Source organism: Carassius carassius, chromosome 39, assembly GCF_963082965.1.
Source record: "Carassius carassius chromosome 39, fCarCar2.1, whole genome shotgun sequence".
NCBI classification, from domain to species: Eukaryota; Metazoa; Chordata; class Actinopteri; order Cypriniformes; family Cyprinidae; genus Carassius; species Carassius carassius.
In genome coordinates, this window is record NC_081793.1 from 9,412,160 (window position 1) to 9,700,517 (window position 288,358).

Sequence of the window (288,358 nt, forward strand, 5' to 3'; positions counted from 1 at the left end):
TCTATGTTCTATTGTGAATAAAATATTGGCTCATGTGATTTGAAATTCCTTTAGTTTTCATTTTATTAAAATTTAAAAAACGTCCCAACTTTTCCGGAATTCGGGTTGTACATCGCTTATAAATATTTCTGCCTTGTATGGGGATTATAATCCACATTGGATCAAGTTATTTCAAACACTCGCTGCTGAGTAAGAGTGATTTTTGAACTCAACTTATTTTAAAAATGCTTTAATGCTGGTGTTGAAGCTTTTAGCTTTCTGAAATGATCCGCAGTGCTGACACTCTCCAGACGCGGAGAAACTCCGCATTTGTTCATAACCACTCCTCTAGCCCCAGCTGGCCCGCTTTGGCCCAAGGTTTTCGTCGGGCCAAAAAACCCTGGCCGTTGGCCCCGAGGAAGCCCCAATGAGGCACGATCAAGCCGCGGATGTGACAGTGGAAACGCGACTGACCCTGGCACGCACTAGCACGCCCAGTTTAAGCTCGACAGTGGAAACGCGGTTATTGAGTCACATGCAAACTGCTGACCTAAAATACCCCGATTAGAAGCTAATAGGTCAATCAGGATTATTTTTTTATGTTATGTGTATGTAAATTCCTTTTTTACTTCAGATGTTAACTGCAATATTTATAGTCTTTTTGGGCAGAATAAGATATATATATATATATATATAAACCGTTTAGGCGCTGACACACAGGTAACTTTTTCAAACACAAAATACAGCGTATTTCTTTATGAACATAATTATTCAGGGACAGTCACATTTGGAGACAGTCACATTTGTCCCCCCAAAAAAAGTATACAGCGGAGGAGAAAAATATTAGATTTTGAAATCTAACACGTCCCCCGCACTTTTAGAAACAGGTGATTCTGACCCCTGCTTTTTTTTTTTTTTTTATCCAGCGTGAATATTTCTGGCAGTGCTCTCTGATTTGTTACTTAGATTTAGATTAGATTGCACCCCAGAAAAAAGCAAAGGACTATTAACGTTACATCCTTTTTCAAACACACACTGTAGGTATATTATAGTATGTCGCGATGACACGAATCACGCAATAAAGTTTTCATGTTATGATTTAACCTAATGTAACGTCAAGAGACAACAGAACCCGTGTGGACCTCGTCACGTCGCGCCGGATTCAGTGTGTTAAATGCTCTCCTAATTGTCGCTCTCCGAGTGAATAGTCCGAGTGAAGTCACGAGTCATTGATGTTAAAGTCCAAGTCGAGTTGCAAGTCTTTGTACATTTTTACAAGTCGAGTCTGAAGTCATCAAATTCATGACTCGAGTCCACACCTCTGCTGCTTTATACATTATTAGGTAAAGGATCTTAATACATTGTCCACAACAATATTTAATGAGGTTAACTGACCCTCATTGTGGTTAGTCTGCACAAGTTTAACAAGCTTGTTTGCTTTGTGGACACTTTAAATACAAGATAAAGTGACATGACATACGGCCAAGTATGGTGACCCATACTCGGAATTCGTGCTCTGCTTTTAACCCAACCAAAGTGCACACAAACAGAGCAGTGAACACACACACATTGTGAACACACCCCCGGAGCAGTGGACAGCTATTTATGCTGCGGCGCCCGGGGAGCAGTTTTGGGTTCGTGCCTTGTTCAAGGGGCACCTAAGTCATGGTATTGAAGGTGGAGAGAGAACTGTACATGCAACTCCCCCACCTACAATTTCTGCCGGCCCGAGACTCGAACTCACAACCTTTCGATTGCGAGTCCGACTCTCTAACCATTAGGCCACGACTTCCCCGTAAAGGAAATAAGCATTCGATCCACGTCACTCTCACGAGCACTCACGAATCTTTCTGCAGCGTTGTGAGCAGAGCGGCAAGTGCGATTTTTGACGCTCTTGGCGGCGGCGGTGTGAACGCACAGTTACCCAGAGGTGAATTAAGATGCACCCAGTCAATTACACCCGAAGAAAGCAATCATTTGTTGGATAGACAAGTGTAGACATAAATAAAGTCCTTTAGCTGAGCGGAAACTCAAAGAGTTCTCAACCAAGGACAGAGGTTGGTGTCGGTGCCGTGCTCTCCCAGGTATCCCTGCTAGAAAATAAGCTGCATCCATGTGCTTTTTTCTCACACCACTTGTCTCCCACAGAACGAAACTACAACATCCGTGATCGTGAGTTGTTGGCTGTTCAACCGGCTTTGAGGGAGTGACGTCACTAGCTGGAGGGAGGGGCCCTTCCATTTCTGGTGTGGACTGACCACAAAAACCTAGAATACATCCGATCTGCATGCCGGTTTAACGCCAGGCAGGCTCAGTGGGCACTCTTCTTTGGGTGCTTCAAATTCACTCTCTCTTACCGGCCCGAGTTCAAGAACGTTAAACCAGACCTGTCACGGCTTTTTGCATCTCCAGGTGATCCGTCCCCGAAACTATAATACCTCCAGGATGCTGGGGAATCAAGGAGCACGTCAGACGATCACAGGGGGGAGTCGGGGTGAGTGCTGGATGTCCCACGGGTCTGCTCTTTGTGCCCGAGTCAGTCCACTCCACCGTTCTCCAGTGGGGTCACTTGTCCAAAATCATGTGCCATCCAGGCGTGAGGAGGTCGTTGGCTTCAATCTGCCAGTGGTTTTGTTGGCCTCCCATGGCGGAGGACGTTTTTTGAGCGCGTGCCTGGTCTGTGCTCAAAATATTTAAATTCTCCTCCTGCTGGTCTGTTAATGTCGCTACCCATCCTGTCCTGTCCCTGGTCCCATATTGCCCTGGATTTCGTTGTTGGACTCCCTACATCCAGCGGCAATATGGTGATCCTCACCGTGGTGGATCGCTTTTCCAAGACGGTTTTACCCTCCCTGGTCATTGATCATGTCTTTCGGATCCATGGTCTTCCGGAGAACGTGGTTTCTGACATGGGGCCCCAGTTCGTTTTTTGCATTTTTGGAGGGAGTTCTGCCAACAACTTCCATCCGCAGACCAACTGTCCCCTCAGTTCAGGCTTTTGTTCAGTGCTGTCACCTCACCTGTAAGAGGGCTACGGAGGCGCTTATCTGAGCTAGGGGATGCTCTAAGACTGCCGCGGACCGCCAGCATAGGTTGACGCCCCATTATGTCTGAGGACAGCGGGTATGGCTCTCCACAAAAGATTTACCACTTTGGGTTCCTTCGCCAAAAATTGCCACCAAATTTCGTCGGGCCATACCTAATTTCCAAGGTCTTCAACCCGGTGGCGGTCCGTCTTTGGTTGCCCAATTCTCTTCATCATGTGCACCCTGTATTTCGTGTGTCCGAAGTTAAACCTGTGTTGTGTTCATCCCATTCCCCTACTGTGACTTTCCTTTCACCCCCCCCCCCCCCCCCACCCGCTATGGGGTCATCAGTACCTAGTCGACTGGGAGGGGTACGGTCCAAAGGAGAGATGTTGGGTCCTGGCTTGGGACATCCTGGACGGCCCTTCTTCCTCTGGTGCGCCGAGAGGTGCTCCTGGGGGAGGGGGTACTGTCAGGACTCGGGTATGATCTGTCTTTTTTTTTTTTACTCTTTTTTTGTTTATTATTATATTAATTTGTTTCTTCTTTTTTTCTAGTCTTTCATTCGTTTTGTTTCCGTTTTCCTCTCTCTCATTAATATGAATTTATTTTCTCTGGTTTTCTTTTCCAGTCAATCTAAGCTACGGCTTGTCTGATGCACCTCATTACTCCCCCTATTTCTTTTGCTTGGTTTCAGCACTCTTTATCAGTGTGTTCTTTGAATTGGCGTTTTCTGCTTCTGTTCCGTCCTGTCTCTCTCGTCTGTTCTAGACGCTAGATTGTTCTCTGCCCAGTTGGCGTAACGTATGTTTTGTCCTCAGGGCTTCTCAGATTGTTCTACTGGATTTCGACCAAGCCTGTTTTTGACCCTGTTGCTTCCCGCCATTCTCAGCCCTGTCTGCACCTTGCTCGACCCCATCTGCTCGACTATTCTCCTGCATTCCTATTTGAATTTGTTGCTCCTTTCTCTTCTGGTGCTTACACTGCCTGTACGCTGTGCAGTTTGGAGCTAAGGACAGCCATTTTGCAAACTAAGTAGCGTTTGATTTTTCTTTTGGGACTTTTAGGCCATCGCCTGTTTTCTGTTAATAAAATTTTATTTTCAGCCTCATCCGTTCTTAAGTCCTTTTCTGCCCTGACACCATGTAATTGCGCCATGTAAAAGGGTTCACTGGACAAACAGATTAGTTGATAATTTAATTCTGCTACAGCTACTACAGGTAGCTCATATAAATAATTGTAATTAATCATAATTAATTGTGATTATATATATACATTTCCCTTTTGAGCCTAATTTACTACATATATGTGCACATATTACACAAACCGCATATTAATACATTTTATATTTTTTAAATGAAAACGAAATGGGTTGTGTTTTATATTTTTTGAAAGAAAAGACAGGACAGTGGTGCTTGATATAATTTTATTTTATTGTAATACGAGTAGTCTTCTCGTTGCATGAACCACATTTTTGTGAGCCTATTAATAGTTTAAATGAAACAGAAAAGAGGCAATGCTGTTTGATATATTTAATTTCACTGTAATGTATGTACATTCCCTGATCTACATTTTTGTGGCTATTAATGTTTAAAAGAAAGCGAAAAGAGGCAACAGTGTTTGATATCATATTTTATCGTATTGTATACATATAGTGTAAATAACCATAGCAGCCAAGGCGAGCTGACTTACATTATCAATACACTGCTGTTCCATTTGCAGAATTACGGGACTTGCCCAGATCCTCCCATCCCCAGAAGTTCATACTCTCGAGTCAAACTTGTGAAGTCTGAACCATACGGAGGACGCAAGTTCAAACTTTTCATACTTGGTAATGAAAAACGGCCAGTGAGTGAGCACAAGGCTGATGTAGGAAGTGATGAAGGAGGCTTGAATAGGTAGCTAGAAGTCAGCTGACCAGACAGGGCATGGCACCAATTAGAATGCAGTAACCAATTAGTTTTCTTCCTGGACAGAAGAAACACAAACACCTTCCAAAACAAAAGAAAACACAGAAATAGAACATTGAGGATTTAACAACCCCATACACAACAATAGATATGTTTAATGTTTAAGGACAAGTTCTTGACAGAGAATCAACAATAACATTATCCTTGTTACATTATCCTTATCCTTGCCTTTCTTATACTTGATTTGCAAGTACAGAAGTTACCGTAGAAATTATTCTGATGTAGTGAAACTTCTGTAGTATCCAGCCATGCCCTGGAAGCGTTGAAGTTCTCTCTTAGTCTGAGGTATGTGAAAATTAACTATGGCATTGACTTTTGGCTTCTATTAATCGTACAGTACCCCTGACTGACTTTCTTTCCTAAATGTCTAACAGTAGCATGGCAAAATTAACATTTGGTGAGGTTTAGAGTTAAATTAGGTTCTTGAAATCTAGTAAACACTTCTTCTGAATGTCTTCAATGTCTTTACTGTCTTCAATTGACATTATCAGTTCTCTGAATAACACACAACATGGTTAAAATGGGCTTCACAATTATTCATATTGGACAGCACTTTACACCTCAAACGTTGAAATGTTGCTGGAGGTTTTTTATGTCTGAAAGCTAATACCTTATACTGTAGGAAGGCATCTGGAGTAGCAAATGCTGAAATCTCAGAGGCACGTTCTGTGACACAAATAAACCTTGAGTAAGGTTCCAAACAAAATTCTGTCATACAAACTTCTATTCTCGGAAGCAGATAGGTTGCTGAGAGAGGGTATAGGGCACCTTTTCTCAAAAAGTTTGATTGATGAGGGTCATAAAAAGACACCTGTTTGGACCCTGTTCCTGTACAGCCCCCACCCTTGTTTACATACACAGTGCATTTCAAGAAAAAGGTTAAAACATACACGAAATAGAAATAATGTAATGACCTTTTTTTTTGCCCCCCTGGAAAAGATTAAAAAAGGGTCAAGATATGTATTAAAGAGTTGTTAAAACAATTTAAAAAGTAATTAGAGTTTGTTACACATTAAATAAAAAATGAAAACTAGGTTACTGATCTATCTATCTATCTATCTATCTATCTATCTATCTATCTATCTAAAACAAACAAACAAAAAAAGTACCATATATTTTCGTTAAACAGTACGTGAGAGTCAAAGCTTGTAACATTACAATTTAAAAACTATTTAGAGTTTGTTACAAATTAAATAAAAAAAGAAAAGAAAACTAGGCTACTGGTTATTTATCTGAAACAAACAAAAAAGTATGAGATACATTTGTTAAACAGTACGTGAGAGTCAAAATCTTGTAACATATACAATTTAAAAACAAGAGTTTGTTACCAGTTAGAAAAGAAAAATACAGAGGTTTGCAGCATTTGTATCATACCTTGGTCTTAACAAAAAAGAATGTAAAGTTTTTCAATGTTACAAACCAGGAAAGTTTGCGTTTTGTCACACCAGTAGAAAAAGTTAAACAAAAGAAAAAGAGCCATGTATTTATGCTGATCTAAAAGAAAATGCATCAGACACAGTCGTTAAAACACCAGCACAAGATACTTGTAAAAAAATCTATGTTGTGCTCTACCATTAATTACCGTTTTAAAAATCTAGACTTTGTTACTGACATAAAGTTAGTACACCCACTAACCGTCCCTCCCTAACACCAGCGGCCACAAAGATAGATTTAAATGTATGTTAAAAGAATTAAACAAAGTAACGTTTTTAATAAATCCACACCAATTCTTAACTGATGAAAACATTCTACCAGTTTTTAACATTAGACAAGCATTTTTAACTTTAAAATTAGGATAGCATATACAAGTTTTTTTTCTAAACAATTACCTCTAAGCCATGAAATGTTTTTGTTAGTTTTGTTTTATTTTATTTTATTTTAATTAGTTACTCACACTTAAGTAGCCTATTTCCTTTAATCAGTCTTTTATTTTTGCCAATCTTAACTAACATGGTATATTAGTTAAAACATATGTCAAAACTCAGAATGCTTACAGTAAGTCCGGTCCCACTCAAACACACCCACTACCACTAACCATCCCCCTAACACCGAAGGGCCGCAAAGATAGATTTAAATGTATGTAAAAGAATTAAACTAAGTGACTTTTTTTAAATAAATCAACATAAATTCTTAATTGATAAAAACATTCTACCTGTTTTTAACATTTGACCGATGTTTTTACTTTAAAATTAGGTTAGCCACATTGTTTTTTTTTTTTTTTTTTCGTCTAAGCAAAAGTCCTTGTTGGAAAAAACTGTTGTTTTATTTTATTTTAATTAGCCACTCACACTTAATTTAGTAGCCTAAATCCTTTAATATGTCTTTTCTTTTGTTAATCTTAACTTCTGGTATGCTATATCAGTTAAAACATATTTTGTCAATATTAACTTCTGGCATGCTATCAGTTAAAACATGCATATAGGCATACAAAAATCTAACTGATGAAAGCAAATGTATACTGTGTAATAAAATCAGTATTTCTCTTTGATTTTCTTGCCATAAGACTTGTTATCAGTTGAAATAGACATACAAAGTCAAAACTTTTAAACATTACACAAAATTGTTAATTTAGTTGTTCACGTTTAATTTATCAGTGTAATTCCTTTAAGCAGTCTTTTATTTTTGTCAATATTAACTTATGTTATATCAGTTAAAACATATGTCAAAGCTCAGAAGGCATTAGACCTACATTTTTTACTTTAAAATTAGGTTACACAAGTTTTCTTCTAAACAATTACCTTTAAGCCACAGAAAAAAAATGTTGTTTGTTTTGTTTTATTTTATTTTAACTAGCTGCACACACAACATTACACATTGCTATATCAGTTAAAACCATGTATACACATACAAATATTAAACAGGAATGTAGTAAAATCAAGATAGGATTTTCCTGCCAAAAGACTTGTTATCAGTTGAAATAGACGTAGGATGTCTAAACTTTTACAACATTACTCGAAAGGCTAAATATTTAATCTCAAGTAGTGCATCTAAACACGAACGGCATCGGGTGTCTGGGACTGTGTGATTACTCCTGCGACCATATCAGCGAAAGGTATTTTGAAAGTTTATAAAACATCTAAAAGTTTTCGGGGTTTGCAACTCAATTGTACAAGCTGTGTTCAACCAAGTCTCTGCATTTCTCACACAGAACAACCTCCTTGACAGCAACCAATCTGGCTTCAGAAATGGACATTCAACTGAGACTACCTTGCTCTCAGTTGTTGAAGCCCTAAGACTGGCTAGAGCGGAATCTAAATCTTCAGTACTTATCCTGCTTGATCTGTTCGCTGCTTTTGACACGGTTAACCACCAGATCCTCCTATATCAATCCTACTGGCAAAGGGCATATCAGGAACCACACTTCAGTGGTTTGAGTCTTACATATCAGATAGGTCCTTCAAAGTATCTTGGAGAGGTGAGGTGTCCAAGTCACAACATCCAACTACTGGGGTGCCTCAGGGCACAGTTCTTGGACCACTTCTCTTCTCTGTCTACATGGCATCATTAGGTTCTGTCATTCAGAAACATGGCTTTTCATACCACTGCTATGCTGATGACACTCACATCTACCTCTCATTACATCCTGATGATCCGACGGTAGCTACTCACATCTCAGCTTGTTTACCAGACATTTCTTGCTGGATGATGGACCATCATCTTCAACTCAAACTTGCCAATACAGAACTTCTTGTGGTTCCAGCAAACCCATCGTTTCATCACAATTTCACCATCAAGTTAGGCACATCAACCATAACTCCTTCAAAAACAGCCAGAAGCCTTGGAGTTATGATTGATGATCAGCTGATTTTCTCAGACCACATTGCTAAAACTGTCCGATCCTTCAGATTTGCTTTATTCAACATCAAGAAGACCAGGCCCATTCACCAGGCTGGACTATTGCAATGCTCTCTTGGCAGGTCTTCCAGCCAGTTCTATCAAACCTTTACAATTAATCCAGAACACGACAGCAAGATTAATTTTTAGTGAGCCAAAAAGAATACACGTCACACCTCTGTTTATCAATTTGCACTGGCAACCAATAGCTGCTCGCATAAAATTCAAAGCATTGAAGCCTACAAAACTACCACTGGCTCTGAACCCATTCACCTAAATTTATTACTTCAGACTTATGTGCCCTCTAGAATCTTGCGTTCTGCAAGTGAACGTCGATTGATTGTGTCATCCCAAAGAAGCACAAAGTCACTTTTACGGACTTTTAAATTAAATGTTCCCTCCTGCTTCCACTGTCCTCATTTGTAAGTCGCTTTGGATAAAAGTGTCTCCTAAATGAATAAATGTAAATGTAATTGTAAAGTAATGAGTTTTGAGGGTTCTGGCATTGTAAATGTTTGTGTTGTGTGTGATCAAAAACAGTTTGTGTTCAGTGATCAAAGGATGACTTTAAAAGAATTTAAACTATTTATGATGTAGACCTGTGACCATAAGGTTAGCTGAAAGTTAATTTACTGGTCAAAAGGATGTGAGAGCTATGATTGTTTTAACAAGTCAGACTATGGTATATAGGAAAATGTTGTTTAATTGGAGTTAATTTTGTTTATTTTAGTTACATTTATTATTTTTATTCACACATTTTTAAGCCTCAATACAAACATACACTGCAAATGCAAACAAGTACACAATCACAAGCATACAATCACAAACACACACACACACACACACACACACAAATGTAAACATACAGAAAACATGAACATGCAAGCAAACAAACAAACACACACACAAAAAAATATGCACCCAAACTCAAACAAGCACATAAATATACAAACTAGGTCACAAACACAAAAAGACCTATATTAGATTTAAAATGAGTTGACATAAGGTTCTTTGCACCCAAAAGTGATTCTTATACAAGTTGCTACAAATGTCTCACAGAACTTTTATGACAGATTGTATGCAACATACTTATGTTTCACCCTATAATGTTTTATTTTATCTTTATAGATTTATTTGACTAAGAATTGATCAAACTATTGATTGTGACGACATAAATATCTTACTGATACAGTTGTGTTGAGATGTCAAGTATCTGTAAAATTTGTTTAAAAAAAGTGTTCTTTTTTTAGCTTTCATGTAGGATTCATGTCCACACTCAAGTGTTTTTAGTAAGAGTTCTGAGACAAATTAAAATAGATGTGTGAAAAGACTAACTCTTTAAGATATTTTTAATGAAAGACTAAATGCTTTAGATTGTTTAAAACAATTGAGTTTATGCCTCTCTCTTGAATATGTACACAGTAAACGGTGAGTACATGAAGCAGAATAAATACATAACCTCATAAATGCATTGCGGTTCTACCATGATAATCAATGAAAAAGACTTAGTTTATATATCATATCTTACTTTCTTTTCAAAACACAACAAACATTCTTATGACCTTTTAAATGCGAACAACCAGTTTTGTTGGAAATTGAAAAGAAATAATTAAAAACGCAGTGTTATGTTTCTTAGTTAGAATGTTTATAGTTTGTAGTAAAATCACATATTTAACCTAAAACATTTTTCTTTCAAACACACTCATGCACCCACGCAGCTTTCACAGACACCACTCACAAACTGCCAACAAGGGCCTTAAATTTGTTTTAACATTTAGCTGTAGCTGAGACCCTGATGGGATTATTTTACACACAGTTTTGGGAAGGTCACTATGGAATTGTAATAGGTTACAGATTACAAGTTACCCTATTTAAAATCTAAAAGGTAGTGTAACTATTTCAATTTCTTAAAAAAAAGTTATGTAGGGGGGTGGCCGGCGCAGTGGACGGTGATGGCTGCTTAATATTGATGCTCTACCTCAGTTGTCTTTTTTTTCGGTATTATCTATCCCTACTTAGTTTTTGGCCGAATCTTAAGTAAATTCCTTGTTTTAGTGGCACTATAGATGGCATCTAAATGAGATTTAATCCACTCCCCGGCGAAGAAAAAGCATAAAGACGACGAGCACCTTCACGACGCCATTGCTGAAATGCTCGATAAGCAACGGAGTACCATAAAACTAAGCATGTCGACAATCGTTTGCGAGGAAATCTCGACGATTACAGCACGATTGGACTCGCTGGAAAAGGATGTTAAATCGTTCGGCAATAGATAGGACGACATCCAGGCTACGGTGCGGGATGTTAAAAGGGACTCAATTGCTAACAAGTCTTGCCTAGAGGAGCTTCAGGAGAAACTATTTCTTTATGAAGATAAATCCAGACAAAATAACCTAAGGTTGTTGGGCCTACGGGAAGGAGCTGAAGGAGGGAACGCAATTCAGTTCTTGCAGACCCATATTCCCAAGTGGATTCCTGCTCTACAAGGGAAGACGATCGAGATTGAACGGGCGCACCGTCTCTACGTGAACGGGGATTCCTCCAGTAATAGAGCGCGCACTCTGATTTTCAAACTCCTTCGTTACAATGATCGACAGGCGATTTTACAAGGAGCCAGAAGCGCATCACCTCTGAGTTATGAAGGGGGTAATTTACGGTTCTTTCCTGACTTCAGCCAGGGAACGTCCAAAAAAAGGAAAGCTATGGCCGAAGGGAGGAAACGCCTCCAACTACTAGGCATCGAGTCATTCATGGTTTACCCTGCATCAGTCAAACTACGTAATGGTCAGGAGCATTTGCTTTTCAAAACCCCAGGAGACCTGGGGTCTGCATCGCGTCTCTGAACGTCACTACGGAAATGGACAGCACTACGCCCACAGGTATGTCTGATGAGTAAATTCGGTCTTCTCTGCTTCGTATTATAGCACTTTGAGTTATATAGGTTTAATCTCAGCTGTGATGGACACTCAGGTGAGAGATGCTGATGTTTGAGTAACTGCTGCCACTTGTAGTCCGAGTGCATGGCCTCGAATATATTTTCTTTCCAGGCAGATAAGAGAGTGTGTTCCTCAAGCTGCCGATAGTATTTTGTTTTTTGGATTTTTTATTGTTTTTAACCATTACAATGTTAGAACTACCAGGGTTTGCTGTTTTTGTTGTATTAATTATGTTTCATGGGGTGAAATACTTATTGATGTGTGCGGTTGCTATGGCTACCTTTGTCTCATGTATAATTATATTGTGACAGAATGAGGGATGTTAATGTGATATCGTGGAATGTTAGCGGTCTAAATTCTCCCATAAAAAGATCCGAATGCCTAGATTATCTGCATCGCAAACGAGCTGACATTGCCCTAATACAAGAATCCCATCTCAAGGCTTCTGATGTTACCCGCTTTCAGAATAGACATTTTAAAGTGATAGCTTTCTCGTCGTATAATAGTGCCTCAAGAGGAGTTATTATTCTTCAGAACAGAAAATTCCCGTTTCTAATTGAGACAGCGGGAGGGGATGTAAACGGGCGGTTTACATATGCGTCAGGTTCATGGAATAAGTTGAAAATGGTTCTCTTCTCAGTATATTCCCCTAATAATTATTATGTAGATTTTTTTCCATCTCTTACCAAATTCCTCCTTAATTTTGTCGACTACAACTTGGTCGTAGGAATATATGCTAATGCAGTTTGTAACCCCTTAATCGATAGATCCCTTGTCTCTGGTGATCAGGCTTCGCAGTCGTTAAACGAACTCATTGCTGATAATGACTTATGTGATATCTGGAGAGTGAATAATGAGAGCTGTAGAGATTATACTTTTTATTCAGCACGCCACAAATCATTTTCGAGGTTAGATTACATTCTGATTTCCATATCTCTTCTTCAAGGTGTAAACCATATTGATATTTTACCCATACTGATTTCAGATCAATCTGCTGTGATTTGTAATCTCCTCCGATTATTCCTCTAAACTCCAAAAGGTGGCGTATGAATACAACTCTTTTGCAAAATGAAGATTTTGTAAAACAGTTACGTTCTAAACTACCTCTGTTTCTCAAAGAAAATTCGAGCTCAGCTACTAATCCACAAATCCTATGGGAAACAACCAAGTGTTTTTTGAGAGGAAACTGTATTTCTTTTGCCTCTTATGTAAATAAATCCAGAGTAAAACAATTAACCCGTTTGGAGGCTCAGATTAAATGTGTAGAGAAGGATCTTAAAAAAACTTTTACAGAACAGAAAAGCAGAATCCTGGGGAATTTAAAAACTGACTACAATGCGATCTTACTAAAAAGGGTGGAATTTTTGATGCACCGTACCAAACAAAACTACTATTTTAATGGAGAGCGGCCAAGTAAACTAATGGCGTTAAGGTTGAAACGCAACGAGGCCTTGGCCTCAATAACTGCCATTAAGGACAATGTAGATGTTCTTCACACAGCTCCGGGTGATGTAAATAGGATATTTAAGGAATTTTATGAGCATCTATACAGATCTGAGGTGGGAGTGAATGAACAACCTATCACTGAATTTTTGTTAAATTTAGATCTACCTCAATTAAGTGAGCAGCAATGTGCTTTTCTTGATTCTCCAATAGTATTAACCCTTGTGGATTGTTCAAATTCACTACCCTTTCGAGTTGTTCGGGATGAAAACATCCACTCAATTAAACTGCTGTAAAAATGTATCAGATTCATATTTTTTTTTTCAAATTTTTTTGCATAAATCTGTTAATCAACCTCAGTCCTGATCAAAACTACCAAATGTTTTAAAAAAAAATCCAAGATTTTAACTCTTTAATTGCCAAGTTCATAAATGATGATTTGGGGAAAAAAACACACAAAATGACTTATTTTCAATGTAAAAGTAATTGTGGCTGGATTTTTTTTTTACTTTTTATAACAGTCTTGGGCATGTCAAAGTTTAGTAGCAACATTGGCTTTGATGCATTTTTAGTTTTTGTGCAACATTAGATTTAATTTTTTTCTCCCTAATTAGTTGTTGGTGGCGGGTTTTGCTCCATTGACTTCCATTATAACGACATTTTTTGATTGCAAAGCCATGACACCATGTAATCATACATTCTAGATTGTTTGTGGTTTTCCCTTTTGGGAAGAGGTAAAATTTGTTAATTTTACAGTTGATCACTAGGTGGGACCATTAACCCTTTAGATAGGCCTGTGCAAAAAAAGGCTTAGTTTCTGGCTTGTATATGGAGTTATATGGAGTATAACAGCAAATTATAGTGTTTGTGTGTGTGTGAGATGCTTGATTGTTGGTGGTTTTCCCTGTTGGGAAGAGGTAACATTTGTTATTTTTACAGTTGATCACTAGGTGGGACGATTAACCATTTAGATAGGCCGGTGCAAAAAAAGCTTAGTTTCTGACTTGTATATGAAGCTATATGGAGTATAACAGCATATTATATTGAGTGTGTATGTGTGTGTGTGTGAGAAAGAGAGAGAGAGTGTGTGTGAGAGAGAACTTTGCGCACTTACCTTAATGTATTTCAGAAAATCACAATGTACACCTCAGCTCTTAGAACTACATGGAGTAAACAAAAGTGTATTTATGCACCTGCTGCCTTTTAATGGTGGTGAAAGTATTCGGTTGTTAAGTGATGACGTAAGAAGCGCTGTTTCCGGGTCCAGGCCTCAACTCGCTTCACTTGAGAATATGACCTCAGCAGCCGTTTATGAGCACTGTTTATTCATATTGATAATTTAAGTTAAATGCTTTCAAACTTAGGATATACACTACAGTCTCCGTGCTCACAGCGTCCCAAACACAAATAATTTTTAGATTTTTTTTAATATTTATATTTTCATTGTCTGGCTATCTGGTACTTCGGTAAGGAGTTAAAGGTTAATATTATAACTTTTTCGCTAGTATTCTATCACATTGTGAGTTTATATTAGCACCTTTTGTTATTTTCTCGTGGTAACTGATAGAGCGTTTGGACACGGAAGCGCTGCTACGTGACGTCAGACTTAACAAGCGAATAGACTAAACAAAAGCAAAGTACGTGGATTTAAACACTTGCATGCCATTGTGCTGGATATTTAATGGTGAGAAGAGCAGCAAGCAACACGAGAAAGGGCTTGACTTGTACCAAAGTTTTAGAAATTATTATGTAGTGTGACCCCTCCAGCGAGCTGCAGCTTATTTGTAGTTGGTATTGCACTTTGTTCATAAATTTGATGCGAAGTAGATTTTTTTACAGGATTTTAAGGTTTTCAACTGGCTTTACCATCAAGAAAAGAGGAGCATTTCACTTATAGGCCATCTGTACTTTTCACCATCAAAAGGAAGCAGGTGCATAAACACACTTCTTTTTTTATTGTTTACTCCATGTAGTTCTGAGAGCATGAGGTGCATATTTTGATTTTTTCAAATACTGTACATCAAGGTAAGTGCACAAAGGTCTCTCTCACACCCTCTCTTTCTCTCTCTATCACACACACACACACACACTATAATTTGCTATTATACTCCATATAACTCCATACAAGCCAGAAACTATGCCTTTTTTTGCACAGGCCTATCTAAAGGGTTAATGGTCCCACCTAGTGATCAACTGTAAAAAATAACAAATGTTACCTCTTCCCAACAGGAAAAACCACCAACAATCAAGAATCTCACACACACACAAACACTATAATTTGCTGTTATACTCCATATAACTCCATATACAAGCCAGAAACCAAGCCTTTTTTTGCACAGGCCTATTTAAAGGGTTAATGGTCCCACCTAGTGATCAACTGTAAAAATACATTTTTTTACCTCTTCCCAAAAGTGAAAACCACAAACAATCAAGAATGCATAATTATATGGTGTCATGGCTTTGCAATCAAAAAATGTCGTTATAATGGAAGTCAATGGGGCAAAAACAGCCACCAACAGCAAATTAGGGAGAAAAAATTTAAATCTAATGCTGCACAAAAACTAACAATGCATCAAAGCCAATCTTGTTACTAATCTTTGACATGCCCAAGACTGTGATAAAAGGTAAAAAAAATCCAGTCCACAATAACGTTTTATATTGAAAATATGTAATTTTGTGTGTTTTTTTCCCAAATCAGTGACATCATTTATGAACTTGGTAATTAAAAAGTTAAAATCTTGGAATTTTTTTTAAAAATTTGGTAGTTTTGATCAGGACTGAGGTTGATTAATAGATTTTTGCAAAAAAAATTGAAAAAAATATTTATCTGATACATTTTTACAGCAGTTTAATTTAGTGGATGTTTTCATCCACGAACATCCCGAAAGGGTAGTGAATTTGCCCACAGTGTACCGTTGAGTTTTTGAAACATTTCAAAGCATTTTCCCAAAATATGGGTCAAAATAAGATTTGTAACCAAAAATCATTCCATTAGCTCAAACACAGAGAAAGTTGTGGCCGAAATAAGACTCAACTTTACCCCCTAGTGGACGAAAACGTCCCCAACAACGCACAAGGGTTACAAGAATTGAAGGAGGCTTTAGAGGTTATGAATAAGGGTAGGGCCCCTGGTCTAGATGGTTTACCCCCGGAGCTTTATCTAACTATATGGGATTTGATTGGACCACTTCTCCTTGACTCCATAAATTTTGCTATTCATTCGGGTTGCTTCCATAAAGATCAGAACACCGCTCTTATTTCTCTGCTACTGAAAAAAGGGAAAGAACCCTTATGCTGCACTAGCTACAGGCCGATTTCACTAATTGGTACGGATGTCAAGTTATATGCTAAGGTTCTAGCCCATCATCTGGGATCAGTCGCCAACTTCCTAATTGCCCACGACCAGACAAGATTTCTTAAGGAACGTTTTGCTTCGGATAACGTGCGACGCCTTTTGAACATCATCGACTCACCCGACCCGGTTATCGAACAACGTGCTATTCTCTCGCTAGATGCTAATAAAGCCTTTGACCGGGTCGAGTGGACATATGTATGGTCTGCTTTAACCCGTTTTGGATTTGGCCCTCGTTTTATTCATATGATTCAGACCCTCTATGCTAACTCTTCTGCACGGGTTTCAACAGGGTTGTGTTGTTCGGATGCAATCCCTTTGAATAGAGGCACTAGACAGGGTTGCCTTTTATCGCCCTAGTTATTTGCAGTTTCATTAGAGCCCTTAGCGCAGGCGATTCGGCAGGACCATATTATTTCCCCGATTACTGTTGGTGATTCCAAGCATTCTATCTCTCTTTTCACGGATGATATCCTTCTCTACATGTCCAATGTTTCCTCTTCTCTACCTCAGTGTCTTAAAATATTTAATGACTTTAGCGTCATAAGTGGTTACAAAATTAATTGGGGAAAATCTGTGTTAATGCCCTTGTCTGCATCAACAAATACTGCATTAGCGTCCTCCTCGATCCCAATTAGTAAGACATGTAAATATCTGGGAATTCAGATCTTTCCATCACTACAGACTATCCTTAAAGAAAATTATAGTTCTTTATTTACTACTATCAGACAAGATTTACAGAGATGGGACGTTATTCTAGTCTCACTGCAAGGCAGAATCGCAATCATTAAAATGAATATCCTCCCTCGACTTTTATTTCTGTTCTCCATGATTCCTTTATCTCCCCGTATAACCTTTTTTAAAGAAATGAATTCCTTGATTACAAAATTCATTTGGAATAAGAAACGACCAAGAATTAAACTCTCAACATTGCAGAGAAGATCTGACAAAGGAGGCTTGTCTCTTCCGAACTTTCAATTGTACTTTTGGGCATTTCAGCTGCGCTCGCTAAAGATTTGGTTAAAGGTTGACTCACAGATCGCCTGATGGGACGTGGAAGCATCAGCTGTGCTTCCACATCGGCTCCAGGATATTTTATTCACGGGTTTATCAAAAAAAGAACTAAGGTTTGGGAATACAACTGTGTACAATTCTCTTAAAATCTGGCATGAGGTGTGCAAATTTCTGGGAAGTTCATCTAAGTTTACATCTGAATCGCCGATCTGGCATAATCATAATTTGCAATCCGACAACAGACCTTTTGTTTTTAAGCCATGGTCGGATCAAGGTATACATACTCTTGGTGATATATTTAATAATCAGGGGCTAAGGTCTTTTCAAGGTCTGAAAGAGTGTTATAATCTTCCTGGACATTCCCATTTTCTGTATTTAATGAACAGCTGATTCTCTAACAGCTGCTTTAGCACTTGTCATGTAACAATTCCCCGCAATGCATGGGAACTACACAAATAAAACAAAGGGAGGAAGAACGAGTGTATAAAGGAGATCGCACAAGCCACATTAAATAGCCAAACCAAATGTATTTTACAGTACATTCAATATCACAGCAAACTCAAAACAAGAATTCACTACCCCCTAGTGGACGAAAACGTCCCCAACAACGCACAAGGGTTACAAGAATTGAAGGAGGCTTTAGAGGTTATGAATAAGGGTAGGGCCCCTGGTCTAGATGTGTATAGATCTAGATATATATAGGGTCTAGATATATATATATATATATATATATATATATATATATATATACACAAAAGGATCGGAAAAACAAGTTCAGATAGGTCACACTGGTAATGCCTTTATATTCCGGCAGCTCTAATCCACCCAGCGCTGGTGATGTAGATGGTCTTTAGGTAAGTATTCCATTCACAAAAAAAAACATCAAAAAGGGAAAAATTACAATCATTGTTTTGAGCAGCTTGGAGGTAAACTGTGTGCCACGGTAAGAGATAATGTATTTCGGCACTGCCCACTGGGTAAAGATCTTTTTCTTAAGAATTTTCAAACAATTTTACATCTTGCTGTTTCTGAGCGGGAACATTTTACCCATTTGGTGTAGTAATCCATTACAACAAGGAGATAAGCATTATGTTTTTTGCTGGAAGGGAAAGGTCCCATCCCAGTGGGTCAGGCGAGATGAGGTTTTGGGGCAATTGAAAGCCCAAGCCAGAGCGGCATGGTCTGTGTAGACATCAAATGTACTTCCCTCCAGGTAATGTTTCCATTTTTCTATCACTCACATCACTGCCAGACATTCCTATTCAGAGGTTGAATGGATTAACTCGGCTCCTCGTAGGGTTCTGGAAGCATATGCAATGACTTTTTCACCTTCATGAGTTTCCTGTGTCAGGATAGTGCCCAATCCCACCTCACTTGCGTCCGTATGAACCTGGAATGATTGATTGAAGTCAGGCTGCATTAAGACTGGTGGGTTTTGCAATGCTTGTTTGAGGGTATCGAAGCTGGCTTGGCATTTGGGTGTCCAGTCCCATCTCACTCACCTTCTTTTTCAGGTGATTTAAAGGAGCAAAATGGGGTATGAATTTGTGGTACCACCCCACCAACCCCAGGAAACGTTGTACGGCTTTCAGGTCATTGGGTGGAGGATACTGGGTGACGGCTTGGGTCTTTGCTGGATCAACCTCAACTCCTTTTGCTGAAACTATGTGTCCAAGGAATATCAACTGCTGTTTGAAGAAGTGACATTTTTTCATATTCATGGTAAGGTTTTCCTGGGTGAGTCTCTGTAGTATGATGTTTAGATGTTGAATATGTTCATCTAGGGTTTTTGAGTAGATTATGATTTCATCTATGTAGACAAAACAGAATTCTGCCCTCAATTCTGCCAGGACCCTTTCCATCAGTATCTGGAAGGTGGCAGCGGAATTCCGTAGCCCATACGGCATGGATCGGAATTGTAACAGCCCTTTGGTAGTGATGAAAGCAGTTTTCTCCTTGCTACTTTCCTCCATCTCCACCTGCCAATGTCCTGATTTTAAGTCCAATGTGCTGAACCAGGAGGCACCATCCATGGATTTTAAGATGTCATGTATAAGCGGCATCGGGTCAGCATCAGGTATTGTCTTGATATTCAACCTTCTGTAGTCCACACAGAACCTGTAACTGCCATCAGGTTTGTGGACTAGTACAACGGGTGATGACCATGGTGAAAAGGAGGGTTCAATTATGTGGTCTCTGAGCATTTGACCTACCTAGTATTCAATTATCTTCCTCTTGAATGGTGAGACTCTGTATGCTCTGTTTTTAATCGACATTTCATCAGTCAAGATTATTTTATGTTTTTCTACTGCTGTCTTTCCCAGGATATTTGAGGTGGGGCATGGCCAGGTCGCCATTAATTTAATTAACTCTTCTTGATTATCGAAGTCCCAGCATGACGCAACTTCAGTGATCGGAGTAATAAGTTGGGGTTCCCAGGTTGGAGGTAAGGCATAGTAAAGAGTCACAGCAGAATGATGGTGAGTGTTTTCAGCCATCAAGTTAGTAGTGAACCCCAGAGTAATCATAGATGCTAAAAACTGGCAGTAGGTGGTACCAGTCCCTGTTTCTAGACTGTATCTGCTTTGTCACATGTCCAATAGGGCTTAAGCGTCTCGCAAGAAGTCTAGGCCAGCTATCAGCGGAAGAGAGAGGTGGGCATCCTTCTAAATATCTGCATCCACCCTGCAGACTCTATCATGCCACTTGTAGCTTACTGTACTTTGGTTAAGAGCCTGGTGTACTGGTCCATCCACCATGATGAACCTTTTCGGTGAAGCTGTCATGCATGAGGAAGCAGCTCCCCCTAGCTGTCTCCAGAGGCTTTCCTGCATTAAGGTGTAAGTGCTACCAGTGTCAACTACTGCCTTCACCTCCCTACCTTTTATCATTACAGGCACCAACAGGAGAGATGTCAGTAAGTGAGGCTGTACAATAAATAACCCAGCCAAGTCTTTGGAGGTAGTGCGTTCGGTTGATTTCCTCTTAGCTTTCTCTTTATTGGTTTGACTACCCACCTTCTGCTAGTAATATTTTGCTCCCATGCAGTCCTTTTCAACCATGGAGCCCACTTTCACCAGTTGTTCCACCATCTTTACAGTTCCTCTTAAACAGTCTGCCACCCTGGGATTAATGTTGTTGAGAATGCGGCTCAACATCTCGTCCTCCGACATGGCAGGCTTCCACTTGAGGCAGAGGGCCCAGTAATCATATGCAAAATCTCTCAGGGGTTGACCTGGCTGTTGGACCAGAGACCTCAGCTTATCTTCCACCTCAGTAAGGTAGTCATCTGGGAGAAATGCAGCCATGAATGCCTTTTTGAAAGATTGCCAATCCATTACTTTACCCTTTTCTGCCTTCCACCAGAGCAGGTCCTCTCAGGTCTGTGCCCAAGGTTCCACTAGGAAGGGGCCTGATATCCAGGTAGTTTTCAAACTGCTCGATGAAGTTTAGCACATCCGAAGTCTCACAAGATGCACCAAAGGTGGGGAACCTCCTCATCAGTTTCGTCATCATTATCAGAAATATACAGTGAACTCAACATAGATGAGATTTCAGCAGTAGGATTACGTCTAGTGTCAAAAGGGCCTGTTGTGAAATCCATAACAGGAGTATTATCTGGGCTAACCCCAGATTCAAGGACATTTTGTCCTTCAAGGACGATCTCTAGGTAAGTATTCCATTCACAAAAAAACATCAAAAAGGGAACAAAATAAATACCCCCCAAGATGATGTCATACGATCCCATAGGAAAACCAGAGCCAAAAAGAAAAGTACTCCTTTTGTCCGATCGTTGGATTGAAAGAGACTTGTGAGCGTCACTGCTCTCGAACGCCGGTATGCTGGCATTCTATAAAGAAAAACAAATTTCCCTCTTCCCGTTTGGATGACGCCACATCACGTGACCACGGGGCGCAAGATGAATCTCGCGATACAATAGTTCTGCGTCAATCACAGCAATATCACAGGGAGAAAACAGTACATAGGGGAAAAGCAATCAACAAATAACTAACAGACCATTGCAATTGCAGCTTTAAATAAACTTCTCCTTATGTGGCGGTGCTACAGTCGGATGTGCTGGACATGCTCCTGAAAAGAGGAGGAGAAAATTAAGATATCGTCCAAATAAACAAAACCGAATCTGTCGATCATGTCCCTCAGCATATCGTTGACAAGTGCTTGAAAGAATGCTGGGACGTTGGACAGCCAGAAGGGATGAGCCCGATATTCAAAGTGCCCATGAGGCGTGTTAAACGCAGTCTTCTATTCATCCCCCTCCCTGCTCTGAACCAGATGGTAAGCATTGCGAAGGTCCAATTTCATGAAAAACTTGGCTCCCTGCAAGAGATCGAAAGGCTGAAGACATCAGCAGCAGGGGGTACCGGTTCTTAACTGTGATGTCATTCAACCCTCAATAGTCTATGCAGGGACGCAGAGAGCCATCCTTCTTTTTTACAAAAAAGAACACTGCTCTGGCCGGAGAAGAAGAGAGATGAATAATAGCGACTGCGAGAGAATCACTTAAATCAGGAGAGGGAGTACAGACATCCACGAGACAGAGAAGCACCAGGGAGGAGATCGATGGCACAATCATACGGTCGATGAGGGGAAAAAGATACAGCCCGGGAACTCCTGAAGACTGTCCACAGATCATGGTAACAAGAAGGAACTCGGGATAGATCTGCCTTCTCCTCCTGTGGGGAAACATAAACAGAGACCGGAGAGGGAGCAGACAGAAGGCAATGCGTTTGACAATATTGACTCCACGAATGAACTGAATTGTCTGCCCAGTTAATGTTCGGCCAGTGACGAGTGAGCCAGGAGTGACCAAATACTAAAGGGCCAGATGGAGACTTACAAACTAGGAACTTGAGGTCCTCCTGGTGGTACCTGGCGGAAACTCACCGAATTAGCGATAAGAGAAAACCTCAAAAAAGGCTGGCCGTCTAGCCCATGAGCGACTATAGGTGACTGCAGGGGTTGGATGGGTATATCCCGAGCGCACGTCCAATCCTCATCAATGAAGTTACCCTCTGCTACCGAGTCAATGAGTGCTGAAGACTTAATAGAAGAATGTTTAGTTAATAGAGACACGGATAGATGAGGGCATGACCTGTGAGTGGGGGAAATGGCACTACCACTCAAATTAACTCTCTGTGGTGAACAAATTGCCTTTACAGGACAGGAGTGAGCTTGATGTCCTTGAGCCACACAATACAGGCAAAGGCCCTACGAACAGGCGGAGCTGTTTCTCCTTGGCAGTGAGGCGCAAGCGATCCACCGGCATTGGTTCACAATCCTCAGCACTCGGGCTGGGGGAGTGGATGCGACTGGCTCTATGCGTGCTCGAACTCGACGGCGCAGCTTTCTCCTGGCATCTGTACAGAGGGACAGACTGATTAAATCATCCAAACGATCAGGAACCTCATGGCTGTACAGTTTATCTTTTGAGTCATTGAGACCCTCTAAAACATAGGCGATAAGTGCCTCTGTGTTCCATCCACAAGTAGCAGCCAGGGTGAGGAACTCTACAGAGTAGTCAGCCAACGAACATCTGTCCTGTTGAAGAGACGCTAACGGTCTGGACACCTCCTTTCCAAAAACAGACTGATCAAAACTCTTAACCATCTCCTCCAGCACCTGGAATGCGATTCCCATACTGCTGTGCCCCAATCACACGCTCTACCTGTGAGCTGGGAGATGACATAGGCCAACTTGAAAATTTCTGACGCATAGGTTCTAGCTTGTAGAGAAAACAACACGCTACTGTGTTTGCCCTGTTTGAATTTGCTTGAATTTGTTAGTCTCATACCATGTTCCTGTGGCTCAGTGGTAGAGCACTGCGTTAGCAGTGCAAAAGGTCATTGGTTCAGTTCCCAGGTTCCCAGCTTGAATGCACTATAAGTTGCTTTGGATAAAACTGTCTGTTAAATGCATAAGTGTCAAGTCAAGTCACCTTTATTTATATAGCGCTTTAAACAAAATACATTGCGTCAAAGCGACTGAACAACATTCATTAGGAAAACAGTGTGTCAATAATGCAAAATGATAGTTAAAGGCAGTTCATCATTGAATTCAGTGATGTCATCTCTGTTCAGTTAAATAGTGTCTGTGCATTTATTTGCAATCAAGTCAACGATATCGCTGTAGATGAAGTGACCCCAACTAAGCAAGCCAGAGGAAACAGCGGCAAGGAACCGAAACTCCATCGGTGACAGAATGGAGAAAAAAAACCTTGGGAGAAACCAGGCTCAGTTGGGGGGCCAGTTCTCCTCTGACCAGAGAAAACCAATAGTTCAATTCCAGGCTGCAGAAAAGTCAGATTGTGCAGAAGAATCATCTGTTTCCTGTGGTCTTGTCCTGATGGTCCTCTGAAACAAGGTCTTTACAGGGGATCTGTATCTGGGGCTCTAGTTGTCCTGGTCTCTGCTGTCTTTCAGGGCAGTAGAGGTCCTTTCTAGGTGCTGATCCACCATTTGGTCTGGATACGTACTGGATCCGGGTGACTGCAGTGATCCGCTGATCTGGATACAGACTGGATCTGGTGGCTACGGTGACCTCGGAATAAGAGAGAAACAGACAAATATTAGCGTAGATGCCATTCTTCTAATGATGTAGCAAGTACATAGGGTGTTATGGGAAGTGTTCCCGGTTCCGGTTTACCTAATTAATGCCGCCCTAAAAATCCTTTAACGGATTTGGATATTAAAAGCATATTAGTATGTTATGTGTAAGCCAGGTTAAAGAGATGGGTCTTTATTCTAGATTTAAACTGCAAGAGTGTGTCTGCCTCCCGAACAATGTTAGGTAGGTTATTCCAGAATTTAGGCGCGAAATAGGAAAAGGACCTCCTGCCCGCAGTTGATTTTGATATTCTAGGTATTATCAAATTGCCTGAGTTTTGAGAACGTAGCGGACGTAGAGGATTATAATGTAAAAGGAGCTCATTCAAATACCGAGGTGCTAAACCATTCAGGGCTTTATAAGTAATAAGCAATATTTTAAAATCTATACAATGTTTGATAGGGAGCCAGTGCAGTGTTGACAGGACCGGGCTGATATGGTCATACTTCCTGGTTCTAGTAAGAACTCTTGCTGCTGCATTTTGGACTAGCTGTAGTTTGTTTACTAAGCGTAGAACAACCACCCAATAAAGCATTACAATAATCTAACCTTGAGGTCATAAATGCATGGATTAACATTTCTGCATTTGACATGTAAATGCAAATGTAAGACTGTAAGAGTACCTGTGTGTGTTCATTCGAGCGTTTGTCTGTGAGAGATTGTTTGTGTGTTAGTTTGCTTCTTATTAATTCCAAATACCGCACATTCATTGACTTTGATTCTGGATTGCACCTGTTTGGATCTGTTAGTTCTCATGACTGTAAATAAATGTACATAGTATTTTGAGTAGGTATGCCATTTTTGTTGGAACCTTTATTTATTGTTTTTGGATAGGGAGATATGGAATTAATTTTCTTTTCTTTTCTTTTGTGAACTAGGTATATAAGATTAATTTATTTTTTTGTAATTTTTGCCTTGTTGGCTCATAAAGCTGAATTCCACAACTGTATTTTTATCATTGTTATACTCATTAAAATATTGCTCATTCGCTTTTTAAAAAGAGCTCTACAGTGTCATACTCTCTTTCATGTTACGCCTTTACCCTAACAGGGCGTAATAACCCAAGAAAGTCTGACAGCCTGCTTATGACCTCCATCAAAAAAGTATTTAACAAGTGGACATTTATAAATTTATTGACGATTTAATTCAATTTCTTTTTAATGTAATCCATACACTGAAGTTCATTGTATGTTATATTGTGTGTTCTATGGATAATCCTGTATTGAATCATTTGAATTCTGGTATTGCAAGACAGAACAAACATAACTTTCAAAAGTTTATATTTTGATCTGTAGTTATGTTGTTAGCTCATTGTTGAATTGGAGTGACACTGTAATTTTCTGTAGATATTAAGAATGTATATTTTTGTGAATTATTTTATTTGGTTTTAAATATTTAATAGTGAGGTATTTGGGGAAATAAAAAAAATCGTTATCACTTAATTTAACTGGATATATTGAAAGTATATTCTACCCTTTCAAAGGCATTTTCTGCAACCATTTACCATTTACTGTGTTCAGCTTCCCCAAGAACCCAGTGTTACATTAACAGTGGATGCAGTTTGTTTTTCCGGGGCAGCCACTGAGTATATCAAGTGCATTTGTGTGTTCTGGTCCCTGTGATAAAAGACCCCATTCATTTAAGTACAATTGCATCAGATTTCTGTATTTTTTTTGGAAATCTGCACATAAGTGAATATATGTTCATGGAAACAACACGAAACATCAGTATTATAGCTCTGCCCACAGCACGCCTCCAGGAGCTCGGCTTTTTCCGGAAAGATGTATTTTACTTTTACAAATATGATAATACTAAAGTCTTTTTGGATATATGAAGGATGCAGTACTACTCTATAGGTACTCAAGATTAACATGAGATTAGGTGAAACTGTGTTTGTTATGTACCCTTTAATATTTGCTGCGCCTTTTTCTTCCAATAACAAAATAAACACATCAAAAACTGACAGCGGTGAGAAAGCAGCAGTTTAAAACGCATCTGATTAAAAAGATGTGTACATTTGCATGAGCTCTGTAGTTCAGTACTCCAGTAGAGTGCAGTCATGTCACGTTAATTTATTTAGTACCTTAGTACTAAAGATAGCCTTAAATCAAGCAGCTTTGCAGTATTATTAAACATGAAAAACCAGAGTCAGTGTTGCTTTCAGTTAGAATTACAACTTAATTTTCTGTTATAAAGCAGCTCTACAGTGTGGATCTAGTTAATGAAGAAGTCCTTTTATTAGTGGGGGAAAAAAACACCTTTTATTAAAGGTATAGTTTGGTTTGCAGAGGTCAAAGCTTGATCCAGCTCAGGGGCCTGAACCATGAAGCTAGATTTCAGGATTTCAAGTTTCAGGATAGTTTGCACCAATCCTGGGTTTTAGGTACCACGTAAGTGGCTTGGCTTTTAGCGGCATTCATTGCCATAGTAACTTACACTCCACGGCTAACCTGCTCCGGGGCAGGTTATGTTCTGGGTTAGAAATCTCAAACTGAAGCTGGACCAATCAGATGTGAGAGAAGTGACAGATATCTGACACAAAGTCACTCCAGTTTATCTTGCTCCAAATTAAAGGTCCCTAATGCTAAAAAAATATTTATATAATTATAATTATTGTGATTCATATTATTATTATTTATCTTTTACACACAAGCAATTTTAGTTTAACAGTTATTATAAATTGTTTATTTTAAATAAATATTAATGTATACAGATAATGTAATATAAATAAGCTGTAGTATCAATAGACTGCACTATTTAAAAAATAAAAAATCTGACCTTACATGTTCGAGTCTCTATCACTATATATCTTCAAAAGTATAAACTAAGTTACCAAGTTTCACTTGTCACTGCACTGATAGAGCCAGATTATTATTATTTTTTCTCCTCCATTTTTCATATGAGGTTTAAATTTGTCGTATTCTTTAATCTCTTAACCTTTAGCAAAACCTTTTACCTTTAGTTTTGAATCTCGCTGGGTCTCTCGCGAGAAGTAAATCAAACTTGCTTTGTGTTGCAAGGTTCGTGATTGGCTGTTCGCCAGTGATGTCACACATTCATGTTCACATGCTCCACAAACTCTGGATCAAAGCCTGAGTTGAAAAAGAAAGTTGATGATCAGCATCATAGTGCCAACAAAGCCGGATTGGAGAAGTTTCGTTTTGTCAACTCAAAACTAATCCTGTAACTCTAAATTTGTTCAGCTACCATCATGGTACAGGCCCCAGGACTGTTTTGATTATCATAACCCTATAAGGTATTTTAAGAGAGATTATGTTGTGAATATTAAATTATCCAAAATATAAAATGTATTTATTTATTTATTTTTTAGTCAACAAACAAAATTCCATTTACACCATTTTGCACAGAAAAAGCATGAGATTTACAGGTACATACATACAATTGTACATATGCATGTACACATACATAACCATACAAAAGAAAATAATTACAAGATCATAAAAAAAAAAGATATTTATACTCTTATTGACCAGAGGGTGTAGGCTGAAGCCAAAGCTTATTATGCCTACCCTTAACTCCACACAAGCAGGACTTATTGACATTAATTTAATATGACAATATAGGATATTCTCAATGTGTATTTAGAAGAACATGTACTATTATTATTATTACTACTATTACTATACACTACTACTAATATTATCATCACTATTCAGTATATCTTTTCATTACTAATAGTTTATAAAGTATTTTAAACTGTGTTAATGAACTAGCCTTTTTTAACTCATCAGGGAATCTATTCCAAAGCTGAACACCTTTATTTGATGGGCAGTTTCTTCTTAAATTTGTTCTACAATATGGTATATTTAACATATACAGTATGTCCCTCTAAGGTCATAATTACTGTCTCTCAAGCTGAACATAGATTGCAAGGACTGTGGGAGGGTATGTTGTCTTGCCTTGAACAAAGGATTCGTTGGGGTATTATATGGAGAATGTGTAATTATTCTGATGATCTTTTTTGTAATAGAAAATCTGGAGTAGTTCTAGATTTATAAGTATTTCCCCAGATTTCTATTCCATGTTAAATATGGAGTGACGAGAGAACTGTACAATATCTATAATGCACTTTTGTTCAAAATATATTACAATTTATATAAAATTGAAATTGTTTTTGATATTTTCTTTTGAACATTATGTATATGGTATGTCCATGCCATTTTATGATCTATAATCACTCCTAAAAACTTCATGTAATTAACTCTTTCTAACATATTATTGTCAATTTTATTTTAATATCATTTTCTATCAGTTTATTATTAAATACCATGAATTTTGTTTAAGATAAATTCAAAGATTATTTATTTGAGTCGAACCAGCTCTTTAGTTTGTATACAGTTCTCTACCATTACCAACTCTTCCAGATTTTGACCTGAGCAATAAACATTGGTGTTGTCATCAAACAAGACATAATTGAGTACATCAGACACCTTACAAATGTCATTAATATAGAACAAAAATAACTTAGGTCCCAACACCGAGGCTTGCGGAACTCTACAACTTATTCACTGCAATTTAGAATCTACACCATTTATGTGTACATACTAAAGCCTATCTGTTAAGTAATTTTCAACCCAAGAATGTGCTATCCACCTAAAACCATACTTTTGCAATTTATGTAATAAGATATTGCAAAGTCGCGGAACATATTGCAAAATGTCATATCATTTAACCTTTATATTGTTTCCTGTCCACATGAACCACGACAATATATTTAAGATAATTAAATGATTAAAAAAAGAGTTCTCTGCCATCTCATTTTGTGTGCCAAATATATTTATTAGTATAAATTAATTGTATAACTAATTACATAATATCACTTTCAAAAGCTGAAGTAATTACCTTTATTTAGAATATGTATTGATAGGATTAGAATATGTATAACTCAATATTTTAACTAATTGCAAAAGCTGAATAATCAATACATTTCTACTGATTAATTAGCTAAATAATCGATTATTAGTTGATTAATCTACCCAATCGTTAGATTAATCGATTATCAAAATAATCGGTTGTTGCAACCCTACCTGCAGCATGGAGACATCCCTCAGAAAAATTCTACTTTTCCCAACGATGCATTCTGGTCTGCAGTATAGAGTTCCACGAGTTCACGCTTACATATAATTACCTGAGGTATGGTATGCATATTTGGCGTGCTGTCCGGGGAAGGGCTCCGAGCTCGGGAATGGCCCGAACCTAGAGTACCCCCCAAAAAGCAAATGAACAAGAGGACAGCCTGTTTAAAGAACGTCCCCCAAAAATAGCATTGAGTACTGGAGGGGGCTGATTTAGATTTTCTGAGAAGTTGTCTCGTTGGCAGGCTGGAAGAGCCTACATACTCCGGTGGGAGCGACTACCGGCTGCGGGTACTGAACTACGTGGTTGTGGGCGCCCGGGCGGTAGGGCTCGAGCCGATGCTCGTGGCGTTGGAACTGTGAGCCCTACCGGCCGATGAGGAGGAGCAGCGTGGTTGTAATGCCTGACCTGGAGGGCCGGAGTTGCCTCGACCGGAATAGGTCACGGTGTTGGCGCTAACCCTAACCCTACTGGCTGGTAGCCCCTGATAGCTAAGGCTGACCGAGAGGGCCCATGAAGCCTCCGACTCGAGATTTGAGACTCAGGACAACGGACGTCTGGGTCCTCTCGGTTTGGCAGATAAAAAGCTTTGGGCTAGCCGACAAGGAGGACTCTGGCGACATCCGGATGAGATGGATGAGACTCGCTTGCGGCCAGCAAGTATAGAAACCTATACGGGAGAACTCTGGCCAGACGTCTGAAGGGAGCGCATGCATCAGACTGGTAAGCCTCGCTGGACGGGGAAAGTGAAAAGGAAAACCCGACTGGGAGGGCTCTTGGGGCATCCGATGGGGCATCATACTCAGAACATCGAGTGGGTAAGCCTCGTCAGGCGGGGTTAAAACATGTGAGGATAGCTGAGAGGGTTTTTTTTTTTTTTTTGCAGAAGGTGATATATATTGCAATATGAAATCTAATCAAATTTTTTCTTACAAACAAAAATGGGGTGAGCACACTTGCATTCTCATTTTAAATAAGTTAAACATCGACACCATCATGTCAATTGATTAATATGCGCGAGGGAGAGAGAGCAAGACAGCGCTCGTGTTGTTTGAAGACGGTGAGAGTGCGGCCAGGGCTCGCTCGCTCTCTTTCTCTCTCTCGTGCGTGCGCGCTCTCTCGCTCTCTCTCTCTCTCTCTCGCACTCTCTCTCACGCGCTCTCTCTCTGCCCTGTTAAACTGACAGGACTTAAAAACACATGCAATTTATAATCTTTCACTCTATGATGGTTAAGCTGTGCAATAAATCCGCGAATCACATTCGTCAAGGGCCGGGGAGCAGCTGGCCCGTACAGTTACGTAACGTACAGTACAGATCAACTACGACAGCCTACATCGCACATCCTGTGATGTGACTATCTTTGATTCGTACATCGCGATATCGATGCTTAAACGACACATCGTTTTGCCCTAATTGGGTAGATCGGTTTTGCGACCTAAACAATGTGGAATGGTAATGGTTGTCTGGCCATGAGGCTCTCGCCGCCGTCCGATGGGAGCTTAGCTCCCAGCATCGAAAAGGTAAGCCTCTCTGGCTGAAGGACGGAAAAGGTTGTCTAGCCGGGAGGCTCTCACCAACGTCTGATAGGAGCTTAGCTCCCGGCATCGAACGGGTAAGCCTTGCTGGCCAAAAGACGGAAAAGGTAAGGTTGTCTAGCCGGGAGGCTCTCACCTACATCCAATGTGAGCCCCAACTCCATGCAATGAATGGGTAAACCTCTCCATACGTTAGACGGAGCGGCAAGAAGGGTAGCCGGGCGGCTCTTACCTACGTCCGAAGGGAGTGTGAGCTCCTGGCAACGAACTGGTAAGTCTTGCTGGCCGCAGAAGAGAAAAGGTAAGGTTGTCTAGCCGGGAGGTTCTCGTCGGCATCCGATGGAAGCTCGAGCTCCTGGCATTGAAGAGGGAAGCCTCGCTGACCATAGGATATAAAAGTTAATGTTATCTAGCCGGGAGGCTATTGCCGGCATCCGGTAGGAGTTTAAAAACCTACGACACCAGATGGGTAAGTCTCTCCGACCATCAGAGGTTAAGATTACTTTAGCTGCGAAGCACTCGTTGGTGTTCTTAAAGCTTAATGTTGCGGTATTGGATGGGTGCGTCTCGCCGACTGAAAGGATATATATATATTTTTTTTTTTACATTTTTACAAATTATTATTTTTTTTATCAGGTTAATTGGGCATTAATCGGGTTAGCTTCACTGGTGGTTGGATGGAAAGGCCAAGATTGCTTAAGCGGGAAAGCTCTTGCAGCATCTGACATGAGTTTAATACTCGCGATGTCATACGAGTAAGCTTTGCTGGTAGTTGAACGGAGAAGGCAAAGGTTGGCTCAACCTGGAGCACACTTGCAGCGCCTGACAGGGAGTTCAATACTAAGAACTGGAGGGGGTGCAACGCTGCTCGTGCGACTCGTGACACAGGCTCCGTGTTTGATGTTTGTTTTTATACCAAGTGTTTTTTAGTTTTGCTTATTTATTTATTTATACGAGATGGCTAATTTCTGGGTTATTCTGGGCCTCCTGGTGTTTATTTCTCAACCAATATTGGTCATGTGGACAATTTACTGAGACATGGCTCTCCCAGGAAACAGCGGATTTTTACCTTGATGGATTTACTTTGATTCAGTTTGATCGAGATACCTTTAAAACTCAGAAAGCTGTTGGTGGGGGCCTGTGTATGGCTGTGAATAACAGATGGGCTACAAATTTTACGCTGAGTGAAACCGACTGCTCAAAACATTATGAAATCATGTTGGTTTCCTTCCGACCTCATTATCTCCCTCGAGAATTTACTCAAATAACAGTGATACTGGTGTACGTCCCGGGTCCTGATTTTGTATTAGCTGCTGAATGCATTGCAGATATTTTTAATAATATTGTAAACAGAGTTGGAGATCAGCCGGTGTTTTTGCTCGGAGATTTCAATCGATGTGACATTGCTACACACCTGTCGCACCTGGAGCAATATGTCACTTGTGTTACTAGGCTGGAAAAAACATTGGACTTGTGCTATGGAAATATACCAAGTGCTTACATTTCCAAGGCACGCCCGCCTCTTGGTCGTTCCAATCATAATGCTGTTCTGCTTCTACCTCGATATAAGCAAAAATTTAAAACGGAGAAAGTGCAAACTAGGACTGTCCAGGTATGGGACTTTGAATCCACTGAAAAACTAAGAGGATGTTTTGAAGTAACAGATTGGGATGAATTTGTTAAAGGATTGTGGAAATGATGTAGATATGCTTAATGCTTCCATATCTGGGTACGTAGATTTCTGTGTTGACAGTGTCATTCCTGTAAAAAATGTGAGGTGTTACCCTAACAATAAGCCTTGGGTTACAAAGGATCTGAAACATTTTTTAAATCTTAAAAAAATAGCTTTTTTAAATGGAGATAGATATGGTTTTAACAAATTACAGAAAGATCTGAAGCTAAAAATTAAGCAGGCCAAACAGCAATATAAATGCAAGGTAGAGGAAAAGTTTACAATGGGGAATGCACGGATGGCATGGCAGGGCCTAAATACTATGATTGGAAGAAATCAGAAACAACACAGTATCCAATGCCCTGACTCTGCCAGCTTTGCTACTGAACTGAATCAGTTTTATGACCGTTTTAATGATGACTATTTAAATGAGCACTGGACTCCTATAGAGCACTCTGATTTTCTCCCCATAAGAATTGAGGAACAAAATGTGGGAAAGGTTTTAATGAAAGTCAAACCCCAAAAGGCATCAGGGCCGGATGGAATAAAGGGCAAGGTACTGAGGGAATGTGCATTTCAGCTGAAGGGTGTGTTGACACAACTTTTTCAGCTGTCTCTTGATTTTAATGTTGTACCACGGGCATGGAAGGAAAGCACCATCATCTCGTTACCGAAAAAAGCTCATGCTAAGGCGCTTGAGGACTACAGACCAGTAGCTTTGACATCAGTGCTCTGCAAGTGCATGGAGAGAGTAGTTTGTCAGCAACTCTCCCAGGCAATGACCGATAAACTTGACCCTCTACAATTTGCTTATAGGGCTGGGCGCGGAGTTGAAGATGCCACCCTCACTTTGCTGGATAGGGCAGTAAAGCATTTGGACATGGCAAATTTGTACATTAGGACTTTTCATCTGCTTTTAATACAGTGAACATAAATACACTTTTGAGGCATTTAGAGGAGCTTCATGTGCATCAAACCTTTATTTCATGGATTAACAATTTTTTACGGGACCATCCCCAACACGTGATAGTAAATGGTAAAAAGTCAGAGAATGTAGTTTTAAAATCTGGTCTTCCACAGGGATGTGTTCTATCCCCGATTCTGTTTTCTATCTATACAAATGAGATTACCTGTAATAATGAGAATTTGATGCTGATAAAATATGCAGATGATATGGCACTGGTGGGATGTATGAGAGATACCCAATGGTATAACTCTCTTTCTGTTAAATACAAAAATAGACTTCTAAGGATTATAAACATAGCTGGTAAAATTATTGGTGAGAAACAAGTAACCCTGTCTGATCTTTATATTGTGGCAGTAAAAAGGAAAGCATCTGCTATTGTGACAGACCCTGCCCATCCTCTGCACAGCTCATTTGATTTACTTCCGTCTGGTAGACGATTTAAAGTACCTTTGGCGAAAAAGGCCAAATATAAGAAGTCTTTTATCCCGACGGCCGTTGACATTTTAAATAGGAAATAGGGGAGGGGGTTATCTTAAATTGTGTGGTTGTCTGTTGTATTGTATTGTTGTTAGCTGTGTATTGATAGTTGTATATTGTTTGTTGAGCCTTTTGTCTAAAGACAATTTTCTACCCCTGTGGGGATAGACAATAAAGCTTTTTTTAAAAAAAATTTCGAAGAACAATTTGGTTGTCTACAAGGGTAGACGCTGTGAGGCTTACTTGAATAATTGTGTGACGAGTGGGGCGGGGCAGAGAGACGTGGGAACAGGAGCGAGGCCGGTCGAGTGATTGGAAATGAGCGACACCTGCTCGACCCACCGGTCTCGAGTCCCACGGAGGAGATGGAGGGATATAAAACTGGAGCGACGACAGTGACGTAGGAGAGAGGACCACGCCTGGGTTTTAGTTTGTGTTTTGCTTCTTATTTGTGCGCGTCAGTCGTCCGTGAGGGGCTGACGCGCTGTTTTGTATTTCTTTTGTCATTATTAAATCTTATTTGATTGTCCGCCGGTTCCCGCCTCCTTCTTCCCGATGATTATGGAGTTTTAATTCGTTACAAATTGTTTAGCAAATCCAATGAGCTGCTTCCGATCACGAGTCAGAAAATCTTGGTGCGGTCATTGTATTCGAAATTAAGTGTACGAAAAATAAATTGAATTTCCTGTGCCAGTGTACCCCATATTGTCAGCACGTGAGATCGATGGTACATATCGACGATGTAATCGTGCATGGGTGGAGTAAGAATAAGATTCTTTATTCTTGTCATAGCTTACTATTTGCCATTTTAACCATGCAGGTGCACGAAAAAGAACCTATTGAATCACCAATAATCGAAAAATATACTTTCAGACATACTGATAAACTGGCATTAAATATAAAATACTATATTTAAAACAGCTAGTTCATGTAGTCGGCACTACTGTCATCTCGCTTGTCCTGTGACAAATTTGCCGCATCTGCGCACGGAAGTTATCAGTCTAAATGTTCTGCAAAATCAGTCAACGGTGCAAAACAATAGTAGATTTCAACGATTTAATCCTAATATGGACGTAAACGAACGCCTTAAATATAAGGTATTCAAAACAGGTAAGTTCATATATTTGGAGTGAGTTCGGTTGAAATGATGCCTTGGTCATACGCACTCCGGACCACATGCCTCATGATAAGACCGACGTGCCGCCACAGAAACAAGAATGAGATGCATTCTAACGTAACTGTGGCATTAAACTTCGTTTAAGCTCGTTTAAAATATGGCACGTATCGGATTACCTGTTAAAGTACAATGAAATACCTTGTATCTACAAACGATGTATGTCTATTTGTGGATGGAGACTTCTTCGCCGCCCACAGGCTCAAATCATCCTTTGAGATCAGGGGCGAGCATGAAATGCAGTGCTGAGATGGGATAACGGAGCAGTTTGATAGCCGAATTATGGCCTAATAATGATGATAAAAAATTTTGATAGGAGAATGAGCTTAATATCGTCTTGACTATCGTTGATACGTGATACTATCACTGCAACCTAGGATGCATGGCATAACTTTGAAGCGGAGGTGATGTCAATGTGATTTTTTTTTTTTTTTATGCGGAAGAAGACTGCAGCGTCAGTGAGGAGATACAGAAAAGTCTCCTGCGGGAACAGACACTGCAGCGGCAGTGAGGAGATACAGGAAAGGCTCCTGCGGGAGCAGACACTGCTGCGGCAGTGAGGAGATACAGGAAAGGCTCCTGCGGGAGCAGACACTGCTGCGGCAGTGAGGAGATACAGAAAAGGCTCCTGCTGGAGCAGACACTGCTGCGGCAGTGAGGAGATACAGAAAAGGCTCTTGCGGGAGCAGACACTGCAGCAGCAGTGGGGAGAAGTACAGAGAAAACAGAGAAGTAAAGGGGAGCATGAGAAGGAGGAGGAGAGATAGCTGCTTGGGCCACCTGCGGAGCTTGCTTCGGCTGCTGTAGATGTTGGCTGTGGGAAGAATAAAGGGGTTAGTAACATTTGATGGGGTAAGCTAAAAATGAATGGGTAGCCTACTGGGTTGCCAGCTTAGCAATTGGTTGCCTGATTTGACAATTCCTCAAGCCTTGTCCACATTATGTTCCTGTTGGAAAAGCATCTTTCCTCTCATTTTTAAACGGTCTCCAGAGCGGATACATTTGAAACGCTGTTTTCACATTGTAGTATGGACTGTAGAAACAGAGGCTTTTTAAAATGATGAAGCATGTTTAGTCTTGGAAAACATTGTACCAAAAGACATGATTATAGCAGTAACGATAACCCCTTACCAGTCACCCCCCATTTTTGGCATGGAGACAGAAATGACATACCCAGAATAAAAATGTTTCTGCTCATGATTCTTTCTGACTAGATACATAATCAACATTTGTCCACAAAGCCGACGCTTCATAGTTTACTGTTCAGGAATCAGAATCATTTTCCTGACATAAATTACTAAATAACTGTCACTGTAACAATGTTTTATCAAAACATTGGTCAAATATCGAAGCTAGAGACTTTAAACTTTCAATTGATGCGCAGGTTGCCCAGATCAAGTAAGAGAGTGATGTTTAACGTGCCGTGAAAGTGAAACAATAATAAACTGGGGCCGTCTGAGATGCTTGCTAGCAAAGGAGTTAATTGCGGTTATGTGGTATTCACTTCCAAGTGGTGTCTAAAGATATTTACTTGCCTGCTTTTCGTATTACGGTCCTAAAAAGGCAACAGAAATGTTACTCACACTTGCTGTCCTGCGTCAAAACACGAGGGCAGTTGCGTTTTAGATGAATTTTGAGTGATCACGCCAGTGAATGGTGAAATAGGTCCCTAAATAAATTGGTCCTGCCAGAATAATTGCATGAAACGTATGTCTGTATCATCTCAGTGAGGTTTAAATGTGCACGGTAATGCAAATGTAATGTCTTTGGACATTTCAGTGTGGATGAAGACTTTGGAAATAATGCCTTGGCTTCGTGGTTAAAAGTGGCATCGTCATTCGACAGAACTACGTCATGACGTCATTTAACAAACTTTAGCCGCAAACCTGCTTTTAGCGTCTTCGCCTGAAAATGTATTGATTTACGACACGCGGTCTGCGCCACTAGAGGAAGCGGCCTCAAACTGCGCCTCAGCCGGAAAAGCCGCGGTGGAAGGCTGAGCCGCGGCGGGCAGTGAGAGAGGCTTGCTGTGGTGGGGTGCGTCCCAGGCTCGTTGAATGCCTGCTGCTGCTGCAATCCGGCGCTCGAGGAGAGCCCGGTCTTGGGCGGCACGATCGTTGTGTCAAGCGAGGCGAGCTCGGGGCTTGCACGGGCTATTAGCCACGACGTGTGGCTTGGCGAGAAGAGCAGCTGTCGCGATGACGCTTAATGGTGCTCAATGGCCGTGTTTGGCTGGGTAGGAATGATCGCGGGTCTGGAAAAAGCAGCAGATCTGAAAAATCCCCGGTATAGATCTCTTCGTTGGTAGGAAAATTGGGTCTGTGATAGAATGACAGACCGAGCGAACCATCATGCTGATAAACCGTCAATTGATAGAGGTAAGTCAGCGATATTTATACTATGGGATTGATTAATTGATTATGGTCCACCTGTGTTGATTAGGCCAAGTATCTGACGCGCTCCTCCCGAATCTTGTTAATAAAACATCATTTTGAGTAATATAACCTAAATAAATAATTTCAGATGTGTTTTGAGTTATATTGTCTGATTGGTTTGTAATAGATGTAGTGATGGATTTTTTTCAGTTTTTTTTCTCCAAATGCAAATTGCTGTTGTCCAAGTTTGAGTATCTGCTCAAATTTTTGTTTATAATTTTATTTAATTCTACTTTACTTCTGAGTTTTTCCCTCTAATTATTTATCCTAAAAACTTTCCTTTTAATTGTAACATTATTCAAGTTGATAGATTTTACTGTCTAAATATTAGAGCAGTGTGTAATTCATAGGATGAGCAAGTTATTCAGCAACTTTTATTTGGAATACATTTGAAAATTTAATAAAAATAAAAAGTTATTTAAGTCTATGAATCATACAGATTACCATCAAATTATATCTATAGTAGTTATTGCATATTATATGAAAAATTAACACCACAGTAAATTCCAAAACTTTTATTTAGTTTTTAATTGGAAAGTTGTTTTAAAACAAAGTTGCATTTGCGGTTTAATACTTAACATTTTTTATTATATTCGTGAAACTCAATTCAATCACAGTCTGAAAATATAAGCTACAAAATGGATTGTTTTTGCATTCATGCCAAATCAAAACATTATTTTAACAGGCTTCTATTATTACACTACACTATACACTATTATATGATATCGCCCAATACAGATAACTTAACAACAAAATTTTTTTTCAACCTTACAAACTTAGTAGGACTGCAATATAAACTATGAATTTTTTTCTTTTAAATTGAATTGATATTTAAATGTTACTGCTTAAAAAATGTTTTGCCCTTGATCTGCAAAACAAACAAGTAATGACTTTTGTTCACAGCATGTTCACACTTGAATATAATCTTTAAAAGAACCAATTCAGTTGCCCTCCAGTAGCTATAAAATCACAGCATTTCCCTAATTAAATACAATTTTACATTTTATTGGAGATTTACAGAAAAATTTTCTATTCTTATGCTTCAATCAGAAAAAACTAAGATGTCCCTGTGCATCTATATGCTTCCAGAAAGGTTAAAATTAACATTGAAACAATATGCCCCCAGAGAAACTGGAAATAGTGTTAGAATTTAAGAGGCCAATGGTTTATGCATATCATGATTAAAGCTGTCTAGACTTTAGTAATTAACACTAGAAAATGTCAGCTGCCACTATATCAAGCCAGATGAGAACTGTTCAGCTTATGCACACCTCATGTAACTTGGTTATTTTTTTAACAAAAACAGCAAGGTATAAATGTATGTGTATTCTTCTGTTTATGGGTTTGCTCTGCTTTTTCTGAAGAGTTGCTAATAATGCTAATAAAACTTACTATAACAAAGAGAAACTTAGGAGTGGTCTGTTGATGCTTTTTCCATACAGCCTTTTAATGGTGTCAAATCATTGAATGAGTTGGTTTAATCTTACAGCTACAATTTACACAGGATATAATTTTCTCTTAAAGATATACATGTATCTCAAGTCTTGGCAAACTATGAAGTCACACTTGCACCAGCCAAAAAGCAAACAAAAACAACAAGAAAAACTATAAATCAAACCAGGTTTAAATGACTTTAAATATGTCCCCACATAAAGGAAAATTATCATCTTACAAAAAATCAGATGGCAATTAGCAATTACACATTGGCTATATTGATTAGAGTGCTGCATTCACAACTCAAGGCTTGCTTTCTAGGTGGCCTCATCAAAAAGACTAAGCAAGTTTTTCGGCTCAAAGTTACTTTTAACAGACAGTTCAGCAGTGATCCAGCTTCTCTCTCGACTGCAGGGTGAGTCTGTGATACTGTGCTGGGAGCTGTGATGAATCGGGCTCAAGCTGCTGCTGGAAGAGATTCTGGAGGGAGAGTGCGTGTGCTTGCGGTGCAATGATGTGTGTGTGTCGTTGATATGTGTGTCTGGCAGTGGCGTAGAAGTACTGCCAACAGATATGCGTTCCTGGACACTGTACAAAGAAAACAGAAGATCAAAATTCTAGTGAAAAATAAATATACTAAAATGGATTTGAAATACATTTATATCACGCTAAGTATATATTACAAATACATTAACATTTATGTACTTAATAAAAATCCTGCAACTGTACTTTTAGTATACTTAACTCAAAAACCTAACAAATTTTGTACTTAATGCATTTTAATTGTGTGGAAGTAGTGATGAAGTCCAACTAAAGATACTGAAATATTTTTGATTGTAATAAAGTGGAACTTTTGCAAGTATACTTCAGGTACACTTTAAACAGGGCTCGACATTAAGCTTTGACATGAGCTTGTCCTTCGGACAAGTAAATCCATCATTCACTTGTCCGAGTAAAAACGTTACTTGTCCGGGGGAAAAAAGTTTTTTTTTTTGGGAACAAGTGTAATTTATTCTGAAGCAGAGTCATCAGTGCTCTATCAGGTATTATTTTAATCAGCATATTTTTGATATTTGCCTTAAATTGATTAAATGTACATGTCTCCATTTCTTTCATTCTTACATGTGATCAATACATTAATTTAGAATAATAAGACACTATATGGTTGTTACTATTCAAATGAAATCAGTATCAACAAACTCCATTTTTCCAAATGCATTAATAATGTTATTAGATTAATGTTTTACTTTTTTGACATACAAATATGAAATGTTGGAAAAATGCAATGATACTTTTAAATATGATATTAAACCACCATTAGGTGGTGGCAAGTCCCTTTCTTACTGAGTGAATCATTGAATCAACCGATTCGTTCAAACGGCTGATTCGTTCAACAAATGAAGCAAGTAACCATTTTTATAAAAGGCTCACTGAATCACTGACTCGTTCGAAAATGAATTTAGTAATGAAAGACTGTTGTGTGTTGCTCGGAGATGCGCGACTGTTCTGCTGTGGCTATATGCTTAAAACTATTTTCTTTAGCGAAATGGAGCAATATGATGTTGCATATATTATATAGAATATTTATCTTTTTCTACCGCAGTATGTTTGTTCATGTTTGTTTCTTTGTGTGTGCTGTTCTTATAGGTTTTTAATTCTCTGCGAGTCAGACAGGCTGCACGAGCCTCAACTGACACGACCTTGATACTGTCAAAACATTACGTTATCCGTTATTAGTCACCGTTTACACTGAAAGTAATAAAATCTGAATCTTTCTCAAAGTCTCGGTGCTGCTCTAGTTATTTTTTGTTACTAAAATTTTGATCAGGTTACTTGTCCGGTCAGGCAAATAAAATTCTCTTTCACTTGCCCCTTCACAAAATTTAATTGTCCTGGACAAGCATACAAGCGTTAATGTCGAGCCCTGCTTTAAATATCTTGCATTTAAAGACCGAGATAAAGACAAAGATCATACAATTCTCATCAGTAGTGACATTAAAACGCATTTTAGCCTTAATATTAAAGGGTAACTAAACCCCTGGTCAGAGCCTGACTCCACCCACTGGCAATATTTGAAAAATGCTGAAAAGTGGGCAGAGCACAGCGGAGATAGGGGGGACGAACCAAGGGCAGGGATGAGCGTGTGGGGCGTGAACCTGAGACCCGCAGTGACGGATTGATTGACAGCTGCTGTCAGACTCGCTAAAATGGAGAGTGACTATAGTGACGCAAGTAGCTTTGCAACAGAGCATTCATTTGAAGTAGAGGACTTTTCTTCTTCACCTGAAGTGGAGGATGTCGAGGTGTCTGTTCATATCAATTCAAGACGCTGGCTCAAACTGCACTCTTAACTCCCGCACCGTGTCGCTTTTCAGCGTGAGCTGTGTGGAAAAGCGCATTTCCACCTCCATTGCGTTGGAGTAGCAATCCCGCGTAAAATGCAGTTTGCATACTCAAGCTCTAGGCGGGAACTCGCGGTCTTCCAGGTCAAGTGCATGCAACCACTGGCACCTAATTTTAAATTCTGCTGGAAAACTATGCAGTCCAGCAGTGTTGTCTAAACCAGCAACATACGTACCATCCTGACCACTGTACTAAATACAGATAAATCTATGCCAACTTGAAGCTATCCTAACTGATGCAATACTATGCTACTAACTATGCTTCTAACAATACTAACGTTACACTAACAACTATGCTAATTAACTACATAGGCTACACGAAATAATCTAAATAACTATATAAATGCTATGCTAAATAGATGATATAATAGTCTATCCTGGTCGTTTTCAATACTCGCAATTCCAACTCCTGACTCACTACAGTAATTTTGACGGAACAAGATGGTTTTATACTGCCAAGGGCGTGGTAGCTCGTACCAAAGGGGCAAGGTGAGCTGGAAACTGCTTACGTCACCAGCCACCGCTTACGTCACTTGCCACCGCAACATCCAATAGGAAAAATCAACTGCAGTAGCAACCGTTCAACCTGAAGAGGGCAGCACTCAGACGTTTTTACGCCATATATTGTAGAATTAAAACACTTTATACTGAAATGTCAAAAAAGTTACTCCAATCAATGAACAGCACTAATAAAGCCCACATTCTTACAGATCATTAACTAAAAAAAGTTGGTTTAGGGTTTAGTTACTCTTTAAGAAATGTGAATTGTGCAAAAGTAGTTCTCCAAATAAAGTTTAATTTTAACTTTTATATTAGTAAGTCTCAAGCAATACATCAATAAATATGTAAATAGATTTTAACTACTTCGTATGAAAAATGTATTTTAAATATATTACTTTTTTTACTAGGGAAGGGATTTAATATTGAAGAAAAACAAGCTACAAATGTAGATTAAGAGAGCAACCACACGGTAGAACTGAACAGTGAAATTAATTAAATGAAATTAGTTAATTTCACTAAAACAATAATAATAGTTCACTGGACTAAATTGAAATACGTTCTGTAAACAAAAATGTTGTTGTAGTAAGGCAAACTTAAAACGATAGCGTTTTCTAGTTCCCAGCATTCTTTGCATCAGACAACAAGAAATTAAGTGTTATTTTGTGTTTTTACACAAGATTAACATAGAGACATTAGTTAGTACTTTAAATGTTGTGTTATGTTAGGATTTACATAGGTTTCTGTTATGTTGGTTTTGTAGGGTTACCAGAGTAGAGCCTGTGGTTAGGTTGAGAAATTGACAAAACTTAAAGGGGTCATATGATCGATTTAAGTTTTTCCTTTCTCTATGGAGTGTTACAAGCTCTTGAAAGATCTGTAAAGTTGCGTAGACTAAAGTCTCAAATCCAAAGAGATATTCTTCATCAAAACTAACACTCCCCTAAAATGGCTCATTCAACACGCCCCCACGTCTACGTCATTATGTAGAAATATTTGCATAATGCCACCCAAATGTTCACAGAAATAAGGTACGGTTCCAGTAACCGCAGTAAGTGTTGAAGCAGCCATGTCAGGGAGATGCAGTGTCTATCTAGGCGAAAGCAAGAGCACTTTATTTGGCCTTCGAAATAGATGCATTTAGGAATCTTTAAAATTACTTACAACAGAACAGCAATGCATTTTATGGACGGCCGTTTCGTGAACCTAGAAGAGGAAACAATTTTGACTGCTACGACAATCTGGCGCTTCTGAATAAGCTACTGGAAGTATGTTTTGTTATTAGTTTAAGTATTTGCTATTGACTGTTCAAATACTTTGTTTTGCGTGTTGTGTGTGCACACGTCTGTGTGTGTAAGAGAGAGAGAGAAAGACAGGGACATACAATGGAGTTGGCTGTCTTAACCGTCCGTGGCTTGTGTACTGCAAACACATAGTAGCTTCATCACTGTGTCTGTCACATCACTCTGTTCCCCTTTCGGGCTTGAACTGATGGTAAAACTAAGGACATTATTAACGGTCTTTACATTTATTTTAAAAGATGAATCTTGCGATAATAGAAAGATAAAAAGATTGGCGGGGCATAGAGGACGTACAAAAATATTTATATATGTAATGTATTTTTTGAACATTAAATCATTTCAACATATTCTGTTATACCAAATATACAAAATAATGATCTTTAAAAAAAAAACATCATATGACCCCTTTCAGACTAAATATACAGCATGTTTTTTGACTATTTGCACTCAAGTATTGCGAGTCTTTTTTGGAAACTACATTAGTATGCCAGTGTGCTATTGCTAACTAGTCCTTATCTACAAAGATCTGAATGAATGTGCTGTCATTGTAAGCAAGTTATATATAATTATCATTGTGATGAGTGGGGTGGGATCATGTTAGGTAACCCTATTTATTATACAATATATATAATTCATATAAAATATATGAAAGCAAAAGACTTTTTCTTTAAAAAATGCTTTCATTGTGAACTGCTTTCATTTGGAGCGAGAGACAAAGAGAGAGAGAGAGAGATGGCTTTATTGCATTATTAAATATTAAATATGTCACATAATGCGTGTTTTCTGTTTCCGTTATTTAGAATAATTAAATATTTTATAATTTATTACAGTTATTGACATTTTTTATTATATTACTGCTTTTCCTTGCTTTTGCAATGCTTGATTGTGTTTAATTCCTATGATAGTATTTATTGGGATATTTCTCTTAAGTTGGAGATAAAGGAAATAGCCACTTTCACACAGTAGGCTAATACTAGTAAGTGACTTTACCGTTAAAAACAAAAATGGGAAACGTTCACATTCATGCAGCTGTTTTTGGCCCACAGACATCATATTAGACTACTTCAAACCGAACTAGTATGGTGTAATGGCGTCATCTGCATCAGAATGTGGCGATTGGCCCAGAGCCTTTGAATTTTGGATTTCATCAGCTCTGGATTGGTCCAGAGTAGACTCCTTATGTCAAAGCATTCTGAACCAGGCTTGCCGCGATAGATGGTATTGACAGTGTTACCGGTTAGGCCGCAACACCAGTTACATCACTTTCCCACCATGACACTGACTCCACCGTCGTTTTGATTTAAGTATTAGTTTTTTCTTAAATATTTATTTGAATTAAGCAAAAATAATAATTATAAATATTTTAGTTTAAAAGAGAGCATACACTGTAATTAAAGATGTACTCGGTTACTAATGTAACCTCAGTTCCCTGAAATATGGGAACGAGTACTGCTTCGAAGATGCTTATGGGAAAAACTCCTTTTTTCTCCTGAACTTAAGCCTTATTCAATCACGCAGTGAAACTGCATGGCCATTGGTTCGTGCAGTGTTATTAAAACAAACCAATGGCTCGGCAGTGGTGCTGCACGAACCTATGGCAGTGAAGCCCGCCAAAGCCCACCAAAATGGGCGGGGGATCTGGCTATATATTGGCCGCTTCGCCACAGAAATTCAGGTTACTTCGACTGAAGCGATAACGGAGTCGTGCAGCCTTTTTGCATGGCAAGGAACGCAGTACTCGTTCCTGTATTTCAGGGAACTGAGGTTACGTTAGTAACCTAAGTAATTTTCCTCACCGCAGCAACCCTATTCTTAACTTGAATGTCCTCATACCTGTAATCTTCATTCTGCATTCACATAGAGCAGATAACCGGTTAATTTATTGGTAATGTTAAAAGTCTTAATACCGGTAAATTGCCAGAACTAATTTACCAGTATTTTTAAAAAGGTCTTGTTTACACATGATCTCTTAATAGTAATTTACCAGGAAAGTCTATATGTGTGAAAGGGGCAATTGTCTTTTTATATTTTCATAATGTTTCCAAATTTAAAGTTTCCAGGGATGATGTAATGAAGCAGTTTGGTAAATTCTGCAATTTATGTTGCATTGAAAGAGACACAACTAAGATAATTAATTAAAATCAGCTCATGTTTTCCATTACTTTGTCTCATATTTCCTGCTCTTACCCTGCCTCTGAGTGTCTCTTTGGAAAAAGTAAACAAATATGGTGGATTCCAGACAAAATGCAGTGATAATTAGTTTTGGGTAACAATATCAGACATCAGACATATATCTACTGTACATAAACTGGTTTATATACTAGACAAATGTGTTCTGGGGGGATCTGGTACAAAAAAACCTAAAACCTAAAACATTCCATGTATTGTTATAATATTTAAAAGGATTCATGAACAGCATTTTTGATCATTTTATAGCATTCTCTGAGGTTCACTTCTAATGTCATTATGATTTTACATTTAAAAAAAAAACAATTTAGAAGTAATATGCTATTTTCTATCCTGTTTTTGAGCCTCTCTGCACAACACTCTGGTTTTATAGGTGGGCACATTCAGGACTCGCAGGTAAATGCCCTCTGCTGTTATTGGCTAACAGTTTTACTTATTAAAAAAAAAAACAGATGAATGCTGCTGTGATGTACAGTCATGGCCAAAAGTTTTGAGAATTACATAAATATTAGTTTTCAAAAAGTTTGCTGCTAAACTGCTTTTAGATCGTTGTTTCAGTTGTTTCTGTGATGTACTGAAATATAATTACAAGCACTTCATACGTTTCAAAGGCTTTTATCGACAATTACATGACATTTATGCAAAGAGTCAGTATTTGCAGTGTTGGCCCTTCTTTTTCAGGACCTCTGCAATTCGACTGGGCATGCTCTCAATCAACTTCTGGGCCAAATCCTGACTGATAGCAACCCATTCTTTCATAATAACTTCTTGGAGTTTGTCAGAATTAGTGGGTTTTTGTTTGTCCACCCGCCTCTTGAGGATTGACCACAAGTTCTCAATGGGATTAAGATCTGGGGAGTTTCCAGGCCATGGACCCAAAATTTCAACATTCTGGTCCCCGAGCCACTTAGTTATCACTTTTGCCTTATGGCACGGTGCTTCATCGTGCTGGAAAATGCATTGTTCTTCACCAAACTGTTGTTGGATTGTTGGAAGAAGTTGCTGTTGGAGGGTGTTTTGGTACCATTCTTTATTCATGGCTGTGTTTTTGAGCAGAATTGTGAGTGAGCCCACTCCCTTGGATGAGAAGCAACCCCACACATGAATGGTGTCAGGATGCTTTACTGTTGGCATGACACAGGACTGATGGTAGCGCTCATCTTTTCTTCTCCGGACAAGCCTTTTTCCAGATGCCCCAAACAATCGGAAAGGGGCTTCATCGGAGAATATGACTTTGCCCCAGTCCTTAGCAGTCCATTCACTATACTTTCTGCAGAAGATCAATCGGTCCCTGATGTTTTTTTTGGAGAGAAGTGGCTTCTTTGCTGCTCTTCTTGACACCAGGCCATCTTCCAAAAGTCTTCGCCTCACTGTGCGTGCAGATGCGCTCACACCTGCCTGCTGCCATTCCTGAGCAAGCTCTGCACTGGTGGCACTCCGATCCCGCAGCTGAATCCTCTTTAGGAGACGATCCTGGCGCTTGCTGGACTTTCTTGGACGCCCTGAAGCCTTCTTTACAGAATTGAACCTCTTTCCTTGAAGTTCTTGATGATCCTATAAATTGTTGATTTAGGTGCAATCTTAGTAGCCACAATATCCTTGCCTGTGAAGCCATTTTTATGCAACGTAATGATGGCTGCACGTGTTTCTTTGCAGGTCACCATGGTTAACAATGGAAGAACAATGATTTCAAGCATCACCCTCCTTTTAACATGTCAAGTCTGCCATTCTAACCCAATCAGCCTGACATAATGATCTCCAGCCTTGTGCTTGTCAACATTCTCAGCTGAGTTAACAAGATGATTACTGAAATGATCTCAGCAGGTCCTTTAATGAGAGCAATGAAATGCAGTGGAAAGTTTTTTTTGGGATTAAGTTAATTTTCATGGCAAAGAAGGACTATGCAATTCATCTGATCACTCTTCATAACATTCTGCAAATTGCTATTATAAAAACTTAAGCAGCAACATTTCCAATTTCCAATATTTATGTAATTCTCAAAACTTTTGGCCACGACTGTACTCTGAAAGCAACATGGGTTGCTTAGGTTAAAAACTTATAAACACTCAAATGGTCTAGAACAGACAATGCAATAGACCAGTGTTTTTTTTCAATCTGTGGGACGCGGTGGTATTGCAGGTGGGCCGCCAATTACTATTAAAAGAAATTATATTGTTAATATATGTAAAAATGTTTGTCATAAAATAATTTTATATATACAATTAAATAACAAAAATAAATATTAAACTAACTATGCTTCCACCATTCAAGCTCGCTGACTGGTTTAAGAATAAACCACCAATTTATATTTTTGCTGCATTTGCTACAGAACAACAAATTCAAACATGCATAAATGGCAGTCAACAAGGTCAACATACATGGCTGTCAACATGTTCCCTCCTGACTGCTTGCTCCTCTGACTGTCTACCCGCTGCCGAGCTCTGCCTGGATCTGGTTTTCCCGTTTTGCTGGGCGGTGCCAGCCAGAGTTATTTTCTGTTCATTGCCAGTTCATTCTAGGGCTGTGCGATTAATAGAAATCGTCATAAAATCACGATTTGAGCTTGTGCGATTTCTAAATCGGGCTGTGCGATTAATAGAAATCGTCATAAAATCACGATTTGAGCTTGTGCGATTTCTAAATCGCTTTATAGCACGATTTTCCGCGGCCCTGACCTCCAGCAGTGTGCTATTTGATCCAATCAGAATGCAGCGCACCTAGTGCGGCATATGCCTAACTCCAGGTTCACACACTGTCTGTGATGCTACTTTTTTCCGAGCCCATGTTAACATGTAAACCAGTGTTCACACTGCACGCGGTAAAAGGCTAGAAATAAAAACGTGCGAAAATAATTAATATTTAGCACATGAGCATAGAGAGAGTTGTGAGTGCACAAGACGCAGTTTAAGTGAAAGGAAACACGTTTAAGTGCACACACTCACTCCGGGCAAGAACAGCGTGTATCTGAGCAAGCACGCCTGGTTTTGTGACAGAGCAAAGGAAATCTGCATGCAAGCGGAGAGATTCGCGCTTGTGCATTATTTTAATGTGCTTTTGCGTTACAATAATGTGCTCTCACTGCTGCTTCTGCACCGCGCACATACTATATATACTATATACATAGTATGTACTATATACACATACTATAAAAGGAGTCGGCCTACGTGTGAACCTGTATAATGTATAACAAATCTATTTAAATCTATTTAACACCTGAGGCACCGCTACAATTAATGAGCTCTATGAACAATGCATGGCAAAAAAGAAAAGAAAAAAGTCCCTGGACACAGGATTTATTTATATATATTTTTGAATTTTGTTATACCTTTACTATAGTGATTATTTTGACTTATGTCTGTTCTAGAGACGTTACAACTTTTTGATAAAGCTCTAATAGGTTTTCTTTTGGAATTATGTTTCAAATTAATGTAAATTTGTGTGTCAAAATTGTGATTAAAATCGAAATCGCAAAATTGATCAAAGAAATTGTGATAGGTTTTTTTTTTTTGTCCATCCATGTCCAGTCTTAGTTCATTCAATAAATACAGTTAACAATCTAGCTTCTGAGTGCAAAGTTATTAACCCAACATTAGCGGGGTCAGATAATTTTTTTGCTGTGGGCCACGCAAACATATGTGTTTGGTTGTGTGGGCCGCGAGTTGAAAAATGTTGAAAAAATTACTGTTGGATCCCCTCTAGTCAGACTGACATCATTGTTTACTTTCAGTCTCTCTGTAAAGCCTGCATCATACTGTCTTGTTTAAAAAGTAATCTGAAGCAAAGTATAGCAAACAAACAGTGTTTCACTGACACGATCTGGAGCGCTTTCCTAATTTTCCACCTTGTTTACACCGGACGCAAGCAGTGCAACGTGACTATAGACAACAGAATACATTATGATCTGCGATACCGTCTGGCATGGATTGACACAACAAATCTCTGACAGTAAAGTGCTGTCTTTTTTTCTGACATACCTGACATCAAGGTTGGAGCAAAACTCAGGAGTTATTATAACCCCTGGTATATACAGTTATTTCAATGTTTAAGGATAAAATGGTGATAGAAAATGTGAAATGAAGTGAAGAAAAGTGTTTTGGAGTGTTTAATTCTTATTTTTATAGTCTAATACAGTGGTTCCCAAACTTTTCCTTCCACGACCCACCTAGACAAGTGTAATTATTTCACGACCCACAATAATATAAAAAAAATAAAAAATACGGTTGACATTAAGCCTAATCTTACTTAAAAGTTTGATGACAGAAATTAAGTATTTAAGAAAAATAACCATTTTATTTTAGAGTACAGCTGAAAAATGTCACCACTAATATTTACGTTTAAATTTTTCTTTTAAAGACTTTCAAATATGTAGTGTCCATAAAAACATGAAACAGGCTCACTTCAGTGAAATGCAATCTGCGCTGCTGTTTTGTTGCAGAAAATGCATTCATGATCCTTCCGTGTGTGTCGGTGAGAACAGAGCACAGTCCAACACTTTTTAGAAAAGCATAAGAAGCAAAGCAGAGCTATCTAAAACAGTTTTGAGATTAAAATAATTGTGAAATAGGTAAAAAATTATAATAAACAGATGTGTCTTGTTTTAAATAAAAAAAAAACTGGATGACATTTAGTTCAGGCAGAGATTTATTTTTGTGATGGTTAAATAAATGTTCACCAATATCTTCAAAAGACTTCTGAACTTTGGCAAATTTTTCTCTAAACAGAGATGGTACGTCAAAGAAATATTGCACATTTTGTACATTTTATATGGAAATGTTTAAATCTTGTAGTGTTACAATTATCCCTGCGATTGTGCCCTGCTGTGCTCACCCTGTACATGTGAAATGCTTTTTACAAACCGTTTCCCAAACGAAAAAGGTGCAGAGTTCAAACGGACGATAGAAATTGATGAACATGGCCTACCTGTTTTCGTAACATTTGAATTTTCTGGTGTATGCAATCTCATGCAGAATATAGTGTATTGATGTGAGCATTTTTTTTTTCTTTTAATAATGCGGACCAATTGAACCTTTTAATGACATTGCTCTGAGACCTTCACTTTTATTACAACTCGTGCGCGCCCGCGCTTCAAAACGCAACGCACGCGGACTTTATTACAATAAAAAAAAAATCACACTAAGGATATTGCAGTTTGTTATTAATTTTGGTGGGCTATATCATTATGACGAGTGGGTTCCCGGTTCCCGCCTCCTCTTTCTCGTGATTGTGAAGTTTTTAATGTGTTATACTGGTGCTGAAGCCCGGGAGGAAGGAGGGACGCTTGCCCTCAGATCCCTCGCTGCTGGCCATAAACCTCATGTTCTTTTTAGAACAATTAATTCTGTTCTTCATACCCCCCAATCTATAATGTTGGAAGAATCTACTGTGGCCTGTGAAAAATTCCTCCACTTTTTTGTGGAAAAGATTACCACTATTAGAGCTAGCATTTTACCTCCAACCTTTGATCCTTCCATTTCCATAGAGTGTGCTGCAGTCCTCACTGAGTTTGAGCCTGTTTCCATCTTGGCCCTTAATGACATTGTTACACATTTAAAACCTTCAACTTGTCCCACTGATATCATCCCATCACGTATTTTTAAAGAGGTATGGAACACTATTGGACCAAACATTCAAGCAATCATAAACAGTAGTCTGACTTCTGGTTATGTGCCACTTTGTTTTAAAGAGGCTGTGGTGCAGCCCCTTATCAAAAAACAAAATCTGGACACTTCAGTTCTTTCAAATTATCGTCCAATTTCAAAACTTCCTTTTTTGTCCAAGATTTTAGAGAAGGCAGTCCTAGTGCAGTTACAAGCCTATTTAGATCTGCATGGTATTCTTGAGGTGTTCCAGTCTGGTTTTAAAGCATTTCATAGTACAGAGACTGCACTTATAAAAGTTTTTAACGATCTTTTGATTTCAACAGATTCTGGAGATTCTTCAATCTTGATGCTTTTAGATCTTACAGCAGCCTTTGATACGGTTGACCACAGTGTTCTTATCTCGCGTCTCGAGCACAACGTGGGGATTAAAGACACTGTATTAAATGGTTTAGATCATATCTCTCAGCGAGAGTGTTTAAAGTTGGGTATGGGGGCTCTACTTCACCAGCAGCACCAGTGACATGTGGAGTACCGCAGGGCTTTATTTTGGGGCCGATTCTCTTCTCCCTTTACTTGCTTCCTTTAGGTTCCATCTTAAAAAAGCATAACATTAGTTTCCATCTGTATGCAGATGATTTACAAATCTACCTGCCTATAAAATGTAAGGGTGAGGATTCGATAAATAGGCTGTTAGAGTGTTTTTATGATATTAAAGCATGGATGGCTTTAAAAGTTTTACATTTTAATGAAAGTAAAACTGAAATTATGATTTTCAGACCTATGAGTTTTACTAGCACCTCCAAATTGGACTTGGGACCCCTGACGCCCTATGTAAAGTCTATGGTAACGAACCTTGGGGTAAAGATGAATAGTGATCTTCACCTAGAGAAACAGATAAACTCTGTAGTAAAAGCTAGTTTTTTTCAACTTAGACTACTTACCAAATTGAAGCCATTTTTATCTTTCAAAGATTTGGAGAGGGTTATACATGCTTTTATCACCACTCGCCTGGATTATTGTAATGCTTTATATATAGGAGTTAACCAGGCCTCTCTCTCTAGATTGCAAATAGTTCAGAATGCTGCCGCTCGACTCCTTACAGGTACCCGTAAACGAGAGCACATTATGCCTGTTCTTGCCTCTCTTCATTGGCTACCTGTTTGTTTTAGAATACAGTTTAAGATTTTATTGTTTGTTTTTAAATCTCTTCATGGTCAAGCCCCAGCTTACATAGATGATCTACTGAAGATGCATGCTCCTCTAAGGTCATTGAGGTCTGCTGACCAACTACTCTTATCCGTTCCTAGAACAAGACTTAAAAATAGGGGAGATCGAGCTTTTTCAGTCGTGGCCCCTAGGCTGTGGAATGATCTGCCTATGCGTGTCAGAATGGCTCCCAGCCTTGACAGTTTTAAATCACGACTTAAAACTCACTTTTATTCATTGGCCTTTAAACCAGCCTGAGAGTTCATCTTTGCATTTTATAATTTTAGTTTGTCACTTGTTTAAACTGTGTATTGTGCTCATGTTATGTGTTTTTAAAATCTGTTGCAATTATGTCAGTGTCCAGCACTTTGGCTAACCTCGGTTGTTTTAAATGTGCTTAACAAATAAAATTGTATTGTATTGTATTATTGCTGGGGTGAATCCGCGGTGCCATCGAGCAGGGCGAAGGAGTCTGCCACCGAGGATTCTCGAGGCGGTGGGCTGGAGTGAGTTGCCGGGGACCACCTCGATGACTCCTTCGGGAAGGAGGCGGGAACCGGCGGACAATCAAACAAAGATTTAATAACCAAATAAACACAAAACAGCGTTACAGCCCTTCACAGACGACTGCCACGCACAAATAAAAAACGAACACAAAATAAAGCCAAGGCCTGGTCCTCTCTCGTCCTTCACTGTCGTCGCTCCTCTTTTGTATCCTTCCGATCTCCTCCGTGGTTCGCAGGTGTCGCTCATTTTCCAATCACTCCACCCGCCCCACTCGTCACATTTGTGCAGCCCTAAACTGAACTGTGTGTGTGTGTGTGTCATTGAAACGCAAATTTAGCTGCAACCAAGTGACTTTGTGCGACCCACCTTGTTCCATTCTGTGACCCACAATTGGGTCGCGACCCACAGTTTGAAAACCCCTGGTCTAATAAATCAATTAACAAAAAACTTATGGATACGCAATGCTAGAACCTTCATGTTGCTTTCATCTAATCAATGACAGTGACACCACAAATATGCATATAAAAAAAAGTTAACCCAGAAGGTAGGAATGTACAGTGTGAAACAGTACCGTATTTTCCGGACTATAAGTCACACTTTTTTTCATAGTTTGGCTGGTCCTGCGACTTATAGTCAGGTGCGACTTATTTATCAAAATTAATTTGACATGAACCAAGAGAAAATATTACCGTCTACAGCTGCCAGAGGGCGCTCTATGCTGCTCAGTGCTCCTGTAGCCTACACTGAGCAGCATAGAGCACCCTCGCGCGACTGTAGACATTAATGTTTTCTCTTGGTTCTTGGGTCTAAATAAATGCAACTTATAGTCCAGTGCGACTTATATATGTTTTTTTTCTCATCATGACGTATTTTTAGACTGATGCGACTTATACTCAGGTGCAACTTATAGTTCGAAAAACACGGTACTTTAATTTGTCATTTGTTTGCATTGTACCTGTGGGTGAATGTAGGAGAGTGTTCAGGATCGTCTGGAGGTAACACGAAGTCAGGAATGGGGCTTTCTGAGTCGTAGTAAATGTTACTCATGTCTGCATCTCTCTCCCACCTCTCTCTTGGAGGAGTACAGGTTGATGAGGTCTCATAAACAGAGGTAAACAACAGATTGAGAGAGGAAATGAAATTCCAACTGGCTGTAAGAAGGGACTGTTGGAGGAAAACAAAACATATTTGAATGAGCTCAAGGTCTGTTTACACAATGTACAAACAATCTCATGAATAATTTCCACAGAATGTATCCAATGACAGAAAGGGTTGATATATTTTCTAATAAGAAAATAATTTTCTATGAAAAACAACAACAACTAAAAACCTGACTCTCTTTACAACTGGAGTGTATAGAGGAAAGACTATAGCAACAAATAAAAATTAGTTAAAGGGGTCATATGATGTTGCTAAAACGAACATTATTTTGTGTATTTGGTGTAATGAAATGTGTTCATGCGGTTTTCAAAAAACCTTTTGTTTATTTTCCATGTACTGTACATTATTGTTTCTCCTCTATGCCCCGCCTTTCTGAAACGTGTCGATTTTTACAAGGCTCATCGGTTTGAAAAGCGAGGTGTGCTGTGATTGGCCAGCTATCCAGTGCTTTGTGATTGGCTGAATACCACAAGTGAGTGATGGAAATGTTACGCCCCTCACCATACTGTGATGCCGTATGTCCCGGAGCACAGAGACAAAAACATTAAAACTCATTATAGACTTCCGGTTTGATGAACCAGGAGTTGGCAACATAGAAAACATGCTCCCGATAATTTTGGACAAAGTTACCCACTACAACCCGAATATTTAGAAACAAACTTAGTTTACAGTTTGATTTAAGACAGTGGGTCTTAAGAATGCCCAGAGTGAAAAATAAAAAAGTCAAAACTAGACGGAGTTATTCGACGTCGAGGGAGCTAGCCAAACTTCCGCGCCTAGCGGCGTAATGGAGAATGATGATGACAAACAAACGCAACTCAGAGCAGGTCAAAAAGAAACCGGGACTTCGGCCTCATACTTAAATAGCTGAGAGAGTTCAGAAAAGACAGCAATCAGCAGCTGAATGCAATTCAGGAATAAATAAATAAATCCAATACTAGGATTGAAGAGGTGGAGAGGAGGATTGACGTGACAAACACGGCTACAAGTGGCGGAAGATACCGTGCAGGAGCTGCTACACCTTCAGATACACCATGACGCTAAGCTGACTGATTTAGAGGGCCGCTCCAGACGAGAAAATATCAGTTAAAGGGGGAGGCGTTAAAGAGGGAGCAGAGGAAAATTCCCCATCGATGGTGATGTACGTGGAACGCTTGTTGCGGGAGTGCTTGGAGCTTCCGGCTACAATTGAACTTCGAGTTTAAAGAGCTCACCGCACCTTGATGCCGAGACTGCCGGGAGATGCTCCGCCGAGGTCTATAGTTGTCAAGAATGTCAAGCTACAGGATGAAGGAAGAGCTGCTGAGAACGTCCTGGCAAAAGTGAGGATTTCAACATCTCGGGAAAAGAGTAAATCTCGATCACGATTATGTGCCGGATGTCTTAAAAAAGCGAACGGGGTATGCCGAAGCAAAAGTGGTACTGAAGGATAAGAAAATTCAATTTCAGACGCCGTTCCCTGCCAGATTCAGAGTTTTTTACCAGGAGGGAGTTGTTGTACGGATCGGAGGAGGCTACGGAGGATATGGCGAAGAGGGGGTTCCCGTGTCGGTATTTAAGCACCCGGATTCGCTTTTGGAGCTTGTGGGGTATAACCTGTGATTCTTTTTGTTACTCATGGTCACTTATGGTGGTGAGTTTTTTTTTAAATTTTTTTATCTCATTTTTCATTTTCCCCCTTATTATATATTGAATGCATTCAGTTAAAATAGCAACTTACAATTTGAATAGTCTTGTCAATCCCATCAAGAGTAGGCCTGTCGCGATAGTCGATAAATCAATTAATCGTACGATTAAAAAATTAGCTCGATAATTTTTTCGCCGCGATAATTAATTTTTTCAATTTTTATAAAGAAATTGTAACGTCATTATGTGGGGTTATTTTGGAGCGCAGCCTGTGGACAGCCCACGGCATAAAACACTCTCTCTGATGGCACAGAAAGAGTATAAAGCGATAACGTCTCGCTAGAGTGACCAGCTTTTGGAAGGGCCTTTCATTTGCTTGTGGATGTTTGCGTCGTAAGTGATATTGCATTGTACTTGCAGTACTGCCTTATTTTAATACCGCGTAGCATATTTTGCAAATAACTTGGTTGCTCTTCTCTGTCGAAATGGGCTTTTCGCTCGCTTCATTTGGCTTGCTCAACTAAATGTCTGTAAACGTGTTACATGTGTCAACACGCCCAGTCAAAAATGGGCAAAAAGGCAACGACAGTGTCAGCAGTGGCAATCCACCTGTCACTCAAGTGGCCACGCCCTAATTACGCAGAACTTAAAGAGTTATAAAAAAATTCACCCCCCTCACAGTTGTCATGAAGGGCAAAATTAGCTATTTAGACCAAAATAATTTTTTGCATCAGGCTGTAAACATGTTTTTTCTGCTGTAAGGTGGGGCATTTTAACATGGGGAGTCTATGGGACTGACTCCCTTTTGCAGCCAGCCTCAAGTAGATGAATTGCAGTTTTAGTCACTTCCTTATTGGCTTCACGAGAGAGAGCGGGAGGTTGGCGCTCAGTTACAACAAGGAAATTTCAGTAATGGATTTCCACCACCGAAAAACCCTTATTGTAACTCTGCTACCAGATCTATTTACAAAGTAAAAAAAAAACTCTTCTTTTTCAAAAACAATGGGGAATTTCAACCCAAAGGAAGCTGAGTGAGTTGGTTCTTTTCACATGACCTGGTTCGCTTGCGTCATTCTGAAAAGCTGAGATGTTTTTAATTAGATGTGGTGCGGACGAACATCTCATCGCATGCGCGTTGCACCGCTTCCATTATGAGCGCACATACCTCATTTGAAATAATGAACTTGAGCGCCCAAAAAACGCGATATGTGTTAACGGCCCCAATCATCGGTCAAAATGTTTACTTTCGGTTAACGGTTAAATGGTCAATATGAACATCCCTAACTGGCATATACACATAATATAACATACAAAATGAATTAATTATAAGCCACACAAAGTCAACATGTTGGTATTTCTTGCTCTGAATCTGCCAAAAAAAAAAAAAAAAGTTTATTGATCTTTGAAAAGGTGTACCTGCATTATTATGCCATTATCATTATATTAGTTGAAACCGGTCTTAGAACGACAATATTATCGTTTATTGCGATAATTTCTTTCTCGCGACAATTTATCGTCCAGCAAAATTTGTTATCATGACAGGGCTAATTAAGAGAAGTAAGATATTAACTAAACTAAAAAGAAAGAGAGTTGAGGTGGCGTTTTTCAATAAACAAGCTACAGGTAGTCCAAAATGCAGCAGCTAGAGTCCTTACCAGGTCAAGAAAATATGATCATATTACCCCAATTTTACAGCCTCTGCACTGGCTACCTATTAAGTTCCGTATCAGTTACAAATTATCTGGGCTCCGAACCGGTTCAAGGAACGAAAACCGGAAACGAACGAAATTTTGACAGGACCAGAACCAGAATAAAATGTTATAGTTCCGAACAGAATCTAAAATTAGAAATGGCCATTAACCAGTTAATAACGTTATTTTATCGTTCCATTTAATATTTGAAATTTGCTGTCAACCAATCACGAATTCCAGTACACTCCGGCATATGCAAATATGACGCTGAAGCCAGCCAGTGAAACGTCTGCTCAGCTGAGAACTCATCATAGGCAAGTCTCAAAGACAATGAACTTCCTTCAGGGCCGGATTAAGACCAAATTAGGCCTGATGACAGCGCAAAAAGGGCCTTTTTTTCTCGGCGTTGGTGCATGTGCATTCAAGCGCCAGCATGCTTAGGCTTTCCTGCCCAACTGAGGACCGCAGCTCCCCTTTGATTATTCCAAACTTTGAGAAGCTCCGCTCGCCGGAGGCAATGGACATCATCATGCACAGATAGATGCGCTAACCAATTTCGACATTGCAAACGTCTGAGAAAGATTCAGCAATGACAAAAGCTTGTACAAGCTCTGCTGATTCGTTCACATTCACCTGAGTGCGCATGAATGCAGCAAACTGTATCAGCTAACTTTGACCGATTAATAATCAGTTAAACTGTTTAAAAAGTCATTTATTTATTTTCAGTAAATTATCATATATATTTAAAAAGGTTTGTTGCATTGTTAAAATACGCTACGCGTATATATATATATATATATTAGTGCTGTCAACGTTAACGCGTTAACGCATGCGATTAATTTTTGTCTGGTTTAACGTGTCAAAATATTTAACGCAATTAACGCAGCATCCGTATTATCTGCCATCCGTTGGCTAGCTTTACATTATATGATCACGCTCTTATTCATTTAAATGCTTTTAAACATTTCAAGCGCGGCAAGACAAAAGAGAATGCGTTGTCTGTGAATGCCCTTATGTGACACATACACACGTACAGACACACACACACACACACACACACACACACACTGCATAGACAGGGCGCCAGAATCCAGTTCTCTTAAGCGCTTGAACTAACAATAAACATCCCAAAGTGCCAGCTTTGTCGATTATCCTCATAAGAGCAATCTTAAATGATTTATATAAAGTCTAAAATGAACAAAAAGAGTTGTGAGGCGAGATCCATAGACAGTATATAAACGGTGAGATCCGCGTGTCTGTCTGCTCTTAAAGGGACAGCAGCCAATAAAGCTTCCTGTCAGTAAAGTTAAAGAACAAAGGGAACAGAGAAAATGACTCGCTGCTCTTGACTAAATAACTTTTGTAGCTTTAATAAGGATTAACTATCTAATTTATAGTTTATGCAGTGCAGACTGCATATAACTTTGATAACTTTATTAAATTTCTGTATATTTCCTAACTGTTAAGACAGGAAGGGCAGGAGTAAACATGACATTTATTATGGGTTTATGTTAGTATTGTTTTAAGTTTACTTAAATTAAAAACTGTTATATTTTTGAAGCCTAATAATAAATGTAAAAAAAAAATAAAAAAAAAATCAGTAGCTGTATTAATATCAGTAATACTGGCCTTCATTCATAAAAAGATGTCATTTAAACAAGTATTTAAATTTAACTGTGAAATTATTACATTAAAAAATATATTAAAAACGTACAAAAACATTTCTTTTTTTATTGCGATTAATCACAGAAAAAAATGTGTGATTAATCTAGTTAAAGTTTTTAATCGATTGACAGCACTAATATATATATATATTTATATATATAGAGAGAGAGAGAGAGAGAAAACTTGTATAGCCTATACGTTTTTTTAGAGAGAAAAAAAAATTTCATTCAGAAATAGACACATTTTTTTACAAACATCAGGCTATAATCAACACTAGGCTATTATGTATAATAATTTGTCATTCAAATACATTGTGAATACAAAAACTTTGATTTTCTTTGCTATATTGCTATAGAGAGTGCGAGAATGGCGTAAAAATAAAGCTGAACTGCAACGTCTGTCCGAGGAAGACGACAAAAGGGCCAGACTGCAAGGTGGAGGGAGGAAGAAGGCCAGTGAAGAGCTGGAGGTGAGTGTGTGTGAGTGGATCCACAGCATGCGGGCAAAGCATCTCAGAGTCTCACGTAAAATGATCAGGGCCAAGGCAAAAGAAGGGTATGCAACAGTGAGTGACGGCAGGGATGAGGAGAGTTTTACTGCGAGTGCTGGCTGGCTGGACAAATTCCTGAGGCACAACGACTTTTCAGTCAGAAGACGCACAACTGTGGCCCAGAAAGACGCCAAGCACTTCACTGAGAAACTGGTAAATTTTGTCACATATACAACGCGGATTATTAAGGCAAAGAAAATACAGCCGAAAAACATTATAGCCATGGACGAAACAGCGGTGTGGTTTGATATGGTGGGCTCTACAACGGTGGATGCAAGAGGTGCACGCAGTGTTCCACTGAAAACCACAGGCCATGAGAAGAGCCACTTAACTGTGGTGTGGTTTCAACCAAATTGAAACCTTACATTGTCTTCAAAGGGGGGATCAAGGAGGTGAAATTAATGCAGAATATCAGTGGGGTGGTGGTGGCCACGTCCAAAAATGGATGGATGAACGAGGAGCTGACTGCAGACTGGCTTCAGAGAGTGGTGGGAAAGCTCAACTTCGCCCCTCGTCTCCTAACCTGGGATTCATATCGCTGTCATATCAGCACAGCGACCAAAGCTGAGCTCAAAAGGGGCTACAACATAACCACGGCTGTAATACCCGGTGGCTGTACAAAGTACATACAGGCCCCTGACGTCTTATGGAACCAACCATTCAAAGCCAGCCTGCACGAGTCCTATGACAACTGGATGGCAGGGGATGTGGACAAAGAGTACACAGCTGGAGGAAATATGAGGGCCCCAGCCCGTCGCTTGTTGGTTTCCTGGGTACTTCAAGCGTGGGAAAAGCTGGATATGGAGCGGCTGAAAAATTCCTTTAAGGTATGCTTGCGCGTGTGTGTGTGTGTGTGTGTGTGTGTGCGAGGGAGAAAGAGGAGATAATATATTTCATTAACTTCGGGATGTTATCCTTAAGTATGTGGCCTGACAGTAGCTTCTGATGGAAGTATGGATCACCTTATCCACTGTTTCAAAGAGGGAGAGCCGTGCGCATCTGGGCGAGAGCTGTTAGTGCAAGCAAGGCAGGCAGAGTTAGCGGAGGCTGGAGAGGGAGAAGTGGAGGAGAGCGACGTGGAGGAGGAATTCGCCAATGAACTTGTAATTGAGGATCGCGGGGATGATGATAGTGATGAATAGAGTAATTTTCTATCACATGATTGCAGTTGTTTTACAGGGTAGCCTTCATTCTTTCTTGTTGATATGTTTCGGGCAACAAGTTCATATGCTCGATGGATTTTAGCGGTAACTTATATTGTTCTGCCCATTGCTGTCACATCGTTTCGTTTTTTATGCTGCCAATAATCTAAGACATTTCTTACACTAAATGATTTGTTAAACACATTCGTTTAGGGGTAACTTGTATTGTTCTGCCCAATGCTGTCACATCGTTTTGTTTTTTATGTTTTTTTTTTATGCTGCCAATAGCCAAAGACATTTCTTACATTAAATGATTTGTTAAACACATTCAAATTAATTATAAATAAAACGTGATATAATGTGGTAACCTCCTACTGTCATGCTTGAACATCTCAACACTATATTAAAGGCCTGTCTCTTATAGACGCCTGTCTCAAATACAAGCCGGTGCAGTTCTGCGATTTGGGTAAATAGAAGCCCGGGCTATTATTTGAAGTTTTACGGTATACATGTTGTTTTGGTATTTGTGAATCTTAAGTATATTCATAATCTTGTCACGGTTGAGGAATTCATTGACGATCCCTTGCACTGTGGGTGTGTATTTTATGAATGAATGTGTGTTTGTGTGTGTCTGTGTGGGTGTGTGGGAGTGGTCGCTGATGATCCTCTGGGAAATCAGCGACAGGTGTTGGTCATTACCACGCTCTACTTATACTCACCTCATGCATTTTTGTTTTTGTCAGATCGTTGTTTTATGGATGTACCTGTTGTGTTCCTGTCTCTTCGGCTCCTCGTGTCTCCTGGTTTGTCTCAGTCTGGAAGTTCGCCGTTGCAGTATATGTCTTTACTATTCACCAACACTGGATTGACCACTTCACTTCAGACCCTCGGATCGAGTTGTCCATGCCAGCCTGCGCTGCCTAGTCATCGTCATCATCGGAGATACCATCACATTCTGAAGGACCTGTGTTCTGCTTTGGCATCTTCCAGCATTTCCTGAGAACTGTGTCTGCTTCTCCTTGATTCACTCTGAGACTGGTGCTATTCATCCTAATAAAAGGATCTGTTTGACTTGCTATTGTCTCCTCTATCCTTACGTTAGAGAACGATCTGACCATGCAGGGGGCAGCAAGCGGATCTGATGTCACTGAATATTTCGCACACAACACAGCCCGTATGGAGCAGCAGGAGGAGAATCTCACCACAACTGGAAGAGAGGTGCAGGCATTGGTAGCGCAGGTGTCCGGGCTCACCCAGCAGGCCCAACAACTGACACAGCCCATTGCGCCCAACCCACCGCCGATTTCCCCCGCATCTGTCTGTCAATATGAGCCGCGTCTGCCGACTCCGGAGAGTTATTCTGGTGAGCCAAGTTATTGTAGAGCTTTTTTGACCAAGTGCTCAATGTTTTTTGCTCTCCAACCCCAGACATTTTGCACCGAAGATTCGAAGGTGGCTTTCGTGCTTACACTGCTGTCCGGACGTGCGGAGCTATGGGGGATGGCGGTGTGGGAAAACCATCGACCCTGTTGTGACTCGTTCACGGCACTTTAGGAGGAGATGAGAAGGGTGTTTGAGAGGCGGCTCGCCAGCTCGCAGACATCCGCCAGGGAGAAAGATCTTTCGCCAACTATTCCATCGAGTTTCGCACCCTCTCCGCAGAATGCCGGACCTGGACCTGCCAGAGAAACTCGACGATTTGATCGAACTGGCCTTAAGAGTGGACGCACGCCTGCATCGGTTGGAACGACACACTCGTACGACACAGAGGAGCTTTGGGATCTCTCCACTCAACGCTTGTGATGCGGTCAGTCCCGTCGATGATCACGAGTCCATGCAGGTGGGTCGAGCCCGGCTCTCCCGGGAGGAGAGAGAGAGAAGGAGATCCCGAGGATTTTGCCTCTACTGTGGCGGATCTGGACATTTTCTCAATAATTGCCCAGTAAAAGAGCGGGCCCGGCAGTGAAGAAGAGGATTCTGTCGGGCGGGGTCTCCATCCAGAAAGCCTCTTCCACCCTCCTCCCGGTGAGATTGCAGTGGGAAACTCGGTCACATCACATCAAGCTCTTCTCGACTCCGGGGTGGAAGGTAACTTTATGGACTGGTCATTTGCACAACAGCTTCAGATACCCACCATACCTCTTACTAACAAAATCTCAGTCAACGCACTCAATGGTCAACAGTTACCGACAGTATCTCACACTACCAGTCTGATAACACTCATCACATCCTGCAATCATTCTTAAGAACTGTCATTTCTCCTCATGGACTCCCCTCAGGTTCCCATTGTCCTCGGCCACCCCTGGTTGGTGAAGCATAATCCCAGGGTGGACTGGGGACATAACTCTGTTTCTGCCTGGAGCACTGAGTGTTATGCGTCTTGTTCAGTGTCTGCTGGTTCTTCTCTGTCTTGTTCTGTCTTGCAGGAAGAGCCGGTGAATTTGTCAAACGTGCCCGCCGAGTACCTCGACCTGAAGGAAGTGTTCAGTAAGTCCAGAGTTGCTGCTCTTCCTCTGCATCGTCCCTATGACTGTGCTATAGATCTACTGCCAGGTACGTCTCCGCCTAAGGGCAAGTTATACTCTCTGTCTGTTCCCGAGAGGGAGGCCATGGAGAAATATATTTCTGATTCTCTGGCATCCAGATTCATCCGACCTTCCTCTTCTCCAGCAGGGGCGGGGTTCTTTTTTGTGGGGAAGAAGGACGGTTCTCTGCGACCTTTCATTGATTACCGAGGGTTGAATAACATCACGGTAAAGAATACATATCCTTTGCCGTTGATGTCTTCAGCCTTCGAGAGGTTGCAGGGAGCATCGGTCTTCACAAAACTGGAGTTACGTAATGCTTATCATTTGGTCCGCATCAGGAAGGGGGATGAATGGAAGACCGCGTTTAACACCCCTAGGGGGCACTTTGAATACTTGGTTATGCCTTTCGGGCTCTCCAATAGCCCAGCGGTTTTCCAGGCACTCGTCAATGATGTGCTGAGAGACATGGTCGATCAGTTCATTTATGTCTACCTGGATGACATATTGATTTTTTCTTCGTCTCTCCAGGAACACGTTCAGCATGTCAGACGAGTGCTTTAGAGGTTGTTAGAGAATGGGCTTTTTGTCAAGGCGGAGAAATGCGCTTTTTATGCACAGTCTGTCCCTTTCCTAGGTTACGTCATTTCATCTGAGGGAGTGCGTATGGATCCTGACAAAGTTAAGGCTGTGGTGGATTGGCCAAGTCCAGATTCCCGTAAGGCCCTACAGAGGTTTCTGTGGTTCGCCAATTTTTACCGACATTTTATTCGTAATTACAGCCAACTAGCCGTGCCTCTGACTGCCTTGACCACCCCAGAACGACGTTCAGGTGGTCCGAAACAGCCGAAGCTGTATTCACCAACCTAAAGAGCCGCTTCGTTTCGGCTCCCATTCTTACGACCCCTGACCGGTCACGTCAGTTCATGGTGGAGGTCGATGCGTCAGAGGTGGGGGTAGGCGCAGTGCTTTCTCAGCGCTCTTCTTAAGACAACAAGATGCATCCTTGCGCGTTCTTTTCTCATCGTTTGTCGCCTACCGAACGTAACTATGACATTGGTAACAGGGAGTTGTTGGCAGTCAAGTTAGCATTGGAAGAATGGCAACATTGGTTAGAAGGGTCGGGGGTACCTTTTATCGTCTGGACTGATCACAAGAACTTAGAATACATTCAATCTGCCAAAAGACTCAACTCCAGGCAGGCTCGGTGGGCTCTTTTTTTCGGTCGTTTTGACTTTACTCTTTCGTACCGTCCGGGTAGTGTTGTCACGGTACCAAAATTTCAGTATTCGGTACCGATACCAGTGAAAATCCACGGTTCTCGGTACCAATTTCGGTACCAAAGCAAAACACAAAAATATGCTAATTAAAAAAAAAAACTTTTAGCACTAAAAATAAAACCAATGCCATTCTTTATACTTATTTACAATTGTGTTTAAAGTTTTTCTACAAGTTATATAATTATGAAAAACAGTAAACAAGTTTCACACAAATTTAATTTGTCTTTTAATTTATGAAATTTAAACATTTTATTTCTAGTAAATAAAGGGGATTTCTATTAAAATTAAAACATGTAAGAAATATTGTGATTTATTTCTTTAAAAAATATAGTTTTATCATTTTCTTCAACAGTAGTAGCAGTATCACATACATTTTACTAAATAATAGTAATATTTCTAGCACAGTGCCTTTATGTAAAAATTAACTTTTAGGCCTAATGAATGCATATTTGTCATTTTAACTGAACTTAAGACTGGTGGTGATGCTTAAGATATTTTTGGTCATTAAGGGTTTCTGTAAAAAAAATAGTAATAGATCATATTATTATTATTAAAAGATAACACTACTACTAATTCTACTATCATACAACCCGAATTCCGGAAAAGTTGGGACGTTTTTTAAATTTTAATAAATGAAAACTAAAAGACTTTCAAATCACATGAGCCAATATTTTATTCACAATAGAACATAGATAACATAGCAAATGTTTAAACTGAGAAAGTTTACAATTTTATGCACAAAATGAGCTCATTTCAATTTTGATTTCTGCTACAGGTCTCAAAATAGTTGGGACGGGGCATGTTTACCATGGTGTAGCATCTCCTTTTCTTTTCAAAACAGTTTGAAGACGTCTGGGCATTGAGTTGCTGGAGTTTTGCTGTTGGAATTTGCTCCCATTCTTGCCTTATATAGATTTCCAGCTGCTGAAGAGTTCGTGGTCGTCTTTGACGTATTTTTCGTTTAATGATGCGCCAAATGTTCTCTATAGGTGAAAGAACTGGACTGCAGGCAGGCCAGGTTAGCACCCAGACTCTTCTACGACAAAGCCATGCTGTTGTTATAGCTGCAGTATGTGGTTTTGCATTGTCCTGCTGAAATAAACAAGGCCTTCCCTGAAATAGACGTTGTTTGGAGGGAAGCATATGTTGCTCTAAAACCTTTATATACCTTTCAGCATTCACAGAGCCTTCCAAAACATGCAAGCTGCCCATACCTTATGCACTTATGCACCCCCATACCATCAGAGATGCTGGCGTTTGAACTGAACGCTGATAACATGCTGGAAGGTCTCCCTCCTCTTTAGCCCGGAGGACACGGCGTCCGTGATTTCCAACAAGGATGTCAAATTTGGACTCGTCTGACCATAAAACACTATTCCACTTTGAAATAGTCCATTTTAAATGAGCCTTGGCCCACAGGACACGACGGCGCTTCTGGACCATGTTCACATATGGCTTCCTTTTTGCATGATAGAGCTTTAGTTGGCATCTGCTGATGGCACGGCGGATTGTGTTTACCGACAGTGGTTTCTGAAAGTATTCCTGGGCCCATTTAGTAATGTCATTGACACAATCATGCCGATGAGTGATGCAGTGTCGTCTGAGAGCCCGAAGACCACGGGCATCCAATAAAGGTCTCCGGCCTTGTCCCTTACGCACAGAGATTTCTCCAGTTTCTCTGAATCTTTTGATGATGTTATGCACTGTAGATGATGAGATTTGCAAAGCCTTTGCAATTTGACGTTGAGGAACATTGTTTTTAAAGTTTTCCACAATTTTTTTACGCAGTCTTTCACAGATTGGAGAGCCTCTGCCCATCTTTACTTCTGAGAGACTCTGCTTCTCTAAGACAAAGCTTTTATAGCTAATCATGTTACAGACCTGATATCAATTAACTTAATTAATCACTAGATGTTCTCCCAGCTGAATCTTTTCAAAACTGCTTGCTTTTTTAGCCATTTGTTGCCCCCGTGCCAACTTTTTTGAGACCTGTAGCAGGCATTAAATTTTAAATGAGCTAATTAAGTGGATAAAAGTGTAAAATTTCTCAGTTTAAACATTTGCTACGTTATCTATGTTCTATTGTGAATAAAATATTGGCTCATGTGATTTGAAATTCCTTTAGTTTTCATTTTATTAAAATTTAAAAAACGTCCCAACTTTTCCGGAATTCGGGTTGTACTAATGTATATCCAATGCACTATGAATTGATGAGCTGCTGGGTTCATGAATATTAATCACGTTGTCTGCGTTCGGTCAAACTGATTTGCTGAAATCAAAACATGGACGGTACTAAATCAGCGCCAGCCAATGATATTGCCATTTGCGCATTAGCTCCGCCCACTACCGGAGAAACCGGTATGTCTTCTGCTTGTTCAAAAATGAATATGAATAATTCTAAATGAACTCCATTAGAGGAAAAGACAATAAAGAATAGTTTACATATAGCGTGTCGATTCAGCGTGGTAAGACTCTCGCTCTCTCTCTCTTTTGCATATGTGAGAAACTGAAAAGATCGCTTGATGGAGAGAGAACTCTGAAGCTCAGATGCTGAAATTAATGCAAGCGTCACGCGCTTCAGTCTATGTAGTAAACAAACGCGCACGTCCCTGCCATTAATTAATTCACACAGAGACGCGCAGAACACGGTTCATATTTCAAGCAACATTTGCGGCTTAACATTTACAGATACTGGTCCATATGGAGATTTGATTAATTTATGCTAACTTTGACAAATTCTATGACTGTCCATATTAAAATGTAAGTTTCATTTTCATGACTGGATTTTGAGATTCCGTCCTCATTTTCTGCTTCGCGGAAATCATAGCGCTGAACCGGGTTTGAACGGGACCTCGGTACTACCGGTACTTAAAGAAACCTGGTACCGTCACATTTACATTTTTTTAATACCGACTTGGTACCGAAGTACCGGGTCTTTTGACAACACTACGTCCGGGTTCTAAAAACATCAAACCCGATTCGTTATCTCGTATTTTTGATCCATCTGAACGCCGGCTACTCCCGAGTGCATTTTACCGGAGACTCTATTCATCTCCACACTCCGATGGGAGGTTGAATCGAAGGTCAAGACGGCCTTAGAAGGGGTAACGCCTCCGTCCCGGTGCCCACCGAACCGATTGTTCGTGCCGGAGGAATTACGGTCTGACGTTATTCAGTTGGGTCATTGTTCCAATGTCACCCAGGAGTAAATCGTACTAGATTTTTAGTTAGGCAACGATTCTGGTGGCCATCTATGGCTTGCGATATTCGAGATTTTGATTTGGCCTGCTTGATCTGTGCGATGGGTAAGACTTCCAATCAACCCCCAGATGGGCTTCTTCAACTGCTCCCTGTCCCTTCGAGACCCTGGTCCCACATAGCGCTAGATTTTGTTACCGCCATCCCAAGGCAACACGGTTGTTTTAACCATAGTGGACCGGTTCTCGAAGGCGAGTCATTTTATTCCCTTGCCCAAATTGCCTTCAGCCAAGGAAACAGCGGTGACTGTCATCGATCACGTCTTTCGGTTACATGGCCTCCCGACGGACGTGGTCTCTGACAGGGGATACCAATTTGTCTCCAAATTTTGGCAAGAATTTTGTAAATTACTGGGGGCCACTGTCAGTTTATCTTCGGGTTACCACCCCCAGAGAAACGGACAGACCGAGAGAGCAAACCAAGATTTGGAGAGAATGTTGCGATGTATTGCCGCCAAGAATCCTTCCTCTTGTTGTCAACAACTCTCAATGGTGGATTACGCCCACAACTCGCTACTTGTGTCATCCACGGGCCTATCTCCGTTTAAGGGTAGCTTAGGGTACCAGCCACCTATTTTTCCTAGTCTCGAATCCAAAGTCGCGTCCCCTCCGCCCACGCTTTTGTCCAGAGGTGTCATGGACATGGACTGGACCAGAGCCTGTGAGACTCTGCTCCAAGTAAGGGCGCGCACCAAGGGGTACTGTCATGGTTGAGGAATTCAGTGACGATCCCTTGCACTGTGGGTGTGTATTTTATGAATGAATGTGTGTGTGTGTGTGTGGGCGTGGTCGCTGATGATCCTCCCGGAAATCAGCGACAGGTGTTGGTCATTACCACGGTCTACTTATACTCACCTCATGCGTCTTGTGTTTGTCAGATCGTTGTTTTATGGATGTACCTGTTGTGTTCCTGTCTCTTCGGCTCCTCGTGTCTCCTGGTTTGTCTCAGTCTGGAAGTTCGCCGTTGCAGTATATGTCTTCACTATTCACCAACACTGGATTCACCACTTCACGTCAGACCCTCGGATCGAGTTGTCCATGCAAGCCTGCGCTGCCTAGTCATCGTCATCATCGGAGATACCATCACATTCTGAAGGACCTGTGTTCTGCTTTGGCATCTTCCAGCACTTCCTGAGAACTGTGTCTGCTTCTCCTTGATTCACTCTGAGACTGGTGCTATTCATCCTAATAAAAGGATCTGTTTGACTTGCTATTGTCTCCTCCATCCTTACGTTACAAATCTACACTGCAAGTCCTTTCACAAACTTGTAACTTACATGCTTAGAGCAGAACCATGCATTGTTAATCTATATTTCTACATGGTTCCCTGCAATACAATTCTGATTCTTCAATTGCGCAATCTAGTGGTCTGTTATTGATACAACCACAACTGTTACAAATGATAACGGAGTGCTCAAGTGTGTTCTGAAAGTCATGTTGAGGTAACTAAAATATGTCAAATCAATATTTTGCATTCAATTATTTACTCATCAGACAAGTGGCCGCATGATAAGCGGGGAAATTACACATTGTAGTCTGTCAACCTGCAGAAGTTTCATTTGCAAAATAATCTGCTGACTGTACACTATACCTCAGCCCTGCCTTGCCCCCCTTGTCACACCTAAGCGCCCCCCAAATTGGGCAAAGAGTATAGAAGACCTCACAAAAAAACGAATATTCGAATATTCGTTTATTTAAATTAAGTTAAATGAGACAGACGTTATTTTTCAGCAACATTTATTGTTTCCGTCATTTTGAACAAGCTTACAATAAGCTTGAACATAACACATCGTGTTCTCTTACGAGAGCTCTCTCGTACTGCGTCTTAGCTAAGACGATACGGGAAAAGTCTCTTTTCACGAAATACTGAAGCAAAAAATTACCCTTAATTTTGTATTTTTGTAAAGCGCATTTGCAGCAGTACACAGCCATAGGCGAGATGGCTCGTTCGCTCATTGGCTTGTTCTGCGGCAACTGCACAGCCTATCGAGCGCGGGCTGATGCAACATCAGACCAATAAGGGCGCTTCGCGCCCTTCTTGCCCCTTCCTGCCGAAAAGGGTGTGGCCCAACCTATAAAAGGAGCTCGAAAAGGCTGACTCACCTGATTTTTCATCTCTTCAGCGAAGCTCACGCATCGCTGGATCACGGAGGAAGCAAGCGCCGTCTGAGAAAGCACATCAGCAGGACGAGCCATTCTGAAGCTGCTGGCATCGCCGCCTTCCACTGGCGTTCCTGCTGCGCTATCCGGCGCCTATATCCTTTCAATCCTGTTATATCCAAGCTGTTCTTTATGTGTGTGTGTGTGTTCGCCCTGCGACACACACTCGTAAAAGAGCTCGCGTCTTTTTTAAAATGCCTTCCTGCGGCTCGTCAGAGCCCCACTCGGCGAGGGAGACCGGTACGTCATCTGTGTCTCCTGCCTGGGTGAAGATCATGCAGCGCTCGCTCGCTGACGGCGGATGCCCCCACTGCGAGCTGTTGCCATGGTGACTCTGAGGACTCGCCTGGCCTTTTTCTCTGAGCCTGCATTCTCCGCTGCGCTGAGGCGCCGTAAAAGCATCGCTTTCAGCGGATTCCGGAACCGTCTTCAGCTCAACCGAGCTCGCCGGTGGGCAGCGCCCGCTGTTTGCCGGCGCGTCGTCCGAGGAAGTCGATCTCAGGGCCGCGTCGGGGGAAGAGGACACGCGCTCTCTGCTAGCTTCGGGCAGTGAGGGCTGGGCGAGCTCCGAGGATCTTGCGCCTTCTGCTCAGAAGCCCAGCAGACGAGCTGACATCGAGAAGGAGCCGGGGCGAATGCTCGTGTTGGCCGCGATGAGTCTCGGCCGCGAGTGGTTTGCACCAGCGCCCCCCCTCTCGTTCCCGGCTGGATGGTATTTCCCTTTCGGATGAGCGTACTTCTCAAAGCCCGCCTCTTTTCTTCCTGAGCTTCACGAAGAGGTGGTGAAGGCTTGGAACGCTCCATATTCGGCACGAACTCGTTCGTCTGTCTCACTAGCATTCTCCACACTGATGATGCTAAAAACAGGAACTACCACTCACTTCCGCCGGTGGAACAGGCGATAGCGACGCACCTTTGTCCGCCCTCTGCTGGACGGCGGCAAAAGCGGTGTTGCCATCTAAAGCCTGCTGTGTGACGCTGCGTCGGCACTACTAACGATGGCTGCTTCATCGAAGCGCAGGTGTACGAGTTCCGCTGTGGCCGAGCTCTCACCCAAGCGCGCCGCTGTTTCAGTTCCAGGAATTGTGACTGTCTCAGCGTTTTCTGCAATGCGCAAGCCTGCACAGTTGCCCGCTTGCCTGCACACAAAAGCCGTTATCACAACAGCTTCAGCAACGCAGCTCGAGACCCCCGTTCTCGCTCTACTGGCCGTCGCCCCGCGCCGCGGGGACTGCGGCAGAGGATTACGGTGAGGCCGGGAGCCCCGAAGCCATCCTAGGAAAGCCATCTACGCATGCTGCATGACGCTGCGTCGGCACTACACACGATGGCTGCTTCATCGAAGCGCCGGTGTACGAGTTCCGCTGTGGCCGGGCTCTCACCTAAGCGCGCCGCTGTTTCAGTTTCCAGAGATTGTGACTGTTTCAGCGTTTTTTGCAATGCGCAAGCCTGTACGGTTGCCCGCTTGCCTGCACACGAAAACCGTTATCACGGCTACCCAGATATTTCCCGAAAAATGTGTAATTTCTGGTGTCCCGGCCACAGCCGATGGTGCTATAAATGTAGTGACGATGCCCACTGCTCAGTGCCCATCTCCACATATAAGCACAGCCCTTCACACAGGGCTCGCGCCCATAAAAGCGACTCAAGTCGATCACGCGCACTACATAGTAGACGTGCCCACTCCTCAGTGCCCACAATCATTATGTCTCATGCGTCATGTGGTTTCTGTAAAAACGAAACCCGTGCATGCTCGTCCGGCCACGGCCGATGGTGCTATAAATGCAGTGACGATGCCCACTACCCAGTGCCCATCTCCACATGTAAGCACAGCCCTGCACACAGGGCTAGCGCACATAAGATCGACACAGATCGGTCGAGCGCGCCGCATAGTAAACGTGCCCACTTCCTAGTGCCCACATACACTATGTCACATACGGCGCGGGGCTTCTGTAAAAACGAGGCCCGTGCACGTACATTCTGCACAGGCAGACAGCGAGTTGAAAGTGGTAAAAGTGCACACATGCAGCCCACGGTTACTCGCAGATATATCGAGTCCCACGGGACCCGCTCAGCCTCCCTCCAGTCGGTTAAGCGCCGGAACGGGGTCGAGGAAGAGCGATCTGCCCGCTGTGATCAGCGCGCTCCCCGCCTCAGATGCGCAGCACACTCGAGCGCCGCCGTTGCCCAGTCAACAGAGCGCGTTTCGCATCCAGCCCTTAGCCATTCATGCAGATGCATGGTCAGTGCTTCCAGGGGTTTCGGATTGGGTGCTAGGCATTATAAAGAGAGGCTACTCGCTACAGTTTTCTCGACGCCCACCGCGCTTTTCAGCGCGCGTCGAAACTACGGTCAAAACAGAAGTAGCACACATACTTCGGGCCGAAATATCAAAACTGTTGAGCAAAGGGGCTGTAGAGCCTGTGTCTCAAAGCGAGGGGGGGCTGTACAGCAGATACTTTCTGGTGCCCAAGAGAGACGGGGGTCTCAGGCCCATACTGGATCTAAGACAGCTGAACAAGGCATTGATGAAACGCAGTTTCAAAATGCTCACGACTAGGAAGCTCCTCGCGCAGATTCGCAGAGGGGACTGGTTCATGTCAATAGATCTGAAGGACGCGTATTTTCAAATACAGATAGCATCAAACCACAGGCGATATTTGAGATTCGCCTTCGAGGGCCAGGCATACCAGTTTGCAGTCCTGCCATTAGGCTTGTCCGTAGCTCCTCGTACGTTTACGAGGTGCATGGATGCAGCGCTCGCTCCTCTCAGACTCAGAGGCATACGAGTGCTGAATTATTTGGACGACTGGCTGGTTTTGGCCCGATCATGAGCGGAGCTCGTGGACCACAGAGCCGTTTTACTCGATCACCTCGAGAAGCTCGGCCTCAGTGTCAATTGGGCGAAGAGTTCGCTGAACCCCAGTCAGACGATCCTGTTTCTGGGTATAGTTCTGAACTCGTGTTCCATGACAGCGCGGCTGTCACCACAGCGCGCGATGGGCATTCAGCGTGCAGTGAGTTCTTTCCGCTGTGGCGCGACTGTGTCGCTCAAACACGGTCAAAAGATGCTGGGTCTCATGGCCTCAGCATCTCCGGTTCTGCGGCTGGGCCTGCTCCGCATGCGCCCCCTGCAGTTCTGGCTGAAGGCTCAGGTGCCGCGCAGAGCGTGGGCGTCTGGCCAGCTGCATTTCAAGGTCGATCAGAGCTGTGTTGCGGCTCTAGCACCTTGGACAGCGAATGGCTGGTACCGATCAGGTGTAAGCCTGGGGACTTCCCCGAGTGTGAAAGTGGTGTCGACGGACGCCTCCACTTCGGGATGGGGAGCGCTGCTCGAAGGCAGACCGTCCTTTGGCCTATGGTCAGAACGGGAAAAGCTCCATCATATCAACTGCCTGGAAATGCTGGCAGTGGAGAACGCGCTGACGCGCTTTTGTCCCAATATCAAGGATCACCACGTCGTAGTCCGTTCGGACAACATGTCCGTGGTGTCCTACATAAATCGCCAGGGCGGTCTCGGGTCCCGAAACCTGTGCAGGCTTTATGCGTTCCCTCCCATCTCCCTGCTTCCGCAGGTGATAGAACGGGTGAGAGAAACGAGATGTTCAATACTGCTTGTAGCACCTCTTTGGAAGAACCAACCATGGTTCCCAGATCTGATGCAGTTAGCAGATGTCGCCCCGTGGCCGGTACCGTTGAGGAGAGACCTCCTCTCGCAGGCCAGGGGCTCGATTTGGCAACCTCAACCGGAGTTGTGGTCCCTCTATGTATGGGCACTCAACGGTTACCCGCTGATCTCGCAGTGGGAGTGCTAAATACCATCACTCAGGCTAGAGCTCCGTCGACACGACGTCTGTATGCCTCGAAGTCGTCTGTGTTCTCCAGCTGGTGCACAGCTCGAGGTTATTCACCCCTTAGTTGTGAGGTGACGGAGGTCCTCTCCTTCCTTCAGGAGCTGTTGGATAAGGGCAGAGCCCCATCCACGCTCAAAGTTTATGTGGCTGCCATCGCGGCGTTTTCTGAAACGGCGTCCGGTCAGTCAATAGGAAGGAATGATTTAGTCATCCGGTTCCTCAGAGGAGCTAGGAGGCTGAATCCTCCCAGACCTCCGTCAGTTCCTATGTGGGACCTCGCGGCGGTTTTTGGAGGCCTTGAAGGGTCCCCCTTTCAAGCCTATCCAATCGATTAGCCTTCAGCATCTGTCATTCAAGACAGTATTCTTGTTGGCTCTCGCTTCTGTGAAGCGTGTGGGTGATTTGCACGCGCTCTCGGTGAGCCAGTCGTGCTTGGAGTTTGGGCCCAATGACTCAAGAGTCATACTCAAACCTAGGCACGGTTATGTGCCGAAATCCCTCAACACACCGTTTCGGGCTCAGGTTATAGCCCTGCCTGCCCTGCCGGTGTCAGGGGAGGATGGAGACTCGAGTCTTCTTTGCCCTGTCAGGGTTTTAAGAGCTTATGTGTCTCGCTCTGCTGCCTTTCGGCAGACGGAGCAGCTATTTGTCTCGTTCGGTGGGCGTTCCAAGGGAATGGCTGTTTCGAGACAGACGCTATCCAGATGGATAGTTGACGCCATAGCGTTAGCTTACGCTTCCAGGGGCCTTCAGTGCCCGTTGGGCGTCAGAGCACACTCCACAAGAGGCGTCGCCTCGTCGTGGGCGTGGTCTACTGGGATCTCCTTGCAGGATATATGTATGGCGGCAGGTTGGGCCTCGCCGTCTACATTTATCAGGTTCTATAACCTGGAGGTTCCCGCCTTGCAAGCAAGGCTGCTGTCGGTATAGGCGAATCAGGGCCCTGAGGGGAATTCTGAGTTCACGAGCGCTATGCGCTGCCGACTGTTATATGGGCAGTATTGCGTAAGACCCGCATTGCCACATTGGTCAGGCCTTGCCTCGGCTGTGTGATGTCATATTGCCGCATCTACGGATGCTGCTAGATATGGGACGGAGGGCTTTTTCCCTTGTCTGTCCTGGACTCTCTGTGAGTCCCTCAGGTGACTGTGCACTGTAAATCCTGGGCGTTGCTTCAGGTTTATTGGTGTGTGATCCCTGCGCGCACGGCGTTTTACATTGGGTTCCCGTAGCGTCTTAGCTAAGACGCAGTACGAGAGAGCTCTCGTAAGAGAACGTACTCGGTTACTAAACGTAACCTCGGTTCTCTCTAGAAGAGCAAGCGAGTACTGCGTTCTCTGCCGTGCGCACGATTCACTCTGGTTCGCTTCGGCGATGAAATAAATCAGGTGAGTCAGCCTTTTCGAGCTCCTTTTATAGGTTGGGCCACACCCGTTTCGGCGGGAAGTGGCAAGAAGGGCGCGAAGCCTCCAGCAATTAGGCTATTGTAGAACGTAGCCTACACTTAACTTTGAAACTTTTAAACCGTCAGCAAATCTTTTTTGCTTTTTTTTTTCTACTGTTTTACATGTTCTTGTTAAGAAATACGGGCATGTAAACATGATCGGGGGAAAGTCGGCTCCTTAGTCTTAACAATAAGGCCGACCGCGGAGAAAACGCGCTCGGACGGCACAGACGTTGGCGGGACTCACAAATAACGGTGTGCTAAGCGAATAAGTTTTGTGAAGCGCTTCGTGTTTTCGTTTCACCACTGAATGGGACCCTCATCTGGTGGAATACATGGCTCCAGCAAGAACTGTTCCCACTCGTCTCGGCTGGACTCTCTGTATTCATCGCTGAAGAACTGGCTCAGCCTTTTCCGACGAGTGGGCATTGCATCCTCTTCATCGTTGGTGGCGGCGGCTGCATCCGCACCACTCGCATCAAGGAAAATGTTCTGATAATGTTCAAAAAAGTTTTTTTTCTTACTTCTCTCATGTTTTCATCGAGAAACCTGAGATGTTTGTGCCGAGGGTCTAGGGCAGACGTGTGAAGAGGAGTTTTCACTGCATTCTCCAAGTTAGCGGTGTTTATTCATTGCTTGAGAGATGCCACAACAATGTTCTTGAATTCGGTCACTTTCTGTGATTCTCCACGGCATATTTGAAGTACTGTAGAAGATCGCAGTTCTTAAGGGCCATTCACATATCGCGTCTTTTGCGCGCTCAAGTTCGTTATTTCCAATGAAGGCGCACGGTATGCACGCTCATAATGGAAGCGACGTGGTCACGATGTGCACGCGGTGCGAGTCCGCGGTCCGCACCGCATCGAGTTAAAAACATCTCAACTTTTGCCGCAAGTGCACCGCGGGTCATGTGACAAGAACTAAACATTCAGCTTCTTCCTTTCCCGTAACAACATTGAAAGCTCAGCCAAGATGAAGGAACAGCTGATCATAGCTGTATATGGATTGCCATTTTGAAATAAATTTAGTAGCAGAGCTACTGAAAGCGATTTTTTGTGCTGCACAAATCCATTTATCCTTTGCTGAAATTTCCGCGTGTTCATGGAGAAAGCGCGTCATTGTTGCTTAGCAATGGCCGACGCTTCAGGAGAGCTTCTGCCCGAGCATTTTCAGTAGCAGTGGCGCGCCTAGTGTTTTCCACGCGTTTTTTGGTGTATGTGAACGGCCCCTTATTCATTCATTAATTATTTTATGCTTGCATACATCTTCAAATATGCCGTGGAGAATCACAGAAAGTGACCAAAATAGGTTTTATTGTGAATTATTATTTTTTTTGGGAAATTCGAATATCATTTTTATTTATCGAATAATTAGAGCAGAACGAATTATTCGAATGTTCGACTATCCGTGCACACCCCTAGTCGCGTCCAGTGTACACATTGGTTCACTGCAAGTGGGCGCATTTACTCCTCGTCTGCCTGCGCTCTCTTTGAAATAGGAATGGTTGTTACATTTCTTAACATCGTTCATTTATCACGGTCTCATTCACAGGAACTTGTACAAACGCAGATGGGTGACATGAATGGAGATGGCTCCAGATAGGCAATGTAGTATTTGGTTTCCCAACAAGGTCCATCGGCCAATAGAACATTTATTTGCTGAATGCATAAACTGTATATTCCTGCGCTCAAACCTGCCAATCTAAAGGAAACGCTGTGTATGGCATTTAAGATAATTTGTGAATTACCATAGACTTATAGTCTAAATAAAATAATTTGCAACTATTACTGTTATTAAACTTGTATACAAAACTTTGTATCATGCATGTTATAGAGTGCGTGACGTCACGTGCACTACCACCAATGGCAGTAGACAACTGCAGTGAAGCGGTTGTCAATGCGACTGTCACAGCCCTACTCAACATCTTATCAGATGTTTCTCTGAAAAGTATGATTTGGACAACTTCACAGCTCAGGAACATTTGAATAATTCTTTATGTAAGTGCTTCATTGCAGTTTTTAAACTATCCAGTACACTTTCACGATATACTATATGTAAATTATTACTTTTTTGAGTTTAAACTACTTTTGGTGGTAAAAGACAGCATGTCACAAAGCTTAATATGAAGCAAATAACCCAGAATAATCCCAAAGCACACAAATACACATAGTACTTTTCACTTCACCGTTCACTTACTGTATATTTACAAAGAAATTATGTGATTCTTACCTGACACCAGTGGAATAAGGATAGAAAGCTCTCAGTGATGTAGAGGGAAAGCTGTCGTCTCCACTTGCGTTTACACACAGAGGGAAGAGAGAGCAGCTGTTGTGTGGTGGCTCTTTTGCAGGCCTCTGGGTTTAGCATTAGCCGTAGCAAATATTGCATGTCTTCTGAAAGTGCTGAAACACACATTTACCCCATTAAATGCTAGTAACATACGGCTGAACTAATTGAAATATTGAAAAATTTAAATTAAATATATAATTTCAGTTTTTTTGTTTTGGCAAAAACTGAATACAGCTTGAGTGTAATTTTAATTATGCAAACAGTGTAACTTTAATTTTGGTGATCATTTTGGTGATGATCACATAAATCTACTAAGGACGATGATGAATCCACTAGGGATGGGCGTTTTTCGCAAATATCACATTCGAATATTTGAGCTCACAAAAAAACAAATATTCGTTTATTTAAATTAAGTTTAATGAGACAGACGTTATTTTTCAGCAACATTTATTGTTTCCGTCATTTTGAACAAGCTTACACACAATAAGCTTGAACATTACACATCGTGTTTTGTAGCTGAAAACCTTTAACAATGCATGCAAACAAACAAAAGTACAGATTAAAAGCAAAAAAAAAAAAAAAAAGTGAACAAAGAAAAAACAAAGCAGCCTGCAGCAATTAGGCTATTGTAGAACGTAGCCTACACTAACTTTCAAACTTTTAAACTGTCAGCAAATCTTTTTTTTCTATTGTTTTAAATGTTCTTGTTAAGAAATACGGACATGTAAACATGATCGGGGTAAAGTCGGCTCCTAGTCTGTTAACAATAAGGCCGGCCGCGGAGAAAACACGCTCTGACAGCACGCTCTTCATCGTTGGTGACGGCTGCATCCGGACCACTCGCATCAAGGAAAATGTTCTGATAATGTTCAAAAAAGTTTTTTTTTTCTTACTTCTCTCATGTTTTCATCGAGAAACCTGAGATGTTTGTGCCGAGGGTCTAGGGCAGACGCGAGAAGAGTTTTCACTGGATTCTCCAAGTTAGCGGTGTTTATTCGTTGCTTGAGAGATGCCGCAACAATGTTCTTGAATTCGGTCACTTTCTGTGATTCTCCACGGCATATTTGAAGTACTGTAGAAGACCGCAGTTCCTAGGGGCCGTTCACATATCGCGTCTTTTGCGCGCTCAAGTTCGTTATTTCCAATGTAGGCGCGCGGTATGTGTGGTCATAATGGAAGCGACGCGGTCACGATGCGCATGCGGTGCGACGCGCCCGTTTTTTCCAGGCGCGTCCGCATCGAGTTAAAAACCTCTCAACTTTTCAGAATGCCGCAAGCGCACCGCAGGTCATGTGACAAGAACTAAACATTCAGCTTCATCCTTTCCCGTAACAACGTTGAAAGCTCAGCCGAGATGAAGGAGCAGCTGATCATAGCTGTATATGTATTGCCATTTTGAAATAAATTTAGTAGCAGCGATTTTTTGTGCTGCAAATCCATTTATCCTTTGCTGAAATTTCCGCGTATTCATGGAGAGAGCACGTCACTGTTGCTTAGCAATGGCAGACGCCTCAGGAGCGCTTCTGCCCGAGCGCTTTCAGTAGCAGCGGTGCGCCTAGCGTTTTCCACGCGTTTCCACGCCTTATTCATTCATTAATTATCTTTTGCTTGCATACATCTTCAAATATGCCATGGAGAATCACAGAAAGTGACCAAATTAGGTTTTATTGTGAATTTTTTTTTTTTTTTGCGAAATTCGAATATCATTTTTATTTATCGAATAATTAGAGCAGAACGAATATTCGAATCCGTGCACACCCCTAGAATCCACTATTTAAAAGTTCACTGCATGCTACGGGTCTTCCTGGGTCCTGAAATATGTACCTGCACCAAGTTGTCCTAAATCACTTCCTACCCAAACTTGAGGTTCGTTAAATAAATAAATGAATAAATAAAATAAATTAAAAAAGGTAAAAACCTGATCCATCATAGACCCAATAAAATTAAACCAGAGTCCGACTCGATGGTAGTTTTTTCTAACCTGACTGAACGTAAAAGCAGTGACGTTTACACAGCCTGCATTGCAGTGGCAAGTGGTCACGTTTTTAAATGCAGTTAAGATAGAAACCAAAATCAGAGACAACAAGAAACACCACAGAACATGCAATTTAACAGTACTCATTCTCCAAACTTTCATTGTAACATTACGGTCAGCTATACATTTTTAACTCATTTTGTCAGATAATGTATATAATGTTTTACTTTGTGCATCTCAAAAATGTAGGAGAATATGTTTTCTGTGAATTTTCAAATTATTTTGTACAAGGAAGAAAAAAATAAATAAACATATATTTATATTTATTTAATAATTATAATTACATTTTTTGTTGTTGTTGGTTTGATTTAGTTGATTTGTTTGGCATCAACTGATAATTGATATTTGGCAATAGTACATAGTTTTTCCACTTGGGTATGCAATTCCAAATAGATAAACTGCTTATAAGCTGTATGTTGTATGTTGTAACTCAAAATTTATATTTATATTAATATTGAGACTCATTCTCTTGAATTCCTTGAGTTTTGCAGAGTGCCGGTTATGTGAAACGCACCTCAATTTCCTGAAGGGTTTAGAATTTAACACACAGAAGCATGAATAGAGGACAGAGAAGAAGGGGGATAACATTGTCTTAAAGATTTATCAATATTTATTTATTTTAAATAATGAAACATGTGACCCTGGACCACAAAACCTTAAGTCACAAAAGTCTTAAGTCACTGGGATATATTTATAGCAATAGGCAAAAATACATTGTATGGGTCAAGATTACAGATTTTTCTTTTGCGCCAAAAACCATTAGGACATTAAGTAAAGATCATGTTACATGAAGATATTATGTAAATTTCCTACTGTAAATACATAAAAACTTAATTTTTATTTATTAATATGAATTGCTAAGAACTTCATTTGGACAATTTCAAAGGTACCCTCAAATTCCAGATTTTTAAATAGTTGCATCTCGGCCAAATATTGTCCAATCCTAACTAGGGTTGGGTACCGAAACCCAGTGCCATACCTATGGAACCATATTCAATCAGCAGACCGCGTAGTTTGCTGTAGTGTGTCAGAAGAAAATATCAGTTTACATTTCCAAACATTCATTTTGCCATTAATTTTAATAATAATCTAGTGAGATTTTTGAATGCTCAAGCATTCTGAAAACAGCCAGTGCTCCACACAGAGATCTGATCTCAGCATCATCAAATCTGTCTGTTATTACATGAAAAACGGAGATGATGAAACTAAATCCAGAAGAACTGTGGTCGTATCTCAAAGATGCTTGAAGAAACCTTTCTGCAAATATACCTTGAAAACAATGTGCAAGTGTGCCTGGACAAAAGCGGTTTTAAATGCAAAGGTTGGTCATGCCAAATATTGATTTGATTTAGATTTAATTGATAAATTAAATCCATTTATGACTATTTTTGAAAGCATCCTTACTTACAGCATATTTACACAAGTGCCTAAAACTTCTCACAGTACAGTAGCTTTGGAGGCAGGTTTCTTAAAATGTCTTGAAGACGTTACTACAGTTCTGGATTTAATTTGTCTAAGTTTCTTCATGTAATCACAGACTGATTAGATGAGCCGGCTGCTTGTACATTCAAAATATCACTAGATTATTATTAAAATTAATGGCAAACTGATATTTCCTAATGACACACTACAGCAAAAGATACAAATAACTGGCTTAAAACCCCTTTTTTGGGGTGAAAATACTAATGTGCCTAAGACTTTTGCACAGTACTGTACTTTACAAATGACATTGTTGCTACTTTATAAAGAATGACCATACAGTCGTTCACAGAACTGATTAAAGACAATGACAGACAGCACTCATTTTAACTAAATATCAGAGTGACTGACAGAGATACAGTAGAAATATTATGTGTGGTTTTCTATTAAACAATGACCCAGATCAGGAAATACATATATTAGCCTTAGAGTAAGGGAAGCACAACTTGGGAAATGAGAGCATCCAATGAGCGTTTGAAAACTATGGATTTATTTTAAATATTTTTAAATCTTCTTTAATGGTTTCCATATTTTTTGTGGCTATTTGTTTTTTGTTTTGTTTTTTTAGTATCGGTTCAGGCACCAGTACCATTTTAAAAGTATCGAAATGGCACCGGTATTGTAAAAAAATCCAATCGATACCCAACCCTAATCCTAACAAACCATATATCAATGGAAAGCTTATTTATTCAGCTTTCATGTAATGTATGAATTTTAATTACGTAAAATTGACCCTTATGACTGGTTTTGTGTTCCAGGGTCACACATTGTTATACAGCCAAAAGGAATAATGGAAAATTGCCATATTTCAAAATAATTCAGGTCTTCTTGGGTCCATTCAGTAAAAGCGCATGGCGCATTTAATTACTGAGCACATTGTTTCCAATGATGTGCACTCCACAGATCTGCCTCACCACATAGTGTCTTTAACTGCCGAACACGTTTCCCATGACTGTACGTGCACTCGCACCTTTGATAACTGTGCACATCGTTTTGTCTGACTGTGCATGTACCGGCAGTGCGCAGCACCTGCAGTCACTAAATTACATTATATTTGTCCCATATTGTCATTAATATACATACTGACTTCAGCTTGGACCACTAAACAAATAGACTGCTATTTTTATGTAATTATGAGGGTTAGATTATTTAGTATACAAGTCATTTCAAGAGTGATAAACAGTGATAGAAAATATTTATTTTAAATCTTTAACAAAGTGGAAACTACTCTTTGTGTCACACCATCTCATGACTGCATTATTATTTGTAAAATAGGGGCTTTATGGAGTGTGTGTATACATGGTTATAAATACAACAGTTTATAGTTCATTAATTTAGGGAAATGAACGAATGTCTTAAACCTCAGGGGACTATTTGGCCAACCAGCTTATTCCTGCATTAAAAGCAAAATGTTATTGCTCGTATAAAAAAAACATCAAAATCAACTTTGAAGCACATGCTGATTAATGGACTAGCATTACTCAACATTACTTACTACCTTATAGAAACACTACATTCAATGAAGGTAAAATAGTAAAAAAACAACAACAGTTCATTTAAATGGAACCGAAATCGGAACCTGAAAATTTGTATACTGTAATATATGTAACACTTTGACATTGCCAGCCTTTAAATTAAGTTATTAATTAAGTAATAAATTAAGTAATTTAAATTAAGTAATAAACAGCATTGAGCATTGAGTAGTTGAGTATCATGCATTTTTCCTTACCACTACTTTTTTTAATAGTTGTTTAATGATTTTAACTGAACCAGAATCAGAACCGGAAAATTTCTAACGATTCCCAACCCTACTTCTGACTATTATTAATTTGTCATTGTCCTTAGGATATGTCCACAAAACCTTCAAAATGGCTGTTCAGCCTCTCACTTAAAGAAAAAAAAAAAAAAAAAACACACACAAATTGACCACAAAGAACTAGTTAATTACAGACCAATCTCCTGTTCAAGATACTAGAAAAGTTAGTATCCTCGATTATCCAACAATTATATTCCTTCTTAGAAAAAAAAATTATATCTGTGAGGATTTCAAGTCAGGATTAAGACCATATCATTATGGATGCTACGATCGATAAGGATTGGTAACAGCAGATAATCTAATTTTATGACTTGATCGGTACTCACTAACTTAGCTGATCTCACAAACCGATCACAATTTGATGACGTCAAAGTGTGACGACATATGATGTGTGGAGACATAAATTATTTGGTGCCACAGTCATGTCTTCGCCGGTGTGGAAATGCTATAAAGGTTGGAGATACAAAGAAAAATTCTCTATTTGTCATGTATATTTTGCATGATTTGATGAATGGATGGTTCATTTTTAACCACAGATTCAGTGACGTTAGAGCTGGTCTGTGACTCACTGCACCAGTCTGTGGCGCGTTATGGCTCCACGACCACCGGAGATGATTGCGGCCGCTCTAGTCAATGCTCTAGTCTTCTTTGAGTTGTCCCAGCATGGAGGACGGAACAAAACCTAATCGGAGGCGTAAGAAATAACGCTAACATAACATGTTGATCGTGGGCTGCTTTTAAATTAACATTTATTTATAAAACAAAATATCTTCTTTGGCCATATTAGCCCACTCAGTAGCATTAACACAGGCTTTACTCCTTTCAAACTTTATCTGGAATATTACCGTTTCTATAACTGCAACTTCCTGTTCAGGTGAACAAACACACACACACACACACACACACACACACACACACACACACACACACACACACACACACACACAATCATCTGCATAAAATTAAATAAATAAATAATTAACTTTTTTTAAATATATATTTGCATCATTGATGATTTATGTTATCCAACCGCGACCCACGCGCAAATAATCAGAATGCCTTTTTTATTACCCGACCCATGGATTATCTGCAGGACCCATGTATATAGTTAAAGCAAAATAAGTTACTCCGTAAATCAGACGGACTTACTCAAAAAGCAAATTCATTGTCTTTCAGCAGAAGATGCTTTAAAGCAGGAAAAACGGAGGTTTCCCCAGTAACAGCTGTACACAGCACTGAGCTCACAAACGTTGTTTTACAGGCATATAACATGCAAGATGAAATGAAATTTGACATCAAACATTTTCTAAATATGATCTTCCTTCTGAAATACAGTGATATAAAAACGCCCGCGCCTTCTTTAGATTTTTGTACATGCTCATGTTTATTGAAGCATCAGAATCAGCATCGATATCGGCTGATCACCATGACAAGAAATCGGTACTTAGCATCAGCTACAAAAATCCTGATCGGAGCATCCCTACATATCATAGTACCGAGACTGTTCTAATTAGAGTTACAAATAACCTGCTCTTAGTCTTAACATTGGGTTAGACAACACATCTCAGGACCTATTCATTGTTAAAATCATACTCTAGATTTTATACTGTCACATGGAATTGAGGTTTATGGTGTTGAAATTATGCAGCCAAGCGATGATATCTCAGATCATTATTTAGTTTTGTGCAAACTTCATATAGCTAAAACTGTAAATTCTACTTCTTGTTACAAGTATGGTAGAACCATCACTTCTACCACAAAAGACAGCTTTGTAAGTTATCTTCCTGATGTATCCCAATTCCTTAGGATATCCAAAACCTCAGAACAACATGATGATGTAACAGAAACTATGGACTCTCTCTTTTCTAGCATTTTAAATACAGTAGCTCCTTTATGCTTAAGGAAGCGTAAGGAAAACAGTCTGACACCATGGTATAATGAACACACTTGCACCCTAAAGAGAGCAGCATGGAAAATGGAGCGCAGCTAGAGGAAAACAAAACTAGAAGTATTTTGTATTGCTTGGCGGGAAAGTAACCTATCCTACAGAAAAGCATTAAAAACTGCTAGATCTGATTACTTTTAACCTCTTTTAGAAGAAAACAAACATAACCCCAGGTATTTATTCAATACAGTGGCTAAATTAACAACAAAAAAGCAGTGTTTCCCACAGCCTTACTCTCTTTTTGTGGTGGCACTCCCCGCCCCCATATAGAGTATATGTATATGCAAATTAGTTGTTTGTCAGCAGGAAGTGCTTTGAGAGCAGGATAGATAGAGGTTTCTCCGGTAACTCTGTAGAGCAGCGGTGAGCTCACAAAATCTGCTTTATCAGGCATTACATGCAAGATGAAATGAAAATGACATTGAAAATTTTCTAAATACAGTTGGTTAACCTCTGAAACACAGTGATATAAAAACACTCACATCGGTTTTTGATTTTGAAACGTGCAGTTCTCATTTTTATTCAATGAAGTCAAAGCCTTTTGGAAAAACTATTTGTGGAGGTCAGTTTTGATATTGTGGCAGCCCGCCACAAATAAATCAATGTATGGGAAACCCTGCAAAGCAGTGGTTCTCAACCCGCGGCCCGCATGCGGCCCGTCACGAATTCAAATGCGGCCCACCTTGCTGAACATTCTAAAAAAAAATTAATTAACAATTATATTTTTTATATTAATTTAAAAAAATGTAGGTTACTAAAGAAATATAAGCTATAGGCTAATGTTTTTATGTGAAATTATTTTGTTTTTCATAAATTATTTTCAGTCATGAGCAGACTTGCATAACATTACGAACACATAGGCTACAAGCGTTCACTTTGGCAGAAATCAATTCAAATAGTCATCAACAGCCATTAGTTCAGCAAAATTGAGCATCAGAAATGACATTTGTTTTTAAGGGAGAAAAAAAGAAATGTGGAGAATGCCAGTGAATGAACACAGAAGAATAGTCGCAGTATCAGTGAATGAGGATTTTCGGTTTGCCCCGCAACTCACTTGAAGAAGTTAGAGCAAATGGAAACACCATATACTACGCAGCAATCATCCTTAATTGAAGAAATGTGGCAAAACATCTCTGGAAAGAACCTCATATTATTAAATTCGAAATTGCTTTCCAAATTTGGATCAACATGACTACATTTGTGAACGCACATTTTCTGCAATGTCACAAGTCACGCCATGCTCCCGTGCGCGTCTTACAGACTGCATCTTAAGCCTCTGTTATACTTTTCGCGAGTCCGCTATGGACCGCTAGTTAGGCGTGACGTAAAAAACGCCATCGGAGAGCATGTGCTGAGGCTCTGAGCAAGTGCTTTTGAAGACTACTGACCACGCGCACCTGTCCGCGCGGTCGATAGTCTTCAAAAGCACAATTGCACATAGTTCAGGCAGTGTGAAGAGGCCCAATGCCAATCGAACCTGTGCAATCTGTCAATAAAGAATATAAAGACAGCCATTGTGGAAGATTTTTATTAGTAAGATTTTAATTAAACAAGTATATAATCAATGTGAATCTAGCCATTTTAGTTGCTAGTTATTACTCCATTATAATCTTATAGGTAATAGAAAGCTATGTGCTGGAATGTACAAAACTGAGGAGAAACATATGGTCAGACATACATACAGGCAGGGCCTTTGTTTAGAATAAATCAAGCAGGGGGCCTCTCCTCTCTAGGGAGGTATTAAAATTGTAATCATAAGGAAAAGTTTGACTATGTGGAACCGCCCCATTTAGTGTATTTAAGGGTGATACCAAATAACATTCGGGAGATCTCCTTGCAAGGACTCTCGGCTTTATTTTCTGTAAAATAAAGTCTTTTCTTCTGAGAGAAAAATCCCTGACTGAGATTCTTCAAAGAACGGGCAGACGACACCACATATTTGGCACCCCAGATGGGACTGGAAAAGAGCAGCAGAGTGGACAACCGCTTTTGAGCTGACCGATGATCAACACAACCGGGTGGCCACCATAAAATAAGGTAAGCATTTTTGCTTATAAAATTCGTTTGTGTTGGTTGAGGTCAGTTCTGAGTGGTAAGGACACTTAAAATATGCTCTTCCAAATTTAGAGAAATAATAAGATATCTAAATTGAAAAAGGGGTTTTACTCCAGAAGAAATAACTGCATGCACATATTTGGTTTATTAATAGGAAAGCCTTGGAAGGTAACCTTGATTTAAAACAAAGATGGTGTAGGCAGAAAGACATTGTATGCAATGGTCTGTGTTTATTGGAGAGCTGGGCCTAGGAAGGACAGTGATAAACGGAGAAGCAGATTAGTTAAGGATTCGCGAGGAAAAGCCCCACGGATACCGCTTTAAGAAAGTATAAAGTGAAAAGTCTCAAAGGTCTGAACGGGTGGGCCCTTAAGGATGCTCTAGGAAGAGCTGTGTTTTGTTGTGTGGATGTAACGGTGTCCGGACGAATGAATGTGTGAACGATGATGAATGTATTAACAAATAAATTCCGTATTGGGTGGGTAAGGGTTGAGCACCGTTCCTGGACCGTCACTTCGGTGTGACTTGGCAGAATTGGACTCAACCCAGATCCACTTGAGAGGGATGAATGTATGATGAGCCTTGATAATAAAAGGACAATTAATGACTGATTATCCCTTAGATAAAGGGAAAAAGTATGCAAGAATAAGCACTCTGGCTCAATAAAGAGTGTAGAAAGTGTGAATGAGTTTAGGAAAATAGTATCAATAAAGTTTGAATCAAGATCTATAATAGGTTTTTGCATTTGGATGTTTGTGTGAAAGGGGAGAAAATTCTTTGAGCCCAGTGCAGTGGGAGTGGGAGCAAGGGATGAAGTGTCTACATTAAAGTTGTATTACAGGGGTGGACAAAAAAGGAAAGAGAAGTAAAAAATAAAGAATTATGGTTAGAAATTGTTATCTAAAAAGTGATAATAAAATAGAGCAAATAAAATAGACAGTCAAATAATATAAAAAAATGTAAAATGCATGAGACAAAATAAAAAACTAAATTCAAAGAGGTATGACACACAATAAAGAATAAAAAGTAGGGTGAAATTGGTAAAGGAAAAATAGTTAAATTAAGTGAAAGGAATGAAAAGATTGTAACCAGGTTACCATATAAAACTAAAAAGTTGATTTTTGAGGGTAATAATATAAATAAAGATATGGCAGCCACACCAGTGGAAATAATTGGATTAAAATATCCACTGTGTAAAGAGCAAATAAACAAAATCTCAAAAAAATGGCAGAAGAGAACAAAAAATATGATGACAAAATGGCCAAAGGAAGGGACATTTGATGTGGCATTGTGTGAGGAAATGGAAACTCTGATAAAAAACAATAAAACTAAAAGCATCAATATGAAAAGAGAAAAAAGAGAAACAAAGAGGGAAAAAGAGAAAGAAGTAATTGCTCTGTTTAAAAAAGAAGGTGAGGATATGTTGAAAAGTCTAAAACAGGCTAGGAAAATCCTGAAGGGGGCAGAGAAAGATAACATGAGAAAAGAAAAGTTATTTTCAGAGCCTCCCCCCTATTTGCCAGTACAAGGAGAGTTCCCAATACTCAAGGGAACAGTGGAAGTAACAGGAGAACTAGAGTTAGAAGGGCAGATAGAGATGGATGATAGAGAGGAACAAGACGTAAAAACACAGAGGCAACCCAGAAAGGAAGTTGCAGAAAGTTTGCATCTTGATTGTTACAGACAAGCACGTACAGCATTAGAAAAAATGAAAGCTGAACAGGTAGATAAAACCTGGTTTGAGGAAGGATTAGAAAAAAAGAGGAGGAAAGATAGCGATATTGTAGCACAAGTACAAGCTATGGAAGAAGAAATGGAAGAGAAAATTAGAGAATCAGGGAAAAAGATACAAGAGGTAAATAAGTCGGAGAGAGGAAAGAGTAAGTTATTCTATGGTAGTGAGGATGAGAATCAGGCAGAGGAGTTATTTGATAACGGTAAATGGGAACAGGGCAGAGAAAAAGGGTCACTTAGACCACTGGCCGCACAGCTCCCAATTTTAATCAACGGTGAGCAAGGACAGTATGTCCCCTGGGCTTCACAGGACCTTGAGGGGCTTGTCACTAGCCTTCCTGATATAAATGAGGGCGCGGGCAAATTTATTCGAATGTTTGAGGACGAAACAACAGGAAAGCTATTGTCAGTAGGTGATGTCAAAGCTCTACTGGCTAGAATTATTGGAGGGACAAAGATGGATGAAATTCTTCTTACAACGACTCTAAACAGAGCAGTGAACTCTCATAATATGAATGGGATTGTTTTTGATGCATTCCGCCCAGCAGTATGGCAGGCATTGCGTGCGGAGTATCCGATCAGACTGAATCCTAAATCACTGAAGGGAGAAGAAATCGGGGATGCAGAGAATCCAACCACATATGTACAGAAACAGTTGAAAAGGTGGAAACAAGAAACTGAGGGGGATCCCGAGGGAGACCCATTAATGGCAACATTGTTTAGGCAAGCTGTGATTGATGCTATGCCGCCAGCAGTAAAAAGCAAGCTGGAGGATGTGGTCGGTTTAACTTCTAAAACACACAAAGAGTTTTGCGACCATGTGTCTCATGCAGTGGAACAACACAGAAAAAATGAACAAAAACTCAAAAGTCAAGAGAAAGAGTTACAACGTAAACTAACTCAATTACAGCTTGAAGAATTCACAATGAAAAATAAGAAAAATATTCAAGCTTCAGTAACCAATGCAGCAGCCGAACAAATGACTATAATGCCTCCAGTAATTGCTCCACAACCAACTTTTCAGTCAAGCCCACTTACAGCAGTCCCTCCAAATGAACACTTGAACTCTGTGCCTATAATAAATGTTTATACTCAACAGCCAGGACAGATGGGATGGAGAAAAAACCCCATACAGCAAGGTCAAAGAGGCAGAGGCAGAGGCAGAAGCATGCCTCCAAGTCTGTGCTGGGGCTGTGGACAGCCCGGGCACAATAAAGCTGACTGTCCAACTCGTCAATGGTCACAGCAACCTCAAGGTGGAAGGGAGGTGAGCTGGCAACAGCCTAGTCAGGGTCCAGTGCAGGGTCCAGTAAACCCTTGGGGAGGTCCCAATCCAGGCTATTAGGGGTGCCCAGAGAATCCTAAAGGGGAGAGTCAGCTTCCAATTTTATCAACAAAAGCTGATCAAGAGCCTATTATGCAGATTAAAATAGAGGGAAAAGATACTCCGATGATGATGGATACGGGCGTAAATCTAACTTGCATTAATTTGAAATATGCTTCACATCTCCCCATGTCTGGAAAATTTGCAAAGACGATAGGATTCTCGGGAAAAATGCAATTGATACCCATAACAGCTCCAGTGTGTCTACAAACAAAAGATCAAAGTATAACAATGCCCATTCTGGTATCTAATCAAACTCCTATTAATTTGTTAGGAAGAGATGCATTATGTAAATTAGGACTACAAATTTGGTGTTCTCCAGAAGGAATATATATTAATGCAATAGGAACAGAAACACAAATGATGGTTGCAGAGCCAAAAGCAAATGTTTATTGAATAGGACAGATAGAACAAGATGTGAGACAGACAGTCAATAAATGGGGAAAGTTTATTGAAGCACAGATACCTGAAGCACAGCTATCAAAGTCTGAATTTCATTGCACAATGATGTATGATCAAGAAAGGGATGAAAAAATAGAACAGAAATGGCAAAAAGAAACAAAAGGACAGCGGATTGAGATAGTCTCCCAGTACATCATCATAAGTAAACAGAGAGCAGCTTTAAACATACCAGAAGGTGAATTTGTCAAAAAATGGTTCAATGTAAATAACTCTGTCCCGCATATTACAGTATATGTAGGAAAAAGTTGGGAAGCAAAAGATTTAGGACCAATGATGAAAAGGGCCGAACAAAGCAAATGGGAATCAACAGAAAACCCATTAATTTTTCATTCAGCTGACAAAAATTACATCAAAATTTTGTGTGCAACCAGTTTGCTGGGAATTCCACAGGAAGTAGTTATCAGCCAAAAGAAAGAGACACAGATGACTACAGCATCTGAGTTAATAAACACAACTGAGACTGAATTATTTAAGGAAATGGAGTGTCAGGTACCAACTGAACTATGGTCTCAGCATGACACAGATATTGGATTAATAAAATCAGCAAATCCAGTAAGAGATCAACTTAAGCCAAATGCACGTCTACCTAGAAAAGCACAATATCCTTTACGGGCAGATGCTGAAGCAGGAATAAAAGACACAATTGAAGGCTTAGTGAAGGCAGGAGTATTGATAGAAACTACTAGTTACTGTAACACTCCAATTATGCCTGTAATCAAATCAGACAAAAACAGATGGCGACTTGTTCATGATTTACAAACAATAAATGAAATAACGGAAGATATGCCAGCTGAGGTACCAAACCCGCACACTTTACTGACAAATGTCCCTCCTGATGCCAAATACTTTACTGTAATTGATCTTTGCTCTGCCTACTTCAGTGTACCGCTTGCAGAAGAGAGTAGATATCTATTTGCATTTACATTTGGAAATAAACAATACACATATTCTAGAATTCCTCAGGGATATAAACATTCACCACATATATTCAACAAGATTCTTAAGGCTGATTTAGAAGACCTCGTAATAGACGGTACACTATTACAATACATGGATGATTTAATTATCTGTTCTACCACACTAGAACAATGTCACAAAGATTCAATTAAGGTGTTGACAAAATTAGCACAAGGAGGACACAAGGTGTCTAAAAACAAATTGCAGTATTGCCAGCCTCAAGTGGAATACTTGGGAAGATTAATTGCATTTGGCACACGAGCTATAGCTCCAGCTCAGTTAGAAGGTATAAGTAAAACACCGTTACCTCAGACAGTAGGACAAATGATGACTTTTTTAGGAATGACTGGCTTTAGTGCAGACTGGATAGAAGACTATGCAGTAAAGACAGGGTCTTTGAGAGAAATGATGAAACAAGCAGGATTACAACATTTAAGCAATCCATTAAAATGGAACACAGATGCCTTACTAGCATTTGAAGCAATGAAAAAAGAATTACAACAGGCCCCTGCCGTGGGAATGGCAGAATATGATAAAATGTTTCATCTATATGTGGCAAATAGAGTTGATGGTTATGCATCAGCTGTATTGATGCAAGAAACCTGCAGTGGAAGGAAAAAACAGCCTATAGCGTACTACAGCACAAAGTTAGACAATGTAGCCCAGGGATACCCACCATGTTACCAACAGGGTTTAGCTGCAGTGTATTATGCTTATGAAAAAGCATCCACAATAACTTTGGGGTACCCAGTGAGTATATATACCCATCACAAAGTTGTGGAATTAATAGAACAAGGGAAATTTGTTCTGACACAAGCTCGAATTCTAGCCTACTCCTCATTACTCACATATCCAGATGTTACCATTAAAAGATGCCAAACAGTTAATCCAGCTGAATTAATTCCTTTGGCTTTTGAAGGAGAACCTCATGAGTGTGTGAATGAGTCCTTGGCATTTACTAGATTACGACCAGATCTTGAATCAACACCTATTTCTGAAGCAGAAGTTACTTACTTCGTAGATGGTTCTAGCTTTAGGGATCACGAAGGAAATCATACAGGATATTCAGTAGTGAAGAAAAACAAAAAAGAATATGAATCTGTAATATCACAACATTGTGTACAGCCATGCTATGCTCAATTAGCAGAATTAAAAGCTCTCACAACTGCATGTCAGTTAGCAAAAGGACAAACTGCTAACATTTTTATAGATTCAGCGTATGCTCATGGTGTATGTCATCTATTCGGAGCAGTGTGGAAACAAAGAGGTTTCAAAAAGAGTGATGGGACTCCCATCTAACATAGTGAACAAATAGGGCAATTGATTTCTGCTATGATGCTACCAAAACGACTAGCAATAATCAAATGTCAAGCACACAAGAAGGGAAATGACTATGTCATTAAAGGAAACAATGCAGCAGATTTAGAAGCTAAAAAAGCTTCAGGGTGTCAGGTAGCAGTATTAGCACCTGTTGTACTTATCAAACCTCATCCTCAATTGGATGACATTATTCGAATTCAACAACAAGCAGGCCCCTATGAACAATCAATGTGGCATCAAAGGGGAGCTAAAAAAGACTTACAGGACATCTGGCGTACACATGAAGGACACATTGTTGCACCTAATTCATTGTTGAATATTCTTATTACAGATGCACATGGTTTTGACCATTGTGCAAGGGGAGAAGTAGTAAGAAAAATTAAACAGCAAGGATATTGGTCTCCTTATTTATATGCAATGGTGGATGAATTTTTGTCCACATGTGAAGTATGTGCTAAATACAATGTAAGAAAAGGCATAGTGACACCAATAGGTCATATTCATCAACATCTTGTATGCGATTATGTGGATATGATAAAGCGTGTACAAGGCAAAAGATACATGCTGGTTATCATAGACAGGTTTAGCAGATGGGTGGAGGCAGTACCATCCGCAGATCTAGGAGCAGGAACGGTAATCAAATTTCTAACAAGAGAAGTAATTCCTAGATTTGGGATTCCATCAGAAATAAGTTCAGATAATGGGTCGGCATTCATACAAAAAACTGTGAAACAAGTATTGCAACAATTAAGAATAAAACAGAGACTAGTATGCGTTTATAGACCTCAATCACAAGGGTCAGTGGAGAGGGTTAATGGAGTTATCAAGGCCAAAATAAACAAAATATGTGAAAGTACTAAACTTAATTGGATTGATGCATTACCGCTCGCACTAATGAGTTATCGCATGCAAACTAACAGGAACACGCATTTAACACCGCATGAAATGCTTACGGGTCGACCCATGCCGGTGTCATATTGTAGAGGTCCCTATAAAGGACCGCCTCTAGAACAATTACAAATGGAACTTCTTTCTTATATGAAGAAATTAACTGCCATACATAAAGCTATCTATTTACAGGAAAAAAGAAAAGAGCCCAGAGAGGAATTGGAGACTGCCTGTCCAGTTGTTCCAGGGGACCAAGTTTATCTGAGGGTATTCCGGAGAAAATGGAATGAGCCCCGGAGAGAAGGACCCTACACAGTGGTGAGAGCTACTCCAAAAGCAGTCCAAGTGGAAGGAAGCACAACCTGGTATCATCTAAACCACTGTACTAGAGTTCCCACAGGAAAGGCAGAAAGAAAGGAAAACAGTCAACCAGACAATGCAGGACAGAGCAATGAGGAAAAATCAGAGACACATGATGAAGTGCAAACTGACGAGAGTAGAAAGGGGAGTAGAATTATTTATTTATTTCAATGAATCTAATCAATTAGATATCATAATATTTAGGCTATAATATTATAAATCAGGTTGGTTTGTATTTGTGACGTAATATGTAAATTACATGCGTGCGGCCCACGAGACTTGCACTTGGACCATAATGCAGCATCAACAAGTGTTGACATTTCCCATCACAGCAGTAATGACATCTTTAATAAACTTCTTTACTTCTAAAATCGATACTATTAGAGATACAATTGTAACCATGCAGCTTTCACCTACAGTATCTCATCAGAAAGTGCACTATAGATCCCCTGAGGAACAGTTCCACTCATTCTCTACTATAGGAGAGGAAGAATTGTATAAACTTGTTATATCATCTAAACCAACAACATGTATGTTAGACCCTATTCCATCTAAGATCCTAAAAGAGGTGCTTCCAGAAGTCATAGATCCTCTTCTGACTATTATTAATCCCTCATTGTAATTAATCCCCAAAACCTTCAAACTGGCTGTTATTGAGCCTCTCATCAAAAAAACACAACTTGACCCCAAAGAACTAGCTAATTATAGACCGATCTTAAATTTCCCTTTTCGGTCCAAGATACTAGAAAAGGTAGTATCCTCACAATTATATTTGTTCTTAGAGAAAAATGGTATCTGTGAGGATTTCCAGTCAGGATTTAGACCGTATCATAGTACTGAGACTGCTCTCCTTAGAGTTACAAATGACCTGCTCTTATCATCTGCTTATTACTTATAAAGCCCTGAGTGGTTAAGCACCCCAGTATTGAAGGAACTTTTATTGTATTATAACTCTCCACATCCGCTGCATTTACAAAACTCGTGCAATTTGATAATGCCTAGAATTTCAAATCAACTGCGGGCAGCAGATCCTTTTCCTATTCAGCATCAAAACTATGGAATAACCCATCTAACAGGAGGCAGACACACTCTTGTCAGTTTAAATCTAGATTAAAGACCTCTCTCTTTAACCTGGTTTACACAAAACACACTGGATCAGCACCTAGAGATGACCTCTACAGCCCTGAATTTCAGTATAGACCAAGACAACTAGATTACCTTGTCTCCTAGACAGCTAACGGGAAACGACCACAGGAACCAGATGACTTTGCTGCAGCCTGGAACTGAACTGCTGGTTACGCCTGGGCAGAGGAGAACTGGCCCCCTGACTGAGCGTGGTTTCTCCCAAGGTTTTTTCTCCATTCTGCTACCGATGGAGCTATGGTTGCTTGCCAACTGTCACCTCTGGCTTAGTTTGGGACACTTAATATCCAGCGATACCGTTGACTTGATTGCAAAGATGCTATTTAAACTGAACTGAGCTGGATGATGAGATCACGGAATTCAATGATGATAATTGAGTGTTTACTATTGTCATTTTGCATTATTGACACACTATTTTCCTATTTAATACCAAAAGTGCTTTGACACAATCTGTGTTGTTAAAAGTGCTATATAAATAAAGATGACTTGCAAATTTGGAATTGCCCCAATTTCAGGAAACAGTCCTCTGTAAAATGTGCTGCATACATCTGAATATTTGGGATGAACTGTTCAGGAACAGTGATATAAATACAACTTAACCACTGATTTCTAGTTGAGTCCTCTTTTGGAAGACGAAACAAAGTAGTTCCTCTTTCACAACGAAACACAGTGTCTCCACGACGTAAGTGGCGCCAACAATACTACAGCGAGAATCAAAGTTATGCCTTCTTTCTTTGCATGAACATTTGGACAGTGTTGTAACATAGACATGTGGGGGCTTGTTTAAATGAGACATTTAAGGACGGCGTGGATGAGTCTTAACTTTTATCAAAAATATATCTTTAAGACACAGACTGAGCTGCTGCGGAGAAAGTGCATAAACCATTTTTTTCTAAATATGTGACAAGATTTATATTAAGGGCTTAAAAAAACTTCTAAGATGGTATATAGTTTATGTTTAAAGCGGCTCTGACAGAAAGACTGCATGTGCTGCTGACAGAGACGCACTGTTTAATGCATTTGAGATGTGCTGTTTTTCTAAATGCATAACTTACATTTCACAAGTATATTCTCCATCTAAATGTTAGAAAGTCATGGAAATATTTTCATTTTGATGTCAGAAACGTTTGAGCATTGTGCATTGCGATTCTCCGCTAAACTTCTTTTAGAACGTGCGCCGCCACGCGCATGCATGCCAAACGGACAGAGTAAAAAAAAAAAATACAGAGATATATATTTTTGTCCATATTGCCCAGCCCTAAATAATGTACAGTACCATAAGTGAATTCTGCTGGTAAGTGACCCATTCTGAGCTGCTGCCAGTCATCTCCTCCTTTAGGAACCTCAATGTTACAGGCCAACTCCAGGATAGAAACACCCAAACTAAAAGTGAAGAAAATAAAGACATCTCTTTATACAAATCACAATATAACCGATTCAGTTCTTTCTTTTGGCGTTTAAATATAACTACCGTATTTTCCGGACTATAAGTCACACTTTTTTTCAGTTTGGCTGGTCCTCCGACTTATAGTCAGGTGCGACTTATTTATGAAAATTAATTTAACATGAACTGAGAGAAATGAACCAAGAGAAAACATTACCGTCTACAGCCGCTAGAGGGCGCTCTCGCAGCTGTAGACGGTAATGTTTTCTCTCTTGGTTCTTGGTTCTAAATAAATGCGACTTATAGTCCAGTGCGACTTATATATGTTTTTTTCCTCGTCATGGCATATTTTTGGATTGATGAGACTTATACTTAGGTGCGACTTATAGCCCGAAAAATACGGTAACTTAGTAACATTTACTGACCTAAAAATGTCTGCGGCAGTCCCATACTCCCCTCTCAATAGTTCAGGGGCCATATATCTGGGGTCTCCTTCCTGTAAATCAACCTTCTCTGTCTCCATTTCTCTCTTTCCCTCTCTCACTTGTTTTTGGACATCTGTAGGAAGCTTGATCAACAAGCCAAAATCTCCAAGTTTGAGCCGTCCAGACTTAGTAATGAAAATATTCGCTGGTTTGATATCCAGGTGTGCAAACCCATGAGCATGCAAGTGATCAAGTGCTGAAAGCATGTCACACAGGTACATCCAGGCACTTGTCTCACCTAGCACAACACACAAACTTTGCCTCAGTAACATACGTCCGTCATACAAAAAGAGAATTTCTTTCTTGTGTAGTGTGCTGTTTACCAGTGTGAAAAGGCGTTTCCTCAGCGTATAGCAGTAGGCTGGTACAGCAGAGTTCAGTCTGGATGTAGAGGTGACCAGCCTCCTCCCAAGCCGCAATGAAGCCAAGCACATAAGGGTGTGGGTGCAGTCCCTCATGATTCCAAGCCTCAGCAATGCTTCTTGCTCGTTCAACCTCACCACGGAAACGCTGCACTGAACGTTTGACAGCATACTGACAGCCATCCAAAAGACACACCACCTGACAGACATAAAGATCACATTGCCATTAGTGTATTCATTGATAAATAAATCTTGATATTATCTTGAAAAATCCCCATTATCTAAAAATTCATCCATTTTATTTGTATCAGTTTAATGTGCATGTGTAGTTCACATTTACTTACAGGTGCATCTTAAAAATGTAAAATATCATGGAAAGGGTCTTTATTTTTTGTAATTTAATTTAAAAAAAGCAAACTTTCTTATATTCTAGATTAATTGCACACAAACTGAAATATTTCAAGAGTTTTTTTTATTTTTTTATTTTGATAGTTATGACTTTCAGCTTAAGAAAATTAAAAATTCAGTATCTCAAAAAAATTTTATGTTCCATTTCATTTTGAGCTTGATTAGTTTGATTAATTTTGAGTATAAATACTGGGTACCTCTTGGGCTAGTTTAGAACATGCAACCACAATTATGGGGAAGACTACTGAATTGACAGTTGTCCAAAAGACAATCATCAACACCCTCCACAAGGAGGGTAAGCCACAGAAGGTCATTGCTGAAAGGGCTGGCTGTTCACAGAGTGCTGTATTCAAATATATTCATGGAAGGTTGACTGGAAGGAAAAAGTGTGGTAGGAAAGGGTGCAAAAGCAACAGGGATGACCACAGCCCTGGGAAGATTGTCAGGAAAAGCAGATTCAAGTACTTGGGATAGCTTCACAGAAATAATGTCAGAAGCATTTCACCTGGGGTAAGGAGAAAAAGAACTGGACTGTTGCTCAGTGGTCCACAGTCCTCTTTTTAGATAAAAGTAAATTTAGCATTTCATTTGGAATTCAAGGTCTGGAGTCTGGAGGAAGAGAGGCACACAATCCAAAGTCCAGTGTGAAGTTTCTGAAGTCAGTGATGATTTGGGTGCCGTGGCATCTGCTGGTGTTGGTCCATTGTGTTTTATCAAGTCCAAAGTCAATGCAGCCATCTACCAGGAGATTTTGAAGCACCTTATGCTTCCATCTGCTGACAAGCTTCGTGGAGATGCTGATTTCATTTTGCAGCAGGACTTTAGCACCTGCCCACAGTGCCAAAACCAAATCCAAGTGGTTTGCTGACCATTATATTACTATGCTTGATTGGCCAGCCAACTCACCTAACCTGTATCACACAGAGAATCTATGGGGTATTGTGAAGAGGAAGATAAGTAACATCTGACAAAAAATATAGAGGAGCCGAAGGCCACTATCAAAGCAACCTTGGCTCCAATAACACCTCAGCAGTGCCACAGGCTGATCGCCTCAATGCCACGCCACATTGAAGCAGTAATTTGTGCAAAAGGATCCCCAACCAAGCATTAAGTGCACAATTAAACCTGCTTTGGAGATATTGAACATTTCTGTTTTGTAAATGTTGTTTTGATTGATATTTGAGATAATTAAAATTATTTTAAAGTCATAACCATCAGAATTAAAACACAAAACTCTTGAAATATTTCAGTTTGTGTGCATTTAATCTAGAATTTAAGAACGTTTGCTTTTTTAAATTAAATTACAAAAAAATAAAGAACTATTCCATGATATTCTATTTGTTTAGATGCACCTGTAAACAAATCATGTCTAGATAGCATTTAAAAAAAATAAATACACTTACTTCATTTAAACAAATTTTATGTAAAAATTGCCCAGACAATTTGGCAGAAAAAGATGGTGGCTGACATGAGTTCTAACTGGAAATATAAAGGATGGTAGTATGCTATTTCATATAAATCCTCAGATGGCATCTAGTGTGTCTCACCTTGAAAACTTCACCAAAGGAACCTCGTCCAATCAGGCCCAGATTGGTAAAACACTGGTCGAAAAAGGTCTGGGGTCGGGATGGATTGTACACGGATCGAGGAGGGGGTGACTCTATAAGGGAGCGCGACAGGGGAGTCCACGGAGTGGGGCGGTGGTGGAACACTCGACTGAGTGGAGGGCATCCTTTAGATGGAGGTCGTGGTGGTAAAGAATGACATAATGACCGTGGAGGAGACAGGGAGGAAGATGATGAGGAAGAGAAGGGACATCTCCGTTTCTTTAGGGAAAATGACTGCTGGGCATGAGAGAAATGGGTGGGTATAGGGAGAGGTGTGCTGACTACTGATGTCTGATGGGGAGCCGACATAGGAAATACTTTCAGTTCTTCAAATGCTATTGCAGGCTCAACAAATTTTCAGAAGACATTTCAGTTTAAGGAACTGTGAATGCTGGCTCGCTGATGTTCCACATCAATACGCACTAACCTATAACAAAACACGAGATGGTGTGTTATGATATAATCATTATGGTATAAAATATAAGAATAATGAAATCACATTTCGAAAACAAAGTATACTTCCAGCATTGATAACTAAGTTAACTGTATCTTTAAAGTACCCTTATAAATATTGTGAAAGTAAAATGGTAATTTGATGATATCAGATGGTACTGTGATTCTGAATAATGACCATTAACGTTACCAAAACAAGGCAATAGCATTGTATTTTTGTGAGCAAAAAAATTATTTTATCTTGATGCAAACCATAATGGTTACCATTTAACTATTATAGTTTGTACATTTACATAAAACACCATGTACACCAGAGAATAACATGCGTTACTGTGATAAATGTCCAACACATTATTTATCATCTATCATTGCAACCATCCTACAAACTAGATATTATTGGGAAAAAATAAACCAGTAACGTAAACGTTACTCTGTGGTACAAATTACTGTATCCATTGTGATCAGTATAACGTACCAAATTAATAACGTAATCATTCAGGAGGATATTTCAAATAATATTTACAAAATGTGTGTTACTGCACATCGACACATAATACAAACACTGATTTGACAACATCTGATTACGTGCATTCAAATAATAAACATTATTATCTAAAGCAGTTACGATAATATACGAGGAATTAACGTTACTGTTTATTCAGCAAATAAATTAACCCTAAAAACGTCACTTCTTTAACGGGCTCTTCCTCCGCCACAAACACTCATACACCTAGCGTTACATTATGTTTAACAAATGTTATGTAACGTTACTTACATTATGTTTTGCTCCTGGTTGTTCAGATAGTCATTTTCTACTAATCACTAAATCATAATCATCCGTGATATCTCGCGCCACACGCGTTCAAATACTTCATGAGCGGGCGATGACGTAGCACAATGCGCGGTCTTGGTGCATTGTGGGATAGTGGCGACGAGTTCTGAGGCGGTGAATGGTGACTACGGAACCGCTGAAATGGTGAGAAGAACTTTTTGTTGTTGTTGTTGAAATGCGCACCTCTTCTATTTATTTGTTTGTTTATTTTTTTTGTACCCGTGGTAACGGTCTTGTTTTAGGTAAAATCAATTAAGTATTTATCGTTATTTTTTATTTCTGTTATTGTGAAATAAGTCGTAAGACAGGGAACATCTCGCTATAGTATATTATAACGTTACATTATTTTTGTGACAATCGTTCAGAAATTTCTAGCGTTCATTATTTTTGATTCACTGTCGCTCTTTGATTGATCCTTTACAGGCTGACTGTGTTTGGATTATGGGTGCCAGATAGCTCAAATTGCCTTTTGTAAATAAGGCCGCGCGGGTGAATATCCATTTGAGATTAGCTCGAAGAGAAGAAGTTATAAAACTAGTTGCAGTCCCGAGTTCTTATTGGTCAGTATAGCGCTCCAGCCGTGGTAAAATTCTAGACTTTATAGGGTAAAATTCACAGTATAGTAACAGCTATGTAGCAGACGATGCAGATTTACATGTACTAATCTTTCAGTATCAAGGCATACATAAAAATACTGTGTGATTTATTTATTTTTGTATAGCACCTTTCAAAACAAAGTTACTAAGTGCTTTACAATAAAAAGATTTATCCGTACAACAAATACCATCAAGGTTAAGAAAAAGCCATACAATAAAAGTGAGTCTTAAAAAGATTTAAAAGACGATACCTTGCTTGCCTGCTTAAGATCCCCAGCCAGGAAGTTCCACAACTTAGGGACATGGACAACAAAAGGGCGGTCACCTTCAGTGACAAGTCAAGATATTGTAAACATTAATAGGGACCTACCAGATGATATCAAACATCGATCAAGCTCATAAGAAGTTAACAAATCACAAATATAGGTAGGAGCCTGACCCTTCAAAGCTTTAAAAACAAGCAGTATAAAATAAATTCTGAAAGTCACAGGCAACCAGTGAAGAACAGCAATAATTTGTGTAATGTGGCCTCTTTTCTTAGTATGTGTTAAAAGGCTAGCCGTGGCATTTTGAATCAGCTGCAGTCTTTGGAGGTTTTGCCTGCCAATACCAGAATAAATTGCATTACAATAATCAAGTCTGAAAGAGATAAAAGCATGAATGACCTTTTCTAAATCTACAAAAGAAAGAAATGGCTTAATCTTTGTTAGCTTCCTCCGTTGTGCAAAGTACGAATGCACCACTTTAGTCACTTGGGCATCCAAGGACAGTTCAGAGTCATAAATTACACCTAGGTTGTGGGCCTCTTTTCGAACATTATTAGATAAGACCCCCAGACTAGATGAGTGATTATTAATGCGTCTACTACTGGGGCCGCGTGGGGTAACTAGAAGCACCTCTGAGCAACTAAGATATTGCCTTTTGATATCCTTTTTGCACCATTGTACCTCACTATACCACACTTCTTATCTGTATGCTATTACAGAGTTTACACAACTATCAAATATGTTATTTTGCCTTAAATACCAATTTGCAGTAAGTTAAAATAACTTATCTTTTATGGATAATAATGTAAATGGTAGTCAGATGCTATTAAGTGTAAGTAGTGTTAAATGCTACTTTGCAACCGATACTGCCTTTTTGGGACCTTATTTGTCCCCTTCCCTAAATCCCACCCCTACACCTGCCCCTAACCATACTGAATCTGCTGATCAGTAAAGTGTCCCTCAAAGGGCCAGCAAAGGAGCCAATGATCAAGAACACCGCATCAAATTGCAGTCATAGGTCTGTTAAGTAGCTTTTAAGGAACTTTATTTCCACTTGTTGGAAAAAGGGAGAGGGATCAGAACGAGGTGTATTTGAACTCATAGCGGAGACAGTTGGATAATTAGACACACAGGATCAAACTAAAGATTAAAAATATTATTCGTTTTTAAAGATACATGCCTTAAATGCATAGTCCAACCACTCAAATCACTGCATGCTGTTGTTGGAAGCTGACTAACTAATCCCCACACCATTGTCTAGGATGTGTTCTTAATGATCAGGCATCGCAAAACCACAATCTTCACAGACGCCAAAGAATCCACAACTGTCTATGAGTTAAAATGCATTGTGGAGGGCATTCTGAAGCGGTCCGCTGAGGAACAGAGACTGTACAAGGTTTGGCCCCTTTTATATTACATATATTAGGGGTGGAATGATACATGTATTCGTACCGAACCGTCATGGTATGGACCTCTCAGATCGGTACATGAGACCTTACGACGAATACAGACACTTCACACCCAATCCTGAAGGGGGCGCCCGCAGCAATTCAGCGCTTTTTAATAACCGGCCGCCAGCAGAAGAACAGCGAATGCCGTCACGTGAGTTGCGCATTTGAAAGCCCACTAGACAGTGACCATGTGCTAATTCTGAAAGCGTCTCTCACACAGACTTTAAAGGCTTGTGCACTGAACTATTTGCGAAATACTACTATTTGCTTTGTGTTCGTGTATCCTACCTCGCCCATTCGGTACAATCCCAAATATTCCATAATATTTTTATATTTGCGACGTAACGTATCTGAATGCCAAACTACTATTTATTATGTAAATTTTAGGCTTTGTGTTTCAGTCGCGTTCCAACGGTGACACAGAGGAGGGCACGCTGATGTTTAATTCACAGTATTTTATTTTGATGAACCAACTACGCTGTCAAGTTAGCAATTCTGGAACTGATGTGTTTTGTGTGTGTCGTGATCACTTCAACTGTTCCTTGCACCAGCAGAATAAACTTTAAACACTTATTGTCTTATTAAAAATGCATCAGTTAATAAAGGTCCTATTTTATTTGTGTACACACAATGAAAACTATATATATATATATATACACACACACAAATAATGATAAAGACTATACTAATAAAAATGTTAGTTTTGATCAAATGTAAAATTAATTGTGCAATAGAATGAAATGAAATTGTGTATAATAATTCCAGTATTATGATGATAATTACAGTAGTTACATAGTATGTTTCACACTAATCTAGTATTAATATGTAATAATAAATTGTACTGCACATGAAAGTCCCTTATTGCACATAAATATGTGAACTGCACAAAAACTGAGCACTGTTTTTTTTTCCCTTTGTTTATCTGTAAACTAGATCAATTTCAAGAATTTATTCCTTGTATGTAATAATATTTAGTAGTTATTTTTTTGTTGTTAATTTGTACCACTGTCTGTTCAAAATAAATGAAAAGAAACCAAACATAGTATATATTTTTTTATTTATATTTATTTTGTGTCGAAATTGTATCAAACTGTGACCCCCGAAACAAGGTGCATACCGAACCGTGACGTCTGTGTACCATTCCACCCCTAATATATATTAACCTTCAAGTATTGTAGAATGACTGAAATTACAGGTTTTTCTGTTTTAGTTACGATATTGTGTTTCAGGATGAGCAGCCTCTAGAAGACAGTAAGACACTAGGAGACTGCGGCTTCACAAATCAGACAGCCAGACCACAGGCTCCTGCGACTGTAGGACTGGCCTTTCGTATCAGTGGTGTGTGTCATAAACTACAAAACAATTTTTTTTTAAGTCACACGATTAACATTTACATCATTTATCATTGCTGTCACTTCCAAATACTTAAGTACTCGTGCACTCTCTAGTTTTATCTATTTATCAGTTTTTTTTATCTTTTTTTAAATGTCTTAAAGGGCCCGATATACTTAAAACAAATGTTTTGTTCTTCGTTTCGGGGCAAAAAGCAGTTCGAAAAGTTTGAGTGATGGTATACTTTTAACAAACTTTCCAACACCCCCGTGCTGCTTGAGGCGGGGTGTATATTAATGTAAATGTGTTGCGACATTCACGCCTATACAAAACATTTACATTACATTTATCAGCCGCTTTTATCCAAAGCGATATACAGTGCATTCAGGCTAAACAAAATGTTTTTTGTTTTTTTTTTACCTAACGTGTTCCCTTAGTGTTCATTTATTTTATTAAACTGGATAAATTGTTACACCTTTTAATATTTTGTGTGGTGTCATGATTTACTTTTGATAAAAACAACGGTTTATTGTATACTCATTTGGCATTTCATTTACTGTATGAGCGATTAGTACAGGTGCGGATATATTTGTATAGCTGTATATAGCTATAGCTATTCAACACTCCAGTGTATTCAGGAGATGTTGCCTCCTTTAGGACCTCCACAGAATGAGCAACGAACTGGGGGAAAAAAAATCACACATCAAAGAAGGTGGAGTTTAAGAACACTCCCACTGATTGCGTAACCGCCATGGATCAGTGCCAGCTCAAAGGTGTTTAGGAGCCAAAACAAACTCACCCAGAAAGTTAGATTTTGGTGAGCTGTTTCGAACTGCCGATATGAACTCAAAACTATTTTTTTCGGCCTGATTTTGTTTGAAATGACGTCATATCAGTTCGGTCTTCCATTTCGTTTGAAGTATACCAGGGCCTTTTAATAGTACTAAAATTTCATAGTTTTTTAAGGGTGTACTTAATTTGCTATTTTATTATCATTATATCAGTGGCTAAAATTTACTTATTTTATTGCAATTATTTCTAAGGAATTCAATGTGGTTGGTAAGTGGCTTACTAACCTAATTAAGAGCCCACCCCCAAGATATTTTGGTTTCTAGATTTGACTTGGGTCCCTTCAATGTAAGTTTATGTGACCCTAGACCACAAAACCAGTCACCAAGCATAACTTTTTTGAAATTGAGATTTATAGATCATCAGAAAGCTGAATAAATAAGCTTTCCATTTAAGTTTATTAGGATCGGACAACATTTGGCTGAGATGCAACTATTTGAAAATCTGGACTCAAGGTTTTGTGGTCCACGGTCACATATGGGGGATTTGATGCAGTGAGTAAAATTTTTTGCGGGCCATGTGTTGTCAAAATGGATGACCAGTCTTAATTAGAATAAGACATTTTTTCTTGACTACTATATGATGTGTTTTAACAATTATGTTGTACAATTGTGATGTTAATTTAAAGTATTTCATTCAAATTAATGGTTAAACGGATATTTCCTTTCACATTGAGCTTTTAAAAAAATGTTTTTGGGTAAACTGTATTCATATATTCTTAAATGACAAACACGCAAAGAAAAACACCTCACTAATTCAATTTTCCCCCACCATCCTTCCACAGATGATGCATTTGAGCCCCTGCAGGTGGAACCATTTTCCAGCCCTCCTGAACTTCCTGATGTTATGAAACCACAGGACTGTGGCAGTACAGCCAATGAACAGTCAGTGCAATGAGCTGCACATTAATGACTAGAGTATCAGGAGTGTACTGAAGCGGAGCAAAGTGGGGACTGATACCTGACGTAAAGATGCTGCAGATGAACATTTGAAGTCTGGCTGCCACTAACCATTGAACTAAGCCAGTAATAAATGTCCAGAGAAACACTAACAAATAAGTTTGTTATTTATATTTTATTTTTTGGACTGTTTCAGTTTTAACATTTTGACATGAATTTGTGCAGTAAACCTGTTATTGTGTTTTCTTTTGATGAAGATTGCTTTAAATTTTTGTTTTATCCTTCCCTGTTGATCTCCCGTGCATTTTTTTTTCTTGATTCTGATTGTGGTTGTTTGGACTTGCATTGCATTTGCATTCAGACCAAAGCATATTTGCGGTTGTGTAACAACACATTCACCACTGTGTGCAGTGTTTTTAGACCAATTGTCTTTGAAGGACTGCACACTAAAAACGACCAAAACATGTGTTGCATTTAATTATTAATTTTTTATTTTATAAAGTGGAATTTATTTCTTAGCGCATGTAACGGCTTTATAGTATATAAACATAGTTGTAGTTTTAGACTTGGAAGTGTAACCTTGCTCTGTAAAAACTAGTACTGTGGTGATGCCATAATTCTTTAACTTTATACCATGGTACTAAATCCCTCCTTTTCTCCCCCTCCCACATTATTTTCCAATGTTTTTATTTGTGTGTGTATATATATATGTGTGTGTGTGTGTATATGTATATATATTTTTTTTTTATCATAATACATGTTCAAAAACATCTTTTTTTTTTAGTTACTGTCCTAAGATTTGTATTAGCAAGTAAGCCAATTAATTAGGCCAACTGTGCTAAAATCAGCTTTTATGAGTTAAATAATACTAAGCCGATAATGTTGTAATGAATTATCACTTATTACCCTGTCGTACATATAAAAGGAAGGAGGGGGGAAAAAAAACATCTATTGAGGACGCATCCTGGTGGTGTTGTTTTTTGTTGTTGTTTTTTTTTTTTTACCTCTTATGCATTCAAGTATATTTTTATACAGTACATAATTTATTATTGTAATTTCCTTGCAGTCGGTATCAACATTATGAACAACAAATGCGCAATTTTTAATCCCAAATATGGGCTGGAAATGTAACTAGTTCCGCCCCTCTGAACCGTTACGTCCTATGGAATAAGAAAACGGCATAGTCTGAGGACAACTCCCAGCCTGGAAACTTCGGGGCACGCAGGAAAAAGACATTACCATACATATTTCTTAGATATAATCATTTTTCTTTCATCGGGAAGTCATACTAATTAGATTTTTTTTTTTTCATTTTTCTTTAACTGATGGACGATTTAGGTATGTAATGTCTAATTATTTATGGCACGTTTCCTAATTTTTCCTTGAATAACTTTACATCGCTGCAATGTATATGATGGATAGGTACAGTGAAAAAGCTTGCGAAAGGGTCTCGTTTCGTTTTTTGTCTAGAAAATTATTGAAAATCTATATATATAACATTAGATTAACTCGAGATAAAGATTAGCTAGCCTAGACGGTGAAGGAGCCAAACTCCTGGCTGCAGTTTGAAAACAGAAGCGCACACCGTCCGAAATAATTATACAGCCTAATTTATTAGGTATGTCCACACATAAGTTCTTTTTGTTAGTTATCAGATGACACGTGTATTTAATACCAGCAGGCATCTTATGTCAGCCCACATCTGGTAACGTTTAAGGACTAGCCTATATAAAGACTTTAATGGATCCTATGAAGAAACACCCGCCCTTTCACTTAGACAAACTTTGTAAAATGGCCACCGCAAAACTTTCATTTGGAAAATTCATTCTGAGGATTGGAAATATTTTATATTTTTACAAATCCTCATCTGTTCAAATTTGGGTATACACAGAATGTAGCCTATATAGATAGTATATAATATGCTATTATTCAAAGTACAGTTATGTATCATTATACGTGAGCATGTTAATAATTCTACTATTACTATTAATACTACCATAGTATATTTTCATATCATTGATATCTGATGCCATTACATAGCATTTTCTTTCCTACAGAAGTGCTCAGAAAATGTAAAATGCTCATTATAACGTTATTGACTGATTTATGGATAACTTCCGCTCTTGTGTGTGTGTGTGTGTTTTCAGAGCTTTTGAAGGTTATTTGTCAGAGCATACCGCATGAATGTAGAGTGTGGCAGAATTAAGCCAAGCCAAACAGACATGCAGCTCTAAATATGGTTAGAATTTCTAGAGAGACGAATTCTATCTCCTTATATGAGCAAAGTGCAAAAACCATCTGGATTACAATGAGTTCTTGAACTGGGTGATGAAATAACTTCTACATGGACTAAGTTCATCTGGGGTGATGTAGTAATCTACTGATAGTGATCTTGACAGAGATAAGTGCTTAGTAATATTAAATAATATTACATATGGACATTCAGGTGCACAACTAGCAATTCAGAAGAAATGTATTTATAAAAAACCAATGTTGTTAGTGTTGGGTCCGAAATAAAGTGACAAAAGTGCCCAAGGTATTTAATATTTTCATTTGTAATTAATACAGCACTGTATTATATATTCTTAAAATTTTAGTGTCTCAGCACTGAGTACTGAATTAATACTAATAGTTTAAGGTAGTAATAATATATTTAGTATATAGTATATTTTATAGCTTTAGTTTTTATTTGTAATTAGTACAATAATTATGACTTCAGTATCTCTGGGTCGTATGTTGAGTGTGTACTAATAATGTGAAGTGAGTTTAGATTGAGAAAAAGGTTTTTAAGAAATACAGTAATTACATCAAATTCACAATGGTGTTAGAGTGGGCGTTCAGATTACACTGGTGATGAAAGTAATATTTTTGAAAGGGGGGCAATTGAAGTGTTCTTAGGGGTATTAGTTTAAGGCTTAAATAATAATAATAATAACAACAACAGCAGCAGCAAATAAATAATACATATTTTTAACTACAACGTCACACTATCAACAGGCCAACACTGTCCATGTTTACATATCTGTCTATGTCCCATCCACTGTTTCCTTTTTGTGGTTTGTATGTGGAAGGAATTTTGCTGGCTTCAGGAAGAAAATTACAACACTATTTTTGGAGCATTGCAGGACATTGCACACCCATATTCACTCTCATTGGACACACTTTAGTTTTTCCGCCTCTGTAATGTACAAACAGGCTGTTGGTTGTAATTTTTGCTTTGCTGATGTGTGTCAGTGTGTCTATGTTCTCTTAGTCTGTCTGTCTCTCTTCAGGAGTGTGTGATACATCCAACTACCCTCTCAGTCCCCGTATTGTTATGTTTGGTACGTAGTTTTCTGTCTGTTTGTCCACCAGTTGATGTGTATGTTCAGTGTTTTTGACTGGTATGCCCCTGTAATTATTTAGCTTCTTTTATCTAAATAAATCTCAACTTTGGCCTAGTTTTATTTGAATGTAACACATTTACAGCATTTTGCTTTGCATGTTTTGTTATTGCAACACTATACACTGAAACACCATTCAAGCTTGATACAACTAGTATGCATTCTATGACTTTTCTGAATGCATGAAATACATGGTTGGCACAGCTCTCGAAATGATCCTCCATTTTCAACTATTTTGATTTTGGTCAGACTAAAGTGTTTACATTTTAAAGAGATAAATTATTGTTTTAATCTGACTGAAATAACAGCTAGAGTCTGCCTGAAAAAGGTTTTTTTTTCCTCATAACATCCTGTTGTAGATGCTGCATTCTAATTATCTGTATCATCTTTCCTTCTGCTTGATTTCCCTTTGTATGGAATTTAAGTTAAACGCTACAGTAAAACTTATATTTGTATTATATATATATCAGGCACTTATTCACTGATAACTGTCAGGAAGGAACATTGTTTTGGGTAGTGAAGTGTGAGGGTGTAGTTTCAGTGGCAATCCTGAAAGCCAATGCAAGGAAAATAAAACCTTAAAGGAAAATAAAAATTTCATGTTTATCTGCATACCCCTAGGGCATCGAAGATGTAGGTAAATTTGTTTCTTCAGTAGAACACAAACTGAGACATTTTACTCAAACCATTGCATTTGGTTAGTCATATAATGCAAATGGATGGGAATCATGGCTAAAACATAAACAAACAAAACCAAATTAAACCGTTCAGATTGTGATGATACTTTGATGTGTAAAGACACAAAACGATCGGTCTGTGCAAGAAACTGAACTGTTTTTATATAGTTTTTTTTTATTTATTTTTTTACCTCTGATGCACTTAAATGCCTGAACTGTACTGTGCATCCTCAACACAGCCTGTGGGGTGTAGTGATGTCCGATTCGTGAACGAATCGTTCAATTTAACTGGTTCTTCTTAGTGAATCGGTTGAACCAGTTCACCAAAACGAACTGAATCGTTTGAAATGGTTCATGTCCCCAATAAGCATTAATCCACAAATTACTTAAGCTGTTAAGTTTTTTAACGTGACTGACACTCCCTCTGAGTCAGAATAAACCAATATCCCGGAGTAATTCATTTACTCAAACAGTACACTGACTGAATTGCTGTGAAGACCGAACGGAAGATGAACACCGAGCCGAGCCAGATAACGAACGAACACGTCCACTGCCGGAGCAGTTCTCGTTCTCGAGTCAAGAACCAGTTGCATCAGTTTTTGGATCACCAGTACACTGAACCGAGAATCGTTTCTGTTGGACGCGTCCGATATGAGAACCGATGAGCTGATTCTCGTTCTCGAGTCAAGAACCGGTTGCATCGGTTTTCGATCCATAGTACGCTGAACCGAAAACCGTTTTTTTCGGACGCGTCTGATTTGAGAACCGATGGACTGATGATACTGCGCATGCGTGTAATTTTTTAAGTATTTTGTTAAACATCGAAAAGTGTGATAAAATAACTATATTTTATTTAGCTTTTTTTTTTAAAGATGAATGTTTCTAATCTGTATATTGTAGATAATGTATAGGCCAAAAGGGGTTTTCAGGGAAGTTGGACAATAATTAAGACTCTAAAGAATAAGGGATGATTTATGAAATATCTGTACTGTATTTATAGTTAATGATGACACATTCACAAATTGAGTTTGTAGTAAACAGAACATGACCACGAGTAGAGCAGCTGATGATACTGAACTGCAGCACGTGCCGGTTAGAGCGACTCTCATTCTCGAGTCAAGAACCGGTTGCATCGGTTTTCGGATCATCAGTACACTGAACTGAAAACCGTTTCTTTCGGATGCGTCCGATTCGAGAACCGAGGAGCTGATGATACTGCGCATGCATGATTCAGCGTAAAGCCAACTGACTCACTGTGGGCCTGAACCGGACTGGATCTTTTGGTGATTGATTCTGAGCTAATGTTATGAGCGCGGGTAAACCGAGGGCTTGAATTAAGGGCAATCTGGCGAAACGTAAATTCATTTAATAACAAATACATCGCAATGGATTATGTATAGTAAGTGGATCATGGTTTCTGCGCTGATGACACCTAATTTATCTACTTTATATCTTCAAGACTTAAATCCTCATATGCACATTATTGCTGTTACTGTATTTGGGTGCGTTGTTGCAAATCTTAATTGCAAACGTTTCATGATTATGAGGTTTTTAACTGACTAAAGTTGATTACTGACTTTATATATTTGAATGTTTGATAGACGTGCAGCGAGTATAATAGGACGAGTCTTCACAGAATGTCGGTGGGATGATTTGCATGAGATGCTGCATTGAATTCTCAAATATGGGACGATTCCGTATTTTAAGGGACGGGTGGCAACCCTAGTCCTCATCGTGCTGCAGGGTTCATGTAGGTCGGGCAGTGTTCATGGAGGAAGGGTCCACGTAAGGGGCGGAGTCCGGCGGCCGCACGCGGTCCCCTCTTCGGTCCGGGGCGCGAGGGGCAGTGGCTTCTTCTAGCGGCCGCATCACTCTCATTGGCCGCGGCACTTGCAGGGGATGGATGGCCCGGCATCCTGGCCGGTCGGCTGTGTAAACGGGTGCGGTTCTCATCCGGATCGCGGGTCCGGTGGCTCACGTCTCTGGTGGTGTGGGAATCCCTCAATGCATCCTTCCTGGACCCACGAGGACACCAGTGTGCATGCACGGGGAAGAGACGGGTCTCACGAGGAGAGGCGCTTTGGGCTTTTAAACAGCGGCGGTGATGAAGCTCCATTTCCATCATGTGTGCCCCATCACACGCCGCCAGCCCTGGCTCATCCAGTGCCCCTCCTCTCTCACACACCCACTCCTGTCGGGAGCCTGGTGAAGGGCGACGATTTAAGACCATAGACAGTAAAAGAAATGGACACAGCGACCCCATTGGATTCAACGGAGACAAGTTAAGTCAATTAGAAGCACACACTTCCTGGGGGTCCAGCATACTGCGCAGACTCAAACTGAGCTTGATGACGTAGATGTCACATGAGCAACCTGTAAGTCTTCTAATCGCTGTGCCAAGAGAAATCTGAATCACCCACCGAATCTTCCAGAGAAGGTGAGCGTGAGCAGGAGCAAATTTTGGAAAGTATTCTGATTAATTATCTCTCTTAACTTTATGCCTCCACGTCCCCCCGATAGCCTCAACAAAACAGCAACAAAAAAAATTAAACCCAACATGTGTGGGTGTGTATAAGTGCATTGGTTTAAGCATATGAAGTTGTTAAAAACTTGCTGAAGAGGCATGTCTTTAGCTGTATCATAAAAGTTGTGATAGATTCAATTCAGATGGAGCCTGGTAGCTCATTCCACAGAAGGGGAAGAGAGGTGGTCAAGATTTTGGGGAGAGTCTTTGTGACTCTTTGTGAAGAAACATCAAGACATCACCCAGCGACCATAGCTGGTGGGAGGGAGCATACACTAAAATCCACTACATAAACTAAAAGTGCAGTGCAGTTTATAAAAATCTAATTAAAATGCTGGATCTTTTTCTACCTTTAATGTAATATTGAAAATTCATGTAAGAAACAAATAAAAACTTTCAAGAGAGGAAAAAAGGAAAATGAAATGAAATAAATAAATAAAATAAATGTGCACAACCTTTTATAATAAAACATGGTACTTTGTTTGGAATTAACATTGGTCCTAAACTCTTTCTGAAAATGTATTATAATCCTCCAGTCATCAGTTAAATGATAATTAAACCGCAATGAAAAAGAGCTTATAAAGGAAGAGTTGGGATCTCATTGTGTAGAGCAGGCAGTGGCACCATTTTTCCCATATAATTCTTTAATAAAACGTTATAAAAAATCAAAAGCTTATTTAAATAATAAATGCAACATTTTTCAGCTGGAACAAACTCTAGGCACTAATCATCAACCGAAAATGCATGCAGGTCCCCTAAACTCTTGTTGGAGGCCAATGCAAGCAGAAGCAGTGTTTTCATTTATAGAAACTCCTTTCGACTTCCTTTCCATGTGATCATGGTTGGCAGCAATCGTAGCCACATAGACTTAAAGGGTGGAGGAAGACAGCATTTGCTCCAAACCCTGCTGCAGAAAGGACAGCGCGACTCTGATCAGACATTTTCGGGGATCTTCTCAGTGTGAAGAGCACCATTCAACAAATAGGTTCCACTTCAAGTGCTCTCGCTGAAGTGATGGTGTCCACTACCTCTTGGGGTAATTCACCTAGAACCAACGCATCCCATCCAGGGACCAGCAATGAAATTTCCAGAGGTCTGGACATGGGGTGCCCCGATTCTGAGTCAGTAGATCCTTCATCAGAGGAATGTGCCAAGGAGGGTCTGTCACAAGGAACATAATTTCTGGGAACCAAGTCCGAGTGGGCCACTAAGTTTCCACTAGCAGAACTTGCTCCTCGTCCTCCCTAATCTTGCACAGAAGGCTCACTGGGGAAAATGCATACTTGCAAAGAACCCGCAACCAGCTATGTGCCAGTTCGTCCGTGCCGAGTGTTCCCTCAACCATCCGTGCTCGATCAAATCCAACTCCATACTGAGAAAAGAGATCCTCTTCACCAAGGAGTTTGCTCTTTTTCCAGTTGACCCTAAGGCCCACTGGCTTACGTGCAAAAGCACCAAATCCCTGCACTAGGGATGGGCGTTTTCCACAAATATCACATTTGGATATTTGAGCTCACAAAAAACGAATATTCGAAAATTTGCTTATTTAAATTAAGTTTAATGAGACGTAATGAAATGAGTTTTATGAAAATGTTTTTCAGCAACATTTATTGTTTCCGTCATTTTGAACAAGCTTACACACAATAAGCTTGAACATTACACATCGTGTTTTTTGCTGAAAACCTTTAAAAATGCGTGCAAACAAACAAATGTACAGATTAAAAGCAAAAAAAAAAAGAAAGAAAAAAAGTGAACAAAGAAAAAACGTAAAGCAGCCTGCAGCAATTAGGCTATTGTAGAACGTAGCCTACACTTAACTTTTAAACTGTCTGCAAATCTTTTTTGCTTTTTTTTCTATTGTTTTACATGTTCTTGTTAAGAAACACGGGCATTCGAATATTCGCTTATTTAAATTATGTTTAATGAGACAGACGTAATTTTTTCAGCAACATTTATTGTTTCCGTCATTTTGAACAAGCTTACACACAATAAGCTTGAACATTACACATCGTGTTTTGTAGCTGAAAACCCTTTAACAATGCGTGCAAACAAACAAAAGTACAGATTAAAAGCAAAAAAAAAGAATGAAAAAAAGTGAACAAAGATAAAACGTAAAGCAGCCTGCAGCAATTAGGCTATTTTATAACGTAGCCTACACTTAACTTTGAAACTGTCTGCAAGTATTTTTTGCTTTTTTTTCTATTGTTTTACATGTTCTTGTTAAGAAACACGGGCATGTAAACATGATCGGGGGGAAAGTCGGCTTCTTAGTCTGTTAACAATAAGGCCGGCCACGGAGAAAATGCGCTCTGACGGCACAGACGTTGGCAGGACTCACAAGTAACGGTGTGCTAAGCAAATAAGTTTTGTGAAGCGCTTCGTGTTTTCGTTTCACCACTGAATGGGACCCTCGTCTGGTGGAATACATGGCTCCAGCAAGAACTGTTCCCACTCGTCTTGGCTGGACTCCCTGTAATCACCGCTGAAGAACTGGCTCAGCCTTTTCCGACGAGTGGGCATTGCATCCTCTTCATCGTTGGTGGCGGCGGCTGCATCCGCACCACTCGCATCAAGGGAAATGTTCTGATAATGTTCAAAAAGTCACCCGTTTTTTCCAGGCGCGTCCGCACCGCATCAAGTTAAAAACATCTCAACTTTTCAGAATGCCGCAAGCGCACTGCAGGTCATGTGACAAGAACTAAACATTCAGCTTCATCCTTTCCCGTAACAACGTTGAAAGCTCAGCCAAGATGAAGGAACAGCTGATCATAGCTGTATATGGATTGCTATTTTGAAATAAATTTAGAGGCAGAGCTACTGAAAGCGATTTTTTGTGCTGCAAATCCATATAACCTTTGCTGAAATTTCTGCGTCTTCATGGAGAGAGCGCGTCATTGTTGCTTAGCAACGGCAGACGCCTCAGGAGCGCTTCTGCCCGAGCGCTTTGGAAAGGAGGAGAAAGCGGCGCACCTAGCATTTTCCATGCGTTTTTAGGCGCGATATGTGAACGGCCCCTTATTCATTCATTAATTATTTTTTCACAGAAAGTGACCAAATTAGGTTTTATTGTGAACTTTTTTTTTTTTTTTTGCGAAATTCGAATATAATTCTTATTTATCGAATAATTAGAGCAGAACGAATATTCAAATGTTCGACTATCCATGCACACCCCTAGTGTGCACCCAACTGATTCTGAGACTGATCTAGTATGAGCCAGTCATTGAGGCAGTTGAGAATGCAAACGCCCTGTTCTCTCAAGGGAACAAGGGCTGCTTCCGCAACCTGAATACACACGGGGCAACAGGGACATCCCGGAGGACAGGAACTCGTACTGATATGTTCGTCCTTCAAACACAAACCGCAGCAATAGTCTGTGGTGCGGAAAAATCGACACATGAAAATACATGTCCTTAAGGTCGATCGCTGCAAACCAATCTCGGGGGCAGATATACAAGAATATGTGTTCCTGCATCAACATCTTGAATGGTAACCCGTGAAGGGACTGGATCAAGACACGCAGTTCCACGATCTGTCGTAACCCACCTTCTTTCTTGGGTACAACGATGTAGGGGCTGTAAAACCCATCTCCATATTGGCTGGAGGGACAGGCTTAATTGCATCCTTCACCAGTAGGACTGTGATCTCCGAACCCAAGACAGGAGCATCAGCCGCCTTCACTGATGTGAAGCAGATGCTGCTGATCTTGGTGGGATGCCAGGCGAACTGAATTGCAAGTCTTATGGTCCAGAGGAGCCAGCATGATGGTTTGGTTAGCCAGGCACCTAGACACCACACAAGCTGGACCAGCGGGACCATCAGTGGACCAGTGGAACACAGGGACCTGAAGAGGGGTCTGAGTGTGCAGTGCAACAGTTACCTGGTTCCACTTTTTGGTAGAGAGTGCATGAGTAGGGCCTTTGATGACGCTCTCGAACCGTTGCTGTCTGCTGGCAAGAGAGGAGGATGAGTGTTGTCTGATGTTGGTCTGTCCGCAACTCTCCATGCCCTCCTGGGACCCAGAGACAGAGAAAACCGCTTTTCTGTCGAGATTTTTGGAAACCAGATTCTCCACCCGGCCCTCCTGCGAAGGAAGGAGAGGTGCATTCAACATCCCCCAAAGAGCAGTTCCCTCTCTCTCTGGGTCACCCGTCCCGAGGCCTCTTCCAGGTTGCTGTTATTTCTGGATCCGATTCGGGCATTGCTGCAGTCCCGGAGGCAGCAGCGCAGCCGAATCTTTCTCTCCAGAAAGCTCCGGCTCACCCTTCGATGCAGTGATCGACATTGGGTCATTGGGAGGAGTGCCAAATGAGACTGCTGGTACACTCCTTGTAGAGGGCCCAGGATGTTCCATTGGCAGCTCAACTGGTTGCGGAGTGCAAGAGGAGCGAAGGTCCCCTGTGGGTTGGTTCCCTGGAGGGTTTGCCATTACAGTTACCCTCAGCCTGCCCGTGCTACTGCCTGAAGTAGTCCCCGTCTGACTGCCGCCATGGCAAGAACTAGATCAAGGCACAGGCAACGGAGCTCAACCCCTTTGAGGTAACGGAGCTTGGCCTGCAATTCCGAGATGATCATCTTCCTGCAATGAGAACATTACTCATCCACAAATGCCACCTAAGCGTGCTAAATGTCCAGGCAGATGAGGCAGCGATCTTGACCATCACCCAGTGGCAGGATGTCTATAGCAAGACCCACATCATCTTTACAAAGACGTAATGTTGAGTTTGCCAGATGCAACATTGTTTTTAAAAAGACGCTCCCGTGATTGTTCTCTTATAGAGTGCTGAATGCACAGGGGAGATGGGCGCCTGCAAAACAAGCGGGGTAGTGCAGCCTGATATGTGTATCCCACTCAACATGGGAAATCACCACTTCTGAAGAGCCGTACCACCAACACAAAGACCTCTCAAAGAGCGCTCTGAACTTGTTCAATCTTCCTCTCTCAGTAGTGTAGTCAGGAGCAAAACAATGTGATAGCTCAGCTCCGAAGCGAAAAGCTAAATATGCTCTACACCTGCTGCCTACTTATACTCATGGTGTGATCAGCAGCAGCTGGATGCAACAATCTCATGCCAATGTACATTGGTTCATTATGTTTAAACTCAAAGTGGATTGGTCTCTCTAAGTGAGACCCCAATTCTTCGGTAATCTGACGTGATGACGAGAGTGACAGACTAAAAGGGAACTTATTTTACATTCTTACATTATTTTCCTTTGTACTTTGCATGATTAAGGTATGAAAAATGTCCTGCAATGAATTCATTTAGTCAACTAATAGAATATTATACATTGGCTAATAGCTTTTTAAGTTCATTGATTATATAAAATTCAATGAAGGTTCACTATAGTTATCTGCATGTCTCATCCATGAGTGGGCCTATGCAATGATGGAGAACAAGATTTTGGTAGAGTTAAGACCCAGAACCAAGTTACTGAGCAATAAAACCCTTTTATTAAAATAACTGGAGCCTAGGAAATAAAATCAGTTGTATTTTAGACATTAAAACAGTCCAGTACTTTATAGTCAAATCCATTTCTATATTGAAATAATGAAGATTTCCGTGCCACCCAAGACTGGTTGCTGCCCCTTCTTGGCTACCCCTATGTAAACATCCTGGTTCTGCCACTGCCTAAAAGGGCAGAGTGATTAATATCAGATAGTCAGTGATATTGGGGTGGGAATGCCCATTCATGTTTGTGAATGGGCATTTGATTTACAAGTGAGAGAAACTAAGATTGTAAACAAGGATACAAACTAGCCACTTTTTACTGAAAATTGCTGTTGTAAATTCAAAATAGGCCATCTGTGTAATTCAAGTAGATTCAATATAAAATGAAAAGAGATTTTAAACATTAAAAAAATATTTTTAAATGTTACAATAGTGATTTTATAATGTCTTTTTAATATAAATCCATTAGCAAAAATGTGAAACAACCTATATTACAGAGTGGAAATGGCAAAGGAGACAATAAATGAATTACTGCTGCTATTTAGTGGTCATAGTGAGAATCATGACATTCATTTTAATAATATTTCTTTTTCTACCAGGTGAATGAAATCTTGGCAGAAATCTTCCAATTATCATGGCAGATTTTCCGTGAATTATCTCTTTAAGTAAAAATGAAAAGAAAAACAAAACAAACATATGTTCTTGTTTTGTCCTGATGATTTTGTACTCTTCAATGCATAAGTTACACTGCAAAAAGAGATAAAAATGTTAAAAATGACATGCAGAATTTTAACACGTGTTGAGTGTGCTCAGGGACAACACATGTCAAATTTAGCACAATTTGTGTGTTAAGATGGATCACACATCATTTAAAAACATTATGTGTAACTCAGAAACTGCTAAATAATGTGTTAATATGACAAAAATAATAAGCATTACCATCAATTTGTAATTCTACAAAATTTTAATAAAACAGACAGATTGAAACATTTTAGAAGTTTATTTGTAAAATGTTGTCAGGGTAGAGAACAATGCATGCACAGAGGCACAACAAAATGTTCTAAATCTCAATTTCATACATTTAATTTAGATGAATGGAACAAATGCCTTGTAATGCACTACAACTTTAAAAAGTGTTACCAACATCAACCTTGGATGATTGAAAATAACAACACAGTCAAGACTAGCAGATAACATTTCTCATAACAAATGATCAACTTATAACATAACATGTCAGATACAAGATAAACTTTCCAAATCAGACAACAAATATTTTAAATTGGTCAATGACAGTTAATTAAAAAATATATGTATTGTGTGTTTGTGATTTTTTTTTTCATATCAAGTCAAGTCTGCTTTATTGTCAATTCTTCCACATATACAGTACATACATATGACATGGTTGGTAAACCGTGGTCTCAGGTTTTGATCTAAGTGGGTGGAGTTGTGTGTGTTTTGCGTCAGCACTGATTGTTTCGTGTGGGCGTCTCCGCTAATTGTTCATGATCACCAGCTGCTACTCATTACACTTCCCTATATATTGCCCTGTCTGGCGTCTTGTGTTTGTCAGAGCGTTGTTTGTCAATCTCAGTGTTTCTTATGTTCTACCGTTCTTGTTTATGTGCTTTTCGTCGTTGGATTGTCCTGGCTCCGGAACCCTGTCCACTCCTCCTCATCCCCGGATCTCACCACCCACCTTCATGGCTCTTCCGCAGTTCCTGTGTCACACTCTCCTGCTGCCAACACACCATCGCACCTTGGATCACCCGTGAGCTCTGCCTCTGCCTGGACATCGCCCTTACCGTCAAGATTCCCAGTACCACCTGTCTTCGTGTTCGTTGTTTGTGTTATTATTCATTAAATGTTCTAAACCCGCACTTGCTTCCTCACCTTCTTGAACGACATGGAAGCAGCGAGCACCACTTCTCTCACCGACATCCATCAAAGTGTCACCCGCATGGATCAGCAGCAGGAGAGTATAGTCAACACCGGACGTGCGGTCCAAGCGCTGGTGACACAAGTGTCTGAGCTTACCCAGCAGACTCGTTCCCCGGGACCTCCCCGAAGCCCACTTCCAACCGAATCTCATCTTCCGGTAGGGCCGCTTTGTGGGGAACGGCGGTGAGGGAGAACCACCATCCGTGCTGCGCCTCGTTCCACTCCCTCTCTGAGGAGATGAGGAGAGTGTTCGGCCGCGGCCGGCAAGGAAGCCGCCCGTCAGCTCGCGGATCTCAGGCAGAAAGATCTATCCGTGGCGGACTATTCCATCAAGTTTCGCACCTTGGCAGCTGCGTGCAAGTGGAACGAGGAGGCGCAGTGGGATAGATTCCTGCATGGGTTGGCCAACCGTGTTCATAAGGAGATCTACCTCCTCGAGTTGCCAACCAGTCTCCACGGGTTCATCGACTTAGCGCTCCGCGTGGACGCTCGGATTAACCGCCTGGGGCGCAGACCAGTCACACACGCCTTCTCAACATTCCGGAGAGTGGTAACTCGAGTCGAGAGAACATGGTCGGCTCCGTCATTGATCACGAACCCATTCAGGTGGGTAGAGCTCTACTGTCCCGGGAGGAGAGAGAGGCGGAGTTCCCGAGGACTATGTCTATACTGCGGTGGCTCGGGACATTTCCTACGCACGTGTCCGGTAAAAGAGCCAGCCCGGTAGTAAGTTTGAGGCTACTATCGGGTGGGATCTCCGACGGGAAGTCCTCAATTACATCGTCAACTCTCCTTCCGATGAAACTGCGGTGGGGCAACAACAATCACACCTGTCACGCCCTTCTGGATTCTGTAGCCGAAGGTAATTTCATTGACACTGTCCTTGCACATCACCTGAACCTTCCTGTCCTTCCCCTGTCCCGTCAGATCCACGTCAGCGCACTCAATGGACAGGAACTGCCACACGTCACCCACACCACTGAACCCATAACTCTTCTCACATCTGACAACCACAACGAAACCCTATCCCTGCTCCTCATGGAATCCCCTGTGGCACCCATTGTTTTAGGTCATCCCTGGCTGGTCAAGCACAATCCACGAGTGGATTGGGGTTCCAACACTGTCACCTTGTGGAGTGAAAGTTGTCATGAGTCTTGTCTGGTTTCTGCTTGTCCTGCTGTGTCTGTTTCTGTCTTACAGGAGGAGACCATGGTTTTGTCAAACGTGCCCACGAAGTACCTGGACCTGAAGGAAGTGTTCAGTAAGTCCCGTGCTGCTTCTCTCCCTCCACATTGTCCCTATGACTGTGCCATAGATTTAGTTCCAGGTAAGTCTCCGCCTAAGGACAAACTTTATCTCTTTGTATTCCGTAGAGGGAGGCCATGGAGACATATTTTTCTGATTCTTTGGCATCGAGGATGATCCGCCCTTCCTCTTCTCCAGCGGGGGCGGATTATTTTTTGTGGGTAAGAAGGATGGTTCCCTGCGACCTTGTATTGATTACCAGGAGCTGAACAACATTACGGTAAAGAATACCTATCCTTTGCCGTTTATGTCTTCAGCGTTCGAGAGGTTACAGGGAGCATCCGTCTTCACAAAATTGGATTTACGTAACGCTTATCATTTGGTCCGCATCAGGAAGGGGGATGAATGGAAAACCGCCTTTAACACCCCTAGAGGGCACTTTGAATACTTGGTGATGCCGTTCAGCTCTCCAACTCACCAGAGGTTTTCCAAGCACTCGTGAATGACGTGTTGAGTGACATGGAAGATCAGTTTATATATATTTACCTGGATGACATACTAATTTTTTTCTTCATCTCTCCAGGAACATGTGCAACACGTCAGACGAGTGCTCCAGAGATTACTTGAGAATGGTCTTTTTGTCAAGGTGGAGAAATGCGTATTCCATGCACAGTCTGTTCCCTTCCTAGGGTACATCGTCTTGTCTGAGGGAATACGTATGGATCCTGACAAGGTTAAGGCTGTGATAGATTGGCCAAGTCCAGAAGCCCCTACAGCGGTTTCTGGGGTTCACCAATTTTTATCAACATTTTATTCGTAATTTCAGCCAACTAGTCTCACCTCTGACCGCCCTGACCTCCCCCAGTACTGCGTTCAGGTGGTCTAATACAGCCAAAACTGTATTTTCCAACCTTAAGGGCCGCTTCCTTTCGGCTCCCATTTTAATAGCACCTGATCCCACACGTCAGTTCGTGGTGGAGGTCGACACATCAGAGGTGGGAGTAGGTGCAGTTCTTTCCCAACGTGCTGCCTCAGACGACAAGATGCATCCATGTGCATTTTTTTCTCATCGGTTATCTCCTGCAGAAGGTAATTATGACATTGGTACCAGAGAATTGTTGGCCGTCAAATTAGCCTTAGAGGAGTGGCGTCACTGGTTGGAGGGGTCGGGGGTATCTTTCATCGTTTGGACCGATCATAAGAACCTAGAATACATTAGAACTGCCAAAAGACTCAATTCCAGGCAGGCTCAGTGGTTTTTCTCTATCGTACCGCCCGGGTTCCAAAAACGATTTATTCTGCCTTCCACGTATCCAAAATCAAACCCGTGTTTTATTCACGCATTAACCCACCTATTCAGTCAATCGTATTCTGGACTCGAGATGGAGGGGACGAGGATTCCAGTACTTGGTGGACTGTGAGGGTTACGGTCCGGAGGAGAGGAGTTGGGTACCTGCTAGGGACATACCGGATCACTCCCTGATTGATGATTAAAATCTTCAGCTAGGGTCGTCTGGGAATGCCAGGAGGGGAGGGTACTGTCACGGTTGGTAAACCGTGGTCTCGGGTTTTGCACTATGTGGGTGGAGTTTTGTGTCAGCACTGATTGTTTCGTGTGGGCGTCTCCGCTAATTGTTCATGATCACCAGCTGCTACTCATTACCCTTCCCTATATATTGCCCTGTCTGGCGTCTTGTGTTTGTCAGAGCATTGTTTGTCGATCTCAGTGTTTCTTATGTTCTACCGTTCTTGTTTATGTGCTTTTCTTCGTTGGATTGTCCAGTCTCCGGAACCCTGTCCACTCCTCCTCATCCCCGGATCTCACCACCCACCTTCACGGCTCTTCCCCCGTTTTCATTGTTTGTGTTATTATTCATTAAATGTTCTAAACTCGCACTTGCTTCCTCACCTTCTTGAACGATCATTACAACATACAGATAATTGCAGAAATTGCATTACTCTCAGACCCTTGATGCATACAGATAACACTTAACAGTAGAATATTAAATACAGATAATAAAATATAAAGTACAACTATACAAAAATACAAATAGGTCATGTTAAAAAGAAAGACAAGTAAAGCAGCACAAAGCACATGGCAGACTTGATGTGGTGCATGACTAGCCTTTCAAAGCACTTCATTAGAATGGGGGTAAGTGCAACTGGATGGTAGTCATTGAAGCAAGATGGAGATTGCTTCTTCGGGACTGGAATGATGGTGGTAGCTTTGAAGCATGTGGGGACAACAGCCTTACTTAATGAGATGTTGAAAATGTCTGTGAATACGTACATCAGTGAGTTCCACTGCACAGTCTCTCAGTACATGCCCAGTAGGGGTGGCACGGTTCGCTGAAAAAACAGAACTGTTCGGTTCACCACACACAGTTCAGCACGCGCTGGGACCGCAGTTTAACTTAAATTTTACAAAGCATCTGTAATATGATTTGCTATAAATAACACATAAAACAAACAGGGTTCAGCTAATATATGTTTCTTTTGATGCATGTGCAGGCTGGATTCCCAGACATTGAATTTGATATAGATTGATATTGAAACTCTTTGGTAATTTTTGAGCGAGATGCTTACATTCTAATCAAATTCAATGATCTATGCTAAGCCAAGCTAAAAGTGCTACTGTAGTGTATTTTCGTCTGCCATGGATCTGAGGAATCACACTGTCTAGGTTTTGTTTCCATAAGAAAGATTTTATTCTCAAGAGAAAATAAAACCGAGAAAGCTCTGCAGAACAGTCTGTAGAGTCTGTGTCAGTTCTCTATTTTATACAGTGCTTCTGAAGGCGTGCCCATGTTCAATACATTTCATGCATATGGTTCTGTTTATCAACTCTTTTACCTTTTATGGCGGTCTCTCCAGCTTGCTTTTACGATGTAGAATTTATTTTAAGTGAAACGAGGAGGCCTAATCATATATTTTGTCTTATGTCAAAATAGGGTGTCCAACTTTACTATATGCTGTATTTTGGTAATGTCTGCACCAAGGAGGTCTGATCATATATTTTGTCTAATGTCCAAATAGAGTGTGCAGATGCACCATATACTATACCCCTGCACTCTCTGCACATTCCATTCTCAGGCAGGCCTCTACATACAGTCAAAAGCATGATTATAACAGTAGAATAACTTGATACATAAATGGCTAGAGTCACATTGATTATGCCTGATTAGTTTACATATTGACCAATAAAAATCTTCCACATTACCACCAGACCCGGAGATCAGCTGAATTTATTCAAATACAGTAAAACACATTTGTTTAACTCTAGGGGAGTTGGAAAATGAGCCTATTTTCCAAAATAGTGGAGTGTTCCTTTAACTGATCCTGTTTTCCTGTGTTCCTCTAGTAACTCCTGCTTTGATTTGAAGTAGAGAGTGCAAGCCTCTCTGTTCATTTGGCACTGGAACATGCTATTTGCTGAATGCTGAATTTTACATATTAAATGCTATTATGCATATAATAATCACATAAAGCCAAGGGATGGGAACAAAAACAAAATACCTGGATGGGGTCTCTAGCATTCAGTATATTCATATAGTGCTCCAGTGCTTGATGTGAACACTTAAAATCGGTCAAACTTCTTAATTTCTGTCAACATCAGCAAATTCTTGAAAATAAAGCTCAGTGTTAATCATACAGTAATGTGAAGATCAGAAAAAACATTCACGCCATGTCACCTGTATGCACAAGCACTGTGAACACACCTGATGCAGCGAAGCAAACGCTCCACGTTAAATTGTTTACTTATAATCCTTTTTTAGGTGTTTATAAAATGATCTGGTGTGCTAGACACCTTGTTTGTTCATGTTTTCCTGTTTTAGTGTCTCTCTCTCTTTTTTTTTTTTGAGTTATGCGCTCTGCCTTGATAACACTTTTCACTAATGGCATGTGATCAGTGCATGTTGCCACAGACTTTCCAAATAATTAACAATGTATTTGGTAGCTAACTATTTCCATGATTCATTTTTGCAGCACTACACATTTTAAAGAGTAACTGCTGTAACTTATGGATAGATCTGAGTCCAACAGCATTGTGATTCCCCTCAAACCAGGCCAGCCAGAGTGAAAAGAGGGGGGTCCGCCGCAGTTTAAAAAGACAAGAGGCACGACGTGATTTGCTGACAAAAAATAGACATTAATATTTTAAGTTTAATAAATTGAGATGTATATATTTTGTATATTTATTTTATTAATGATTTTTTCCTTTTTTTAATTACACATTGTGTGTTAAAAATCTCACACACCATGTGTCAGACAGCTGTCAACACAACCATGTGTATTTTTTTTTGACACATCTGTTTTGGAAGTGTAGTAACTTGACTTGCAGTAAGTTTTCTGCATAAGTTAGTGTGAGGGGCTACTACAGTCATGACCAAAGTTTTGGCAGTGACATAAATTTTGTGTTTTGCAAAGTTTGCTGCTTAAGCTGTTGTGGTCCATTCACATGGTTTCTAGATTGGTGTGTAGAGTGATCAGATGCATTTTAAATAATTGCTAAAAGCTTAATTGGCCAAAAATGAACTTTTCACACAAAAGAAAAACAATAATTAAAAAAATAAATTCACTGTTTTTTGATCCTCACACAAAATGACCAGCAAACATTAATTGTCTAATCATATCAGCAGCACATGTAAAAGTATGAATGAGTACTAGTTAGGTGAAATCACTATCATACTGATTAGATTGTAAGAGCAGACTGATTGCTATAAAAGGAGGTAAGAAGTCCTTCCAGTCATTGTGTTCTTGTTAGCAATGGTTACATCCAAAGAAGCACTTGCAGCCATCATCACTTTGCATCAAAATGGCCTCATGCAAGGACTACATAGAATATTGCATCTGAAAGAACCATTTACCATATCATCAAGAACTTCAAAGAGAGAGGTTTAACTGCAGTGAAGAAGACTTCAGGACATCCCATGTCCAGCAAGCACCAGGACCATCTCCACCTGAGGTGTCAGCTACGGAATTGTGTCACCACGAGTGCAGAGCTTGTTCAGGAATAGCAGCAGGTTTCTGTGAGAGCATCTGCATGCACAGTGAGGCCAAGACTTTTGGACAACGGTCTGGTGTCAAGAAGGGCAGCAGAAGCCACTTCTCTCCTAGAAAAACATCAAGGACAGACTCATCGGTCCTGGAGAGCCGCAGCCGTGAAGAGTTTTGCTTCAACCTGAATCAAACACACCTGAACAAAGCTAATCAAGGTCTCAAGGGTTACTAGAAAGCCACAGGCAGGTGAGTATTAATTAGGGTGGGAGTTGAACTCTGCAGGGCTGCATCTCTCCAGGACAAGAGTTTGCAACCTGTGGTGTAGAGGTACCAATCAGGAGGTGACTATAAACCTGCTTCAGCACACCTGGCCTCTGACTTTTCAAGTGTTCCTGAAGACCCTGATTAGCTGATTCAGTTAAAAAAAAAAAAAAAAATCAATTTGACAACACATAACACATAACATACTCGCAATACAAACTTAATGCAGAAATAAACTGCAAATACTCACAGCATAACCAAATACAGAAATGCATGGTAAATTCTCACAACACAACCAAATATTGAAACGTGCTGCAAGTACAGAAACACAAATATACAGACCACAACAAGCAAGATTCTACATTCTACTGTACAGTACATGTGCAAACTGTTTTTGTTTGTTTTGTGAGAATTTGCAGCGTGTTTCTGCATTAGGTTGTATTGTGAGAATTTGCAGTGCTTGTTCTGTCAAATTGATGATGTTTTCTTAATTTGCAGGTGTTTTTTCATTTGCAGAGTGCTCGTTTTCTCTCGGCTACCGTAGATGTGCCATGGCATTGCACATAGCACTTTATTTTATCCGTGTTTATTTATTTTATTAAACTGGATAAATTATTACAACTTTTTATATTTTTTAGTGGAGTCATGATTTGATAAAAAGGTTTGGCATGTCATTTATTTTATACCTTTTAAATTTGCTTATTGTAAGAACAACAGCAGCAGCAGCAGTATGGTGTAACATTTATTTGAAACATATATGTATTTGGTACTAGCTACCTTATATCTTTACTCTTTCCTTTCATTCTTTTCATGGCTTTGAAAAACTTGCATATGATGTTTATCTGTGTCGCTTTTTGCATAACTCCAGGTCGTCGGCACAGAGCTTACACCTGTTTCACACATACTCCATCTATGCGTTTGCAGTGTGTATGCAGTCCGTGTGCATTACGTATGTGGTGCAGAAGCATTGCAGACTCATTGTGCTTTCACACAAGACGTGTTTGCAGTCCGCTACTGATCCGCGGCTGTTTACCACAAACACAACATTTATCCATTTTTTTTTTTTTTTTTTTATACAAACCAGGTATTGGTTTGCCTATACTGAAAGTGCTTTTTCAGCATTGTGATCCTCACGTTTAAACTCAAATATAAACAGTTTATTAAATGCATCTGGCTTCTAGATTTGTAACATATTAATTTGCTCAAGCAAGTGGAAATACATTTGAACACAGCATATAGCTTTCTTGTGTTAGGTTATCACAAATATTTAAAATTAAAACTTACTGCTGACAGAAACTGTCGTCTCTCATGCTTTTTACATATAAATCTTTATTACAAACAATCCCGTGGGTCGTAAAAAACTTTGTTTTTCTACCTCCAAAAGACACAAGTGCATATGTTGACTTTTATCTAAAAGTGCGCTTTGTTTTAAACCTAGCCAAAAAGCCTGTTAAACACTTTAGACTTTACACTCAACGCACACGCACTGCAGATAGAGTATGTGTGAAACAGGCTTTAGTTGAGATTTCTTTCTAGGTATAGAATGCTTTCATTGAATCTTTGAAGTTTTCTGTGAGCAATCGTACTGGTGTGGCTATATCTGTGGCAGCTCATCTATTCGACACTACAGTGTATTAATGTTGCTAGGGACTAGGAGATAGTGATGGGTCATGCGCAAAAGAGTCGGCTCTGAGAGCCAATGCTTTGTAGTGAATCAGAAGAACCGGCTCGCATCGAGTGAGAGCCGGCTCCCATGTTTTTTTCCTTTGGCTGCTTACCTCAAGGCAGAACTTTGTTTTGATTGGTCAGCAGTCGCATCGCGGCCAATCAAATGTGAGTATATGGGATCATAACATTATGTAAAATCAGAGAGGGGGATGAAGTGAAGCGGCACTCCACTGCAAGTTAACGAGTCGTAACAACTCGTTGGACATTAATACTGTTTGCTTGAGTTTGGTTCTAGTTCTGTGGATTTATTTGCGGTTTTGTTGTTAATTTGTGCAATAAAAAGTTTGATTAAAATATTAAACAAAAGAATGGTTTTGTAACAAAATAAATGTACAAAATTAGGCAATTATAAGGATTCTCATAAAAACACTGCCCATGAAAGGGTTTTCAACACACAAACCATTAATTTTTGCAAATTTATGGTAAAACAAAGCCCTACAAAAAATCGGACGGATTTTAAACTGTGGGTACAGAATGTCAATGTACATCGATGTGGACAGATTGGTAAACTGTGCGCAGTTTTACAAAACTGCACACACGTTACAAGAGGGAGTTAAAACACCTTTTAACATTATTTAACATTAGAAAACTGATGGGATATCAAATGTAGACTGATGTACCGAGTACATTATATACACAGTAAACATCTGATAATTAAAATTTGCACACACAAATAAATCATCCTGAATTCACAAATTCTTTATTTATTATTGCATAATAAAAACTCTCCTACAGTCCAGTCAGTCACCATCAGTCGCAACTCGCACGCATTTATTTAAAGCTTACGTCACTCACTGATGACGTTTTCCTAACCAGAAGAAAAAAAAACAGATTGCCCTGCTCTGCCTCTGATTGGCTAGTACTCGTTGCCATCTGGGTCAGAGCCAATAAGAAGCAGGATGTGGGTGGGATACAATTCTGCTGTCTCCTGTGTGTATAGGTAAAGAGGAGGGAGAGAGAGAAGAGGCTAGAACTCTTACGTTTATATAACATATAGAAAATATCTGCTTGATAATTTATTATGGAGCTGGCAACATGCCAAAATAAGCAACTACACTTTAGAAACAAGCCCCCCCCCCACCCCCCCCACCCCAAAAAAAAAACCTGCGACCCTCGACTACCAATATTTGTAAGTGACTTTACAGAAAAATAAGACCAAAGTCGCTTATAATAAGCGGACTTGGCAACACTGACTGGGTATAAAATCTAATTTCAAAGAAGGTGGAGTTTCAGAACAAACCGATTGCGTAACTGCCATGGACCAATGGAAGCTCAAAGGTGTTTAGGAGCCAAAACGAACTCCCCGAAATGTTCGCTTTAGTCAGCTGTTTCGAACTGCCGAAGCAAACTCAAAATTTACGAAAAATTACGTCATATCAGTTCATTCTTCGATTTCGTTTGAAGTATATCAGGTCATTTACTGTTCAGGAAAAACAAGGGAATCATGAACAGGATTTAAGGATTCTCATAAAAACACTGTCCATGAAAGGGTTTTCAACACACAAACCATTAATTTTTGCAAATTTATGGTAAAACAAAGCCCTACAAAAAATCGGACGGATTTTAAACTGTGGGTACAGAATGTCAATGTACATCGATGTGGACAGATTGGTAAACTGTGCGCAGTTTTACAAAACTGCACACACGTTACAAGAGGGAGTTAAAACACCTTTTAACATTATTTAACATTAGAAAACTGATGGGATATCAAATGTAGACTGATGTACCGAGTACATTATATACACAGTAAACATCTGATAATTAAAATTTGCACACACAAATAAATCATCCTGAATTCACAAATTCTTTATTTATTATTGCATAATAAAAACTCTCCTACAGTCCAGTCAGTCACCATCAGTCGCAACTCGCACGCATTTATTTAAAGCTTACGTCACTCACTGATGACGTTTTCCTAACCAGAAGAAAAAAAAACAGATTGCCCTGCTCTGCCTCTGATTGGCTAGTACTCGTTGCCATCTGGGTCAGAGCCAATAAGAAGCAGGATGTGGGTGGGATACAATTCTGCTGTCTCCTGTGTGTATAGGGAAAGAGGAGGGAGAGAGAGAAGAGGCTAGAACTCTTACGTTTATATAACATATAGAAAATATCTGCTTGATAATTTATTATGGAGCTGGCAACATGCCAAAATAAGCAACTACACTTTAGAAACAACTAACTACTGTTCAGGAAAAACAAGGGAATCATGAACAACTATCAAAAAGGAAAGAAAAAAAAAGCCTGCTGTGGATCATCCAGGTAACAACACAGTATTAAGAATTAAGTGTATTTAAATTTTGAACTGGGTCACTTTTATATATTCAACTATTATTTTCTCTTGTGGACTATATGTAAATGTCTTTAATGTGAAATATTTTATTCAGGTCAGTTCTAAATAAAAAATAACATGCATTTTGTATTATCCCTCGTATTTTGGTAAAGTAAAATAACATTTTGCAGATTCTGCAAGGTGTATGGAAACTTTTTACCTCAACTGTATATACAAATACTTATTTTATTTTACTTGTCTGATAATTTCAGTGTTGCATGTAAAACTATCCAATAACACAGATCTTCCATAGATTTAAATAGAGAATAGCAAAATAAATTCAAAGAAAATGGCAGATTGACATCAATTGCTAAGTTAGGTTTGGACAGTAAATGTTTCAATGTGGGCTTACAAAAAACTCTCTTTGACTTTAACATCCTTACAAGACACTGGTATTCAATAAAGACTGTACAGATCCACTTTACAAATCAAATTATTATTATGATACTTATTTTATTTATCTATCTATATTCAATTTCAGTTCTTCATTGTAAAGATACTTGCAAATAAAAATTGCTTTTTGAAACATGTGACACATACAATTACTGTGTGAATGGAGTTGTATAATTCAATTTAATACTTTAGTAATAATAATATAATTTAATGTAATCATGTTTTCATTTCACCTTGAAACACTTGAAATAATTGTTGGGCTGAACACTTTCCAAAGGTGCAGAAACAAAAGAAATGGGAGGTCACAGTGGTCCAGATAAATCTAACAAATATACGAAATGCATGAGGAAACCCATTTTTGAGTATAGTCAGTATTATGTCTATGGAAGCCCGTTTCCGCCACAGTTGAGAAAAATATGATTATGTAAGTTATAATAATGAGAAACTTTCTCATAATAATTACTTAACATCTCGTAATAATGAGAAACCTTCTCGTAATGATTTAATCCACCAAAAAATGTAATCGACATGCACAACACAAGAGTGACGGCACGCAAGTGACATCTGTTGGTCAAAGCCATGCAAGAACACCACAAACACTGCTTGTTCTGTAATCTAAAATGTATAATGCTATAATCTGTCATTGAATAACAATTTCATATAGATTATCTGTATGTAGTCTTTTGTTAATTTGTAACAATGTTACTCTACCAGATAGTTATGGCATCAAACATTCCAGACTGATATTTCAGTTAAGAAATCCAGGCATTTTTTGAAGAAATGAAAGACATTACTCATATAAACTTAATTTATAGATGTTTATTTCGATGATTTATTTGTTTTATTAGCTGTCCCTTTCATGCATCACATGCATACAATGTTCATACGGTAAGCCATCTCATTTTAGTAGCACAAAGCCTTGTTGTTTGTTACCACAGCAACCTCTTGGTCTTCAGTGTCCCACTTTATTAGTTTGATTAGCTGTCCCTTTCATGCATCACATGCATACAATGTTCATACAATAAGCCATCTCATTTCAAAAGCACAAAGCCTTGTTGTTTGTTACCACGGCAACCTCTTGGTCTTCATCGTCCTACTTCTTGCAGGACAAACTATAAATGTGAAAAATGCTTAACGTGTCTTGAAGTACAAAGACAGACTGAACCAAATTCAGTAAAGAAATTAATAAATATCCATATTGTGTATATACAGGCATTCAGGTGGACCAAAAATGCATCCCAAAACAGCCATGCTTATGCATTTTCTATAACGGTTTTCTATAGGAAAACGCTTAATGTGCAATTTTGGGTGTTGTGTTTAAATTCTGGGCTTTTATGCTTGCCTGTATGCATGGTCAATAATATTGTATCCTGAATTTGTCATTGTACTTTAAGCCACATTAAGCATTTTTTCACATCCAAATGTCCTGCAAGAAGCGGTGTGGGATGCTGAAGCAAAGTTATGTATATTCATAAAATACGTGTGATTTTTTTTTTTTTCTTCTATATCTGAAGCCATAAACGATCATGCTGGTAGAGTAACTTGTGGGTTAGTACTACAAATTAACAAAAGACTACATACAGATAATCTATCTGAAATCGTTATTTAATGACAGATTATAGCATTATACACTTTAGATTACAGAACAAGCAATGTTTGTGGTGTTCTTGCATGGTTTTGACACAGATGTCGCTAGCGTGTCGTCACTCTTTTGTTGTGCATGTGTCGAATAAGTCGATTACATTTTTTGCTGGATTAAGTCATTATTACGAAAAAGTTTCTCATCATTACGAGATGTTAAGTCATTATGACAAAGTTATTAGTAATTATTATGAGAAAGTTTCTCATTATTACGAGACGTTAGGTCATTATTATGAGAAAGTTTCTCATTATTACGAGAAACTAAGTCAATATTCCGAGAAATTTTCTCATTATTACAAGAAAGTTTCTCAGTATAAGGAGATACTAAGTTAATATTACGAGAAAGTTTCTCAGTATAATGATGTACTAAGTTATAATTATGAGAAAGTTTCTCATTATTATGACTTACAGAATCATATTTTTCTCAACTGTGGCATGTCCCCAGTTCTATTCCCCCATCTGTCAGTTTTCTACTACCATGTGATATACAGTAAACTCTCTCTCTCTTTAAAAAAAAACAAACAAACAAAAACAAAGCAAACAAATAAACCAATAATTAAAATTAAAGAAAAAAAGCCCCTCTGAGACTTGACTTACAACTTTTCCATGATGTTTCTCTATAACTCTTTGTAGATGCCCTTCTTGCTGATCTGGAAAATTCAGCCTTTCCTCTGGGTTGCTATCCTGTTCTGCTCACCTCTGACCCTCCAGTGAATTCTGATCCCCCATCCAGTGCTCAGGATCCTGCCCAGAACCGGCCACTTCCTCCAGCATACACCCCACAACAAGTATGCCATGAGATTAACACAAATCAAAAACAAACACACAATCTGATATGATGTTTCTAAGCAAAATATATTCATTTTACAGGATCATACAATTTCTATTGATTTGTTTCATAGACAGTTTCTGCTGCAATGAAGTCGAACGGCTCTCAGAACTCTAACCAAGACAAACTTTACAGGTATTTTAAACCTCGATAACACAATGCACTGAATAACACATTGATTTTCACATGAGGTATATACCCAAAAGAAAGAAAAACAAGATGTCTTTACTGTCATTTTATCTCCTCCTCCTTTTAACGTCTCGGTCACGTATGGTAACACTCGTTCCCTGAATGAGGGAATGTAGACGTTACGTCAGTGACTGAAAAATTGGGATCTCGCTATAGAGACTAATCGCCTTCGAGTATTAACAAAACAAGCCAATTAAAACATGCTTGATCCGCTACGCCTGGCTGCCGAGGGTGCGGGAGGAACTTCAACAGATTTTGCTAAAAGGTAAACTGAACTAAGAAGCACTTAGGCGCACATATCCGGTCCGCAGAAGGGAATGGCGCAGCAAGCATAATGGACAGAAACTTAAGCTCTACTGACTGCAGAGGCTCAAAGGGCTCCTGTAAGCACGTAGGCATGCCTCGTAGAGGGTGCTCTAGCTGAAGTGATGGTGTTTACCACTGCTGGAGATTCCACAGATCTGGGCGCAGGTGCCAGAGGGTGTCCCCTCTCTGAGAAAGGAGATCCTTCCTCAGTGGAATACGCCAAGGAGGGGCTGTCACGAGGAGCATCAGTTTTGAGAACCAAGTCCGATTGGGCCAGTTTGGCGCTACTAAGAGGACCTGCTCCTGCTCCTCTTGCACAGTGTCTGTACGAGAAGGCTCACTGGGGGAAACGCATACTTGCGTAGGCCCCAAGGCCAGTTGTGTGCCAGCAAATCTGTGCCGAGGGTCCCCTCGGGCAGGGAATAAAACAGTTGGCAGTGGGACATGTCTGGGGAGGCAAACAGGTCTACTTGAGCATCCCTGAAGCGTCTCCAGATCAGCATCCCTGAAGCATCTCTCATTCTCCTGGAAGGGCGGGCTGATGTGTGAGCTTGTCAGCTGCATGATTGAGCTCACCTGGGATGTGAACAGCACAAAACGACATCAGATGCTTCTGACTCCAAAGGGGGAGATGGCGGGCGAATTGCGACATGCGACTGGAGCGTAGACCACCCTGGTTGTTGATGTTTTGGATATGCAATTGATATGCCACTGCAGGCGAGGCCCTGTTCAGGTGCCTGATGCTGCATGCCCGTTGCACATGACACCCCAGCCGATGGCAGAGGCATCTGTTAAGACAACAACAAGCATGGACACTTGCACTTGGGGGACCCCTGCCCACAGAAGAGCAAGGCCCGACCACGGGCTGAAGGTTTGGCGGCAGAGCATTGCCATGCCCATCTCGGGACTCGATCGTGAAGCCAGTGCTGAGGTTTCAGTGGAACCGCCCTCCTGCCCCAGAACGACTACATGCAGTTCAGTGTCAACTGAGCACACTCTATCAAGAGATGTGCTTCAGGTTGACTGAATCCAACGCCATACCGAGAAAAGAGATCCTCTGCACAGGGGAGAATTTTCTCTTTTCCCAGTTGACACGATGCACCAACCGGCTGAGGTAGCGGAGTACTACATCCCTGTGTTCGCATAACTGAGCTGAGGACTTGGCCAAAATGAACCAGTCATCGAGTTCGTTGAGAATGTGTATGTCTCCTTTCCTCAGTGGAACGAGGGCTGTCTCCACGACCTTGGTGAAGACACGAGGTGACAGGGCTAGTCCGAAGGGGAGGACCTTGTACTGATACACTTGCCCCTCAAACGTGAAGTGGAGAAATGGCCTTTGTCGAGGGGGAATCGCAACATGAAAGTACTCGTCCTTCAGGTCAATCGCTGCGAACCAATTCTGTGGATGAATGCACTGAAAGATAAGTTTCTGCATTAACAACCTGAATGGGAGCTTTTGAAGGGCCCGGTTCAGAACGCGCAGGTCCAGGTGTCGTAATGCACTGCCTTTCTTGGGTACAATGAAGTATGGGCTGTAAAACCCCAACTTCATCTCGGCTAGAGGGACCGGCTATATTGCGTCCTTCACCAGCAAAACAGCAGTTTCTGCTCGCAAAACGGGAGCATCTTTGTCCAGCACAGAGGTGATCCGGATGTCCCTGAACTTGGGAGAACTGAATCACATAGCTGAGTCTGATGGTGTTCCTGAGCCAGCGAAACAGCCAGGCTAACAACAAGCGGAACTAAGTGAGTGAGTGACGTGACATAACATACAGCATGGTGACCCATACTCAGAATTTGTGCTCTGCATTTAACCCATCCAAAGTGCACACACACAGAAGTGAACACACACACACCATGAACACACCTGGAGCAGTGAGCAGCCATTAATGCTGCGGTGCCCGGGGAGCAGTTGGGGGTTCTGTGCCTTGCTCAAGGGCACTTTAGTCTTGAGACTTAAACCTACAATCTTAGGGTTAGGAGTCAAACTCTCTAACCACTAGGCCACGACGTCAGTGGTTCTCTTAGTAAAGGCCAAGAAGCGGTGCTTGTTGGACTCCCTCATATCAGACAGGGTTACCAAAGGTGGCATTCCTAGACCACCAAAGCGGACATTATCTGATCCATGGGCCTCGCCATGACTTTCGTCACCCTTAGGGCAGGGTCCGTCGCAGTGCGCATCTCCTGCATCACACCCGGGTCAGAACTACCCTCGTGCAACTGCTTTAACGCCTTGGCCTGGTAGACTTGCAGGAGACGATCAGGACATAAGGTCATCTGCTGGTGGGCCGGATGAAGTGCTGGGCCCCGCCCTGTCCAAGAATTCAGCATCTGCATCATGGTACACCAGAGGGTACGATACAGCAGAAGAGTGAGGGGCCTGTGGAGACTTGCTCGGCTGGGAAGCCCTCACTGTGACCCTCAGATCACCCTGGCCATGTGCCGAAGTAGTCCTCCTCTGCGCAGAGGAATTAGAATGAGGCATGTGGAGGGGGACTCCTCCTCGGTTGATGAAGAGGAGCCGTGATCGCAACATCGCAATGGTCATATGAGAACATGATTTATTCATGAATGCTGCCTCTGCGTGCTCAAGGCCCAGGCACACGATGCAGTGATTGTGACAGTCAAATGGAGCCAAGAAGCCACCACATCCAGAAACGCACGAGTGGAAAGACATCTTTAAAAGACACCCCATCACTTGTGGAGCTCTTTTAACTACACTCACAATTTAAGAGATACATTATTCGCATGCTTGGCGAAAGAGATTTTAATCTAGATTTAAACAGAGAGAGTGTGTCTGAACCCCGAACATTATCAGGAAGGCTATTCCAGAGTTTGGGAGCCAAATATGAAAAGGCTACCTCCTTTAGTGGACTTTTCTATCCTAGGAACTACCAAAAGTTTTGTGACCTTAGGGAGCGTGATGGATTGTAACGTGGTAGAAGGCTAGTTAGGTACGCAGGAGCTAAACCATTTAGGTCCTTATAGGTAAGTAATGATACGGAACTTAATAGGTAGCCAGTGCAGAGACTGTAAAATTGGGGTATTATGATCATATTTTCTAGGACTCTAGCTGCTGCATTTTGGACTACCTGTAGCTTGTTTATTAAAGAAGCAGGACTACCACCTAGAAGTGCATTACAATAGTCCAGTCTAGAGGTCATGAATGCATGAACTCGCTTTGTTTGTTTCTAATGTTTCTAAGATGGAAGAATGCAGTTTTTGTAACATGGGAAATATGATTTTCAAAAGACAAGTTGCTGTCTAATATAACACCCAGATTTTTGACTGTAGAGGAACATCCGTCTAGTTGCAAATTGTAATCTACAAGATTCTGTGTAGTGTTTTTTGGTCCAATAATTAATATCTCTGTCTTATCCGAATTTAATTGGAGAAAATTATTGGTCATCCAATCTTTTACATTTTTAACACACTCTGTTAGCTTAGATAATTTAGAAGTTGAATCTGGTCTCGTTGAGATATATAGCTGAGTATCATCATCATAACAGTGGAATCTAATTCCGTATTTTCTAATAATATTACCAAGGGGACCTAGGAAGGATCCTTGTGACACTCCATATTTTACTGGTGATAAATGAGATGACTCCCCATTTAAATAAACAAAATGGTAGCGATCGGACAGGTAGGATGTAAACCATCTTAGAGCCTGCCCTTGAATACCTGTATAGTTTTGCAATCGATCTATGAGTATGTCATGATCTATGGTGTCGAACGCAGCACTAAGCACTTGCTGTCCACAGTGGAGGAGCTTGAGGATGTGGCTTTAACTTGAACTCTTAAAAACCCTCAGGGTCTACCAGTATGTGGAAGAAAGTATTAATGGCAAGAAGCGTTAATAAGTTGGTGGAGTTGAGGACATGAAGGGATGTTGAAACAACTGATGCTGGAGTAAGTCGAGCACTGCCTGTGTGTTTTCTGGCAGTTAATTGAAAGATTAAATGGTTTCACTCCTTCACATAGTAATTCACATAGTTGTAATTCATGGAGAGGAATTATGCTAATTGTGAATGCATGCATGTATGGTCTATTTACAAATGACTGGAATTCATTAACATACACAAGTTTAACTATGAAATCTGAGGTTTATGATGTTTAATCTGGAGGAGAGTTTTTGGGAAGGTCCATTTTATGGGGAAATTACTTGTATTATTTACACATATATTTTAAGTTCAATGAATGAGGCCCAATGACCAACAACACACTGTTAAGCAGTGCTCTCCAACCCTGCTCCTGTAGAGATATGGTCCTGCAGACTTCAGTTCCAACCCTGCTCCAACACACCTGTCTGTAATTATCAAGTAGCCCAGAACACATTGATTAGCTGGTTCAGGTGTGTTTGATTGGGGTTGGAGCTGAAATCTGTAGGACGGTAGCTCAACAGGAGCAGAGTTGGAGACCACTGCTGTAAAATTTCATGTATGACAAATGCATTTAAATACGGTAGTGAATCCCTTAAATTATAGTTTTGTGTGTGTGTGTACATTTGAAATTCAGTGACTGACACCATTTTGCCATCTCAAACTTTTTTTACCAAATTACTAGTTTATTGTCATGGTCTTTTTTTTTATTTTTATTTTTTACTTTTTTATGTTTCCTATTTCTGTTCTCCTGCCTTTTTATTTTTTTTTACCATCTTCTGTTTTTTTTTAAATCTCTGTCCACATGAAAACACAAAAGCGTACTATGAAGCACTGTCAAGAGCATGCCAAACCAACAGATGGTGATATAATCTCAGCTAAAGCCATGTTGGCCAATCAGAAGCCTGTCAAACTTTCCAGTAGGCGGAGATAACAGAAATCTCCGGTTTCACTGTCTACACGATAACACTGCAACCAGAGATTTTGAAAATCTTTACGCTGGCAGGAGGTTTAAAAAATATTTGGTTTCAGTGACCTGGTGCTGCGTTTGTATGTGGATGAATGGCCAAACCGCCAAGAAAAAGCTGCAGTTTTGAAAATACCTGCGTTCATGTGGACAAGGGCTCAGTTAGTTTATTTGATCTAGTTTCCTGTGTTCAGTCCTTGATTGTCTTAGTCAGTTCACCTGCGTTCAGTTAATTAAGTCAGTTTTTCTCTTGCACCGGTACCTATGTAACCGGTATGTACTAGAAACGAATCAGAACGCAGATTTCAGTCCCTTATGTTGGTGCCACATGAATGCCTGAGCGATCAATTGAAACATTTGTCCTGGTTCTCTGAGAAGGTTCTAAGAAGCATGGGTGATGCTAGGCCATTTTTAGCGGGGCTGTAGTGATAGTTACGGAACACAGTTTAAGATATTTTAGATTTAGTGCGAGAGCTTTCTGTCCCTCCATTGAAAAGGTAAGTAAGGTATACTGTCCATGTCAGGAAAGGTAATAAAAACATCATCAAAGTAGTCCATGTGACATCAGAGGATCAGTTAGAATTTGTTGAAGCATCAAAAATACATTTTGGTCCAAAAATAACAAAAATTACGAATTTATTCAGCATTGTCTTCTCTTCCGGGTCTGTTGTGAGCGCGACTGCTGTGACTGTTGACGTACGACACTGCTGACTTGTTATTGGGCACGCCAGAACTCATGTCAGCAGCGTCATGCGTCAACAGTGCCATGAACGCACTCACAACAGACCCGGAAGAGAAGACAATGCTGAATAAAGTCGTAATTTTTGTTATTTTTCGACCAAAATGTATTTTTGATGGACTATGCGGGGCACCATTATTCTGATGACATAAAATAGTTGCACTTGGTGAGCTACTGCCGCTACCTTTTGCAGTTTTTACCACAACACAACTCGGAATAAAAAATTCTGGTAATAAAATACTAATATGATGACTACAGCTGCTGTAAAAAAAAAATCCCGTAAAAAAACGTAAAATTCCGGCAGCTGGGGTGCCGGAAAAATACCGTTAAATAACGGGCACATTGAGTAACGGTAATTTTCCATAATTCAAAAATACATGAATTATACATGAGATTTTCAGTATTTTCTTCAGTTTTTAATGTTTAATAAGCTGTTTTACATAAATATTATGGAAAGTAAAAAATAAAAAATAAAAAACATTAAATTATCATAAAGTTTGAACACTGCTTTAATTCAAATAATCCGCCATAAGTGCGAAAATGTGTTTTAATAATTTATTGACATATCTGCAAGAATATACCAATAGTTTGTTCAGGACTGCAATTTACAAATATTCTTTGTTCAAAACTGCAACAATATACCTGTATAAAGATTATAGCACTGCAACAATATTCCAACAATAATTTGCCCATAACTGCAATAGTACAGAAAATATTGCAAACGATCATGACTGCAACAATTTTCCAATTAAAAAATAAGCCCAAAAGTTTAAATTAGATCACAACTGCAACAACATACCAATTCAGTTTGTTCATAACTGCAACAGTATAAAAATATATATAAAAAAAATCATAACTGCAACAACACACAATAAAAGAATTGTTCAAAACTGCAACAATATTGCAGTTTGGTAAACAAATAAAAATTAATAATTAAATTGTCCTTAAAACTGAACCACCTGTGAACAGATTAATTAATCTCGACAACAGATGATGCATGAAAAAAAAAAATGTAACCATTAAAGGAAATAATCAGCAAGTATTTTAAGTCTGTGACGCTGGAAAGAATTTCTGCTATATGCAATGTAGGAAGATTTGACACTCAAAGTTTTATTCCATCCTTTCATAGTCCGCAGTCTTGTTAATCAGTCAAAGAACCTTTGGACTGACTGCTGATTTCTTTATCGATGTGGTCTTCTCCACTTTCGATCCCTTCTCGGGGTTCATCTTAAAAAGGCATCTGTTGAATAAAAAAAAAAACCTTTAGTAATAAAACATGGACTGTAACATATACTGTGAATATATTTAAAATAAAAGCAGAACAATAAGAACTTACAAAGGGCATGCTTGTGGTGGATGTTTGGCATAAAGAACTATGTGAGAGGTAGTTGTGTGTGAGACAGAATGAGAAGGTTGTGACAATGTAAGAGAGTGTGTTGTGTGAGGACGAGAGTGTGAGGATGCATGTAGGGCTGCACGATTAATCACATGCGGTTGTCAGGTGTGTTTGCAGATGAATCGCATTCGATTATGGACAGGATATTGCAGGATATTCACTTGTCAGTGAACTACAGCTCTGTGTATTAAATGTTGCTCGATTTTAAAACAGGTGATGGATATTTACTTCTAATCACAGGACCGGCTTTACTGACGAGACGCCTGAAAAACGCATGTGATTAATCGTGCAAATAGAAGCGTGTGTGAGGATGCGCGTGAATGTGTTAGTGTGTGAGAGAGTGTGTGTGAGGATGCATGTGTCACTGTCTATGTGAGAGTGTGTGGATGTTTGTATAAGGATGTGTGTGTGAGAGTGTGTGTGTCTGTAAGAGAATGTGTATGTGAGAGTGTGTGAGTGTAAGGATGCATTTGTAAGAGTATGTGAAAGTGTATAACTGTGTGTGTGAAGATGCGTGTGAGAGTGTGTTTGAGGATGCATGTGTTACTGTCTATGTGAGAGTGTGTGGATGTTTGTATTAGAATGTGTCTCAGAGAGTGTGTGTGTGAGGATGCATGTATGAGAATGTGTATGTGAGAGTAAGGATGCATTTGTAAGAGTATGTGAAAGAATGTAACTGTGTGTGGAAAGATGCGTGTGAGAGGGTGTTAGTAGTGTGTGTGTGTGTGTGTGTGAGGATGCATGTGTAACTGTCTATGTTAGAGTGTGTGGATGTTTGTATTAGAATGTGTGTCTATGTGAGGATTAGTGTGTGAGAATGTGTATGTGAGAATGTGTGAGTGTAAGGATGCATTTGTAAGAGTATGTGAAAGTGTCTGTGTCTGTGAAGATGCATGTGAGAGTGTCTCTAAGAGTGTGAGGATGCGTGTGTGACTGTGTGTGTGTGTGTGTGTGTGCGAGTATGGATTTGAGAGTGTGTATGAGTAAGGAAACGTCTGTGAGAGTGTGTGTATTTGAGAATATGTAAGTGTGAGGATGAGTTTTAAAGAGAATGTGTGTGTGTGTGGATGCATGTGTGAAAATGTGGATGTGAGTGTGCGAGTGTGAGGATGCATTTGTGAGTGTGTGTATGTGAGAGTGTGTGAGTTTGAGGATGTGTGTGTAAGTCAGTGTGTGTTGAAAAAGTGTGAGTGACTGTGTGTGAGAACACGCGTGTGAGTGTGATACGTGTGAGAGTGAGAGTATGAGTGTGTGTTTGAGAGTATGAGTGTGGGTTTCCTGGGTATGAAATGTTCAAGCAGTAGTATGAAGCAAACATCAGCTTCAGAGCGTCGCAGAAGATGGTGATGTGGTCGTTAACTATGACTTGGTCAACAGAAAACATAAAGTTCTCTGCGGTCAAAGGGGGAGCTTTCTGTTGTCATGCATAAGAAAAAGAAGAGATCAGTTACACTGTGATAAACTTACTGCAAATATTACATTTACATTTATTCATTTAGCAGACGCTTTTATCCAAAGCGACTTACAGATGAGGACAGTGGAAGCAATCAAAAACAACAAAAAGAGCAATGATATACTGTATAAGTGCTATAACAAGTCTCAGTTAGGTTAACACAGTACACCTAGCATGGGATTTTAAATAATATAATATAAAGAAAACAGATAGAATAAAAAAAGAATAGAGCAAGCTAGTGTTAGAGGTCTTTACACATACACACACACATACAATTGCATAATTAATGAAAAGAAAATAGAATATAAAAAGATTAGAAAGGTAGTTAGATTTTTTTAAAGAATAGAATTAGAATAGTGAGTGTTAAAGTTAGAGGGTCAAATAAAGATGGAAGAGATGTGTTTTAAGCCGATTCTTGAAGATGGCTAAGGACTCAGCTGTCCGGATTGAGTTGGGGATGTTATTCCACCAGGAGGGAACATTTAATTTAAAAGTCCATAAAAGTGACTTTGTGCTTCTTTGGGATGGCACAATCAAGCGACGTTCACTTGCAGAACGCAAGCTTCTAGAGGGCACATAAGTCTGAAGTAACAAATTTAGGTAAATGGGTGCAGAGCCAGTGGTAGTTTTGTAGGCAAACATCAATGCCTTGAATATTATACGAGCAGCTATTGGAAGCCAGTGCAAATTGATAAACAGAGGTGTGACATGTATTCTTTTTGGCTCATTAAAAATTAATCTAGCTGCCGCGTTCTGAATTAATTGTAAAGGTTTGATAGAATTGGCTGGAAGACCTGCCAAGAGGACATTACAATAGTCCAGCCTGGACAGAACAAGAGCTTGAACAAGGAGTTGTGCAGCATGTTCCGAAAGAAAGGGCTTGATCTTCTTGATGTTGAATAAAGCAAATCTGCAGGATCGGACAGTTTTAGCAATGTGGTCTGAGAAAGTCAGCTGATCATCAATCATAACTCCAAGGCTTCTAGATATTTTTGAAGGAGTTATGGTTGATGTGCCTAACTTGATGGTGAAATTGTGATGAAACAGTGGGTTTGCTGGAATCACAAGCAGTTCTGTCTTGGCAAGGTTGAGTTGAAGGTGATGGTCCATCATCCAGGAAGAAATGTCTGTTAGACAAGCTGAGATGCGAATAGCTACCGTCGGATCATCAGGATGGAATGAGAGGTAGAGTTGAGTGTCATCAGCGTAGCAGTGGTATGAAAAGCCATGTTTCTGAATGACAGAACCTAATGATGCCATGTAGACAGAGAAGAGAAGTGGTCCAAGAACTGAGCCCTGAGGCACCCCAGTAGTTAGATGTTGTGACTTGGACACCTCACCTCTCCAAGATACTTTCAAGGACCTATCTGATAGGTAAGACTCAAACCATTGAAGTGTGGTTCCTGAGATGCCTTTTGCCAGTAGGGTTGATAGGAGGATCTGGTGGTTAACCGTGTCAAAAGCAGCGGACAGATCAAGCAGGATAAGTATTGAAGATTTAGATTCCGCTCTAGCCAGTCTTAGAGCTTCAACAACTGAGAGCAAGGCAGTCTCAGTTGAATGTCCACTTCTGAAGCCAGATTGGTTGCTGTCAAGGAGGTTGTTGTGTGTGAGAAATGTAGAGACTTGGTTGAACACAGCTCGTTCAAGTTCTCTTTGTTGGTGAAATGATGGGGTTGTGTGATGTTGTTCCCGAGAGGCGTGTTAAGGGGCGGGTTTTAGCGAAGCGAAGCGCAGCAGAGCTTCGGTCTCGATGGTGGAAATGCAGTGCTATTTTGGCCTCGTGCTGCAGGTCAGAGGCTATTAGCCCTGCCTGGCCCATTTTAAGCACTGGCTCACACTGGCCCGACAGTGGAAAAGCGGCAATTGAATTGCTATCCTTTCACTTTCTGATTTTGTGCACCAAATCCACTGCCTCTGGTAATTTCTCAGCAATTTTCAGGGAGATCTTGCCAAGAACTTTGATCATTAGATCCAGAGTAATTTTCTGGATCTTCCTTCTTCATGCTGGTTAGTCTCAGCCCTTCACTGATAGCTGTTCGCCTCCAACAGTTGAGGTGGTTTCATATCTTCTATCAAATCTAAAGTCTTCTTTTCCAACACAGAGATTCTCTCATTATGGTTGGTGGTATCTTTAAGGAGTTTTTCCACTGATCCATTTAGAAAGGTAATGGCGCGATCAGTGTTACTCACCATTGTCTCCATAGATGTAACCTTTTAGAAAATTACTTCACATTTTGCGGAAAGAAACTGAATGGCAGCCATATCCTTGCTGAGGTCACAGTCACGGGATGTAATCTTTTTTTTTTTTTTACGATAGGCTTTTAGCTGGGGTGAACGGAAATAGAGTTGCCAAGGATTTTTCTTTAACGACTGTATCAACAAAACCATTGGTTAAATCGGTCAACATTGCATCATCAGGATACAGGGCGAAGAGTTGAGATGGCACAATGTTTTCATTTTTATCCATGTTTGCCAAGGGCACAATTTTAAAATTCATCTTAACCTACTATTAGCCTATTATTCATTCAGTAATTTTTCACCATGTCATGTATCGCTGCAATCTCTAGAAATAATCTATAACAATTTCAACTGTTTGACAAATAATTTTGTATTGTATTGTCAGGGGCAACATTTTTGAGGAGGAAGAAGTATGTGTGTGGGGAGGGGTGTGTTGTGCTCATGTGACACACAGCAGCCACAAACTGATATAGGCTTATGTCCCTGCTGAAAACAAAAAACAACAACAAAAATAAAACCATCACAGAAAAATGTGCTGGTTCCACAACAAATAACATTACAAACATTAGAACCATCAACTTTTAAAACAGAATTTATTGGTTTTAACAAGCCACCAATAGAAGGCAACCAATTTCCAGTAGAGACCAACAGGATCCTAGAGTTTCCAGTAAAACCAATACAGTGTTTCAGGCTGAGCTACTGAGTAAAGAGAAGATCAGCGGGAGATGAGGAGTACAGCAATCCAATGATAATAAGGACATATGAAAGACTCACATAGCACATGAACATTCACAATACCGGATGCTAGTCTTCTTTTTCTTCTTCTTCTTCTTCTTCTTTTGTTTTTATGTCGGGTTGCGAACCAACTTCAAAGGTGCATACCGCCACCTACTGTGATGGAGTGTGAAAAGAATGAACTAATTTCTATATCCTATAATATAACCCACACTTCTTGATGAATTTTATGACTACATTTATCTGTTTCCTTGAATTTGAACTATCATTTAATATATTAGTTATATTGAATTCCCGGCAACCTACTGCTTGAAGATCTTCCTTAAGAATCCTCCTTTCTTCTTCATATGCTTTACATTCCTTAAAAACATGTTCTACCGTCTCATCTACCAAACAAACCTCACATAAAACTGTGTTGTGCTTCCCTATAATGTGTAAAGTGTAATTTAAATTAGAATGTCCTGTTCGTAAATGTGTAATAATAATTTGTTCTCTTCTACTTAAATCGAGACTTATTTTGCTTTTCTTTACCGTTTTTTGAATCCTATAAAAATACCGCCCCTTATGACATGTATCCCAATCTGTCTGCCATTTCCTATTGCGCGCTTCTAAGATTAACTGTTTACCTTCTGATCTACTGAGTGATATGTTTATATTTGGTTCTTCCATTTTTAATGATTCTTTTGCTACTTTGTCTGCTTCCTCATTCCCTTGAATTCCCATGTGTGCTGGTACCCACATAAATCGAATTATAATTCTCATTTGTTTTAAACTGTACAACCTGATCATGATTTCTATTAAAATGTCAGTTCTATTTGTTTCGAAGGATTGTAGACTGTTAAGAACAGCCATTGAATCAGTACATATTATTACTTTATCAGGTCTAACTTCATAGACCCACTCAAGTGCCATTAAAATCGCTATCATCTCACCCGTATATATTGATGTACCATTTGTTATTCTTCCAGCCTTTTTCACCTCAAACTCTGTAACATAGAAGGCAGCCCCTGTCCTGCCATTATCTACATTCTTTGATCCGTCTGTGTATATTTGAAGAAATGAATAATGTGTGTTTTTGATATATTCACTTACATATGTAATTAAACTAACAGCTTCAACCCCTTATGAGGAAATTAAATCATAGGACCGTGACGTCGCCCGGTATGGCGCAGCTGGGGCCCCACCCTGGAGCCAGGCCCGGGGTTGGGGCTCGTATGTGAGCGCCTGGTGGCCGGGCCTCCCCCCACGGGGTCCGGCCGGGCTCAGCCCGAAGGAGCGATGTGGGGCCGCCTTCCCGTGGGCTCACCACCTACAGGAGGGACTGTAAGGGGCCGGTGCGTAGAGAATCGGGTGGCAGTCGAAGGCGGGGGCCTCGACTGCCTGATCCCTGGACACGGAAACTAGCTCTAGGGACGTGGAACGTCACCTCACTGGCGGGGAAGGGGCCCGAGATTGTGCGTGAGGTTGAGAGGTTCCGACTAGCGATAGTCGGGCTCACCTCTACGCACAGCTTGGGCTCTGGAACCACACTCCTCGAGAGAGGATGGACTCTTCACCACTCTGGAGTTGCCCATGGTGAGAGGCGGCGGGCGGGTGTGGGTTTGTTTATAGCCCCCCAGCTCAGCTGCCATGTGTTGGAGTTTACCCCGGTGAATGAGAGGGTCGCTTCCCTGCGCCTTCGGGTCGGGGATAGGTCTCTCACTGTCGTTTGTGCCTACGGGCCGAACGGCAGTGCAGAGTACCCGGCCTTCTTGGAGTCTCTGGGAAGGGTGCTGGAAAGTGCTCCGACTGGGGACTCCGTCGTTTTACTGGGGGACTTCAACGCCCACGTGGGCAATGACAGTGACACCTGGAGGGGCGTGATTGGGAGGAACGGCCCCCCTGATCTAAACCCGAGCGATGTTCAGTTATTGGACTTCTGTGCTAGTTACAGCTTGTCCATAACGAACACCATGTTCAAGCATAAGGGTGTCCATCAGTACACGTGGCACCAGGACACCCTAGGCCATAGGACGATGATCGACTTTGTGGTCGTTTCATCCGACCTCCGGCCGTATGTCTTGGACACTCGGGTGAATAGAGGGGCGGAGCTGTCAACTGATCACCACCTGGTGGTGAGTTGGATCCGATGGCGGGGGAGGAAGCTGGACAGACTCGGCAGACCCAAACGTACTGTGAGGGTCTGCTGGGAACGTTTGGCCGAGTCTCCTGTCAGAGAGATCTTCAACTCCCACCTCCGGCAGAGCTTCGACCGGATCCCGAGGGAGGCTGGAGATATTGAGTCCGAGTGGACCATGTTCTCCACCTCCATTGTCGAAGCGGCCGCTCGGAGCTGTGGCCGTAAGGTCTCCAGTGCCTGTCGAGGCGGCAATCCCCGAACCCGGTGGTGGACACCGGAAGTAAGGGATGCCGTCAAGCTGAAAAAGGAGTCCTATCGGGCCTGGTTGGCTTGTGGGACTCCTGAGGCAGCTGACAGGTATCGGCAGGCCAAGCGGACTGCAGCCCGGGTGGTTGGGGAGGCAAAAACTCGGGCCTGGGAGGAGTTCGGTGAGGCCATGGAGAAGGACTATCGGTCGGCCTCGAAGAGATTCTGGCAAACCGTCCGGCGCCTCAGGAGAGGGAAGCAGTGCCCTTCCAACGCTGTTTATAGTAGAGGTGGGGAGCTGTTGACCTCAACTGGGGATGTCGTTGGACGGTGGAAGGAATACTTCGAGGATCTCCTCAATCCCGCTGTCACGTCTCCCATTGAGGAAGCAGAGGCTGAGGGCTCAGATGTGGACTCGTTCATCACCCAAGCTGAAGTCACCGAGGTAGTCAAAAAACTCCTTGGTGGCAAGGCACCGGGGGTGGATGAGATCCGCCCTGAGTACCTCAAGTCTCTGGATGTTGTGGGGCTGTCTTGGCTGACATCATCGCGTGGCAGTCGGGGACGGTGCCTCTGGGATGGCAGACCGGGGTGGTGGTCCCTCTTTTTAAGAAGGGGGACCGGAGGGTGTGTTCCAACTACAGGGGGATCACACTTCTCAGCCTCCCTGGGAAAGTCTATGCCAGGGTACTGGAGAGGAGAATCCGGCCAATAGTAGAACCTCGGATTCAGGAGGAACAGTGTGGTTTTCGTCCAGGCCGTGGAACACTGGACCAGCTCTGTACCCTCTACAGGGTGCTGGAGGGTTCATGGGAGTTTGCCCAACCAGTCCACATGTGCTTTGTGGATTTGGAGAAGGCATTCGACTGTGTCCCTCGCGGCGGCCTGTGGAGGGTGCTCCGGGAGTATGGGGTACGGGGCCCTTTGCTAAGGGCTATCCGGTCCCTGTACGACCGGAGCAGGAGCTTGCCAGCAGTAAGTCAGACTTGTTCCCGGTGCGTGTTGGACTCCGGCAGGGCTGCCCTTTGTCGCCGGTTCTGTTCATGATTTTTATGGACAGAATTTCTAGGCGCAGCCAGGGGCCGGAGGGGGTCAGGTTTGGTGACAACACGATTTCGTCTCTGCTCTTTGCGGATGATGTTGTCGTGTTGGCCTCATCAAGCCAGGACCTTCAGCATGCACTGGGACGGTTTGCAGCCGAGTGTGAAGCGGCTGGGATGAGAAATAGCACCTCCAAATCCGAGGCCATGGTCCTCAGTCGGAAAAGGGTGGCTTGCCCACTTCAGGTTGGTGGAGAGTTCCTGCCTCAAGTGGAGGAGTTTAAGTATCTTGGGGTCTTGTTCACGAGTGAGGGAAGGATGGAACGGGAGATTGACAGATGGATCAGTGCAGCTTCTGCAGTAATGCGGTCGATGTACCGGTCTGTCGTGGTGAAGAAAGAGCTGAGCCGCAAGGCGAAGCTCTCGATTTACCGGTCAATCTACGTTCCTACTCTCACCTATGGTCATGAGCTTTGGGTCATGACCGAAAGGACAAGATCCCGGATACAGGCGGCCGAAATGAGCTTTCTCCGCAGGGTGGCTGGGCGATCCCTTAGAGATAGGGTGAGAAGCTCAGTCACCCGGGAGGAGCTCAGAGTAGAGCCGCTGCTCCTCCACATAGAGAGGGGTCAGTTGAGGTGGCTCGGGCATCTGTTCCGGATGCCTCCTGGACGCCTTCCCAGGAAGGTGTTCCGGGCGCGTCCCACTGGGAGGAGACCCCGGGGAAGACCTAGGACACGCTGGAGAGACTATGTCTCCCGGCTGGCCTGGGAACGCCTCGGTGTCCCCCCAGAAGAGCTGGAGGAAGTGTCTAGGGAGAGGGAAGTCTGGGGTTCTCTGCTTAGACTGCTGCCCCCACGACCCGGCCCCGGATAAGCGGAAGAAGATGGATGGATGGATGGATGGATGGCTTCACTCATTTCCCTTCTATTCTCGTGTAATTGTGTATCTATTTCAGGTTGTGCTTTTAACCAAGGTGGAATTGGGGACATTATCACTACTGGAGCAAATGATATCAATTCTAAACCACCTTCATTAACCCACCCCTTTATTTTCCAAGCAAATCCTTTACCGGGTTACATTTAAAATTTCCCAGCAGTCATTCAGGACTTCCCTTACAGGATGATTATCCCTTTGTCCCTGAAGATTTATCCAGTATGCCATAGCTAATTTCTGTCTTCTTATATATAATGGCATTTGTGATGTTTCTACTTGCAATACTGCAATTGGCGTGGTTTTAACTGCTCCTATAATAAGTCTTAATGCCTTAGCTTGCATGACATCTAGTTTCTTTAGCAACGTTGCTGATGCTGACTCATAAACAATGCATCCATAATCTAGTGTTGATCGCATAAGACCAACATAAATGCCCTGACGCTAGACTTAACACAGGGAGAACTATTTATACAGGACAGGTTGATGGGAAGACTAGACACACCTGGGATCAATGGAAACACATAGGAAACACCTGGGATTAAATCAATGACATGGGAGACAGAAACTGGGTCACAGAGCAAAACATACACAAAATATTGAACAGACAAGTAAAACCATTACAAATTTTCTAATGGTTTTTTTTTCAGTAGGGGTTTTATCATTTTATTATTTTTTTTATTTTTTATTTTTTCAAAATATTTCAAAAATATATCTTGAAATATGTGCAAGTAAATGCATTTTGCACCTTTATAGATTATGTTAGTTCTCTAGTAAAGTATCCTATAGTAATCTAGGAACTTTGCATAAAAATCTGTCTTTTTAATTACCAGATATGGGTGTCATACCTTAAAATGTTTTTAGTACGACTGACTGTGTATTTAATGTTAATTGAATAAAAACTTGAATTAAAAATTAAGTTACTAATTAGCCTATAAAACTTTCATTGTACAAAAAGAGAGCAAAGAACTTTTACGTTATCAAAGAACATTTTCACTTCAGTCCAGCGAGTTCAAGCACTCTCAAAAGCTCCCATAATAATATTTAAAGCTATTTACACTGTGATATTAATATCTTTCTTACATTCGTACATCTTCACTTTGTTGTTTCTAATGAGAGAATTAACCAGACAATTCAGTCAGCCAACACATGCTGTAATGAAACAGCTTGTTTCAGAGATGACTTATCTAAAGGCCTATGATTGGTACATGCATTCATAAGCTTAACATAATCGTATGGGATTATACTATGTGCAGTACTTTAAAAATGTGTGTGTCTCTGGCTGTGTGCCAGTCAGCAAATGCAGATTTGAATTAAAGCTGCAAGCAGCGATGAACAGGCCCTCGCACCCGGGCTCACCGCCAGTAAGTAGCTTTAGTAAAAAGGTGAACGGCATGAAATATGCATTTAAAGTCGTAAATATAAGTGGAATATGTCAAAGTCATTTATATGTGCCAATTTTCCTGTTGCCAGCAGGTGGCGCTATCATTATAATGGAATATTGTCCTTCAGATGTGTTCAGACAAGGACTCTTATAGAACATGTGAAGTTTGGGGAAGATCGAACATTTTATGCCTGAGTTACAACTATCATGACTCAGAGACAGGATGCACCCCCAGAACCACCCCTGGAACCATCTTGAGATAGTCATCACTGCGGAACACAAGATCAAGGGGGTGTGGCTGGATCCAGATCCAACTCCTCACACCTTACATACTGTACTGCTTGAAAGTCTGTGAACCCTTTAGAATTGTCACTCAAATGCAAGTCTTGAAAGTTTCATGCAAGTCTTGAAAGTTGACAAAGAGATAATTGATATAATGATGCGGCCCTAAAGGACTATTTTAATAGCGGGCTGGATGACCCAGTTCCTCAAAAGGAAATGGCTCAGTTAGACACATTTGGGTTCTAGGAATTCGTGTGCTACTTGCAGCATCGGCTTCCGAGGGATGCCCCAGCCACTCCTGTCTCTTCTGGTGGGATGGCCGCCAGCCCAGCGCCACTGCACCAGAAGTCTGCCAACCCAGCGTCACAGCACAAGGTGGTCGTCAGCCCAGCGCCACTCCCCAAGATGGCCGCCGTCCCATCGCCACTGCCCAAGATGGCCGCCGGTCCAGCTCCACTGCCCAAGATGGCCGCTGGTCCAGAGTCATGGCACAAGATGGCTGCTTGCCCAGCGCCTCTGCACAGAATGACAGCCACAGTTGACCCTCCAGAGTCGAGTCAGGTTCCCGTTGACCTTCCAGAGTCGAGTCAGGTTGTTGACCTTCCAGAGTCGAGTCAGGTTCCCGTTGACCCTTCAGAGTCGAGTCAGGTTCCCGTTGACCTTTCAGAGTCGAGTCAGGTTCCCGTTGACCCTCCAGAGTCGAGTCAGGTACCCGTTGACCCTCCAGAGTCGAGTCAGGTGCTCATGGACTCTCCAGAGTCAGGGCTAGTCACCATTGACCTTCCAGAGTCAGGGCTAGTCAACGTTGACCTTCCAGAGTCAGGGCTAGTCACCGTTGACCTTCCAGAGTCAGGGCTAGTCACCGTTGACCCTCCAGAGTCAGGGCTAGTCACCGTTGACCCTCCAGAGTCAGGGCTAGTCACCGTTGACCCTCCAGAGTCAGGGCTAGTCACCGTTGACCCTCCAGAGTCAGGGCTAGTCACCGTTGACCCTCCAGAGTCAGGGCTAGTCACCGTTGACACTACGGAGTCAAGCCAAGTCACCGGTGAAATTCATGGACAAAGGCAAGTCACCGTTGTTCTTCATGAACAAATGCAAGTCACCAATGATCTTCATGAACAAAGGCAAGTCACCAATGATCTTCATGAACAAATGCAATTCACCAATGATCTTAATGAGCAGAGTCAGGCCACCAATGATCTTCATGAGCAGAGTCAAGTCAGCATTGATCTTCTGGAATCCAGTCTAAACACCATGGGATTACCAGAGTCTCTCCACGTCTCTGTGGAACTACCAGAGCCTCCCCACGTCTCTGCTGAACTAACAGAGCCTCTCCACGTCTCTGCTGAACTACCAGAGCCTCTCCACGTCTCTGCTGAACTACTAGAGCCTCTCCTCATCTCGGCTGAACTTCTAGAGCCTCTCCTCGTCTCGGCTGAACTACCAGAGTCTCTACTCGCCTCTGCGGAACTTCCAGAGCCTCATCACGTCTCAGTCGAACTCTCTGAGCGCTCGACTGATTCTGTACTAAGACTGACGGAAAATAAAAAGTTGCGTTTTTTCTAGGCTAATATGGCTAGGAACTATACTCTAATTTCAGTGTAATAATCAAGGAACTTTGTTGCCGTACCATGGGTGCTTTGTTTGTTATAACAAGAGGATTTGTGAGCTTGCATAACTCAGCAATGAACAAAACTTTAGTATTTTGAGCAGTGAGTGGATTCTGATTAATATTGCATTCAAGGAATCAACATATGTCTGTGATACATTACTCAACGCTGAAAAAACATGTAAGTAGAAATCGTTGAAGCTCCCCTTAGCACAAACACAAATACACTGATCGGGTTAGTCATACAGCTGCTTCTGAATATTTTTTGATAGTCACACGCGGTACTTTTCTGAAGGAAAATGTCAGGACATCTGTTCGAGAACTTAATCTCAAGAGAAAGTGGGTCATGCAGCAAGACAACGACCCCAAGCACACAAGTCATTCTAACAAAGAATGGTTAAAGGAAAACAAAGTTAATGTTTTGGAATCAAATTACAAACCTTAATCCAATTGAAATTTTGTGGAAGGACCTGAAGCAAACCATTGGAGGAAACCCACCAATATCACAGGAATGGGAATTCCTACAAACCGTTGTGCAGGACTGATCAGCAGTTACAAGTATTGTTACTTGCAGTTATTGCTGCAAAACAGGGGTCACACCAGATACTGAAAGCAAAAAATACTATTGCCCCTCACAAATATTTAACAGCAGATCATTTTTTTCACTAAATAAATGACAACGTTTATATTTTTGCCTCCTTTGTTTGATTGGATTCTCTTTGTCTACTTTCAGGATTTGTGTGAAAATCTAATTATGTTTTGGGTCATATTTATGCAGAAATATAGAAAATTCTAAAGGGTTCACAAACTTTCAAGCATCCCTGTATACTAAACCCACCCGTCTCTCAGAGCTCCACCCCTAAACCTCCCAGTCTCCACCCCTTAGATGTGGATCCAACCATGCCCCTTGGATATCATGTGGTCTGCAGTGAGGGTACACTGCCCATCTTGCCACAACCAACCCCCCCCCCCCCACACCCTTCAAACAAATGTTTGTGAACAGCGTTCATAGCCTACTACTCCCAGTTCATTTCTTAGGGCATACTGGTCAGCAGTAACAATGTATTTGAACACTACAGGTAAAAGAAGTTAACACGCTGGTTCTCCTGAAAATGAAAATTCTGACATCAATTACTCACCCTCATGTCGTTCCAAACCTTCAAGTCTTTTGCTCATCTTCAGAACACAAATGAAGGTCTTTATAATGAAATCTCAGAGTTTTCTGACCCTCCATTGATAGTCCATGCAACTACTCCTTGCACAATAACATGCATTTCTGGAAAAAACAACAGGCATCACATTTAAATATTAATATTAAGATTATTAGAATCTCAAAATTAACAATCGAATGTCACTGAACGAATATTCAAATTTTCTGATCCAGCCCTAGAAATGATATATTTACACATTATATCAACCAAAAAAGTAAATCAGTATGTAACGACTAGGGGTGGAATGGTACACAGATGTCACATTTCCGTATGTATCTCGATTTGGGGGACACAGTTCTATACAATTCTGGTACAACAGACACAACTATGCTCGATTTCTTTTCATTTATTTTGAATAGACAGTTACAATTAAAAAAAATTCCAGCTTGATGTGAAAATACTAAATATTATTACATTGTTATATAAAAATCTGCAGCATATATACATATAGGGAATAAATTATTGACATATATTTGATTTAGTTTACACATAAACAAGGGAAAAACCATTGCGACAGGTAACGTAGACTATATTTGCGGAGTTTCAGTTAATTTTTGTGAATGGATTAAATTTGTTCACAGAATGGAAACTCAAATGGCAGAAAGCGACATTCTATTTGTTTTCTTTATTTTACAATAGCATAATGTTTTTTCTTTGTGAGTGTAGCCAAATGAAAGCAGAACTTTATACATTGATACATTATTAATAAGACAATACGTGTTTAAAGTTGATACGAATAATCTTTTTTCATAGAGGACAGAATAGTACCATAAAGGATCCTAAAAGTATCATGATCTGTATTCCTTCTGAAAGACTTCTGAAACTGTACAATAGCTTTGTGATGATAATTTTCATTTAGAACTATCTCTTGGAATGCATGTTGAGATTTTGAGTGTTGCGGTAAGTCCATATAATTGTTTTGTGACTTTTTTTTTTCAGTACCGTGTGTAAACCAAGCTTCCCCCGTACGGCAGACCCTCCTCCTGCTTTCTCCTCCACCTCAGTTCTGGGAGGAGGGCTGAGTGAACTTGATCACTTATTACAAGAGCTTAATGCCACACAGTTCAACATCACAGGTGAGTGCTGACTTCTTAGTAGCTTACAAAGTACTTTACTGTGTGAGTGCAAGGACAGAATATGACCCCGCAAACCCCTGGCAGTTATTGGCTCAGTCCATAATCTGTTCTTGTCTGTCAGAATGGAATACCTACTATTTACAACAACAACAACAATAACAAAAATGCATGCAGTATGTTTACAGTCAACAAATAATCTGGAAATTCCACATAACTGGTTTATATTTGCTGAAATGTGCTGTTTTCAACCAGAGCATAGTACAGTATATGGAACACTGTGTGCCATGCACCACTTGTACTTGACTGATTTTCCAGACTGCCAAAAGTAAATAACTTTTACTCAAAATTAGAATAAAATGAAAACTAATCAGTTAGAATATTAGGCAGTATTTGGTATATAGTCATCAGTATGCAGTAAGCAGTACCTAGAGTTTCATTTGAAAAAATAACTCCTTTGATGCATTATTTTTCCTTTGTCTTTATTAGATGAGATTTTGGCACAATTCCCCAGCACCAAAAAAGATCAATTTTCAAAGTCTGGTCCATCCTCTACTGGGTTAGTGCACTGATATATATTGCGATATTTATTCATCTGTATACAAATTTTTCTACATATGCTCATTCAACATGTCTTATAATAGATAAGAAATTACATACCAGTTACTAATTAAATAATAGTATCATTACTGACTGATAACATATCATATCCCTGCAGATCTTCATTTAAATAAATGGCTATATTTATAGTAATGACAACACATAATGGAGGAAAGTCAAACTCACAAATATCAAGTTAATATGGGTGTAGTTTATATAATTGTATTTATGATTGTCAGACAGTACTATATATATATATATATATATATATATATATATATTTATTTATTTTTTATTTTTTTTTCTGCTTCTAGCTCAGCGAAACCCTCAGCTACATCTGCTACTTTAGAGCTGGACAAACTAATGGCGTCTCTATCAGACTTCAGAGTCCAAAGCACAGTATGTTTGATGCATACTTTTATGCATTTACTGAAGTGTATATTGTTTACACTACTAGTGTCACCAGATTGAAATGCAAAATTAATAACTGTTTTTAAACTAGTTTTCCACCACTCACCTTGTTGGCCAATAAATCACCAACCAGATTTGGTGACAATGTTGGTAACAATGTTAAACTCAGAAGTTGGTTGGACCAAACAAACAGTGCATTGTTGTGCGTCAAATCAGACAAGTCCAAGCACTTTATACAATATAGTGCACCTCAGTCATAATAGTGGTACCAACTATTGGCTTACTGATAGTTGACTCTGCATATTGAACTGGGTTAGGAGAGAGTTTATTAACATTTCACTTAAAAAAAAAACAAAAAAAAAAACATATATATATATATATATATATATATATATATATATATATATATATATATTAGTATTTTTGTGTAGCTGTTGAGTTTTTCGTTTGTAACAGGGTCCTGTGGCATCTTCATCACAGCAAACAGCTTCTCCAACCTCTGCGTCCTCTGGAGGCTCATTGGACAGCATGTTGGGTCTTCTCCAATCAGATCTGAGCAGGCAGGGAGTGCCTACCTCCTCTAAGGGAAACTGTTCTGCCTGTCAGAAACCAGTTGTAGGACAGGTAAAATTCTTTAATAAATCCTGAAATTAATTTAATAAGTTAACTACCGGTAAATCACTACCACAACCAGGTTTCAAATACATTTGTTTTAAATCCTAGTTTGTAATGTTGTTTCATCTTTCAACTCTTTACTTATTAAAAAAGTGTGTGTGTGTGTGTGTGTGTGTGTATATATATATATATATATATATATATATATATATATATATATATATACATATAAAGGATTTTGGTTTCAAAAGTGATGATAACTTTTGAAATTTAGATCTTGTTTCCCTGTCTCTTAGGTTGTAACAGCTCTGGGACGGGTATGGCATCCAGAGCACTTTGTTTGCTCTGAGTGTGAGTGTGAGCTTGGCAATTGTAATTTCTTTGAGAAAGATGGTCGACCATACTGTGAGCCTGACTACTTCACCCTGTACTCACCTCACTGTGCACAATGCAACAAGCCCATACTCAATGTAGGTATATTGTACATTTATGTGTCCTATTCACAGCTGTACATTTATGTGTCAAATTCACAGCTGTACTGAAGCTGAATTAAGATGATAATCTATGACATGAATAAACAAAAGTTCTATAGGACCATGCTCATTTACTCTGACAACTCACAGTGTTAGGGTAGGCATCTATAAACCTCTGCTTTCCTCCTACATCCCATCTTTTCCTTAAATTTATTTATTATAACTTTTATTTAAAGTAACTTGAGGGTGGAAAAAATACTTCTAAAGCATTCATTAAACTTAATGTTTTAACATTTACTAATACATTATTTAAAATCAAATGTTGTAGCCTATCTGTTAACATTAGTTCATAGACAATTAACTAACACGAACATTAAAATTAAATTAAAATGTTATTTTATCAAACTTATATTACATTTATTAACTAACATTGTTTAATAAATGCTGCTAAAATATATTGCTTATTAGGAGTTCATGTTTATGCATTAATTAATGATAACAAACGAGAACTTATTGTAAAATGTTACCTTTTTCTTTGTTGATAATGTTCTGTTTCATGCTGCTGTTAACAAGTCCAACTGTATGGGAGCATGCACTGTACATACATCCCAGATGTGAAACCATTAAAACAAAGCTTCAAAATGATCAGCAGGAATCTAGACTTTGAACTTCAGCCAATCTAATCATATTTTCGCCAAATGAATAGAGCAGTGGTTTTAAAATCATAATTCTGGGGACCCACAGCACTGCAGATTGTCCATGTCTCACTTATTTAACACACTTGTGTCAAATCGTCAATCAGAGAATTCCATGAACTGAACTTTGTGTGCCAGATAAAAGACCTACAATATGAGCAGTGGCGTGGGATCCAATAAAAAGACACAAAAAGGATCAAAATGAATTTTAGTGTGTGATGAGCCCTTATATGACACAGAATGAGCACTGTGGGACCCCAGGTCCTTAATGCAGTGTTTCCCAACCTTGTTTCTGGAGGTACATAAACACCAGTCAAGTCAACTTTGTTTATACTGTATAAGACTATACAATACAGACTGTGTCAAAGCAGTTTCACCGAGAAAATCCAGGGCAAAAAGCAGGCACAATTATGGATACTCAACTATGGAGACAGTTCAGAATCTGCTATAAAGCAGCTCTAAAAGACAAAAGTGCCATAATTTAGCTTAGGTCAGAATTACAGTCTTGTTTCAGTTCAGAACAATAATACTGTGAAGTTAATACATTTGAAATAAGTTAAATTCAGCTACAAGCAGTTCTACATAAGGCATCAATTACATTATTTAGCTTGAGTCAGTTCAGTGTTGATGTTGCAAAATGCTGTTAAGATTTAAAGAAGGGGTCCATTCTTCGTATGTGGATTACCGATTTGACATGATCCAGGATTGTTAGGTTCTTCGAAGCTCATCCTGGAGTTGTTGTCATAGCAACAGGTCCCAACAGGATTAGATTGCATAATTTTAAGTGAAAGTGATACTGGAAGTGTGTCCCAGCCACTGCTATTTTCTTACAACCTTATTAAACTAAAAAATGTTTGGAAAAAATGGTTTTATTAATTGAGAGATTTATTTATGAAGGAATAATTATCTTTTTATTGGACACGCATTACATACTGTACAGTCTGACCCATGCATTAATTTAAACGGTGAGCTTTATGCTGGTGGCTTTAATGCATCGCAGGAGACGTGGAGTCACTTCTAAAATCTCGAAAAATGGCTTTTATGGTGCATAATTAATTTAAACACATTTAGTTATGTTTTAAGATCAGTCTCCCGCGATGCTCAGCTGTGGACGATTTCAAAATGTTTAATATACAGTACAGACCAAAAGTTTGGACACATCTTCTCATTCGAAGAGTTTTCTTTATTTTCATGACTATGAAAATTGTAGATTCACACTGAAGGCATCAAAACTATGAATTAACACATGTGGAATTATATATGGAATTATATACATAACAAAAAAGTGTGAAACAACTGAAAATATGTCATATTCTAGGTTCTTCAAAGTAGCCACCTTTTGCTTCGATTACTGCTTTGCACACTCTTGGCCTTCTCTTGATGAGCTTCAAGAGGTAGTCACCTGAAATGGTCTTCCAACAGTCTTGAAGGAGTTCCCCGAGAGATGCTTAGCACTTGTTGACCCTTTTGCCTTCTGTCTGCGGTCCAGCTCACCCCTAAACCATCTCGATTGGGTTCATGTCCGGTGACTGTGGAGGCCAGGTCATCTGGCGCAGCACCCCATCACTCTTCTTCTTGGTCAAATAGCCCTTGATGCCTTCAGTGTGACTCTACAATTTTCATAGTCATGAAAATAAAGAAAACTCTTTGAATGAGAATGTGTGTCCAAACTTTTGGTCTGTACTGTAAAGGTTGCTGTCCCATTTTATACAGGAATTGTTTCATTTAAGAAAATCAAATTATATTGTTAGTTCTAATTATATTGTTAACACAAGTTCATTTAGGCTATTTAACATGCACTGTGACATTTTTACCATTTTTTACTTATAAACTCCTTGAGAATTTAAAGTTAGTTTGATATTATTTAAATTCAAGTTTTAAAAAAAGGTTTAAATTGCTTAAATTATTGTTATTAATTAATAATATTTTATCATGTTTATTCTTGTAGAAAATACGTGTTTATTCTTTAAGAAAATAAGGGAATAAATAAGGGATGATCCGAATATTTTTTTTGCTTCACCTATTTATGTAGGCTACAATTATTCAAAAAAAAATAAAATAAATAATAATAAAATAATGTCATTAAAAAATACCATTGTGACTTTAAAGGTTAGTGATTTAGGAGGTGAAAATACTGTGAAATTACTAATGGCATGGATTTTAGAGCATATAACAACTGAAGGTTTATGAAACATTAGCCAATAAAGCATTTTTTTTATACAACGGAACTTAAAGTTGTGAACTAAAATATTATTTCGACCATACAGCATGTGAATAAATAAAATGCATACTTTTCATAACATTTCATTATTCATAAAATGCATAACGTTTCTGGTGTTTGGATTTGTACTTCAATATAATGATCTCCGAGTTTAAGAATAGCCCTAGACTAGTTTCTCTCTCTCTCTCTCTCTCTCTCACTCTTTCTCTATCTTTAACAACATTAGCTCAATGAAATACGTCTTCCTTCCATTAGAATGAATGTTTTCTTGCTTGCTAAATGTTGGTCTCATGATCAATAAGTTGTATTCGCCTCAATCTGATTCAGTAAAGTCAAACTGCAGACAGTGAAGCTGCATCACTGAGCGCGAGTCTCGCGTGCTGTGAGGTGGGAACAGAGGATTCCGCATGGTCTTAAAGCCTTCCGCAAACACCCACGACCACAAATTACAATGATTTTCGTAAAATAATGATTAATTATTAATTGATGATTTGTTATTATCATTATGGTCTTGTGAAAATAATAATATGGGCTGCGAGAAAATAATGAATACAAAGAGTAGTGCTGCTGAGTGCAGGCATGTTTCAGCCCAGTAACACACCGTTCTTCACAGCCAAAAAACAGACCGAATTCAGTTCAGCTGGAGGGGGTTGGGTTTTTGGGGGTAGTTATGTATGACATCGAGATAAAGGTGTGAATTGCTCTTTCATATGGACAGTGTCTTATGAGGCTTTCACTTGCTGTACTGGTTTATATAGGACTGTTGTTTTGGTTTTAGACTAAAAATTGGTCCACCCCCACGTAAGATTTTTCTAGTTCTAGTCGTTCGTTTGTTATATTCAACTAATCAGAAGTTTATATTAAATTTACATAATCAAATCTTAATATATTCCGCTCTCAAGCACATGCATTAAGTTTGCAACAAAGCACATGCAGAAGTAGCCTAATAATTGTGAAAAATGAGACATTTTAATTATTTATTAATAAACAAATGTTTTCTTGTCGGCTGCAAGATGAAATTCACAGTGCTGGCTCTCTCCGACAAGAGAAATGCAACATTCACAGATTACACAATTCTTTTTAGTTTAAAAAACATTTCAAGCTTTCTGTAGATATATTTTTAATGTATGTGAGACACCACGATATTATGTTAATTAAAAAATTATAAATTCATTACCAGGAAAAAATGTAAGTGATGAAAAGGTGCCTCCCTTTCATTAATGCACATTAATAATTTTTGCACAAACATTTGAGTATGAACGTCGTGGTTTTCACTCGCTCCAAGAGCGCTCCATTACAAATACAATTAATGCTAACAGCCCATAATATAACTGCATATTCAGCAATAATTCATGTTAAACATATTTAGCTATAGCTTGATCAGAAGGTTACAATAACTGCAAGAGTCGAGCGGGATGTTAACAGTTTGTCTGTTCCCTTTCAGTCGGTCACTCTCGACGCCACGTCGGTGACCGACAAATATGGGATATCGCTTCGATAGACCAATCTACTTCGAGTGTAAACTAAACGAGCCAATGCACATTGGCATGCAATTATTGCATCCAGCTGCCGCTGATCACTGCGTGAGTATAAGAGGGCAGCAGGTGCAATGCATACCAGCTTTTCGCTTCGGAGCCGAGCGTTAGTATCGCTCTGCTCAACTGTGTCTGCTGTGAACTATGAGTTCAGCACGCTCTCGGAAGCTTCGTGTGTTGGCGAGACGGGCGCTTCAGCGGCGGTCGTTCCTGTGTCGAGTGGATTGCACACTTCAGGCTGCACTACCCCTGTCGTGTTGCAAGCGGCCAATTCCCCTGTGCGCCTCAGCACTAAAAGAGCATTTCCTAAAGAGGAAATTTCTCTAAAAGAGCTTCACGGGTGCGTCTTTGTAAAGACGACGGACCGTCCTTGTAAGGATGCCGTTTCACCCGTGCATTTCTGGGTGCGGTTGTTACCTGCCAACGGGTGATGGTCACGATCGCTGCCTCACGTGTCTGGACGTCGAGCACGCTGAGGTGGCTTTCGTGGATGAGTCATGTTCTCACTGCGGGAATATGACCATCTCGGAGCTGCAAACCAGTCTCCGCCACCTTCAGGGGGGCGGAGTCCCGTTGCCCCGGCCGCGATCTGGGGCTCGTTCTGGCGGCCAACAGACAAGAACCACTTCCGACAGTAGCGCGGGTGACCAAGTCGTGGACGGCACCTTTTACTGCCAGAAACCGGCCGGTGGGCTCCTCCTCCCTCACCACCCTCGATGGCGGTGCAGCGAAGGTGTGTTCAGGAGCGGGCGGTAGCGATGCAATTGTGTCCTAAGTCCGCCACCTCCTGGCGTGGAGACCCGGTGCTCCCTTCCCGGGCCTGTAGGCACTCGTCTTACATGCTATGGCGTTACTGCAAGTGCACCAGGCTAAGGCACTGAAGGACATGCACGAGGGTGGTCACGATCCAGCACTTCTGGAAGAACTCCGAACCGCCACTGACCTTGCGATTCGAGCGACGACGGTCACCGCGAGTTCGCTGGGTCGTGCGATGTCCACATTAGTGGTCCAGGAGCACCATCTCTGTCTGGGTCTGGCAGACATGGGGGACACCGACAAGGTCCGGTTTCTCAATGCCCCTGTGTCCCAGACCAGCCTCTTCGGCGACGCAGTCAAGATCTTGGCCCAGCAAGTCTCGGCTGCCCAGAAGCAGACTGAGGCGATCCGACACATCCTGCCCCGGCGGGCAGCTGCTGCTGCCTCCACCCACCCGCCGGCCGCAGTGCCCCAGCCTGCTCGTCGTCGAGGGCAGCCCCCTGCATCACAAGCCGCCCGAGTTGGGTCCCTGTGTTCCACCTCGCTGCCCCACTGCGGGTACGGCTGTGGTTCCGCTGGTCTCGCTTGTACAGTTCTTAAGCGCCTGGTCAGCGCTGCCCAGCCCGTCTCGCTGGCTTCTGCGAACTATCAGCCTCGGCTATGCAATTCAGATTGCCCAGCATCCCCCCAAGCTCTGCGGTGTCCGCTTCACTACAGTGAAAGCGTACGATGCCCCTGTCTTGCGGGAAGAGATCGCAGTCCTACTGGCGAAGACCGCGATAAAGCCCCCCTTTATTGGTGCTCTATACCCCCTTGGGACCTGACTCTAGTGCTTAAATCACTACAGCAGGGCCCATTCGAGCCTTTGCATTCAGTTGAGCTAAAGTTTCTTTCATTGAAAACTCTGCTCCTGCTTGCACTGGCCTCCATCAAGAGGGTAGGGGATCTGCATGCATTTTCGGTCGACGATTCGTGCCTAGAGTTCGGGCCGGCTGACTCCCAGGTAATCCTGAGGCCCCGGCCTGGCTACATGCCCAAGGTTCCCACTACATCCTTCAAAGACCAAGTGGTGAACCTGCAAGCGCTGCCCCTGGAGGAGGCAGACCCAGCCCTGGCTGTGCTTTGTCCCGTCCGAGCATTAAGGTGCTACGTAGACCGGACACAAAGCTTCAGGACCTCAGACCAGCTCTTTCTCTGTTATGGAGGCCGGCAGAAGGGGAGTGCCGTCTCTAAGCAGAGAATGGCCCACTGGATTGTTGATGCCATAACCCTGGCTTATCAGGCTCAGGGTGTGCCCTGCCCGTTCAGGTTACGAGCTCACTCAACTAGAAGTGTCGCATCCTCCTGGGCACTGGCTCGTGGTGCCTCGCTGACAGATATTTGTAGAGCTGCGGGTTGGGCAACCCCTAACACGTTCACTAGGTTCTATAACCTTCGTGTAGAGCCGGTATCCTCCTGTGTTCTCACCTCAAACGGGTAGTGGCACTGCGAGGCCCCGGTTAGTGTCGGCTTGCTTAAAACACTCCAGAGTGTCCGTACTGTAGACCCTGTTGAGATCCTCCATCACCCTAAGCAGCTGGACGCAGCGGAACGTCCGGCGCCAGACCTTCATGATGAATCTGTGAGAACCATGGAAGTGTGGGTTCCATATTGAGACCTAAGCGGTACTCATATGTCTATAGTCCACGGTCCACTGTACATACATCCCAGATGTGAAACCATTAAAACAAAGCTTCAAAATGATCAGCAGGAATCTAGACTTTGAACTTCAGCCAATCTAATCATATTTTCGCCAAATGAATAGAGCAGTGGTTTTAAAATCCTAATTCTGGGGACCCACAGCACTGCAGATTGTCCATGTCTCACTTATTTAACACACTTGCGTCAAATCGTCAATCAGAGAATTCCATGAACTGGACTTTGTGTGCCAGATAAAAGACCTACAAAATGAGCAGTGGCGTGGGATCCAATAAAAAGAAACAAAAAGGATCAAAATGAATTTTAGTGTGTGATGAGCCCTTATATGACACAGAATGAGCACTATGGGACCCCAGGTCCTTAATGCAGTGTTTCCCAACCTTGTTTCTGGAGGAACATAAACACCAGTCAAGTCAACTTTGTTTATACTGTATAAGACTATACAATACAGACTGTGTCAAAGCAGTTTCACCGAGAAAATCCAGGGCAAAAAGCAGGCACAATTATGGATACTCAACTATGGAGACAGTTCAGAATCTGCTATAAAGCAGCTCTAAAAGACAAAAGTGCCATAATTTAGCTCAGGTCAGAATTACAGTCTTGTTTCAGTTCAGAACAATAATACTGTGAAGTTAATAAATTTGAAATAAGTTAAATTCAGCTACAAGCAGTTCTACATAAGGCATCAATTACATTATTTAGCTTGAGTCAGTTCAGTGTTGATGTTGCAAAATGCTGTTAAGATTTAAAGAAGGGGTCCATTCTTCATATGTGGATTACCGATTTGACATGATCCAGGATTGTTAGGTTCTTCGAAGCTCATCCTGGAGTTGCTGTCATAGCAACAGGTCCCAACAGGATTAGATTGCATAATTTTAAGTGAAAGTGATACTGGAAGTGTGTCCCAGCCACTGCTATTTTCTTACAACCTTATTAAACTAAAAAATGTTTGGAAAAAATGGTTTTATTAATTGAGAGATTTATTTATGAAGGAATAATTATCTTTTTATTGGACACGCATTACATACTGTACAGTCTGACCCATGCGTTAATTTAAACGGTGAGCTTTTATGCTGGTGGCTTTAATGCATCGCAGGAGACGTGGACTCACTTCTCAAATCTCGAAAAATGGCTTTTATGATGCATAATTAATTTAAACACATTTAGTTATGTTTTAAGATCAGTCTCCCGCGATGCTCAGCTGTGGACGATTTCAAAATGTTTAATATACAGTACAGACCAAAAGTTTGGACACATCTTCTCATTCGAAGAGTTTTCTTTATTTTCATGACTATGAAAATTGTAGATTCACACTGAAGGCATCAAAACTATGAATTAACACATGTGGAATTATATATGGAATTATATACATAACAAAAAAAGTGTGAAACAACTGAAAATATGTCATATTCTAGGTTCTTCAAAGTAGCCACCTTATGCTTCGATTACTGCTTTGCACACTCTTGGCCTTCTCTTGATGAGCTTCAAGAGGTAGTCACCTGAAATGGTCTTCCAACAGTCTTGATGGAGTTCAGTGAGAGATGCTTAGCACTTGTTGGCCCTTTTGCCTTCTGTCTGCGGTCCAGCTCACCCCTAAACCATCCCGATTGGGTTCATGTCCGGTGACTGTGGAGGCCAGGTCATCTGGCGCAGCACCCCATCACTCTTCTTCTTGGTCAAATAGCCCTTGATGCCTTCAATGTGACTCTACAATTTTCATAGTCATGAAAATAAAGAAAACTCTTTGAATGAGAAGGTGTGTCCAAACTTTTGGTCTGTACTGTAAAGGTTGCTGTCCCATTTTATACAGGAATTGTTCATTTAAGAAAATCGAATTATATTGTTAGTTCTAATTATATTGTTAACACAAGTTCATTTAGGCTATTTAACATGCACTGTGACATTTTTACCATTTTTTACTTATAAACTCCTTGAGAATTTAAAGTTAGTTTGATATTATTTAAATTCAAGTTTTAAAAAAAGGTTTAAATTGCTTAAATTATTGTTATTAATTAATAATATGTTATCATGTTTATTCTTGTAGAAAATCGTGTTTATTCTTTAAGAAAATAAGGGAATAAATAAGGGATGATCCGAATATTTGTTTTGCTTCACCTATTTATGTAGGCTACAATTATTCAAAAAAATAAAATAAAAAATAATAAAATAATGTCATTAAAAAATACCATTGTGACTTTAAAGGTTAGTGATTTAGGAGGTGAAAATACTGTGAAATTACTAATGGCATGGATTTTAGAGCATATAACAACTGAAGGTTTATGAAACATTAGCCAATAAAGCATTTTTTTTATACAACGGAACTTAAAGTTGTGAACTAAAATATTATTTCAACCATACAGCATGTGAATATATAAAATGCATACTTTTCATAACATTTCATTATTCATAAAACGCATAACGTTTCTGGTGTTTGGATTTGTACTTCAATATAATGATCTCCGAGTTTAAGAATAGCCCTAGACTAGTTTCTCTCTCTCTCTCTCTCTCTCTCTTTCTCTATCTTTAACAGCATTAGCTCAATGAAATACGTCTTCCTTCCATTAGAATGAATGTTTTCTTGCTTGCTAAATATTGGTCTCATGATCAATAAGTTGTATTCGCCTCAATCTGATTCAGTAAAGTCAAACTGCAGACAGTGAAGCTGCATCACTGAGCGCGAGTCTCGCGTGCTGTGAGGCGGGAACAGAGGATTCCGCTTGGTCTTAAAGCCTTCCGCAAACACCCACGATCACAAATTACAATGATTTAAGTAAAATAATGATTAATTATTAATTGATGATTTGTTATTATCATTATGGTCTTGTGAAAATAATAATATGGGCTGCGAGAAAATAATGAATACAAAGAGTAGTGCTGCTGAGTGCAGGCATGTTTCAGCCCAGTAACACACCGTTCTTCACAGCCAAAAAACAGACCGAATTCAGTTCAGCTGGAGGGGGTTGGGTTTTTAGGGGTAGTTATGTATGACATCGAGATAAAGGTGTGAATTGCTCTTTCATATGGACAGTGTCTTATGAGGCTTTCACTTGCTGAACTGGTTTATATAGGACTGTTGTTTTGGTTTTAGACTAAAAAATGGTCCGCCCCCACGTAAGATTTTTCTAGTTCTAGTCGTTCATTTGTTATATTCAACTAATCAGAAGTTTATATTAAATTTACATAATCAAATCTTAATATATTCCGCTCTCAAGCACATGCATTAAGTTTGCAACAAAGCACATGCAGAAGTAGCCTAATAATTGTGAAAAATGAGACATTTTAATTATTTATTAATAAACAAATGTTTTCTTGTCGGCTGCAAGATGAAATTCACAGTGCTGGCTCTCTCCGACAAGAGAAATGCAACATTCACAGATTACACAATTCTTTTTAGTTTAAAAAACATTTCAAGCTTTCTGTAGATATATTTTTAATGTATGTGAGACACCACGATATTATGTTAATTAAAAAATTATAAATTCATTACCAGTTAAAAATGTAAGTGATGAAAAGGTGCCTCCCTGTCATTAATGCACATTAATAATTTTTGCACAAACACTTGAGTATGAACGTCGTGGTTTTCACTCGCTCCAAGAGCGCTCCATCACAAATACAATTAATGCCAACAGCCCATAATATAACTGCATATTCAGCAATAATTCATGTTAAACATATTTAGCTATAGCTTGATCAGAAGGTTACAATAACTGCAAGAGTCGAGCAGGATGTTAAGAGTTTGTCTGTTCCCTTTCAGTCGGTCACTCTCGACGCCACGTCGGTGACCGACAAATATGGGATATCGCTTCGATAGAACAATCTACTTCGAGTGTAAACTAAACTAAATTATTGCATCCAGCTGCCGCTGATCACTGCGTGAGTATAAGAGGGCAGCAGGTGCAATGCATACCAGCTTTTCGCTTCGGAGCCGAGCGTTAGTATCGCTCTGCTCAACTGTGTCTGCTGTGAACTATGAGTTCAGCACGCTCTCGGAAGCTTCGTGTGTTGGCGAGACGGCGCTTCAGCGGCGGTCGTTCCTGTGTCGAGTGGATTGCACACTTCAGGCTGCACTACCCCTGTCGTGTTGCAAGCGGCCAATTCCCCTGTGTGCCTCAGCACTAAAAGAGCATTTCCTAAAGAGCAAATTTCTCTAAAAGAGCTTCACGGGTGCAAACGGGTAGTGGCACTGCGAGGCCCCGGTTAGTGTCGGCTTGCTTAAACCACTCCAGAGTGTCCGTACTGTAGACCCTGTTGAGATCCTCCATCACCCTAAGCAGCTGGACGCAGCGGAACGTCCGGCGCCAGACCTTCATGATGAATCCGTGAGAACCATGGAAGGGTGGGTTCCATATTGAGACCTAAGCGGTACTCATATGTGTATAGTCCACGGTATAGCCTTAGAGCCTGTGTTTCCCCGGCAGACTTCTGCCTTCCCAAGAGGGTTTTAATCACCTCAAATCTCTCCTTATACTCCTAAATGGATGCTATATGTGTATTTGCCTCCGAGACCTCCTTCGGGAAGGATGGGGCTTCCGCAGCGTCCCGGCTCCAAGTGTACCGGGTACGTTTTCCCAGTGTTATCCAATCTCACCCAGTGAGGTAGTGCTTTGACAACGGTGAGTGGAGCTACTTGTTCTGAGCCCCGGCCTACACCTAATAGGGGCGCAGGCAGCTCGCACAGGGCACTGGAAGGGGCAGCACCCATGGCGCTTTGATAGGGATCCCATATACATCGGTCACCGAACGTCTCGGTTATGTATGGTAACCCTCGTTCCCTGAAGGAGGGAACGGAGACGCCACGTCCCGTCGCCATGGTTGCTGTACCGCCGCTGAGCTGCCGGGTCCACGGCTCGGCTCCTCAGCAAAAAACTGGTATGCATTGCAGCTGCTGCCCTCTTATACTCACGCAGTGATCAGTGGCAGCTGGATGCAATATTTGCATGCCAATGTGCATTGGCTCGTTTAGTTTACACTCGAAGTAGATTGGTCTATCGAAGCGATATCCCATATTCGTCGGTCACCGACGTGGCGTCTCCGTTCCCTCCTTCAGGGAACGAGGGTTACCATACGTAACCGAGACGTTTCTTTTACTGATTATTTTCGGGTTAAAGCATGATTTAAACAGATTCACACGCAATCGCTTTCGCAATGATGCATTCAAACAAATGTAATCTTACAGTGCTACTATACATTATCAGCATGCTATCTGATTTTGAAATCTTGAAGAAGTTAATCAATCTGTTTAGATAAAATAACTGACAAAAATGTACTGTTATTTTCATCACAAACAAAATTTTCACAGCAGAAAGCAGCAATTAAAGATTTAATGTTTACAATGTTATTAGTTTGGCATGTGATAATTGGAAAAAAGTTTACACCAAATAGCTTATGCCACTTTGAAACTCTCTAATAAAAGTTTTATTAGTATTATTTTATATGCTACGTTATGAACATAACATTTCAAACATACTGAAATACTTTATCCATGGAGTAAAGGCGGAGCGTGTTTCAGGTATCAGTGCACGCGGAGGGGAAGTTGTTGCTGCTCACAGACTCTGCTGCGAGTGAGAGAGATGTTTGACCTGATGAAATGAAGACGACCGCGGGAGCACAAGCACAGCACATCCGCCAAAAATCAACCTGCAGCAATGCTCGTTGATCGACTCGCCAAGCTTTACTTTTGTAGGTCGCATGGCAGTAAATAATACGATAATATGACTATGCAGTCAATACAGATATTTAATAAAAACATTAAAACAAGCAGGACTGTAAAATAAAACAATAAAAAACGCACGCCAGGTCTACACCGGACACAAGTTGAGCGATCCAACAAAAGACAACAGAACCCAGTGATGGATACACTGGACACGATCACCATCAGTGAACTGATGCTCGTTCTGTTTATGACAAAATGTTCTGACACTGTGTTCAGATGATTTGACACTATAGTGTGATGTCATCAAGTTTAGACACACTTTTCGCTGTGGGGCACGGATGACAACTCTCATGTCTGGTGTAGACACACAGAAAGTGTCTGCTCTATTTACAAATAAGCTCTATAAGAAGAAAAAAAAACCTAAACCAGCGGCATAACGAGATGGAAATATAGACTAGAAAATATATTAACAGGTCCTCCGTCCATGACACTGACTCACTGCTGAGCTGCCAGTTTTAATCTTAACAGCTCTTAATTCTGAGTGGATGGTTAGATGCATGATGGGCTAGTATTAAATAAATAAATAAATAAAAATAAAGGTCTTTCCAGCATTAAGGTAAAAACATTACTGTTTTTTTTAATCATCTTGTTGCAGTTATAAATTTGCCTGCTAAATTAATGATAAAGAACTATATTAAAACTTGTTTTGTAAAATTTCTTCGTCATTTGAATATTGATTTAAAAATCAGTTTAAATCATAAATCAGATTTTTTTTCTAAAATAAAAAAAAATTTGGGATTTTTATTTTTTTTAGGCCATATGCTATTGCCCAACTTTAAAAGCAAGTAAAGAAGGCTCCCTTTAAAATCACTTAAGTTGTCAATTACTAAAGCTCTTTTTTACATCGAGAATAATTTGTTGATTATAATGACAGAACTTGAGTTTAATCGTGAGGACGTTTTATTAATCCGTCCATTATTTAAAGCTTCAAAGATTTAAATTAGGCCTAAATAATGGGAACGAAATTATACAGTGCTTCACGTTTAAACATGCAAGAATTTCTTAATCAGTTTACAGACAAATGTCTTTTTCCCAATAAGTTGTCAAAATAAAGGACAGGTAACAAATAACAAAAATGCCTGTTGTTTTATTGAAGGAAAAAATATATAGGCATAATATATGAAAATATTGACATTTTGCATATTAATCCATGTAGCCTACCCCCCTAAAATAGGCTACCCCTTTTAATGCTCCGATGCAAAGTAAACCACAAAGTAAACCACAATTTCTATTGAATAATATAACGCATAATTAATATAATATAAATAATACTGCACACCTTTTAAATGTGTCAAATCTAAAATATGGTTTAATACCATGTAGCTTAGAAAATATAAGCACAGACTCAGGCACAGGCTTGACATTTATCCTGCTTGAATTCGTTCTAAGAAATGCACATAACTTCATAAATACCCAACTTTCATCTGTGAATATTAAATATTAAATATATTATAATATTAATAATAATATATAATATTTAAACTATTGTGTTTTTCTTTCATTTTCCATGACTGAAGCAGTCAAATGTAACACATCAGCGAGGCAAAATTGACGTCTATTTGCGAAAATGTGTTTTGATGCGCTTGTTTGATAACTTGTGGTTAAAGCGCCACTCAGTGGTCAAAAGCTGCAAATGCACTTTACAAACGCTGCGGCGGCGGTACCCGCGGCGGTAAAAAGGGCCTTTTGAATATCTTTTTACTGTATGTTTATTTATTTTTTCTCTTTTTATTCGAAACATATCGAAACACATTAACTATATCATGAAATATCTTGATTCTCACTTTTATAGATTATGTTGATCTATTGTATAGTGGGCAATGGTCAAAGTAACCTAATAATGTAATCTATTAACTATGCATAAAAAACTGTCTGTTTATGTAATTAACAGATATGGGTGTCATGCCATAACATATTTGAGAATATAAACTGAGTTTATATTTAATGTGAATTTATCATTGAAAGTTAATGTGGAAAGTTAAAGTCAGGCTAGCAAGAAACATTTTCACTGACAGTCTATTTCAAGCACTTTCAAAAACACCCATTAAAATCACTGAAGCTGTTTACAATATGAAATTAATATCTTACAGATTCATACACACATTTCCACTTTGTTTTAGTTAATTTGCCAGAAAGAGGTATTCAGTCAGCGAGCTAGTGAAGAAAACACCTGCATTTTAGCGATGACTCATCTGAACACCTCTGATTGGTTATTGCATTCATAAGCTCAACAGTATTGTGTGTGATGGCACAGTGCTGTAAAAGGTATCAGTTTCTGGCTCAGCGCCAGCCAGCAAACACAGATTTGAATTTAGCAGCTAATGATATGATGCACTGAATTTTCTAATCATACTGGTGTGCATATATTAAATATAGAAAATAGAAATCAGCTATAATTATTATTATTTTATTTTTTTTGTCTTTTGGAAGCTGCTTTCAAAATCCACTTGGCTCACACATCTGTGGGGGCACATGCCCCCTCACTTTGAATGAGCATGACACCTCTGCAGCCAATTGCTGCAATGCTGATCACGTTTTGAGTAATGAAATATCTGCCCTTTCCAATGAACATGACAACACAGAGTAATCTATGACAACTTAATCCAGATTTTATGAAAAATTTTTATCAAAACCGCTGACTTGTTTGAAGAACCAAATTAGCCAAGGATCAGTTACCAGGATTAAAAGATTTGGCATCTGTCAAATTATCTCAAATGTATTAAGTGAGGTACGAAGAATGGACCCCAGCTGTATGGAGGACGATAGTGCCAACATCCAGCTCAATTCTCAGTCTCACTTGTCTCAAAATCTCACTTATCTGACTTATCCATTTCTGGTCTTGGAGAATCTACTAACAATCTGATGAGTTGAAATTAGATGTGTTTAATTAGGAAGAGTTTGAAAATGTGTATGCCTTACATGAACAGTGTTGATAAACTCTAACGCATAGAGTACATGTTGACACCTAGGGCCCCTCAGCACACAGAAAAATATCATTTTGTTGTTGTTGTTGTTTTGGTCTTATATTAATTGGCATAATGCATGTTTTCTAACTTCTAATCTTCTAAATTAAGATTTATACATCAGTAAATAGATTAAATAAGCTTTCCATTGATGTATGGATTGTTAAGATTTGACAATATTTGGCCGAGATACAATTATTTGAAAATCTGGAATATGAGGGTGCAAAAAATAAAAGTACTGAGAAAATCGCCTTTGAAGTTGTCCAAATGAATTCTTAGCAATGCATACAGTACTAATCAAAAATTAAGTTTTGATATATTAAGGGTAGGACATTTACAAAATATTTTCATGGAATATGATCTTTACTTAATATCCTAATGATTTTTATCATAAAAGATAAATCTAGTTTTTTAGTTGTTTTGCCAAGAATTTCCCTAAATATGTAATTTGAAGTTGTTCATCTTTGTTTGTAACTCTGTATCAACTCACATAGCCTTATACTGTATATTATCTGGCCCTAATCTGGCTTTATTATGTTCTTCTTCAGAAAATGGTGACTGCGCTGGATAAAAACTGGCATCCAGAATGCTTTAGCTGTGTGAAATGCAGCTCAACATTTGGAGATGAAGGTATGGGGTGATGAAGGAAACTGATTTCAGGGCCATATCTGAGATCAGCTGAGCAATGAATGAATTAATTAAGATATCAGTAAATCAATCAATTATCATGTGGATAAATAGATAAGTTATTAAAGAATTCAAGATAATTCATGAATTAAAAAAATGAAAAGAGTCCTAACAAATTAATGAATTATGTTATTTTTAATAGTGTTTTTTATTAGATTATTTCTCTTTTATTGATCCATATATATATATATATATATATTATATCTATATAATTTTTTTTTTTTTTTTTTTTGACCATGGAGACTTGGCCTGTTTGTAAATTCAGTAATGTGTTGCAACTAAATATACCTTTTTCTTCTTCTTTAAACCCTCCCAACCAACTTCTAATGATGTGGGGGATATTTGATATTTTTTATTGAGGCTTTTATTGACTGACTGGGACTTTTTCATTATTTCCTTGGAAATGGAAATGGTCATTTTCATTGATTTAACTATTTCTTATAGCCACTTTCCATTTTGTGAAGTTCAACAGCTTTTGCCACACATCAGAGCTATATTCCTTGGTAACTGACTATTTATGGCCTACTTGAAAAGTTGACCATTAACTAGCTTAAGGTAAGCCAGTTTTCCATACTTCTTGAAGTAGTCTGTTGTTGCATACATTCTCTGTTACTGCTTGTGCACTGAGCTGGGATCGATGGGAAGCTGATAATTATAAGTGCTGTTTCTCACTGCTTTCTGTCTCCTAATTATACTATGAATGTGCTAACCTCACTGATAGTTATAAATACTGTTTTTCACTGCTTTCTGTCTTCTACATTATGCTGTTTGTGTAGGCAGCTGACTAGCCCTGTCACAACCAAGGGCTGCGGGGGTTCCCACTAGGTCTGCTAGTGAAGAAAAAATCTCCTCATAATAAATAATAATAATGTTTATATATATGTTGGCTTTCTCAAGCCCAACAAAGAAGACTAAGAATCTCATCTTTCTTGATAACAGCTTGCTGCTGTTGTGCTATGTAAACTCCTCTTATGCTGAGCACCCTCACCCTCTTTGTAAGTGCACTTAAGGACACATAAAATATTAATAACAGTCCATAACACCTTAACCATAGGCTTCAGCAAGTTAAGTGGGCTTTGCCTTGTTAATGGGCTGATTTTTACCATTGCGTTCAGTGGATAATCTAGGGGGAAAAAAAACTGTACTTGAACTGTACTGTACTTACACTGTACTGTACTTAAAGGGTTAGTTCACCCAAAAATAAAAATTAACCCATAAATTATTCATCCTAAATTGTTACAGACATATTATCATGGAACTGTTCAGTCTATTATTGATTTTTATTTCCACTTCACTTTTATCCAAGGAGACAGAACTATTTGCACTGTATTTATCAGTGGGACAATATTCATACAATACTATAACCTAGAAATAATTTAAAGGGGTCACTTGCAAGTCACAGCAGCATGAATTCTGTGCCCAGCAACATCTGATTAAAATATTATGCTAATTAACAGTGAGTGGTGGTTTCAGACATTACAGTGTCATACTGAATCTTATTCTGCCTGAAAGAATGAAAGGTTCGTACTGAAGGCGGAGTGATTTGACCAGTCAGATGAAAGAAGTGTTTCAGCGCCGCCCACAAGTGTGAATGAAATATTGAAGCCATAAACCAATTTGTAAACCCCAAATGAAAAATGAGAAATCAAGCCAAAATCTAATTTTCCCTTTGTTAAAATAAACGGAAAAACGAGTAAACAAGCCATTTTCCGTTTCTGGTTATTGCATTTAAATAGGAAATGTAACATAAAATAAACATACATGGACCCAACCTTTACTTGGAATTTGTGCTCTGCATTTAACCCAAGTGCATACACACAGTAATGAACACACACCCAGAGCAGTGGGCAGCCATATTGCTGCTGCAACCAGGGAGTAGTTGGGGGTCTCAACTCAGTCGTGGTATTAAGGGTGGAAGATAACCCTGGTTATTCACACCCTTCATCAACAATTAGTGTTGGAGCTGAGTCTCTAACCCACAACCTACCGGTTACAAGTCAGACTCTCTTACCATTAGGCCATGACTGCCCCACTGACTCGATGAAAACCTATTACTATTACATGGATTTACATACTATACACTCTACAATCACCAATGTTGCTAGGTTGCTACCGCCTAGAAACACCCTAGCAACTGTCCTCTCAGAACTCCTTAGCAACACCTTTGCAAATGCATAACAACCAGAAGAACACCCTGAAAACTGCATAGCAACCACCCAGAACAACCTTGCAACCACACAGTGATTTCTTAGTTCTTTTTTTCTGCATGTCATGTGCAGGAGTTATATGTGCTGTTAGAATAAAATATAAGCAATTAAGTAAATATAATAAATAAATAAAGTATGTGCATGACATGTTGAAATGTATGCTGTTTTATCAGGAAATATTCTTCTTCATCATATCCCCATGCATGTTTACTGCACTTTAACATGTACTCTTGTAAAACAAAATGCCATCTGTATTTATCTTGTGTAATTCTCAAAAATCTTGGTCCAATATGGTATCTTGCCATCACTGATGACATCCACGTTTTTCTTGGACCTCCTCGTTTTGTGGTTACTTCTAATCTTCTGTGCAATGTGATGCTGCCAATACTTTTTTATCCATACGAAGTACATGACCAAGCCACTGGTGCTGTCTTTCATGTACTTTTTACATTCTCATTTCTATCTGTTTGAGGGCCTTTCTGATGTCATTGTTTCTCATCTTGTCTACGATGTGAAATACAAGTATTTTTCTAAGTGCTGCCACTTTCAAGGCCATGGCTGTTTTTATTCTGATGTCTGTAGAACAGTCACAGTTTGCAGTCAGTGTCTTCCAAGATACTTGATTCTTTTTACGTGCTGTAGTTCCTTTCCTCTGAGCAACAGTCCTTTCTTTATTCTGTTTTCTGTTCACTCAGATTTTATACTTAGTAGCATCTAGTACTTTTTTGAGTGATTTATCTCTCACTCATTCTTTAAACTGACCTTGTAAATTGTTAATTGTTCTGCGAACAGAAATTAAGTACATGTGTTAGAGTTAGGGTTAACCATGCCCCCTAAAAAAACGGCTTTACAGTATTAAAATAGGAAAATAGTGTTTAATATTGTCCTTTTGCATTAACACACTATTTTCCTATTTCATTAAGGTAAAGCTGCTTTGACACAATCTGTATTGTTAAAAGTGCTATATAAATAAAGGTGACTTTTATAAGATGTTACAACATACCATCAAAAACATGCCAAGAAGGGACATTAAGATCTTAATGGGGGACTTCAATGCACAGGTCAGCACAGACAATGTTACATGGTTAAAAACAAAGCTATGTGTACTGCGCTAGACTAACTGAGACTTGTCATGGCACTTGTATGCTGTTGTTGTTCTCTCGTTGGTCTGATTGCTTCTGTTGTTCTCATTTGTAATTCACTTTGGATAAAAACGTCTGCTAAATGACTAAAATGACATGGAAAGGTGTTTTGGGGTGCTTCGGATATGGATCAATGAATGACAGAGGTGAGCACCTTCTACAGTTTTGTAGGCTCAACAAGATGTTTCAGCCACAAACCTTCACAGAAATGGACTTCGCTGGGTGACAGAATGTGATAGATGATATATTACATCATGATCTGTCAAAGATGAAGATGCACCACCACCAATGCATGCAGCTTCCCAAGTGCAATAGTACTAAACATGCTCAATGACCATAATCTCATAATGGTCAACTTCAGAATGCAGTTTATAGCATTTGCAATGATATTACACAGCGCCTGAAAATAGGCTAACTTCCTAAACTAGCTGAGGACTATTTTCATGCGCTGCTTATATCATTGCACCTGCTGCACCCATGGTACGGCAGCAAAGTAGTATACGATGTAACTACAGAAGAGTCAAGTTTTAAATAGAAAAAATATCTAAACTTATTGATAATTTTTGAGCAGGATGCTAACGGTCTAATCAGATTCAATGATCTATGCTAAGCTGCTGCTAAAAGTGCTACCGCCAGACACAGAGATTGGCTGAATGGATTCGAAAATGGAATCATCCAGCTCAGGACAGTTTAAATAGTATCTGTGCAATCAAGTCAATTATATTGCTGGAAATTAAGTATCCCCAATTAAGCAAACCAGAGTTGGCAATGAACCATAGCTCCATTGGTGACAGAATTGAGAAAAAACCTTGGCAGAAACCAGGCTCAGTCAGGGGCCAGTTCTTCTTTGACCAGCAGGTTGATCCATGCTGCAGCAAAGTTATATTGTGCAGAGGGCTCATCTGGTTCCGTGGTCTTGTCCCAATGGCCGTCTAGGAGACAAGGTCTTCACTGATGATCTGTCTCTGGGTTCATCTAGTTGTCCTGGTCTCATCTGAAATTCAGGGCTTTAGAGTCTCTAGGTGCTGGTCCACCATATGGGCTGAAAACGGACTGGATCTGGTGGCTATGATGCCCTCGGAATAAGAAAGAAACAACCTATTTTCAGCGTAGATGCCATTCTTCTTACGATGAGTGTACATAAGATGTTATTGGAAGTGTTACCAGGTCCGGTTGACCTAATTAATGCAGGCTAACAATAGTGGAATAATGGATTTGTAAGGGAAACAGGTCAATTTAGCTCAAAGGGAATCATTTTAAAGGGAACTTTGAACAGAATCACAGTTTCACGGCTGATCACTGAGATGCCCTGCGATTCACTGAATGAGCTGTTTAACATCAAATCTGCACTGGATATTAATATCCAAAGTATAGTGGAAACACTGTCAATTAGCACTGTAACAAGATCGGCAGTTTAAGACATTAACTTGTAAGCACAAACACAAGATACTTCTCTTTTCAATATGAATAAGTCTTTATTAGATAAATCTAAGACATATAAACTAATCTAACACATAAGCACACGCACTCACACATTTATACAAGTTGCAGGAAGTTAGGGAAGAATGAGTTTAAGAGAACGAAAATTTGGAATCCCAAGTTTACAAGCAATACGTGAAATTGCATAGACATGAACAGCCATCAATCACTTAATTAACCCTCGCATTGAGTTCTTCAATGAGGTTAAAATTATTTTAGATACACCAGTACAAATGTCTGGAGGAGTTACTTGCGTCTCCTGTGTAAATGGTTTCCCTTTGTTGTCATTGAAAGGGGGTTTCCCGACGTCGCTGATTGGCTGCAAGTTCAGTAGTGGTTGAAGTGACGTCTTGGGAAGCTGGAAGTTGGCTGACGATGCGGAGTTGTGTGGGCTGGTTGAAGTTAAACGGGCACTCGTGGTCAGACTCGGAGACACGGAGTTACAAAACTTAACTCAGAACACGAAACTCTCAAATGGAAAAGAAAAGAAACTAAAGTAAAAAAACAGAAGTAAAGTTTGACAAGACTAGGTGGTTTTTCTTTTCATCGTGGCTAAGTAGCAGTAGGCATGCAGGCTGAGGCACGCTGGAACCGCACTCAAAGAAAGCCAACAGTGATGACTAAAAGCATGACTAAAAGCAAAGCTACAAGCTAAAAGCCGGCATGACTGATAGCAAAAGCTAAGAAGCAAAGCTAAAAGCTAAAAGCAGGCATGGCTAATAACAAAAGCTAAGAAGCAAAGCTAAAAGCAAAATTTGATGGTGTCCTGAGTATTTAAACTGGCCTGTTGGCCACACCTCAAATGTTGTCTTGAACCAATTAGATATTGTCTTGACTCGGGGTATCATAAATCATATGTTATCTTATCAAGCATGTGGTCCGAATTTTCCTGCTCTTGCAGGGTATAATTTTGGACATGATTCCTATAACAAGAATATGATACATTTGACAAATAACTGATGGTCAGGAATGATGTCTCAAGCAAGCAGATTGAAACACAAACATACTAAACATGAATATGAATCCTTAAAGGAACACTCCACCGTTTTTTGAAATAGGGCTTATTCACATTATTTCCCACATTTAGATAGGTGGGCAAATGCATTTTTGTGTCAGTGCATGCATTGTTTAATTTGACTGGGTCGGCGTTAGCTTAGCTTAGCACAATGAATGGAATCCTTTGTTGCCAGCTAGCATGGCCTGAGTAAAAGTGATCAAAAAAATTAAAAAAACCCACCTAATTACTTCTTGTGGCCTGCGTATTCACAACGAGTACAAATAGCGATCCAGATTAACACTAGGCGATTTCCTAGGCAGATATTGACTTGGGACTATATTATGGGGAAGCACAGGCGAAGCACTGCTGCTTAGGCAAAGCACTGCTACTTCGGGGCAGAGATATCACGCAACACATGAAATCCCACGAATTCCGTCAACATAGCGGCGTGCAACGCGTCAAAAAAACAGAAGAAGAAGAACATAACGGCGTGACCTGTACCGAGTGTCTTCGCTTTTGTATGATTTATTTTGAGAAGTTACAGCAAACATGGTTATTACCTGCATAGCAAAAGGTTGTGAGAACAAGCAAAGGACATACACGAATGTAATGTTTCACAGAATTCCATCTAATGTGGAACTGAGAAATAAATGGCTAGCAGCTCTGGAGATCAGTAGTTCAATGCCTCTCAACAAAATAAAGCAGTATCGTGTTTGCAAAGAACATTTTGCACCAGAGGACTACTTTGAAAAAATGGAATATGGGTCCAGAAAGACGGTACTACGTCTGAAAGATACGGCCGTCCCATCTATTTTCAAAGCACAGGAAGAACAAAGTGCACATGTAAGTTGTCTTTTATTTCTCTTCCTATATAACCTATATTGCCTGAGAAAACATCAACTCTATGTGAATACAGGTATAATATGGGTCAATCTATACATGCGTCATGATTAAAATAATCACTTACTCTGTGGATAGCTGTCCATTTGGTCCATTCGGCGTGGGGCGTTTTTCCCAGTTCACTTTGTCACACCGGAAAAAAAAATCGAGTACTGCAGAATGGATCAGCGCCGTGAAATCCTCTGTAGATGTGACACAACTTCGGGCACGCTCATCTTGATCTGACGTGTTGAGCCTGGTCATCAATGGCAAAAACATGTCCCACTCTCTACAGCACAGACACTCTATTTCCGTCGGCATAGATTGGCATATTCCCCCACATTCACACCACCAGTTCATGTTGGCTCTCATCCTCACGTCCTCAGGCTGTTGAGCGATCGCAACCTCCTCCTCCTGTCGTTCTATTTCCAAAGCACGCAGCTCGTCTTCTGTAAACTCTGGTTCAAATAGGTATGGTTCTGGTTCTTGACTGTCTGAGAAGTCACCCTCTTCGTCTCTCTCAAAATCAGCCATGTTCATCGCCATTCGTGTACTGTAAGGAAAATAGCCAGGCAGCTACTATTCACGCCAGTATGTTGACGGAAGTCGTGGGATTTCATGTGTTGCGTGATATCTCTGTGCCAAAGTAGCAGTGCTTCACCTAAGCAGCAGTGCTTCGCCTGTGCTTCCCCATAATATAGTCCCAAGTCAATATCTGCCTAAGAAATCGCCTAGTGTTAATCTGGATCGCTATTTGTACTCGTTGTGAATACGCAGGCCACAAGAAGTAATTAGGTGGGTTTTTTTATTTTTTTGATCACTTTTACTCAGGCCATGCTAGCTGGCAACAAAGGATTCCATTCATTGTGCTAAGCTAAGCTAACGCCGACCCAGTCAAACTAAAACAATGCATGCACTGACACAAAAATGCATTTGCCCACCTATCTAAATGTAGGAAATAATGTGAATAAGCCCTATTTCAAAAAACGGTGGAGTGTTCCTTTAAGCTATCCCATAGTTATTAAAAGACATACATAATAAGTGATTATAAACATGATAGTCAAATGTGTGGGTTACATATAAATGAATATGGAGTTAAGCGATGGACTGATATTCATTTAGAAGTCATTTTGAGTTCATTTTGGTCCATCTATATTTAGAAAAGACAGTTTCTGTGCCATTCTCTGACAAAAGATGTTCTGTGGAGACCAAAGGTTAAAAGGTCCCCTTAGGAATTTCAGTCTGGTTCTGCTAGGTGGGGGGAAGTCAATCCAAGGATCTTGTTTATTACTCTCATGGGTTTACATGTGCTGGCCGGCGTTGCATATTGATTATTTACCCCAAATTTGACAATCTCTTCTCTGAATTGAAATTGTCAATAATTGTTCTAGTGGTGTTAATGTTGAAAGCTGTTCTGTGAAAGAGTTGGTTGGTTGGTTATCTTGCTTCTGACTTGTGGCACGGAATGATTTACAACCTCCTGTTGCCTTCCTGAGGAATTCGGCTCGTGTTTCAACCACAGTCCTGATCGACCCTTTAATTTGTCTGGTTCGGGTATGATACGCTACAGATTTGAGTAATAGAAATGTGTAAGTGTGTTATGTGTAAACCAGGTTAAGAGATGGGTCTTTAATCTAGATTTAAATTGACAGAGTTTGTCTGCTTCCCGAACAGTGTTAGGTAGATTATTCCAGAGTTTGGAAAAATCTGCTGCCCGCAGTTGATTTTGATATTCTAGGTATTATCAGATTTTTGAGAGTGCAGCAGACATGGAGGACTATAATACTATAAGAGCTTGCTAAAGTACTGAGGTGCTAAACCATTCAGGGCTTTATAAGTAATTAGCAGGATTTTAAATCTGTAATTTTAATCTGTACGATTAATAGGGAGCCAGTGCAGTGTTGACAGAACCGGGCTAATATGGTCATACTTCCTGGTTCTAGTAAGAACTGTAGTTGCTGCATTTTGGGCCAGATGAAGTTTGTTTATTTATACTAAGTGTGCAGAAATGTATAAATAATTACAATTAATTATGATTAATTACAATTATTTATGTAAGCTGCCAGTAGTAACTGTAGCAGAATTAAATTGCCATCAACTAATCTGTTTGTCCAGCAAACATTTAGCGTAATTTCATATAAACTCTACGAAAGGATATTTTCGCTGCCACAGAAAACAACCTTCTTACAGTAGCCTAATAATACATTAGAGCATCTAACAAGGATCTAGCATCTAGCAAAATCATAAAGGGACAATTAGTTTGCAAGGCAGAATCAGAAACTCATGTAATTTGTGCACAAGAGTTATTAACTAAACAATAACACAAACTAGTCCAACAAACAAACAATCACTCATACAGGGGAAAGGGCAAATTAGATTTGATGGATGAAACCATCAGGAAAACCAGAGAATGAAGCTAAGACACAGTTAACCACCTGAGTAAAACCATCAGTGGCATTTATAACAGGGTTTATAGCTTATACTAAACCTCTGTTTCGTTTAGGTAAATGTACAATACTTGCATTGCCTTGACCTGGAACAAGCATCGGGATGCAGTCTTGGATGAAAGTCTTGATGGTTTTGAGGTTTGGTGGTGTAGGAGTCGCGATCGGCTTCTTCCGGGTTTGAAGAGTGATGAACTCCAAAAAGATGTTATTCTGAATGTGGTTGCTGGGAGAGTTTTCTCCTAGTTGGAGATGATGAAGAGCTAAGAAAGACATCAGTTGAGATCCAAGGATCGTTGGTGAATGTAAAGACAACCCTGTTGCAGACTTAAGGGTTGCAGAAGTGTTCTAAAAGACAATATACATGGACAGTAACAACATACACTATGACCTGAAGTATGTGTGTGTTCATTCAAAGAAAGGTTTTCCTATGAATTAATGAGAGAAGAGTCAATTTTTTATGGGCATTATGTGTCTATTTTAGAGAGAATTGAGTAAGAGTTGCTCTGCCTGCATTCCTTTGAGCAATAAAATTAGTGTTATCAGATGTTTCGTGTTTGGTTGCCATGTAACCAGAGGCCTGTTCTGCCCTTTTGGTCAGATGAAGTGGCGTGTGATGGAGAGACTTTGATACTGTATTCCATCACTGTTTTCATTGTTAAAGTTGGATGCTTTTCTGTATTTCTTTGTCTAGCTAAGTGGGCTTCACAATAGGAAGTGCAAACTGAAAAAACTGAACAAACTGAAAAAACGCTAAGCTCAACTGGTGTATGTAAATGCTTGTGCAAATGTTTTGGTTAACTCATTCTGATCTCCCTGTGTTGAGGTTGGACGACTCCTATTAAACTCACTCAGTATAGAGAACTTGAGTTTGCTGAAAAGTGTTATTTTTAAATTAATTCAAGGAAAACAGCAAATAAATCCAATATAAGGACACAACATCATAAAAACTCAACTCATGCTTAATTAAATCACAAAAATTGGTCGTGAGACAAACAAGAACAATATACTTATTTTGCCATTTATATTTGAGCAGTTTTACAGTGGTTTGATTTGACATTATGACGTGTTACATACTGTATTATAAATGTGGTAAGTTAAGGTTAAAAAACACTTCTGGCTAGGGCTGAGTATCGATTCAGATGTTCCAGATCGATTCGATTTCGATTCACAAGCTCTAAAATCGATTTGATTTCGATTTAAATTTTCGATTCGATTTTCTATTAGAGCTGTAATCGGGCCTTAAAAGTTAAGCCCGACAGGACCCGAGCCCGAGTACATTTTGATTGACAGCTTTTTAAAAGCCCGAACCCATTTACTACCTGACATTATTCAGATGTACGCACGCACACAGCTCTTTTGCCTTTTGTCAGGAATGAGTCATTTATACATGTTTTAACATAATTTATACATGACTAACGTAATAGGCCACTTGGAAGTTTGAACAGAAATAAAATAAGTCCTCTGTAACATCGTTAAAAAAAGCTAATTGAAACACATTACATGACCGCTCATTTACCGCACAAGTCCGAGCCCAGCCCGATTGGTTCGATTGGCAATGGGCTTCTTCACACTGCCTGAACATGTGCAATTGTGCTTTTGAAGACTACTGACCACGCGCACCTGTCCGCGCGGTCATCTGCTCAGAGACTCGGTACACACACCGATTACGATTCTTACGTCACGCCTAACTAGCGTTCCATAGCGGACTCGCGGACGCAGAAAGTATAAGAGGCTTTAAGATGCAGTCTGTAAGACAGGCACGGGAGCATGACTTGACGCGCAACATTGCAGAAAATGTGCGTTCACATATGTAGCCTATGTTGATCCAAATATGGATCTTTCGAATTTAATAATATGAGGTTCTCTCCAGAGATGTTTTGCCACATTTCTTCAATTAAGGATGATTGCTGCGTAGTATATGGTGTTTCCATTTGCTTTAACTTCTTCAAGTGAGTTGCAAAAGTTTTGTGTGTGTGTGTGTGTGTGTGTTCAGCATATGGTGGGCCGCATTTGAATTCGTGACGGGCCGCGGGTTGAGAACCACTGCTTTAAGCTGAAGGAATAAATGACAGGATTTGTAATTAGATTAACGCTAATCTTACGTTCAATGTCTGCGGAAATAAATTTGGAAAAAAAACGATTCATGGCCTTTGAGAATCGATTTTGAATCGACCACATTTAAAAAAACTATTAATCGAAAAATCGATTTTTTTTTACCCAGCCCTACTTCTGGCGTTTCCCTTCAAATTCAGATTTCATCTGTGAAAATGTTTCGGATCGTTTTGGCATGCACAGCATAAAACTATCATCATAATGTGATATTATTTTATAAAATACATATCGTTAAATAAATAAAACACTTACTTTTGGTGTTTTCTTTGTTAAAACCAACATCCCCGTCTGCTCCAGAGCATCGCGAGTGAAAGAAAGATAGATAGATATCACTGTAAATAATATGATGTTATAAAACACATTTTAAATTAGGTAACGTTTAAAATGGTTAACTTACTTCTGGTGTTTCCACATCTGCGTGTTGCTCACTGCATAGCAATTCAAATCTGTGAGAAACTGTTAACGTTAGGCTTGTTCAGGTGAGCGCAGCAAATACATATCGTCATATAAGTTAGTAATATTATCTTATAAAATACATATCATAAATGAGGTAAAACACTGAACTGTTACTCTCAGTGTTTTCCTCGTTAAAACCAACTTCCCTGTCTACTTCGCATCGCTGGTGAAAGGAAATATCACTCTGAGGTTTAGGAGTGTACAGCACATAAATATCACCTTAAATCAATGTGATGTTACAAAATACATATTTTAAATGAGATGAAAACACTTACTTTCGGATTTTCCCGTTTAAAAAAAAAAAAAAAAGTCCTCGTCTGTTCCGCATCGCGAGTGAAAGGAAATGTCTCTGAGAAATGTTTAGGCACATACAGCACATATCATTATAAAACAATATGATATTACAAAACATATTTTGTAAGTAAGACTAAACACTTTATTTCGCTGTTTTACATCCTTATGTGCTTCGCATCGTGAGCGAAGAAAATGGCGTCTTTGAAAAATATTTTAGACAGGTCAGGCGCGCACACGAGAATATGTCCTGGATGGGACCAAGTGGGTATAACTGCAGACCAGAGATCTCCAAAATGGGGTGTGAACTCCAAAAGTGGGCAGAAACTCCAAAATGGGGCGGGGTCTCCTTTCGCAAAGACTTTCACCATTGGCTGTGGCTTCAGCCAATTGTTACTGACTTACATTTCAAAATAAAACTTTATAAATTAAACATTTGTTTCTAGTTCATCTAAAATAAAATATGCTATATAAATACATGTTCTCCATGAGAGCAGAGCCCAAAGCTTGTGGCCAGTGGTGTTTGGGCCCAAGTTTGAACCTCTGCTTCATATGTAAACAGGAATCACTCAGGAGCCATCCCAGCAGAGGGGAAATATTTTACTCTATCGTTTTATTCCAAGCAACGGGGCCGCCCCGAGGCACGAAATTCACAGGCTAAAAATCTAAAATGATTTTTAATTTTGGAAGAGTCAGTGTGCTAGCTCGTGGAGAGGCTTCTCACCCTTTTCCTGAGTGCACGCAGTTTATATGAGGCCCGGCAGGTGCGGGTGATCAGCCCGTGATGAGCCTCGAGCCGGTGCTCCTCGTGAATTACCAGGGTGACGCTGATGTGGAATCGGGACACTCGTCACAATACAAAAATCATAGACACAGTGACATTGCAAAAACTATTTAATTTAATGAAATAATGATTTTTACATAAACGGAGTGTGGTGGTAAAAATAACAAAACAAACAGAAAGAAAATCCTGATCTCACATAACTACAACAAAGGTGAAACTTACCTACCTCCCGACCAAAAACAAAATACAAAGTTTACCGTGAGTCTTCCGGGTCCTCTAACTGCTGCACTAACTAACCTAAACTAAATAACATGAAAAACAACAATGACCAGAATCTAAACCACCACCGCTCTAAAAATCAATTATAAACTGAAAAGCACAAACATCAATCCCATACTGGAACACGTGCATGTGAAAACGTAAAACTTACCTCATCACGACAACCTCCACAAAGATAATAACAAGCCGAGCCGTGCGAGCCCAGTGAGACCCCACGGAGCTACGCTCCGTCTGTCAGCGAGAGCAGATGAGAATGAAAAGACAGCCCACTCTCCCCTGGACATCAAACAAGGCGTCTTTAAAGCAGTTGCCCCACCCACAAACAGCAGCCACCTGGACATCACATGGCCTAGTGAAAAAAAAAAACAAGAAACAACAGGAGCATAACCGCAACTAAGCAGCACAAACTGTTCAAATCGCGCTTAATAGTGTCACACCCCCACCCTTAAGAAAATAGATTGGGGTTTAAATCAACAATATGATTAATAAATACTTACAAATAAACATTTACAAACCCATTAGCGTTCAGCAATGGCACCAAAAACCTGCTAAACGGAAACAAACAGAAAAAAAATTAACGTGCTGTCTTTTTTTTCACAATTTGTTTTCTCAAGTTTTTCTCATCAAGCACGAAACAATGCATCTGCAACTACATTGTCACGTCCTCGAATGTGCCTGATCTCCAAGTTACAAACTCCACCGCATTAAGCGCTGGTTAGAGTTACACATGCGATCAAGAAAAACCAAGGGGTTGTGATCTGTGTATAACACAACTGGACATGCAGCACCTCCCACGTAGACCTCGAAGTGCTGAAAGGCAAGCACAAGAGCAAGGGCTTCCTTCTCTATGGTCAAATAAGCACGCTGATGACAGTTAAATTTGCGCAAAAAAAAAAAAAACAGACCGGGTGTTCAAGACCATCCCTGTCTTGTTGTAGAAGAACAGCTCCTGCTCCTAAATCTCTCGCGTCAACAGCGATAGAAAAAGGCTGAAAAATCAGAAGCAGTCAAACTCACATTTAGCCAGGTTAATGGTTAAATTAGCTTCTGATAACCTATGAAACACAGTTGAAAGATGGGCCATATGAGAAGGCCAGGTGGCACTATAGATCACCAAATCATCCAAATAGGCCTCGCAATTAGGCACACCATCAAGCACGCCATTGATGAGTCTTTGAAAAGTGGCGGGAGCGTTTCGAAGGCCAAAGGCCATGGCGGTATACTGTAAGACGTGATCTGGCATTACAAAGGCTGAAATCTCTTTAGCACGAAGGGTCAACGGACTTGCCAGTAACCCTTCAACAGGTCAATTTTACTGACAAATACAGCTGAACCCAGGCGATCAACACAGTCGTCGATACACGGTAATGGGTAGCTGTCAGGTTTTGTGACGGCATTCACCCTTCTAAAATCCGTGCAAAAACACATGGAACCATCACTTTTTGGAACAAGTAAACAGGGCAAACTCCATGGACTATTACTAGATTCTGCAATGCCATTTTCCAACATGAACTTTACCTCACTCTGAAGCAACAAACTTTTATTATGGTTTGTATGATAAGGATGCTGTTTGATTGTAAATGAGGTCCCCACATCAATGTCATGTTCAGTTACGGTTGTTCTACGAGGCACATCAGGAAATAAATTCTCATGTTGTTTAATCAAGGAGATCAAATCATTACGTTCTAATGTGGATAAACTAGACAAAAATGAATCTAGATCATTAAGAACCTCAGAATTCTTCATTCTCCATTCAATTACCTCCATCGATGGAATACGACCCTCATCTTCAAACAAAGCACTCGCCACAGCACCCTGTTGTAACGACAAAAACGCTTTTTCAGGTTGTGCCGCAACCACCAGTGAGGAAACAACTTAAAAATCACACTTCTTGGATGGCAGCACGTTCGTTACGCAGGCCTCATCATTTCTGACAGTTGAAGTCCAAGGAGATTTAAGTTTGGAAGTTGAACCTTCTCGATCACAATACAGCTTCAAACGGTTAATATATAGTGTGGTCTTTCTCTTTCGATCTGGAGTCGAGATGACAATTCAAATTACTCACCCGACGTTCAACACAATAAGGCCTGCTGTAACGAGCCTGCAAAGTAGAGCCCATCACAGGAATCAACACAAAAACTTTATCACCAGGACTAAAACTTCGAAAAAGCCTTCTTATCAAACCTCTGCTTCATTCTTTTTTTTACAAAGTCCTAAATTATCTTCAGCCAACTGGCATGCACGACTGAGCCTATTACACATGTTGGACACGTAATCACACAAACAGACAGACTCTTTAGGCTCAACGAGCCACGACTCTTTCAATAGCTTCAAAGGCCCACGAACCATATGCCTGAAACAAGTTCCGATGGGCTAAAACCCAAACTCTTTTGTACTACCTCGCGCACAGCAAAAAGAGAAAACGGTACACCTTCATCCCAATCACGTTGAAACTCGAGGCAAAAACACTTGAGCATACTTTTCAAAGTCTGATGGAACCTCTCAAGTGCACCTTGAGTTTGCGGATGATATGGGCTGGACGTAACATGGTGAACCGCGAGCTGGCGCATAGCTTGAGCAAATACACGGGACATAAAATTAGTACCGCGGTCCATCTGAATGGTTTTCGGAAGACCAAAAAGAGAGAAGAAACCCATCATGGCCTTAATGATGACAGGAGCTGTGATTTTAGGGAGCGGAATAGCTTCTGGAAAACGAGTCACGCTACACATTATGGTGAGTAACCATTGATTCTCAGACTTTGTTCGGAGAAATGGGCCAACACAGTCTAATATAATATTTTCAAAAGGCTCAGACGTAACCGGAATCGGCTGTAAAGGCACAGGTGGAATCACCTGGTTAGGTTTTCCAATGACCTGACATAAAGGACATGTTCGGCAGTATCTCACGACATCTCTTTTAATACCTGGCTAAATAAATGGCGTAAAATTCTGTCTGTGGTTTTATTTACGACAGGATAACCCACAAAGTGATGGTAATGAGCTAAACTCAAAACTTTATAACGAAAGGAGACTGGGACAACAATTTGCAGGAAAACTCTCCACTCATCTTGCACTGAGGCCATAAGAGGTCTCCACTTGCGCATTAAGACACCATCTCGTAAAAAATAGCCATGCGGCGAATGCTCAATGTCTTCCCCAGACATAGCTTCTGAAAAAAAAAAGACAGAGACGGGTCAATTTTCTATTCCTTAATAAGCTGCTCTCGACTCGTAGAAAAATTAGGAACATCAGAAGGAAACAATACTGAAGCAGAATTCAAAGGTAAATCACTATCGTTAAAGAGTGGAGGTTGAGTGATAAAAGTGTCACTAAGATTAAGTTGATCCTCAATTTCATCCTTTTTTTATTTCTCGCCATAGCACGAGTAACCACACTAGAAAAAAAAAACTAATTGACAGGTCATCAATACATGTTTTTGGAGATGCATGAGACACTATGGGGCAAGACCTTTCCGCCACACAAATCGTTACCAAGTAGCACAGCTATGTTTTCAATAGGCAAGGAGGGACATACACCCACGGTAACATTGCCAGTAACTAAGTCAGATATAAGAGAAATCTCATGCAGAGGGACACTAACATAACCCATTTCAAATCCACGTACAATAATACTGTCACCAGTAAAAGTCTTATCACTGAAAGACAACACATCTTGCAAAATAAAGCTCTGTGAAGCACCAGTATCACGCAAAATTTTTACGGGAATTTTTAAGTGCTCACCGGGCAAAGAAACAAAGCCATCCATCATAAAAGGCGCAAAACTGTGATTGTCAGTATGGGTGTCATCCCTACTCACAGGCAAGTTCGAAACACACAAACCCACCTCTGATCTATAAGAAGCAGGTTGATTCGCTGCCTTATTTTAACTCTGTAGCGGATAACACTCAGACAAAACATGACCACGTTTCTTAAAATAGGCACATGTCATAACTGTAGCGTTAGTTACCGACAGACGTCGGTCTACAGGGGGCGGGCAGAAACAGGTACGGTTTCTCTAGACATCTTGTACACATTTGGATGACTAGAAACGTTTTGTGCGAATTTAGTATTAGAAGGAACACGCTTATGTGTGAGTACATACTCATCGGCAAGCACAGCTGCACGAGCAGGAGTCAAATTCTTATGCTCACTAACATGAGTAGTGACTGTTTGAAGAAGACCGTTTTTAAAATCTTCAAGAATAATCAAATCACCAAGAGATTGAAAAGTTGTTACTTCTTGAGAGCTAAGCCAGTGATCAAATAGCATTTCTTTTTCTCTAACATACTCGACAAATGAGAGAGCGTCAGGTTTCTGATAACTGCACTTAACTTTTGTCGATAAGCCTCTGGCACAAGAGCATAAATGTGTAAAACAGCATGTTTAACTTTTTCGTAATCAGCTGCATCTTCAAGAGTTAACGAGGAATAAGCCTCCTGCACTTAGTCAAAACACATTGTAACGTCATGGTCCAAATCTCTTTGGGCCATTTAACCCTTGTGCATTGTTCAAATTCACTACCCTTTCGTTATGTTCGGGATGAAAACATCCACTCAATTAAACTGCTGTAAAAATATATCAGATTCATATTTTTTCTAAATTTTCTTTGCATAAATCTGTTAATCAACTTCAGTCCTGATCAAAACTACCAAATGTTTTTTAAAAAAAATCCAAGATTTTAACTCTTTAATTGCCAAGTTCATAAATGATGTCACTGATTTGGGAAAAAAACCCCACACAAAATGACTTATTTTCAATATAAAAGTAATTGTGGCTGGATTTTTTGTTTACTTTTTATAACAGACTTGGGCATGTTAAAGATTAGTAGTAACATTGGCTTAGATGCATTTTTAGTTTTTGTGCAGCATTAGATTTAAAATTTTTCTACTTAATTTGTTGTTGGTGGCTGTTTTTGCCCCATTGACTTCCATTATAACGACATTTTTTGATTGCAAAGCCATGACACCATATAATCATGCATTCTTGATTGTTTGTGGTTTTCCCTTTTGGGAAGAGGTAAAATTTGTTATTTTTACAGTTGATCACTTGGTGGGACCATTAACCCTTTAGATAGGCCTGTGCAAAAAAAAAGCTTAGTTTCTGGCTGGTATATGAAGCTATGTGGAGTATAACAGCATATTATATTGTGTGTGTATGTGTGTGTGTGAGAGAAAGAGAGAGAGAGAGAGAGAGTGTGAGAGACCTTTGCGCACTTACCTTGATGTATTTGAGAAAATCAAAATATACACCTCAGCTCTCAGAACTACATGGAGTAAACAAAAGTGTATTTATGCACCTGCTGCCTTTTAATGGTGGTGATAAGTATAGACTAAACAAAAGCAAAGTATGTGGAAGTTGGTATTGCATTAAGTTTGGTTCATAATACATTATGTTCATAAATTTGATGCAAAGTAGATTTTTTTACAGGATTTTAAGGGTTTAAACTAGCTTTACCATCAAGAAAAGACGAGCATTTCACACATAAACCATCTGTACTTTTCAACATCAAAAGGCAGCAGGTGCATAAACACACTTCTTTTTCTATTGTTTACTCATGTAGTTCTGAGAGCATGAGGTGCATATTTGGATTTTTTCAGATACATCAAGGTAAGTGCACAAAGGTCTCTCTCACACCCTCTCTTTCTCTCTCTCTCTCTCTCTCTCTCTCTCTCTCTCACACACACACACTTTAATTTGCTGTTATACTCCATATAACTCCATGTACAAGCCAGAAACTAAGCCTTTTTTTGCACAGGCCTATCTTAAGGTTTAACAGTCCCACCCAGTGATCAACTGTAAAAATAACAAATTTTACCTCTTCCCCAAAGGGAAAACCACAAACAATCGAGAATGCATGATTATATGGTGTCATGGCTTTGCAATCAAAAAATGTCGTTATAATGGAAGTCAATGGGGCAAAAACAACAAATTAGGGAGAAAAAATTTAAATCTAATGCTGCACAAAAACTAACAATGCATCAAAGCCAATCTTGTTACTAATCTTTGACATGCCCAAGACTGTGATAAAAGGTAAAAAAATATCCAGTCCACAATCACTTTTTAAATTGAAAATATGTAATTTTGTGTGTGTTTTTTCCCCCAAATCAGTGACATCATTTATGAACTTGGTAATTAAAGAGTTAAAATCTTGGATTTTTTTTTTTTAAATTTGGTAGGTTGTTTAATAGATTTATGCAAAAAAAAAAAAGTAAACAATATTTATCTGATACATCTTTACAGCAGTTTAATTTAGTGGATGTTTTCATCCACGAACATAACTGTTACGGAACACTCGGAGACAGAGGAGTAACAGATGAAAGATGGTATTTATTGAATTGACACAAGCAGAGGAGCGGGAAGTGAGGAGTGGATGGGTGTTGGGATCCGTGCCGGGAAGGAAGGGGCCACACACACGCACCGTGGGGTTTTTGAGGATCTTGGAGGCAATCCTTGGAGATAAGATGGAAGGAGGGTCTTCGGAGGTTATCCTTGGATAGAAGGTAAAGAGGAGTTAGTCCTAATAGTTAGCGCAGGAATGATCTTGTCGCGAACGTGACCGGACAATGACTGGGTGCGTGTGTGTGGCTTTTATGGTGCTGTGGTGGATGACAGGTGATGAGGATCAGGTGGTGATGTTTAGAATTCAGGTGAGGGTGTGCGCCGTGATTGTGTGGAGGTGGAACCTGGCGTGTTTGTGACAGTACCCCCCTCCCCAGGGCCCGCTCCTGAGGGCCGGGGACCCCGACGTCGTGGTGGGCGTCCTCTACCCCTGGGAGCTGGTCGGTTGGGGTGTCTGGAGTGGAAGGTATCCAGCAAGGCAGGGTCCAAGATGTCATTGCGTGGGACCCAGGAGCGTTCCTCTGGACCGTATCCTACCCAGTCCACTAAGTACTCCAGCTGCCCACCACGCCGCCGGGAGTCCAGGATGTCCTTGACCGAGTAGGCTGCGCCGTCATCTAGGAGGAGAGGAGGGGGGGCTTCCGTCTCGCCAGGTTCTGTGGAGGGAAGAACAGAAGGATGGTGAGGTTTCAGGAGTGAGACATGGAAAGTGGGGTGAATCCGGTACTCGGGAGGAAGTTGCAGTTTGTAGGTGACCGGATTGATCTGCTGAGTGATTGAGAACGGGCCAATGAATCTGGGACTAAGCTTGCGGCAGGGTAGATGCAGGCGAATGTCCCGGGTAGACAGCCAGACCTTCTGACCGGGTTGGTACTGGGGGGCCTCGGAACGGCGAAGGTCGGCTGCCGTCCTGCGTCTACGGAACGCCCGTTGTAGTTTGTGATGGGCCGCGTCCCAGACCCTCTCGCTCTCCCGGAACCAATAGTCGACCGCGGGAACATCAGAGGGCTCTCCAGACCAGGGGAACAGAGGTGGCTGGTAACCGAGTACGCACTGGAAGGGTGTGAGTTCGGTGGTGGGTTGACGGAGGGAGTTCTGTGCGTACTCGGCCAACCCCAGGAATTGGTTCCAGGAGTTCTGGTGGCCGTGACAGAAGGTACGGAGGAAGCGTCCGATCTCCTGGACCTTCCTTTCCGTCTGCCCGTTGGACTGCGGGTGGTAGCCGGAGGACAGGCTGATGGCCACACCTAGGAGGGAGTGAAACTCTTTCAATAGCTTCAAAGGCCCACGAACCATGTGCCTGAAACAAGTTCCGATGGGCTAAAACCCAAACTCTTTTGTACTACCTCGCGCACAGCAAAAAGAGAAAACGGTACACCTTCATCCCAATCACGTTGAAACTCGAGGCAAAAACACTTGAGCATACTTTTCAAAGTCTGATGGGACCTCTCAAGTGCACCTTGAGTTAATATGGTAAACCGCGAGCTGGCGCATAGCTTGAGCAAATACACGGGACATAAAATTAGTACCGCGGTCCATCTGAATGGTTTTCGGAAGACCAAAAAGAGAGAAGAAACCCATCATGGCCTTAATAATGAAAGGAGCTGTGATTTTAGGGAGCGGAATAGCTTCTGGAAAACGAGTCACGCTACACATTATGGTGAGTAACCATTGATTCTCAGACTTTGTTCTGGGAAATGGGCCAACACAGTCTAATATAATATTTTCAAAAGGCTCAGACGTAACCGGAATTGGCTGTAAAGGCGCAGGTTGAATCACCTGGTTAGGTTTTCCAATGACCTGACATAAATGACATGTTCGGCAGTATCTCACGACATCTCTTTTAATACCTGGCTAAATAAATGGCGTAAAATTCTGTCAGTGGTTTTATTTACGACAGGATAACCCACAAAGTGATGGTCATGAGCTAAACTCAAAACTTTATAACGAAAGGAGACTGGGACAACAATTTGCAGGAAAACTCTCCACTCATCTTGCACTGAGGCCATAAGAGGTCTCCACTTGCGTATTAAGACACCATCTCGTAAAAAATAGCCATGCGGCGAATGCTCAATGTCTTCCCCAGACATAGCTTCTGAAAAAAAAAAGACAGAGACGGGTCAATTTTCTATTCCTTAATAAGCTGCTCTCGACTCGTAGAAAAATTAGGAACATCAGAAGGAAACAATACTGAAGCAGAATTCAAAGGTAAGTCACTATCGTTAAAGAGTGGAGGTTGAGTGATAAAAGTGTCACTAAGATTAAGTTGATCCTCAATTTCATCCTTTTTTTTTATTTCTCGCCATAGCACGAGTAACCACACTAGAAAAAAAAAAACCTTGGAGAAGTTAATTGACAGGTCATCAATACATGTTTTTGGAGATGCATGAGACACTATGGGGCAAGACCTTTCCGCCACACAAATCGTTACCAAGTAGCACAGCTATGTTTTCTAGGAGGGGCATACACCCACGGTAACATTGCCAGTAACTAAGTCAGATATAAGAGAAATCTCATGCAGAGGGACACTAACATAACCCATTTCAAATCCACGTACAATAATACTGTCACCAGTAAAAGTCTTATCACTGAAAGACAACACCTTGCAAAATAAAGCTCTGTGAAGCACCAGTATCACGCAAAATTTTTACGGGAATTTTTAAGTGCTCACCGGGCAAAGAAACAAAGCCATCCATCATAAAAGGCGCAAAACTGTGATTGTCAGTATGGGTGTCATCCCTACTCACAGGCAAGTTCGAAACACACAAACCCACCTCTGATCTATAAGAAGCAGGTTGATTCGCTGCCTTATTTTAACGCTGTAGCGAATAACACTCAGACAAAACATGACCACGTTTCTTAAAATAGGCACATGTCATAACTATAGCGTTAGTTACCGACAGACGTTGGTCTAGGGGGCGGGCAGAAACAGGTACGGTTTCTCTAGACATCTTGTACACATTTGGATGACTAGAAACGTTTTGTGCGAATTTAGTATTAGAAGGAACACGCTTATGTGTGAGTACATACTCATCGGCAAGCACAGCTGCACGAGCAGGAGTCAAATTCTTATGCTCACTAACATGAGTAATGACTGTTTGAAGAAGACCGTTTTTAAAATCTTCAAGAATAATCAAACCACCAAGAGATTGAAAAGTTGTTACTTCTTGAGAGCTAAGCCAGTGATCAAATAGCATTTCTTTTTCTCTAACATACTCGACAAATGAGAGAGCGTCAGGTTTCTGATAACTGCACTTAACTTTTGTCGATAAGCCTCTGGCACAAGAGCATAAATGTGTAAAACAGCATGTTTAACTTTTTCGTAATCAGCTGCATCTTCAAGAGTTAACGAGGAATAAGCCTCCTGCACTTAGTGAAAACACATTGTAACGTCATGGTCCAAATCTCTTTGGGCCATTTAACCCTTGTGCACTGTTCAAATTCACTACCCTTTCGTTATGTTCGGGATGAAAACATCCACTCAATTAAACTGCTGTAAAAATGTATCAGATTCATATTTTTTCTAAATTTTCTTTGCATAAATCTGTTAATCAACTTCAGTCCTGATCAAAACTACCAAATGTTTTTAAAAAAATCCAAGATTTTAACTCTTTAATTGCCAAGTTCATAAATGATGTCACTGATTTGGGAGAAAAAAACCCACACAAAATGACTTATTTTCAATATAAAAGTAATTGTGGCTGGATTTTTTTTTTTACTTTTTATAACAGACTTGGGCATGTTAAAGATTAGTAGTAACATTGGCTTAGATGCATTTTTAGTTTTTGTGCAGCATTAGATTTAAAGTTTTTCTACTTAATTTGTTGTTGGTGGCTGTTTTTGCCCCATTGACTTCCATTATAACGACATTTTTTGATTGCAAAGCCATGACACCATATAATCATGCATTCTTGATTGTTTGTGGTTTTCCCTTTTGGGAAGAGGTAAAATTTGTTATTTTTACAGTTGATCACTAGGTGGGACCATTAACCCTTTAGATAGGCCTGTGCAAAAAAAGGCTTAGTTTCTGGCTTGTATATGGAGTTATATGGAGTATAACAGCACATTATAGTGTTTGTGTGTGTGTGAGATTCTTGATTGTTGGTGGTTTTCCCTGTTGGGAAGAGGTAACATTTGTTATTTTTACAGTTGATCACTAGGTGGGACCATTAACCCTTTAGATAGGCCTGTGCAAAAAAAGGCTTAGTTTCTGGCTTGTATATGGAGTTATATGGAGTATAACAGCACATTATAGTGTTTGTGTGTGTGTGAGATTCTTGATTGTTGGTGGTTTTCCCTGTTGGGAAGAGGTAACATTTGTTATTTTTACAGTTGATCACTAGGTGGGACCATTAACCCTTTAGATAGGCCTGTGCAAAAAAAAGCTTAGTTTCTGACTTGTATATGAAGCTATGTGGAGTATAACAGCATATTATATTGTGTGTGTATGTGTGTGTGTGAGAGAAAGAGAGAGAGAGAGAGAGAGAGAGAGAGTGTGAGAGACCTTTGCGCACTTACCTTGATGTATTTGAGAAAATCAAAATATACACCTCAGCTCTCAGAACTACATGGAGTAACCAAAAGTGTATTTATGCACCTGCTGCCTTTTAATGGTGGTGATAAGTATAGACTAAACAAAAGCAAAGTATATGGAAGTTGGTATTGCATTAAGTTTGGTTCATAATACATTATGTTCATAAATTTGATGCAAAGTAGATTTTTTTACAGGATTTTAAGGTTTTAAACTAGCTTTACCATCAAGAAAAGACGAGCATTTCACACATAAACCATCTGTACTTTTCAACATCAAAAGGCAGCAGGTGCATAAACACACTTCTTCTTCTATTGTTTACTCATGTAGTTCTGAGAGCATGAGGTGCATATTTGGATTTTTTGAGATACATCAAGGTAAGTGCACAAAGGTCTCTCTCACACCCTCTCTCTCTCTCTCTCTCTCTCTCTCTCTCACACACACACATTTTAATTTGCTGTTATACTCCATATAACTCCATGTACAAGCCAGAAACTAAGCCTTTTTTTGCACAGGCCTATCTAAAGGTTTAATAGTCCCACCCAGTGATCAACTGTAAAAATAACAAATTTTACCTCTTCCCAAAAGGGAAAACCACAAACAATCGAGAATGCATGATTATATGGTGTCATGGCTTTGCAATCAAAAAATGTCGTTATAATGGAAGTCAATGGGGCAAAAACAACAAATTAGGGAGAAAAAATTTAAATCTAATGCTGCACAAAAACTAACAATGCATCAAAGCCAATCTTGTTACTAATCTTTGACATGCCCAAGACTGTGATAAAAGGTTAAAAAAATATCCAGTCCACAATCACTTTTTAAATTGAAAATATGTAATTTTGTGTGTTTTTTTCCCCCAAATCAGTGACATCATTTATGAACTTGGTAATTAAAGAGTTAAAATCTTGGATTTTTTTTTTTAAATTTGGTAGGTTGTTTAATAGATTTATGCAAAAAAAAAAATGTAAAAAATATTTATCTGATAAATCTTTACAGCAGTTTAATTTAGTGGATGTTTTCATCCACGAACATAACTGTTACGGATCACTCGGAGACAGAGGAGTAACAGATGAAAGATGGTATTTATTGAATTGACACAAGCAGAGGAGCGGGAAGTGAGGAGTGGATGGGTGTTGGGATCCGTGCCGGGAAGGAAGGGGCCACACACACGCACCGTGGGGTTTTGGAGGATCTTGGAGGCAATCCTTGGAGAGAAGATGGAAGAAGGGTCTTCGGAGGTTATCCTTGGAGAGAAGGTAAAGAGGAGTTAGTCCTTATAGTTAGCGCAGGAATGATCTTGTCGCGAACGTGACCGGACAATGACTGGGTGCGTGTGTGTAGCTTTTATGGTGCTGTGGTGGATGACAGGTGATGAGGATCAGGTGGTGATGTTTAGAATTCAGGTGAGGGTGTGCGCCGTGATTGTGTGGAGGTGGAACCTGGCGTGTTTGTGACAGTACCTCCCTCCCCAGGGCCCGCTCCTGAGGGCCGGGGACCCCGACGTCATGGTGGGCGTCCTCTACCCCTGGGAGCTGGTCGGTTGGGGTGTCTGGAGTGGAAGGTATCCAGCAAGGCAGGGTCCAAGATGTCGTTGCGTGGGACCCAAGAGCGTTCCTCTGGACCGTATCCTTCCCAGTCCACTAAGTACTCCAGCTGCCCACCACGCCGCCGGGAGTCCAGGATGTCCTTGACCGAGTAGGCTGCGCCGTCATCTAGGAGGAGAGGAGGGGGGGCTTCCGTCTCGCCAGGTTCTGTGGAGGGAAGAACAGAAGGATGGTGAGGTTTCAGGAGTGAGACATGGAAAGTGGGGTGAATCCGGTACTCGGGAGGAAGTTGCAGTTTGTAGGTGACCGGATTGATCTGCTGAGTGATTGAGAACGGGCCAATGAATCTGGGACTAAGCTTGCAGCAGGGTAGACGCAGGCGGATGTCCCGGGTAGACAGCCAGACCTTCTGACCGGGTTGGTACTGGGGGGGCTCGGAACGGCGAAGGTCGGCTGCCATCCTGCGTCTACGGAGCGCCCGTTGTAGTTGGTGATGGGCCGCGTCCCAGACCCTCTCGCTCTCCCGGAACCAATAGTCGACCGCGGGAACATCAGAGGGCTCTCCAGACCAGGGGAACAGATGTAGCTGGTAGCCGAAAGAATTGGTTCCAGGAGTTCTGGTGGCCGTGACAGAAGGTACGGAGGAAGCGTCCGATCTCCTGGACCTTCCTGTCCGTCTGCCCGTTGGACTGCGGGTGGTAGCCGGAGGACAGGCTGATGGCCACACCTAGGAGGGAGTGAAATGCTTTCCATACCCGGGAGATGAATTGGGGGCCCCGATCCGACACAATGTCCTCTGGAATGCCGAAGTACCTGAAGACATGGTTAAACATCAGTTCTGCCGTTTCCATGGCAGTGGGGAGACCCTTCAGAGGAAGAAGACGACAAGCTTTAGAAAATCGATCCACAACAATCAGAATACATGTGTTATTATCAGAGGGAGGAAGGTCGGTCATGAAATCCACTCCTAGGTGTGACCACGGGCGATTGGGGACGGGCAGAGGATGGAGTTTGCCAGATGATAGATGGCGAGGACTCTTGGACATGGTGCAGCTGTTACATGCACTCACGTACCTTCTGACATCCGAGGCCATGTTGGGCCACCAGAAGCGTTCCCGTAGCAACGAGAGGGTTTCATTGACCCCCAGGTGACCAGTGCCAAGTGATGTATGGGTGGCGTGGATGAGAGGAGTGCGACGTGTCCTAGGGATGTACTGGTGTCCTGGTGGGCAACCCGGCGTAGTGTTGTTAGGAGCTTCGGCTGGAGGTAGGGTCTCTGCAGACCAAGTGATAGGGGCAACTATTACCTTGTCTGGGAGGATGGGTTCGGGGTTCTCAGATCTCTCTTCGGGTGAGTAACATATGGACAGAGCATCGGCCTTAACATTCTTTGCCCCAGGGCAGTAAGTGATGGAGAACTGGAAGTGGGTGAAGAATAGCGCCCAGCGGGCTTGTCTGGGATTGAGTCTCTTGGCTGCTCTAAGGTATTCCAAATTTTTATGGTCAGTGAGAACTTGAAAAGGGTGTTTGGCTCCCTCCAGCCAATGTCTCCACTCCTCCAGGGCAAGCTTGATGGCAAGTAGCTCCCTGTTGCCAATGTCGTAATTTACCTCCGCCGGGTTGAGCTTCCTGGAGAAGAAGGCACATGTATGGAGGCGGCTGGGAGTCCCCTGCTGCTGAGACAGGACCGCACCCACTCCGGTGGTAGAGGCGTCCACCTCCACGACGAATGGCAGATCTGGGTTAGTATGCACGAGGAGTGGGGCGGTCGTAAAGGCCAGCTTCAAGGCCTGGAAGGCTTCGGTGGTGGCAGGAGTCCATGACAGGGACTTGGGCTTCTGATGAAGGAGGTTGGTTAGAGGACTGATGATGGTACTAAAGTTCTGAATGAATCGTCTATAGAAGTTAGCGAAGCCAAGGAATCGCTGTAGTTCCTTTATGGTGGTAGGAATGGGCCAATCCCGGACGGCGCTTACCTTCCCCTCGTCCATCCGGATGCCACTGCGGTCGATGGTATAGCCAAGGAACTGCACTGAGGCCTGATGGAATGAGCACTTCTCTGCCTTTAGGTAGAGCTGGAAGTCCCTCAGGCGTTGCAAGACCTCCGCAACGTGGCGTCGGTGTTCGGCCTGGCTCCGGGAGTATATCAGGATGTCATCGATGTAAACTAGGACGAATTGATGGAGGAAATCCCGGAGCACCTCATGCATGAAATCCTGTAATACGGAGGGGGCGTTTACTAGCCCATAAGGCATCACGCAGTACTCGTAGTGGCCAGTAGGGGTGATGAAGGCTGTCTTCCACTCGTCCCCCTCGCGTATCCGGATGAGGTTATACGCGCTGCGGAGGTCCAACTTGGAGAATACAGTGGCGCCACGGAGATGTTCTAGGGCCGCTGGGACAAAGGGAAGAGGATAGCGAAACTTCTGAGTTATCTTGTTGAGGGCTCTGTAATCTATACATGGCCTTAAACCTCCATCCTTCTTGGCCACGAAGAAGAAACTCGAAGCAGCAGGGGAGGTAGATGGGCGGATGTATCCTTGAGCCAGCGCCTCCCTGATGTAATCCTCCATGGCCTTCTCCTCGGGAACGGATAGGGGATAGATCCGTCCCCTAGGCACTGGTTCACCCGGCAGCAGATCTATTGCACAGTCCCATGGCTGGTGTGGAGGCAGCTTGGAGGCCCGCTTCGGGCAGAAGACATCACTGAAGGGGGCGTAGCACTGGGGTATGGAGATGGACTGGTTGACGACAGGGCTTTCAATAGAGGTGGTGTAGACTGGTAGTGATTCGGGGGGACTTTCCACGGGAACTGGACAGCCGGAGATACATGATTGAAAGCAGGCTTCGCCCCACTTCAGGATTTCTCCGGTCTTCCAGGAGATAACCGGGTTGTGCTGCTCTAACCATGGGCGCCCTAGGATGACGTCAGCGGTGGAATCCTCCAGAACCAGCAGATGGATATCCTCGTGGTGAAGGAGTCCCGTTTGGAGGGAGATTGGGCCCACGCAGTGGCGTACATATTTCTTGCTTAACAGCCTGCCGGTGATGGTGTGGATTTGGTAAGCGGCCGGCCCAACAATGCATAATGGTTAAATGTTGTTGCTACACGTTCGAAATGTGAAAAAACGTATCAACTTCGTTCTCATTAAAAGGTGGAACAAGGCGAATGTTACGAGTTGTCAACTTGATCTGCTTTGAATAGAGCACCAGCCTCACGAGCCTTCAGTTCGAGTTCTTTCATACGCAATGCCTGCGCAAATTCAAGATCTTTCAGTCTCAATTCGTGTTCTCTTTTCTCTCGCTCTCGCGCTGTCTGTCTATCAGCCTCCAATCTAGTTTTTTCACGTTCCCACTCAATTTCCTTTTCTCTTAACTGTAAACGTTTCAATTCTAGTGCTGCCTTACTAGGTGAAGGTGGATAAATAGGAAGACGCTTACCCTGGTCAGGCAATGTAGGTACAACAGGAAAAACTTTCCCAAACACTCCCAAGTTCTCGCAAATCTCCCACAAGCTTATCCTGAAGCTCAGCCTTGGAAGGGCTACCACTCACCTCAAGTTTATAGTGGCCAGCGATTCTAACAAGGTCGTAGCAGTTAACAAAATATCCTTGGAAGGAGCGATAATAAATGTATCTAAATCAAACATTGCAAAATTACACAAAAAGTGTAAACGAGCAAAAAAAAAAATTGCACTAACGAGAAAAAAAAGTCACCAAAATCTACTGCACAAAAGAACAAAGGGCGATCACAACCAGCTGATGAGCACTTACAGCGCGCAGTGCGACCACCACAGAAAAAGATTTTCACAAAAAGAAAATCGGATTTATTCAAATATGCCTAATGTGGTTCAGAACCCGGCTAAATGAGACCCAATTTATGTTATGTGAGCATGGTAATAAACCGAAATGGTACAACATTACATACAAAAACCATAGACGGTGACATTGCAAAAACAATTTAATTTAATGAAATTATTTTTACATAAATGATTTTTTTTTTTTGATAAATGATGATTTTTTACATAAACAGAGCGTGGTGGTAAAAATAACAAAACAAACATAAAGAAAATCCTGATCTCACATAACTACAACAAAGGTAAAACTTACCTACCTCCCGACCAAAAACAAAATACAAAGTTAACCGTGAGTCTTCCGGGTCCTCTAACTGCTGCACTAACTAACCAATACTAAATAACATGAAAAAACACCAATCAGCAGAATCTAAACCACCACCGCTCTAAAAATCAATTATAAACTGAAAAGCACAAACATCAATGCCATACCAGAACACGTGCTTGTGAAAACGGAAACATTACAGTACGTCAACACGACAACCTCTACAAAGATAATAACAAGCCGAGCCGTGCGAGCCCAGCGAGACCCCACGGAGCTACGCTCCGTCTGCCATCTAGGGAGCAGATGAGAATGAAAAGAGAGCCCGCTCTCCCCTGGACGCCAAACAAGGTGTCTTTAAAGCGGTTGCCCCACCCACAAACAGCAGCCACCTGGACAGAAAAAAAAACAAGAAACAACAGGAGCATAACCGCAACTAAGTAGCACAAACTGTTCAATTCGCGCTCAATAGTGTAACAGTTAGTAACTGTGGTGTCAGAGCAGCTGTCATTATAGTAACAGTCGGACCTCACTGGTGCACATTTCTCTGAAACATATGAGAACACTAAAGAGCATCATGGAATGAAACATCACTTGTTTTTTTTTTTAAATAGCACAGACATCAAGATTTTTTAAACTGTATGACTTCATCTGAATTTGACGCACGGATGTTTGATTAATTAATGGCCCAGTTGTAACTACACCAGTTATGTTGTCTGCATTAAATAGGTATAAATGAGATGAGGACATGAAAAAACACATGCAGAAAGCTGCTGGAGCAGCAGAAACCACAGAGGAGCAAAAAGAACAAGAGGAAAGAGAGAAACATTACTTCAAACGAGTTATACTTGAAGCCCACTGAGAAATACTGAAAATATATACTGATAAAACACATCCCCCTAGCTTTTGGATGCAGCTCATGTTTATAACAGTAATCTTGTGGGGTAGACTCATTTAAAATAAGGTAATCATCTGTTTTTAGCCAGGTTTCTGTCAAACAGAGCACATCTAGGTTATGATCAGTGATCATATCATTTACAAATAGAGGGACCTGGTATTCAATATGCAAAGCTTTATCCATTGTTCCTCTGTATTATATACATTTCTTTTTTGTAAATTGGTTTGGACGTGTATATTTAAAAAAAAAAAAAAAATCTTCTAGTTTGAGGAACAGGCACGGTCTCTATAGTGTGATATCTTGATGAAAGAGTCTCTGTGTGCTGAGTGTTAACTGATTTCTGTTGTCGGTTTAGCCAGTCTGTCTGCTTCCTGACCTGGGCCCCAGTTAGTCAATTGCAAGCTTTAAAGGGTTAGTTCACCCAGATAGCAAAATTATGTAATTAATAACTTACCTTCATGTTGTTCCAAACCCGTAAGACCTCCGTTTATCTTTGGAACACAGTTTAAGATATTATAGATTTAGTCCGAGAGCTCTCAGTCCCTCCATTGAAGCTGTGTGTACGGTATACTGTCCATGTCCAGAAAGGTAAGAAAAACATCATCAAAGTAGTCCATGTGACATCATAGGGTCAGTTAGAATTTTTTGAAGCATTGAAAATAAATTTTGGTCCAAAAATAGCCAAAACGACGACTTTATTTAGCATTGTCTTCTCTTCCGTGTCTGTTGTGTGAGAGAGTTCAAAACAAAGCAGTCAGGATATCCGGTTCGCGAACGAATCATTCAGTTCACCAAATCGAACTGAATCGTTTTAAACGATTCGCATCTCTAATACTCATTAATCCACAAATGGAGTAATTCATGTACTCAAACAGTACACTGACTGAACTGCTGTGAAGAGAGAACTGAAGATGAACACCGAGCCGAGCCAGATAACGAACAAAAGACTGACTCGTTCACGAGTCAAGAACCGGTTGCATCGGTTTTCGGATCACCAGTAGTTCTTTCGGACAGTTCAATTCAATAAACCGGTTGAAGAAAACGGTTCACCGGTTCTTTTGCGCTCGACGTAATGGTGTCATTTGCGATGATTGCCCTTGATTCAAGCCTTCGGTTTACCCGCGCTCATAACATAAGCACAGAATCAGTTCAGAATCAATCACCAAAAGAATCAGTTCGGTTCAGGTGCTCTGTGTGTCGGTCTGCTTCACGCTGAATCACACATGCGCAGTATCATCAGCTCCTCGATTCTTCTTATCTGGCTCGGCTCGGTGTTCATCTTCAGTTCTCTCTTCACAGCAGTTCAGTCAGTGTACTGTTTGAGTACATGAATTACTCTGGGATATTGGTTTGTTTGAACTCAGAGGGAGTGTCAGCCACGTTAAAAAAGTTAACAGCTTAAGTCATTTGTGGATTAATGCGTATTAGAGATGTGAATCGTTTAAAACGATTCTGTTTGATTTGGTGAACTGAATGATTCGTTCGCGAACCGGATATCCAGACTGCTTTGTTTTGAACTCTCTCACACAACAGACACGGAAGAGAAGACAATGCTGAATAAAGTCGTCGTTTTTGCTATTTTTGGACCAAAATGTATTTTCGATGCTTCAAAAAATTCTAACTGACCCTCTGATGTCACATGGACTACTTTGATGATGTTTTTCTTACCTTTCTGGACATGGACAGTATACCGTACACACAGCTTCAATGGAGGGACTGAGAGCTCTCGGACTAAATCTAAAATATCTTAAAATGTGTTCCAAAGATAAACGGAGGTCTTACACGTTTGAAACAACATGAGGGTAAGTTATTAATTACATAATTTTGCTATCTGGGTGAACTAACCCTTTAAGACTGTGTGCCATATTTCTGGAGAGAAGAGTGGCACCACCCCAAGAGCCAGCACCACTTTTCAGGTCTGCCCCAAAAACTCATCCAATTGTCTATGTATCTTCTGCGGGCACCACTTGAGTCCAGCCACTGAGTGACAACAGACTGCTATGTATCTCATCACCACAGTAAGCAATGAGGGGACCAGAGCATATTACAGTGCCTGACATTGTACTTGCAAGTTCACACTCCTCTTTAATGTTATATTTAGTGATCTCCAACTGGCGAAGTTGAACATCGTTAGCTCTGGTGTGTATAACAATCTTACTGAATTTACGTTTAGCATTAGCAAGCACTTTTAAATATGCCACGATGTCAGGAGCTTTGGCTCCCGGTAAACATTGGACTATGGTCGCTGGTGTCTCTATTTTCACATTCCATTGTAGTGGATAAGACACATGCCTTTGGTGTGAGAGACCCGGGTTCGAATCCACTGTGAAACACCAATGTGTCCCTGAGCAAGACACTTAACCTCCAGTTGCTCCAGAGGCGTGCAACCTCTGACATATATAGCAATTGTAAGTCGCTTTGGATAAAAGCGTAAGCTAAATGTAATAAATGTAATGTAAATCACTGAGTGGGGAGAACCTGTTTGGTGTTTTGATCGGAACAGATGAGCAGCGTTTTGACCCGTGACTATGACACCCACAGTCACCAAGTAGCCCTGCTGCAGTGGCATTGTAACCGGAATCGAAAAATGTACAGGATGCCTTGACTTAGTCGCATCCAATATCTGATATCTGCAGCCCTCACATTCTTACTATCCTCTATTTAAGTTTGGAAATGCGAATGACATGCTAACCGGCTAACGAATGCTAATGCGCTGCCAGTGTTGGGAAGGTTACTTTGGAAATGTAATAGGTTACAGATTACAAGTTACCCTATTTAAAATGTAATAGTAGTGTAACTTTTTTAATTACTTTAATAAAGTAATGTAACTAATTACTTTTGAGTACATTTTGATTACTTTTATAAATTTCTAATGAATGTTAATTTGCAACTGTTAATCATCTTCAACCATTTTACACCATGCAGGTTTAACCTTACAGTAGTGCTCAATACTGTCAGACTTTCACCATCCTTCATCACCTGAATTAAGATGATCACATTTGAACACATCCACCACACAATCAGACTTTAGGACTGCCTTTTACTTAGAGATTGATCTGAAGTTCAAAGCAGATTTAAAATCAAAAGAAACAGTTTATAGCTACTGTTTTTGAAACCAAATCTTTGCATAACTACAGGCATCTAACTGCATCTAACAATGGTTTGGGGAAAAATAGTTAATAAAAAAATAAAAGCAACTCAAATACGGTTATCTAATAAGCATGTGTCCTATTTTGTGTACTAAACTCCTGAAACATTGGTGTCTTTTTGAAACACTGCTGTCTCTTTGTATATGATATGATGATAGTTTCTCAAAATAAGTAAAAAATGCTCATGAAGTGACTGTTCTAGAGATTAATTTCCATGAGGGGCGGACTGGGGAAAAAAATAGGCTGGGAAATCTCACACTCATACACCCACAACCCATTCTGAAACATGGACAACCCTATTTTTTTTTTTTTGGACCTGAAAAAAGATTTGAGTTCTCTCCTGAACTGCACCTTCACTTCCATTATCCACCCATCTCTCTCATGACTTTAATACTGAAGATTTTTATTTGACTTTTACCATGTTTTGTAAGTGCAATTTTGTTTTTTTGGCAAATGAATAACCACTTGTATTTATTTTTACTACAAATTCCATAGTTAAACCACGGTTAGTGCCATACCATAGGCTACATTAATTTTCCTAAGGGTTGTGTTTTTGTATGCACTAGCTCCCCCTAAACCTATGATAAAATATGATGATTTGTCTGCTAACTTACTACTGTAACATTACAATAGATAATAATGACGTCGTTTATACAGTATTTTGAGTGAGTGTGAGCAATGTGCTGCTGCTGCTTGACTAAGTAAACAAAGACAAAACTACATTAGCATATTTACAGATGAAACTGACCTGCACCTGATACCCTGAACAGAAGTGTTGCTTCTCTGCTCCAGCTGTGCGCTTACACAGTTCACTCCGGTCTCTCTCTCTCGCATTGATTACTCAGAGTCTGATCCAAACCATTCGGCGGAGGCGCGGAGAGCGCGCGAGCCCAACCATTGCCAGTCACGACTAACCGATTCATGATTTATTAGAGATTTAATTATCGAATGGCGGATTCGGAAATAATCGCTTTAGTATATTCGGCCTGCAATTATACAATAACAATATTAAAGTAGAAGTCCAAATCGTCTGCCAGGCCACCGGGAATAGTCCCGGTTCTCCCGATGTCCAGTCAGCGCCTGATTTCCACAGACACGCAGAACGTGCAGGATTCATATTCAGTCTTTTTGCAGCTTAATATTCACAGACATCAGTCCATATCGGGTTTTGATTCAAGTGTACTGACCTACTTTTGATTTATTCGTCCAAAATGTGGCATATTGCGTCCGCGTTATAGGCTGAATTCCATTTTTATGACTGGATTCTACGAATGTGTTTTCCGCGTCTCGGAGATTATGGGCCATATGTCTTAGTGCAATTTGGGAAAGAAATAAGCTGTATGTGGATGTTTGTAAATATTCAAATGTAATCCTCTTTGTAATCGTTACAATTTTCATAAGTAACTGTAATTTAATTACTCATTTTTTCTTAGTTACTGTAACTGATTACTGTTACATTTATTTTGTAATTAAATTACGTAACGCCGTTACATGTAACTAGTTACTCCCCAACACTGTGCGCTGCACATGCTCTGCACGTGCGGTTTTAGAATAAAGGCAAACAATCAAATTAATCAGATTAGTTTGATAGATAATATCAGAAATATGGTGGGAATTAAGTTCGATTTTATTACTTTAAACAACAGAGAGTGATAGTAAGATTCAACAGAAAAGCCAAACATGGAGCTACAATCACAAACCACTCAACAGCACCCCAAACCACTCAGCAGCACCTAGTCATACACAGCGTTTTCGCTATGGGTAGTATTTGCTACTTGGATGTGCTTGGATAATAATGATGCTATAATCCTGACCAGTGAAGAAGACCTACACCTCCTCAATACATCTTTTCTTCACCTGAGTACAAGAGCTTATGTCCAGCATGTTCTACTATGCCTTGTTTCGTTCTGCATACCTCAGATAGACCACTAATGTCTCATCTGAAACACTTCTTCAATTGTTGGTTGACAAGTAATTCAAGGCTTCCATTTTTCTAAAGTGTTCTTGAGTTCCATGTGCCGATTGATGCCAGATGTTTGACAACAATTAGCCTTACCACATCTTTGTTCCTTCCCTGTAGCCGTTTTTTCGAAATAGTCCCAGGGTTCCCACAGACCTACAACAGTGCGCTTGTTTGTCCAGGTGACTTCCCAGCTGGCATTTTTTCTTTATTTAGTTGTCTTCTCATGGTTGTTTCTGGTGGGTTGTTTCACAAGGTGATTCCACACTCCTTTCCTTGCTAGCTAGTTCTCTAGCATAGGTAACACCATTGACCTCATTGATAAGTTTGTATGCTGTTTAACTATCAAGGGTATTACCACACCTTACTTACAACTAGTTAGCTAGACTAGTTACTTAACTGGTGCCAGTCACTCAACGCTCAGGATCAGGCACATCTTTTTTTGTGCTGCTCGGTTTAACGTAATAAGCTAAATTAACAAATATTAAATGTAAATTTGTGCATTTGTGTTGACTATCTTCTGAATATTGTGGTGACATATACTCTAAAAAAAGATGGTCCTTTTTACACAGTTCTGTTTAGAACCATATTGTCCTGAATAACCTTTTTAACAACATGTTTTTGGTTGTTATTATTACTTGGGTTTAATCATAAAAAAACATAATAACACATACATGTGCTGGTCATATAATTAGAATATCATCAAAAAGTTGATTTATTTCACTAATTCCATTCAAAATGTTAAACTTGTATATTATATTCATTCATTACACAGACTGATATATTTCAAATGTTTATTTCTTTTAATTTTGATGATTATAACTGACATCTAAGGAAAATCCCTGATTCTTCCATCCGGAGCAATCCGGAACATGTGCACCCATGTTCCTCCAACCTCTTTACATTAGAACAATTGGATCTAAGGGGTGGAAAACATAGGCAGAAAATGGTTTCTCTCAGGATTTCAACACTACTTTGTGGAGCTCTGGGAGAAATGGAAGGCTTGCAGGAGGCCTGTTACTGGTTATCTATTTCCTGTTTCTCCACTGACCAATCCAGACACAGTCTGGCGATGGTGTAGGCCATGACGTTCAGGATATCTCCTGATACCAGATCCACCTGTGATTCCAATTACATTTCAAGAAGGTCCTGAGCTACAGAGTGTATTCGCCTGGCTCCCCTCCCCCTAAAGAGAGCCTTTAGGGGGAAGAGGACAATTTTCACTGTGAAACTGTCCCTGAAGGGCTGACCAAGCGTGCTCCAGTTCTTAACAAATGATGCAGAGATTTGATGTTAGGAGTAACATAATGACCCCACATTTTCTAAACTTGTTGACTCATTTTACTTTTTCTTGGTTAAAAACAAACAAAAAAAAAGCAGGTAGTGTAGATCAGAAGAACAGACATCAGGAACACATTGGATTTAGAATTTTTGGAAAGGGGCTCAATGGTTTGGATGGTAATTGTTTCTCATGGAGACCCAACTGTATAAAATTCCTTACCGAATTACCTACTGATTTTTGACAAACACCAGATTTGTGTGGTAATTTTATTGCCCTCCAAATCAACTTCTCTGAGTTTACAAGAAGAAATCGATTCAAAATTCATTGTTTATATCCTTTTTGACAACTGCCAAACACAATATGGTAACTGCTCCACCACAGCAAGTGGAAGCTGTTTAAGAAAAAAAAAGAAGAAAGAGAAGAAAAGCATTTTAAAAGCATTATTATGGCAGAAGCAGGTATGCAATATAGTTTAAAATATGTATTATATAGGTCTACAATTACATACATCAAATTTTAAACCAAGCAGCTTTACGTTTACCTTATGTAAATAAGAGGTTGCATTTATTTATTTCTGCTAATCTCAAAAAATTTTATGACATCCATCATATTGTGGTAGAGAAAATGCAAGACAGAAAAACATTTAAACTATAGCACGTCTATTTTCCTATTTTAAACAGGAGATTTAAAAGGGGTCATGACTTGAGAAAATAAAATTTTCCTTGATCTTTTGACATAGAAGAGGTCTCTGTATGCTTAATACATCCTGCAAGTTTCATAACTTAAATGTCCTTATCATCAGTAAAAAAGCATCTGTGTAATAACCCTCATCTAATAACCCTCATCATTTGCATATGACCACCTCCAGCAGCACAAGACAACTACGCATCATTGTCACGCTCACAGGTGTTCAGTCAATGTGCAGAGAGTGGGTCTGAAGGAGTAGTTATTTACAATAAAATTGCGATGCCAGATAGATGATGTGCCGTTCCTGGCTGTGGAAAAACAATATTTTTGTGTATGCTGCTGAAGGATCCTGATGTCAGAGAAAAATGTATTCAGTTTATGTTTAGCAAACTTCCCAGTCATGCATGTCAGTGCTAATTTATTCATGTGTTCAGTACATTTCACGGTTAACTGTTAATCGTAGTTTGATGCTGGCTTTGCCAAAATACTTTTGCTAAATTGCCATCTGATGATACATAAACATAAACAAATGATACATAAACATATGGGTTTTATCACTGAGTTGCCATGTAAGTCTATTTTTACTTATGTCTACTTGAGAAACAATTACCATCCGAATAGAGCTAATGACATTTTTTGCTGAAATTGGTTGACTGTGAATAGACATCTAGAACATTTTTTTAACCATTTAATGTACTTTCTGAACAAACTGACTTACTAAGATAGTGTTTTCCATTATTGCATTATTGGCTCATCTTCATTGCCTCATAAATTAGTCCAAGCTATTTATTATACAAGTAATAATAGCGCCAGGTTTCTTGAGTTTTTATTTTATTTTTTTAATTATTATTAGGAAGTGTCTTAGTGCCTAATGATTGTAGGTCTCAAAGATGACAGATTACTGTATGCTTCTTCTCCTCAGGTTTTCATGACCGTGATGGCAAGCAGTACTGCCAGAAGTGTTTTCTGGCCCTCTTTGCCTCTCGTTGTCAGGGTTGTTCCCAGCCCATCATGGAGAATTACATCTCAGCTCTAAGTGCTCTGTGGCATCCTCAATGCTTTGTTTGTAGGGTAAGTAGTTGCTGGATTCTGAGGTACAATGTATTTGATTGTGTTATACCACATATGAAGAGTTGTGATTTTACTGTCAAGGCCACATTCTGCAGTAGTGTACAACATAACATTTTATAGGTCACTCAAACTTCTTTAGGAAGACCAGGGCTAGTGCTTTTTACTTTAGTAAGTATTTCTTATGGTGGGTTTATTATAAACTTATTAACCAAAAAAATATTCAAAAACATTTTTTTTTAATGAACATTTAAGCTATTAAATACAGGTAAAAAATATATATATTTGACATTTATGAATCAGCTTCGTTAAAATCTTGTTGAAACCTACCTAAAATCTAGTAAAAATCGTTTAAAACTAATGGCTCTTGCTTGAATCAGTGGATGATTGATGCCCAGAGCAGATTAGATTTTTGAACATACATAATGCCCACTGATAGTAAGCTTGAAACAAAATTAAGAAAAAAAATATTTCTACTGTTTTGTCCTCACTAGCTGCACACAAAAACAAACAACTTGACCACCATAGTCCAGTTCATGAATAAATGACTCTACTGAGTTGTTTCTTTTTTATTGAATTAAAAATGTACGGCATGACCAACGCAGTCAGATTCATAAACAATTGATACTTATGAACCAGGTCAATCTAATAAATCCTTGACTGAATAAACTTTGTCAGTGGAATTAGTAAATCAACATCTGACTCAATGAAATGGAGCTCCTAAACTATTTTTAAGGAGGAGCTTGCCCATCTGATCTTCCACTCATTACCTCACTGTGTCTTCTGTGTGTAACAATCTCAGCATTCTCTCCAAAGTATCATTCCAGAAGACATATTTTCTCTTTCCCGGCTAGAATGCCTCATCTTTCAATTCAGTTCAATTAAATCCAATTTTATTTGTATACAATTATTATGATGCAGTCTAACTTAAAGCAAAATTTGGTAGTTCTTTATGTTGTTTCAGGGTTGGCATCATCTTAGGTCCTCTGAGGGGTTGGCTTAATCTCTTCTTCGGTGTTCTGGATCCAGACGGAAGCTTGTGTTAATCCTAGTTATATCCCATGGCAAAAACAGAAACATAATTAGTATAGCTGCTGTTCCAACCAAGTAAAATTAAGTTGTTTAACCCAAGCTTAAGAATGATAATGCGCATTTGATCATATTTGACTGCAATCCAAGATTATAAGATGCATTATTTGAATGCTTGGCCAAAGAGATGTGTCTTCAATTAGATTTAAACAGAGAGAGTTTTTCTGAACCCCTAACGTTATCAGTAAGGCTATTACAGCATTTGGTAGCCAAATGCAAAAATGCTCTACCTCTAGGGGTGTAAAGATTCACTCGTTTTCTCGATGTATTGATTACAAACCCTGACAATGCATATGCATCAATCTTGAAACATGATTTTTTGAATCGTGAATCGCCGATCCCGGACAGTAATCGATTTAAAAAGCTTAGAATCGAATGAATCGTGATTGCTATAACGTTTCATTGCTTTCAAAATATATACACATTAAATTACTACAAGCACAATTTAATAGAGACCTTGACCAGTGTTCATGCCTCGCATTTGTCCCTCACACGCTCCACTATTAACGCCCGAGACTGTCACAGGATTGCACCCATGCTCCGTTCGTCTCTGACGCAGCAAACAGACAACGGGCGCATTTTCTCTCAGTGAAAATGAGATAAAGAAGTTTTCACACTGAAAGAGAAGTGATCTCGCTCTCAAAGACATGCCAGGCTTTATCTGCAGCTAAAATTAAGCTCATAAAAAAACAGAATGAACCGATGAAACAATAAGGAAAATACCCCCACAATAAATATATACAATTTATGAATGACACAGTGCTAATTGACATAATGTATTACAGTACAGAAACTATAAAGTATATTTTCCACCTTATTCTATGCAGAAAATTTAAATAATTGCTAATTAAATGTACTATATAAAACAATCATAAAATTTTCATCAGGAAAAAATATTGATTACAAATGATTGATTATTGTCCAGCAGTGTATTTGATTTCTTACAACAAATTAAAAGTAATGAAAAGAAGAGAATTACTTGTCAAAAAAAAAAGAATATATATATATATATATATATATATATATATATATATATATATATAAGTGAAGTAAGTGAAGTGTGTAAGTGAGTGTAAGTGAAGTGACATTCAGCCAAGTATGGTGACCCATACTCAGAATTTGTGCTCTGCATTTAACCCATCCGAAATGCACACACACAGAGCAGTGAATACACACACACACACTGTGAGCACACACCCGGAGCAGTGGGCAGCCATTTATGCTGCGGCGCCCGGGGAGCAGTTGGGGGTTCGATGCCTTGCTCAAGGACACCTAAGTCGTGGTATTGAAGGTGGAGAGAGAACTTTACATGCACTCCCCCCACCCACAATTCCTGCCGGCCCGGGACTCGAACTCACAACCTTTCGATTGGGAGTCCAACTCTCTAACCATTATATATATATATATATATATATATATATATATATATATATATATATATATATATATATATATATATATATATATATATATATTAGTGGTGGGCCGTTATCGGTGTTAACATGCTGCGTTAACGGGAAACTTTTATCGGGCGATTAAAAAAAATATCGCCGTTAATTTATTCTCAAAGTTGGGTTGAGAGCTGGGTCTATTTGCACTGTAGGTGGCGAGAACGAGTCTTCGAACCTGTGTGTATGCCTACTATGAAATTACCACATCAAACGTGATGTGTTAACATGGATGCAGCTGAAGCCGCCGGGTTTGTTTCAGGGAATTTTTTTTTTTTTTTTAAGAAACTTCCCAATGGAAACTTTGACAAGACACATACTGTTTCTCACATACTCCGTCTGCAGTGCGTATGCAGTCTGTGTGCATTACGTATGTGGTGCCACAACAGTGTTTCAAATTACTTATTTTTATATCAGTTGGTTCACTTAAACCATTTTAGTGCACCCGGTTGCTATTAAAACAGACTTGCTGATCTGCTTTATATATGCAGAAATGTTTTCTGAAAACAACTGCAACTGCTGCAGAAAAAAGTATTGCAGCAAAAGTTGAGGGTCAAGAGCAAAACTGAAGCAAACCCTGATCTCTATGAAGGTGATCTAAAAAAAAACATTTTCAATAAGACATCAACATCTTAACCTCTGTGAATTCTCAATAAGAACTTCTGTAGATGCATGACAGAAATAAAATCATTCTGGTTAGTATTACTATAAGTGAAGCTGGTAATGCTGTTTGCGGAGTTGTGGCTGAAGAAAGTTGTAGTTTGTGTTCTTATTTCTCTTTCTTTCTTGCTTGTTCACTGCAGGTGTTTGAATGACTGAGAGAATGTTGCAGGAACATTTTACTAACCTTAAAATAACATTATACTAATATGGAAACTGGACTTTTTATGTTAGAAAGAATATGAAAGTACCAGTTTTAATGCTATCCCACAATGCTTTGTGGTGTCTGTAAAACAATGCTTCTACAGTGTAGTTACAATAATATTACAGGACTGTCCTTCAATTTCCCATCATGCATTTGCATTTACAATAAAAACCATGAATACAGTGTATTGTTATAAAATGTATTGTAAAATTACATCAATTGCTAACAGTGCAGTGTTTAATGGGGTAATCCAATAACAAAATCCAAAACAGGCTAGAGGTCAATAACAGGGAAGGCAGTCCTAAAACAAGAAACAAGAAAACACAAGGGAACACGAGAAAACCGGGTGACAGAAAACAATGGCTCCATGAAACAGATAGAAACAGACTTTAAATAGACGGTTTAAATAGACAGGTGCAAATGATGAAGCTGGAGACAGTTGAGTGCAATTAACAGTGATGAATGGGACAAAGGCTTGTGAGAAATGTGGCCATGGTTAACAATGGAAGAACAATGATTTCAAGCATCACCCTCCTTTTAACATGTCAAGTCTGCCATTCTAACCCAATCAGCCTGACATAATGATCTCCAGCCTTGTGCTCGTCAACATTCTCACCTGAGTTAACAAGACGATTACTGAAATGATCTCAGCAGGTCCTTTAATGACAGCAATGAAATGCAGTGGAAAGGTATTTTTGGGATTAAGTTCATTTTCATGGCAAAGAAGGACTATGCAATTCATCTGATCACTCTTCATAACATTCTGGAGTATATGCAAATTGCTATTATAAAAACTTTTCCAATTTCCAATATTTATGTAATTCTCAAAACTTTTGGCCACGACTATAGTGCCTGCAGTGGGGTGACTATGGGGAAGTGAGACCACTAGTGGACACCCAGGGAAACACAGACCAGATACTGTGACACTTCCACTCAACTTTCTGTTAACATGCTTGGATACAACACTCTGTGAACAGCCAGCTTCTTTGGCAATGAATGTTTGTGGCATACCCTCCTTGTGAAGGGTGTCAATGATTGTCTTCTGGACAACTGTCAGATCAGCAGTCTTCCCCTTGATTTTGTAGCCTAGTGAACCAAACTGAGAGACTATTTTGGAGGCTCAGGAAACCTTTGCGGGTGTTTTGAGTTGATTAGCTGATTGGCATGTCACCATATTGCAGCATGGTGACAGCATAACAGCATGGTCGTTACTTAAAAAACCCTTAAAACATATATTTAACGAACAAAAAATGTTCCAAACATTTTTCTTAATAAAAAACTAAACAAAACATAATCACTTTGCTATTACATACAAAACTTAACTATTTTAATAACTGAAACAGTTTTCTGTATTATTTAATTATTTATATATATATAAAAAAAACGACACCATAATCCGGGATTTGAACCTGTCGTTGAAATCACTGACTCCCTTCTGCCACTGAATTATGGATTAATAAATAATTTTGCAATAACTTTGCAATAATTAACAGTGTCATCATGCAGATAATTCTTGTGTGTTTATAATAGTGTTCAAATGTTGATCTTTTAGGCCTAATATATCTATTTTCATTATGAACTGGACTGCCAGTGATCACCTGCTGGACCAGCTACAGGGCTTAGGTTTGAGGTCCGTGCAGGGCTGTACCTGATTTCTGTGTGTAGCAATGAATGTTTGAATCAAGGGTTGTTTTCTAATTAAATTTAAAAATTGTTAAGCTGTATTGTGTTTTCTAATTCATTTTTTTTAATATTACAGATTCCCCCAGTCTCTCACACGGCCAAAGTCTGTATTCAAAACTGTACTATTATCGGTATTATTTTTTTAATTTATTATTTAATCTATTTATTTTTTAATAGATTAATTATTTTTTAAACATGTTTTAATTAATACAAAGGAACAATAAAAAGTGCTACATTTCTTAATTCATGGACATAATTTTCGGCTTGTCATGGGCTCTGTATATGGGAATACAATCTGATAAAAAAAGGCTAGATAACGAATGAGTAGGCCCATGTGTGACCTGCTGAAAATCAGCAAATTATTACATTTAAGTTTCAAGTCTTTCATAATTTGTGACATTAATGTGACTATAGTACCAACATATGTGCTAGAACAAGGCCTATCTTATAACACTCAACAATAAGACAACTTTTCAATCGCTTTCATTTTTATGGCATAGCTAATGCATACCTTAAATGTAATCTAAACATTCCATGTTAATATCCTACTTTTTGGATGATTTATAGTTTTTCATGGCGCAGTTTTATCCTATTATTCATGATTTCTCACATCTTATTTTGTTCAAGGATTTATTTATTTATTTATTTGTAATGGCTTGATTCAGAGTAAATTGTGAAGTGACTAAAGTGTCATAAACGTCCAGCATTGTACAGAAGACCAACGGCCAAGGTCAGGATTTTTCATTCAAAAACGTGCATTAGACTGTAAATCGAAATGAAAGCCCTCTTTTTTTATGCATTAGGCTGAAGCCTATACAATATCTCATATTTGAAATTAACTTTCTATGAATACATTTTAAATACATTTTCTAATGATTTTTGAGAATGTTATAATGTTATATTATAAAGTTGTATTATTTTATTTTTTTGCTTTACATAAACATGGAAACATTAATAATCGCAATATGTTCTACTATAAGTGTCAGAAACAAAACCTCACCCCTGCCCTCTTTCATAGATGTTATATAAGTACAAGTCATACAGATTGTACTCCAAAAAAAAAACTAAATGAGTATGTGACTGACACCGATGTAACGTAATCTTCCGTATCCCAGAAAAGAAAAAGAAGGGAAAAAAAGCCATCCTCCTCTGTTGTAATAAAACAAAGCAATAAGTCTCTTAATTGTCCTTTGTTACTTTGACCCTTAAATAATTTATTTAAAATAGTTTAAGTCTGCCTTAAAATGCCAAGTTCGCTTCACTTAGTCCACAGGCCAGTTCTGAATGACTTTCTTCAAGTAGGCTTCAGCATCCTCTGGTGTGTCAAAAGTTTTGGTCTCGCATTCCTTTGCGGTGATGATAAGTGTAAATGGGAACCGAAAGCCCTACTTGATGCCAAGATTCTTGCATTTCTTCTTTATTTCGCTAAAGCGATATCTCTGCCTCAACACATCCACCAACAGATCTGGGAAAATGTGCACCCTATTCCCTTTATACTCAAGAGATTTCTCTCTGGCCAGCTTCATTATTAACTCTTTCGTTTGATAATGATGTATCCTGATGACAAACGCTCTTTGAAGATTGTCTCTCGGTTTACGCAGCGTCCTGTGTTCCCGGTCGATCACGATAGTTTGGTGATATTTTCTGCTCCCAGCAGTTTTGGAAGTAACCCCGCAATACATTCGGAGGGTCTGCCGTTTTCTTCCTTCTCTGCAACACCTACCAGCTGGATATTATTACGTCTGGAGTGAGACTCAAGATCGTTACATTTATCTCTGAGTTTCTTACATTCTTCCATTAGCTCCACACACTGCTTTTCACGAGTTCATCCTTACATCTAATCTGAAAGTGAATAGTAAGCATATTTTGGCATGCTGTCCTGAGGGAGGGGTCCGGGCCCGGAGCATATCCCGAACCCAAAGAACTCTCCCTATCACTAATTTGGGATAAAATAGATTAGAATGAGGAGTGGGGGTGGAGGAGGGATGCCGAAAAACTGTCATAGGACAGGAGGTAGGAAGGCTGGATATATATACACTTGTTGTGCTAGTTAAGATGGTTAGCTAAACGAGATGCACCTGTGCCAAATTGGATGATTATCTGATCGTGCTCCTCCCAAACTTTGTTAATAAAACCTTATTTCACGAGTTCACCCATACATCTAATCTGAAAGCAAATAGTAAGCATATTTTGGGGTGCTGTCCTGGGGGAGGGGTCCGGGCCCAGAGCATAGCCTGAACCTAAAGAACTCCCCAAAAGAAGCTTAAAGGCATAGGACAGCAGCCAGAGAGCTAAATTTAGTTGCCCCCCAAAATATGCATGCTGAGAAGAGAGAAAAGCACAGAGCGATCGGGAGGGCCCGTGCAGAGTTCGACGATAGCTGCAGCTCGCAACGTCTTACTGGCGAGCGCTACATGCCGCTATGAGAGGAGCACGATGCCGGATGTCAAAAATGAGGGACTCTTGCTGTATCCGAAGGGAGCTGCGGCTCTGCTGCAACGGAAGGGAGAGCCCCGTCATATGGTCTCCCAGTGTCCGAAGGGGGCCCGCGGCTCTGTTACATCGGGAGTGCTGCACCGGAGGGGAGAGCCCTGATTGACGCTAAATGGAACACGACTGGTGGATGGACTCTTGCTGCGTCCGAAGGAAGCTGCGGCTCTGCTGCACTGAAAGGGCGAGTCCCCCTTGTGACTAAATGCAAGGCATGGTTTGATGAGTCTGATGGAGGGCTCTGACTGCGACCAAACATAACTCAGACGGGGGGGTTCACCCTGCGACCGAAGGGAGCCGTGGGTCTGCTGCACCGGTAGGGGAGCCCCGTCCGATGCCGAGTAAGCGACTGATGGAGGGACTGCTGCTGTTACTGCTGTCTACTTACTACTGTCCAAAGGGAGCTGCGGCTGAATTGGAGAATGGACATTAAAAATTTTACATGTAGTGGCCTTTCCTTTCTTGGTCCATCTTACTTTAATTAATGAAGTAAGCGATAGTTTTGCTATCAAGTATAGATGAATCAGAGATTGTCAGGTGGAGTTTGGGGTTGAATTTAGGGGTTATTACAATTTCTGAGCATCTCAGAAAACCGAAAAAGCCAATAAAAACATGACATCTAGAAATTTCTGAGAGAATCTGAGTTTTTTTTTTTTTTGGAGGCTCCTGTGGGAGTGGCTACTGCTGCGGCAGTAGGGAAAGACAGAAAGGGCCCCTGCGGGTGCAGGCACTGCTGCGGCAGTAGGGAGATACAGAAAAGGCTCTTGCGGGAGCAGACACTGCTGTGGCAGTGGGGAGATACAGAAAAGGCTCCTGCGGGAGCAGACACTGCTCTGGCAGTGGGGAGATACAGAAAAGGCTCCTGGGGGAGCAGACACTGCTGTGGCAGTGGGGAGATACAGAAAAGGCTCCTGCGGGAACAGACACTGCTGCGGCAGTGGGGAGATACAGAAAAGGCTCATGCAGGAGCAGACACTGGGGTGTTCGGAAGGATGGTTAGGGTGTGGCGGAACATAGAGAAGTAAAGGGGAGCATGAGAGGAGGAGGAGAGATCTATTCAATTAAATTCAAGTTTATTTGTATAGCACTTTTTACAATACAAATCGTTACAAAGCAACTTTACAGAAAATTATGTTTCTACAATATTTAGTAGTAGCTTATAAGTGGTGACTGTCAGTTTGTGCACGTATGACAGGATTTTTAGAAAAATGTATACAAGACGTAGTCAGCCAGACGATGAACATTATTAATATTATTAATAATTAATAGTTATTATATGATGCAGTCACACTTGTAGTAATATTGTTAGTTATGTTTGTTGATTCAGGGTTAGCATCATCTGAGGTCCTCTGAGGGTCAGCATCATCTCTTCTCAGGTGTTCTGGATCCAGACCGGAGCTTGTGTAAATCCTAGTTACATCCATGGCAAAACACAGAAACAAATACATAGAGACATCATTAGCATAGCTGCTGATCCAACAAAGTAAAATTAATTAGTTTAACCCAAGCTAAAGAATAAGAATGTGCATTTGATCAGATTCAACTACACTCACAATTTAAGATAGATTATTCAAATGCTTGGCGAAAGAGATGCATTTTTAATCTAGATTTAAACAGAATCTAGATTTTAAGAGAGTGTGTCTGAACCCCGAACATTATCAAGAAGGCTATTCGAGAGTTTGGGAGCCAAATGTGAAAAAGCTCTACCTCCTTTACTGGACTTTGCTATCCTAGGAACTACCAAAAGTCCAGCGTTTTGTGACCTTAGGGAGCGTGATGGATTGTAACGTGGTAGAAGGCTAGTTAGGTATGCAGGAGCTAAACCATTTAGGGCTTTATAGGTAAGTAATGATAATTTGTAACTGATACGGAACTTAATAGGTAGCCAGTGCAGAGACTGTAAAATTGGGGTAATATGATCATATTTTCTTGACCTGGTAAGGACTCTAGCTGCTGCATTTTGGACTACCTGTAGTTTGTTTATTGAAGATGCAGGACAACCACCTACAAGTCCATTACAATAGTCCAGTCTAGAGGTCATGAATGCATGAACTAGCTTTTCTGCAACAGAAACAGATAACATGTTTCGTAGCTTGGCAATGTTTCTAAGATGGAAGAATGCAGTTTTTGTAACATGGGAAATATGATTTTCAAAAGACAAGTTGCTGTCTAATATAACACCCAGATTTTTGACTGTAGAGGAAGTAACAGTACATCCGTCTAGTTGAAAAAAGTAATCTACAAGATTCTGTGTGGTGTTTTTTGGTCCAATAATTAATATCTCTGTCTTATCCGAATTTAATCGGAGAAAGTTATTGCTCATCCAATCTTTTAAATTTTTAACACTCTCTGTTAGCTTAGATAATTTAGAAGTTGAATCTGGTCTCGTTGAGATATATAGCTGAGTATCATCAGCATAACAGTGGAAACTAATCCCGTATTTTCTAATAATATTACCAAGGAGCAACATGTATATTGAAAATAGAAGGGGACCTAGGACGGATCCTTGTGGCACTCCATATTTTACTGGTGATAAATGAGATGACTCCCCATTTAAATAAACAAAATGGTAGCGATCGGACAGGTAGGACCTAAACCATCTTAGAGCCTGCCCTTGAATACCTGTATAGTTTTGTAATCGATCTATGAGTATGTCATGATCTATGGTGCCGAACGCAGCACTAAGATCAAGTAAAACTAGAAATGAGATGCAGCCTTGATCTGAAGCAAGAAGCAGGTAATTTGTCATTTTGACAAGTGCAGTTTCTGTGCTATGGTGGGGCCTGCTTAAATCGTTTTGGGGCGTGACCTAAAGATAACGATGAGTTAATGATATTGAGAAGCGGTTCTTCGGCTACAGGTAACAACTCTTTCAGTAATTTAGTGGGTACAGGATCTAATAAACATGTTGTTGGTTTAGATACGGTGATAAGTTTATTTAGCTCTTCTTGTCATATATTTGTAAAGCACTGCAGTTTATCTTTGGGTGTGATGGGTGAAACTGAAGTGTTAGACGCTGGATGAATCTACATTCGCTATTGTATTTCTAATGTTATCTATTTTATCAGTGAAGAAATTCATAAAGTCATTACTATTAAACGTTGATGGAATATTTTAATTCGGTGGCGTCTGGTAATTTGTTAATTTAGCCATTGTGCTAAATAAAAACCTTGGATTGTTTTGGTTATTTTCCATGAGTTTGTGTTTATGCTCTGCCCTAGCAGTTTTTAAAGCCTGTCTATAGCTGGACATACTGTTTTTCCATGCAATTCTAAAAACTTCCAAGTTAGTTTTTCTCCACTTGCGTCAAGACTACTAGTTACTTTCTTGAGAGAGTGAGTATTACTGTTATACCATGGCACAGTACATTTTTCTCTAACCTTTTTCAATTTAATGGGGGCAACAGCTTCTAATGTATTAGAGAAAATAGTTCCCATGTTGCCAGTCATTTCGTAAAAAATGGTTAGTAACATGAGGGAGCGGAAGAGTTGTGGGCGTGTTTACGAATGGAGGCGGCTTCACGTTTGCTTCAGCTGCTGTAGCTGTGGGTCGTGGGAAGCGGCTGGGGTGTGTGTTGTCTTGAAGAACCCATGTAGCTTGCACTGCTAGCAGAGGTTGCCTTATGCTAATGTCTGCTACGTGAGCTGGAGGACACTGAAAAGAAAAAAGGGGGTTAAAAGTAACAGGATTGAAATACTAGGATGTGCAGGCCAGTGTTGCAAGTAGAAGTATCTTTGTGCTTACTTCAGCTGCTGTAGTTGTTGGCTGCAGGACAGTAGAAGGGTTGCTGTATTTTTCGAACGCATTAGCATATCGTTACAAAATAATTACAAAAATGTTTGGCTTCATGCCCTGATTGTCCTAAAAATGTTTTGTGGCAGCGCCACCTTGTGGTCAAAAGTTATGATGAAATTAGGAAAAATGGTAATAACTTTTGCTTACATTAACCTATTGTAATCAGACTGATGTTGATAGATTCCTTGCATCATGCCGACAACATCAATACCAATTCTGCCACGATTGACTAAACTTCCTGTCCGCCATTTTGATTCATGTTGAAAACCTACTTTTTCAAACTCCTCCTAGATCGTTCGTCCAATTTTCACCAAATTTGGCTCGGAACATCTTCAGACCAAGCTGGCAAAAAGTTATGGATTTCATGCCGATATACAAAACAATTTTTGTTTAGCGCATGAACGAATTTGCTGTAAAGATGGCATATTTGCACCAAACTTTGTATGTGGCATTGTCACCTCACACTGACCATGGCACATCAATTTGGTAACAGGGCCACCTATTGGTCAAGAGTAATTAATCATTGATTAACCTTTTCCAAAAATGCTAATAACTTTTGATTGCATTAGGCTATTGTAATGAAACTTAAAATATTATTTGGGTCATGCCGACAACAAACATAACAATATTTTTGTAGGAAACCTGAAATCCCTGTCCGCCATTTTGATTTATGTTAAAAACCTACTTTTTCTAACTCCTCAACTGTTGGTTCCATTTTCACCAAAATCGAGTCAGACTGTGCTGACAAAAAGTTATGGTTTTCCTGTCGATTGACAAAACCGTTTTCGTAAAGCACATTACAAATTTTAGACATAGTGCCAAAATGAGTCTGAGGCTATATCTTTACGAAGCTTTGACATAATGACAACAAACTTTGTGTGTGCCATTGTCACCTCACACAGAACACACCACAGATGATTTGATTACAGCGCCACCTGTTGGTCAAAAGTGAATAGACATTAAATCATATTATTAGAGGTTGAATTGATGTTTTTTTTTTTTTTTTTTTGCCATTTCATTTACAATCATCCTAAAATTGCTTTTATTACTCATTGTTGCATTTGGTCTGATGCTCCATGCCATGTTTAACTCCTAATTTTGCCGCTAGAGAGCTTGGCCCCGTAATTGCTGCTTGCAGCTATATTTATTGATTGTAATCTTTTTGAAGCTTTGCATGCAAAGGTTTTTGTTTACCTGCATTTCAATGAAAAGTGCAGCCATTTTTAGTGAACCATACTAAAGGCCCCGGTATACTTCAAACAAAGTTAGTTTTCGTTCTTCGTTTAGGGGGAAAAAGAAGTTTGAAAAGGCTGAGCGATGGTATACTGTTTCCGAACATTCCGACAGCCCCATGCTGCTGGAGGCGGGGTGTAGATTAATGTAAACATGACTCATGACGCTCGTGTGTATCCCCTAAACACAACGATAAAATGAAGTGTAGGCAATTAGGTGTGAGACGTGCACCAATGGTCAGAATATAATAGACAATAGAATAATGTTTAGCAGCAGTTCAGAGTCAAGTATTATGTTTGCAATACAAAAGAACCATAATCAGTCCTTTATGGGAAGTGTGAATGTCTCAGTCTGTAAAACTTTAGCATGATGTGAAGGTTTATTATTGTATGTTCATTTGGCATTTCATTTATTGTATACCCTTTAAATTTGCTTATTAAAAGAACAACAGCAACAGCAGTATGGTGTAACATTTATTTGAAACATGTATGTGGTACTTCCTAACCTATATCTTTACTCTTTCCAATCATTCTTTTCATGGCTTTGGAAAACGTGTCTTGGATGTTTCTCTGCATCGCTTTTTGCATAACTCCGGGTCGTCGACACCAAGCTATGTTGCCATTTCTTTCTAGGAATTAATGCTTTCTCTGAATATTTAAAGTCTCTCTGCGAGTGATCGTACAGGTGCAGATATACAGTACAGACCAAAAGTTTGGACACACCTTCTCATTCAAAGAGTTTTCTTTATTTTCATGACTATGAAAATTGTATATTCAAACTGAAGGCATCAAAACTATGAATTTACACATGTGGAATTATATACATAACAAAAAAGTGTGAAACAACTGAAAATATGTCATATTCTAAGTTCTTCAAAGTAGCCATGCACCTTTTGCTTTGATTACTGCTTTGCACACTCTTGGCTTTCTCTTGATGAGCTTCAAGAGGTAGTCACCTGAAATGGTCTTCCAACAGTCTTGAAGGAGTTCCCCGAGAGATGCTTAGCACTTGTTGGCCCTTTTGCCTTTTGTCTGCTGTCCAGCTCACCGCTAAACCATCTCGATTGGGTTCAGGTCCGGTGACTGTGGAGGCCAGGTCATCTGGCGCAGCACCCCATCACTCTCCTTCTTGGTCAAATAGCCCTTGATGCCTTCAGTGTGACTCTACAATTTTCATAGTCATGAAAATAAAGAAAACTCTTTGAATGAGAAGGTGTGTCCAAACTTTTGGTCTGTACTGTATCTGTGCAACACTACAGTGAATTCATGTTGCTAGTGACTAGGCCGGAGATATTGTTCTCTCTTGCCTGACCTCCGTTGAATGAGAAATGAACCGAAAAAAATAATAAATTGCACGTCAAAGAAGCTGGAGTTTCAGAACACATCCACCGATTGCGTAACCACCAGGGACCAATAGAAACTCAAAGGTGTTTAGGAGCCGAAACGAACTCCCCCAGAAAGTTTGCTTTGGTCAGCTGTTTTGAATTGCCAAAACAAACTCAAGATGAACATTGTTTGAGCCTGATTTTGTTCAAAATGACATCATATCAGTTCGTTCTTTGATTTTATTTGAAGTATATCAGGGCCTTAATAGAACTATTTAATTTGTTTAGCTGTTTTCATGCTACAAAACATATTACAAATGCAAGCTTTTTCACATTCAAAGAATCTTAGATTCCTTTTCAGATTACACAAATCTCTTCTGTGGTAAAAAATATTTTAGATGTTTAAAATTCAAAGTTAATTCACCTTTATTTATGTAGCACTTAATGCCATACAGATTTTTTCAAAGCAGCTTTACAGTGCTAAACAAGAAAATATCTAATTTCTTGGTCTCTCATGGTTTGTAACTTAACCCAGCGTTTAATGTTCATTATTTTCTGCAGGAATGCTATAGCCCATTTGTGAACGGGAGTTTCTTTGAGCATGAGGGACAACCCTTGTGTGAAGCTCACTACCACCAATCCAGAGGAAGTGTATGCCAGGCATGCCAGCAACCCATCCTGGGGCGCTGTGTCACTGCAATGGGTGCCAAGTTTCATCCACAGCATCTGGTGTGCCACTTCTGCCTGAAACCCCTCAGCAAAGGGTGCTTCAAAGAGCAGGACAACAAACCATACTGCCACCCCTGCTTCATCAAACTCTTTGGCTGAGGAGAGTGAGGAAAGATGATAAAGCAGATTACTCAACTGCCATCTAGATTTTCATGAAAAAAAAAAATTGTTGCCAAATATACATTGGCCAGATGTACTGTATGTGGACATATCCTTCTCATTAACAGATATAACTATTCTTAAAACTTCTTAATCTTAAAGGTGCACTATGCAGGATCACTCAACCCAAGTAGTGGTAATGTTCGTACATTTCTGTGCTGCAACCTTTTTGCCAGATGCAGCTTCAGAGTTCAGGCTGCATGTGTTCTTGCAGCTGATATTATGACAGGGGTATTGAGGAGCATTTGAGTAGCTTTAAGATAAAAAAAAAAAAAGATAGGGGTAGTCAAACCTGGTAATTATAAGGGGTGAGTCCATTGCATATTTTTGGCCTGTTTTCCAATTGCTTTTCAAACCTGTCCTGTCCTGTCCAAAATGTGCAAGGGTTGGGGGTCCCCAGGACAGGTTTGAGAAGCATTGATAAATATATCACTGGTAAATAACAGTGATTAATGAATTAATACAGATTTTAGAGGGAAAGTCTGAGCCCTATCAATCATACCAACAAGCTCAGGTCATGGATTTGCCTATTCATCAGCTGATGACTTATTTATCTGGGTTAAACAAGAGAGACAACCAAAATGTGCAGTACTGGCGAGGGTCTAGAAATAGTTTGAAACCCCTGGACCACAAAAATCAAACCATACTTTATCCATATTATATTAAGTTTAATAATAATTGTAGTTATCAATACAACAACTTTGCATAAATATAGGTATATATAAATATTATAAATCTAAATAAGATATAAATCTAAATATAAAACAACTCTGCATGTTTATATATATACAGTATTGTTGAAAATAATAGCAGTACTAACTAACCAGTAACCATGTGACTAACCAGAATAATCCAGGTTTTTAGTATGTTCTTTATTGCTACATGGTAAACAAGTTACCAGTAGGTGCAGTAGATTCTCAGAAAACGAACAAGACCCAGCATTCATAAGATGCACGCTCGTAAGGCTGTGCAATTGGGCAATTAGTTAAAGGGGTGTGTTCAAAAAAATAGCAGTGTGACATTCAATCACTGAGGTCATCAATTTTGTGAAAAAATGTGTGAATTAGGTGGCCCATATTTAAGGATGAAGCCAGCAATTGTTGAACATGCATTTGAAAGCCTGAGGGAAATGGGTCGTTCAAGACATTGTTCAGAAGAACAGCGTACTTTGATTAAAAAGTTGATTGGAGAGGGGAAAACCTATAAAGAGATGCAAAAAATTATAGGCTGTTCAACTAAAATTATCTCCAATGCCTTAAAATGTAGAGCAAAACCAGAAAGACGTGGAAGAAATTTGAAGACAACCGTCCAAATGGATCGAAGAATAACCAGAATGGCAAAGGTTTAGCCAATGATCAGCTCCGGGATGATCAAAGACAGTCAGGAGTTACGAGTAAGTACTGTGAGAGTTAGAAGACGTCTGTGTGAAGCTAATCTTTTTTCAAGAATCCCCCGCAAAGTCCCTCTGTTAAAAAAAAACCTCATGTGCAGAAGAGGTTACAATTTACCAAAGAACACATCAACTGGCCTAAAGAGAAATGGAGGAACATTTTGTGGACTGATGAGAGTAAAATTGTTGTTTTTGGGTCCAAGGGCCACAGACAGTTTGTGAGACGACCCCCAAACTCTGAATTCAAGCCACAGTACACAGTGAAGACAGTGAAGCATGGTGGTGCAAGCATCATGCTATGGGCATGTTTCTCCTACTATGGTGTTGGGCCTATTTATCGCATACCAGGGATCATTGATCAGTTTGCATACATCAAAATACTTGAAGAGGTCATGTTGCCTTATGCTGAAGAGGACATCCCCTTGAAATGGTTGTTTCAACAAGACAATGACCCCAAACACACTAATAAATGAGCATTGGTTCCAAACCAACATAATTAATTTTATGGAGTGGCCAGCCCAATCCCCAGACCTTAATCCAATCGAGAACTTGTGGGGTGATATCAAAAATGCTGTTTCTGAAGCAAAACCAAGAAATGTAAATGAATTGTGGAATGTTGTTAAAGAAACGAGTGGAATAGTGGACTCCATGCCATACAGATGTGAAGCAGTTTTAAAAATATTAGTTTAGTGTTTTACAGGATTGCTAAATCCTAGAAACAAAAACGTTTGTACAAAATAGTTTTGAGTTTGTACAGTCAACGGCTGTAGTAAAAACCTGGATTATTCTGGTTAGTCACATTGTACTGCTATTATTTTGAACAATACTGTATGTATGTATGTATATGTATGTATGTATGTATGTATATATATATATATATATATATATATATATATATATATATATATATATATATATATAATTAGTTATTGTTTATAAGGCCACTTGTTCATCAAGAATACCATATACATTTTTGGTATTCCTCTTGTTGCTCTGGTGCATTACATTACACACCATACTGTTCGTTGTTAGGAGGTTTTGAAATTAGGGTGGGCAACAAAATAATTTCAATAACCAATTTGAAGGGTTATTATTATATTCTATCACTTTGAAAGCCCCGTCCCTTTAGAGGAGCCTCCAAGATTAGCAAATCAAAGCGTAATGCTCTTATATGTTAAAGGCGTAAAAGGAAAGCAATTTGAAATATGAAGGAAAGGAAAAAAGGAAAGTAATTTGAAATATAAAATGTGTATCAGAAAAGACCTACAAAATATAGGTTTTATAATATTTTTTTTCTTTATATATTACTTTGTAACTTCAAGATTTTTACCTATCATATTTAAAGGTGCTCTAAGTGATGTCACACATTTTTTAGGCCAAAATTTTTTTTGTCACATCCAGCAAACATCTCCTCACTATCCGCTAGCTGCTTGTCAAACAACAAGAAAAACAAACTGGGCTCACCGGCGCCACAAAACATAACAAACTGTTCCAGCCAATAACCGACAAGAAAGATTTGGGGGTGGGGGTTGGGGGGTTACTGCACGGATGAGGAGGAGGGAGGGTCTAGCTAGCCTCCGTTTTGTTTGACAACAATTTGAACGTCAACAAGAAGTTACGACTCCCGGCATCGCTTACAGCACCTTTAACTTTTGAGCAGAGTGCAAAATTACATACCCAAACTTAAATCTTCGCAGTTTATGACTGCTTCACACTACAGGCCTTTAAAATCTCTAAATTTGCCTATAAATAGCTTAGAGCAGTTATAATAGTGTTAACCATTTAACCTTATGCAATATTAATAAATGTTGTTATGTCAGCATTGCTATACTTTTGTTATGTTATTTTAAAACAATTGTTTTCAACAAGTCAAAATAACAGCAGAATGAAAGCTTAAAAGACATCCAAAAATATCTCTTATGAATGGGTTTTATTATTTATTCTGAAAGTTTTGATATCACTAGTGTTATTCTCACTGATAAGACTATCACATGGTTCATATTCATAAAAACCAAAGCAAAACAATGTTCTTCTGCAGGTAACTTGTACTTGACCTGTGAATACCACTTTCTTGTTCACGCAATGCATATTGTAAGGTTGTTTTGAAAGCTGTTCTTTAGAAAACCACCGGATGGCAGCATTTATGATATATTGTATATCAGGGGTGTCAAACCAAATTCCTGGAGGGTGGGAGTCCTGCATAGTTTAGATTCAACCCTAAATAAAACTCTGCAGAGCTCCGCCCCTCCAGGAATCGAGTTTGACACCCTTGCTCTATATATTGTAAAAAATAAATAAATAAAATGTACATATATACAGAATCATTGGGAAAACATTATTTAATAAAAATAAATGTGTACAGTGTAATTGAAAAAGAAAAATTAAGACATTGTGATAAAAATAAACTGTGCCGAAAAAGTAATTAATTATATACACACAATTATATGTCACTGGAAACTCTTAAATCAGTGTTATACTGTCATGCACTTATTCATTAGAATATATCAACCATTTATGTTATTTTTTCATTATTATTAACAAATTGACTTTATACTTCAGCTTGATGTCACAGCATTTTTATATTTTTACATTTTTTTATTTTACATATAGTCTATTCCAGCTTTCAGTTTGAATTCTTGTTTTCTTGTTTTTGTAAAGCTATACATTGTGATTTTGCTGTATCACTTACCAAACAACCAAAATATTAAAATGGAATGCGTGATTGATTGTCATTACTGTAAAATATTCCCCCCAAAAAATAAAATTCTTTACAAATTAACGAATTAAGTGGTAGACTGTATGTATGTATATATATATATATATATATATATATATATATATATATATATATATATATATATATATATATATATATATATATATACATAGGACCCTAAAGATACTATGCCACCTTGTTATTAACTTGTGTGAACTTATGTGTTTATTTGGATTCTAAATGCAATGACATGATTGAGCTCAACACTAATTACCTTATCTTTTTAGTGAAACTTTTCCACTGGGCCAATCAACTATACTGCCTGGGACTACATAGCCAAAAAGAATGTTTGAGTAATCATATTTTTACAGATCTACTTATCTGTGTAGTTCAGTGCTAACCCTGCTCCAACAAACCAAGAATGATATTGATCAGCATTGTAGTGCTCATAGCAGAAGGCTCTCTCAGATGGTTATCCCCATTTAAAGTAACCCAGAAATGACTATTCTAAGCTTTATTATGGAAATTAATGGGTGTTATTTTTCATTAGTCCAAAAGAAGTCCAATAAATACATTTTGTGAATGCATGTTCGACAGTTAGCGGAAGCTAAAGTTGACCATTTATAAAGTTTTAAATATGTATACAGGTCCTTCTCAAAAAATTAGCATATTGTGATAAAGTTCATTATTTTCCATAATGTAATGATAAAAATTAAACTTTCATATATTTTAGATTCATTGCACACCAACTGAAATATTTCAGCTCTTTTATTGTTTTAATACTGATGATTTTGGTATACAGCTCATGAAAACCCAAAATTCCTATCTCAAAAAATTAGCACATCATGAAAAGGTTCTCTAAACGAGCTATTAACCTAATCATCTGAATCAACTAATTAACTCTAAACACCTGCAAAAGATTCCTGAGGCTTTTAAAAACTCCCAGTCTGGTTCATTACTCAAAACCGCAATCATGGGTAAGACTGCCGACCTGACTGCTGTCCAGAAGGCCATCATTGACACCCTCAAGCGAGAGGGTAAAACACAGAAAGAAATTTCTGAACGAATAGGCTGTTCCCAGAGTGCTGTATCACGGCACCTCAGTGGGAAGTCTGTGGGAAGGAAAAAGTGTGGCAAAAATCGCTGTACAACGAGAAGAGGTGACCGGACCCTGAGGAAGATTGTGGAGAAGGACCGATTCCAGACCTTGGGGGACCTGCGGAAGCAGTGGACTGAGACTGGAGTAGAAACATCCAGAGCCACCGTGCACAGGCGTGTGCAGGAAATGGGCTACAGAGAAGCAGCACTGGACTGTTGCTCAGTGGTCCAAAGTACTTTTTTCGGATGAAAGCAAATTTTGCATGTCATTCTGAAATCAAGGTGCCAGAGTCTGGAGGAAGACTGGGGAGAAGAAAATGCCAAAATGCCTGAAGTCCAGTGTCAAGTACCCACAGTCAGTGATGGTGTGGGGTGCCATGTCAGCTGTTGGTGTTGGTCCACTGTGTTTTATCAAGGGCAGGGTCAATGCAGCTAGTTATCAGGAGATTTTGGAGCACTTCATGCTTCCATCTGCTGAAAAGCTTTATGGAGATGAAGATTTCATTTTTCAGCACGACCTGGCACCTGCTCACAGTGCCAAAACCACTGGTAAATGGTTTACTGACCATGGTATTACTGTGCTCAATTGGCCTGCCAACTCTCCTGACCTGAACCCCATAGAGAATCTGTGGGATATTGTGAAGAGAAAGTTGAGAGACGCAAGACCCAACACTCTGGATGAGCTTAAGGCCCCTATCGAAGCATCCTGGGCCTCCATAACACCTCAGCAGTGCCACAGGCTGATTGCCTCCATGCCACGCCACATTGAAGCAGTCATTTCTGCAAAAGGATTCCCGACCAAGTATTGAGTGCATAACTGAACATAATTATTTGAAGGTTGACTTTTTTTGTATTAAAAACACTTTTCTTTTATTGGACGGATGAAATATGCTAATTTTTTTAGACAGGCATTTTGGGTTTTCATGAGCTGTATGCCAAAATCATCAGTATTAAAACAATAAAAGACCTGAAATATTTCAGTTCACAATTATATGTCACTGGAAACTCTTAAATCAGTGTTATACTGTCATGCACTTATTCATTAGAATATATCAACCATTTATGTTATTTTTTCATTATTATTAACAAATTGACTTTATACTTCAGCTTGATGTCACAGCATTTTTATATTTTTACATTTTTTTATTTTACATATAGTCTATTCCAGCTTTCAGTTTGAATTCTTGTTTTCTTGTTTTTGTAAAGCTATACATTGTGATTTTGCTGTATCACTTACCAAACAACCAAAATATTAAAATGGAATGCGTGATTGATTGTCATTACTGTAAAATATTCCCCCCAAAAAATAAAATTCTTTACAAATTAACGAATTAAGTGGTAGACTGTATATATATATACATAGGACCCTAAAGATACTATGCCACCTTGTTATTAACTTGTGTGAACTTATGTGTTTAATTGGATTCTAAATGCAATGACATGATTGAGCTCAACACTAATTACCTTATCTTTTTAGTGAAACTTTTCCACTGGGCCAATCAACTATACTGCCTGGGACTACATAGCCAAAAAGAATGTTTGAGTAATCATATTTTTACAGATCTACTTATCTGTGTAGTTCAGTGCTAACCCTGCTCCAACAAACCAAGAATGATATTGATCAGCATTGTAGTGCTCATAGCAGAAGGCTCTCTCAGATGGTTATCCCCATTTAAAGTAACCCAGAAATGACTATTCTAAGCTTTATTATGGAAATTAATGGGTGTTATTTTTCATTAGTCCAAAAGAAGTCCAATAAATACATTTTGTGAATGCATGTTCGACAGTTAGCGGAAGCTAAAGTTGACCATTTATAAAGTTTTAAATATGTATACAGGTCCTTCTCAAAAAATTAGCATATTGTGATAAAGTTCATTATTTTCCATAATGTAATGATAAAAATTAAACTTTCATATATTTTAGATTCATTGCACACCAACTGAAATATTTCAGCTCTTTTATTGTTTTAATACTGATGATTTTGGTATACAGCTCATGAAAACCCAAAATTCCTATCTCAAAAAATTAGCACATCATGAAAAGGTTCTCTAAACGAGCTATTAACCTAATCATCTGAATCAACTAATTAACTCTAAACACCTGCAAAAGATTCCTGAGGCTTTTAAAAACTCCCAGTCTGGTTCATTACTCAAAACCGCAATCATGGGTAAGACTGCCGACCTGACTGCTGTCCAGAAGGCCATCATTGACACCCTCAAGCGAGAGGGTAAAACACAGAAAGAAATTTCTGAACGAATAGGCTGTTCCCAGAGTGCTGTATCACGGCACCTCAGTGGGAAGTCTTTGGGAAGGAAAAAGTGTGGCAAAAATCGCTGTACAACGAGAAGAGGTGACCGGACCCTGAGGAAGATTGTGGAGAAGGACCGATTCCAGACCTTGGGGGACCTGCGGAAGCAGTGGACTGAGACTGGAGTAGAAACATCCAGAGCCACCGTGCACAGGCGTGTGCAGGAAATGGGCTACAGAGAAGCAGCACTGGACTGTTGCTCAGTGGTCCAAAGTACTTTTTTCGGATGAAAGCAAATTTTGCATGTCATTCTGAAATCAAGGTGCCAGAGTCTGGAGGAAGACTGGGGAGAAGAAAATGCCAAAATGCCTGAAGTCCAGTGTCACGTATCCACAGTCAGTGATGGTGTGGGGTGCCATGTCAGCTGTTGGTGTTGGTCCACTGTGTTTTATCAAGGGCAGGGTCAATGCAGCTAGTTATCAGGAGATTTTGGAGCACTTCATGCTTCCATCTGCTGAAAAGCTTTATGGAGATGAAGATTTCATTTTTCAGCACGACCTGGCACCTGCTCACAGTGCCAAAACCACTGGTAAATGGTTTACTGACCATGGTATTACTGTGCTCAATTGGCCTGCCAACTCTCCTGACCTGAACCCCATAGAGAATCTGTGGGATATTGTGAAGAGAAAGTTGAGAGACGCAAGACCCAACACTCTGGATGAGCTTAAGGCCCCTATTGAAGCATCCTGGGCCTCCATAACACCTCAGCAGTGCCACAGGCTGATTGCCTCCATGCCACGCCGCATTGAAGCAGTCATTTCTGCAAAAGGATTCCCGACCAAGTATTGAGTGCATAACTGAACATAATTATAGTTGTCCTTACAGACAACTTTTCACACACAAAAAAAAATAATTATAAAGTATTAAGCCTACCCTTTATACATATTTAACTGATGTATACTTGTCACTTTTTGTCACTTTTTCAATAGATTCGATAATACAAGATAAACAAGAGTTATATAATACATTTTAAAAAAATATAAATGCTTAATTACTAACATAATTACAGAAATACACATTCCAACTTTTACTTCAATATGTTAAATACTTACATAATTAATTGATAATGAGTCATATAATTATTTAATAATACAATAATACAAATAATTGCTTGAGCTTGATTAAATTCCTCTGGAGCAGTAGTTTTCAGTGTGCAGACTTCACTTCTTTATTTGATCATATAATTATTTAACACCATATTTTTATACATTTTCTTAAATTTGCAAAAAGTGAATTACATAATTTTCATTACTTATCATAATTATTCCATAGATTTACCCCTTTGACATATATACATATTTTTAGCATTAGTTCTTGCTCTTACTTTTTTAAACATACATTCCTCGTAGTATTTACTGACTTTCTCTTATTTTGAACAGCCTCTGAACACAATTTGGAAGTAAATTGTTGTAAACGTTGTACATTACCTGTGCTGTAGATAAATCAACAAAATCACCAAATTTTAATGCATATAATTTAATAAACAATTTGTTTGTTGGTTCGTAATAATCAACCCCAATAAAGTAACAATTATTATAGCTTTATTGTAACATATATAATGAATTTGTATTAGTTTTACATGTATGACCCACGGGCAGACTGGCCATCTGGCATACCGGGCACTTTCCCGATAGGCCGACATGCTTTTTTGGGCCGACCGTAAAAAAAATTATCTCGGCCCATAAAAGGGGTAGACCTAGATCGGCGCCCCAATGTTTTTTCTGCATGCACACAGTTTCAGTGTGATCATGGAGAAGAAACGCAAAGGAGGTGCAGAAAAGCTGCATGAGAGAAAAAAACAGGCTCTTCAGGCAGACGCTGCCAAATGTGTCAAATTGACACAATGTTTTCGGCAGTAGCAGGAGCTTCACCAGCTCCCGTGGCTGATGAAAGTTGTGCTGGTGTCAGCGGCATTAACAGTGTTAGTGAGGAGGAGACTCGAGAGGGACAGAGATGAGTGAGTTAGGGTAGATCTTGCGGTAAGCCTTGATAAAAATGAGCCAAAAACAAGTGGTGGACAAACTGTTGATGATAACACTACAACAATAAAAGAAGTAGGCAGGCCATACACTGTATGATTGCAGTTTGGCTTAGTGATGATGATTTATTGTATTATTGTGTAAAAACGTTGCATATATATATATATATATATATATATATATATATATATATATATATATAAATATATATATATATATATATATATATATATATATATATATATTGTGGCGGGGTGAAGAAGGACACGACTCGAGGATGAAGGTCTGGGTGGTGAAATGGCATCGATGTGAGGTGGTTTGGTGCTTGGTGCTCGGCTTCTTCGTAGTTGGTGCACTGGTCCCAGTCCCCCAGTCCCGGTGAAGTGGCGGCCGAGGAGGTAATACCTGAGCTCCAGGACTGCCCACTTGGCGGCCAATGCTTCCCTCTGCTGACTGCTAACGCTGACGATCACTGTCCCCGTCTTGCTGCATGGGACGACCAGCAGGGTTTTTTCCTCCCCCCTTCACTGTGCGACACAGTAAAGCAGGCCATTGTTCACGATGAAGTGTGGCGCAACCCTCACCTGAGCCCAACAGTGCTTTAGGCTGTCATACTCGTGCTGCTCCTTGGAGAAACCCCCGGCCCCAGTCACCTGCTGATAGAGGGCGGTTTCCGGCGAGGAGGACCGAGGAGGACCGGTACTGGCAGGTCCTTGACGAGCCCGACGTCTATTGGCCAGGCGCCGGTTGGTGCAGCGATGGTAACCCTACAGAGAAATGGCGGTGCTCTCTTTACACAAAGGATATATATATATAGGTTTGAAATTCATTGGTCTGAGCTGTTGGTACAAATGAAAGACCATGATTCAACGGTGTAATTTCATTGGGAAGCAATTGTCTTTTTAAGAGATTAACTACTTGGCTTGTCTGGTGTTGTAGCAATGTGGATCTCTTTGTCCCTTTTTCCCCCTTGTGCGCTGTGTTCTGTGCACACTGCGAAAAAACTGTTGGTTATGTCTTAAGTGAAAGTAAAGAATTGAAAAAGAAATTGGATGTGTATAATGATAATGGATGCCTTGTCTTTTAAAGTGACTGCTACTAATTTATTATCTCTGCAGTTGGTGTCTTTAAACGTCCCATATTGTCAAAGTTGAAATTTCCTGGCTTTTTTCATGATAACTGATGTCTGGGGCTATTTAACTACCATTTAAATGTCAAAACAGTCCATCCACAGTAAATCCATGCAGCTTAAAGTAGCTGTGATTTTTCACGAACAGTTGTGACTACCGTAAAAAAGGTGACGTCAGAACTACACAGTCACCTCCTTCAGCCACCACTAGGGTTGGGGATCGAAAACCGGTTCCATTTTAGAACCGATTCCAAATTTCTAAGAACCGGGTATTCGATAAGGCATTTCTGCTTAATTCTGCTTAACGATTCCTGCGTGTACATTTCAATTAGATTAAAAACGATTAAGTGCAGGACTGGAAAGAATTTGTGCCTGTTTGTGTGCAGCGCACATGATTCGAAGCACAAGCGCGAGCACAGAGAGCAGTGGTCGGCGGTCGCGCTGCAGGTTCCGGTTTGTGTCCATTCTCGGACCATTCCGTGTATTTCAACTTTAGAAAAGGTTGTTCCGAGCCGAAACTGACTTCTTTCATGTTTGTCGACCAATATACAGAAAACTACATCAGTATATCATCATAAACACAGCCATTTTTGTCTTATGTGAACGTAAACAGATGAGAAAGAAAACACGCATGTACAGTATTTTTGCTTAAAGAGACAACAGCCTAATAAACGCGCTGCCTGTCATTAATGTTAATCAAAGAACAAAAGAAAATAATTCACTAATATTGACTGAATATATTTAATAACTTTAATTGATTAATCTTTATTTTATTTATAAAAAGAAAACTATGCAGTGTTTTTAAACTTTAAATTACAGTTTCTGTAGCCACCTGAAATTTTGTTTAGTTGTATTAATTTATGATATTGTTAATTGATTTGTTTGTTCCTATCTTATTACTGACTGTTTACTTGTCTTTAACACTGTAATATTTGAAATGTATATAAATCAGTATATGAAATAAGTTTTTGCTATGGTATTTATTTATTTTTTTAAGCACAGGCAAAATTCCTCTTGCAGTGTTTTGTAGGCTGCTGATTTTTGCTCATGTTATTCAGCTGGTTCAGAATGCTCTGTAAAAAGACAATACATGTTTCACATCTAAATGTTTGACTTTATTTTTTTATATATATTGGATTTTTTTATCTTATTGAAATCAAAACTAGGAATCGATAAGAATCAAAATCGATAAGCAGAATCGGAATTGGAATCGGAATCGATAAAATTCAAATGATACCCAACCCTAGTCACCACCCCTAGCCCTGGCCACCATCCCAATCTCCTTTTGTCAAACCCCCAGACAACATTGCGTCCTTGCCATTGCTGAGCATTGAGCATCAACAGCACTGAAACATGTCAAAAAGTTTAACTTGAATCACGAAACCAGATCAGCCAACCTGTAACATTACACTCTCACTCAAAGAATGGACAATCTGACCGGATTGTTACTATGAGGTGGATCACATCTAACATGTGTAGTAAAGACAAACTCATTGTGTCTATCAAGCATGTGATGTTCCAGCCACAATAAATCACAACAATGTATATACAATTACAAATGATTTTATTTACATTTAATCATTTAGCAGAGGCTTTTATCCAAAGCGACTTACAAATGAGAACAATAGAAGCAATCAGATCAACAAGAGAACAACAACAGTATACAAGTGCCATGTCTCAGTTAGTCTAGTAAAGAACACATAGCCATAGTTTTTTTGTTTTTTTTATATGAAAGACAAGAAAAGAAAGAAAAGGGCTAGTATTAGTTGGTTAAGTCCTAGCGAAAAAGATGTTTAGATGTTTAGATGTTTCTTGAAAATGAGTAAAGACTTGAGATTTGAGATTGGGAGGTCATTCCACCAGCTGGGCACAGTCCAGGAAAAGGTAATTGAGAGTGATTTTGAACTTCTTTGGGATGGCACCACAAGGCATCGTTCACTTGCAGAGCGCAAACGTCTGGAAGGCACATAAGATTGAACTAGTGAGTTTAGGTATGTTGGTGCCGTGCCAGTGGTCGTCTTGTAGTCAAGCATCAGTACCTTGAATTTGATGCGAACAGCTACTGGTAGCCAGTGTAACCTGATGAGGAGAGCTTTTTTTAGCACATAACAACCCTCGCTGCTTCATTCTGGATCAGTTGCAAAGGCTTGATAGTACATGCAGGAAGGCCTGCCAGGAGAGCATTACAATAGTCCAGTCTGGAGAAAACAAGAGCTTGGACAATAAGTATATATCGTCAATTTATTGTTTTATACACATGCACAAACATTTTTTTCATACGACATCGTGAGATGCAAGAATCATATGGCAAGAAATCTGTAGACTCGTCCATAACAACAAAAGACAATACTTTATTGAAACTTTTCAATAAGTGTGTGCTGCAAACACGAGCATATTTGAAAATGTTTCTGTCCAGTCCACTCATTTTATCCTGTTTAACCATAGCCATCATCGGTTTGTTTGTCTGGCAGTGGCAGCAGATATGCAATAACATTTCTAATTTGAGGCTGTATTATGTTGATTCTGGCACCCAACATTACAACAAGATGAAATTTTAAGCTCCTTACGTAGCCGAATCTGCGCTGGTTTGAGTGGGCCGTCTCCAGTTTCCTGTTTGTTTTGCTGCCTCCAGCTAGCACTGTGACACTCAGAAAACAACAGGCCAATCAGAAGAGAGGCTCATGAAGGCCATGTGCTCCGAGCATGCGCATTACAACTAGCCGGAGTTTTCAAAAACATTTTCAGCCTCTCCCTCTCTCTGTCTGTGGTTACCTCGTGCTTCAAATAATCCACCATTGTGCCCATACCAAAGACAAATAAAATCACATGCTTGAATGACTGGAGTCCCATTACTCTGACACCTATCTTCAGCAAGTGTTTTGAGAGACTCATCAGAGACTACATCGCTTTGTTTTTTTCTGCCTGTCTCACTGGATCTGCTACAATTTGCATATCATAGCAACTGTTCCACAGATGATGCTATTGCTTTCACCCTACACACTCCCACCTGGAAAATAAGAACCCCTATGTGAGAATGCTGTTCTGTGCATGACTGTGCAGCCACACACAGCTCCAACATCATTGTCAAATTCGCTGACGACACAACGTTGATAGGCCTGATCACCGACTACGATGAGACGGCCTACAGAGAGGAGGTGAGCACCCTGACTAAATGGTGTCATCTCTCACTTAACATCGACAAGACCAAAGAGCAGGTGGTGGATTTCAGGAGACAGAGCAGAGAACACACACCCATCACCATCAACAAGACACCTGTGGAGCGGGTGAACAGCTTTACGTTCCTCTGCATTAACATTAGTGAGGATCTCAAATGGTCTTACACACGCTGATGCAGTGCTGAAGAAGACACATCAATGCCTCTTCTTCATGAGACAGCTGAGGAAGTTTGGAATGAGCCCCAGCATCCTCAGAAAATTCTTTACCTGCAATATAGAGAGCATCATGACTGGCTGCACCACTGCTTGGAAACAGCACCGCTGGCAATCGCGAAGCTCTGCACAGGGTTGTGCGAACTGCCCACCACATTGTAGGAGATGGGCTTCCCTCCTTCCAGGACATCTACACCAGGATATAAGGAAAGCCTGGAGGATCATCAGTGACTCTAACCACCCGTCCAACAGGCTGCTCTCTCTGCTGTCCTCAGGAAGATGTTTCTGCAGCATCCAATCCCGCACTAGCCAACTGAGGGATATCTTATTCCCTCAGGCTATCATACAATTGAACAGCCAAAACTAATACACCGTAAAGCACCCTACAGCATACTCCCACAATATGGTATGCCACACACTGCACTTTAACTTCAACACTTCAACACTAGACTATACAAACTGCATTTAATATAATAATCTACCTGCTACCACTGGATACCATCCAATGGACATCCATGACATTTTGTGTATCCAGTTCATGTATAATCTGTTGCATCTTAGCATATTTTATGTGTATATATGTCTACATAATGTAGAATGTGTAGTGCTAACTGTAATTATGTCTAATGGTAAACTGTGTTTACTAACTATATGTATGTGCATATTGCACATTGTCATCTGTTGAAGTCTGTATGGTTATATGTAAATTGTTTCTGCAACTTCTGGAGCACGCTACCAAGAATTTCACTCACCAAGGCATATGAGCTGTGGTGATGTGACAATAAAAGTGACTTGACTCGACTTGACGTGGGTGAAACATCAAAAGAATTGAGAACCCACATTTGTGAACATCATAGTGCCATTAGACGTGGGGATAATAGTAACCTTGTAGCACAACATTTTGATGAGCATTCACATTCTATTTGTGAGGTTTATTTTTACTTTGGCATTGAAAAAAATCCATTCAGCAGGTCAGGGAGTAGAAATTGGTTTTAGTTATTTTTGAGAAAAGTAATTTTTCTTTATATACTTATGCTAAGCTTGAATTTTATTTTATTTATTTATTTATTTATTTATTGACATAATTTGACATTGTTTCATTGAACCTGTATATATTTTCTTTAACCCTCTCAGGCTCAAATTAAGTTTTAGTAACTTAGTAACTTTAGTAACCTTTAGTAAAGTTTTTAGTACATAAAATATGTATCTGGAGTAATAAGGTTTTTAGTTTTTAACTGTTGCAAATCAGCAACGCCTGCCTTGAGAGGGTTAAAGTTTGATCTTGGACTTGTATTTTTCTTTATTTCTTTCCCTTATCTTATTAGGAAACTACGGCCGAAATGTAATGTTGTTTTAAAGCTTGAACTTTGGGTTAGTGTTGTACCTTTGTTCAACTCATGTGTTATAAAAGTTATAAAAAAAAATGTGTCGGTACATAGAAAGTGTGTATGACAGTACAAAATAAATTATTATTATTATTATTATTTTTTTATGTGGGCAATATTAGTAGCCTATTCTTGATTGACAAAGGTAATAATATAGCCTAGTTGCTCCTGGAGGGTATTACAAAAAGCAGGTGACAAACCCGGGTATGTTTAAGGATAAGCGAGCGGATAACCTCAGCTTTCGGTTACGAGATTGGAGGTTACTTTCAGGGTATATATGCCTTTGGCAGAAGTTTTTGGAAAAATGTATTAAAGACTTAGTCAAATAGACAATGAACACTATTAACAGCAATTATTATATGATGCATTCACACTTGTAGCAAAATTTGGTAGTTCTGCATGTTGTTTCAGGGTTAGCATCATCTGAAGTCCTCTGAGGGGGTGACATCATCTCTTCTCAGGTGTTCTGGATCCAGTCTGAAGCTTGTGTAACTCCTGCCCGTGGCAAAACAGATAAACAAATATAGACGTAATTAGAAGTTGCTGTTCCAACCAGGGCCATTTGAAATGGCCATTAACTGGTTAATAACATTATTTTATCGTTCCATTTAATATTTGAAATTTGCTGTTGTAGTGTATTTTTGTCTGCCATGTATCTGAGGAATCACACAGTCTCGGGGTTTTGTTTCCAGAAGATAGACTTTATTTCAGAGAGAAACAAAGCAGAGATATTCTCTATTCTCAATTGGTTCAGCATTTGCCTGGTTATCATAGTTATGTATAAAAGGCATAAAAATACATACATCACATAACACATTGAATGTCACAAGATTATAAGAGTTGATCTTCAGCTCAGATACCTTATGTATCGTAGAGAGCCTTTTCGGTTACCCTCAAAAATCTATTTCCCATCATCTTGACATCTTTGAATTTAATTTGCTTAGCTGTGGCTTTGACTAGTGACCTCAATATAGGAAGTATACAGTAAAATAGTAAATCTCCTGTCAATAATGCAATTCCTAAAAACGTTTAGCAAACCATGCTCCCCATGCTCCAAATTTCACATCAATCCAATCCCAAATTTGTTGGTCTCTTCCGGCATTTGCTGTAACTTCCTCTCTTAATTTTTTTTTTATGTTAGTCATAGTATTATTTGGGATAAATGTACAACATTGATCTCCAAACATAACACAAACTCCTCCCTTGTCTGCCAAGAGCCAATTAAGAGCCTGTCTGTTTTGCCATGTCATTCTACTTGTTGCATGCACTTGGTCTCCTAATAAGGTTAACGCATCATCAGTATAATTAATGAATCTTTGTTGATTATAATAAATGTAATTAATCCACTCTGTATTTTTGTTTGGTGTGATCCAAACCAAGATTGACTCGAAACCTGCTTTTGTTTCATCTCTTGCCCTGAATTTATTAGGAATTCCTCTTGGCTGTCCAATTGAGTCTAAATATACATTGGGGTCTGGCTCGTATCCTCTTTTAATTATATTGTCTTCCTTGTTTATTCTCTGTTCTGTTCCCCATTGTGCCATGTTAACTTCTTGAAGTAATCATACCTTTACAAATATACCTTTCCATCCAAATGGTAAAGAAGGCAATAATATTTCACTATTCAAAGAATATTCAAAGAAATCTGCTATTATTAATGATTGGTCTTCATAAATTTCTATTGAAGGTAAGGCTATATTTTGATATTCACATTTTTCAGGTGCTATCTTACTTCCTTTAGTTGTTCCCAGTGCTAAAAGTTCTGGAGCTCTAGAAGGGACTCCTGATTTCCAAGAATTTTTCTTATCTATATACCATATAATAGCAAATTTTCCTTTGAATTTATCCAAATCCTGTGTTCCTTTTGGTTTATGAAAACACTCATATTTTTGTTTAAAAATCTATGCTATACCATTTTGGAATCTCTACTTTTTGTTTTTCAATTTTTTTATTTTGACTGATATCTGAATACTGACACCAAGATCCCCAGAGTGGTCTAAAGAAAGATCTGTTAATTTAGGATTTCCTAAAAATCCTAGGTATTCAGCAATACAATATGGTCTGGTAAAATCTGTTAAATGACAGAAGTTTCTCGCAAATTTGGCACATTTTCGGTAGTCATATGGATTTGGTATGGCTATTACTTTGTTTAACTGAGATTTGGAGCACAGCAAGCAATTTTCTTTTCCTTCTTCAGTTTACGAATAATCTAGAGCTTTTCTATTTTTCTCTTTTCATTCTATTTGTTGCATCCAATTGCTCTATATTTTCCCATCAAAACTTCCTACATCCACATTTTCCTTCTCCTCATAACCTTCAAATTCTTCATCTGCCATTATTTGACATTATCTTTCCACTTTTTCTTTTTCATTTGTTGGCTCACATCTGCTCCCAAGTATTTTTATCTCAGTAGCAGTCCCATCACTCTCTCATTCCATCTTCACCAGGGAGACTCTTTGCGAGTCGTTGCAATGGTCTATCCCTTGTTGGCAAGGGTGGGTCGTTACTACTTCATCCCTCACTTCATGCTGTGTGGAGTTGTTGAAGCTGGTTGGCGTATTTTAAGGTTAGAGATGTGAACTCAGGTGTCACTCTGTAACCATTTTGCTGAGTAATGCAAGGCTCTCCCTTGAGATCATAACTGCACCCTCAACGGTTCTCTTTGATGGAGAAAACCATTCCTTGACCTTACTAGAACTGCTGTCACCTGTAAATGTAAAACTTCAGAGTTCTTTGTTAGTAATATCAAGCATGCTAATTTGTTCATCTTGCTAGTTGTCCTTCTTGGTGTGACCTGTGGAAATGTAATGTGGGTTGAGGGCTGTCTTGGCCCCTTTTTGAGCTTTCACAATTCCAGTGCTGTCCTTACACAATGAGAAGAGGGTGAATACCCATTTTTTATAATATAACATAGATTTTGGTTTTACTCTGTTATCGGCAACCTTACTATTTTTTAATTAATTTCAATTTTATTCTCAACAATTTGCTTATTCAGTTATCTCTTTGTTTTGTAAACTGAGTTCCACTAAATCATTGGATACTTTATCTAGGCCTATCTTGCTCAGTAGCATAGGCCTTTTGACCTAGAAAAAACTCAACCCACTTTATTTATTTTAACAGTCAGAAAGACAATATTTTATCTTTTTGACACTGTCAGAAGAAAGCAGGCTGGATTCAGGTGCGGGTAAACTCAAGGCTTTATTCACAAAGCGGAGACAGAGAAGAAAGAGTCACGTTCCACAGGTTTCACTCGCAGTGACAGGATGAACAGCAGATGAGTCACGTTTCACAGGTTTCACTCGCAGTGACAGGATGAACAGCAGATGAGTCACGTTTCACAGGTTTCACTCGCAGTGACAGGATGAACAGCAGATGAGTCACGTTTCACAGGTTTCACTCGCAGTGACAGGATGAACAGCAGATGAGTCACGTTTCACAGGCTTCACTCGCAGTGACAGGACGAACAGCAGAAGCTACTAGGAGCTCTGGGCTTGTAAGAACTAGAGCAGAGAAATAAGCTAAACACACTGGAGCCTGAGGACAAGACACGACAGGGTGAGTACAAAGAGCTGCTAGATGATCGGAGCTATTGGAACGAATAACAACAGTCTGACAATAGACAGAGAAACACAGGGAATAATAAAGGGGAAAAAATTAGAAGGACATAGAGAACAGGTGGCGAGCAATTACGGTTAATAACGGGGAACAAGGGAGGCGGGGAAAACACAAACAGGCAGACGTGGTGAGCTGTCAAACCATCCCAACACACCCACACCAAAAAGACAGGTGATTAGCCCCGAGACCCGACAGACACAGAATAAGGTCCATAATGTTATGCTGAAAAGAAAGTTAGATGTGGGTGGACAGAGCAAGCTTGCTTTGCTCTGCTCTGCCTTCCTATGTTATACGCTGCGCATGTGTGGCACTGTTTTTCTTTCTGCCACAACAATGACCTAGGTTCGGACCAGGAAACTTAACCAAATTCATCCATGGTCATTATTTTACTGGGCATAAATTTGCCCTGTGGGCCCACATTCAAATTTGTATACAGCTGTTTTGGCAAATTGATTGAATTGCCTCAGTGACTCGTCAGACACTTTCTTTCATGCCATACAACACCATCATTCATACTTTTTCGCACACTTTCACACCCCCTTTTTGGGCAAAAACATTTTTTATTTTTTTTCAAAATGTCAGCTGATTGTGAACTAAATTATTTAGCTGTGGAATGGCACATTTTGTGTAGGATAACATGAACCTTTTATGTTAGACTCTACTTAGCGTAGACCTGGTATCATTCCACATTTTCTAGATGTCATGCAACTGGGCAACATCAGCCACCATAAAGTTTAGTGTAACACCGCTGTATAAACCTCTTTTTTTTTCTTTCCTTCTTCAAAATCTAATAGATTGATTTGTTTAGAATATTAGGCCTAGGCATTGGGCATTTGAGAGAGCCAATTATAATTTCTCAAATGTCTCTTGTTTGTCTAATTTAAAGTTTAGTCAAATACTTTTTTTGTTATTGCTCATGAGCAACTTTGAGAAGAGGATTGGAGATCTCTGCATAATCTAGGATCCATGGCCATCAACATTTCCATCTTGTTATCCCCAGTAATGACAGTATATGTGATTTCAAGATTTTGGATCTTTGGAATAATTTTTTATTCATTATTATTTTATTCAGTTTTACCTTAGAAAATTACCTTTAAACAAAATGGAGTGACCAATATTTCTATTTTTTCAACCATATATATTTTTCCTATTGTGCATTTTCCCCTAGTTGGTTAATGAAATAGGCCTAACTATGCCAAATCCAGCTCCATGTTTCTCTGATTGGTGAGTCAAGTACTCACTTCTGTCTGTCAAAATAATTTTTTGACATAAGGCTGGACTGGAACCTATTGAAAAGCAGATTGAGAATGTTAGTTAAAACACAGAATTTAAAGAATTGCTGTGAGACCAATGACTAATCAAGAATAATATAGTTAATAAAATAATGAAATAAAATAGTTAACATTTGAAGCAGTCTATATAGTGTTCATTGAATATGCAGCACCTGTGCACTGAAGGGATGGAAGTCCTTCTGGTTAGATCATCAGCCTGGGCTGTTGCACTGGGTCGTCAGTCTGTGATGTTGTGGTTTACGGTCTCCGTTGTTTTTCTGCTTCTTCTCAGTCTGACTTCTGGTTGCTTTCTGCCAGAGTTTTGCATTTCATAATGTTCTTTTCACCCTCAGGAAAAGTCTCAAGTGAAAGATTCACCTTTTCCTGCTTTAATTCAGTCTTTCTCCATGCTGAAGAGTGCTCTCCTCTTTCAGGAGGGGAGGGGAACATCCGTCAGCCCCTCCCTCTTCTTCACTCTGCAGCTGTGTTTGCTGCTTTGCCCATTTACAGACTCCAGTTCATTGCTTCACTTTGTCAAGGCACTGTTCCAGAAGTCATTTGAAATTTTCACACTCAGAGACTGCATTAATCAAATGTACCTATCTAACTTCTGACCAAATTGTGTCTGAGCAATCAGCTCTTTTTCTAATTTTCACTTTTCAACCTCCTCTTTCAGTGGTCCCTTAGTAAAAACAAAATCATCTGGTTGAAAACAGCAGTTCTCTTATTCTATGTTAGTAAAGCAAGTTCTTCATTGCAGGAAAATAGCAAGCATTTTTTTTTCTTTACAAAATGCAGAAATCAGCTACCTTTATTATCTAAGTATACTGCAATAAAACAAAATAAACCTTCCTTTTAAAACAGCATGACATGCATATGGTAAAATAAAGACTTCAATCATAATTTTTCTTCTAAATTTGCATACATGATTCAGAATAATCTGGTATTGCTGAATTAATGCCTAACCAACATAAAATAATTCCTATTATTGTAAATAAAATCATTTAATTTAATTATTTAAGCAACTAGTTCCCTTCCTATTGTAAAATGCCTATGGTTTTAGAATCAAAATGTCTATTAACTTGGTCACCCAATCTTGCTCTCATTCCACATTGCACTAAACAAGTTATTTATTTATTTATTTATTTTTTAACTCAAGCCCAATCTCTGAAACTCTGTAATGGATTAACTTTCATACTGTGTCCCAGGGATAACAAGATACAAATTTTAGATGTCTTCACATATTAGATATAAAGATTTAAGCACGTGCATCTTTTAAATTCATCTATTAAGACAAGTTATTAAATAATAAATGCATATCTTATTTTAATTAATATATTATTATTTTTATATTCTGCACAGTCCATTTCGTGGAACATTTTTATTTATTTTTTCTCTAAAACAACATTCATACAATCAACTTTATTTTTTTAGGGCTCCTGCACTCATCCTTTCTTAACACCAGCCACGCCCATCTCTGTAATCTAATCACTCTCAAGTAATGGTCCAGGAGGGGAGAGCACCTCTTGCTCCACCAGATATAGAGTCTATTTTCTCATACAAACACAGCCAGTCACACAGACCTTACATTAAAACGTACATAAATACCAAGTACTCTACACTTCTTCTGAGTGACCTGTCAGTTCTACTCGCACTTTCACTGATGCACTTTCTCAACACAGTAAAAAAGCAGTACATGCAGGATTTCTGCCTTCCTGTTCAGACCTCTGTATCTTACTACATATACAGAGCGGTAGCCAAAGGACTTTTCCGCGCATTCTATACTACATCTGGTTCACGTGTATTGCTGTCCCTTTTTGGCCCAGTCTACAATGAACACAGACCATTGCATGCAATGTATTTCTGCTTACACTATCCAGATCAAAATTAGGCCTTTTTCAAAGACCTTTCATTAAACCACATATGTGCATGCAGTTTTTCTTCTGGAAACAAAACCCCCCATTTTTATTTATTTAATTAGTTCTAGATTTTGAAGAGCAGATTTTAAGTGATCTTACTGCTCAGAACTGACCGGTCAACAACACACACTAATTATATAAGCAAAAATGCTTACCTTATTCTATGGTGGCCACCACTGTGAGTGTTGCTCATCAGTCAGCTCAAAAGCGGTCGTCCACTCTGCTGCCCCTTTCAAGTCCCTGTTCGGGTGCCAAATGTAGTGTATTTTTGTCTGCCATGTATCCGAGGAATCACACAGTCTCGGGGTTTTGTTTCCAGAAGATAGACTTTATTTCAGAGAGAAACAAAGCAGAGATATTCTCTGTGAGAAGATCCCCTGAATGCTCAGTGGCATCCCATTATATACCCTATACAGGGCGTTCCAAATAGTCAGACTTTTCCTTATGCTTAAAATTTTAATACCTCCCTAGAGACTTGCTATGGTAAAGAAAAGAGGCCCATTGCATGTTTTTCCAGATGTTTCCTATCTGTGGTGGTCAGGATGTTTTTTGCAGACATAGGCACATTCCTTTCACACAAAGGCTATATGATTATAATGGAATAAGACACATATGCATATATGTGACTAGATTAATCTTGATTATACTTGATTGAGAAAAATCTTTTTAATAAAAATCTTCCACACTGTCAACCAATCAGAACTCCAGTAGTACGGCATATGCAAATGTGATGCTGAAGCCAACGAGTGAAATATCCTCTCAGCTGTGAACTCATCATAGGTCAGTCGCAATGGCAATGCACCGCCCTTAAGAGTTTATCTGAGGATAGTGTGAGATGAATTCAACAGATCACACACACCTGCAGCGCTTCTGTGAATAGAGAAAACAGAAAAACTAACCCCTATAGGCTTACATAAAGAGGAATATACTGTAGGCATATACATTAAATATATTTCACTTAAATCATATTGACAGATTAACGAAACGAAAGAAGAAAATGTGCTAAATTACGGTTCATTGTGACACATTCCAAAATTTTCGGAAAGGAAAACGAAACAGCAGAGAGTAGTTTTCTTTATTTTGCAAAAGCTTTACAGTTTTAATTATTTTGCAAAAGCTTGACAGCTTTGAATAATGTCTTACTTCTGTATAACCAACCAGCTTTGGTATGACCATCGCGCCGACACAACATCATTTTGCTATATTGAAGCCTGTTCATTATCAAAACAAAATAAAAATAGAAGGAAATAAATAGTTACACTGCACCGTTCAGCACTGTGCTGATAAAGCCGATGTGAAGGATGATGTTTTATGTCGATGAAAGTACAAACACTGTATAATAAATCATATTTTAGCATCCAGATACATCAGGCACATGGAAACTATTTGATTCGTGCCGAATGAGAGAGGTACAGTAGGCATCAGCTTAACCGTAAATTAATTTGTTTTTGGATTGACGTTTTTATACATACAGACTAGGGGTGTAACGGTTCACAAAATTCCTGGTTCGGTTCGATACGATACACTGGTGTCACGGTTCGGTACGGTTCAGTACATTTTAGATACAGCAAAAAGAAAAAATTGGCAGACAAATTTCCTTGATTTTTTTAAAAAAAAATTATTTATTAAAACTAACAAAGTAGGTTTTTTTTTTTTACATTGAACAATGATGGAGCTATTCTTTACCCATCTTCTATGGTGTTTTCTTAGCAGCATACTGTATAAAACAAAAACAGCTCCTTATAAAAAAAAAATGAAAATGTTATATTATTGTAGTAGTTATGAACAAATACAAAGATGTAACTTTTTATATGGAACTCTATAACTCTTTATATTGAGTGTGTTTTTACTCAATTGGTTCTCTATAGGGCTTATGTTTTTTGGAACAAAGCAGGAATTACGGTCTGTCTGAAATGGGCTCGTGAAGGAATATTGTAACGGGGCTTACCCAGGTAGCAAACAGATGTTGGGCCAACGTCAATATGGGTTGGTTCAGACCGTTCTCATCCCGAGGCGTCATATACTGACCCTTTTGACATTTCGTCAACATCCTACGCACATGGCACCCTCTAGCGTCAGTTGCTAGTGCGTTAACTCAGCCAGTCCAAGGTAATCTGCTCGACTCAATATATTGTTTTAATATATAATCAGTCTATTATCTAGTGAGGCATTGTTATGGCTTCACGTTAGCAATCTGATGTAAATGAAGCCTTATAATTTAGCCAGCCGTCAGCCTGCTAGATTCTAACATTGTAGCTTTCGTAATCTAGATTAAACAGACGCGAAATCAGCTGTAGTAACTGTAATTAACGTAAATTATTTGTTTGGCAGCATACTATGTCTGCAAACAACATTTATTCAGACAGAACACTTAAACGTCAGGCAAAGCGGAGGGCTTACAATATTCTTAGTGAGGTTTACGTCAATGCTGAATCTGACGCAGCCGACGTAAACATATGCCTGGAAAAAAACGCCCCTGCTGATGATGTGTGGTCAGATGCTGCATCTGATTGGCCTGTGTCCTATGAATCAGACGAGTTAGAGACTGAGTTTAATGTTGACGATAACCTGATTGATGGATTTTGGTCAAATGCTCTGACAGAAACTGACTCAAGTGATGACGAATTTGTTGAGTCTGCAGAGTGTCTTGGGGAGGAGCTCAGAGACTGGGCAATAGACAGCCAAATATCACAATGCCATCTAAATGGGCTGTTGGGCATCCTGAGAAAATATCATCCATATCTCCCAAAGGATGCCCGCACTCTTTTAGGCACTCCAACTAATTATGAGGTCCAGCAGATGGCTGGTGGCACCATGCATTATTTTGGAGTTGAGAAAGGCATTTGGCATATGTGTTAAACCAGACAGACACTCTCCCAAAGGCCATTCATTTACAAGTGAATATTGATGGACTACCTTTGTTCAAAAGCAGCAATAAGCAGTTCTGGCCCATTCTAGGACTGGTAGAGGAAGACAAAACAAAGCAACCATTCGTCATCGCTTTATATCTTGGATCTAAAAAAACAGAGAATTTGTGAATGAATATGGAAAGCTTAAATTAGAGGGTGTGGATGTAATTGGCAAATGTGTAGACATTAAAATTTCAAATTTTGTTTGCGATGCAAGTGCGAGGGCTTTCGTAAAAAACATTAAAGCCCACAATGCATACCACGGCTGTGAAATATGCACACAGGAGGGAACATGGGCGGAAAATCGCATGACTTTTCCTGAAGTCGATTCACCTTTACGGACAGATATGTCTTTTATTAATAAAGACGATGAGTTTCACCATAAAGGGACCAGTGTGTTGACAAGGGTTGGAATTGGTATGGTCTCCCAATTTCCATTAGATGTTATGCACCTGGTTTTTCTTGGGGTTGTGAGAAAGTTGATAGGGTTTTGGATAAGGGGACCACTTCCATCTCGTTTAGGTGCTCATTAGATAGGCCAAATTTCTGCAGTGCTTATGTCCTTTGCCATGAGACTCCCCAGAGAGTTTGCACGGAAAGGGAGATCCCTTGTTGAGGTAGATAGGTGGAAAGCAACAGAGTTCAGAACTTTTCTCCTGTACACTGGTCCAGTAGCACTGAAAGACCATCTGCCGAATGTTCTATACCACAATTTTATGCTTCTGCATGTAGCCATTCGAACATTATGCTGCCCCTCACTGTTTCTCCAGTACTGTGATTTTGCTGAAAAGTTACTGATCACCTTTGTCGAGCATTTTGAGTCTGTTTATGGTAATTACGTTGTGTATAACATACACGGGCTGATACATCTTGCCAATGATGCAAGGCAGTTTGGTGTGCTGCATAATTTCGCAGCTTCCCATTTGAGAACTTCCTCTACACATTAAAAAAAAATGATAAGGACCCCTACCCAGCCCCTTCAACAGATCATCAGGAGATTGTCAGAAAAAGCAAGTGTCAGAACTAAAATAAGGGTGTGCAAGGATGGTTTTTACCAGGAACATAAGAATGGGCCTTTTCCATACAATGTGACATCTCAGCAGTTTACACAGTATAAGAAATATGTAAATGGTGGAACTTTAATTAGTTTATCAGAGGGAGACAACTATATTCTGTTCAAGGGTGATATTTATATAGTGAAAAACATTTTAAAAGACAAGGAAGCATCGCATCTAGTCTGTCTTAAATTCCAAAACAAGTCATCTTTTTTCACCTATCCCACTGATTCATCAATTCTTGATATATCCTTTGTGAAACAACCCGGGCAGTCATTGACTATTGTTCCTACACAGACTGTTTCAAAAGTCCTTCTTTTACAGTATAAGGATGGGTTTGTGGCATATCCTTTACTGCATACTGCTTGATTTCCCCAATCCCCCCCCCTTCTGTATCTGACAAATGTACAGAACCTACCAATCATAAAGAATAGTAACAATAAGACTAGGAAATATTTTGGTTTAGATAGATTTCCACTGGGTAAGTAATAGAGCTTCAATAAATGTATATAGTTTGTAACACTAGATATATTGTTTTTTTTTTGTTGTTGTTGTTTTTTATAGATGTATTCTATAGTTGTTTTTTCTGAAAAGAATGAGACAGAGGTGATAACAAGTGACTGGCTGAGCATCGACAAAAAAATTTCCTTTTGCCCCCCATATAATGGTACAAAATGTAGAAAAGCGGTTGAAAAAAATGAAACTCCTTATGAAGAATGGAACGAATATATAACTGAATGGGTGGCTGAGTATGGTAAGTCTTTAAGGAATTAATTATTAATTATTACTGAGAAATATAGAGAAATAACCATTCAAAAATTAAAAAATGCTCCTTGTGAGTTATGCCAAGCAATTCTTTTCAAATGTTCAGATAATAGGCTTAGTGATGTTGTTTGTTTCTATGTTTAGATTCCTATGAAAAAGCCAGAAGAAAGCTGGTGAAGTTTTGTAAAGGCAACAGTTTGGAGTCTACAGATGAGGACAGTGTACGGAAAAGAGTGTATGTTTCCTCTGTTCTCTGTTCTCCTTTTATAGCCTACTGCTTCTATGCACTGCGCTTTTAAAAAATTGATTACTCTTAATGTGTCCAACAGACCCTCATCAAAATATGTAAATGTATTTACATCTAATACAGCCTCAGGAAGACCTCCAGTGCAGGGCTCAACAAGCTGGCTCCACACAGGTACAGACGAAAACATACAGTGGTCATTGCATCATTTCCCAACATAGCTAGTCACCACAGATTCCTTAAATCCAAGACTTGGGAATATGGTCCCCTTAGAATTAATTAAATTAATTTCCTGTGTATAAGCCACAGGAGAGTGTTTTATGCAAGTTAAAAAAAACATTAATACCATATTAACTGCTCTCGTGTATTAACCTGAAGAAATTTAGCAAAATAAATGTATAAACTGCAGCTAATAGTTGGGAAATTACAGTACAAGGTTATATCTGACATTTCTGTCAAAATTGAGTTGTAGGTAACTATATTTAATTCCAAGGGGAAGATATGTTGAAAGGAACTTTTGAGCATTGGTCACTTTCCTGTTGTATAAGATCGCAGCGAAACTCTGGATGGAAGTAAATGTTGTGATGTTTGGCAATGTATTATACATTGTACGGATTCTGTCTCTTACTGTTCCATATGCAGAGACAATGGAAAGACCAAAAAAAAAAAAAAAAAACTTCTGCAGTAATGGAGCCAAAAGACTGATTTTGCCAGCCATACCACCATTTGCACCATCAGCAACTGCTGTGACAGTCCCTGAACCAAGACAAGATGGTACGTAGAATTATTTCAAACCTTTTACAATAGGTTTTTTTTTTTTTTTTTACAGGAGTTTTTAGTAATTTCCTTTTTAGTCTCTAACATGGATTAGAAACTGTTCAAGGAACAAAATAAAATGTATGTAACCAAAAATGAGAATAAAACTAACTTCACCTGGCTAAGTTGTACTATTTTCAAATGATAAACCTTTTAAGCCCTGCTTTTAAAAATTAGCCTTAATATCAATGAGCTTTGATTTACAACCACAATTAAAAAAAAAACTGGGGACGTTATGTAAAATGCAAAATAAAAACAAAATTCCAAATCTTGTAAAATCATATTTAGCTGAAAAAAAAAAACACATAGACAACATATCAAATGTTGAAAATGTCAAATTTTACTATTTTATGGGAATTGTAAGCACATTTTGAATTTAATGCCAGCAATACGTCAAAAAAAAAAAGCTGGGATAGATTCAACAAAAGGCTGGAAAAGTTATGTTATGATAGACAACTAAAGAAGAGATGCAGACTCTCTCTTTATATGTTCAATTCTGTGTAGTTATAATGTTGCATCGTATGTTTGTCTGATTCAGAAAGAGAATTCCGGCTCTACCAGATGCTGGAAGAGATAAAGGGTCAAGTCAGGCAGAATACGCTCCTCCTTCAGGCCATTATGCGAAGAAAGAATGCAGCTGAAGTTGTAAATGAGGAGTTTCAGTTTCCATTAAGGAGCATGACAGGCATAAAAGATCTGGAGGATAGGCTGTCAAACAGAGACACACAACGTTCTTTAGTAAATTCTAATGATGTTCTGTTACTTCACTTAAAAGAATACTAACATACGTAGAGAGAGATCTAGATTTACTGCTGCTTAACACATGATTTTTTTTCATAGACAAGATATCTTACCACCTTGGGTGGAACATCTGCCAAAGACATTGTCCACAGAATCATGAGGGAAATAATAACCAATGAGTTGGCCAACAATTTTAATTGGCAAGGGAGAGGACAGAAGAGCCCATTTTCTACACTATTGCTAGCAAAAGTTGTTATAGGTGATATGTTTTAAAAAAACATTCAAACATTCAAAACTTAGACATAACTTTGAAATAGCAAACGAGGAAACAACCCCTTACAGTCTCACATAATGTGTCATTGAATAAAATACAATGCAAGTCAATGAAAGAATGCCAATTAATCCATTAATCATACAGAACTCTACAAAATACACCTCAGATATGATCTATCTTCTAACCCTTTCTCTGTTTAATTTTCTTTAATTTCATGCTGACAGATGCAGCCAAAAAACAAGGAGCAAAAGTGGTGGAAGCCGAGTAAAAAATAAAAACCTGGCTGAAGTATAGTGGAGACCGAAATGGAGGAAAAAAAAAGAGAGCAACAGAAAAAGGTACACAAGCCCTTTTATGCCTGATCAAATATGTTAGAAATTATTATATATATTAATATATAAGTTTTAAGTAATTTACATTTTGATAATTACTATATTTTTTTCTTTAACACAGAAAAGCAGAAGCCTCAAGCAGATTCCAGCAGCTGTGAAAGTGAATGTAAGTGTCTTCCAATGATTGTTTTTTCTTCCTCTGTCTAACCCCACCACTAAACAGAGGTGTATTTCATCTTTACTAGGCGTACACTGCATTAAGATGTATAAAAAATTTGCTACCCCAACATGATGAAAATTTTGTGCAGGATTTTTTATTTTTTTTTCTGTTTTGGGTTGTGTAGTTAAAATAGAACGACAAATCTTAAATGTTCTAAAAAGTTGTTTGTATGTTGTTTTCTTACAGGAGTATGCTGCTACTTCTCCTCTGCTCCGTCTTCATCATCAGAGCCACACACAAACTCTAATTTGCTTCAAAAAACTCTGCAGAATATGGAAGAGAATCTGCACATTTTCTCATTAAACTGCAATAAGTTAATTCTGTTACCAATAAATTCATTTTTATAACCAATTCAGTTTGTCTGTTTTGCCGTCTCTTAATGCAATTCAACAATGAATAGGCCATGTCACAATCTTAAAATTTGAGTGTAAGGTAGGTAAAGCCTATTTATTGATAAGTTTGCAGATTTACTATTAATGAAGTTGGCAGATGGTTAAAATAGGCTATATTTTTAAATTTGTTAGGTCTGCTGGCTGTCCAATGACATGGTTGGCCCAACTTTGGCCCAATGTTGTTTTAGTGGTTTTTAAGTTGGCAGAAGGTTGGTAAGGTATTTTTAGGTTGGCAGAAGGTCTGCTGGCCGTCCAATAATATGGTTGGCCCAACGGACAAAATTACGTTGGTCCAACGTCAGCACCCAACGTTGGCCCAACACAACAACAGTCGTTGGGCCAACGTCTGTTTGCTACCTGGGTAATTACATTAAGCATGTTCTTAAAACCTACGTTTTCCACTACAGAGTAAGGCGCTTGCTCACTCAGTACGTGCTGAAGGCTCGTTGCAAAATGGCTAATGCGTTTAACAGACCAGAAATAGAAGATCCTCCAATAACCAACAGGTCTGGTGTTTGGGTGCACTTTGGATTCCCTGTAAGCTATAATGGTGATGATAGAATGAATGGTAAATAGTAAGGTCTCATATCCGCGGCTATAACGTAAATGTAGCCTACCAATCGCCGTGGTGATGTCTTTTGCCCTGTTTGAATCCGTTGGAAATGTCTGTCTAAATGCTGCGGGATAGTTTGTTGCGTGTATGTTTCTCCTTTTTTTCGTCTTTTCCCAGATACTGACACACTAAGGTGATGTCGGCGTAAATGAGTTGACATGTTTCAAGTATTCCCGCTGGTGTTTTTTTTTTTTTTTTTTTAATTCCCGCTGGTGTACCCTAGATGCGACATATCGTTGTTGTTTTTATCCACCACTCTCTTGCCATCACCATTATAGCTTACAGGGAATCCAAAGTGCATCCAAACACCAGATCTGTTGGTTATTGGAGGATCTTCTATTTCTGGTCTGTTAAACGCATTGGCCATTTTGCAACGAGCCTTCAGCGTGTATTACTGAGTGAGCGAGCGCCTAACTGAGTAGCCTAACATAAACATATAAGTTGGTGTTTTTTTCTTCTTCGGGGGTTTCAGGGGCGTTGCCTGTTACGTCGTTTGGGTTATTGGGCTACCTTGTTGAACGCATATCATTATATTTCACAAATTTTTTTTATTTTCCAAATATAATTAATTAGTCCAACGAACCGTTCGGTCCATAATGCGTACCGCGTACCGAACCGAAAGCCTCGTACCGAACGGTTCAATACGAATACGCGTATCGTTACACCCCTAATACAGACGGTTGGTCTGGGAAAGCCCTTGGGAACGCCCCGTCACATGATGTGAATTTAGCCCATGGGGGAAAACATTGCCTTGGCGCCAATTGAAATACACGGGACAGTCATCCCGGAGAGTTGCTGTGTCATTTTCTGTACCTCCAATAAACTAACAAATTATGAATTGAAGTTCTACATCCTTCCTAATAAACATACAGAACCGGGAAGGATGACAAAATGGCTACAAGCAATAAATTGTGAGGATGATCAAGGGAAGTTGTGAAATCCCAAGACTAAGCATGTGTATGTGTGCAATCAGCATTTCATCGCAGACAGGCTACGTTAACATTGTGTTCATTATTAACGTTATCAAAACTGTGTAAGGTTGTTTCAAAAAGTGGCATGCATATATAATTAGCCTTATCATTCTACCTGAAGCAAAACTGTGTAACGTTAGCCTAGTGTCGAACATAAACTCGCATGAAAACGCGTCTGCTGAGAGGTGTAGTCTACGTGATATGCCGTATACCCACTAGAAAAGGCCAAAGGATTTCCGTATACCCACTTAAAAAAGCGTGAGGATACATAACAACTAGGTTTTGTGTCTGAAATGTTACACTTTCAGTCATAAATTCACCCCGTCTGTGTTTGCGAAGCGACACGGATAGAATCGCGGAATCCAGTCACAAATGGAACTTGCAAAACGTCACGAAATGTGGCTATTTTTGAATGAATACATCTACAGTAGGGCTGTACAATGAATCAAATATCAATATGGACTAGTGTATATGAATATTAAATTTAAAATAGACTACAGTTGTTCTACGTGTCTCTGGATGAGCGCTCAATATGTGCATTTTTGTCATTCAAATACACACGATGTTGGCTGTGTTTTCCCCCACGCTGACTCCGCCCTCACCACGCCCCCAACTATGACTAGATGCCGACTGTATGTATAGCCGTTAGAGGATTTGTTTTGCTAATAACTAATAATAATAAACTAATAACTGTTTTTATAATGTTTGTTAACATTTTGCTTTAGACTACAGGCATTTTAGCCTTAATAGGGAAGAAAATATTTTTTTTTTTTTTTTTTTTTTTTTTTTACAATGCAGCAAATATTTTTAAATCTAAAATCTTAAAAATACTTTGATTTCTTTAAAGTGTTGATAGAATTATTATTATTATTATTATTTTGTAGCCTACATTTGGCCAAAATCTAGAAAATATTATTGGCTTTGACTAACCGCAGCGGGTTATTGACTATAACGTTAGATCTCTATTTTTTCCTTTTCTTTAAAGGAAGTAAAGAAAACGCTGTACTTTATTATTATTATTATTATTATATTACTATTATTGTAGGGAGTGAAATTTAAGGTAAAAATTAATGTTCTATAACTTTAAATAAGATCTAAAGGTAATATCGTGAGAACAGAGAACAGAGAGAGTGTAATCAGAGACTTTGGTGTAATCAGATGTGGCTAATTTCTGATGTTCACCTCTTCATGTTTAAATCAAGTGTTACGATCTGCCGAGCTCCCTGTCTGTGTCCTTCTTCCAACAAAGCCAAGAACCCACAAACTAGCGCGCGATAAGAACTGTAAAGCCTTCCTATAAACGATGTGTGTTACATTATTATTAGGTAAATTATAGGCAAAGAATATTGTTTGAAAAAAATAACGTTATTTACCGGTATTTCTTCCACCTGAACTGGTTTCGGAATGGTTATAATATCAGAGGAACGCAGGAACAGAAACATTAAAATATAGATTCTGCTCGGAGTGAATTGAATTTTTTTTTTTTTCGTTTTCAAGCCCTGGATCCAACCCGGGGCGCCCCCAAGGGGTGGCCACGGCCACCACTGAATAAACTCTGGCCACCCCTGTTGCCACCCCTAGGATGATTTTCAGTGTGTAACCTACTATAAATTTAAATGCAGAATGTAAATTCGTAATAGTTTAAGAAGTGGGGGAAAAAATAAATAAAAATGCAGCACATGCTGCAGCCACCAAAAAAGATCGCAGATTGGCAGCACCGGAGTAGTCCTCCCCCCGTCGCCCTCCCCCGTCCAAACAAATCACAGAGTGTGCACATACGTCTAGATGGTCTAGACTGGTTCGCATACGCATTTGTAGTGCGTTCTTTCACTGGAAATTTAGAATTATCACATTTTTCAAGATGGGGCAGAAAATTTATAGATCTATATAGTTTATATAATTTCATATAGTTATTATCACACGAAGAGTTACATTTTTCTCTAAAAGTCAGCATAATTACAAGTGTGACATTTCTTTTATACAACAGTTCAAACAAAAATCATTCCAAACACAGCCACTGTTTTGCGTCTCTGAGCAACATGACAGTGATTCGTTCCTGAATAAATCAACCGTTTAAATGATTCGGTTCAATCGCAATGACTCACTTATTAACAGTGACTAACTGCCACCTACTGCTGGTTTTAATTTCATATTTACGGTACCTTCGTTCTAACATTTTTTTAATAATTTCGAACATCAGTTTTCAATGTTTTATTTTTTAAATGTCAGAACATTATTTATTAATTTATAACTGCAGGCTAAAGTTACCATGTCCCACAGAGCTGCATTAAACAGTGTGTAAAAACATCTCAATGGAAAAAATTCAGGAGTCATCTGTCAGCACAATTAGAAATAAGATATCAGCACAATTAAAGTGACATTATTGTCTATTTATCGTTACCGATAAAATCCCAGAAATACCAGGGATACCATTTTTTTGTCAATATTGGAAACCCTTAATTATTTTCTCTTTATTTTGGTGTGCCACCCCAAGATTTACTGTGGCCTCATCTGGCCACCCCTGTTAAAATTTTCTGGGGGCGCCACTGTTCCAACCAAGTAAAATTAATTTGTTTAACCCAAGATAAAGAATAATAATGCACATTTGATCAGATATAACTGCAGTATAAAATTATGAGATGCATTATTTGTGTGTCTGAACCCCAAACATTATCAGGAAGGCTATTCCAGAGCTTAGGAGCCAAATGCGAAAAAGCTCTACCTCCTTTAGTGGACTTTGCTATCCTAGGAACTACCAAAAGTCCAGCGTTTTGTGACCTTAGGGAGCGTGATGGATTGTAGCATGGTAGAAGGCTAGTTAGGTATGTGTGACGGATGTTAATATTCATGAGTGAATATTCACTGAGAATACATGTATTTCACCAATAATCCTTCCTGTCAATTTTAGTTTATTTACTTTATATTACTGTGTCCAAGAAAAGGCTATAATTTTGTTTTTGACATCATTAGTATTCATTTGGTTAAAGAGTTTTGCGATCTTTTTTTTTGTTGACGTCGTGACGTCATTGCCGCTCACCTCAATTCAATTCAATTCAAGTTTATTTGTATAGCGCTTTTTATAATACAAATCGTCACAAAGCAACTTTACAGAAAATTGTTTCTACAATATTTAGTAGTAGCTAGTAGTTTGTGCACGTTTGACAGGATTTTAGAAAAAATAAAAAATAATAATAATAATACAAGACGTAGTCAGCTAGACGATGAACTATCAATATTATTAATTAATAGTTATCATATGATGCAGTCACACATGTAGCAATAATTATTTAGTTCTGTTGTTGATTCAAGGTTAGGATCATCTGGGGTCCTCTGAGGGTCAGCATCATCTCTTCTCAGGTGTTCTGGATCCAGACTGGAGCTTGTGTAAATCCTAGTTTCCCGTGGCAAAACATAGAAACAAAATAGAGACATCATTAGCATAGCTGATGTTCCAACAAAGTAAAATTAGTTTAACACAAGCTAAAGAATAAAAATGCACATTTGATCAGATGCAACTACACTCACAATTTAAAAGATACATTTTTCATATGCTTGGCGAAAGAGATGTGTTTTTAATCTAGATTTAAACAGAGAGAGTGTGTCTGAACCCCGAAAATTATCAGGAACGCTATTCCAGAGTTTGGGAGCCAAATGTGAGAAAGCTCTACCTCCTTTAGTGGAATTTGCTATCCTAGGAACTACCAAAAGTCCAGCGTTTTGTGACCTTAGGGTGCGTGATGGGTTGTAACGTGGTAGAAGGCTAGTTAGGTATGCAGGAGCTAGACCATTTAGGGCCTTATAGGTAAGTAATGATAATTTGTAACTGATTCGGAACTTAATAGGTAGCCAGTGCAGAGACTGTAAAATTGGGGTAATATGATCATATTTTCTTGACCTCGTAAGGACTCTAGCTGCTGCATTTTGGACTACCTGTAGCTTGTTTATTGAAGATGCAGGACAACCACCTAGAAGTGCATTAAAATAGTCCAGTCTAGAGGTCATGAATGCATGAACTAGCTTTTCTGCATCAGAAACAGATAACATGTTTCGTAGCTTGGCAATGTTTCTAAGATGGAAGAATGCAGTTTTTGTAACATTGGAAATATGATTTTCAAAAGACAAATTGCTGTCTAATATAACACCCAGATTTCTGACTGTAGAGGAAGTAACAGTACATCCGTCTAGTTGCAGATTGTAATCTACAAGATTCTGTGTAGTGTTTTTTTGGTCCAATAATTAATACCTCTGTCTTATCCGAATTTAATTGGAGAAAATTATTTGTCATCCAATCTTTTACATTTTTAACACACTCTGTTAGCTTAGATAATTGGGAAGTTTCATCTGGTCTCGTTGAGATATATAGCTGAGTATCATCAGCATAACAGTGGAAGCTAATTCCGTATTTTCTAATAATATTACCAAGGGGCAACATGTATATTGAAAATAGAAGGGGACCTAGGACGGATCCTAGTGGCACTCCATATTTTACTGATGATAAATGAGATGACACCCCATTTAAGTAAACAAAATGGTAGCGATCGGACAGGTAGGATCTAAACCATCTTAGAGCCTGCCCTTGAATACCTGTATAGTTTTGTAATCGATCTATGAGTATGAAAGATCGCAGATTGGCAGCACCGGAGTAGTCCTCCCCCCGTCGCCCTCCCCCGTCCAAACAAATCACAGAGTGTGCACATACGTCTAGATGGTCTAGACTGGTTCGCATACGCATTTGTAGTGCGTTCTTTCACTGGAAATTTAGAATTATCACATTTTTCAAGATGGGGCAGAAAATTTATAGATCTATATAGTTTATATAATTTCATATAGTTATTATCACACGAAGAGTTACATTTTTCTCTAAAAGTCAGCATAATTACAAGTGTGACATTTCTTTTATACAACAGTTCAAACAAAAATCATTCCAAACACAGCCACTGTTTTGCGTCTCTGAGCAACATGACAGTGATTCGTTCCTGAATAAATCAACCGTTTAAATGATTCGGTTCAATCGCAATGACTCACTTATTAACAGTGACTAACTGCCACCTACTGCTGGTTTTAATTTCATATTTACGGTACCTTCGTTCTAACATTTTTTAAATAATTTCGAACATCGGTTTTCAATGTTTTATTTTTTAAATGTCAGAACATTATTTATTAATTTATAACTGCAGGCTAAAGTTACCATGTCCCACAGAGCTGCATTAAACAGTGTGTAAAAACATCTCAATTGCACTTCAGATGCAGCTTCTATTTTCTCTGCATTGCAAAGATCATTTTTGTTGATACTGATTGCATTTGCTTGGTAACAGCCCAAATGCAAGTATTTGACCTAAAAGATGGTGCACACTTCTAGAAAAAATGGCGTAAAGGTAAAAAGAAAAAATTCAGGAGTCATCTGTCAGCACAATTAGAAATAAGATATCAGCACAATTAAAGTGACATTATTGTCTATTTATCGTTACCGATAAAATCCCAGAAATACCAGGGATACCATTTTTTTGTCAATATTGGAAACCCTTAATTATTTTCTCTTTATTTTGGTGTGCCACCCCAAGATTTACTGTGGCCTCATCTGGCCACCCCTGTTAAAATTTTCTGGGGGCGCCACTGTTCCAACCAAGTAAAATTAATTTGTTTAACCCAAGATAAAGAATAATAATGCACATTTGATCAGATATAACTGCAGTATAAAATTATGAGATGCATTATTTGTGGGTCTGAACCCCAAACATTATCAGGAAGGCTATTCCAGAGCTTGGGAGCCAAATGCGAAAAAGCTCTACCTCCTTTAGTGGACTTTGCTATCCTAGGAACTACCAAAAGTCCAGCGTTTTGTGACCTTAGGGAGCGTGATGGATTGTAGCATGGTAGAAGGCTAGTTAGGTATGTGTGACGGATGTTAATATTCATGAGTGAATATTCACTGAGAATACATGTATTTCACCAATAATCCTTCCTGTCAATTTTAGTTTATTTACTTTATATTACTGTGTCCAAGAAAAGGCTATAATTTTGTTTTTGACATCATTAGTATTCATTTGGTTAAAGAGTTTTGCGATCTTTTTTTTTTGTTGACGTCGTGACGTCATTGCCGCTCACCTCAATTCAATTCAATTCAAGTTTATTTGTATAGCGCTTTTTACAATACAAATCGTTACAAAGCAACTTTACAGAAAATTGTTTCTACAATATTTAGTAGTAGCGAGTAGTTTGTGCACGTTTGACAGGATTTTAGAAAAAATAAAAAATAATAATAATAATACAAGACGTAGTCAGCTAGACGATGAACTATCAATATTATTAATTAATAGTTATCATATGATGCAGTCACACATGTAGCAATAATTATTTAGTTCTGTTGTTGATTCAAGGTTAGGATCATCTGGGGTCCTCTGAGGGTCAGCATCATCTCTTCTCAGGTGTTCTGGATCCAGACTGGAGCTTGTGTAAATCCTACATCCCGTGGCAAAACATAGAAACAAAATAGAGACATCATTAGCATAGCTGATGTTCCAACAAAGTAAAATTAGTTTAACACAAGCTAAAGAATAAAAATGCACATTTGATCAGATGCAACTACACTCACAATTTAAAAGATACATTTTTCATATGCTTGGCGAAAGAGATGTGTTTTTAATCTAGATTTAAACAGAGAGAGTGTGTCTGAACCCCGAAAATTATCAGGAACGCTATTCCAGAGTTTGGGAGCCAAATGTGAGAAAGCTCTACCTCCTTTAGTGGACTTTGCTATCCTAGGAACTACCAAAAGTCCAGCGTTTTGTGACCTTAGGGTGCGTGATGGGTTGTAACGTGGTAGAAGGCTAGTTAGGTATGCAGGAGCTAGACCATTTAGGGCCTTATAGGTAAGTAATGATAATTTGTAACTGATTCGGAACTTAATAGGTAGCCAGTGCAGAGACTGTAAAATTGGGGTAATATGATCATATTTTCTTGACCTCGTAAGGACTCTAGCTGCTGCATTTTGGACTACCTGTAGCTTGTTTATTGAAGATGCAGGACAACCACCTAGAAGTGCATTACAATAGTCCAGTCTAGAGGTCATGAATGCATGAACTAGCTTTTCTGCATCAGAAACAGATAACATGTTTCGTAGCTTGGCAATGTTTCTAAGATGGAAGAATGCAGTTTTTGTAACATTGGAAATATGATTTTCAAAAGACAAATTGCTGTCTAATATAACACCCAGATTTCTGACTGTAGAGGAAGTAACAGTACATCCGTCTAGTTGCAGATTGTAATCTACAAGATTCTGTGTAGTGTTTTTTTGGTCCAATAATTAATACCTCTGTCTTATCCGAATTTAATTGGAGAAAATTATTTGTCATCCAATCTTTTACATTTTTAACACACTCTGTTAGCTTAGATAATTGGGAAGTTTCATCTGGTCTCGTTGAGATATATAGCTGAGTATCATCAGCATAACAGTGGAAGCTAATTCCGTATTTTCTAATAATATTACCAAGGGGCAACATGTATATTGAAAATAGAAGGGGACCTAGGACGGATCCTAGTGGCACTCCATATTTTACTGATGATAAATGAGATGACACCCCATTTAAGTAAACAAAATGGTAGCGATCGGACAGGTAGGATCTAAACCATCTTAGAGCCTGCCCTTGAATACCTGTATAGTTTTGTAATCGATCTATGAGTATGTCATGATCTATGGTGTCGAACGCAGCACTAAGATCAAGTAAGACTAGAAATGAGATGCAGCCTTGATCTGACGCAAGGAGCAGGTCATTTGTAATTTTAACAAGTGCAGTTTCTGTGCTATGGTGGGGCCTAAAACCCGACTGAAATTCTTCATACAGATCATTTTTATGCAGGAAGGTGCTCAATTGAGCAGACACAACTTTTTCTAAAATTTTAGACATAAATGGAAGATTTGAAATAGGCCTATAATTTGCCAGTACACTAGGATCTAGTTTTGGTTTCTTAATAAGAGGCTTGATAACCGCCAGCTTGAATGGTTTTGGGACGTGACCTAAAGATAACGACGAGTTAATGATATTGAGAAGCGGTTCTTCGGCTACAGGTAACAGCTCTTTTAGTAATTTAGTGGGTACAGGATCTAATAAACATGTTGTTGGTTTAGATACAGTGATAAGTTTATTTAGCTCTTCCTGTCCTATAGTTGTAAAGCACTGCAGTTTATCTTTGGGTGCGATGCATGAAACTGAAGTGTTAGACGCTGTAGAATCTACATTCGCTATTGTATTTCTAATGTTATCTATTTTATCAGTGAAGAAATTCATAAAGTCATTACTATTTAACGTTGGTGGAATATTTGAATCAGGTGGCGTCTGGTAATTTGTTAACTTAGCCACTGTGCTAAATAAAAACCTTGGATTGTTTTGATTATTTTCTATGAGTTTGTGGATATGCTCTGCCCTAGCAGTTTTTAGAGCCTGTCTATAGCTTGACATACTGTTTTTCCATGCAATTCTAAAAACTTCCAAGTTAGTTTTTCTCCATTTGCGTTCAAGACTACGAGTTACTTTCTTGAGAGAGTGAGTATTACTGTTACACCATGGCACGGTACATTTTTCTCTAACCTTTTTCAATTTGATGGGGGCGACAGCTTCTAATGTATTAGAGAAAATAGTGCCCATGTTGCCAGTAGTTTCGTCTAATTCATGTGTATTTATGGGTACAAATAGCAGTTGAGATAGATCAGGCAGGTTATTTGCGAATCTTTCTTTGGTGGCTGGAACAATAGTTCTGCCCAGACGGTATCGCTGAGACATATAGTTAATATCAGTTATACGCAGCATGGACGATACAAGAAAATGGTCTGTAATATCATCACTTTGGGGTACAATATCTATAGCAGTAAGATTAATTCCATGCGATATAATTAAATCTAGTGTATGATTAAAACGATGAGTGGGCCCGGTGACATTTTGCTTGACTCCAAAGGAGTTTATTAGGTCAGTAAACGCAAGTCCTAATGTATCATTTGCATTATCAACGTGAATATTAAAATCTCCCATGATTAGCGCCTTATCAACTGTAACTAGAAGGTCTGAGAGGAAATCTGCAAATTCTTTTAGGAATTCTGTATACGGCCCTGGTGGTCTATACACAGTAGCCAGAGCAAGAGATACATTAGATTTCTTTTGCATGTCTGACAGTGTAACATTTAGCAGAAGTATTTCAAAAGAGTTAAACCTGTATCCTGTTTTCTGGGTAACATTGAGAATATCACTATATATTGTTGCAACACCTCCGCCACGACCAGTCTGACGGGACTCATGCTTATATAACAGTAGTTTGGTGGAGTAGACTCATTTAGACCAAAATAATCATTTGGTTTTAGCCAGGTTTCAGTCAAGCAGAGTACATCAAAACTATTATCTGTGATCATTTCATTTACAATAACTGCTTTGGGTGTGAGTGATCTAATATTTATGAGCCCAAACTTTAAAAATTGTTTTTGTTCATTTACTTTACATTTTTCTGGTTTAATTACGATAAGATTTTTTCTAGATCCTACATTATATTTTGACCTCACTATTCGGGGAACAGACACAATCTTAATAGTTTTTACAGCGCAAGTACTTTTATCATTTAAGCGGGTGGAACAAAAGTCATCATAATAGTTATTAGAGAATTGTCTTACTAGTCACATGGAGCGAAGTGTCCTGGAGATGTTGTCAGAGAGCAGCTCCGCTCCGACTCTGCTGGGGTGTAATCCATCAGCGCGAAACAGCCTAGGACGCTCCCAGAAAAGATTCCAGTTATTAACAAATAAGTGCTCGTGCTCAGTGTTGCCAGATTGGGCGGCTTCCCATTTGATTGTGCGGGTAAAAATTGTCTTGGGCGGGTGGACAAAATTTGGGCTGGTTTGGGGTCAGTTTGGCGGTTTTCAAAAATATAAATTGTATAGGCTAATTGGCTAACAAACAAGCTCAAGTGTGCATATATTGCATCCGAACAGTCATCATGTTGTTATAAACTGCAGTGCAGAGGTGCTGATGATGATGTGAACGTCGCGGCCGTACTTTTAGCCAATCACTAGTGATCTACAGACACACGTGATGATTCATGAGCAATAACGGATCTAATTTTAAATGAATGAACTGTATGAGTGATCATAATGCCTAAATATATGTTACATGGTAAAGAGTGGGAGAGTGTTTTAACACTCAAAACGCGAATTACACCTGTTGAGGGAAAGATGACAATAAAGATGACTCTAATATTACTACAACTCCTAAAAAAGAGCACAGTTAAATTATTTAATTTATAACATAATCTATTTATATCTAATCTATATCTAAACGATCTTGTCTTTTATCTTTTAAACAGTACAGATTGGTATCTTCTTAGTTTTGACTGTGCAAATGTAATGTTCTACAATATGAACTTCACAAAAGACTAAAGCCCCTACTAGGGCGGTATTGTTTCTCATGTGGACCGCTGTGAAATTAAATTTACATACCACCTCCGTGATAAACTCATGGATTCGGATGGCGATTATTATTAGGGTCCGAGCACTGAGTTGCGAGGACCCTCTTGTATCTGCTTTGTTTATTATTATTATTATTATTATTATTAGGGCCCGAGCACCGATGGTGTGAGGACCCTCTTGGAATTGCTCCGTTTATTATTATTATTATTATTATTATTATTATTATTATTATTAATATTATTAGGGCCCGAGCACCGATGGTGTGAGGACCCTCTTGGAATTGCTCCGTTTATTATAATTATTATTATTATTATTAGGGCTCAAGCCCGAAGGGGCGAAGAGCCCTATTGTTCTTCTAAGGATTATTAGGGCTCAAGCCCGAAGGGGCGAAGAGCCCTATTGTTCCCCTAAGGATTATTCTTATTATTATTTTTTTAATTTTTTATTAAACCTTCCGGGGGTTTTGGGGGGCCTTAACATGCTCAAAAACTCTTGAAAATTGGCATACACATTGGAACCTGCGGCCATCAGGATGTCGCAGAGACTGGGACCCAGGCGTGGCACAGGGGCTCTACAGCGCCCCCTGGAACACAGTCAGAAATCTTGAACCATAGCTCACACACACTTGCACATATTTATATGAAACTCAGTACACTTATAGATCTCATCGAGCTGAACAACTTTCGCGCTCTATGTCATAGGCTCCGCCCAACAGGAAGTCAGCTATTCAGGGCTGTTTAAAAAAAGCATGCTCTGGAATTTGATATACTTGTCATAGGTTTTTTACTTGATTGCCACCAAACTCGGTCAACATGATCTCAAGACATTGGGGATGAAAAATTGCCAGGGGATTTTTGATATCTCGAACGGTTTGCCCGTGGCGCGGCGTTGAAATTTGGGCAAAAAATTAGAAACAGGAAATGCCTAATAACATCCACATACATTGCCTGAGTTTGATCAAACTTCATCGATTTGTTCGATGTATGATACTGATCGTATATATGTGACTATTAAGAGTCAACATTATAGCGCCACCAACTGGCAGCAGGAATTGAGTCATTTTCAAAATGCTTTGAATTCAGCATCTTATTTTTACTCTATTTGCTTCAAACTTCCTCAGAATAATGACAAAACATGGCCGATGTAAATCTGTTGTGGGGATATTGATATCTTATATATTGTTGCCATGGCAACGTGTCAAACTTGAAAATTCTGTTATGGTGATTTTGAGGCAGATAACAACCTCAGATTCACATGAAACTCAAAACACATATCAGTATTATTGATAGCTAGACATTGGAAAAAGCTTTTAAAAGGGCATGGAAAAGGCACTCTATAGCGCCACCTTTTGTCAAAAGTGGGGGGGTTAGTTTTAGCTACAGACACCAAACTCGGTATGTATATTGTTCTTATCAAGACGGACAACTTTCTAATTCATAGTCATCAGCTACGACCAACAGGAAATCGGCTATTTTGATTTAAATATGGATTTTCTTTTTAAATTGAGCTGTGATTTAATGCATACTCCTCAGAGGAAAAGTTCACTACACTATACTATACTACATGTTGAAAAAACATTGAGGAACTTAAATTGCGAACGGATTTTGGTTAGCTTGAATGGTTTTGTCGTAGTGATTTTTTGAAATGACAGTAAAAAGGGAATCATTAATTATCTTATATTTTTAAATTGCAGCTTCCAAACACTTAAAAGCATTTTTTCATACATAGATCAAATCATTCAGAGGACATATGCATAGTTTCATGACTTTACAACACTGTATGATTAAAAGAAAATTAAAAAACTGTCAGACATCTCAACTCACTCTGTCCCTCTGTTTGAGGAATGTATGTGTGCTGACTGAGTGTGTGTGTGTTGGTGTGTGTGTGAGAGTGGGGGATGGGCATGAGCTGAGTGGCAGGCAGACAGACAGAGAGAGAGAAAGAGAGAGAGAGAAAGAGACTTAAACATCTCTTTAATCACCAGGAAAAAAAACTGTATTTTAAATTGTTATTTTTTTGTTGTTATTTGTGCTGCAAATAATAATTTCAAACTCATTTGATACTGACCTCTGAAAAAACAAAAACAAACAAACACAGAACTCAGAAATATTTAGTTCAAGATGCAATAAAAGAACACTGTACACTTCAATTCATATATATATATATATATATATATATATAATTGCATAAGTTTATATTTAATTTCTTTTATCAAGTGTACAGCTGTACAGTTTCATTTTTTGCATCTTGAAAAAAATATTTCTGTGTTCTTTATCCCTCTGTGTTGTGTTTAACTTTTCAGTTTGGAAGATCAATGATTCTTTAAATCTCCTTTGTGAATGCTTTAAATGTGAAGTGAAGTGACATTCGGCCAAGTATGGTGACCCATACTCAGAATTTGTGCTCTGCATTTAACCCATCCAAAGTGCACACACACAGAGCAGTGAACACACACACACACTGTGGACACACACCCGGAGCAGTGGGCAGCCATTTATGCTGCGGCGCCCGGGGAGCAGTTGGGGGTTCGGTGCCTTGCTCAAGGGCACCTAAGTCGTGGTATTGAGGGTGGAGAGAGAACTGTACATGCACTCCCCCCACCCACAATTCCTGCCGGCCCGGGACTCGAACTCACAACCTTTCGATTGGGAGTCCAATTCTCTAACCACCAGGCCACGACTTCCCCTAAATAAATAGTCCTCACTTTAGATGAGCTCACAAAAATAGATAGCTGGCAATTACTAAATATTTTATAAAAACCTGACTTTATACATGAATTACAGCTGGAATATATGTCAATGAAGCAGTTATTAGCAAACTGACCAACTATTATCATGTGTCTAAATAATAAGATTTATATATTTACACTAAAATAGTTCATTAATCATTTAATTTCACTTTCTTAATGATCTCATAAACCACTGACAACTCCTTAATAACTGGTTTGTAAATAATGCAATAATTTATAAATGATAAATTGATCCTTAAAGTATGAAAAAAATACAATGATTGAACTTTATAGATATGCTCAATAACAAAATATTTATAGCTGTATTTATGAACTGCTTAATAATGCCTATTAAAGGAGTGCTATTAGGCTTTTTCACTTTTTCAACTTTAGTTAGTCTGTAATATTGCTGTTTCAGCATAAAAAAGTTCTGCAAAGTTACAAAGCTGAAAGTCCAATTCAAAAGGAGATATTTTATTTAACAAAAATCAATTTTTAAAAACTACAACGAACAAAGCAATTAATTAATTATTATTAAAGTCGGTTTGAGGAATATATCTTCCAGATAGTACCACCACTCCCTATATGCAGAGTACGCAGTCTTCGTAGGGCACCAACTCCCAGAGGGGACACCATCCCAGTTGCTCAAAAAAAAAAAAAAACATGCGGCATTCTCCCATCCGCGCTCGCGACCGCATGCACCTCATTTTTGCGGATGAATGTTCGTTATTGATGGATTCATTTAGGTGTCAGCTACGATGCACACCTTATACATTTTTATATATATATTAAAATAAAGTGTTACTAAAGTTATATATATTGTTCTGTGTATGTGATTTCAAAGTCTAGATGGGTCGGATTAACCCTTTAACTGCCGTATCCCTTAAAACTTGATTGCCAGAGGGTTACTGTAAATGCTTATGCCCGCTGGGCACAGTTTTCCCGATGCCACCGGGGTGGCGTTTGCACTGACAGCTTGAGCCCGCCATCGCTGCTTGCAGCTATATTTAGGGCCCAAGCACCGAGGTGCGAGGACCCTCTTGTATCTGCTTTGTTTATTATTATTAGGGCCCGAGCACCGATGGTGTGAGGACCCTCTTGGAATTGCTCCGTTTATTATTATTATTAGGGCCCGAGCACCGATGGTGTGAGGACCCTCTTGGAATTGCTCTGTTTATTATTATTATTATTATTATTATTATTATTATTATTATTATTATTATTATTATTATTAGGGCCCGAGCACCGATGGTGTGAGGACCCTCTTGGAATTGCTCCGTTTATTATTATTATTATTATTATTAGGGCCCGAGCACCGATGGTGTGAGGACCCTCTTGGAATTGCTACGTTTATTATTAGGGCCCGAGCACCGATGGTGTGAGGACCCTCTTGGAATTGCTCTGTTTATTATTATTATTATTATTATTATTATTATTATTAGGGCCCGAGCACCGATGGTGTGAGGACCCTCTTGGAATTGCTCCGTTTATTATTATTATTATTATTATTCTTCTTCTCTAAGATGAATTTTTGAGAGCATTTTTGAGAGCCTAAACATGCTCAAAAAGTCATGAAACTTTGCACACACCTCAGAACTGGCGAAAATTTACGTCTGATATGGGTTTCAGAAGTGGGTGTGGCAAAATGGCTCGACAGCGCCACCTATACACGTTCAACGGTGTGCGCCTCGAGCTACGTTTCACGTACATATATGAAAATTGGTATACACATGTATCTCTCCAATACCTACAAAAAAGTCTCTTGGAGCAAAATCCGAAACCCAACAGGAAGTCGGTTATTTTTAATTTTATGAGCAAATTTTGTGTCATTTTTGTCATTTCCATGCGTTGTATTTTAACGAACTCCTCCTAGAGATTAATTCAGATCAACACCAAAGTTGGTATGCCTAATCTAAAGGCCTTTGCGATGTTAAATTGCGAAGAGTTTGAGTTTTCGTTAAAGGGCGTGTCCATGGCGGCCTGGCGAATTTCGATGATTCGCCATGAAAAATGAAGTTGCTATAACGCACACATACAATGTCCAATGTGTCCAAAACTTCACACGTTTAATAAGACTCCAGACCTGAACAGATTGACATGCCCATATTCAGTTATAGTCATAGCGCCACCTATAGGCAACAGGAAGTGACACATTTTACACTGCGACTAACTACTCCTAGAACTTTTATGACATCAATGTCTTTTTTGTGGTCAGTCTAATCTAAAGGCCTGTGCGATGTTAAATTGTGAAGATCTTGAGTTTTCGTTAAAAGGCGTGTCCATGGCGCCATGACGAAGTTCGATGTCTCGCCAAGGGAATAAAATATGTTATAACTCAGGCATAAAATGTCCGATCTTCCCCAAACTTCACATGTGTGATAATAGTCCTGGCCTGAACACATCTGTAGGCCAATATTCCATCGGGTGTGGCAAAATGGCTCGATAGCGCCACCTATACACTTTCAACATAGCGCTCCTCGAGCTCCGTTTAAAGTACATGTACAAAAATCGGTACACACATGTAACACACCACTACCTACAAAAAAGTCTCTTGGTATGAAATCCGAATCCAAACAGGAAGTCAGTTATTTAGAATTTTCTCTGCAAAATTGGTGTTGTTTTTGGCATTTTTAGGGGTTGTACTTTAACGAACTCCTCCTAGAGATTTATTCAGATCAACATCAAACTTGGTCAGTTAAATCTAAAGGCCTTTGCGATGTTAAATTGGGAAGATCTTGAGATTTCGTTAAAGGGAGTGTCCATGGCGGCCTGACAAATTTCGATGTTTCGCCATGAAAAAGGAAGTTGCTGTAACTCAGACATACATTGTCCAATCTGCCCCAAACTTCGCATGTTAGATAAGACTTCTGCCCTTAACAGATCTACATGCCCATATTCAATTATAGTCATAGCGCCACCTGCTGGCAACAGGAAGTGACATATTTTACGCTGAGACAAACTACTCCTAGAGATTTTTTGACATTTATCTATGATTGTGGTCAGTCTAATCTAAAGGCCTGTGTAATGTTAAATTGTGGCAATCTTGAGTTTTTGTTAAAGAGCTTGTCCATGGCAAAAATGACAAAATTTGATGTCTCGCCACAGCAAGAGAAGTTGTTGTAACTCAGGCATAAAATGTTTGATCTTCCCCAAACTTCACATGTTCGATAAGAGTGCAGCCCTGAACACATCTGAAGGCCAATTTTCCATTATAATGATAGCGCCACCTGCTGGCAACAGGAAGATTGGAACATATATGGAATAAACATTGATATATTCTACTTATATTTATGAGTTTAAATGCATATTTCTCACCAGTCACCTATTTACTAAAGCCACTCGCTGCCGGTGAGCCCGGGTGCGAGGGCCCGTTCATCGCTGCTTGCAGCTTTAATTATTATTATTATTCTTCTTCTCTAAGATGAATCGCATTTTTGAGAGCCTAAACATGCTCGAAAAGTCATGAAACTTTGCACACACCTCAGAACTGGCGAAAATTTACGTCTGATATGGGTTTCAGAAGTGGGTGTGGCAAAATGGCTCGACAGCGCCACCTATACACGTTCAACGGTGTGCGCCTCGAGCTACGTTTCACGTACATGTATGAAAATTGGTATACACATGTATCTCTCCAATACCTACAAAAAAGTCTCTTGGAGCAAAATCCGAAACCCAACAGGAAGTCGGTTATTTTTAATTTTATGAGCAAATTTTGTGTCATTTTTGTCATTTCCATGCGTTGTATTTTAACCAACTCCTCCTAGAGATTAATTCAGATCAACACCAAAGTTGGTATGCCTAATCTAAAGGCCTTTGCGATGTTAAATTGCGAAGATTTTGAGTTTTCGTTAAAGGGCGTGTCCGTGGCGGCCTGGCGAATTTCGATGATTCGCCATGAAAAATGAAGTTGCTATAACTCAGACATACAATGTCCAATCTGCCCCAAACTTCACATGCTTGATGAGACTCCGAACCTGAACAGATTGACATGCCCATATTCAGTTATAGTCATAGCGCCACCTATTGGCAACAGGAAGTGTCATATTTTACACTGCGACTAACTACTCCTAGAAATTTTATGACATCAATGTCTTTTTTGTGGTCAGTCTAATCTAAAGGCCTGTGCGATGTTAAGTTGTGAAGATCTTGAGTTTCGTTAAGGGGCGTGTCCATGGCACCGTGACGAAGTTCGATGTCTCGCCATGGGAATAAAAGATGTTATAACTCAGGCATAAAATGTCCGATCTTCCCCAAACTTCACATGTGTGATAAGAGTCTTGGCCTGAACACATCTGTAGGCCAATATTCCATCGGGTGTGGCAAAATGGCTCGATAGCGCCACCAATACACTTTCAACATAGCGCGCCTCGAGCTCCGTTTCCCGTACATGTACAAAAATCGGTACACACATGTAACACACCAATACCTACAAAAAAGTCTCTTGGTACGAAATCCGAAACCCAACAGGAAGTCGGTTATTTTTAATTTTATGAGTACATTTTGTGTCATTTTTGTCATTTCCATGCGTTGTATTTTAACGAACTCCTCCTAGAGATTCATTCAGATCAACACCAAGGTTGGTATGCCTAATCTAACGGCCTTTGTGATGTTAAATTGCGAAGGACTTGAGGTTTCGTTAAAGGGCGTGTCCATGGCGGCCTGACAAATTTCGATGCTTCGCCGTGAAAAAGGAAGTTGCTATAACTCAGACATACAATGTCCAATCTGCCCAAAACTTCACATGTTTAATACGACTCCTGACCTGAACATATTTACATGCCCATATTCAGTTATAGTCATAGCGCCACCTATTGGCAACAGGAAGTGAAATATTTTACACTGCGACAAACTACTCCTAGAAATTTTATGACATCAATGTTATTTTTGTGGTCAGTCTAATCTAAAAAGACCTGTGTGATGTTTAGTTGTGAAGATCTTGAGTTTTCGTTAAAAGGCTTGTCCATGGCGCCGTGACGAAGTTCGATGTGTCGCCATGGGAATTAAAGATGTTATAACTCAGGCATAAAATGTCCGATCTTGCCCAAACTTCACATGTGTGATAAGAGTCCTGGCCTGAACAGATCTGAAGGCCAAAATTCCATTGGGTGTGGCAAAATGGCTCGATAGCGCCACCTATACACTTTCAACTGAGTGCATATACACTTTCAACGGAGTGCGCCTCAAGCTATGTTTCACGTACATGTACAAAAATCGGTACACACATGTAACACACCAATATCTACGAAAAAGTCTCTTGGTACGAAATCCGAATCCAAACAGGAAGTCAGTTATTTAGAATTTTCTCTGCAAAATTGGTGTTGTTTTTGGAATTTTCAGAGGTTGTACTTTAACGAACTCCTCCTAGAGATTTATTCAAATCAACACCAAACTTGGTCAGTTAAATCTAAAGGCCTTTGCGAAGTTAAATTGGGAAGATCTTGAGATTTCGTTAAAGGGAGTGTCCATGGCGGCCTGACAAATTTTGATGTTTCGCCATGAAAAAGGAAGTTGCTGTAACTCAGACATACAATGTCCAATCTGCCCCAAACTTCACATGTTAGATAAGACTTCTGCCCTTAACAGATCTACATGCCCATATTCAATTATAGTCATAGCGCCACCTGCTGGCAACAGGAAGTGACATATTTTACGCTGAGACAAACTACTGCTAGAGATTTTTTGACATTAATGTATATTTGTGGTCAGTCTAATCTAAAGGCCTGTGTAATGTTAAATTGTGGCAATCTTGAGTTTTTGTTAAAGAGCGTGTCCATGGCAAAAATGACAAAATTTGATGTCTCGCCACAGCAAGAGAAGTTGTTGTAACTCAGGCATAAAATGTTTGATCTTCCCCAAACTTCACATGTTCGATAAGAGTGCAGCCCTGAACACATCTGAAGGCCAATATTCCATTGTAATGATAGTGCCACCTGCTGGCAACAGGAAGATTGGCACATATATAGAATAAACGTTGATATATTCTACTTATATTTATGAGTTTAAACGCATATTTCTCACCGTTCACCTCTCTACTAAAGCCACTCGCTGCCGGTGAGCCCGGGTGCGAGGGCCCGTTCATCGCTGCTTGCAGCTTTAATTATTATTATTATTATCATTATTAGGGCCCGAGCACCGATGGTGTGAGGACCCTCTTGGAATTGCTCCGTTTATTATTATTATTATTATTATTATTATTATTATTATTATTATTATTATTATTATTATTATTATTATTATTATTATTATTATTATTATTATTATTATTCTCTAAGATGAATCGCATTTTTGAGAGCCTAAACATGCTCGAAAAGTCATGAAACTTTGCACACACCTAAGAAACGGCGAAAATTTACGTCTGATATGGGTTTCAGAAGTGGGTGTGGCAAAATGGCTCGACAGCGCCACCTATACACGTTCAACGGTGTGCGCCTCGAACAACGTTTCACGTACATGTATGAAAATTGGTATACACATGTATCTCTCCAATACCTACAAAAAAGTCTCTTGGAGCAAAATCCGAAACCCAACAGGAAGTCGGTTATTTTTAATTTTATGAGCAAATTTTGTGTCATTTTTGTCATTTCCATGCGTTGTATTTTAACAAACTCCTCCTAGAGATTAATTCAGATCAACACCAAAGTTGGTATGCCTAATCTAAAGGCCTTTGCGATGTTAAATTGCGAAGAGTTTGAGTTTTCGTTAAAGGGCGTGTCCGTGGCGGCCTGGCGAATTTCGATGATTCGCCATGAAAAATGAAGTTGCTATAACTCAGACATACAATGTCCAATCTGCCCCAAACTTCACAGGTTTGATGAGACTCCGAACCTGAACAGATTGACATGCCCATATTCAGTTATAGTCATAGCGCCACCTATTGGCAACAGGAAGTGACATATTTTACACTGCGACTAGCTACTCCTAGAAATTTTATGACATCAATGTCTTTTTTGTGGTCAGTCTAATCTAAAGGCCTGTGCGATGTTAAGTTGAGAAGATCTTGAGTTTTTGTTAAAAGGCGTGTCCATGGCGCCGTGACGAAGTTCGATGTCTCGTCATGGGAATAAAAGATGTTATATCTCAGGCATAAAATGTCCGATCTTCCCCAAACTTCACATGTGTGATAAGAGTCCTGGCCTGAACACATTTGTAGGCCAATATTCCATCGGGTGTGGCAAAATGGCTTGATAGCGCCACCTATACACTTTCAACATAGTGCGCCTCAAGCTCCGTTTCACGTACATGTACAAAAATCGGTACACACATGTAACACACCAATACCTACAAAAAAGTCTCTTGGTACGAAATCCGAATCCAAACAGGAAGTTGGTTATTTAGAATTTTCTCTGCAAAATTGGCATTGTTTTTGCCATTTTCAGGGGTTGTACTTTAACGAACTCCTCCTAGAGATTTACTCAGATACACACCAAACTTGGTGAGTTAAATCTAAAGGCCTTTGCGATGTTAAATTGCGAAGATTTTGAGTTTTCGTTAAAGGGTGTGTCCGTGGCGGCCTGGCGAATTTCGATGATTCGCCATGAAAAATGAAGTTGCTATAACTCAGACATACAATGTCCAATCTGCCCCAAACTTCACATGTTTGATGAGACTCCGAACCTGAACAGATTGACATGCCCATATTCAGTTATAGTCATAGCGCCACCTATTGGCAACAGGAAGTGACATATTTTACACTGCGACTAACTACTCCTAGAAATTTTATGACATCAAAATCTTTTTTGTGGTCAGTCTAATCTAAAGGCCTGTGCGAGGTTAAGTTGTGAAGATCTTGAGTTTTCGTTAAAAGGCTTGTCCATGGCGCCGTGACGAAGTTTGATGTGTCGCCATGGGAATAAAAGATGTTATAACTCAGGCATAAAATGTCCGATCTTGCCCAAACTTCACATGTGTGATAAGGGTCCTGGCCTGAACAGATCTGAAGGCCAATATTCCATTGGGTGTGGCAAAATGGCTTGATAGCGCCACCTATACACTTTCAACTGAGTGCATATACACTTTCAATGGTGTGCGCCTCAAGCTATGTTTCACGTACATGTACAAAAATCGGTACACACATGTAACACACCAATATCTACGAAAAAGTTTCTTGGTACGAAATCCGAATCCAAACAGGAAGTCAGTTATTTAGAATGTTCTCTGCAAAATTGGTGTTGTTTTTGGCATTTTCAGGGGTTGTACTTTAACGAACTCATCCTAGAGATTTATTCAGATCAGCATCAAACTTGGTCAGTTAAATCTAAAGGCCTTTGCGATGTTAACTTGGGAAGATCTTGAGATTTCGTTAAAGGGAGTGTCCATGGCGGCCTGCCAAATTTCGATGTTTCGCCATGAAAAAGGAAGTTGCTGTAACTCAGACATACAATGTCCAATCTGCCCCAAACTTTGCATGTTAGATAAGACTTATGCCCTTAACAGATCTACATGCCCATATTCAATTATAGTCATAGCGCCACCTGCTGGCAACAGGAAGTGACATATTTTACGCTGAGACAAACTACTCCTAGAGATTTTTTGACATTAATGTATTTTTGTGGTGAGTCTAATCTAAAGGCCTGTGTAATGTTAAATTGTGGCAATCTTGAGTTTTTGTTAAAGAGCGTGTCCATGGCAAAAATGACAAAATTTGATGTCTCGCCACAGCAAGAGAAGTTGTTGTAACTCAGGCATAAAATGTTTGATCTTCCCCAAACTTCACATGTTCGATAAGAGTGCAGCCCTGAACACATCTGAAGGCCAATATTCCATTATAATGATAGCGCCACCTGCTGGCAACAGGAAGATTGGAACATATATGGAATGAACATTGATATATTCTACTTAAATTTATGAGTTTAAATGCATATTTCTCACCGTTCACCTATTTACTAAAGCCACTCGCTGCCGGTGAGCCTGGGTGCGAGGGCCCGTTCATCGCTGCTTGCAGCTTTAATTATTATTATTCTTCTTCTCTAAGATGAATCGCATTTTTGAGAGCCTAAACATGCTCGAAAAGTCATGAAACTTTGCACACACCTCAGAACTGGCGAAAATTTACGTCTGATATGGGTTTCAGAAGTGGGTGTGGCAAAATGGCTCGACAGCGCCACCTATACACGTTCAACGGTGTGCGCCTCGAGCTACGTTTCACGTACATGTATAAAAATTGGTATACACATCTATCTCTCCAATACCTACAAAAAAGTCTCTTGGAGCAAAATCCGAAACCCAACAGGAAGTCGGTTATTTTTAATTTTATGAGCAAATTTTGTGTCATTTTTGTAATTTCCATGCGTTGTATTTTAACCAACTCCTCCTAGAGATTAATTCAGATCAACACCAAAGTTGGTATGCCTAATCTAAAGGCCTTTGCGATATTAAATTGCGAAGATTTTGAGTTTTCGTTAAAGGGCGTGTCCGTGGCGGCCTGGAGAATTTCGATGATTCGCCATGAAAAATGAAGTTGCTATAACTCAGACATACAATGTCCAATCTGCCCCAAACTTCACATGTTTGATGAGACTCCTGACCTGAACAGATTGACATGCCCATATTCAGTTATAGTCATAGCGCCACCTATTGGCAACAGGAAGTGACATATTTTACACTGCGACTAACTACTCCTAGAAATTTTATGACATCAATGTCTTTTTTGTGGTCAGTCTAATCTAAAGGCCTGTGCGATGTTAAGTTGTGAAGATCTTGAGTTTTCGTTAAGGGGCGTGTCCATGGCGCCGTGACAAAATTCAAAGTCTCGCCATGGGAATAAAAGATGTTATAACTCAGGCATAAAATGTCCGATCTTCCCCAAACTTCACATGTTTGATAAAAGTCCTGGCCTGAACAGATCTGAAGGCCAATATTCCATCGGGTGTGGCAAAATGGCTCGATAGCGCCACCTATACACTTTCAACGGAGTGCGCTTCGATCTATGTTTCACGCACATGTACAAAAATTGGTACACACATGTAACACACCAGTACCTACAAAAAAGTCTCTTGGTACAAAATCCTAATCCCAACAGGAAGTCGGTTATTTTGAATTTTCCCTGTAAAATTGGCTTTGTTTTTGCCATTTTCAGGGGTTGTACTTTAACGAACTCCTCCTAGAGATTTATTCAGATGAACACCAAACTTGGTCAGTGTAATCTAAAGCCATTTGCGATGTTAAATTGCGAAGGACTTGAGGTTTCGTTAAAGGGCGTGTCCATGGCGGCCTGACAAATTTCGATGTTTCGCCATAAAAAAGGAAGTTGCTGTAACTGAGACATACAATGTCCAATCTGCCCCAAACTTCACATGTTGGATAAGACTCTTGACCTGAACAGATCTACATGCCAATATTCAGTTATAGTCATAGCGCCACCTATTGGCAACAGGAAGTGAAATATTTTACACTGCGACAAACTACTCCTAGAAATTTTATGACATCAATGTCATTTTTGTGGTCAGTCTAATCTAAAGACCTGTGTGATGTATAGTTGTGAAGATCTTGAGTTTTCGTTAAAAGGCGTGTCCATGGCGCCGTGACGAAATTCGATGTGTCGCCATGGGAATAAAAGATGTTATAACTCAGGCATAAAATGTCCGATCTTGCCCAAACTTCACATGTGTGATAAGGGTCCTGGCCCGAACAGATCTGAAGGCCAATATTCCATTGGGTGTGGCAAAATGGCTCGATAGCGCCACCTATACACTTTCAACAGAGTGCATATATACTTTCAACGGAGTGCGCCTCAAGCTATGTTTCACGTACATGTACAAAAATCGGTACACACATGTAACACCCCAAAATCTACGAAAAAGTATCTTGGTATGAAATCCGAATCCAAACAGGAAGTCAGTTATTTAGAATTTTCTCTGCAAAATTGGCATTATTTTTTGCCATTTTAAGGGGTTGTACTTTAACGAACTCCTTCTAGAGATTTATTCAGATCAGCATCAAGCTTGGTCAGTTAAATCTAAAGGCCTTTGCGAAGTTAAATTGGGAAGATCTTGAGATTTCGTTAAAGGGAGTGGTCATGGCGGCCTGACAAATTTCGATGTTTCGCCATGAAAAAGGAAGTTGCTGTAACTCAGACATACAATGTCCAATCTGCCCCAAACTTTGCATGTTAGATAAGACTTCTGCCCTTAACAGATCTACATGCCTATATTCAATTATAGTCATAGCACCACCTGCTGGCAACAGGAAGTGACATATTTTACACTGAGACAAACTACTCCTAGAGATTTTTTGACACTAATGTATTTTTGTGGTCAGTCTAATCTAAAGGCCTGTGTAATGTTAAATTGTGGAGATCTTGAGTTTTTGTTAAAGAGTGTGTCCATGGCAAAAATGACAAAATTTGATGTCTCGCCACAGCAAGAGAAGTTGTTGTAACTCAGGCATAAAATGTTTGATCTTCCCCAAACTTCACATGTTCGATAAGAGTGCAGCCCTGAACACATCTGAAGGCCAATATTCCATTATAGTGATAGCGCCACCTGCTGGCAACAGGAAGACTGGCACATATAAATGATTTTGATATATTACACTTATATTTACGACTTTAAATGCATATATCTCGCCGTTCGCCAATTTACTAAAGCCTCTCGCTGGCGGTGAGCCCGGGTGCGAGGGCCCGTTCATCGCTGCTTGCAGCTTTAATTAGGGCCCGAGCACCGATGGTGTGAGGACCCTCTTGGAATTGCTCCGTTTATTATTATTAATATTATTATTATTATTATTATTATTATTATTATTATTATTATTATTATTATTATTATTATTATTCTCTAAGATGAATCGCATTTTTGAGAGCCTAAACATGCTCGAAAAGTCATGAAACTTTGCACACACCTCAGAACTGGCGAAAATTTACGTCTGATATGGGTTTCAGAAGTGGGTGTGCCAAAATGGCTCAACAGCGCCACCTATACACGTTCAACGGTGTGCGCCTCGAGCTACGTTTCACGTACATGTATGAAAATTGGTATACAAATGTATCTCTCCAATACCTACAAAAAAGTCTCTTGGAGCAAAATCCAAAACCCAACAGGAAGTCGGTTATTTTTAATTTTATGAGCAAATTTTGTGTCATTTTTGTCATTTCCATGCGTTGTATTTTAACGAACTCCTCCTAGAGATTAATTCAGATCAACACCAAAGTTGGTATGCCTAATCTAAAGGCCTTTGCGATGTTAAATTGCGAAGATTTTGAGTTTTCGTTAAGGGGCGTGTCCATGGCGCCGTGACAAAATTCAAAGTCTCGCCATGGGAATAAAAGATGTTATAACTCAGGCATAAAATGTCCGATCTTCCCCAAACTTCACATGTTTGATAAAAGTCCTGGCCTGAACAGATCTGAAGGCCAATATTCCATCGGGTGTGGCAAAATGGCTCGATAGCGCCACCTATACACTTTCAACGGAGTGCGCTTCGATCTATGTTTCACGCACATGTACAAAAATTGGTACACACATGTAACACACCAGTACCTACAAAAAAGTCTCTTGGTACAAAATCCTAATCCCAACAGGAAGTCGGTTATTTTGAATTTTCCCTGTAAAATTGGCTTTGTTTTTGCCATTTTCAGGGGTTGTACTTTAACGAACTCCTCCTAGAGATTTATTCAGATGAACACCAAACTTGGTCAGTGTAATCTAAAGCCATTTGCGATGTTAAATTGCGAAGGACTTGAGGTTTCGTTAAAGGGCGTGTCCATGGCGGCCTGACAAATTTCGATGTTTCGCCATAAAAAAGGAAGTTGCTGTAACTGAGACATACAATGTCCAATCTGCCCCAAACTTCACATGTTGGATAAGACTCTTGACCTGAACAGATCTACATGCCAATATTCAGTTATAGTCATAGCGCCACCTATTGGCAACAGGAAGTGAAATATTTTACACTGCGACAAACTACTCCTAGAAATTTTATGACATCAATGTCATTTTTGTGGTCAGTCTAATCTAAAGACCTGTGTGATGTATAGTTGTGAAGATCTTGAGTTTTCGTTAAAAGGCGTGTCCATGGCGCCATGACGAAGTTTGATGTGTCGCCATGGGAATAAAAGATGTTATAACTCAGGCATAAAATGTCCGATCTTGCCCAAACTTCACATGTGTGATAAGGGTCCTGGCCTGAACAGATCTGAAGGCCAATATTCCATTGGGTGTGGCAAAATGGTTTGATAGCGCCACCTATACACTTTCAACTGAGTGCATATACACTTTCAATGGAGTGCGCCTCAAGCTATGTTTCACGTACATGTACAAAAATCGGTACACACATGTAACACACCAATATCTATGAAAAAGTCTCTTGGTACGAAATCCGAATCCAAACAGGAAGTCAGTTATTTAGAATTTTCTCTGCAAAATTGGTGTTGTTTTTGGCATTTTCAGGGGTTGTACTTTAACGAACTCTTCCTAGAGATTTATTCAGATCAGCATCAAACTTGGTCAGTTAAATCTAAAGGCCTTTGCGATGTTAAATTGGGAAGATCTTGAGATATCGTTAAAGGGAGTGTCCATGGCGGCCTGACAAATTTCGATGTTTCGCCATGAAAAAGGAAGTTGCTGTAACTCAGACATACAATGTCCAATCTGCCCCAAACTTTGCATGTTAGATAAGACTTCTGCCCTTAACAGATCTACATACCCATATTCAATTATAGTCATAGCGCCACCTGCTGGCAACAGGAAGTGACATATTTTTTTATGCTGAGACAAACTACTCCTAGAGATTTTTTGTCATTAATGTATTTTTGTGGTCAAGTCTAATCTAAAGGCCTGTGTAATGTTAAATTGTTGCAATCTTGAGTTTTTGTTAAAGGACGTGTCCATGGCAAAAATGACAAAATTTGATGTCTCGCCACAGCAAGAGAAGTTGTTGTAACTCAGGCATAAAATGTTTGATCTTCCCCAAACTTCACATGTTCGATAAGAGTGCAGCCCTGAACACATCTGAAGGCCAATATTCCATTATAATGATAGCGCCACCTGCTGGCAACAGGAAGATTGGAACATATATGGAATAAACATTGATATATTCTACTTATATTTAGGAGTTTAAATGCATATGTCTCACCGTTCACCTATTTACTAAAGCCACTCACTGCAGGTGAGCCCGGGTGCGAGGGCCCGTTCATCGCTGCTTGCAGCTTTAATTATTATTATTATTATTATTATTCTCTAAGATAAATCGCATTTTTGAGAGCCTAAACATGCTCGAAAAGTCATGAAACTTTGCACACACCTCAGAACTGGCGAAAATTTACGTCTGATATGGGTTTCAGAAGTGGGTGTGGCAAAATGGCTCGACAGCGCCACCTATACACATTCAACGTTGTGCGCCTCGAGCTACGTTTCACGTACATGTATGAAAATTGGTATACACATGTATGTCTCCAATACCTACAAAAAAGTCTCTTGGAGCAAAATCCGAAACCCAACAGGAAGTCGGTTGTTTTTAATTTTATGAGCAAATTTAGTGTCATTTTTGTCATTTCCATGCGTTGTATTTTAACGAACTCCTCCTAGAGATTAATTCAGATCAACACCAAAGTTGGTATGCCTAATCTAAAGGCCTTTGCGATGTTAAATTGCAAAGATTTTGAGTTTTCGTTAAAGGGCGTGTCCGTGGCGGCCTGGCGAATTTCGATGATTCGCCATGAAAAATGAAGTTGCTATAACTCAGACATACAATGTCCAATGTGTCCAAAACTTCACATGTTTAATAAGACTCCTGACCTGAACAGATTCACATGCCCATATTCAGTTATAGTCATAGCGCCACCTATAGGCAACAGGAAGTGACATATTTTACACTGCGACTAACTACTCCTAGAAATTTTATGACATCAATGTCTTTTTTGTGGTCAGTCTAATCTAAAGGCCTGTGCGATGTTAATTTGTGAAGCTCTTGAGTTTTCGTTAAAAGGCGTGTCCATGGCGCCATGACGAAGTTCGATGTCTCGCCAAGGGAATAAAATATGTTATAACTCAGGCATAAAATGTCCGATCTTCCCCAAACTTCACATGTGTGATAAGAGTCCTGGCCTGAACACATCTGTAGGCCAATATTCCATCGGGTGTGGCAAAATGGCTCGATAGCGCCACCTATACACTTTCAATATAGCGCGCCTCGAGCTCCGTTTCAAGTACATGTACAAAAATCGGTAAACACATGTAACACACCAGTACCTACAAAAAAGTCTCTTGGTACGAAATCCTAATCCCAACAGGAAGTCGGTTATTTTGAAATTTCCCTGCAAAATTGGCGTTGTTTTTGCCATTTTCAGGGGTTGTACTTTAACGAACTCCTCCTAGAGATTTATTCGGATGAACACCAAACTTGGTCAGTGTAATCTAAAGCCATTTGCGATGTTAAATTGCAAAGGACTTGAGGTTTCGTTAAAGGGCGTGTCCATGGCGGCCTGACAAATTTCGATGTTTCGCCATGAAAAAGGAAGTTGCTGTAACTCAGACATACAATGTCCAATCTGCCCCAAACTTCAAATGTTGGATAAGACTCTTGACCTGAACAGATCTACATGCCAATATTCAGTTATAGTCATAGCGCCACCTATTGGCAACAGGAAGTGAAATATTTTACACTGCGACAAACTACTCCTAGAAATTTTATGACATCAATGTTATTTTTGTGCTCAGTCTTATCTAAAGACCTGTGTGATGTTTAGTTGTTAAGATCTTGAGTTTTCATTAAAAGGCGTGTCCATGGCGCCTTGACGAAGTTTGATGTGTCGCCATGGGAATAAAAGATGTTATAACTCAGGCATAAAATGTCCGATCTTGCCCAAACTTCACATGTGTGATAAGGGTCCTGGCCTGAACAGATTTGAAGGCCAATATTCCATTGGGTGTGGCAAAATGGCTCGATAGCGCCACCTATACATTTTCAACAGAGTGCATATACACTTTTAACGGAGTGCGCCTCAAGCTATGTTTCACGTACATGTACAAAAATCGGTACACACATGTAACACACCAATATCTACGAAAAAGTCTCTTGGTACAAAATCCGAATCCAAACAGGAAGTTAGTTATTTAGAATTTTCTCTGCAAAATTGGTGTTGTTTTTGGCATTTTCAGGGGTTGTACTTTAACGAACTCCTCCTAGAGATTTATTCAGATCAACATCAAACTTGGTCAGTTAAATCTAAAGGCCTTTGCTAAGGTAAATTGGGAAGATCTTAAGGTTTGGTTAAAGGGAGTGTCCATGGAGGCCTGACAAATTTCGATGTTTCGCCATGAAAAAGGAAGTTGCTGTAACTCAGACATACAATGTCCAATCTGCCCCAAACCTTGAATGTTAGATAAGACTTCTGCCCTTAACAGATCTACATGCCCATATTCAATTATAGTCATAGCGCCACCTGCTGGCAACAGGAAGTGACATATTTTACGCTGAGACAAACTACTCCTAGAGATTTTTTGACATTAATGTATTTTTGTGGTCAGTCTAATCTAAAGGCCTGTGTACTGTTAAATTGTGGCAATCTTGAGTTTTTGTTAAAGAGCGTGTCCATGGCAAAAATGACCAAATTTGATGTCTCGCCACAGCAAGAGAAGTTGTTTTAACTCGGGCATAAAATATTTGATCTTCCCCAAACTTCACATGTTCGATAAGAGTGCAGCCCTGAACACATCTGAAGGCCAATTTTCCATTATAGTGATAGCGCCACCTGCTGGCAACAGGAAGATTTGCACATATATGGAATAAACATTGATATATTCTACTTATATTTATGAGTTTAAACGCATATTTCTCACCGTTCACCTATTTACTAGAGCCACTCGCTGCCGGTGA

At 39.8% G+C, this 288,358-nt stretch overlaps 3 protein-coding genes and 1 long non-coding RNA gene across 7 annotated transcripts; 2 read left to right on the forward strand and 2 right to left on the reverse strand.

Moving 5' to 3' along the window:
* Positions 1-38,962: 38,962 nt before the first annotated feature.
* pkmyt1 (protein kinase, membrane associated tyrosine/threonine 1) lies at positions 38,963-101,289 on the reverse strand. Of its 3 annotated transcripts, none has more exons than XM_059530657.1 (8): positions 101,272-101,289; positions 99,080-99,566; positions 97,086-97,323; positions 96,703-97,000; positions 96,170-96,276; positions 77,256-77,428; positions 53,627-53,835; positions 38,963-39,558 (listed from the first exon to the last, which is right to left on the reverse strand). In XM_059530657.1, exons 2-8 carry the CDS (start codon positions 99,446-99,448, stop codon positions 39,288-39,290), a joined length of 1,665 nt encoding a protein of 554 aa, XP_059386640.1. In that variant the 5' UTR covers positions 99,449-99,566; positions 101,272-101,289; the 3' UTR covers positions 38,963-39,287. The 3 variants fall into 3 exon arrangements, with proteins under 3 accessions (XP_059386640.1, XP_059386639.1, XP_059386641.1); XM_059530656.1 differs by lacking the exon at positions 101,272-101,289 and adding an exon at positions 100,368-100,424; XM_059530658.1 differs by lacking the exon at positions 101,272-101,289 and adding an exon at positions 100,368-100,402 and having other exon boundaries at positions 99,080-99,561.
* On the forward strand, positions 100,424-105,992 carry LOC132121349 (elongin-B-like). The gene is made up of 4 exons (XM_059530659.1): positions 100,424-100,568; positions 102,548-102,682; positions 103,967-104,075; positions 105,703-105,992. The coding sequence occupies exons 1-4, from the start codon at positions 100,566-100,568 to the stop codon at positions 105,813-105,815; spliced, it is 360 nt and encodes a 119-aa protein (XP_059386642.1). The 5' UTR covers positions 100,424-100,565; the 3' UTR covers positions 105,816-105,992.
* Positions 105,993-106,593: 601 nt separating this feature from the next.
* On the forward strand, positions 106,594-227,592 carry LOC132121358 (transforming growth factor beta-1-induced transcript 1 protein-like). 2 transcript variants are annotated; one of them, XM_059530673.1, is made up of 12 exons: positions 106,594-107,155; positions 109,090-109,140; positions 133,018-133,172; positions 133,287-133,348; positions 154,881-155,017; positions 155,504-155,573; positions 155,929-156,013; positions 156,506-156,649; positions 156,937-157,110; positions 173,243-173,324; positions 211,886-212,034; positions 226,520-227,592. In XM_059530673.1, exons 1-12 carry the CDS (start codon positions 107,143-107,145, stop codon positions 226,784-226,786), a joined length of 1,389 nt encoding a protein of 462 aa, XP_059386656.1. In that variant the 5' UTR covers positions 106,594-107,142; the 3' UTR covers positions 226,787-227,592. The 2 variants fall into 2 exon arrangements, with proteins under 2 accessions (XP_059386656.1, XP_059386657.1); XM_059530674.1 differs by lacking the exon at positions 109,090-109,140.
* Positions 227,593-244,983: 17,391 nt separating this feature from the next.
* On the reverse strand, positions 244,984-246,408 carry LOC132121018 (uncharacterized). Its single transcript, XR_009426205.1, has 3 exons — positions 246,044-246,408; positions 245,183-245,380; positions 244,984-245,104 (listed from the first exon to the last, which is right to left on the reverse strand). It is a non-coding gene; the product is annotated as an uncharacterized LOC132121018 (long non-coding RNA).
* Between the last annotated feature and the right edge of the window lie 41,950 nt (positions 246,409-288,358).

Coding starts and splice junctions, on each gene's coding strand:
- pkmyt1 (XM_059530657.1), bottom strand. CDS start 99,448: ATGTCGGCTCCCCATCAGACATCAGTAGTCAGCACACCTCTCCCTATA. Junction 97,324..99,079: donor CCTTTGGTGAAGTTTTCAAG/GTGAGACACACT, acceptor TATGTCTGTCAG/GTGGTGTGTCTTTTGGATGG. Junction 39,559..53,626: donor TCTCCTACATTCACCCACAG/GTACAATGCAAA, acceptor TTCTTTGTACAG/TGTCCAGGAACGCATATCTG.
- LOC132121349 (XM_059530659.1), top strand. Junction 102,683..103,966: donor AGGAACAGAGACTGTACAAG/GTTTGGCCCCTT, acceptor ATTGTGTTTCAG/GATGAGCAGCCTCTAGAAGA. Junction 104,076..105,702: donor ACTGGCCTTTCGTATCAGTG/GTGTGTGTCATA, acceptor ATCCTTCCACAG/ATGATGCATTTGAGCCCCTG.
- LOC132121358 (XM_059530673.1), top strand. Junction 133,173..133,286: donor CAGCATACACCCCACAACAA/GTATGCCATGAG, acceptor TTTGTTTCATAG/ACAGTTTCTGCTGCAATGAA. Junction 156,014..156,505: donor ACTTCAGAGTCCAAAGCACA/GTATGTTTGATG, acceptor TCTTCATCACAG/CAAACAGCTTCTCCAACCTC.